A 245,978-nucleotide genomic window follows, 5' to 3' on the forward strand; every position below is an offset into this window, starting at 1 on the left:
GACGAGGATTATTGACAAAGGTAGACGTTTTGTCAGTTCACTCGACAATTAATGTGGTCCGCAAACCACCAGCAAGAGAAAAATCCAATCTTTAGGTAAACTAATAGTGATAAAACCTCTTGTGAAAATATTTCAATAGGTGTTTAGTTTGTGTTACGGTGTCGACTTCGATCCTTCAACACATATACGAGTATACGCATTTACGCCTACAAAAATTAATAATCGTAAGACTAGGAACAAACACAAATATTTGTATATATAATATATCATTAAAACGTTTTTTTTTAAATTTTAAGTACTATTTCGATCACAGTGGAGTTGTTCCTAACTTTTGAGTTGAAGAAATAAATATAGTAGCTAATGGACGCTAAAGTACATCTTTAGTTAATTTATTTAAGATTTTAAATATTCGGAACTGTATAGATATCTATTGACAACCGTGATTAAACCTCGTACAGTTAAAGTCAAAGAGGTCAAATAAAATAGACAAGTTATAGTTGGAGAGTTATTTGCAATGCGACGCCCATCTCTGCTTAGATGCAGCCAAGAACAGAGCCGTAAGTGGAGACTTCTTTATTTAAAATTGGTAATTTAGGTTTTAATGCAGACAACAAGTGAGTTTTTATGAGGGAATAATGTGAACCATATATTTGTTGTACTATATAACAGAAAATTCTTCTCTAGCCATTTTATTAGCAGGTTACTAATAATACTGCTACCAATATGATCTGCTGATGCGATTTATAGGTACCGTAAAAATTACACCCAAAGAATTACCAAACACATTATTCCTTACGTTTCATTGAGTATATTACAAGTAAGTTAGCGAATCTTCCATACTATCAACGAGGAATCAGTTTTTTTTGTAAATTCAACCGATTTTTTTATCTACCGACACACATTTCCTTGAAGTCAACAAACTCATTTAATTCTCTGTACTGTCGATAGTATTGAAAAATATTAATGTAATATTAATGTTGTTATAACACAGACGCCATGCCTCCTCTATTCACTAAAGTAGGTTACTTTAAGAAAGCGTCGGAGTCGCAAACCGCTGACCACCTGTATTCCGACATTTTGTGATATTAATTAAATGATAGCCGATAAATTAAAGATGCTCGAACAAAAAGCTTAAACGACAAAATATTATTATTTATGTTCATCATTTTTTACAAAACAGAAGGTACTTAGTGTTTGTAGAATATACGAGTATAATTTGACATATTTAAACAGTACTTAATCTTATAGCGTTTACATTCAAATATTTTTAACACTACTTATGAATTAAACAGATAAAAATACTAAGGAAAAATACATTTCATCTGAGTGAAGATTTAATCATTATTTATTTTCAATTTTAGATTTATTTAAATTTAGCGACGAAATCACAAACTATACTTTTCTATTAGTAGATACGTCTTTATATCTGGGCTTTTACTGTGCTATTAATATACAATTTGTTTGACCAGATTATTAAAATAACCGAAGTTGCGGTTAGCAACTATTTGCTTCTCAGAAATTCACGTAAAGTATGCACTTTCAAATAGCATAAAACGTCTATTCGAACACAAGCATTATTTTATAACAACTAAATGTTATATTCGTGTAATATATTTTTGATATTTCAAAATCCGGTTGCACACGGATCTTTGTGGTCACAAGTTTTGCCCTTAATTAATTTGTAAATAGAACAATTAATAGATATTCGAATAATAAACTCACCAAGATAAAATCTATAACTTAACTGGCATGTAATATTACTTAATTTTTTTAATTTTTCAAACATAGAACGTTTACGCAGTTAGCTTCTCAGGTCCTTTCTCAGCATACCAAATAGGTTTTACCCGCGTAATACGAAAGCAAGTAAAGCATAGATTTCATTTGTTTTTGCGTAATGCCAAAAAAAATTATTGTCTTTATAGGGAATCAAACCTGATCCGCCGTGTTTTGTGCGTTAATCACTGAGCTATATTTAAAAAAAATCTATGGAAATCGACAACACCAACGAATATAATTTTAATCGCGACACATAGTTTTCGTCAAGTAAATTTATTAGGTATATCTCACAGCGAGGAAAACCCCACCACACGGAAAAATCTTATCTTAAATTTAAATATTTAATGATAATTTTATGCTACGAATGAATACAATGAGTCGTCAGGCTTTATAAGGCTCAGGTAGGCGGTAGGGTAGGTTCCCTAGAAACAGGAGCGAGTGCTAAAACTATAGCGATATGACGCGATTTTAAATCATAAGATTCCGAGTCAAGTTTAGGAACTAAATTATATTTTGATGTGATATTGTTCGCGTTAGTATGTATGCCTACTAGATGCAAAATTACATGAAATAAAGCAGAATGGACGGATTAGATTCATAGATTAGGATAGGATTGGCAGGCACAGAAAACCTATACTATTTTTCTTGTCTTGTATTATTTAGTACTAAAAAAATAAAATATGTTTGTTATGGAACATAAGATACAGGTATCACTTATTCCACGTCATTAAATTTGAATCAGTAGGCATTCCTACTCATCGGCAAAGAAGATGTAGGTCGAGAGAAAAACCCGGCGTAAAAAACTCTCGGTACTCTTCTAAAATAGCAAATCAAAATGGAGTTTGGTAATTCTACAAAATTTCAGTGTTACTTGTAATTTGGTAAGCTTTTCTTGTATTTGACTCTTAATATTTATCGCTTGTTGTGAAGGATTTTAGCGCCCGTAGCATCCCTTATAATTTTTATATAAGGTATTTGTTTTTCTTTTAATTTTATTTATTTACAGTTTAACGAAGTATAAATAAAATACTAGATGCTTCAAAAACATAAATGATACAGGCTGGAGTGAATCCTCTACAGCTATAAGAATATAAAATCTGATTTCAAAGTATATCCCTATACCCTCCGTATATCCCTTTGCAGAATGCAATATTATAATGTAGCATTTAGCCTGTGCATGCGCCGTTTTCACCAGGAAACCGCGCTTCCACGCCTTTCACTCACGCGACTAGTAAACTTTACCTATATGTACTTACTACGTTTTCTCGGTAAAACATTATTGTATCAATTTAGGTTAAAACAACCAGTTCTGAAATTTTTCCATGCAGCGGTCACAGCAGAGATGTTTTTACATACTTGTAAATCATATGTTCCTGTATATGTTTCACTAACATTTAACTCTAGTTTTATAGTGCCGACGTCAAGAAATAAAACATAAATGTTATTCATACTTTTATTGAGCTATAAAATTATCGTAAATTCTATGACACTTTAAATAACTGAAACAATTTTATTGAAATACATCACAAGTTCAAAGACAAAAGTGGCATAATAATCCTACGTAAAGTGATAAAATTACTATGACGAGCATAGATAACAAATTACAGATAAGCATCAGTGATAACAAATGTTACTACACCTAGAATAAAATAGGAATTAACTTTGATGAATGTAATACACATGTCGTGGATAATTGAAATATGTATGAATATGTTTTAGGTACGTTGGTAAGAAAGAAGAAGTTCGTATCCATGATATTTTTATGAAATAAGATATTAAAACATCTATAAATTATTCAAGTGCTTGTATTATATTATTTAGTTTCTTTGTAAGAATTTTTTACCATTTACTAGGCCGCCCTTCTCCGTAAGACCTCATTGCTTCCCCACCATATTGAAGGTTCTTATTCTTGCGCATTGGCTGATGTAACTTTATGAAAATCTAACTATAGATTATTTTAATCAATTATATATTCTCAGCTTTTAAAATATTTTTTTGGTGTGATATAAAATGACTAAAAATCACTTCTTATAATAGTATTCATAAAAGCAAGGCAAGATACTAGATTCACTTAAGTTTTAAATAATGTAGGATAGGATTGAAGGAAGGAAAATTAAAAACTTTATAGTTTTATAAAATATTTATTCTAACATGCTATTTAGCAACAATTAGCTAGAGTATTTAACTAACAGTCTTATTACTTTACAAGAGTATAACATCACCAAGTTACAGAAATGCAATGAAAATAAATGCAAGGAAACATTAAATTCAACCACGACCGGGCAGGTCGGAAACAATAATACAACGTTTCAAAAAATTCTACAATTACATCAATTTTAATTAATAAATAATCACTTAATCTACGGTAACTTTAATAAATTAAATTCCCCAAGCCTTGTACGTGTACGCAGACTTTTGAGCGGGCAGGCAAACGCAGTCTTTGGTTCCCTATGTACATAACTACGTACTACGTATAGTATAATACATCCGCGTAATAGAATTAAATTTTCCTTTTCTTTCTATTCGATGATACTTCATTTCGACTCGCAGATATCAACTTGTGTCGACGATGCGTACAACAAAACTCAGGCATTGCAACTTTTAGTAATAAAAGTCAATGTGAATAAACATTAAGATTAAAACTACAGCTAGAACTAAAATACTGAAACTAGTAAACGCCAGTGGGATCGAGAATGATCGCCATGGTGATTAATTAAATTAAAATTAATTAAAAATAAAAACCTAGTAAACGTTAGTGGGGTCCAGAGCCATTGTCACTTAACACTAAAGTCTTGAGTCTTAATACACTCCCGTGGGATCTAAGATGAACATTTTTATGTTTTTGTCACAAGCACACAACTCTTCACACTTCAGTACACTCCCGTAGGGTCAAGCACGAACATTTTGGCAATTTTTTGTAGACTCGTCGCTAAAATGTGGCCGCGATGATAATCAGTAGACGCCAGTGGGGTCAAGGACAAACATTTTGAAGATTTTCTGTAATAATTCTTGCGCTCAGGTTTTCAGTAAACACCGGTGGGATCCAGAATGAACATTTTGAATTTGGATAAAAACACTTGAATAATTTTTCAGGTTCTCCACGCTCAGTAAATTCCGGTTGGGTCCAAAACCTTGATGCTCATGATGGACGTTCCTTGAACTCTGACGATCGATCTTATTCACGATGAGTAAGCGCAAGTGATAGCGACGTGCGAACAGCGTAGCGTGTCGATTACGACTGGTGGCTGCGCGATCACGTGCCTAGTTTTTATACCTGCTCGCGCACTTACGTATTTTTTGCAGTTTGAATTTGGAAGCTTTCAGCCAGAGTGGGCGTCCGCGCCCCCGCCCTTGCATTTTTTATGCAAAGTTATTTTTTTATTAATAAAAATGACATGTCACTGCGCAGCTAGCCCATATCAACTTTTTATACCACAGATGTTTTGATATTGATTGAAACGATAAAGCAATGTTTTAGATATGATATATTAATGCGATTATTCTATTTTTAATTTTACGTTATAGTTTATCTTAAATTCCTTAAAACATAAAAATATTATGATATAATATTTAAAACATAAATAGCTATATTATGAAAGTAAATAATTAAAAATTGCATTGTTCTTCACTATTTGTGTATTCTTTAGAACTCAGCTGAAATTGGATTTATATTGCAATAACAGTTTCCGTGTTATGAAAAACTACCAAGTTTTGTCACGTCTGAAAATTAATCATAACACGAGATATCTGCAGAACCGATACGTGACATGTAACAATCGCGTGGATCATTTGATAGGATTTGTTATTCAAAATCAAATAGTTGAGCCGTTTTGTACATTTACATATATTATATATTATATTATTATACTAAAACGATCAAATTAAAAAAAATCTTAAATGTTCTAAAAATATTTAAACAAAGCTCCCGGGGCGTACACTTTTATTGCTATTTTTTTTATATTAATTACTTGTACTAAGCAAGATATATATGTTATCATAATAGTATATAAATATTTATTCAATAGATAACATATATATATATAATGCAAATATTTTTAATAATATTAAACATATTTGCGGTGGTAATGATGACGAATGTATAGCTATATGCATTCTACTGTAACGAACTCTCATCTCATGATCTGCATCGTGCCCTGTAAATATTAAAAATAAAAAAATATATTATGTAGAATTCAAGTAGTAAAATTATTTTATAAATAATTAATATTATCTTATTTCTTGGCTCTTTAACTAAAATAAAAATACAAATTCATCAAAAATATATTTGTGTTTATTCACTTGTTTTTTATTTGTACAAATATCCACTTTTAATTTTTTTTCTCCAAACTTTTTAATATTTATAAACCAATATTATTTTGCTGAACTTTTTTTCTTAAACATGAAATTAATTATATTCTGACTTCTCACTGACTTTTTGTGTTTAATTCTGAGTGGTAAAAATATCGTTTTATTCTTACCAAGCGCACACAATTTTAAATCGAAATTTTTATATGGTCCAAAAGTTACAAACAAAATGTATTGGTTCCAAGAAATATAGAAAAATATTTGTCATATTTATGACTAAATCTGCAATATTACTACCGTAAATTATTCCCTAAGTCCCTTATAATCCTCTTAAATTCCACAAAGGGGTAACCGCTGAGACAATACTATTGTTTTTTCCAGTTACTAAGCTAGAATTCAATTTACTAGCATATGTAATATTTGGGTTACAGTTTAAAATTAAATTTATTAAGAAATTATTTTTTATGTCAACAAGAAATAGCAATAAAGCCGCCATTGCATTGGTAATTATGCAAAATAATCGCGGGTCTCTTAAGTGCTTTTTAAATTAATTGTAAGAAATTTTTGATCAACATACAGTAATGTCAACCCTCACGGACATTCAGCATCTTATGGGCTTGAAGTGTGGCGTCACGTCAAATTTCAAAATAATATACATATAAAAGAAATTTAGTTTTTTATTCACTGTTCGTCGCCTAATCAATGAAGTACACAAATATACTATTTCGTTTTAAACACTGTAAAATTAGAAACTAAATAGGTAGCTAAAAATAGTACAAATTATTAAAACAGAAACTTGTTATATTAAAATAGTTAATTTTCCTTGAAAATATGGAAATTTACCAAATAAAATAAAACAATATAAAGCACACAATCTGCCCCTACATACATAAATAATGAGTGACTTTCATTCAAATTTATAGCTAAGATATCTTAGTACAATTTAATAATTTTATTAAAAGAAAAAAAAAACTAAAAACTAATCACATAGTATATAATAGAAATACATTTATAAGAAGGTATCTTTTCTTGAAATTTTAAATTATTAATTGCAACAGTTGGCAGAGCTTTTAAATAGTATTGAAAACTCCTGTAACTAATTTCGACTCGAACTCACTTCAGCTCAGAATACGCAATCAATTTTTGATGTGGGTTTTGTGAACTCGATAAGCGAGATTTACAAAATTCCTGGACTTTAAGGATATTCATATCAGGCTGTAGTTACAGAATATATTTCCTTTAACGTCACAAGTTAGCCTGATAAAGTATCTATGCATTACTCCGTCATTGCGGTCACATTATCTCAAATACGGAAAAGATTATTTAACAAAATTAATTATCATTTTTACCCATAATTTCCGTTTGTTGCATAGGGTTGTACTAATGGTATAATTAGTATAATTTTGTTGACAACAAGCAAAGTCTTCTGCATATGTCTCATGGTCAATGTGTACTTTTAACTATTCAGTTTCTCTAATATACTTCAAAACTATACTTTTTTTAAACTTAAAATTTATTTAATGTTTATACAATAATATAAAGTAAACTCTATTATAATTAATTAAAACTAATCTTCATTGAGTAATACATTATTGGAAGAAATAATTATTATTTTTAAACACGTATTTGTAAGAGGTCCTAATCCTACAAAGTCCTACCGCCAAAATTATATACCTAATAAGTAAATAAATATTTCAATATTGTCAAACAACATTGTTAATCCGTTTACTTTAATCCCTTTTAGCAAATGTTATTATTGAAACAAATAAAACCAGACAGCGAAGGAAACTGTGTTATTTTATAAGATATCACTATTTCTATGTATCATTTTTTTTTTAAAGACAATTCACACCAATTGACCTAGTCCCATGCTAAGCTGGTGAAGCTTATGTTATTGGTACAAGGCAACGGATATTATACATAGGCATACATATTATAGATAGATAGACATATAATTACATATTTAAACACCCAAGACCTAAGCACAACACCAAATGCTCATCACATCGATGTTCGTTCCAGCCGGGGATCGAACTCGGGACCCATGGATTCGCAACCACTAGACCAATGTAAACTAGAGTAAACACTATATATGTAAGCATCATTTAAACTATGAGGGTCGTGGATTTAAGCCCCGGCTGTGGCATAGAAGGCAGACATAATTGTCATAAACACTTGTTTTTATACCATGTGTGTGTGATTAAGGGAGAGGCCTATGTCCAGCAGTGGACTTCAACGAGCTGAAACGACGACGTGTGTATACACACGTATCTTTACATGACACATACGAAGAATAATATTTAAAATATTACCAGTACAAGCGTCCCTAAAGTTTACCGCATTGATGATCATGTCAAAATAATTGGTGCTATACGGAAATATATTTAATATTTGATATCTCGTTCCGTAATTAGCTATTAATATGTGTTTAATTGCTATGTAATAAATAATTGGTTTGCGTTAAACCACTGTATGCGATAAGAGTATATTTTAATTGACAGAAGATGATAAAATCGATTTTGTCATTTGCGCTAATCAACATCACTTGGGTTTTTAATGGAATTTTTGTTCAGACCTTTGCTGATCGAAATATAAAAATACTAGTTAACAAGTCAACTAATGAACTACTTGTCATTTGTCTGTCAAATAGTTTTGACAGTTTCATTTGACAATTAAATATTGTTCTGAAACAGCATTGTTAACATATTATCGTTTGGTGAAGAATTATGCCTTACTTATTCTCGGATTTTTACTGATATATAGTATATATATCAGTAATTATAAAATTAAAACGAGTCAGTTAATATATATGGTAATATTATACACTTGAAAAGTTTGATTGTTTAAATGTGCTAATCTAGGAATACTGGTACGAATTGAATAATATATCCCTACTTAGCGACATCTTGTAGTATAGTCACATCAAAACCATAACTTAATAAACTTTGACTAATTTTGTGTCTATAAGTGCCAGTGGACTAAAGCTAAAGTTCCAGTGTGGACCGTCAACATTAGGGGTATACTAATACATCAATTTAAATAGTCTTTTCATCTTTAAAAACCAGTTAACGGTTTTTTAAAGCCAGCCCTTTCGTCAACCCCTACAATTGGTTTATAACTTCGTAACAGGCAATTTTGCGCAATTTCCAATGTGCAACTTTATACATTTTTTAATGTTTTTATTGCCATATTCTATGCATAATGGTTCAGCATTGTTGGGTAAATTTCGTACGTCTATAGAGTTTTGTTTTAAAAAACTTACGCATAAAATTTCGAGAAATTCGAGGAATTTGCAATAAAGCGTTAAAAACTTTAAAAAGATACTCAATGTTTTTTGCAAACGTTTTTTAAACAATTAAATGCTTCATTCTACAGCTTTCCCTTCGGTAATACACATTGTAGTACCAAAATACGTACCATAGACTTGGTGAACAATATTGGTAGATTTATGTACACAATTAATTTCTCTATGAACAAGTTCTGATAAAAGAAAGTGACATTACCATTTTGGCGTGAACCCGTCAGCTTTCAGTGTTACACCGGCGTTCGTATGTCAAATTGCTGACTTTTTAATATAACAGGTTACTCGTGCTAGATTAGAAATGGCGGTGTCATTGAACTTAGAGAGTATCAATGAATTGTAGATTTAGTAGGACAGTGAGTTTTGAATATCGTGTTGTGATGGCTTCGAACTTATCTTATTTATATAGAAGAGTAAGTTTTATAAAAATAAATAAATCGCTAATAAATTACAATATATTTCATGAGTGCAACCCATGAAAAAAACAACATTTTTGCACCCTATTTAAACGAGAAAAAGATTAAAAAATATGGTATTTGGCCATAAAAATATGCACATTCTAATTTTGGGACTAAAACCCTTTTTAAATTTTATATATCGCGCCCGGCTGCTTCACCCGAATATCCAACGGAAAAATATTATTTAATTCGTACCAGTAATTCCTTAGATTAGCGCATTCAAACAATCAAATTTTTCAAGTCTATAATATTAGCGTAGATACAAATGACAGACTCGTTTCAATATATGTACGATTCTTTATCAGTTAACATTTGTAGCGTAATTAAAAAACCAAACACCGAAAATCGTTTAATGCTTGGGAAATTTATTGTATGAATTGTAAGAAAGGTATAACAATACCAGAGTTAATATTGTTTCTAAACTAAAGAGTTAAATTTAATCTCATAAAACACCCGCCAAATGTATGGAACATTGACAATTATTGTTTTTAATTCCAATCTGGGTGTAGATGATGGGATTATAAAGAATTAGGATACATCACCAAGTTTAGACTGTTGAGGGATACCGACAAATTTCTATTAAAATTGTTACCTGTTTCAACATGTCTACATCAGGACTCCTGACTATATTGAATATTCCTGTACTAAATAATATATATGTTTAATTATATAATTATTGTTTATAACAAGATAAATAAAACAGGTATTTTAAGATATCTAAATTTATCAGGTCCTTTTAAATTTACAAATACATAAAACCTAGACTTTTTTAAGCAAAGATCTTGTTTTCAGTTCAATGTGATACTAATACAGTTGAAATATAAATTATATTAGTATTGTACTGCCTATAACAAAATTAATTAAATAATATAGCGTGTTAATCGGCCGTTTTTAATAATATTTTGTAAATAACTCTAAGTTGGTTATTAAAATAAACATGTTTAATATGTTGTATATACTATTACTTTAAACGGGTAATACGTAATGTCTTCATTGAATTTAAAAACAAAAATACAATTAAAAAAAATGGGATACGTGCAAAATTTAAGTCAGGTAGATTCTTAAAAAACACATTGTTAAAACACAGCTTTTGTTGCAAACGCTTTTGTCTATTTTGCGCAAATATTACCTTTTTGTCTTAATGGCTAGAAAGCGCGATGTTATAGCCGTTTAAAATAATGTGCTGATTATCAGGTATTGTTTAAAATAGGAAGGGCAAACGTAAATGCACTTTTTTCTTTCCTAATAATAAAATATTTATTTCGTACATGGTAGACCTTCATGTACAAAAATCAAACTTTAATTTAAGCCTTTGATAACTTTTCTGTGGGGATGACCCTGGTAGACCTCCATAAACAGTTACATATCGTGGAATAGTTGACAATATACAATAATTGTTTGAATTTATTTATAATGAAAGACAAAAATATGTCGGTCTTCTTACAGAATGCAATCTTCTCAATCTTAGTATTGAGAAGTTTAGATGCATTGCTCAAACACATTTTCTTATGAACATAAAAATATATTTTGATTTTATAGGTTTCAGCAATGTGTGTAGTTGAGCATGTTGATTGCAATGAATTCCTAGTAAATCTATGTGTTCCATGCAAAAGAGTTCAACGGGAGTAAACCTACATTGATGATGCAAAATAAATTATTGGAAAGATTTTAAATTAATAGAATTATGTATTACAAAAAAACGTGCAATAATCACTTTTCTTAAGATTTCTTCTACTTTGCATTATTACGTTTTCTACACAAATTTGTGTGCGACATTCTTTGTACTACATTGAAACAAAATGTATCGTTAATGTTATTTACACAAATAAAATTTTGTCAAACATCACCACGAGCCAAAAAATCGATAAAAAAGTGAGGTGCGGCCGTCTCTTCGACGATTTTGGTTCAATTCTATAGAAGGGTTAAAAAATTAGAACAATTTTGTATACGCGTAATTGTCACAAGACATTTATTTTAATGTTATGCAAACATGCCTACACAATTTGTTTCCGTGCATTTTTTACTTGTCGGTAAAGTTGTTTTGATTTTTATTGCGGCCTTTTTAAAAAAGTTAACATCGGTCAGTCGTTCTTTGTCGTTTAAACAATTGGTCCTACAAATGTTTAGTGTTTATGATGCGAAATTGTTTTATTAATATTCAGGGTAATATAAAAACCATAGCTATGTAGCGATCAAGTACCACACGTTTAATATACATAATATAGTGATATAATTAATCAATATTATAATAATATACGTTAACCAACATAAAAGTATGTTGAAAAACTACTTTTATATGCAATTGTCACGCTCCTAAACAACACTGCTTTGGTTACATTAAAACACTAGCACAGAGGATTTTTTAATAAAACATAAATAAAAATAAAAAAAATATATTTTTAATTTGGTTGCATTTGGAGCTGGTGCGAGATGTCGTTAGTGATCTTCCACGTTTCACACCCATAGTGGCACAGATTTGACATTGGATCCGAATCAATCCGGACCATAGCAATCAGTAAATAGATCTTCATTCCGTTTTAAATTCAAATTAAATTTATGAAAATTTTGAAAGCCTATAGGAAATAGGTAATTCTGTATTCAATGCTGTTTACATTTGCAACAAAAACAAGCACATTTTGTTATTCTCCAGCTTACATTTACATGTTATTTTCTTCAGCGTATTAATTTTCTTTTTTATTACCAAATGTATGGTTGACTAGAGAAAAACAGATATTAAGTATTTATAGTCTACCAAGAAGGTGCGATATAAATTAGATCTCATAGGTTGTTTAGGTTTCGTACTTTAAGTACATACAATTATATTTAATCTATTTCCTATTAAATTCATGACGGCTCAAGAAGAGTTGTAATCAAAATATGAATTAAGATTAATAAACAAATCAAACAGCCGTGTTGACCTAGTGGTTTAAGTGTGTGACCATAATCATTGACTGAACTATTATTATTATTCATACCAAAATTTTAGGATTTATCTTTTAATATAAAAAGAAAACAGACTCATAAACCTTGATGTATACTTTAGTTAAAAATTATATAAAGTCACTGTATTTCAAGAGACATAAATAATGCATCATTTGACGTCCGTAGGTAATGCTAATTCACCAAAAGTTCGAATGTGGACACGCTTTCATTATAATCTGCATATTATGTAAACCGTATATGAAAATTACTCTTTTTAAGAAAGCATCTGTCAAAATAATACATTAGTATTACCCATTTGTATATTATAATGATTACAGTCAAAATTGTTCTGATTGATATGCCAAGTCGGCGTTTGGATTTCGTTTTATAGGTTTTTTTTGTATTATCGCCCGTAAGGTGCTGTTAAGAAGCAGTGGCATCGTGTGACTCTCATCCCTGAGGTCGTAGATTCGATTTCCGGCTGTGCTTCAATGGACTTACTGTCTATGTGTGCATTTAACATTCGAACGGTGAAGGAAAACAAAAAGACGACGTCGTGTGCCAGGCAAAGGAGGCTGATCACCTACTTGCCTATTAGATTGACAAATGATCATGAGACAGATTCAGAAATCTGAAGCCCAGTTATTGCTATTAAAACAATCTAAAAAAATATTTTATAATTATTTAGACTAAATAAATTATCCCCAATACTTCTGAATAGTATAATCTTTGCTTTAAACAGTCCGGTTAAAACAATTTTATATAACTGGATGCATTTTAAAAGTGCTTACAAATTAACGATACCATATATTTAATAATAAACTCTCGATATTCATAAAACTCTAGCACCCAATAAAATATGGTTGAGATAAAATTGTAGCAATAATGGCGTCACAAATTTTGGCCACCGTCCCGTTTCTACCCCTTTCTCTATAACAATGATTTTATGATACCAGCATTTCTTAAAACTACCGTTACTCTAATTATGCATTCACTAAGACATTTTACTTTGCTACTGTCGAGCTTTTGTTTAATTTTATTAAGTGAGACAATAAACTATTGTTGACAGTTAATATAGTGCAAAATCACCTCGAAATAATAGTTGAAAATTCCCACGAACCATATTTTAGGACAGATTAAGCGGTTCGTTTTAATTTCTCGGTAAGAAAATTTGCACCTGTAAGCTTTCGTAATATCATACGTTGTTGTATATCCGAAGCATCTAAAATGGTTTAAAGTTTTAAGAAGTTTCCAAAACCTCTATGCTGGTCTAGCGTGAGTTGGTGGAAGTTACATATCGACGAAGTTCGTTTCAGAGGTCAGGTTTCTTCAAAATAAATTCATTCGCGCATAGCTCGAGTTTAGTATGTTTTTTTTATACATTCTTTATGGGGTATGTATCGAAGTGTACTAAAATTTACATTATTTTGCTCTTATAATGCAAGTACGTAGTTGGATTATTTACACACACAAATCAATATAATAATTTAGGTCCTTGTTTCTTTTGACGTGATAACGTCTTTAAAATCGTTTTAGTCGGGTGACATGTTCAGAAACTTGTGTCACACCAAAACCTCACGAGCGCGATCGCAGGTATAACGAGAGAGAGACGGACCGATCTCCCGTCTCATCTCGAGACGCTGCCAGTCATTCCGTGAATGTATGAAGAAAAATGTATATCATAGTCGAATAAGTAAACTTGTCATTTTACACCCGAAATTTATCATCAAAAGTGTGGATAAAACGATAGATGTAATTTAAAATTTGAAAAAATTGTTATCTTCATTAATTCCTTACTTCCCAAAAACTTATATCACCAATAAGACGTTATCACGTAAACATCTCGATCGTAAACCTACTTTACAAACAACCAATATTATAACTTGCAGACATCTCTAGGGACCTTTTTATGTAATTCAACTAAACTTAGTGCGTCATCGTCAGAATTAAAGGGTTAACAATATACAAACAATACGTAACGGAAATGTCAATAAAGGTTTAAAGACATATAAAAAAATCGCCTAAGAACAGTTTCACAAACTTTACCGTTTCCCTGCGGGGTCCCGTCCCGCTATGGGTGCGGAATAACTAAAGATTTTTACCATAAAACAACAAACGATTTAAATTTTATTGCATGAATGTTACGGTGGCCATTTCTCAAAAATCCTTTACTTAAAGTAGCTGCTCGTAAATCATATAACGGTCTGACGTGATAGACAATGCTATTAGAATATTTTATATTTTGACCAACTATTGTAAATTGTCACTTTGACATTTTAGACCGACGGTTTGTTTTGAATGTTTGGAACGAAAGACGTTAGCTACCTAAGCATTGAATAATGAAGTTTTTTAGAACCAAACAAAGATACTATTTATGCAAGCTCATCACTAGTAGTTACATTAATAGAGGCTTAATACAACTAAATCACAACATAGATATTAACTTATATCATAAATTATAATTCTCCATAGGTTTCTAACCTTAAATTATTCTTATGTTGGTACTTGACGAAAACTATACGATAGAATGCTACTACATGACATCGTCTCAGATAAAATTAATTGTAGCAATCTAGAAAAATTACAGTCGTGTTTTGTTTCTCGTTCTACACACCAACTACGCAAAAAACTGTTTTGCAGCCTTAACTTGTTTAAGCTATAGCGGAATATGATCCATTCCAAACTTAATGCAATGAAATACTCCTTGTATTAAGAATATCCATAACGTAATAACCTGCATCATGCGCACAGCCCACAAACACACTTGTACCCCTCACGTACATACCATGACTCATCATTACAGAAGATACGAATTTAGTTATTATTAAAGCTTTATAAATTAATCCATACAACAATTGGTTAGTTTACATGTCTTAATTTTAATTTTTCTTTTTTAGTGGTCTAGTTTTGTATGGCGTCTTTAGGGTAAAAGCCTCATCCATATTTTTCCATTTCACTTTGGCTTCGCAACCTTCAACCAGTTTTTCCGAATTTCTTACATATATTTATTTCCAAAGTTTGGAAAATGTTTGAATCCTTTTGTATATATGGATTCCATCTTTGGCTATATTTTTAGCATAATTGTATTTTTGTTATTTATAATTTAAATTGCCTGATAATTCAAAACAAATAAAGGAATAATTGTTGTCATCAGTTTGCGCGAATGTTACATTTACATAAACTTTTTCTATTGATTTATATATTACTAAAAATCACTCAAAACTTAATCTATTTAATGTTACAAACTCACGTTAATATGCGTATCAATGTTTGACTGACGTTTTATTAGTATACAAAACATTAAAATGTTTTTAAATGCCAAATTGTTTTAGAATGAAATTATACTTAAAGCCGCACTCGTAGGCCGTAGCGCGTAGTAACTGACTTGTAGCATCCGTAGAGGTAATGCATTGCAATTATCTATCATACTCTTTCTTGATTAGCAAGGTAATTCTCAATTATTAACCTCTAGAAAAAATGTATAGATAAATCTATTACATACGGTGTAATTGTCGAAATTATGAGTGTCAAGATTTTACAATTTGTAAGTAAACTAGTACAATAATAAAACCGAGCACCGCACATAAAACACCAGCGACAGATGCGTAGGCGAAAGAGAATTTAGGGTGCTTTTAAATTAACGTTTGTGCTCATCGTTTAATGGTCCTGTTAACAGATTGTGTAGGATTTACAATACAACTGTGGTGAAAAATTATCCTTCGCCGAGACCTTTCACCGAGTGGTTTTAGAAAACTTGCTGTGTTAATTATTTGCTATTATTATTATTTTACAGTGTATATTCACGGATGCTTTTCGGACCCATGCGATTTCTTCAATACAAAGAGTTCCCTCGTGAGTTGTGTCGATTGTGAGGAAGTTGCACGGATCTGGTTAGCGCTGCCTTCTTAAGTTCTCAGCTATTTTCACACATGTATATCCTTTCTATAGCATATTTTCATAAGTATCTGGTTATTCTCCTTGTAATATCAACATTTGAGACAAAATTTGATATAAAAAACTTATTATAGTTACGTAATATATAGTATATACTAATTAAGAAACAACAGTCTATGGTATTTATATTTTATTGAACTAGTGGAAATACAGAAGTGGTGATGATTTTTCAGCAAATATTAACAAACAATAATAAATAAGAAAATAAGCAAACTATATTTTAAATAAAATGTAAGTAATATAAATTAGGAAATAATTTGCATCAGAAAGTGATCTCATCTCCGAGTTGGATTTAAAATGCAAATAACTTTACATAAATAATACTTGCCGAATGTATCGAATTTTCATTCATATAAAATTAATCAGTTGGCTAGTGACTTTTCATTAATACGAAATGCTTCAGATTAGTAGGGTTACCAACACAAATTATATTTTTAGCAATAAATTGAGCATTCGTCTATATCTACAACGGATACTTCAAATACTCATAATATGGATATAAACAGCAACGGATAAGGTGCCATTTGACATATAAAAATATTTTGGCATTCTGATAAGGAGGGAGCTTTTAGTTTATTGTTTATCAGAATGCCAAATCGTAAAATGATTGCTTCACGACTGATTGCGACCGCCGCTGTGAAAACCGCCGTGAGAGTTCGAAAAGTGAGTTATAGAATCGCAAGGCTGACAAGATAAAAACGTATCGAAGCGTGAACGTGAATATGTGAACACTTTTATATAATATAGAAGTTGAAGGGAAGACGACAAAGAGACACAGCTTACTACGAATTTCTTTAAATTTTAATTAAATATACGATCACATACGCATATGTTGCAAAACTGATGAGGTTTTTTTTCAGCAAGTAAAAGTTTAATTCCAAATAAAATCCTTGTAAACTGAATAAAAAGGGATTCATTAATTAAATCCTCTATCTTCGTTAAGAAATTAATTAATATTTATATGCACATTTAAGTATCTAATTTAAAGTTTATTATATTATTATTAAATTTAAAAATTAAACATAAAATTGACTCATAAATAATTATAATTACACCATTATAACATTTTCTCCACTAATTCTTGGATCTACTAATATCATTTTTACTTCCAGTTAGATTTACTACAAGCGCCTCTTATAAGACAACTGTTTTTTATCACATGGGTGAATATTTTATGGCGGATGCCGCCCTGCCACTTTCTCCATTTTCTCTCTATTACAAGTTGTTACTTGGTACCTGCTGTAGAAATTCGTTAGAACGATCATAGATACAGCCCTAGCGTATTCCCGAAATGTATTCGTTGTGTAAAATTACCAATGTATGGCTGGCTGGTTCAAGGAACGGTCACCAAAGTTTAATAAAGTAAATGAAGTGCCATCGCCTAAGTAAGTATCCGTTACGTAATCGAAAGTTAGGATTTTACAATTTATATTACATTCATATTGTTTTCATTTTTGATGGGGTATATAATTGATATTTCTTCGTTATATCTTAATATATATAAATTACGTGTCACGTTGTTTGTCCGCTATGGACTAATAAACTAATAAACTACCGAACCGATTTCAATCAAATTTGCACACCGTGTGCAGTTTGATCTAACTTAAAAGATAGGATAGCTTTTATCTCAATTTATACTCGCAATATTATATTATATATGATAGTCACAATTCTAACAGATGGCGCAGTGTTGAAAGTAATGGCATTACCACCAAAAAAGCATGGTGGTCCCATGACTGGTGTTCTCCTACCGTTTCCCTTGAATAGGTTACTACTATGTAATATAACTAAAACCTTAGCCACAGCAACGCTTGGCCGGTCTACCAGTAATATATTTTTTTTTAGATTGATAAAACACCTTTAATAGAGCTATTCAAGAGAATATAGTATCTGTAGTGTTGGCCTAGCAGCCAGGTGTATGAGTCCTTGTCCTCAATATACTTGCACGCACAGTGAAGGAAAACTTTGTGGGGAAACTGATGCGTCTTAGAACCAAAAATTGGCGGTGTATTTGAAAGAAGGGTTTTGTTTAATATTTGTACTCTTCGTGTAGATCATCTTTGGCGTTTGCCTCTAAGTGCGTGTCACAATAAAAATTGTATGGCAAGCTTTTATCAATTATAAAAAAGAAGGCTGATCATACTTGCCTATTAGAAGAAAAGTGATAATGATAGCAGAATCTGCGGCTATGACCAAGGGTTGTAGCGACAGTGATATTTTTATATGTATAATAATTTATACTTATTAAAAAATGTTTTTTCTATTTCCAGGCCTTCAAAGTCGCGCGGGCAATAACTTCATAGAAAAGCGTTCCCCTCTGCTAGGAGAGATGTTTAATATTCAATGAATACATTCATACTAATGTAAAACTAATTTGATACATTAATAATAACCGAGCTGCAACTTTCGAACGTATAATAAATGCATAAAATAGAAGAAAGAGAAAATAGGATTTTAAATTGATTTAACAACAAAATATTGGAATTATTTATTACATTGTTTTACATTTAATTATTACTTTTTCATACATTAAATGGATCCTTTTCGATAAATTGGAGATATTACTATCGAACTTTCTTCAATTAGTAAAAAGATGTTTAATGAAATATTATAATGAAACTGGACTTAATTTTCAGCTTATTAAGGATAGGAATAATAATAGTACATTAATAGAAAGACATCAATAATATATATATTGCTGTACTTTTAATGATATATTACTGTTTTTACTGTTCACTTGTACCATAAGATTTGACAAAAGCTTAGAGTTAAACCAAATCTCATTCTTAAGCAAAGTCACACACTACGAATAAAGCACCTTGTCAAGCTTGTCATCTCAGTTACCTATCGCCGTTCCCTTCACACCTGACCGGGGATACTATTAGTGTGAGTGAAACGAAATTAAAAAATTCCGTCACGTAGTGTATGAACTAGCCAAAATGTGGATGCGCTCCTCGCCGGGGTCACTGACCTGAACTGCAAGCGGTCAAACTTTGCCTTAGCAACTATTGAGGAAGTAGATTATTATAAACTTCGTTATTCTATTCTTTGATATTTAGATTGATATGGAAGCTTCCGGCGCAGATATACAGAAGAAATTGTGTGTAATATGAAATGACAGTTCTCATTTATTTTTATATCTTTACACAGTATACGTGGCATATATGATAATTATATGACGTACAAGCTTTCAAAATAAAATAGATTTCTAGATAAAATAATCGCTGTAAAATTGATATTGACGGCACAAGCGACACTTTTATCAAATGTGTGAAATAATAATAATAATTAGTGGCGCTACAACCTTTTTAGGTCTGAGCCTCAGATTTCTGTATCTGTTTCATGATCATTCAATAATCTAATAGGAAAGTGGGTGATCAGCCTCTTGTGCCTGACGACGCTATCGACTTTTTGGGTCTAACCGTTCGAGCGAATGTTAAATTCGCACATAGAAAGAAAGTCCATTGGTGCACAGCCGGGGATCGAACCTACGACCTCAGGGCTCAGTCGCACGCTGAAGTCACTAGGCTAACACTGCTCTCATTAAAGGTATGTATTTCTAATAATAATCTAAGATTCTATTTTTGAATTAACTACGATACTTTGTTTTTTTTTTAATATATTTAAATGCGATCTGTAGTTACCGACTACGAAAAGTAAATCAAAATTAGAAATAGAATTGCTGAGTGTGAAAAGGATACACCGAGGAACTAAGTAGTTTCTATATTTCGTTTCAGCCGCTGCACGGACCTTAACCAAGTTATCGAAATTTCTAAGAAGAGAGACGAAAGTGTATGTGGAGTCGAATAGTTATACTTATTCGAATAAATTCCCCCTTTTACATATGTTTTAATTGCTTTGCTTTGTACCATTTGGTTTGTCACCGTAGTTATTTTCCTTCCTTTTTATTGAATTACTTTAATTTTACTGTACTTTTGTATTACAGTCACGAAGTGTAAACAAATAAATATGCCGTAGGAATGTTTCTATTACTATTCAGTGACATTCGCTGTTAGCCAATCATCCTTGAAGGTTCCCAATTGCCACACCTAAGACGTCAAAACTTATATAAGATCAACAGTCATCCGGCATGAATGGAGTAAAAAATTCAAGGAAATGTTAGCTGATTCACTGAGTGTTGCAACTTTCTTTAGCGTAAACAATATGACGTCAATTGTATATTGAGAACAGTGGGTAAAAGGTATTTGTGGATGCGTGGTACAATCAGCTTATCAAACAGAAGTCACCGAGGAATTCAGATATTTATAAAAAAGTTACGCCTTCATAGAAACTTACGTGTACGTGAGAACATACGTATGTGTGAGTAAATCAGGATAGGGTTGTATTATTCCCATATTACGAATGTTAGAGTATGATAGAAGTGGATCACAAAACTTGATATTGATAAAAGTACGTTCCTATACACTATGATTCTTAGTTTGTCTTATATTAAATAAAACTATCAGACAAGGAACGTAAGACATTGCTAATACGAGTTATTACCTAAGTTTAAACAATGATGCTTTCAAAAACTTAACTTGAAAAAAAAACCAAGTCTCGCAACTCTTCTACCGTAAAAATTGTGAGATCCATGTAAATTTGGTATTACATGTTAACCCTAGAAAGATAACGTTATTTTTTTGTACTGAAAAGATAAACATGCGCCTGAGAGGCGCACTGTTTTAATAGCAGTTTTTTTTTATGAATGTCAATTATTTTTATTTCATTCACTACTGTAAATTGTTGAATTATTAATAAGTAAATAAAATACATAAGTATTATCATAAATTTTTATTCAAAATATGAAAATTTGTAGGTATTTATAAACCCTTAACAAAAATTTGAAGTCTTCTGTACTTAGGTAGAAATTTTTAAAAATAGGTAACTTTTATAGTGTTTTTTTCTTATTAATTAATTAATTATAATATAATCAGTCTCAATTTAAAAAAAATACTGGAAAAATCAACGGCTAAAGACAATTGTTGCAAACATCTTTTTTATGTTCTCCGCACACTGTCTTTTTACATTTTGTGCAACTCATCTTGGACATTCTCTTCTTTTTTTTTTGTATATAAGCAGTACAGTACCGTCGAATTTTAGCTGGAGGTTCCTCATCAGCTTCTTCAGACATCTCTCGGTTAGTCTGTGGGAGGATATTCTCAATACTTTCTCTTGAATAATCTCGTCAGTTATAAATAACTCAAAGCATGGAAGTGGTTCAAAAATATTTCAAGACATGCGACTAGGCCCTCTATTGGAATGAACTATATTGATCTCAGACGTTCTTCTGTTATTTTGTCCTTTAGCAGTAGCCCAAACATGCCTATTCTTGCCCCTGATCATATCATTAGGCGGCGTTGGTCATGTCCAGTATTTTCAGTGACATTCTGCGATGAAGGATCAATCGAATTGTTATAAATCATAGCTTCAACTACGTACTCATCATCAGTATCGCTTTGCACATTGTCTTCACTTACATGGTCCTCGATCTCACTGTCACTGCCGACATCTGCGCCTTCATCTTCTTCATTCAATAAATAAACAATTTCTCTTTCATCCAACACTCTTCTGCTCGCCATGATGCGAAAACGCTCCTAAAAACAATTAATTACAATAAGTATTCACCAATAAAAAAAACCTACCTTTAAACTTACCGTACATTGGTAAAAAATTATAAAAACAAAATCACTATGAAAGTGGCGAAAGTTACACAAAAGATAAACATGCGCCTCCCGAGCGCAACGCATCGCTCTATCAGCAAACCTGTGGTACTTACCGAACAGAAGAAGCCGTCTCTCGGAAGTGATGACCAAGGACTGAATTGGCCCGGAAACACAAACTTGTATGCGCGTCGGTAACAAAATGGCAGCGAAATATATATTTCGCGGGCGCCTCTGAGGCGCACGTTATCTTTCTAGGGTTAATGTTGCTGTTAATATATTCAGTGCCTACTTTAGGGACCTTCTTGAGTTGTTATATAATTAGCTAAACTAACAACCTGTTATACTGACCATATCAGTATTAAAATTGTTTATGTTTCAGATAAATAGATTGAATTGATCACACTAAACAAAATATAATATATCTATATATTACTTGTGAGATATATTATTTTAATGTTTAGTAAGCATAATTTTTCCTTGATAAATACACTAAACGCTAATTGTATTCCAAATTTAAAGTTTCTATGACTCCTAGAAGTGCCATAGAGTTTTGTGCTCGGTCAGGCAGTCAGTGAGTGAGTGACGAAATTAAGAAACTTTAACTAGTTGTAAATGGGCGTTGAAGTTCTTACACCACGGATGTCAAAAAAGCAACTTTTCAGGAGAGAGAAAAAATTGCCTAATTTTGAATAGATACTAAAATAATCAAATTTACTATTTCAGTATACTTATTTAAGAACTATATTTATAGTTCTATTTAGTGAAGAATCTCTTGAATTTAATCTTAAACTACTGGTTCAAATTTAATTTAATTTGAAATATACCCTGCTTGGTTACTGGCTTCTAGTTTTATCAACAATGAAGTCATATGGGGGTGAAAATGGCGCGAAATGGCTCGTACGGCCTTGCCGCTTGTATGCTCGACTTGGTATAGAAATCCAAAGTAGTTATTTTTAGATGTTGTTTTACGAATGTAGTTATTTTGTAACACTACCATCTAAAATAGCTACAGGTATCCGATTTCCATAAGAAATCTCGGTGCGGACGCAGTTCGAATATGAAGCGTCAAATACAAAGAAACGTCAAATTCAAATTCCGAATGTTATGCCGCCGTTAGAAATTCGGCCAATAATGATAGTGGAATCGCACTGTCGTGAGTCAACGGCCGGTGAAATGATTCGATGGTTCGTTCACCTTTCACCCAATTTGCCTAAAAGCACTTCGGCCATGAACAGATGGTAATACACCAAGAGTTACACAAACACTTGACTACTACTTTATAATTTGGCGGATTATACCCGTGCAAAGTGCAGTTTTCGAGTATGACTTTTATTAATTTATATTAGAAGTCCGTAGATAAAGAAACATACAAAATACATTCACGGACATTTCTTTTAATTGTGTAATTGTTATTTGTTTTATATTAACAAGATACACACATAGATTCTAACGAAAAGTACGTATACTAATGAGTATGGACCATTCTTTTGTTAGGAACTAACCCGACCTAGGAGTTATACATGAACCCCAATGGCCCCTTATAGCCCATTTGCGCCCCTTTGCACAAACTGAAAAGTAATAAAATATTTGTTAAAGTTCTAAGCTTACCAAAGTTATTATTGTTACATTTTTTTAATTGATTATTAGCATAGACAATATCCTTGTATGCACTTTTATTGTTACAACCGCCGGTAAGCCCACGTTTTTAATCTGTGTATTGTACGTTGACAGTTGACAGCTACAGTACCTACACGATAACGGGGATTTCGCGGGCTTTTCTCGCGGAAGTTATTTGAATCCGTCTCATTGTTATTCCATAATCTATTTATGATTCTATTTATGCGTGCGTGGTATTTGCATAAATTACTCGCACACTGGATATTTTTAATTAAACAAAGTGTTTAGATCACTTAACAGTGTCTTTGATTAATTATCAATATAATTCACTTTTATTACGCCCTACACAGATTTATTTAATTACTGTCACGAAGAATTGACAAAATATTCACCTATCTGACCTGAATCGATCGTAATCAAATACATTTGTTCAAACCTCAGTACGCCAATAAATGCATTATCGCTGACAATCTTTCTTTGTTCAGCATTTTAATGCGTCTTCTAACTGTATGAAAAAAGTACATTATGTGAAGGTAGGTCGCCAAACGGTACTAAAAACTAGCACAACGAACTTGAAATTTGGCGTTTTGTGCGTGTACAAAAAAAATACACGTGCTTTATGTACTAGGAGAAAATGAACGGGTAGGCGGTGTGAGTGAGAGGCAGATTTTGATAGAAAGTTTATTTGTTTAGCTATTAGTGAAGAGAAACGTGACAGGCCCCAACTTAGGTCAATACGCCTGCTTTCTGTTACATTTCTAGTATTCGTTTAAGCAATTTTCTAATATCGCACGGGTGTTTAAAATTTATCTAAATTGTTAATATGTTATAGAACTTAATTACAAAGTTTCATACTCCGTCAAAATACCCATAGAGGCCTGTAAACTATAGACTTTCATAGATAACTTACAGATACTCATTATAAGAAGCATTTGTATCTATGTTACATTCATACGCAACACAATGTTTAAGGGGAATTTTCCGATTTGTGTAGCAATTATCTGTATTTTCCGGTACAATTACTACTTAGGGCATTTGCCGATTAATAAAATCGTATTAAGGAATTGCCTCCATCTAAATGTTTACGATTACTGCATAGAAAAAGACAGATTATAAAACATAAAGTTGTTTGACTTAATGTTAAGAATTAGGTTAAACTTTAAGGAAAATTATTTTAAGTATTACATTTTAATTTATAATTATTTGCAATAGTTCTAATGTAATTTGGAGTATTGAAGATTAATATGATTTCATATTTATATCTATTTTGTAGTTTTACTTGGTTACAATTTCGAGTCTTGGTAACGTTATTAATGTATACGGGTTAATAATAGTTTTACCATAGGAGACTTAACACCTTTTTAATTATTAGATTTTTTTGTTTTTATTATGCGCGCGTGATATCACTTCATTCCTACATTTCAAAGCGTAGTTAAAAAGATCTTAGCACATAGACTATGACAGATGACAAATGACAATGACAATGGTTTCTATATTATTATTATTTGAAATGGATTACACAGTTTCTTTTGCTTGGATTCCGGGGCACTCAGGTATCTTTGGCAATACCAAGGCTGATATCCTTGCCAAAGCTGCGGTCAATGACGGAGATCTGGTTCCGTACAAAAACTTTTGTTGTGATTTGGCTCTCCTGCCTAAATCCCAGTTATTGAATTCTTGGACAAACATTTGGCGTTCTTCAAGTCAGACTAAAGGTCGATATTACAGCACGATTCAGGAGGATATCTGAGCAAATCTGACGCTTGGTAAAGCTATCACTTCGACCCTTATACGTATGAGGGTAGGCCATGCATGCATTCCTTTGAATTTGGCAAGGCTTAACATTTTGCCTAACGATATTTGTGAGTGTGGCAATGACGTTGGGGATTTTAATCATATATTCTTCGCCTGTACTCGACATGACCGTTCCGCTTTTATTTCCTCACTTTTATCCATTAAAATTCCTTTTCCTACTTCAATTTCTGTCCTATTATCTAATATAAATATTGATGTATATAGAATTTTAGCCAGTTTTATTTTTCATAACAATATAAAATTATAACCATTTATGTACTTATATAATAAATTTATCTGATCCTTTTCCAAATTCCGCTCCAATTTCTAATCCAATAAAATAAATCTAACAACGCACTTCCTAACTTTTTTTCATGGCTGACGCACAAACCGTGCAGGCCAAGAAAGGAGAAAAAAAAAATCTCATGTAGTTTCATAAGATTAAAGCGTAGAGTCGGCGTAATATCGATTGCCTTAAGATTCACGAACTAACTATATTGTTCTGAATATATAAGCGATTTAAGCATAGCTTATGCTATAAACAAGTTTTATATTAAATGATGCGTTACCACCCACTTAAGGCAAAAAATACATATGCATGCGAGAAACATCCGGAATGTAATGAAAACGATAGGATTATTTGCATTCACGATTTTCTTTACTATCAAACTAAATGTTCTACATTTATCAAAGTATATAAATATTTATCGATTGGTTTTTTATCGTTGCTAATATTTCCTTTTCAAAGAAACAAAGTTGTATGTTATGTTAAAATTGAAGCCCTTGCAATAACAGAAACATTCTTATGTAAATGACATAGATATGAGTGTTTTTTTTCTTTTGTTCCGTTTTAACCCGAAACAGTTATTTTTATCGATAGTCGATCTTAGATCCGCTGGTGGTAACCACTACACTGTATTGTTATATCCTTAAAACGGTCGCTCACGTCGCAAACAACTAAATCGATTTGTCAGTAAATCGACAATTTGAAGCAAGTGTTCGGCCGATGACGTCACAAGGCTACATTGGCGGATCCGTGCCTAGGTCAAGGTTTATGTCTCGTAAACACTGCCCGACGTACTACCGACCTGATATTTAGTTATTGCAAAAATTGCGACAAATACATCTTATAATTTATTTTTAATTTTTAATACTTTTTTCTGCTTATCCTACTCTCAGTAGCTTTGATTTTAGAACGTGCTTAAAATGGGGCGTTTCTTTGTTTTTCTAATTACATACATTACTGTATTAAGGTACCGGTAGAAGTAGGAAAGAATTTTGTGGAAAGAGATTCTGCAATATGTACTCCATAAATTGACAGTGTCCTTGCAGGAAAATGACTGCATTCTATTGATTACAGCATTATAAATGGCTATGTATATACTAAAAATTTAACTAAAATTTAACCTAAATAAGAGTACAATTTAGATATTAGGGTATGTCAAAAACGTATTGGATTCGACATATAGATGTCGTACTTAGCGTTAAGTACACTGAATGTCACCTTTAAAGCCTGATTAGCTGATTGATTTACTATTTACTGTAAGAAATTTTTACGATTTTGTTTAAATCTTACATACCTTTTTTTCAGTTTAAATCAACTGTTAACTGTTAAACGCGTTAAATAACAGTATCAGCTACAGCGTGCATCACCCCTGAGGACGTAGGTTCGACCCCCGCCGCTGTGTCCTTGTAAAGAAAATTATAATGAGGAAACCGGCTTGCTTTAGACCCAAAAAATTCGACTGCGCTCAGACACAGAAAGCTGGTCACCTACTTCCCGTTCTCATTTCATCCTGTTGACGTCAACTGCTGGACATATCCCTTCTCCTTCGTAATCCTTATTACTGAAGGTCGTGCCTGTCTTGAAAAGGTCTAAGCTATACATCTTGTCTTAGTGGAGTATGTTGAGACCCATAATTGTTTTTTTTTCGTCATACCAACGTGTAAGCGATCGACTTCTCCTACCATCACTCTTCCTACCATTACCATTACCTACTTGCTTATTAGAAAATTAATGATCACGATATAGATGTGACGCTCAGATCTAAAAGGTTGTAGCGCTTTGGATTTTATGACTGTTGACTTTTAGTACAAATTAATATTTGATGTATGAAACAACGCTAACCAGGAATTACCTAGTTCGTGGCGTCAGTATACACGAAGCGGATATGTTACAATTACAATATGTTTATGCGTATTACTCACGTTAAAGGTTAGTCCAAAAAATCGCTTGCAATAAAAGGATTTGGTATTTGATATTACGTAATTTACGATGTAATAGGAAACAATTATCGTAAGTTTCCTTTTGGGAAAATTTTGGGTTTAATGAAAATACAGAACTACGAGACTCTTGTCGACATACAAATTCAATTATATTTAAAGATATCATTAGACATAACGAATTTATATAATTTTTATTTATTTACAATATATAAAAATATATGTATTCAATTATTATATTTTTTGTTCATATTAAAAAAAAATTATCTGCTGGGTTTTATATCTCTATATATGGGTATTATAGTTCAAATTGATTTTTAAGTATTATTACGAATATTATGTATGGGAATATAGAAAAGTGTTGTTTTTAGACTTTTTCACTCAATTTTTTTAATATTTCTCTCCGTAAGAACCATCCTCGTACTTCAAAGAATATAATAAAAAAAGAATTGGCCAAATCGGTCAAGCCGTTTTCATGTTATGTCGTGATAACGGAAAACGGGTTTCATATTTATATATATAGATATATAGAAATACCTAATAAAGTATAATGACACATAAGACTCATTCAAATGTTTAATACAAATGATGACTATAGATAATTAATTTACAAGGAATCGTACCCTGGTCCGGCTCAACCACTTATCGCCGCCAGGATTTTCTTTTCTAACAACTCTAGCAATAGTCTTGTCTTCTGTGTTCTATTAAAACCGCCGCTGCTTATGAATACTACAATACTTTTACACGCACCGTTTTTATATATTCAGTTTTTATCAAATGTGAAGTGCGACAGTTAAAAGGTCCATTAATGTTTACACGACCCTGAGTTTTCTTAATGACAAACTCAATTTGTATATGAACATCGCTATTTAGGTCTCAACATGACAGCTTGGGGCCCGTTATACAACCTCAATCGATGCCATAACATTACGTATTACCATTGCATCTTGAGCTTCCGGACCGAGTTGATAGTTAAATTTGGCTTATTTAACTGATAACTTCAATAATGAGATTCTATTCTACGTAAGACATAGGTAATTGGTAAATGCTTTTTAATTAAAACATTTTTGAGTTTATATTTACGTACAATTTGTTTTTGCTTAAATAATTAAAACATATTAAAATTTATGTTATTGTTGTGTGTTATACGTTTATTTAATATGTGAAAACGTATCAAATAAACAAATGCAGTGCCCTTCAAAAGCGATGTCATCAATGCGATGTGCATTTGTTTTCTTGTCACTGACTTCTTTTTAGTTTAGTTAAGTTTTGGAGTTTCAATGCAAAATAAATGTCGCTGGCATCTTTTGTAAATTTCAAAGAATTTCGTGATACTTCTAATAATTAATCAGTTAATTAATAGACAAATAAACATAATATTTGTAATGGTCTGGCATTGAACATCTCCATTAATAACAAACATCTATTTCCTGTTCTATTAAGTATGGATTGGGTTCATTCATAAGTATACAATGTATATATTAAAGCATTTACTTTTAAAACATGGTTCTCAATTTCCTCAACGCAGTTGGTTACGTGACCCATATTGTAAATGTCAACGAACGTTCAAGAGACCAAGTTACAGTGGCGAACACTAAATATGTGATCAGCACAGATTACTAACGGTACCGATATTAGCGAGGCCTTATAACCCAGATATTTGTACCGTTACCGAGTATCGAACTACCCCGCCAACTGCATCATCTCATATCAAATGGCGTAAAGCTTTAGAAGGTCATAGTATGAAGGAACCACCTAATAAAAGTGTACTTTCAAGTTCCAATGATTCACAGCGTTTGAAAGGAAGTTATTCTTTATTTAAAAGGATTTTAACGGAGTCAAATGCGCTGAGTCCACACTGATTTTAGGAAGCAATGTGGATTTTGGAAGTCATACTTCTTTAGGCACGTTATGAAAAATTGATGAGAGTGAAATTTTACGATGCGCGCGCACCGTGACACAAAATTAACAGAATGAAATTTCCCACGGAAGATGCTACGGCATTGGACATTTAAAAACAACATTCGAATAATAGAATTTATGTTACACTTAATGTAAGAGAATAATAATAATAAATATTTATTTATTTAATTTTTCAAATGTAAACTGACTTTATTGACCATAATGACTCCTTTTCCAGTCTTTGATTATTTCATTGTAATTAATTATTTGCATGCAATCAAAAACTATTTTTAATAATGCCAAAGAAGTATAACTTCTTACGCGCGTACATAAGTACACGCACCCTTTTTTTATAGTACAGGAGACAAACGGGCTGAAGGCTCACCTGATGTTGTGTTAATGGACACTCAATTCCAGAGGGCTCGCGAGTGCGTTGCCGGCCTTTTAAGTTATCCTTGATTTACAAGGATTTTTAAAGAGGAGTCGAATGTGCGCTGTGTGGACGATTTTTAGTGAGCCATGTGGTTTTTTTAGAACAAACGGGCAGGAGGCCGTTCATCTGATGTGCCCATAGACACTTTCATCGCGAGTGCGTTGCCGGCCTTTTAAATGGTGAAGGCTGTAGAGGTTATTTACACGCATTAACGTATTATTTATTATTATATGTCTAACATCCTCCTTCGGTCTTAAGTGAGAAAATTAAGACAAAGCTTAAAAATGAAGACAACTATACCTTTCATTTAAGTAAATTTCTTTACTAGTACTTTTTTGCCTCACGCTTATATTTGTTAGCATATGAATTATTTTAACTTGACCGGTATTCAGGACACTGACGTACTAAGTCCCGTTAGTGACCCATTGAGCTAATGACTATATCAAATATAAAGCTGCTTATAAACAGTTTCATTCGCAAAAAATCTCATTATATTAATGTGAGAAATGGCAATTATTAACTCTAGTTGACCCACGCATGTTTTTTTTAATATTCAGCGCAATTATTCATAACAATACCTTTTAACTGTTAGCACGTATTTATGAAGATAAATTAGCAAAAAATATTAGATATTTAACGAAATATTATTACATTTATTTAAAAACATTCAAATCATTGGTTGATTGAACACTGTATATTTTTTAAGGATTATGTGCCCAGTCTCAAGACTTCTAGAAAAAAGGTACCTACTCACGTGAGTTATGTTACCTAACATTAGTTAAGTTTATATATAACTAATATATAAAATTCTCGTGTCACAATGTTCGTTCCCGTGCTCCTCCGAAACGGCTCGACCGATTCTTATGAATTTTTTTATTCCGTAAGTCTGAGAATCGGCTACTATCTATATTTCAAACCCCTAAATGTTAAGAATGGTCCATTGCTAAACTTTTATTTTTGAAAAAAAAAAATTGTTTAAATTTTTTTTTGCTACAGCATACAAAAATAGTCTTAGTTATAAGCTCATGTTTAAACAATTAAAGCTAGGTGTTACCCAGCTTCAAACAAAGTGTTTTATTTGAACATATCCATACAACAACCGCCACCAAACTTAAGTCGTACTCATTTTTTTATTATAAATCCTTGTGGTATATATATTAGTTATGTGGTGTAGCTTTTTAGTGAATGGTGATGTTTATAACAGCACCCTGTCTGAAAAAGTTTTAAATTGTCTATGTAACCTGATCCTCCCAATCTTGTTTTATAATAAACGATTTCGTTGCTGAACGAACGAACGAACTGGTATGACCCATCAGAACAGAACAGTTTGTTCGGGAAGCCCTAACAAACCGTCATCCATCGGCGTCCCTCCCAGTTGGGTCCCACACCACAAGAGTCGGGAGTGGGAAATTTATATTTAAAAAACAAAGTATTATCGGATAATGCTAAAACCTTAACAGAGTCTGATTGATAAAGGAGTTTTAGGTAGAATTCAATAAGAGAAAATCGCCTACCTAAGTCAATAGTGAAAGCGCGATATGTTCCTATAATCAAAGACCTTTATTGTTATTTCCATACCATTTGTCTGGAAGAGATCGTTAATATAACAAGGCGACCGTGGCACTGTGTTTTTATTATTGTAACAAACTTTCTAAATATTGTGCAAAGTGTGAATAAATAAATTAAATAATATAATTGCGTCCTCACATGTTTATATTATAATATTTGCCGCGCACTACCACTGTGAGGTACCAACAGTCCGTCGATTTACCAATTCGACTTAGGTAGAATTCTTTCGGAAATATCATCCTCGAGAATATGAAAAGATGATACCGATTTTTAAAGGATCGGCAACGCACTCGCGAGCCCTCTAGCATTGTGAGGTATAACTTGACATCAGGTGAGCTTCATCAACGTTTGCCACCTGTTCTATAAAATATACTTTACCGTACGTCACTTGTCAAAAAACGTAGAGAATGTGACGTGATCGTATGTATCGTAATTATTGCGGGCTATTATATCTCCTAGTTGGTGTAAGATCCGTAAACGCTTCTAGTAAAGTCGGTAATAAGACATGAATATACACTACTGGATGTGACATTTGAAATAAATATTCATTTGTTGCTTTTTCATTTAATTTGGCGAGTAAACATACACTAAAGGATATTTATAAAACAAGACTTAATTAACTTAAATGAATAAAGGTTCCTGGAGGATTTTTGAATCATCCTACCAAAACTTTAATGTGGTATTTTCACCACATAATTAAATTGTTTCCTTTGCCATATAGATGCTACACATGAGGACGTTACAATAATGGCCTCACTGAATTTCAGTACTATGAAGTTACAGGCTTGTACGACTCTCCACAACGAGCGTACTGAGTGAAGCCAAACTAACAATCCCTTTTTTGTCATATATAGTTTTATTTTTCGTTGTGAATATATTAATTGTATGCGTAATAAATGATTGTTTATTTATTTCTTAATATGAATTCAAATTGTAATTTGATAAGCGTATATAGAAAATACCCGAGTCATATTGACTTGCAGAAACTTTCATGGAAATGACAGTGAATCATGTGGTTGGTATTTTCAGACAGATAGGATATTTTCCCCGTTATTCGTGGTATATTTAACGCAATGAGCATAAAGACTTTAAAGGCATGCATGAGATATAAATACAAATATTAACAAATATTTTAATCAACTTATAATTAAATATTAGTATCGGGAAACAGAAAATATAGGTGGCGTTTTTGTGTACAGGGTCTCAGCATCACGATACTGCGAGGAAATGGTTCTGGGATCAAATGTAGTATATTATTGTGTTTTTATATGGAGTTTTAATTTACGGTATGAAAAATTTACTGGCGTGGCAGTTATGTTATAATATACTTTTTTTTTATTTATTTTTTTATGGCTCTGGCACGATTTGTGCATTAGCCAGCGTCAAGTATAGGATTTTTTATAATTCGTGCTTGTCTTTTAGAAATTCGACCGTGTCCTCCATGTACGGTTTAAGCACTCGCCCGGTACCGCACAACCCTCCCAAAGGCCGAGAACAAATTTAAATTAAATTAAAACTTGCCCTCGAAGCGGGAATCGAACCCGATACCCCTCACCTAGCTGCCACTTAATAAGACCGCTAGGCTTTGAGGCCCCTATAATATACTTTTAATATTGTCAAATTAAATATCAAGTACTGTAGAACTATAATAATGTAACAGTGTTGTCAACATACAAAAGAGTCGCTTTAATCTTTGATTATCTGTTTGCACAGACTATTACCTCTTTATCTTTGGTTTATATTATCCATATCTGTATATCCGTGTTATAAGGCTGTATTCAGACAGCCGTTATCTCACCATCCAAGTTCCGAGAGAGGCCATATCAGGATGTGAGGTGTAACTGTTAGTAACTTGTTCGGTAACCTAAGCTATCTGGGTCAACCGTTACCGATCGGCTACATTTAGCCGGTAAATGATTCACTCTGAACGAGGCCTAAGTATCGATTGGATTCATTATAGAGATAATAAATTATTTGTAACGGAGGTACAGCCCTACACAGCGATTTATCTCGCGCTCGCTTGAAGGGACTTTCATATAAATATCTTTTGCTATTTAATTTTGATTTCTTACTAATCATTCTTATCGGCGGTACAGTTTTAGAACTTTGACATAAAGTTAGGAAGTCTTACTACCTGTCAAATGTGTATCTGTCAAATACATTTTTGACGTACGCGAGTGCACGTACGACGTTTTACAATGACGTCTTTTATTTATAGATTAATTCGACGAAAACTGTTCCGACGATATGATCAAAGTGGCAAACAACGTACTATTTCTTTTCTTCTTTTTCATCGTACCCAAAACTTTGCCTCCGAAACGAAAAACTTTCAGCGCTCCCTGTTCTGTGCCTTTCCGCCCATTGCTCCTTCACTTTGTAGAACAAGCGGGGCCTGGTCTACCACTACCCACTTATTAATATACTGTATGAGTTTATGACGATGACGAATCACATTCTCATATAAAAAAATTCGTGCGAATGAAAATCTCCTTTTCGAATTCGTTTAAAGTATTTAATACGTAAGGTACCTACTTAAGTACGTAATAAATGTTCTACGGTTACGTACTTTGGCTCATTAACTAAACGTTACTAGAAGTCCAGTTCAAATGATTCCCTGTTAGTCTAGCCTCGTTCCTATCATATATAAAAGTAAGAATAGAAGTAAAACCTCCTTTAAAACGCCTACCGTTTTAAAAAAAATACGTACCTAATAAATGTTATATGAGTACGTAGTTTGGCTCAATTCCCAACTTAACGTTACTAAAAGACTTCATGAGAAGATTCCCTGTTAAGTCAAGTGTCGTACCTATCAATGATTACATCTGACGGCATAGTGATGTCTCAAAGTCGACATTTACGTCCATACCTATATACGATCTTACCGTTTCAGTTACCGTAAGATTGCGTAGAATTATACCAAATGTGTCAGCCGATTGAGGTAGATGGTGGAGCAAAGGCTCTAACGGTTAGCCTACTAAAATGATCCAGTCCTATAGACGATGTTTCAAGCCATGTTTGATAGTATTAAAATTAAGTACAGAAGGTTTTATTGTAAGTACCTACTACAACTTTGTCTTTACACTTCGAAGCGATTTTATGATATCTTAAACGAATATTATACGTAAGTATAATATAAAATAGTGGCTGTGAAATTCGTAAAAAGTCGGCAGTTACAAGTATATTCCTTTTTCTGTGATACGTTTTTTCTAAATTTTATACAGTTTTTGTACCCCAGCCGGAAATCATTTTCTTTCATTGAATGCTGTTGATTTGTTTGCTATACGCTGGAACCATACCAACAGTGCGGAATCGATTAAATTAACTTATATTTTTTCGTACTGCTCCCTTCATTATGGGATTTGACTATGCTAAGAGTGTTAATCAAGGAATCGTTGTAATATATTATAAAATAATAAAACATTTTTGTCCTGCTCATGACTTTGATTTAGAAAAAACCTTTGGTAGTAAAACATCCAGGTCTTAAATTAAGATATCTGTTTCATGGTCATTTTTATTTCTTAAAAGGCAAGTAGTTTATCAGCCTTCTGAACCCACGCCGTTGATTTTTTTGTCTTAGACTAGGTTTCCTTACGATGTATTCGTTCACCGTCCGAGCGAGTGTAATTTTCACATATAAATGTATAGCCATCATATATATATAAATATATATATATATGATGTATAGCCGTAATTTGAAGTCGGTTCTCCTACTAATTACTCCCAGACTATAGTCCAATTTCATCCTTATCTAATAGTATCTAAGTAATATTACAAATTTTTAATATTAAAGAACTTAATACACAATAATAACAATGTTAAAGCCCATAAACTCGACTCAGTGCTGTATAAAATCACTATCATACTCACGCAATATACAAATATATTTGAATATGTTATTGACAATAAACTTGAGTTCATATCTGAGTGCACGGAATGTAGGTCAGCATGAATGTGTTTGAAAAAGTTCAGTGAATTATAGACTCTAAAAAATTAGCATTAGAATTACATTTATCTTGATTGCCTCGTGCCAAAATATCGATTTAATGTAGCAGCGATAAATAATTGTCTTTAAATATTTTTTTAAAAATAAAATGACTTGGGATTTTTATCACTCTTCTTTTGTTTTTACACATAATCGTTATTTTATTAGATAATATTTTAAAGTGAACACAAAACAGACTTTAATTAGAGTGAAAGCTCGTGTTGTACATCTGTGATTGGGCTAGAGATGACAGTTGACATTTGTTCAGTCATACTTTGACACCCGTTCCTTTCTGTTATTTAATACAGAACTTTATTTTTTATAGATTTTATAGCCCCCTGCAAACGGGCAGGAGGCTTTCCTGATCTTAAGTGATACCGCCGCCCATGGACACTCTCAATGCCAGAGGGCTCGCGAGTGCGTTGGCGGCCTTTTAAGAATTGGTACGCTCTTTTCTTGAAGGACCCTAAACTAGAACTAAACTAAATGCAGGAGTGTTAAAAACGGCTCCAAATTACTTACAATAAGGGTTTTGAGTAAATAACCACAAAAAATCGTAAAGAATTCTACGTCAATATTATAATAACTTTTTGTCAATTGTCAGCCTGTATATATATATATGTTAAGTACACATATTAGATTCGAATGGTGTTCATAGTTTCTACGCTAATATATCGTTACTTTTCTATTACGATAGCGATTTTACTATTGCGGAAGACTGATAATAATTTAACTGAAACGATTACGCGTAAAATAAAATGTAACGCAAAACGTTTATTTTCATGTAAGGGTCAATGACACATAAAATTGTTGCAGTGTATGTAATGGGTGCATGGTGTCTCTCACGTACTCAATCACGTGGCAATAATACTGGGTCGAAATTATGATAAATATGATTGCTACGAAATGATAAAAGAGGTCCAACACTTTTTAAAAACATATTCTGTGTGTAAGCAAACCGCACATTACCGTTTTATAAATCGCCGATAGCCAATCTATTAATGCAGCTAGATAATCAATACATTTTGTAGTAGCTAAGTAATGCTACAAATCAAATGTCAGTCAGAAAAAATGTGCGTAAAAAAGAACCTTGAACATATTAAAAATCATGGCAGCGCTGAAGCGCGAGCCGCCATGTTGTGACGTAGTGGTGGCTACGTCACGTGACGTCACGTTGGGGTCAGCACGTCTGCGGGTTCAACGAACGTCCGCAAGTTTAATTTGGTCCGCTCGCGTCGCGATAGAAAAAAACGACGCCATTTTTAAATTTCGCCGAGCCTCCGCGCGCTATCTCCAAATATTGCTGTGTAATTGATTAAAATTAATTATGAGTGAAATTCGATTAAACGCAGCCGTTACCGCTTAAAACTTACATATACACAAAACTTTACAGATATACGTTTTGTTTCATACTTGGCTAGGATGAGGTAGATATTTTTTGTGGAATATTTCGGCGGTCATTGGCCCGCGAATCGTGTCCCTGACCACGCCGAGTGACGAAACGATATTCGTTCATAATTAACACGTCGCAGTATTTTGATTTCAGCAGTCATTTGACGTTTTGACAAGTTCTTGCTTCGGGCGTCGTGTACGGAATTGTCGAGTAAAAAACAATCATTTGGCATGATCATTATTTTGATGAAGGTTGAAGAATACAATTATCTTTCTCTTAAAAATGGATACCTGTAACTTGCGAGCGAAAGAACGTTTAATAATAGCTTTTAAAATTTCGCTTATGAATATGTCATGTTGAAAACTCGAATCTTCGTACTTTTGAGAAATTACAAACAAATATTCAAGGAAATTAGTATTTATTTCCTGCTACTGTACATAATAGTATATCTTAATCATATAGGGTTAGTTCTTCAACCAGATGGGGCAAAGGGCATCCAACGTTGAAAATCAGCTTGATCGGACTTGGGCAGCTCTTTTAACTTCACTCCACGTCATTCCAGCTACCTTCCCCTCTGTAATGATGCTTCATTGCCAGGTCTGTTTTGGGGTATCCTTTTTCCTTAAAGATTCCTCTCGAACTTTTATGATTGATAATAGATACATTCACAGAATGCCCAAAATTATAAGTTAATATAATAAAGTTAAGTTAATAATTAAAAGTTAAAAATAAACTGTCATAAATTACGCTACTATTTTTGTTATATCAAAATATAAAATATAGCAATCGGAAGTGCGTCAAGTTCAGTACACTTTTAATGATTTTTCAGAACTTAATGCATCTTACAAAGTATTACATTTTTTAATTAAATTAAATTATTCGAGGTACTTGACTTGTACATTACTTGCGATAAGATTAAAAAAAAGAACGACGAATGACTGCACTACACGTGAATCGAATAAATACACCATTTAACTAGTTTTAAATTTAGATATCGCTAAAACCAGTTGAATTTATTTTTATGGGTTTTTTGCCGTCACCTAAACAAAATTCGCTATTATGGCATCATATTTGCACCTCTTCTCTAATAGTAAATGAAAAAAGGTCCTTTCTCTTTTACATAACCCATTATTTGTTCGTTCTGGAGATCCAGCAGCGTCAACAGGCTGAAACGAAACTGCGGGCCGTAAATAGAAATAAATTTCCAAAATATTAGGTTTCCCTATATTTTCAGTAGGGCCGGTTCCCCTAAATTTCCAGTACCTAAGGCCGGTTCCCCTAAATTTCCAGTAGGCCTGGTTCCCCTAAATTTCCAGTAGGGCTGGTTCCCCTAAATTTCTAGTAGGGCCGGTTCCCCTAAATTTCCAGTACCTAAGGCCGGTTCCCCTAAATTTCCAGTAGGCCTGGTTCCCCTAAATTTCCAGTAGGGCTGGTTCCCCTAAATTTCCAGTAGGCCTGGTTCCCCTAAATTTCCAGTACGGCCGGTTCCTCGCGCAGTATTTGTATTACTTTAATTAAATTAAATAAATCAAAGTCTCTAATTAACTCATAACGCAGTTAAGGTGGCAGTGGCGCTCCTATCTTTTAGGTTTGTACTGTCTGTACCACAGTCTGTGTCTGTTTCGTGATCATTTATTTTTCTTAAAAGGCAAGTAGATTGTACTAGTGATCAGCCTTCTGTGCCTGACGCATGCCCTCGATTTTTGGGTATAAGGCATGACTTGGTGGTCGTCAGGACATTTCTTTAAGCGTATGATCGTAAAAATTATTGGTGCTCGGCTGTGATACAAATGTACGACCTCGGATGAGAAACTATGAAACTACATAACTCGAATTATTGTTTGAATAAATTCTTAATTAGAACTAAATATAATCGAGTAATATTCTTGTAATATAAACCAAAGGGATTATGAACCTTCTTACAAATAATTCAAGTGCTAAACAAACACTCCAAATAAAATGTGGGTTTCTGAAAAGCAGGGTGAATGAACAGCAATAAGGTGCTTTACCTCAACGATAACCCCCATTTATAAAGATAACAGAGGTCACTGGCCCTCCCCCTAATAATATTTTGCTCCAATTTGTAGAGCGTTCCCCTCACTATAAGTTTCATCACTTGCCATTTGCGAAAATTAGCATGACTTTGACAATTTATTTAGCCTTCTATGTAATTTGGAAATTAATTAGATCCCTTGGCTTTTTAACATTTATTTACGGTATTTTAAGTCTTGATAAGAACAGTGTTAGCCTAGTGGCTTAAGGGTGCAGCTCTCATCACTGAGGTCGTAGGTTCGAGCCCCAGCTGACACACGCTTGTACGATGAAGGAAAACATTGTGAGGAAACCGGCATGCTTTCGACCCAAAAAGTCGACTAGTGTAGCGACTGATTTATATTTTTTATTTTAAGGCTTGTGTTTTTTTTAAATATGTATATATAGTTAGGCTCCGTAGGCCACGAGTTACCGTCCGTCTGTTTTGATAGTCTTTTATATAGGCTAGCCCGAAACAATGATTGATGTGTCAGAAATTGAACTAAAAACATGATTAAACTCATACGCGATGTGCGTTATTAAGCCAAAGAGTAAGATTTTATTTAACATTATTATTTAAATTACCCCCTCATTTACAATTAAAATAATGATGTACTTTATGCTTAACAAATGTAAAATATTCACTTAATTATCAATTGTAATTCTGGATTATAATGATAATGGGCAGCATTACGTGTAATATATTGGTGATTACAATTATATTCATGAATTAAAAAATATTCGGACTGGCATTGTTTTCTGACTTGACCGATTTTGACATCCAGAAGTCTGAGTCTTGTTTCTGAATCTGTGGACTCACGGCAATAAAACACAACACTTTTTATAACTTTACTTCCTTATTCATATAATCCAGATTAGTTTGATTACATTGGAAACAATGTTTCTTTCGTATTTATATATTTAGTACACCATATCATTTTCTACAGTACAAGTTTATATATTCTATAACATTACGGAAAATATAAAATTTACACAAAACTTAAAAAAATCTTACACTCCCAAAATAGAGAAGTAGAAAAATCTTACTTAATAAATGTCTTCATGGACTGTCCGGAACACAGCGGTTAGAAGTTCTGAATGAAAGTACTAATCAAAATTATATTGTTTTGCATTGGCATCCTCTTGTCATTTAGAGAGTCTGTACTACTATTATCAAGAGGAAATATTAGATTTTTTGTTGTAATAATCCCTGAGTAACAGGCTATAATTGTTTCCAAATTATTATACAGTCGGCACATGCAATAGTTATGTACAAGTAGAGAATAATCTTCACTGTCACTGCCTTTTGGTGGTGTATTACATTTACCATTATTAAATGAAAATAAATGACAAAATCAAAACAGTTTTAACTAAAGTACATCATCTGCCTCTTTCATCATAGATTAAAGAATTTTACAAAAACCATATAGACATATAGTTTTTATTTTTGATAAATATATTCTTGCTTCTAAATACATTTAAAACAATCAATATACTAAAGTAAATAGTGAAGTAATGGGTGTCTATCAAATGCCAGTCCACTGCGATAGCTGATAGTGAACTCTTAATTGCGAGAGGTCGATGACATTGAAAAAAAACCACCACGTGGTGCGAGGTTTGTTTATGTTTGGCATGGCAATGGACTCTGTGGGAATTTAATTTTTTTTCTTTATTGGAATGTAGAGATCACAGACAATAAAATCATTTTATATCGTCTATTAACTCTACGTTAATTTATGTTAGTAATTGGATAGTGGCAAAATATTTTTATAAAATTAATTATACAATTCTTGTGTTTGATTTTGATGGCAACATTAATGTTTAATTTGTTTATTAATAGAAATTTTAATGTTATTAAAATATGTTTTTACGTATACGATGCAAACAATATCAATTATTTATTTAGATTATTGTCAATGGAGTCATATAAACGATAAAGTGAAAGTTAAACTAAATTATTGAATAAGAAGACACTACGCACTTTTATTTATTGTAATGAGTCTCAAATACTTACAAAATTTCAAGTTCTAATATGACAAAACATTCTTTGTCAATAGAAAATATAATTAATGAATGCGAATGTCATTTGTCACATTTTTTGTTAAATTAAAATTTTCTGATACTTTGACTAGCATGTATAAATAGTATGAAGAAGTTAAATATATGGTAGGCAGGTACCTAGTGGCAGGTGGATATACTGGGTTCACATATTATTCCTTTAGGAGTGTGGGGTTCGACGGCCGCGCAGAGCACGTGGCGCGACCAACACTCCGCAAAAAACTGGGAAATGAATCACGGCTTAATGAACTCACTTTACGTAATATGGACTTTGTTTTACATTTAAAAATATTTTTACATTAAACTATTATAATTACTTTTTATGGAAACTTATAACAACCATCAATGTTAAGCCCTAATCAAGTATTTTATTACCTACGACTAAAATTTCGTTCGATTATCTAGTCAGATGGGCTCTTACATCATGAAGTGAAGAACAAATTGCAAACAAACCTTTACACATTTAAAGAAAAAACTTTTGAACCGGATTAAAGTTATGTATTATTATAAATTTACAATTATTTAACACAATTTTAAATGTAACCGACGTTTCCGACTTTAATCCGGTTAAAAAGGTAATTCTTTAAACAAATTGTATCGCTTCGACTGGGATTCAATCACGATATTACGTAACTACTTAGCCACCAACTCCATTTAAACACTAAAAAGATTCGATGCTATTCTTAAATAGTATATATTTTATTTATTTAACACTTTATTGACTATTTTTAAAGACAATATCTACGATTATTAATTTAAAAAATATAGCCAAAATGAATTATATACCAAGAATTACTACTAAAACCTTGCAAGACCATTTACTAATAATTTATTGGTTGAGGTGTGTGGCAACGTGTAATGTATGTGTGCGTTTTAATATGATTCAATACTATCATAAAATGATTAGAATATTTAAAAAACTTAGTTTTGTGTTTGGGGGTTAAGGTTTTTCTTGATTAGACAGCCAGGCAAGCTAAAAGAAGGTTCCTATTATACCTCCGGATGGAAAACTCTCACATACTTGAGATATATTTACGGTTTCCGCCTGAACCACCCACAGAATAGATGATTGCCAAACTTCAAATCATCTCTTAAGAAAGCCAGTAACCTGAAACTGCAATTCCTAATTCAAATCCAAACAAGTAGTTGTTTAAATATTTCGAATTGTCATTTCACCGTACCGCGCATTCGCGGTTGAAGATGATTACGATAAGTAACGATGTCAAATGAGCAACAGACAGACCGCAGAGACATCGTACTAGAAAAGCGAATTCCTACTATAATAATGAGGAAATGATTTCTCAATATGTACTAAATTCCATATTGTCAAGACGATTTTATCTTTTCAAGCAATGACTTGCGTGTATTCTTTGAATTACATTGATTGGGTAATTTTTATTAACTGCTACTTGTAGTATTAAAAACCTTTTTTCTCACGTCCTTTTGGTCCATACGAGACTCCACACTGGAGTACTAGCAATGTGTGTTACGTACTTATGAGTGAGAGAAGAGTAGGATTCTATTTATTTCCCTCTATATTGTTGCTTTTTAAGTTAATAATTTAAAGAAAATTATGTGATTTTTTGGCGATATTTGAGAGATGATAGGAATAATCGTAAATTATCATTAATATTTGTATATTTATTGCTTTTTTGTTATCTGCGACACACATATTAGAAGTGTGCTGCTTTCAATTGTACTTGAAACTTTGCAGGGAATAAATGTGTAATTCTTTTCTTTCTCGAGTGATGTAATGTGAAGCTAGAAGTAGAAACGATAAACGTGAATGACAATGCGACACAACGAAAGTACTTTTACTATGCGTCCGCGTGATCGGAATATTGCAACATGTGTAGATCACCTAGGAATAGAGGAAATTTGCAGCTGTTTTATTATGATATAAAAAAGCATTCTTAGTTTATATCGTAAAGAGGTAATCTATATTAAGATTTAAGAGTTTGAAAGGTTGAACGCGATCTCAAAAATCTACGAGTTCCCGTTGAAAGATTATCTTTTATCTACTGGTATAACTAGTTAAAACAATAAAACACATAATACACAGTAAAATAATATAAAAAAAGGAAGGGACAGAAGTGCAAGTGTATAGTCACGTGATTAAGCAACCATCCTTCATAGGTGTCATAATATATGTGTGGAATGAAATGGTGGTAGTGGTCACTGCTACTAGTATATTTAAATATAGGTCAATTGTTTAATCGATTTCCTGATATTTTAAAACTATTTTTTACATACGTGGAATTAACTGAAAATATTTAGTCTCAAAATTTATTTATGTAATGTAGTCAACTGCTTACAGATTGCAGGAAAATTAGCATTAATTATAAAAAAATGCATGAAAATCTACCCTAGTCAAATACAAATAGACAACTCTTATTATGGATAATTGTCACAAGTATGTCTGTTATTATGTTTTTTAAACCAAGCCTCAACACTTTCCACATATTTATTTATTTGCACTTCGTTACCTTACAAAAAAAACAGGTTACATAAGTTATTTGGCTGCCTTATCGCTAACAAGTGATTTCTTCCAGGCAACCCTAATATGGAACAATAAAAAAGGAAACACCTACAGAGGGTACAGTACAAGAAGTGCATAAATAACTAACAAAAACTCAAACTCAAAATAACATATAACACTACCTATAACTAAATTAAAGTAAAATCTAAAGAAAAAACAACAAAAAACATCAATTCAAATAAACAATAATATGTATAAACAAAAATGTAAAAGCTAAGCCAAGGGTTTATTGAGTTACAATTAATATGTATTACGCATAGTTGACATTCAAAAATTCCTAAAAAGAATTAATAAATTACTATAGAAATAAAATTATATAACTGGATAGATCTATAACAATTAATTAACCTGTGCCGTACATTAGCAGTTGGCGCATCGCCCGCGGGCGGACGCGCCGCCTTAGTCCACTGAACCATTGACCTGCCTCGTAGGGTAACTATCATCTGCCCTAAACTCCAACGTTTTGTGAAGAGAACTTAAAAAAAACAGTAGTGTCAAACTTAAGCGTGCAGAAAAGACAATTCTATATTGTGATTTAAATTGTAATTAGAAAAGATTACTGGATTGCAAAAGGTTTTCTGTTATATACAAATCACTTAATTGTACAATATATTTAGTTAAAATTTGGCCACATATGAGCTGTAAATGAATAAATAAATCCTGGCTGGTTTATTGTTTCTATGTACACAGTTAACACTAGCTTTTTAGACCCTCCGTTTAAACATTACATTATATTTAGATCGTAAGGAAAACTGCATGTCTAATATTCAAAAATCAAAGGTGTAAGGCACAGAAAGCTGATTATTATAATTTATTATACAATACGCTGCTTAAATTCAGCGTTTACCATTATGGTTTAAACTTTTTCAACTAAAATGGCAATGGTATAATGTTATATATCTTTAATCTGACCTCTAAACACGTTAGACCTAGCAAGTCATTTATCAAGCATCTGACATAAATACTATTGAAAATACTTTCACCACAAAACCATAAAGGTTCCAAGAATCATATTGCACCTACGATTCACTAGGCAAGGTTGCAAGAAAGTGCATAGCATAGAAATCATTGCCGAACGTGCAAAGCTTTCTAAGCTTTCGTTGGCTGGACTCGGTTTGCGTTCCAATGAGCTGACCGAGAATCATTCCAGATATCCATGACATAACCTTGATACTTTATTGCTGCACGACTAGTACATTCTTAGTTTAAAAGTAAGCGTGCTATTCGATCTGTCATTCATTAGTATTTTTGTATTGTATCTTTTTGGTATTACGAAGTTTCCCTACGTCTAAAATTGAGAGTAATGATGAAATTGAAATTGGTCCAGTATTTCTTGACTGTATTTGTTACAAACATGACGTTAGATATATAACACGATCCTGAGTGCATGTATTTAAGTAACCTGAATATGGTTTATGGTATAACATTATATAATTGCCATTTTAGTTGAAAAAGTTGTTACTACGAAAAGTTGTCTCATATTTTGTTATTATGACTCATTGTCCCTGACCTCTATAAATGAAACTCTATAGTCCCTGGTCGTTCTTACCTGTATAGGGGAAGCGCACAGAGGAATTTTAGCTTTTATTAAATAACGAAGGTCTGGCCGTCCTGGGCTCTTGCTCTATATGACAAATGATGTAGTTCCTTACAAATTCCTTCAAAGCCAAAAACTTGGCGATTAGAAAGGGTGGTGGAGTTTCTGACTAGTTCTCGCCCGCCCTACGCCCTTGTTTTGTTAAGTAATGTTGAAAAAAGTTGTAGTAAATTTGAATTTAGAACCTTCCAATTTTGTTTATTTCGAAGTTCATAAGTACCTTTTGAATAGACGAATCTTGGTTTGATTTGCATCCACTTGTATTTTCCTAGTAAAATAAAATATAATGGCTTTGTTTACATAAAGTTAAATTAATAAATTCCCTCCTTCCTGGGTACATTCCTTTTGTTTGCCTGAAAGGCGTAATTCTTCTTCTAGTATTAAGGTAATTAGAGGTCTGACTCAGAGTACATAGAAAAGGTTTTAATTAGTTAATGTTAGAACAAACGGACGCGTCATGTCGCGCATAGAAAGGGACTCTCGTGAGAAACAGGATATGGGAATAATTGACATTAGCTTTACTTAGCTGTTAACACCCAGAAAGTAAGCTTTCCGTTTTTTTTTGAAATATTTTCTTTGCCATTTTTCTCTATACATAACCAGTGTTGACAATGTACGTGATAATAACTGATAGTGTCAGTTTAATTACGTCTTTTATATCTAGAATTACCGTGGACAAAAATCAGTTAATTTCTATACAATGATAAAAGAAACCGTTGTATATGTGTATAGCGAAAATTATACAGACATCCAGACAGAGCAGTGTTGGCCTAGTAGCTTCAGCGTGCGACTCTCATCCCTGGGGTCATAGGTTCGATCGCCGGCTGCGCATCAATGGACTTTATGTCTATGTGCCCATTAAACACTCGCTCGTACTGTGAAGTAGGAATGTTTTCTTTCCGTACGAGTCACGATGTTTCGTGAGGTTACCGGCATGCCTGACACTCAAAAAAGTCGACGGTGTGTGTCATGCATAGAAGGATGATTACCTACTTGCCACAGAAATGATCGCGAAAAAGATACAAAAATCTAAGGCCCAGACCGAAAAGGTTGCAGTAAGTTGCACACAGGCTCAATAAGTACAACTAGATCAAATGCAATATTTCGAAGTACAAAAGACTCGCTTTCTCTTCGTTTAAGTACTAAACATAATGACTAGTGCTTAGGTCTCAGTCTAGGTCCGGAACTATAAATAGAATGTGGGACAGGATGCGCTTTCCTACTGCGAAGCGATCTAACAACGATTGTCTAGAACTATTAATTGTACCATTTTGGGCTTAGTAAAGATTGCTGGCTGAGAATGTTTTTCCTTCTTTTGTTTATAACATGTGTTAATTTTGTTTATAACATGCTTATCGCAATTACTTCTTTTGTTAGTTGTTTAGCAAAGTTTCGTTCACAATTAATCAAAATCCCGCAATTATGTTGCCTTTTTCATTTCCGTATGATATTGTTTGTCAAAGTATGTGTATATTACAGTTTAAGGCGTGTGTTGTTCGGCAAGTTCAAGAACTAACTTGGAACTAAAAGGCATCCATAAACTATCTTTTTATTAAATGTAAAATAAAAAACTTTATTGAATCTAAATAAAAAACATTGTGTCTCCGCAACAAAATAAATTGCATTTATATAACAAATGGCATTGATTACACATTAATAAAGTAAAACTCAATAAAAACTATTGTCCTAACTAATGGGGGTGTAAATAGCTGATACTTCATTTTATCATATATTATTTTATTTAAAAACAATCACCTACAGGAATTAAGTAGAAATAAAATATTAAGTATTAATTACACATTCGCTCTCTTAACACACAACGTTTTTTTAATATATTTGACTAGGCCGTTACCATTCATGCCATTTTACTGATTTTTATTTTTTTATATAGATTTATAAAATTATTGTAATATGAACTAATGAAATAGTTATAATTTAATACATCTACACTGAGTGGAAGTAATCTGACGCGACACGAGTTCCGTTTAGCTTTCTCTTCCGAGTGCAATAGAAAACTGCATTTTCCTTTAAAGTACAATTTCTAGCCTATTTATTATTGAAGTTAATATATAAACATTTTTGTTTAAAAATCGGGCAACAAATATATTTCACAACATCATGTAATCAGCTAGGTAAATGGCGAAAAGGAGGTGCTTACAAAACATAACGACTGATATTATGAGTGAACTAGAAAGGAAAGGAAGAAAAGGGACAGGAAATATATATATCCTTACTTCATTATAATAATACTATCACTATATAACTTGATTTTGATAAGATTTAACGATAAAGGTAATTTCAATTTTAAATCTCCGAACGATTTAAAAACTTTCTTTAACATATTATAGTGTATTTAGAATGCTCTAGAATCTTTAAATTTCCTCTTTTTACTTATACCTTTTTACACAATTTAGGTACTTGACTGTTTCATGAATAACAATTTTATTCAATTTAATTGCGCAACAGTGGGCAATCTCTCACGGCTATTATTACCATATATTTTGTATAAGTTTGTTCCCCTGGTAATATAAAATCTACGTTCATGAGCGATAAGTGCAATGGTATCATTAGTGTCCAACAGGAAGTATCGGAAGGAAACACGATACTGCACTTTCACTTGGATATATCGTAGTTATTACTTTAATTATAACTATTACTAGTAGAAACATAATAAAATTGCAAGATAATTATTAATAGATATTGTATTAATGATTGATTGTATAAATAACCTTTTAATATATAATAATCCTGAAGAGTCTTCATTGATCATATCGTTTATATAGACGTCAAAAAATTTTATACAATTAAAAGTGATTTTAATACAATTCCCAGAAGACCTTCTATACATGAATCTTTTATAAGCACGTTTTTAAATCACGATATATTAAATAAGCGTGTCAAAGAGGTCACTTTCCGGCGAAGAGTCGAGAAAACTACTAAGCTGCGAGAGCAAGCGGGGTATGGTAATTTGTTGACGCTGGACTTTACAAGTAGAATACATATTTTGGTAGCGGTTATAATTATCCGTAATAGTCTTACAATATAACTATAAAAAGAGGTAACAGTTCACAAGCTTTCGGTCACAGATAGAAAATAATCATGATATAACAGTTAGGTAATTCGGAAGTACAAACTGTTGTCACACCAAAGCTAGACGTGGATACCAGATATTATATTATGTACTGAATGCTTACATAGAAAAAACAGTTTCTAAGTTCTCTTATTTGTTGTTCATTTCGGATTGTTCCTTTATTTATTACTTTCTTGATAATTGTGACATTACTTGTAGAACCTGGTCAAACTCAATGAGGTGAAAGTCACATTTCAATTCTGTGCATTCGAACTCTGGCCGTACATTTACGTTTATTATTAAATGGTTTACTTATAACAGTTTATTTATTTAACATTAAGATAATCCACAGCTTTTTAAAGCAAAATAGATACTCTTTACAATTTATAATAAAAATATAGCCATAACCGATTACACCTACTATATATGACGTCATCATTATGTCCTAATAATTTACTTGTCTGTCTGGGGTGTATTTTTAAAGCAAAATAGACTACAATTATAATATAAAAATATAGCCATAACCGCTTAAACTTATATACGAACATTATGTGCTAATAATTTACTTGTTGATGTGTGTTGGAATGTGCAATATGTGGGTGTGTGTGTGATTTGGGTGATCCTAAAAATCCATTGGATTTGCTTGTTTTCTTCGAAAATGCGCGTTTGTAATAGAAATTAGTCGCGGCTCGCGTACTCCTTATTATAAACATTAAAATACACGTAAGTATATATACAGCAATATATACAGTAAATATAATTTCTGTTGTTTTTACCTGTTTGTTTGTACACTGGCTAAGTTCACAAGAGTTCCTTCCTAAATTATTAATTTTAAGATTTAGATATATAAATATATTTATTTAATCTTTTTTAATCTTTTTTATGTTGGATAATCGGTGTGGGTATAATTATTGTGTCGTTCTATCGAATTAGTAATAACTGTAAAGATAATGATGTGGAATAAATAAATATTTTTTTATATAACAGGAGACAAACAAGCAAGAGGCTCAGCTGATGTTAAGTGATACCATGGACACTCAAATTGCCAAAAGGCACGCAAGTGCGTTGCCGGCCTTTTATATTATTTTCAGCATACTTTTTACAAAAAGGGAATACAACAGCTCGGTATGACGAGTTCTATAGTCTTATACATTTTAATAGAATCTCTCGATATTTTTATTGTAATCCATAATTTGTACAACCTCTATATGTCAATTTTTGCGAATAATATATTTGTATATTAAATCGCCTTCAACGTGGTCACGACCTAAATTACGTTTTCAATTATATACTACATCATGAAAAACAGCCTTTTCAAGTTTTTCGTCTAAACTCATTAGCATTTCCTTTGTGCGATACAAAGACCATCCTGACCTCAATTCTTTAAAACAACATTCATTGTACACTGACACAAATCCAATGCGGAAAAAGTCGAATTTTGGGTATTTGCATCACAAGAAAATTAACAAGTTTGAGTCATGTGCAAAGTGTGCCGATGAACTTTGTTTGAACTTGTGATTCAATGGTTTGCAAATTTTTGTTATAAGACTGTAGCATCATTAATTTCGGATCATTTTTTTGCGATTTCTTTAACAATTTACATAAATGGTTGTATAAACCTCCAAGAATCATTAGTAGAGTAGAGTTTAACACGTTCATAAAGACGCGGCCTTATAATATTTAATGGTTTGATTCCTCAATGAATGCAGAAGGTTTTTATACCTAAAACATGAAAGGTAAACTAGATAAGCTGTGTATGATTATTATATTTAATATATTATTAAAAAAACATATTTATTGTTAGTAACAATCAATTATGAATGCGATTCTTAAGGCAATTTCTGCCGCGCACCACCACTATGTGGAACCAGCTGCTCACTTAAGTATTTCCGAACCAATTCGACTTAGGGTCCTTCAAGAAAAGAGCGTACCAATTCGCCGGCAGCACGCTTGCGAGCCTTCTGGCGGTGCGAGTGTCCATGGGCGGCGGTATCACTTAACATCAGGTGAGCCTCCTGCCCGTCTGCCTCCTGTAACATAAAAAAAAATTATATAATATATATATTATATATATATAAATCTTCTGTCATAAATATTCGTTTGTAACTAAAATCCTTCGTTGTCTAATTTATAATTAGATGATTCTTATTTTTTTTTTGTTCGACGGGTGTACAGTCAAAGTCTTTCGGATCCACTAGTGGTATGTAAAATAAATCCAAAAAAACAGAAATGAGAACAATTTTAATTCGGTTATCGTTTCTATAGTCTATGAATATTTTTCTATCTAACACATAATTCACAAAGTAGGGGCCTCATAGCCTAGCGGTCTTATTAAGTGGCAGCTAGGTGAGGGGTACCGGGTTCGATTCCCGGTTCGAGGGCAAGTTTTAATTTAATTCCTTCTCGGCCTTTGGGAGGGTTGTGCGGTACCGGGCGAGTGCCTAAACCGTACATGGAGGTCACGGTCGAATTTCTAAAGACAAGCACGAATTATAAAAAATCCTATACTTGACGCTGGCTAATGCACAAATCGTGCCAGAGCCATAAAAAAAAGTCACACAGTATACATTATAAACTATTCAATTACCTATTTTACTTTTGTAAATTTTTTATTCAGACAAAAATGCCACCCAAAACTATAACGCATATTCAGTTGACGCAAGAAAATGCTTGGATTATGTTCAACAATACGTTTAATAACGCAAAAATGTATTGTCAATGCTTTCTTGGGTGGTAACATGAAAGTAAAGTCTCGAGTGTCCTTATTTATTTAAAGGATTACGAGGATTAGAGGACCTTTTAATTCGCTACTTTGCGTTCGAGTGTTTAGTCGAAAAGAAAACACAATGCAATAATATGACAAAATTTCTGCCCGATAACATAATGGACTTTGAATTTTTTACGACAATATTTCGGACACTTCGCCCAGTGGTCATACCGACGTGTATGAATGGGCACTAACTGCCCATTTAGTGAAGGAAAAACAACGAGAGGAAAACGGCAGTGTCTAATACAGAAGTCACGTACTTGACTATAAAAGGAAAAAGTGAAACAGACGCACTATGATGCTTTGTTTCAGGTTTATAGAATATTTTTAAACATAAAGAAATAAATCTAAGTATAAACTTAAATCGGCGAAGTAGATAGCTGGTGGTTTCCTCGCTCAAAAGATTACGAAGACGAATAAGTATCGCAATACAGCGAAGAATATATAATACTCGATTGTGGTATAAACTTACTTTTATATTGATAAGTTTAAGGAAGCTAAACTAAATCTGCAAATATAACTTACCGGCGAGCCTTCTGGCAATGTGAGCGTTCATGGGCTATCTAAAAAAAATTATATAGCATTTTTATAACTAATATATTAAAAAAACTTATACTTATAATACAACCACACACTCACGGCACGCTTCAACCTTTTTAGGTCTGGGCCTCAGATTTCTGTATGTGTTCAGATCATTTGTAAATCTAATAGGCAAGTAGGCGATAAGCCTTCTGTGCCTGACACACGCCGTCGACTTTTTGGGTCTAAGGCAAGCCGGTTTCCTTACGATTTTTTCCTTCTCGGTTGAGAGTGTTAAATGCGCACATAGAAAAAAATCCATTGGTACACAGCCGAGGATCGAACCTACGACCTCATGGATAAGAGTCGCACGCTGAAGCCACTATTCACATACTGCTCTTACGGCAATAAAAACCACAAATGACGTGCCTAAATAAACGTACAAGCGGCGCTAAAGCTAATCCCGAAAGAAACGCTTAACATCGGTCAAATTTTTTGCCCCGATAATAATTGTTGAATGAACATTGTGCGAGGCAGGAAGCATTACAGGCCGTATTAACATAAGAAAATACAAATGGACAATGTCCATCTGGATAATAGGACAAGAGATATATGAATCTTTGTTACGTATGACCGTATATAATATATTAAAACAAATTTATAAAGTTGTTGTGTACCTTTAATGCTGGCATTTCCTGGCTGTATTGCGATACTCATTCGTTGAGCTAGGAAAGCATAAGCTCTGGGCTCACTAGTACTCTACCAGGCGCTCACTTAAATCTTTAATTATCGTCTGTGTACTTGAACCCCACGGCCCAAGAGTCAACTCCATAACAAAATCAAATTTGGAGGAGAGACTAATATTTGAGCCCTTTATTCATCTAAACTAATTACTAGTTAAGACAAAATGTTACTAAACATCTTACATGATGATACTTGATACTTTATTCTTCCTGATAATGGGATTATACGTAATAAAAAGATTGAATTTAGTACTATTAAGATAAGTAAAGGTGCGGACAGATAATATTAAATTAACCGGTAAAAAAATTGTAAAATTATAATAAAAATTTAGGATCTTTATTTATATTATCTTTCTTAAGTAGCATTCTTAAAGTCGCGTTGGTAATGCATTACTTCCTCAGTTCCTTATTTCCTCGTAAACCTTAGGCCTGTAAGGGCGTTAATTTCATTCGAGGTCCAGGCCTAGGGCACTCGTCCCTACAACTCTACCGGACCCCACGAGTATCTGCAGATCACGTGCTATACGCAAATACGTTTTTGAAGAATTTGAGATAAAATGAAGACATTGAAGAATGGCGTCATCAGTTTTAGTAGTCTCAGAAAGACCACATTAGTTTATTCAGGGAATCCTGAAGAACTGACTTCAACATAAGATTCAATACTTAATATATATCGTATACATAAATACTTTTTAGTGTAATTTGAAGTCCAAAACATGTTATTAAGAATATAAACCTGAATCTGAAACTGTACGATAATAAAAGTAATTGTAAATGTATTATAATAAAAGTAAATGTTCCTTGATAATAAAATAGTCACAATTATTACGAGGTAATTATATTGCCAAATTGCTGATACCAAATATCTAATCCAGTCGTCAGACTCATTAAGATTTAATCATAATAGTATAAAATATATGACAGATCAATCGAAGATTACAAATCAATCAATGATAAAGGAAATTGATTCCGCAACAGACCGGTGTCAAAGACCTCACCAATTTGAGGATGTTGAACTGCGGATGGGATATCTAGGATGATGAGGCATTCTTATGAAAATTTATGATTTCGTATAATTTATGCATAATGAAAGAAGGGCCATTAATTTTTATTTGAAGTAATTTAATGATAGGATTATATTTTAAATGAAAAGTAGTAATGAAGGATATATTTTAAAAAGGATTGTAAAACTTTGCTTCATATAATGAAGGTAGTAATTTTTAACTCTTTATAGACGATTTTTATGATAAGTCATAAATTGCTCTTATTACAATAATCGTAGTTTCAGCTTAGATTGAACAACCTATTTTAAAAAATGACAAAAATGCCACCCAAAACTACATCTATCAATTTAAGATAGATGTAATATTAAGGTATAAAAACGTTTATGTTTATATTTCTCTCTTTGTTTGCGGTACTATTTTCGTTTAGTTTTTTCTATTATTTTTAGGTTATAAGGAATTTAAATGGTACTGTGGTGTAGCCTTTTAGGCACTAAGGTTAACCCCCTCAGTGATTTTTTGGTGTTTTCTTAAGTTTATATATAATATATAAGGCAATAATAAAGTAAAATAAAACTCTTGAAACAATAACTTCGGAATTTATTCAATGCATTAACTAAAGTTTTTCAAGGAATATTATTAAATTATTAATACTATAACTTTTAAGGTTCTACATGGAAATATTAAATCAATCTACTGGAGTAATATACATTTATTAACAGCAAAGAATTTTATAACTTAGTTCAAAAATATGTTACCATTAAATACTCAGTTTGCGTGGACACTATTAAAAGGCGTAATAATGGCGACTAATAAACTGATATTTTATTACCGCGTAAGAAAAAACATTCAAATGATTAAATTAAAAAATGGTTAAGCTGATAAGGTGCTGCTGTTACCGCATCCCACCTAAGGCGATTGTTGGTGACGTCTTGAGGGTTTAGTGGGTATGCACAATAGCGAGTTCTTAATAACCCTGCCGCGGTTTGCGCAATGCATTTCCCCAAATAAAAAAGGATAATTGTTTTTTCGATAAGAATAACTAAATTCTCAAAATGATAAGGAATATAAAGTCGGGACTTAGATCAGATGTAAAATCAAATAGGTTTTTAAAGTTTAAGAGGGCGTAAAAGATAATGGTTATTTAGATGTATATTTCTACACAAATGTGCTACACTTCAGAGTACAATCGATCACGCTATGCAATTGTCATGTTCATTTTGTCGCTATTTTTTTCTATTGAATACCCGGTGGTCACTTCATGTAAGCACCTTGGTCGGCACTTTTCGACACGACATAGTGAGGGACTAATTTTCGATAAAATACAAATTTCTTGAAAATTTGCGCTGTAACTGTTTTATCTAGTGTCGTCTAAGGCTTGCCGGTTTCTTCACGAGGTTTTCTTTCACCGTACGAGCGAGTGTTGAAGGCATATAGACTGAAAGTCCCTTGGTGCCGAGCCGGGTTTCGAACCTCAGGGATGAGTCGCACGCTGTAAGCAGTAGGCCAAAACTGCTCTCATAATATTATTACTGAATTTATTTAAACCACCTCGGTACTATCTAGGGTGGTTAAAGCCTAATGGTAATGCGCTAGCTACTACGTGTGTATAACCCGAAATTTCTAGGTCCCGGCCCAATTATAATAAGCTATATAATGTTGTAGGTAATATAAATATTTTTTTTTTTACCAACAAAAAAGTTAATGTTTTTTTGTACATTTCTTAAAACTTCTTAACTATAAATAATTTGTAATAATCATCATAACATGTTCTATACATGAAAGAAGTTTTTACGTGTTATTTTTCACAATTTTGTTAAAACTAAAGTATATTTACACATTCAGTGGCTATATCAGTCTTATAGTGCGTTAATAAATTTAAGTAAAAAACAATTTCTGTCGATATTTATCGTATAGTAATATATCGATATCGGAAATGGTCGCAACACTGGCCAGTCTTGCCCACTTATTCATAGTTAATTTTCCAGAAAAAATAATGTCCACGACAACTGGGCTGTAAGAATGGACTGGCTTAATCCGCGTTTTTTTTAATGGACAATAGATTGACCACATTTGGAGACGTAAAATGACGGATGGAGATATTGTATGGCTGAAGGAAAGTTATACTCAAATCTGGTTAGTTGTAATTTTTAAGATATAATTTAGTAAAATCGCTTTTTATCAGGCCATTCAATCGCTTTACCGTAAAGCTTATTCAATTAAAATTAGATTTGTAATTAATATCCTCAAATTTCTATTTTGATTTCTTGTCCCTTACATAATTAATAAATGTGTCGTAACTAATAAAGCGATCCTTTACATTATCTATATTTGTTTTAGTATTTTCTGTATTATTAAGTTGTGCATCTTATGATGTAGATTTGCACTTCTTGCCGTCATACTTGCCGCTAACTTACACTAACTTGCCGTTTTACTTAAAAGGTAGCCTGGAAGACCGGTAAGGTTGCGTCTTTCTTATTATTTATGAAATATTTTAATTTATACTGATTTTTGTAAAAATTATATTAAAGATTTGTAATTATTTATATCAATACACGATTCATAATTTATAGATTTAAAATCATTCTCATTTATAAGAAATATGTACTTTCCAGTCGCCATACAAAATAACCCGTGCGGGTATGACGATTTGCGAATTATGCTATTCATGTCTACAATTATTGTGCTTAAAACAGCTTTAACTCAAGCCTTTACTTTCCTTATACAGGGTGCTAAAAATAACATAAATCTAAATATATTTCACATCAAACATATGAAATTTAAAATTTAAATTTTAAAAGCATTTTGGAATCAATTTTGAGTTTAGAATCACAAATTTCAACTGACCTCTGTGACGAAATACGTATTTCTATAAATATATTTTTGCGTCAATTATAATTACGTTTTAAAAGAGAATTTTTACCTGCAGCCTTAATACAAAGGGTATTTAAAAATCCTTATCAAACTTCGATACTTCAGAGCACCCTGTACACTGGTCATTCATATCCATACTTTTTTGCACCTTGTCAACGTGCCCAGAGGCTACTATTGTAGCCAAACAATACAACAGACAAGCTTGGTTATTAATTGTATTTTAAATTATTTACAGAAACGTCTCTGTGTTTAGATAGACTTTACATCATTAATTTTATCTATTTAGTTCCATTTAATATGCTCCATTACTCTCGAGTTAAACCAGGCCGTAACCATATCTTAGATTGCGTCTGTAAGACTTTATTAAGCAAACATCAGTATTTTATTCTTTATATAAATAATTAAAATAAACAATAGTATGCTAAATACAAAACAGTAATTTCGATAATATTCTAAAGAGTATGTTTTTATATTTAATAATGAATCGAAGACTAAAACGATTAGAACAAATAATAATTTTCTTAAATTAAATATATGAAACGTGTATTTCGTATACAGATCTTTCGCATCTAAATCGGATCGTGGATAGGTAACTATTTTATTAAACAATGGACGAATTTTAAAATCGCAACCGGAAAGTTCTTTAAAATACAAATTAGTTCGCTCTTGAATAAATAAAGTGTTTATTCAAGAGCGCATTAATTCGCATTTTATTTGCCTGCAAATTGATTCTTGCGTAACATCTAGTTTTAATTTAAAATAGGAAAAATTTACATCCCGGTGACATTCAACTTCAAGGAGTTTTTTTCTTTAGTCAATTGTTTATTTATGGCAGTCGAATATTTAAAATTTCCACCAAGCTAAATACTTAATATACTTAGAAAAGAGTTGACTCAGTACCAAAGATGCTCTTGCTTTTGCTCTGCTGTATTTTGATATCGTAGGAAAGTGCAATGAATTGTTTCATTATCTTACCATTTAAGTAAATCGACCGTTCTTGTCAATGGTTCGGTAATAATATAAATTATTAAAGAATTTTAAAAATGTACATTTAGTATACTGTCCTATTTTATCCTCGACAAATTTATATCTAAAACAGTTTATTGCCTCGAACGAAATGTATAAAGTATATATTGTATACATTTTTATACGATGCAGATTTTTAGGTTCATTCACAACATTTCTATTTTAGATGTAAATTTATGCTGCGATATAGTAAAACTATACAGAAGTTACGTTATATAACAAAATAAACATAAAATGAACGTAAGCTTACATAGTTTAAAAGATTTGGACTAAGGCCCTGTTGCCCAACAGGGCAAGGGACGAAATAAATTGTATACAAGGCCTCTTTCACAATCGTAATGTATATGTGTTGATTTATTGTGATTTATCTGTATCACCCTAAGATATTCATCTGTCGTAAACGCACATATATCACTTCTATGATCTGTGCTAAATATACTGTAGTGTCATATCCCTGCATTGACACATTTAAACGTTTTCTATTTTGAAATAAGAACACATCACATTACACATCAAAATAAAAAAAATGTATTAGACTTATACTTTAGATTAAATGTCAATTAAGATGTGCCAGTAGCTTCTGTATTGGCGTATCTCGGGTAATTTTTAAGGGTCTGGTTCCTAAATCGAAATCCCGATTTTTTTTTCGACCGATTCTAAGTGTAACTCGATTTCCCGCAGTGAGTACTAGATCCTATTAGAAATACGAAGGAGGGGAAATCTAGTTGTAATTTAATCGTGTAAAAATATCTATAGGTATAAATACTTCTTTAATTAATTAAAAAAAACTAAGTGATTTATACATCTTCCTTTTTGATATAAATAATTCATCAAAATATTGCTTAAATAAAACCATGACGCTCATATCGTTTCCTCTGACGATCACACTGCGGTGTAAATACCTCGGCCTGTCACGGGATAGGACAAAATTATCATAATTAGAGGCGCATGTTGTATGAAAGATAAATAAAAGCAAATGCCAAGGTGACAACAAAAATCACGTGTCGCAGGACATACGTAACATTATAGTACATTGTTTCACAATTTTTGACCTGATAACGTCTTTAAAATCGTTTTAGTCGGGTGACATGTCAGAAACTTGTGTCACACCAAAACCTCACGAGCGCGATCGCAGGTATAACGAGAGAGAGACGGACCGATCTCCCGTCTCATCTCGAGCGCTGCCAGTCATTCCGTGAATGTATGAAGAAAAATGTATATCATAGTCGAATAAGTAAACTTGTCATTTTACACCCGAAATTTATCATCAAAAGTGTGAATAAAACGATAGATGTAATTTAAAATTTGAAAAAATTGTTATCTTCATTAATTCCTTACTTCCCAAAAACTTATATCACCAATAAGACGTTATCACGTAAACATCTCGATCGTAAACCTACATTACAAACAACCAATATTTTTTTTTATTAATAAAAAAATCTTTTTCAATTTTTTTTAATATGATTTAATTATATATATTTATTAACTTTATTAAAACTGCTTTTCCGGTAACGTATAGTTAGTATTCTCAATAATAATCTAGCATTGCTAAAGATTCAGAGCGAAATTTAATTTAATAGCTGACTTAATAACGAAATACAATACTACAAAATCTTATCACAAAATTACGAAAACTTATCACAAATATACGTTTACAAAATTCAAAGCCGTATAAAAAATGACAAATTTAAGGGAATATATTTTTGAGACACGCGTTGTTCCGAATGATTCCTATATTTGTGTGTTTAAATTTCAATTGTCAGACAAGCCTGTATCGCATATAAACTAAATATTTAAACAGTATGAATAAATAAATATAGTCAATTGATAATATATTATTCAGCGCGGACGTCGGCTGAGCCGCGTCGTTTCAGGAGCGAGGTCATATTCAAATGAGTGTGATTATCCGCCCCAAGGTCCACATCTATGTGACACGTGATTTTTTTCACCTTCGCCCGTTCTTTATGGATCCTTTTTGGTCCCGAATTAATCGCGTCGCCCGAGTTGTCCTTTCCACGACACGTGAATACTACATTTTTTAAAGTTACATAAGACAATGACGTCCGAAAGCAATTTTGATGTTGTTCTACGCGTTGTGCTGCAGAAGCGCCCGTTGCTCGGGATATTTGTTGTTTTCCCCAAGGGAGTTGGTACGAAATTAAGGAATTAAATATAATGCCACTATCTGGTAAAAAAAATATAAATGATTTTAAAACAAATTTTATTATTTTTTTTTTATTATTTCACCAGTATAATACTCGAAACAGAACAAATCTAAGAGTACGACCAACCAGGCTCCAGAAGATAAACCACTCCTTATATGGAAATTGTATTCGTTTTTACAACAAACTCCTAAGCGAAATTAATCAATAAAGCTTTTTATAATTTTGCCGATTATTCAAATGATCCTAATCCTTGGGATTAATGTGCTCCAGTTCAAACAATTTATATGACTAAAAACTTGGTGATTAAAAAGAGTAGCAGAGAGTTTCTTGCCAGTTCTTCTTGCCCGCTCTACGCCCTTGACTTGCGAACTGGTAGTAAATGTAAATTTAGAATCAATTTAACATCTATTCTGTTGACGTTCATAAGTGTTACCTTACTATATGAATAAAGTCATTGTTTTTTATGTAATAGGAGGCAAACGGGCAGGAGGCTCATCTGATGTTCAGTGATACAGCCGTGATAGTGAGCGCAGCTACACTTACAAAATTTGAGCCAATTAGCTGTAAAAAACACTTATAATATTCCTATCAATTATGTTTTTTTGCTGTATTATAACTATACAATGACGTCGGTAGTTTATTACTGTGACCATACACTTATTTCAAAATCTTATTTTTTTCCTTCAGTATTTTTTTAATCTAAAATAAGTTGTAGAATTAAATACCGTAGTCTTGTACGAATAATATCTTATTTTTTGTTCTAATAAGAGCAAGTCTAGTAAGTCAACTTACTTTTAACTTCTTAGAAGAGTAATGTAAAGATAATATGATAATGAAAACTTTGTCAAAAATTCGAATACTTCGTACAATCTAAACTAAATGTTGACCAAATCTTTAAAATATAAATACTAACATTTGGACAAATAAATAATTTATTAGACTTTCAGCAGCAATTTACAAGAAATATATAGGTGTGTCTGGTATTAAATTTATTTCCCATTTATCTAACGACTCAATTAAGGTAGCAAAGCGCAAAACCATTTTTAGATCTGAGAGATAATGATAATAATAACTTTACTGGAAAGTTTAAACATGCGTAACCATTTAGTCCTTATAATTAATTTGAGTGTTGAATTACTCAAAATTTAACGAGACTAATTTCCAAATCAAATGTAGATGTTGAAAAACAAAGCGTATAAAAGCAACTCACAATCACATTGGTATTGTAATGAAGTACATACATGATCAATTCAAAATGTATAAGATATTAGCGAACAACAACCACATAATATATTCGTCAATGTACGTCAGAATAGACTCACATGAATTTTACATCAATTGTGCAATATCAGGATGTGAATAAAATCTTTGTAATAGGTTTGTGATCTTTGAGATGTTAACGCTGCACTGTAGTGAATGTAATTGCGCTAATTCAACACTCTGTGCGAGTCAAAATGTTTCTCTAAATTGAATTCTGTCATTTGACACTGAAATTAAAATTATTTAAATACAAAAAAAATCAGAGGAACACCGAAACAAACTGTCATCTGTCATTTGTCATATGTCATCTTTCATCTGTCTAATATTGTTTAATGAGCGGCACAGATAGCTATAATATATATATAATAATTTCCATAAGGGCTTATTACATTAAAATAGTAAAGTTATATTTCTACGTATTAAATTACTGTTCGTCACCGTGTTTCTGTTGATCACTTAAAAGGCACTTAGCTCTAAGAGACTCTAAGTTTAGTTTGCTTTGATGCTAGATTGAGAACTTATAGCTAATCACTTTTCATGTATACGATACGCTAATTTAAACCACAGAAGTTACCAGATCTTTTTAAATAAAATCTTATAAGCTATAGGTTTTTTTGCACTACAATGTTTGATTGTATTCTAATTATTTTTTCAATATTTGTAGCCTATTTATAAAATTTAACAATTTGTATTCTTGTTTTAACAGGTTTTGTTTTGATGGTAACTACAAAAGTATTTTCTAAAAAATTTACATAATACTTACTGATTTTTGTTATTATTTGTAAGCTGTATGTAAACTAAAAAAACTTAAAATATTTTCTGCAATCTAGTCCCAGATAGTTCATTTAATGGAGATTAGAAATAAAAGCTTCACCCGTACTTATAGTTTGATCACCTACGTATAAATATAATACATATATAAACCCCATTGGTAAATTAAATATCTATAACGTGAAAGTTTTAAGCCTTTGTTAAAACGAGAACTTCCCGCCCAATTCAGGGAACGTATACTTTTACATAAATTCAGTTTTTTACATATAAGTAAATGTGTCACTATACATTATTATGTTATCTATTAAATTAATATAATATAATAGAATAATAATTATACGTAATTATTGAAGCTTGCTTGAGCTTTGTAGCGTTACGTAGACCTGTAGTTCCGCGTAGCAGTACTACTTTTTGCTACGGCAACAAATCTTGACCCATATAATTTAATTATTTTTGTGAATTATTTTATTTTTGTATATAAACAGTACTTATGATTTTCTTATTATAAAACTGCCTACGTAGTCTTTAAAACATTTTATTTGGTTCATATAAAAAGTCCAGTTGCCCCCTTTATCTAAAGTTTTCATTACGTTTTCAGTTTTCATTGAATATATAAATGAGAAATTATGTTTAACGTTAAGTGGTATCCTGATTTATAAAAACGGTTTGAAACCGATGCATAATAACTGCTCATATATTTAAATAAAGAGTTGATTTGATGAGTAACTTACTCTTCGTGTACCGACACGTGATTGGTCAATCACCCTCTAAATAATTCGAATGCTCTTTAAATACCCGCTTTTGATTGTGATTAGTACAATCATAAATGGTATAATAGTGTGTCTGTAATTGGACAAAAGATGCCGTCTAATCATAATAAAACGAAACATCCAAGCGACAGTTTCGTCATTATCAGCCTTCCTAGTCAAAAATTTTATCCATAATTATCTTTGCAAAATGAGTGTCCTGTTAGAAAATTGTATAATATTTAATTAAATGTATCTAACGTTCTATAAAATTAAGTATGAATTGTATTTTAGACCCTCAAATTGATTGCATATATAAAAATAAACTATTCAAAGTTAGAGTGTACTCCCCCCTCAAAGGCCAGCAACGCACCCTCTGAAAGTAGGGCTGCGATGACTGCTCTTTTTGGGCGTCCCGTAGATTAGTTTGCCCCCCTATCATGTAAAAAATTGGTTTGACGTGTAAAGCACAATTTGCTTAACATTGTTAATTGGACAGCATTCATTTTTCAAATAAAGAACAGGAAATGTTTCAATCGCATTGAACATGCCTCTCTGAACGTATTAAATTACTCTAACTACGAATTTAAAGTATACATAGAAACCAATCCCAATCGCTTTTTAAATACGTAGGATAGGATAAGAATACCGTGACTATAATATTTGGCCGTAAAAGATTTTTTGAACGTTAATCTAGAGCACAAGTCAATGAACGCAGATAGAACTATTCGCAAAATCAGAGTTGAATGCACCATATCTATGCAATTTGCGACATCGGAAAATCTCACCAAGGGGGCCCAAATAAATAAAACATTGTGTATAATTATTTGCTTTCAAATTCAGATGAGAGATTTGTCTGAATCAGACAGAATCGGGTAACCGTTCATCCCACTTAACGGTCTGGATTCACGTGGATGAAAATGTGCCTTCTAACTTCTAACCTGTGACGTCATCGAACAGACGTTTGGTCCTATTAAAACGCAATCCTCACATGTAAGATAAAGCCATGGAAGAAAAGATATTTACAAAACAATAATGTTGTAAATGGAATTTGTACATTAATGTAGGTATAATTAATTTAATTTAATCAAAACACTCATAACACAGCACAGGAAAATAAGAAATTAATTTATACTAATTTCGTATACTAACCGGCAGACTTGCAATAATTGGTTAATGATAGACCGAAGAAAAAATAAAGAAAAGGTTATATATAGTACATAAATTATAAGTGTAGGAGAATATATAACTTGATATTAACAAAAGGGAAAGGTGACACTATTAAAGTTTAAAATAATCATGATAGTAATATTTGTGCGGACGCTTACATTAAAAATATACGTAATTAATTCAACTTTTAATAATTGGATATGCAAACTATATTTTAGCACCTGTATAACATTTCGGCCTATCGCATTAAAATTTACGTGCATTTTTGTCGAGTGAATGTAGTTTTATTACAACAGACTGCAGAGAAAAATGATTATTTATGGACTATTAACAGGTGTTTCCGATTATTTCTTCCGAAATTTTGAAATTCGAATTTTAATCATGATATGTGTTATTTACTTATTTAATCCCGATATGGTTAGTATGCGGTCAGTTCACCACAAATACACATTCCTCAGCCGGGTATTAACAACTGAATCTTATCTGTCTAATTCTGTGTCTCTTCTTTTTAATTATATTATTTTTCTTCATAATTTCATTTGTTTTTTATAAGTGTCAACTTGCCTAGCTTTGTTTGTTAATAAAAGCTAATATTAATATAGTTTCGCACTTCTTCCTTTACTTAATATACATTTTGTAAATTCAATAAATTTCAGTTTTTTAATAATGTTCAACATTACCTAATTGATCTACAAGTCTGATATAAGCAATGTTTTTATAATCAATTATTCTTAAAACGCATTTGTCTATACTATCAATTTTTTGAAACATATAATCTATAACGTGTCTTTAGTCAATTTCTCCAAGTACTGAAAATATTTGACCGACGCGCGTGTCTGACCCTACCCCATTACCTTACAAATTAGTCAACCAATCTGCTTAATTGATATGAGCCTCACCAGGAAGTGAATCTATGATCTGCCTAACCGTCTGCCGCTTCAACAGCGTCCAAATATAAACCTTAAGCAATAACCATACAGCTTACATTTCCCTGAAAATTACGTGTGTGTTATGACGCTTCTAATTCGTTCAGTTAAATTGCTCTAAGCTCAATGATCTCACTTCCGTGGTTCATTTCTGGGAGACGTATTTTAATAGAAATAAGGTTGAATTTGGAATGATAGTTTCGAGTTGTCATATATCGTTTCGGTATAGAGGTGTTTAGCATTGCAAAGTTCGACGTCCGTCCTAGCCCCCTCTAAGGCACCTGCCAATCGAGTATTCTCCTTTTGGTAATTATAATTATGTGGAAAAACAATAATTATTTTATATAAGATATATGGAAATTGTATTAATAGGGTAAAAATTACACTATATCATGGAAAGATTTTTGAAATGTTTTATACTAACTTGATTCGAAAGTCAATGTAAACAGAAAAAAACATTATAATAGATTCTGTCGCAAGGTTCAACGAGTATTTATAATCTCTGACTGTGCAATCATAGATAGTTAATAAAATAAAAATAAAAAATTCAAGTCTGTGGATATAGAAATCAGTATAATCATTTTCATTCACCAAATGTCAAACGTATTAGGTAACCATAAAAAGGCGAGCACGCGGCGGGAAAGTAATGCTCTGTGCGTTTTGTTCTAGACACAAATTACTGATGCTATCCTCGTAGCCGCCAAAAACCGGGGTCTTTGAACTCTACGCTCTTATTCAGGATAAATTTGATGATTTTTTTATACACAATATTCAATATATACAATAATCTAATATTATTATAGGTATAATATAGGTATATTGAATATTTTCTGAAAGTTGACAAATTATTTTCAATTTGAAAAACCATGTGTACTTTTTTTGTATTTTAAAATAACATCCACGTTCTGCAACTGCAACTATCATAATTTTATAAATGAAAATAATAATCTATAATATACCCATATAAAAATTAGTATTCTTCTTAAATGTCTAGCTTATTTAATTATTTATTTTTAAAAACCCTTTCTTTGGGTAAAAATATGTATATAAAAAAATTTAACTTAAAATTTTAAAATATTACGATTTGAAAAAGTCTTTAGAATCTTTTGCCGGAATAAGACGTCTTTACGAATCTTGTTGAATCTAATAAAACGAGCATTTTATTGCCTTTACTTCAAGTTAAGCAATTAAATTACTTTATTAGGTGCACATTCATTTCAGGCGAAAATGATATTTTCCAACTTTCCCTACTCGATATTAGATGGCGTTAGTCAGGATGTACGTAAGGATTTCCAAATGAAACCAAACCTTATCCAATAGAATATTACTAGTAAATATCAATTTATATTTTACATGTTTCAAACTAATTAATATTAAAATTCTTAATAATTTTTAAAATATTCCAAATATTAGCAAATCTGATTATTTTGTCATTTTGATATATACCACAACATCTTATTACAATTATTGGAATATTCGTAAAGTTAGCTAGCAAAATGCAGTTTTAACACTTTTCTGTATAAAATTCTCTGCTCTAAGTATGTTGGCGTATCAAAATCGTAGTACAATACTTAAATAACCCAGTAATGGTAATTTAAAAATATTAATTACAATTATAATCGCAGTGCTTGGCACAAAATTATTATATAAGTAATATTAATACAAATTGTTTTTTTTAGTATGTATAGTAGTTATATAGCAAATTGTTTTAGGTAAATTTCCATAATTTGACTTAAGTTCTCCACGTCGAGATTTAATAGTTATTGGAATAGAGGCAAGTTCCTGCGTTCGCTTCGCAGAAAAATTATAATTGAATTGGTAGAAGCAATTTTTTATTTAGAAGAAACTTCTATTCTAAATAAACTTTTAAGCAAAACACTATCTATGCATTATAAGTATGACATTAGCCAGTTCTTATATAAAATATACTAGAAATATCTCTAGAAATTTATCTCATGCTAAAAAATCAAATCTAAAAAATAAATGTCGTAGTTTATTCATATTAAAAATACAGTACAGTAAAATCGGTTATATTTTATCATATTCTGAGAAGTGACGCGTCCTCAGTCACGTAGGTGCCTTAAGCCTGTTGAACAAATGAAGATCAAACAACTTTTCAAACATTGACATCGAAATTTTCTTTTACTTTAATTTGTTAGGTAAATTTAAATGATTTAATCATACACAATATACGATGCAAAAAGAGTATTGTTTTATTCATAACTTTCAATATCGCTATTAAGATTAAAGATTAATTAAGAGTTAAGGCTAGACGTGTGTGTCTGCGGCTGTGTGCGTTACGAGCATCAGAGTTTACTGGGCCACAAGTTGAATGAACCTAGGAAGCATCTCAGCACACCCACACAGCCGCACGCCTCACCACGGCACACACACAAGCACCACCGTGAGAATACTTGATAACTCACTTGCATTAGTGGGCTTCATAGCCACTTCCGAGTTCAGAATAGATACAAGACAAGCCCACTGTTTGTATAAATTACTGGTACTTAAAATTATGAGCAATTTGTAAAATGCAATCTGTAAAAGTTTATCTTTGTACAGATATACAGCAGTGTGCTGTACTGATAAGATTCGACGTATGTGTGACTTCTTAATTTCATGTTGTCTTGGTATGGTAAACCTCGCTCTCGCATACATTTGACTTTGTTTTTTATGTTTCCAAATAAACAAACCGGCCGGACGGGCCATTTCGTAAAAATGTCACTGCATTTCCGCGTCGAGAAAAGTAAAAAGTTCGTTCGCGCCTAAACTTACATCAGGTGCATACAAATTCGTGTTTTATCAAGAATTCTGAACACTCAGAGTTAAGACATTAGATAAGTTTGTTTTTCGGTGTAATATTATATTCATAATTGTCGGCACCAGATAAGCATGCATTCAAAATGTATATAATCTGAAGTTTTACTGATGTCTGTTATAACAAATGAGGGAATATTATTATTAATTCAGATCTGATAGTAGACGATGCCAAGACGCGGATAATAATTTGAAAAATTTGTAACAAAATATTCAAAAACTATTCTTCCAAAATAGTGAGATAGAAAACACATATCGAATTAATAATGTTTTCTAATAGCCAAGGTCGTGAAAATAAAATAAACAGTACTTATTTGTTTCATGTTTTCTTCGTGTTTTTACTCCTAAAAACAATAAGATTTAGTTCAGCAAGGCAAACATCTATTTCAAAGTTTTACGTTTTAGAATTCACTTTCCTAAAAGCTTTTTCCACCAGTTAAAACTGAGCGTATGATTAATGGCTAAGATTTATCACATTACAAAGTATTTCCTACTGGAGGGTAAAGATATAAGACGTGTATAATAAACTATTTACTAGTCGATTCCTAGTTTCCTACTTATAAGAGGTGAACGACTCCAGATGCAAATACTAGCTCGTCTAGCAATTAATGCAATTCGATTCCAGCCCGGGAAATTGTTGGTATAGTCAGTAATATAACGTAATGATTTCAGTAAAAAAGTAATACTTCTAATAATCATAGAGCTCTGCGTCGTCAAAGAACTCGACTCGAAGAGTCGACTAGCCTTTTATCAAAGTTCTGAAACACAGAATTCTGGGACAATACTCTCTAAATGTAATAACTTAAACGTTAATTATGACTATAGTAAGTACCAAAATAGCCCCTCCAACTCTTTCTAGACTACTTAAGAACGTATTTACGTTCACACCGTTTATTTCTAGTCATTTAATTGACACACTTAAAAAGTTCATTGAAACACCTAATAGACTATCCTTTTCACAAGCAAAGTTTTACATCGTATTGTCAGGATGAAATTGAAGTGATATTTCAGTAATACATCTTACGTTGCGTAATGTTTGCCGCGCGCCTATTTGTTATGAAGAAAATCTCAATATCAGGCGAGGTGTACATTTCTCAGGGCAATTATTGGATATCTGCTTATCATAATCTTGAATTAAATAGCTTTCTAAGCCGTGTATATTTCATTAATTAATACTGTTTTGATAGATAATAAGATGGGGTATTTATGGAAAATTGGCTTCCATCATTACCCCACGTAGTAGTGAGTGGAATCAGCTCTTTGTTAGAATACCAAATTGCCAGAGTAGCCCCGTCGTTAGAAAGAAAAGTAAAATTCCTAAGTTTCGCGGTTAAACTAATTAATAATTTTAATTGAAGGCTAGAAAGTCTATAACCGTAACAACCCTATTATGGATTCTGATAATTTGATTAAAAATAAGTAGAAATGACTTCAAAAAGCAATATTTTTTGTTTGTTCAAAATAAAAGAAATATCAATTCGAAGTGTTTTCGTATATGTTTAAGCATAACTACTCTGTGTGTGGACCGTTCTAGATGATTGAGGAGTCATAGGATTCGAATTTGCATCGATTTTTATAATCCATAGTGAGATTAAAACTGATACCTATTATTCCCCATTAATATCAATATGTCAGCTTGAGGATAGGGCTGATTTATTTATTTATTTCGTACCCCTATAGCTGACATATATTATATTTAATAAAAGACAATTATACTAAATATATAGCCAAGATGGAATACATAAAAACAAAAAGGTTGAATTATTACAGAAGTAAACAAACTATGTATTCAAAAAATAAAAATGATTCAATGCAATTAAATTAAATAAGTCATATCTAATTTGGTTGTGTTGTGTGATAGTGTAAAAGTGAGGGTACATATGTACGTGTGAGGGTGTGTATGTGGGGTTTGCTGAAGATACAGGTGATTTTTCGCATGGATATTCTTAATACATAAAATAGAAAGACACGTTAGATTCAGACATAGAGGAAATACTTTAAAGTGCGCCTGTGGCGTAGGACGTCCAGACTTAATGACTGTAATCAACGACGACTTAAGTACTTCGTTTAATTAGTGATCATTTAATTTCCGCAAGTACCAAGACTGTAAAATTGCAAGGATATGATTTTATTAGACAATTAGTATCTTTGAACGAGCTTCAACTGTCTGTGAAGGTTATATAACTTTAAAATCTTAAGTGAGAAAAATATAGCTCTAAATTCGAATGCACACATTTTTATATAAAGGGCAAACGAGCAGAAGGCTTATATGATGTTACCGCCGACCATGGACACTCTCAACGACAGAGGGCTCGCGAGTGCATTGCCGGCCTTTTGCCGGCCTTTTAAGAATTGGTACGCCTATTTCTTGAAGAAGCCTAAGTTAAATTGGTTCGGAAATACTCCAGTGGGCAGCTGGTTCCAGATAGTGTTGGTGGGCAACAAAAACTGTCTTAGAAAACGCTCAGTTGAGGAACGACGGACGTCGAGGTGATACGGGTGGAATTTCGTTTTCTGCCTTGACATTCGATGATGAAACTCAGCTGCAGGTTATCCGAACTCATCACTGAATACTCTCCATGGTAAATGCAGAGAGAACCCACATGTCTACGCAACGCCAAGGGATCATGACGCTCTGAAAGTGACAGGTCGTCCACGAGGAGCGGGGGAGCTCCTGCCCATAATGCTTAATTTTCATTTGTTAAAACACCACCAATATTTCCATATGATATCCTACTTTGATATAAACCCAGAACGAGATCAATACAAAGTTATCTTCCCACGCTGCAAAACATGTTATTCTATAAAAGTGGACATAAAACATTAATAAGAATAAATTAACAAATACGTTATATACGTATAGGAAGTGAGTGAGAATAGTTACAGCTTTTTATTAAGAAAAAAGTTTCGATATATCTTTTATAATTTGAGCAAATATTTTAAACAGTTTTTTTATAGCACACAGGGCAACCAGGCAGGAGGCTGATGATACCGCCGCCCATGGACACACTGCTAGAAGCCTCGCGTTGCTGGCGTTTTGAGAATAGTTACGCTTTTTTATTGAAGAACCCTAAGATCGCTTATACATAGTTATCATTAAGTCGGCTTAATATGATATATTGTCATTATTAGTAAGTATAATTGTATGTAAATAAATTATGTTTTAAAGTTCACTATAAAAATCCACTGAAAGAAAAGCCTTTTTGATGATGACGACTTTTACCACAATAATATGATATTGATAGAGCAGTGTTGGCCTAGTAGCTTCAGCGTGCGACTCTCATCCTTGAGGTCGTAGGTTCGATCCTCAGCACCAATGGACTTTCTATGTGCTCATTTAACATTCGCTCGAACGGTGAAGGAAAACAGAGGAAACCGGCTTGCCTTAAACCTAAAAAGTCGACGGCGTCAGGCACAGGAGGCTAATCACCCACTTGCCTATTACATTAAGAGATGATCATGAAACAGATACAGAAATCTGAGGCCCAGACCTAATATGATATTGATAGAGCAGTGTTGGCCTAGTAGCTTCAGCGTGCGACTCTCATCCTTGAGGTCGTAGGTTCGATCCTCAGCACCAATGGACTTTCTATGTAAAATGTTGTAGCGCCACTGATTTATTTATTTTTAATATGATATTGACTTTACACGTATTTGATTGTGGTTATATTTTTAACAAATGATTATTGTAACTTGTGTGTTTTAAGTTGGAATGTGATACCACAGGTCATTGACCTTTTAGCCTAGTGCTAGAATTCAATGCGGAAGTATCCAATTCTTCGTCACTGATAGTACCCTGGTACTTACGATACCTATCATATTTATGTATAAATATTTATCCACTATACAAGGGGTAATGAATAGGTAGATATCGCTTACTTATTAAGAGTACTCAGAGATATTATTTTGTTTAATTAAAAATATATATTTTAAAAAGTTTTCATACATTTTCAAAAGTCAATGTAATGCACTTATGAACTTCAAAAAAGAAATAAATGCTTCTAATTTTACATTTACAGCCAGTTCTCAAATCAATGGTGTAGAACGGAAGAGAAGAACTGGCAATAAACTCTCCGCCACTCTTTTTAATCGCCAAGTTTTTTGTTTTACACAACGTTTGTAAGGAGCTGCAACCATTACACCATGTTCCACATGACATCTTAATTAATAAATAATAATAAAAGAAATTAAAAACAAAGATTTGTCCTCTATCAGCAGGAGGCATAGTGAAATAGGAGCACGCACTTACATTCTCGTGGGAGCAACACGCAAATACATAGTCGAAATAACTAACATATATAACATATTCTGACATTACTGTGTGGAAATGAAACTTCACTTGAAGACACATCGTCGGATTCAACTGTATACTTTTTGTTCTAGTATTCAATTTTTTTTAAAGAAATACATAATTCATTTAAACTGGTCCCTTTGCTGTTAAAGTGAAAATGGACACAAATATTTATGACAGCATCGTTAACCTAAATGAGTAGACATTCTTGAATGCGATTCGATCAATTTCCGCGGAATGATGGGAGTGCTGCTTTCACCTGACAGATTTGTTGCTAACAGACAATATCAGCCCTAAAGATGCAGACACGTGAAGCGATTTTGATTCGATAATTCCATAACAATTTTTTCAATATATGTACGCGATCCTTTTATTAGTTAGCTAAAAAGCTAGCTTCTTTAGGCTCATTCTATAGCCTGCAATGGCTATTAAATGTTTGTCCTTATCACTCTTCTGTGAATATAAACGAGACAAAAGATTCTAAATGAATTTTACAGAATGTTTATAATTAAGTCAGTAAGTATTCAGAGAAATTATTACCTTAAATAATTATTGTCAATAGCTTTAAATATGTATTATACAAATATAAGGTTGGGAAGTGAAAACGCTCATTTACGACAGTCCTAAGGTCAATAGTGTAGCGGTCAATGACATTTGTCAACTTTTACCGCGTCTACCTGCGTGTTCCCTTACTTTTACTTATTTCCAGTAACTTTTCTTTACTTCCGGTCATGCTCGTTGGTAATTCTCTATTTTAAATACTGTGGTATTTCATAGTGAACTGTATGTAGGGAAAAGTTATTAGATAAACAAAATACAAGCTATTTTGTTATTCTATTACGATCAAATTATTCTAAATTCAAGTAGATATTATTTAAATTTGGAATATTCTACCCAAATATCAGTCACACTAAACTGAACAATACAAAAGCTGTTGTCCGGTAGGGAATCATCCAAGCTCTACCAGTACTCGAAGCTCATAAAACCTTGCTCAAGATTCGTTCCATATCGGCTTCACTCTCGAATTGTTTCAATGAATGAAAAGGCCATGACCTAATTTCCACCTTACTTTTACCGTACGTCATAACTTTCTACGACATAGATTAATGAAAGTGACAGATAAAACCAAAAGTAATACTGAAGGCCACCGACCGGGGACTTATTCGGCTAATATATGTATACGATTGATTCTTCTTAAAAAAAAGTAAAAAAAACAGCTCCTGAAAGCGGAAGAAACGAAATCATAGAGAACGTTTTTAAAGTAAGCAATATACAGTAACAACTGATGAAAAATACTTGACATACAAATAACAAATATATTTACCAAATTCCTTATTCATAAATCTTGTATCAATTTGATTTAACCCCGCTTTAGTCCAAATCAATATATCAATCAATTTAATCTGTCTGAGATTTAGTTTTGACGTAAAAATGTCTATGGGCTGCATCTTAGTATCATGTTAACATTACCAGGTCATAAAATTAAAAAAAAAAAAAAAAAAAAATCATGTTAACATAGAAACGATTGAATCGCAACTTGTGGAGGTTTTATGACGTAAATAATGCGTTTTGAAGGTAGAAGCAGGCCAGAGAAAGCAGTGAAAGTTTGCTCTTGACATTCTCCAGGGATTTTGGTTGATTCGATTGAGGACCTTAGCACCTCGTCATACAGATGAGTGTAGGTCACTTTTTCAGGTTTTCCTGAGAACTACGAACGGGGTCATTTTTAGTAAACAACCGGTGTTTTGGTACAATTATCTATAACACTTTCGGGCGAAAGTTATTTGTATCAAAGTAGTTCAGACGATTCTCAGTGAGCGGTCATTATTTGGATGTTTTTTATACAAATTGGGGCCAAACGTCAATCACTCTACGAATAATTAATAAATGAAGATCTCATACATTTTTGTAACCTTAGTTTAGTAAATACAGATTCGCATTTTTAAAATTTATCTCACAACGCGTAGGTAATACAATTAAAATCAAACAAACAATATAAATTAGGATATAAAGATGTATTTATTTTATATATATTTGGGTGTTTATTAAAAATCTTCCTGTTTCGTGCTTTACTTTATTTTTGTTAGTAGCATGACCACAGGTATTTGTAGCGATAGCTGAAATTCGGCCGCCGATTCCTTACAACAATATTGTCTGACAGTACCCATAAAAAATAGGTACAAATATGCATTTAAAACTAACGATATTCAGAGTGGTTAACGTTTAGTTAAACCGTTTAGTAAAGAAAAATAAATAACATAATAATAGATCTAAACTATGTGCGCTGTAGCACGGTGCCGGTGACAGTTGCTTAATTTTTCTTTAAATTTTTTTAAATTAATTTAAGTTACTACTATTAATCATTTAATATCTTACGAATGTGGTGCAGCTGAAATACTAAGTCATAATTTGTAAAATCAACTTTCAAGAGTGAAATGACGACACCCGCACCATGCTACAGCGCACATACTATAATTAATTTAAAAAAGTGTTTCTGTCCTGTTTTCTAAACTCAATTATTATCTGTTATTGAATTTCAAAGATGATCTTTCGATTCTGTATACTTCTGCATGAAAGAAAATAAGAGTACCATTATATCTCATGATGTTCCTCTATGTAAGCAACTAACTATGATATTATTATTATACACTAAAAATGTAAAAATAACAACGAATAGAGAATTGTATGAGTCATAATATCCCAATGGCGGTCAGTTCAAAGACGCTGTGGTAGTGAAAGTACAGAAAGTGGTGGTAACTACCGCGTTTTCTATCAAACAAGACAATGCACTTTGTCTATGCCTCCCACAACAATGATGTCTTCTACTTATAACATGCAAATCTATATAATATGTTAAGTTAAATGAAAATGCATTAAACATGTTTAGTTCTGTTAATACATCATAATCGAACATTCAATCATTAATTTGAGAAACGCCAACAAAAACAATAGAGGAATGTGTGCAAAACTCTTTGGGTGAAATTACTGCGAAAACAAAAACAATTTTTAGATTTAGAGAGATAGCTCAGAAATCAGAAAATTACGTGTCTCTTTTACTAGTAAAATGTTTTTTGGTCTATGTGCTATACATCTATCTATTTTCAAAATAAAGAATCGTTAAAGGACATTAATTTGTCTTAAATGTGCGTACATCAATGTAATTTAATTTTTTTAGTTAGTTAGTTATAAAATTTATTTTTAAAATCTAATAAAATGGTTTCAATATCTATAAATTTTATTAAAAAATAAAGAAAATATTATAACTACAAACTTAAAATACACACAAATGAAATAAAAGCACGAAAAGTTATGTTTTCCGTAAAATAAACAAGGAAAATTATTAAAATCGAGTTCATTGGCCTTTGCTAAAAAGTACTTCCATTCATAAATATGAAAGTGCGGACGTAAACATAACATTGCCCTCTTTACTAACGTGACTAGTTAGAAACCGAGGTTTTGCTTATTAAAATATAAATAAAAGGAATTTAGACATACTTTGATTAGGTATATCCCACTCAGTGGATAAACATTTGATTAACTAACTTTTATTTATTTATTTTTTTCGTATTCCTACAGCTTACTCTATAACATACACGAAAAAACAATAATACTAAACGGATTGCCAAAGATGGAACCCATAATATATAAAAGGTTCAAACATTTACATAAGAAAAAAATCTATGTAAAATATTAAATACATAATACCTAATTTGCCTGTGCTGTGTAATGGTGTGAAAGTGAGGGTGTGTATGTGGTGTGTGCTCATGATGCAGGTGATTTAACGCTATGCATATTCTTAATACTCTTTTTAAGCATCTGTTGCAAGGATCAAGATAAATACAGGTACACTGAGACCGTAAATGAAGTGTGAAAAGTTTTAAGAAATAATAATTTTGTTTTGTTTGTTCCTGTTTAGTTTCTTTTTTTCTCTTTATAACTATATGTAATATGTATTTTTGCACTTCTTGCCTACCTTATCTAATTTAATACTTTTTTTTTTTTCTCACAGTGGTTGCCTGGAAGAGATCGCTCGAAAGCGATAAGGCCGCCAGTTGCCCTCCTTTATATTTAATTATGTTAAATTTTTATATCGTAACGCAACAAAGTTTAAAAAAAATAAATATAATATTTTTTTACTAAAACACACACGTTAAACCTAGGAAATCCTAAAAAAACTTCCGTAATTTAAAAGTACATATATATTTTGACTTTGACTTTGACAATGTACCAAATTTTTTTTACTTAAGAAAAACATTTGTCTAATCAAACGCAACTATTCGCATTCCCTCGTAGACCTACGCATAGAAATCGCATTCTGTAATAATCTGAATTTACGAGGACACTATAAAACTCATAAACAAGTTGTGCGGTGGCTCTATAAATCTATACTTTGTATCCCAGCTCAGATTATGAACAGCAGGCCCGATCAGTTCCTTATCGCTAATCGGTTTTACACTGAAATTAGCTGCGACTAATATCTATCATACACTTTATGATTGCCCGTCCATTGCCAGGGAAAAGTCTACGATTACTTCCTATATAGCCTGAAGAATTTTGACTTGACTTTAAAATGAAATTAGGGATTTGTAAAATACTCGGTGTTTAATTTTAAAAACTAGATTAAGTCAATATTATAATTAACATTTTTTTTGTTTCAACTTCAATAACAAATTCGTATGACAGTACTATGAAACAAGATAACAAAATTAACAAACCAAGTGTTATTTTCAAATGTAGAATTTTACATAATAAAATAATACTTTTATAATTTATGTCATCACATGGTTTCGTTATCCTAAGTTGATACTCACTGCGTACTTACATGGTACCTTAAGCCGAATAAATTTTTACGAAGGCTTTCTCATATTATAAACTGAGACATGTTTTTCTACTCCCAGAGGTTTTATTATCTAGGCATAATCAGAAAGAAATAAAAAACGAATAACGAAAAAATCAGCTAAAACTAATTTCGCTCGTTTTCTCCAAGATCAAGAACCAATCAAGGTGAATGGCCTTTTATATCAACAATAAATATGTCAAACCAATAAAGTTTGATGAGTTGGACACCAAATCAGTATTAATCATTTATTGACCACGGAAACGAATCGTTTTGATTCAAGTTTCAATTAATTAATTGTGAATTAGACGGGATGTCAGTACGTTGAACCCTGTTGCCATGTGCATGAAACTACAGTCTGAGCGTAACTGTTCAAAACTGAGATCAATGGCATCCGGGGTGAAAGGAAATCTGCAAATTTGGTCATCTTACCTGAAACGAAGAATAGACACGCATATGTAGTCTGTATTAAGCTATTAATCTGATTCTCATAAAGATTATTAATATAAGGATTTTCAGCCTTTATAGTAATTGCAAGTACCATTGTGTAGGACATCTTTAATTCACATTGCAGACAGACGAATGAGCTTGTTATGTATACTTTACCTTCATTAATCATTGATCTGACTTAATCATTTCATGAAATAGTTGGCAGTTTCATGAAAATGATAATATCATGATACGATAAATTTACGGTCTGGCCCCGTATTCTTATTTTTATTTCAATAAAACGACGGCAAATGATTACGATACGATTTATAGATAAATGTTATAAGTGATTGCTGTTTTTGCATAACTTAGATTTATTATTTCTTTAAGGCAAGGTGAACTTTAACAACCCGAAACAATTTGTCAGGATTCAATTAAAAAATAACAAACGTAGTATCTCCTAACTGCTTATCTATACATAGTAGAAAATATGTACATACGTTATTAGGTAATTAGGGCGAAAAGATGCTTACGGGGAACAGGCTTTGCTGTTACAGGTGCCCAGGTTGCCATTTAGCCGGGGCAGAGGGGTTTTAGTTTGGGTATAGGCATACACTTCTCGAAGCCTCAGCCCCACACTCCCTGCGCTATTGCACAATCCGCGCAGAAGTCCATAAAGAATTTCCCCCTCTGAGGTTGCTCTACTGCAAGAGGGGGGCTCTTGCAATTGAAGTCTAAAATAACAGACGCAACTACTATGGTCTATGGACCCTAAAATTTTTGTGTAATAAAGTTTATATTTATAGTAACTCCTTTGACAGTTAATATATTATTTATTGAAGTAATGCATGCTTGATTTCAGGAAAGCAAAAAAACCTTTTGTTCAGTTGGTAATATAAGTTGAAATGATTATTATACATATAATTCTTCGCCGAAAATGTGATGTTAGGAATTTCTCGATTAAACTAGGCAAAAGTACGTCCTGCGACGTCGATTATGATATCTTGATAGCTAATATCACTACTTACGCATACTATATACATAGATCGCTCTTAGATATAAATAACCAGGCGCACAACAGACACAGGTGGTTCACGCTATGTGAACCCACCAGCGCGATCTGACCGCGAAATTATTTTCAAGACTACAGCAACCTTAGACACTCACACCACTGCAACATCCCTATCTACATTCTCGTCTCACAACACTCTTGTCTTTGTAGAAGTACTCGTGAGAAACTTGGCGTTGAATTCTAGAACGACAGAAACTCACGTGCCGAGCAATGGAATATCGACTCTATAGCCCGTCTATGGCGCTTATAATTCTATATAGTATAAGAGTCTCTTCATACAAACACCGCGAAAAGGGTATATGGTAAAGTCGCTATCTCTTGGTTATATCCGCGAACGGAGGTACATTCAACTTTTAGCCCAGTAAACTCTCAAGGTTCGTTCACCCAGTGCTTGTCAACTGACGTGCTGAGAGAGACAGAGATTCAAACAGATAACCGCCTCTCGTTCTCGCGCAATGTTCGAGATTAGTTTTTATTGAATGTTTGGAAGCCAAAATAGTTACCTATGTTGACTTATAGACGCCTGGTAGTTTTGACGGTTCACGTTTGTTATACCGTCGGTTTTTAGTCGATAGATTTTTCTATCGTCGCCTTACACAATCAATTTTTAGGTATCCATAAAGGCTGCGCGTCCCTTTAAAAGTTTTATACAAAAAACATGAATTCTTAATTAGACATCAAACACACATCATTGATGCTCAGATTTTTATCATTAAATTTTTAAAAATCGAGGATATTTTTACAAACGTTATGTGATAATATGGCAGCAAGAATAACCCCCAAATTATTCACACGTATTTTAGAATCGATGCAAATTCGAAATTCAAGGTATAGTAAGATTGATAAAGATTTACCTAATTCAAATTTTGTTATTATTTCTACAAGTATAAACTTTGATGAGCAGACGTAAAAAAACAATTTTAAATAAATTTCCTCCAGCGGGATCCAATTACGGAATGATTGATGATTGACAATGATTTTTTAAAACGCAATTTTATTGCTAGTTTCTTTACATACATGATAATTTAAAAAAAAACATATATCATCCGACCAAGTAAAATCTAAAATTATTTAATTATATAAGCGCCATCTGCAAGATACATTGTGCACTGTTATTTGACGTAAGTACAGTTAACCATGGCAGTGGTAGAGATAAAGGGATTTTAACGCTTATAGAAATAATTTTAGTAGATCTTTGTAAACTAAATAAATGTCAAGCGTTGTAAGACAAAGAAATATTATGACTTTGAAGACGACATTTTGACATGACCCCATTATTTGCAAATATTTGGCATCCATTGTCAATGTTTCATGATTTGGAGGTTGTCTGTCAATTTTGACAGATTATAAACTCAGTCATTGTTTGGGTTTATGCGGGTAAGCGGCTTACAATAGTGCCGATTGTTTTTAAAATGTTTAGTAAGAAGAGTTTTAGTGGAAAAATTATTATACTCTCTCTATTCGTAGCTCCAATACTAGCAGAATGGAATACACAAGATTATATAAGGAGAGAGCATTCTCTTACAAAACCCTATCAAGGTGAGTGACCTGAGGTTACGAATAAAGATTCTTGGTGCAATTTGATGTAAAATAAATCTAATTATTCTATTATAGGAAGTGGTATGGCGTTGCCGTACTGGGACTTTTTAGGTAGCACAATTGTTACGTCTAATTATGTACGGCTTACTCCCGATTTGCAATCAAAATCAGGAGCTATATGGAATACACATGTGAGTATTAAAAACAATAAACTATAGATACTAATATATATTGATACAACCAGTAGTAATCTCAATATTTGCATTGTTATACTGTTATTTTTGTTGGATAATGGGCCTGTTATGTATTAAACATTTTGTATTAAAAACATTACATAGTAATCAAGTATGCTGTAATAGTACATGTTCTTTATTCAATGATCTACTTACAAAATCAATTATTTGGCAAAGACCAACCTTGAAGCCAAAATATAACATTGACTTTCATTGTCATTTAATTTCTAGATAATTCAATGTGATGTAGTGACCTTGATTGAATATTGTAAATAAAAACCTGTTCACTCTCGTAATTATACTATTATTGGAATAAGACCTAAGTTGTAAAATCAAGGATAAAATACGCCTTCTTTAACATTGAAATTAAAAAGTAATTGGGAATAGGAGTTTTATAAATAAAAATTTCAATTTCAGCCATGTCAGACAAGAAATTGGGACTTGCAAGTACAATTTAAAGTACATGGCAAAGGCAAAGATCTATTTGGAGATGGTTTTGTAATCTGGTATGTCAAGGACCGCATGCAAAATGGGCCTGTGTTTGGTAGCAAGGACTACTTTAGTGGTCTGGGTATTGTCTTGGATACCTACAGCAATCACAATGGTGCACACAATGTATGTTTAATGATAACTATGAACTAGATATTTGTTATATGTATAACTTTAACATCTCAGTATTGCATGGGGCACACACTTTTCTGAGTATTCACACATCTTAGAGTCTGTTTCACCAAGGAATGTTATTTATATACATTTAGTTATGATGAAGAAATAAGTGATACCTGTATCTTATATTCCATAATAAACAATTTTTTTATTTTAAAATATTATTTTGTTAGATACTGTCCTTCACACTTAAATTTTATTACAGCACCAGCACCCATACATCTCTGCAATGGTGAATAATGGGTCCTTGCACTATGACCATGACAGAGATGGAACTCATACCCAAGTGGCAGGCTGTGAAGCTAAGTTCCGTAACTACAACCATGATACATACATTTCTATTATATACAAAGATGACACACTTGTAGGTGAGACAAATACCTTATTAACAAAATCTCTTAAGTCCCTGTTTTAGGGTAAAATCTTCTTGGTCATTAAGTGGGTAACCCATATGTCTTTTTTTTAAATATAATTTTCAACATATGAGTAATTATCTAGCTGTGACAGTATTTATTAATGATCTTATCTCAACCAAAATTGCATTTAATTCATTAACATTCATTCATTTAACCTGATATTATAAATCTTAAATATTTTTCTGGCTCTGTAGAGACATTGACATGGTTAAAAAAAAGTCTAGAACAGGAAACTATCTAGCAAGTTATCTATGTTGAAAATTACATATTTTTTCTGCTTTTCTGTAAGAAGTAGTGGTTTTTATTAAGTGATCATTATAATAAAAAGAAAACAATGTAGCGACATATATAAATCAGAAACCACATGTTATTGAATTATCACAATCATTGATGTTTAAACAATATTGACATTTAGAGCAAATAAGCACATCATGAAGTGATAAATTATTCAATCAGTTAATTTATTTGAATGGATTTTGTTCTGACGTAATCTCACTATAGACAATATTTGCAAATACTTTACAGTCTCAACAGACCTAGAGGGCAAAAATGCTTGGAAGGAATGCTTCCGTGTAGAAAACATCTTGTTACCCACGGGGTACTACTTCGGTGCATCCGCCACCACCGGAGACCTGAGCGACAACCATGACATCATTGCCGTCAAGATGTATGAGCTTGACCTACTGGAGTCTGTAAGTATTTTTTAAGTATTTTTTCTAAATTCTTTCAGCAAAATAACGTAGAACCTTTTTACATACTTTTTACTACATTGAACTAAATTTTTCCTTTTGTTTGCTTAAATGTACCCAATATTATTCTTATTGGTAACATATATTTAACAATAGTATGGCCTACAATAAAAAGGACATAACAAGCATTATTTCAATACCTATTACTGACCATGAATACAATGACCATAACTAATTCATATGAATTTTTATTTGTATTAAAATGTTTATGGTTACATGATATCTATAATTGATGTACAGCAAATTTAATTTTTTTTTAAATAATATTATATTTTTGGAATATTTAAAATACCTATTTCTAGACCTTAATGGTGATTCAATAATTAGTAAAAACATTAGGTTATAAACTAAAGAAAAGTGCTACAATTCAAGGTTATCTGAATAATTTCTAGACTTTTTTGCATAGGTTACGGATAACGATTGAGGAGATATAATTATTTGAATACAGAAATTAGTATTACTATTAAAACGTGAAATAATAGTGATGCGTATAGAAGTATATTATGTAGAATACCTACATTTGCAATATGTATCATGTTATAATGGAATTAGCCAGATTACAATATAGATTATTTATTTCAGTAGGTTCTTTCTCTTAGAACAAACATTATATGTCATATTATGTTGTAACTTGTCTAAAGGAACAAAATCGTAGCCTAGCCGTGAAGCAAAAATTAAAATTCTAAATTTCCGCTTAAAATATTACTAGCTACCCACTGAAGTATTTCCGAACAAATTCGACCTTCAAAAAATAGCGTACCAATTCTCAACACACTTGCGGTCCGCAATGTCCATGGGCGTCGATATCACTTAACATGAGATGAGCCTCCTGTTACATACCATATAATATATATTTATTTGTACAACGTTCTATAATCTTACTTTAATAATTAAAGCAACTCGCGCTATATTGATTGCTTCATAAAGTTTATTAAATTTAGAATGACGCTTAACGCTTAATTTTATTATTCTACGTTAAATTTTAATATGCTTACATCATAAGTAATATATAAATTAAATTTTATATCACCTTATATAATCGTAGATATATGTATATTTTTTTAATACGCAATATTAAATATACTAAAATATAGTAATTTGTAGATGTATATAAAACTGATATTTATTTATTTTAGCAAAAGCAAAACGAGGATCGATCGAAAATAATCCCATCAGCCGCGACCTTCGATGAGCCGCGGGAGCGCCTTGAAGATGAAAAACCAGCCATGTCCGGTGTCAAAACATTCCTTTGGATGATGTTTGTGGCCATCATTATCATAGTGCTGGTTGTCTGTGGAATTATGTGGTATCAAAAGAGACAGGAAAACGCTCGAAAACGACTTTATTGATACAGTAACAAATCGCCACTTTCGTTGAGTAAGAGACAATACAATTTTATTTTTCAAAATTCTTGCTGTTCTCCTAATACTGTTTATTTGGTTCAACGTAGACTCAACGAACATAATTATACACTTTTTATAAATAATCTGTATTCAACTATTTAGTTTTTTGTATAAGAGAGCGTTTAAGTATTACGTCACGCAATTTTTGGAGATTATTGGACCCCCCCCCCCCCATTTAACGCGCCGTAACGTTTTTCTGTACCCAAGTATAGTAAACGTTTCGTGACCACCTAGTGACTCTTAATACCTAAAAGTTACCATTAAAGTGTAAAAGTACTGGAAAGTCGAAAATAATATTAAAAATAACGACGTCATTCAATCCCCGCCCCGCATCGTTGTACCAAAGGACCCCCCCCCCCCCCAAATTCGTTACGTAATATAATTGAACGCTCCCTAAACTGCCGATTGGAGTTTGTTTTCCTATATTTAATCGACCATATACATATTATGGTGGTCTTTAGACTGGAATCGGGGTAAGAGATAATTCGGTAAAAAAATTAATTCAGTGGCGAAAGGGTTTAGATTTGGGTTATAATAAATTGATAAATAAGGTTGGAAGGGTCTTTGGTCGAATTTTTCTTAAGGTCACTTTATTTCTCGTCTTTTCAAATGTAAAAATTTATTTAGTGCTATTGTTGAATCATGTGGTACGCGTTTATATACGTAGCAAGCATTACTCTTCCATCCTTATTAATCGACTACGCGGTAACTGTTCTGTAAGATCGACAGTGATATTGAATTATGACGTCTCGATAATACTTTTATATTAGTACTAGTGCTGATGTTCAACTGTTTAGACTAAAAAAAATTAAGAATGTTGTAATACATTTCTCAACCATGCCACTTTGGTGGGAGCAATGGTGGGCTGATTCGCTTGCGTATTGAATTAAGAAAAAAAAATTCCACAAGATTGTGGAATTTTCTGGTAAAGTCTAACCTGTAACCTGCCTGGAAGCCAAAATATTAAAAAAAAATAAAATTAAAGAATGGTATGGTACATCAGAACTAGCATTGGTAAAAAAATAAACTTGATTTACGAATTAAGAGGTTGGGAAGTAATTAGACTCTAAATAAGGTATTTAAAAATATATATATTATTTATTCAAGTCAATGATGTAGTAATTTATATTATAGTGTTTCATACATACAGCTTTATATAATTTAACACTGTTTTTGCTTTATAATTTTTTTTATTCAGATCCAAACATCAATCTTTGTATAAGTCTCAATATTTAAGAATGTCACATTTATTTTTTAATTCACACAAGTTTAAAAGAAACCATTCACTGTATTTTTTGTTTGTATTTAAAGCCAAATTAAGTGTTAGTTATATGTTTAGTTGTAATAGGGAACAATTTAGATGTTTAATTAAAGAAAAGAATGAATTAGTGTATGTTAAGCCTTCTAAAGCATATATCTGGTAATAAGTACAAATTCATATCTAATAATCATATACCGGCTTCAAACCGCTTGTCAAGTGTTTTTTTATTTTAGTTCACGGCTTAACATATTAAGCTAATATATAGATTTGTAATACAATTTCAATAATTACTATGCAATAATATTAATTCTAAGTTAAATATCATATCAAATGTTCTGAAAATTGAGTTATGCTACAAGCATAACTCAGTGCGATCAACTGTCACCAACCTATAGAACTCAACTTATGCTTGTGACAATGTTATATTTATTTAGTAATTTAGGAACTTTAACAAACCATGGTTATTTGCTTTAGTGATAATTATTATAGTCATCACAATATTTTCTAAATATTGTAACAATTTTAAAGTATTCCATGTATAAATTTTTACTATTACTCTAAAAAACTATTGTATCACTGTCCCATTTCATTTATCAAGTAAATAGTAAATAAGTTTTATTCGGAGCAACTGACAAAACAGCCCAACTAATTTCCTTAGTCCATGTAAATTCATAATATCATCTATAGCAATTTTAGTACAAAATATTCATTTTAACTTTTAAGAGCCTTTTGACGTCGATTTTGAAGAAATTCATTATTCCTACATTGCTCAACCGTGTCATTTAACATACTATTTCATTGTGTTAAACTTGTATAATAATCCGACTTTGAATTACGGTTTAATAATAGACTAAAGAGTTTATGTGAAGACCATTTGTGAGTTCCTTGTCATTTATTTTATTATTGTAACCCTAAACAAAAAAGTGTAATATAAAGTTTTTATTTGTTGCAGAATAACATGCAACCTTAAAATTGTATCTAAACAACCTCTGTGTAATTCTTCTGAATATGTAGTTATTAAAATGTTCTATACCTATCTGTAATTGTGCGTTATATGTTTGAGTATTACAATAAAGTGTTTTTTAATATTTTATAAAATTCTAATTTTGATATTTTTATTATCACCAGAGCCACGATTCAGAAGTTAATGTTAAATTTAAACGAAGCAGTCAATATTAATCTTACATCTGGGCCCATGATTTGTAAAAAAGAAGTATTTTTTTAATCGCACTAAACGCTCCGCACTTGGGAGTTGGGACTATAGGAACTATCGCATCCGTGTCCGTAGTTATATTCGATTCCATAGCTGGTGGGGCGTGTCTTCGTGAATTGCACTATCAGCTATCTATATCTATACGTAGATAGAGTATAGAACTAGATAAGCTTCTAAAATAACAATAATAACTAAAGAGAGAAGGCATTAACGTGAAATACTTAAGTGCGAGCGAAACAGAGTATCAGTTTTTCTGTCTATTTGCGTATCGGGTTTTATTTGTTTACCACCAAGCCCTTGGTGGTAAACAAACCTAAGTCAAACCCATATTTTAAGACTTATTTGAAGACTAAAGTGTCAGTCATGGTGAATTGTTGCATAATTGGCTGTAACAGCTATAGTGAACGTAAAGAACCAAACATAACCTTTCATCGGTAAGTAGCTTATTTTGTCACGATTCAGTAACTTTGTTCAAGAATTATTTATTCGAATGTGTATTTTGGTCAATAATCTTCAATGAAAAAATAAAAAACTGTAAATACGACAATATTTTGTCAATCATTCGCTATCTCACACGCTGTACGCTGATGCCTGGTCTATACCATAGTCCGTCTACGTATCTATACTAATCTTCTTACTAGCTATGACAAATTAGTCAGTAGGCAACTTCCGTCACAGTGACAAGTATTTGTGCTTCTGACAATTGACATTTGACAAATGCATTCGCTACCGGCACCATGATCATGAACCATGTACGGAACTTTAAAAAATTGTTTTTATATTTTTACTCACAAAAATATTTATTCAAACAACCTGTTAATAAAATCCCAGACTTTATCCCAGATTTAAGTTGATTATAATACGATACAATGTCAGACGAAGATAATGAGGATTTACCTTCAATATTATTTAATGACAATAGTAAAAAGTCGGTGGGTAATATTTATCTTTTAATAAGGTAAATAGTATTCGATATAATGAAAGTTGTAACAACTGCTACTTCCATTATTAAATTAAGAACTGCCTGATATTTAATGATTCACAGTATAAAAATTAAATAAAAATGCAGTTCATAAATAAAATAGTATGTTATGGAGAAGTTATACACAAAATAAATTATTAAAATAATCATTTATTTCATAACAGCAACAGTAGCTTCCCAATGGAAGCTAATTCCAATACAATTTGTAAATGACAATAGAATTTGTAGAGCAAATATTCAATACTAGCAGTTCCACCCACTTTAATTCAGTCCTAGCATCATGTTTTATAGCCTAAGAAAGCCTTACTTCGTAAATGCACTTAAAACATCAAAAATATTTTTTTTAGTCATGGTATCAGGGATTTTCATTGGTATTTATTTTACAACTTGGGTTAACAAAGCTTTTTTTTAATATTTTATAGCCTATAATCATCAGGGATAATGTTTAAAGAATTTTTCTTATTTGTCCAGTTGTCTTAGAGCCTTTTCAGTGCAAACAATCAAATATTTTCTCTTTATATATATTTAACAGAACTGCAGCTAGATTAGTTAAAAAGTTTACCAAATATTTGCTACAGATTTATATTTGGACTTAGTAAATTTGATCATAATATATTGGATTTCTAACAAAGGAGCCTTTTATAAAATGCCCGAATGCATATTTTACAACTTTGAAATCTTTGATCATAAAACCCCCAGTTTTCTTCAACCTTATTATTAGCTACTTATTTTTATTAATTGTTATTTATGAACCCTAAGATAAGCCTTGTATTTTAGATTAGTAATTGTATAATTCTACATTGTTATTTGTAATTTCATCTTTGTTAATTTAGTTAACTTCTTTCACTTTACTATTATTAGTTCTTTTTCCTTACTCTTGATGCCTGGAGGAGATCACTTGTTAGATTAAAGCCATCTGATGCCTCCCTAATATTTTATGTTACCTATTTTAATATGTACTATTAATGTATCAGTGTTAATAAATAAATATTATAATAATAAAATATATGATATTGTATTGTATTTAAATATTATTTGTTTCTAGGGAGACTTTTCAATGCCCTCTGCTGATATATTGGCATCACAAAGAGCAAGAGAGCAAGAGTGTATGCAAGAGCTTCAAGATCTGAGGTCACAATTTGAGAAACTGGATTATAAAGGCCAATTAGTGAGGCAAGCAAGTAACTCAAGTGGCTCAGAAAGTGAAGCTTCACTAACTACAGCTGCTGAGGCACTACATGTAGAGCAATTTGTGCAGCATGCTGTGCTTGCTCCAACTCCTAATACCTTGTTGCAGGCCTTGCTTGGTGCCCCTATATTGCAGCCTTATGACCTTTCCCTGCTGAACTACTCTGCACTTCTACTAGAAACTAATGATAAGGAGCTCATTTTAAATACTTTAAATCAAGTAAGTTTATACTGAAACTGACCCTTATTGGCACATAAACTGCTTCTATTAAAAATTGAATTGATTTTAGATAGTATTAGATATCAGGCAGTGCATAAAAAGAGGAACTCAGAGTGAGAACTTGTTACGAGATGAAGATACTATAGTACTATGTTGTTGGTTGTGTGCATCTAGTATGTGGAATGGCCCTCAGCCTTGTGGCTCAAATGCAGTGCTGTCAGAGCTGCTAAAAGTGGCGGCACCAACTGTAGTAGAAACAGTAGCAGGTGCTTTGACCACAGCTATGCAAGAACCTCATGCTCTAGTGGAAGCCAGTGATGCAGTATGGGGACATACTTTAGGACAGAGATGCCTTGCTGGCCGCCTTCTGGCTGCTGCCATGGATGCACTAGTGCCTTGTAGTGACTCACTTGCCTCACCTTCCCTTACCGTAAGTGTGGTATGTGGACGACTACGGTGTGTGTGGCGTGAGCTAAATGCAGAGAAACGCCATGCCGCGCTTATGGTGGCAGGGCGGGTAGCGGTTCTTGCTGAGCCTGAAATTGGTGAACTTAAGGCGCTGCGGGATTTGTTAGCCCTCTCAATGCAGGCACCTGCCCTACCTTTGCGGCAGTCCCCAGACTATCTTCGGGTAAAACCGTTTTTAAATATGTATTATATGTGTACTAGTGGTCAGCCGTGTCACGGCTATAAAACATCATGATTATAAAACAGTTGCTATATTTATAGGAAAAACATTTTTCTTTATGTCTGATCTGCAGTTATAAATAATATAAATGGATTATATTTGTGAATATTTACAGATCCAAGTTGCAGCTTCAAGATTACAGATACTATTTGAAGTGAACAACTTACCAACAATAGACTCTTAAGCCATTGCAATATTAAGCATCAATAATTGTCGATCTTTAATAAAATGAAGAAACATTTGAAATACTTTATTAATAAAATTTAAACAAATTAAAGTTTTATTCTTATAATATAATATCACATTGTTGAGTCAACATACAGTTGCAGCGAGTGAGTAATGACTGTAGATAGAAGAATGATCAAGCAAGGGGCAAATCAGTGCCTAGGCGTAGCACTGGCAGGGTAAGTGCAGCACCTGCAAGGCGGCGCTCATATGAGCCCCGGCATTCCCATCCAGCAGAATGCAGCAAGCGTCGAGCAGAAGGCTGTAAGTGTGACAAAGCACACTCAAGTGATTGCAAACCACGAACTGCCGCCGCTCGTCGCGCTGCTCCTGTCAAAGCTGTACCGACACCGTGCCTCCGCCATTCACTTATCACTGACAGTCCTTCTACCCACCCGCTAGCTGATGATCCTTGGAAGTCTAAAACACTCACAGTGCCCACTATCTGCAACATTATAATTGATAATTGACACAAAAATAGTCGAAAATTTTAATAAGTTTATATTCGCAATTTTTTTTTATTTCTTAATCAGCGGTATTTTATTCTTATTGTAAAAATCTAAATTTAAAAATGTGTAAATTGAAGTTAAGTTAAATTATTATAACTAAATAAACTATAATAATTTATTCTTTCAAAGAATTACATATTGAGATGAGAGAGAAATAAATATACCCACTAAATACAGAATACCTTATACCACTGTGTACATAATTTTTTTTCCAGTAATCATTAACATTGAACGGGATTCTAATAGAATAAATATAATAATAAGACCATAAATAAATACATGTCCATGGTGAGCAGAGAGAGAGGATTTATCTTCATTTTCAGTTAAATGTATCCTGGTCGACAGAGAGTTGTTTCCTGGAGGCAGCAAAGAGCCATGGGCCTCTGCTACAAGACCATACAATTCTCTAGATACATTCTGAAAATAAAATATATTTTTAGTTGTTTGTTAATTTAATTATATTAACAAGTGTTTTAGGGTTTATGTACCTGTGCATGTTTGAGCGCCAGAGCGTAGCGGTAGAGCAGGACCGCAGCCGCAACGACTGCGGCTGCAGCTGGCAGCAGAGCGGCGCAGGCAGTAACGGACACGCCGCAGAATATAAATAGCACCGCCGCTCCCAGCACGCATAACTCCAATGTTAACTAAACACGAAGTTTTACTAACTTGGCGACTAGACTATATATTAACACCGCGTACAAGACTCACCTCTTGAAAGAAGAAAAACAAAAATGCATCCCAAAAGTTAATAGAATAGCTGTTTTGTACGAGTTCACGTCTTTTTTGCAGATCTTTAAGCCGCGCGAACCGCACAATAATCTCACACGTCATTCTCAGCAAAACTAATAAAATACATAAATTTAAATATACATTAAAAATATATCGCTATTAATTATTGAAGATTAGTTTCATGAACTTTTAAAAGTTAATAAACTGTTTATTTACAAGTGCTAGTTTTATCATATTTTTGGTCTGTGGAAAGGAGAGACCCACAGATCAGTATGATATTTTTATTAATATACAGATAAATAAATATACTAATAAAAGGCAATGACAGTGTACTTGGTGCGTTTTCCAATTACAGCACTAGAGCGCATTTTGCGGCATAATGCTCAACGTTGAATGTTCCAACTACAGCAACGCTTCGCACAATTGAGCACTTCCAAAACGAATGCTCTCGCGTGCATCTCGTAATAAATACCAACACAGTGACAGAAAATTGACCAGTGTTTTTCTTTAAGTTGGCATTTATCGAAATTTTCGTTAGTAAATATTATTTATTGTTGAAAAATTTGTTTCGTCGTAAATTTTGAAAATAATTAAAGTTATTTCAAACTGCTAAAAAAATAAATATAAGTATGGAAGAAGGTATAAATAGTTACTTTTTTTTATATTTCACATTTAAAATATGATTACAATTATATTTTAAAATTCGGATCTGTAAACAAATTTATTTTACAGGATTATACTCTTGTAAACATTGCAATGGTTTTGAAAAAGTATATATTTTTTTTAGAAATCATTTTAAAAAAAATTGCTCAAAACGTAAATGATGTAAACTTCTTACATGAAACTATATACTTTACTGTTAATTTAGCTTATTAAAACATTATATTCTTTAAAGGTTTTCTCTTATTTCAGTAAAAAAATCTTAATTAAATAATTTGATTATTAAAATAAGCGTTAAAAGTTTTCAACCAATTATTATTACCCACATTATTTATACATTAATAAGGTTGCTAACTCTATTCAGAACATTTTTTTCAACACTGACTTAGCGCACTCTGCTGATGCATTTGAAAACTAATTCACGTTCCAATTAAGCTTCAGCATTATGCGGCATTGTGCGGCACTGAGTCGCATAATGCTCTGTAATTGGAAAACGCACCAAACTTATAACGCGAGCACCAAACAAAATAAAGAGCTGGAACTACCTACAAAAATAAAATCTGCCTAGGTGTATTTAAAGCATGGGGCTATACCATAATTTCAAACTCAAACTCAAACTCAAAATATCTTTATTCAAGTGAGTAACCAAGTACACTTTTGAATCGTCAAGTTAAATTAATCGTAAATTTACATTTACTACCAGTTCGCAAGTCAAGGGCGTTGAGCGGGTAAGAAGAACTGGCAAGAAACTTTCCGCCACTCTTTTTAATCGCCAAGTATTGTCATACAAATTGTTTGAACTGGAGCAATTCAATCCCAAGGATTAGGATCATTTAAGTAGTCCTCAAATTTATAAAAAGCTTTGTTGATTAATTTTCGTTTAACGAGGGCTTTGAATTTATGTGATAATTCTCTAATTTCGCTTGGGAGTTTGTTGTAAAAACGAATACAATTTCCATATAAGGAGTGGTTTATCTTTTGGAGCCTGGTTGGTCGTACACTCAAATTAGTTCTATTTCGCGTATTATACTGGTGAAAGTCACCATTTGTTTTAAAATCGTTTATATTTTTTTGGACATACAACAAGGCTTTAAGAATATATTGACCAGATAGTGTCATATTTAATTCCTTAAACTTATTCCGTACCGACTCCCTCGGAGAAACACAACAAATACCCCGAACAGCCCGCTTCTGCAGCACAAATATGGATTGAACCTCTGCAGCAGCACCCCACAGTAAAATACCGTACGACATAACACTGTGAAAGTGGCTATGATACACAATTTTAGCCGTGTTCTTATCAGTAAACTGTCGGATTTTCTTAACTGCATATGCTGCAGAGCTCAGCCTATTCGAAAGAGTCTCTATGTGTGGGCCCCATTGGAGTTTACTATCTATTGTTATGCCTAGAAAAACAGTTTTGTCAACAAAGTTTAGTTCACTGTCCTTAATTTTCAGGTTACCAATATCTCGCTTGTAGTTGTAAATCTAATACATTTTGTTTTATTCTCATTAAGCAGTAAGTTATTTACATTAAACCAGTTAACTATACGAGAGATAAAATTGTTTATATCGTCCAATAATACGTTATTCCTATTCACTTTAAATAGAAGTGAAGTGTCATCAGCAAACAATACCATCTCATGAACTTCGTTGACAAAGAATGGGAGGTCATTTATGTAAATCAGAAATAAGAAAGGCCCGAGAATCGATCCTTGGGGGACGCCCATTGATACCTGCGAACCCGGAGAGGTGACTCCATTGACATGAACTCTTTGGATCCTTCCCTTTAAATATGAATTCATCAGGCTGGAAGCTTTGCCATCAACGCCATAGTGTTGAAGCTTTCCAACGAGTATATCAGGTTGAACACAGTCAAAGGCCTTTGACAGGTCACAAAAGACGCCGACTCCATCATATGATTCTTCCCAGGCGTGATATATGTCCGAAATCAACTTCACACCGGCATCGATTGTGGAGCGACCCTTAGTGAAACCATACTGTTTATTATGTAAAAGTTTACATCCCGTCTTTTACAATTTAATCCAATAATACCTTTCTGTTAATATTTTAGATAGTTCTGTAGTCTATGACGTAGATGGCGTTTTATAAAGTGTCCTAGAATAATAAATTTAAGCAGCTTCACAGCTATAATATATTGTAGTGTAGTATGTACTTTACGAAATAATTCTAAGCTTTTATTTCGTGTTTTTTCTAATATTTAATTATTATAATTCATGGCAAATCTGTAAAAATAGAAACCCTAAACATTTTCTATATGTTACTTAAACATTAAATAACTTTTTGCCATTATGTAGCATCAACTAAAATATGTTTTCTTTTAAGTAAATGTAATTGTAGTGTAGAAAGAAAAAGACAAATTTATACATGAATGCCTAAAATAAATATTTTACATGATTGTATGAGCTTGTCCATAGATTTCCTTTCTCTATGACTTATGAGCATTTGGAACATCCTTAGTTAATGTATATTGTATAATGTAAATTGCGTGGCCAACGATGAGCTGGATATATCAAGAGTATGTCTATCTTGCCACAATATTTAGAATTTTATCTGAATTTATTATATTATAAATAGAATAAACGCCGTTATCAATAGGTATTATCAGAACCGATTTTCCGTCTTCTAATAATATACACCTACATAGTAAGCATCCTTATTGTTTAAACCAATTGTTTATGGAGTGGGATTGTGACATGATAATTATTCAATACATAGATTTAGAAATTTCATTTTTCAGCAAAATTTCTAAAATATATTTACTGAAATAAAGTCTAGGGCCCTGAGTCGCACTCATGAAGCATTATTTGAGACAACTCGACGTCCGTCGTTCCACAACTGAGCGTTTTCTAAGGCACTTTTTGCCGCGCACCACCACTATGTGGAACCAGCTGCCCACTGAAGTATTTCCGAACCAATTCGACTTAGGGTCCTTCAAAATAAGAGCGTACCAATTCTTGAAAGGCCGGCAACGCACTTGCGAGCCTTCTGGCATTGTGAGTGTCCATGGGCGGCGGTATCACTTAACATCAGGTGAGCTTCCAGCCCGTTTGCCACCTATTACATTTAAAAAAAGCCAGTATAAGACATACGTATTCTCAAATCATGCCAATTTTACCGTTATATTCACGTTTTTTTTTAAAGTTTTAAACATCTTACAGCAAAAACACGATTATATTCTAGCCTTTGCTTGATATACAATGAAAAAGAACCAAACTGAAATATCACTGTGTCATTCAGGAATAATGTTATTAGTATTCAATAACCTCATAGGAATTTTTTTGTAAAAGCCACTGTTTCAAAAAGGCAGTTTTAGAGATTGTCTTCTCGAAACATCTCGCATACTCTACTTCTTTATATCAATGGTTCTTCATTTAGAGCCTCTCCATTTTCCGGTTGGGCGTCAGTCTCTTGAAGCGCGTCATGTCCTGTGCCAGATGCAGCAACTCTTCCGCAGTCGCAACCGTCCATTCGTTGAAGTTGTGAAGCCATGATTCCTTTCTTCTACCAACACGCCGTTTACCCTGGATTATACCCATAATAATTATTCGATGGAGTTGGTACCGGTCATGGCGCAACACGAGGCCCAGATACGCAACTTTCCGTTGTTTAATATTCCGCAGAAGTTCCTTCGACATTCCAACTCGATTAAGAACCTACTCGTTAGAGACCTTCTGGATTCAGCTTATGCGAAGCATGCGACGATAGCACCACATCTCAAATGCTTCTAAGCGCCGGTGGGTATCTTCTTTAATTGTCCAAGCTTCTCAACTGTAAAGAACAATTGGCCAAACAAAGGAAAATTCGGACTGGGAGTGGAATTGTCAAGTGACGACAGCATAATACTTGAACAAAATGAAGATTTGTTTTAAGATCCTCGGCCAATTTCAATTCAAGACCTCATTTTCTGATCAGGATTCCACTCGTTTGTAACGTTGTACAAGTTCCCAATTACCTGTATTGCCGCACTTGTTCCAACGTTTTTCTAGCTAAAGATAAATTACGGTTGCTTTTTGGTCTTTGTGCGGGTTCCTGATTACTCTTAGATCATTTTCATCGAGACCGGTGTCAATTAAACGATTTATGAGGAAGTAATGCTTAACTTTCTCAAAAGCTCGCAAGCAAAAGGAAGTCATCATTATATGTACAAGGACATTCAGAACAAAAAGAGCCTGTCGTGTACATCAGAGCGAAAGCCAAACGTCAGCCAGAGTCTTAAAACAGCTATTAACAACTCGTAAAATTTCTGATAGTTCGGAATTTCTTTGCAGTTTCAATTCGACCTAAGGTAATATTTTTCATTTTATGTGTAAGGAGAACAAAATATTGGAGCAACACATTTTTTTAGTGTCAAAACCGTGAGAGAATTCTTTATTTTATCCAAAATGTTCTAGACCTGATATGCTGGCATTTACCTAAACCTTTTTAAACTGTTATTTGAAATCGTTAATATAGTTAAGAGTTGCACATAAGAATTAGCATCATATTATAGGCACGAGTTTTGTAACTTGGCGATCGTCAACTGTTTCACTGAATTTTGGCTGGGTACTGCGAACTGTGGCGTCCGTTGATTGCGCACAGCGTAGACCAGTAGCAGTAATTGTGTAGCGGCGATGAGATGAGGCCGCGTCACCTTACCTCCAAAACTTAAGAAGAACATCGCGACTCGCGCTTCAAACAATTCACGAATAGTGTGGCCCTATGTTATCTAGATTATAAAAGTGTGTGCGAGTGAGTTGTGATACAAGATTCAAATCGTGGAACGCGCGTACATCTACGGTGCTACCGACGTGCTACGAAGTGCAGGCTGCATGTCTGTTATTACAGTGAAAACTACTAACACTCCATTAAATACAAAGGTTTGATACAACTATTACAAATAGTAAAATATTTATAGTAAAAAATAGCACAAGGCATAATAAAGGTAACACAATTTTTCAATAAAGTTAAAAACTTTGTACTGACTATATATATGTATATATTAATTCAAAAATTAAATTAATAGTTAAAATCGTAAACTTTAAGATTATATTAAAATTATTGTAATCTGTGGAATTATTCACTACACTATCCTTCAAGTGTATTTGTCCAATACCAAAATCAAAGGAAGACGCTTTGTATTTAATCAGTCGTATTTCGGTTTTAGTAACGGCTGATCAAATATTTGTGCTCATAAGCCAATAGTAGTGATTATTTATACACAAAAACTTGTTATTAACTATTAATTTTGGTATAGTATATGTACATAATTGTAAAATTACTACAATATCCGACGACCTAAGAAAAATGTCGGAGTAAAATGTAGCAATTAAAAGGCACAAGAAATATCAAACGAAATGAATCCGTATAAACTTGCTTTTAATTAAAATATCTGCATTTACGTCTAAAACTTTTCTTGCAAAGCAAACGTAAGCCTACTGCAATAACGTCCTTATTTAGGCATCTATTGTCTATGAACCAAAATGGTAACACATTAGGCCAAAAGTGGCTCGCTAACTATTGTGAAACTTACGGCTTTTTTTAGGTTTCATCACCTCATTTATTGCTTAATTTATCGGCGGCGATTTTTTTAGAATCATTAATGTCCGAAAAAAATATAAAAATTGTTGTACTGAAGAGCAGTATGAGCCTAGCGGTTAAGCGTGAATTCTGTCCTTAGGTTGTCCGTTAAAATCCTAGCTCTGCGTCAATGGAGTTCTTTCTAATATATTAAGTAGTCGTGGTTAGTTATTAGCTGGAATTACGTCTTAGGCTGAAATATCAACGTGTCAAGAATCACACAATGAAACAGTCTAAACAATTGTAGTGCTTCTAGATTTTATTTATTTATTTATTTACACTTCATGGCCATAATACACATAATTATACATATAGAAAAAAACAAAAAGTAAGCAGGTTACATAAGTTATTTGGCAACGGGCGGCCTTATCGCTAACAAGCGATTTCTTCCAGGCAACCCTAAAATGGATCAATAGCAAAAAAAGAAACACCTACAGAGGGTAAAGTACAAGAGATGCATAATTAATTAACAAAAAGATACTAAAAATAACATGCAACTATAACTAAAATTAAATAAAATAAAATCTAAAGAAAAGGTATAAATAATAGTATGTATAAACAGACATGTAAAATTTATGATTTATATATTTTTCACGGGGAATTCCGACTGAATACCTGAACTTTACGTAAATATTCAACGTAATACGAGTATATTGAAAGTCAATATAGTCATTATATCGATTCAAACCAATAAATTGTATTAAATTAAATATACTTAGTCCCGACCCCTCACCTCTCAAATTTCATACTGTATCATGAGACTCAAATGATAATTATACGAATATTAATCGATTGAATGTTTTACAAGATGATACAGCTTTTTCGTGAGTAATTAAGTTCGTGAAATTTTAGGCACTTTAGTAAAATAAAAGCTTAAAAGTAATTAATCTTATGCCTTTTTTTAGACTGGAATTATTAAGGATTATGACGTTTATGGCCTTTTGACTTTTAAAATTAACAAAACGTATAAATAATCATACGCATTGGTCATTGTGTGATTACAAAAACGTTTGGCAATTTTTTATTTATTACGGTTTAGTAGTGTTTTTTAGTCTTATAACGAAGAATATTTACGGACAATATAAAAAGTGGTAAATTTGATCGTTATTGACTTTGTAGATTCTCAATTTATTATACCAATAAATATTAAATATGCGAAAAAATGTAATATAAAATTCTGCAAACAAGGGAAGGAAAAGGAGTGAATAAAGAATAGTCTCGAAATGAATTTGCATTTTTATCTATATTAGGGACGACTTCTTGATTGTCGGTTATGGCAAGTTAGATAATTCAATTATATAGTATACTTATGTGGCTATATATATTTACTGTTAGTCTAGTGGTTTCAGCGTGCTACTCGAATCCCTGAGGTTGAAGGTTCGATCCCCGGCTGTGCACCAATGGACTTTCTATCCCGCATTTAACATTTGCGTACGGTAAAAGAAAACATCGTGAGGAAACCAATATACCTTAAAAACCAATAAAATGGACAGCGTGTGTCAGGCAAGGCTGATCACCTACTTGTTATTAAGAAAAATAAATAATCACGAAACAGGTGTTATTATATATAAAATACGTGGTCAACATTTGGACTTAGAGCAAGACAGTTCTATTCATCTAATATATAAAATTCTCGTGTCACAGTTTTCGTTGCCATACTCCTCCGAAACGGCTTGACCGATTTTGATGAAATTTTTTGTGCTTATCCGGTATCTATGAGAATCGGCCAAAATCTATTTTTCATCCCCCTAAATGTTAGGGGTAGTCCACCCCTAAATATTTTTTTTTATTTTTTAGACAAAATTTTTAATTTCTATTTTTTTATGATACAACATACAAAAATTACATACAACCCCTAATTGACACCCCTCTACACAAAACGACGTTTGTCAGGTCAGCTAGTCTAATATATAAAATTCTCGTGTCACAGTTTTCGTTGCCATACTCCTCCGAAACGGCTCGACCGATTTTGATGAAATTTTTTGTGCTTATCCGGTATCTATGAGAATCGGCCAACATCTATTTTTCATCCCCCTAAATGTTAAGGGTAGTCCACCCCTAAATAATTTATTTTTTAATTTTTAGATAAATTTTATTTTTTTATTTTTTTATGATACAGTATTAAAAAATACATCCAACCCCTAATTTTCACCCCTCTACGATTAAACCCTATTTTTTATTATAAATGATATTACATGGCAAAACAACGTTTGCCGGGTCAGCTAGTATATATATATTATATTCCTTCTTTAACAGTACCACAGTATTGGTAAATATATTCATCCAATATTCGTTAATTTATTAGCAATGTCAATGCTTCAATGTGTGCGCGAATTTGAAGACAAAACAGTGGCATACATTGGCATCCTGTCTTGTTTTATTTTGCTAACTCGATTTTGAAGTTCAAGGGGATATAAAAACATAAAGTTATCCATATTATAATTATTAAATTTAGACATTACTACGTCCAACGGCGGGATGGAATTCGGGTAAAAACCTCAACAAACTTGTTGTACAAGGTTATTAAAGAAGTTAATTTGAAGATAGCCGTTTCATTAATTAAAAAGATGATTTATTCACTTCGTGTTATATGAAAAAATAATATTCAAATGATACGGTTCGCTTAATTTAAAAATACAAGTCATTGTTTCGATCGAAATTTATACAAAGGGCAAGATCGAATATTACGACTATTTGACCCGCTACTTTGACTGCGCATAGTATTATAAAATCGTACGTTGTCTATGATAGAATTTTTCTCTATTTTTTTGTGCCAGCCATTGTGAAAAATCAAAAAAGAAGGTTTTCTTTATTCACATAATATTCAGAAACAAAACACGGTAAAACAAATATCCATACAAATTTTCACGTTTAAGTTATCAAAGTGGACCGCGATACGAGGCATCGAAATTGATGTATGTGACATAATGCATGTCTAGGGGGAAAGAGGGAGCTGTGACGAGGCATATTGTATCAAACCACTCATTGTAAAGCGACTTCAAATTAGTTCATTGTTTTAAATTCAGCCAATGTTTATTTTTTTTGCGCTTTTAATTATAAGCGACAATACTGTCAACCAAATATTATATTTTCCGTGGTGGTTGAGATCAAAAAACAATAACATATTAAATGTAGATATTTGTTATAATTTTCAATATTCTACAAAGCTTCCAAATGTGTATATGCAATTTTTCCACTTTTAAAGGAATCACAGTAATATTGTAACAATTCAATGGTATACATATTCATACATGGTATTACATTTCAATGGTATATACTTCTATATCGTGTTAGTAGTGGAGTTCCTACTTTTTTTGCCGGAATGTCATTCATCTAACGACTCATTCATGGTACAGTTCGGACTAGATACAATTGTACGACAATGACCTTGGTTCCAAAGAAAATGTATTACAACATTGACTGCTCTATTGTAAGAGCGATTTAAATGATCTTGTACAACTGATTCACTAAATAATTGCCCAGTTAAAAGAAATGTCATCTTACAATAAGACGCAATTTCGATAGTTCTTTCAATATCCAAAGTGCTGTTGTCGTACGTGTAATACATATATATACGTCAAATATCGTAAGTACTGAGTATTATGTTAAAAAAAATTGTTTTTGACTTTGCCCTTATCAACGGAAGTTTAGCAACGTTTCCTTTTAATAGGTTACATATTTAATTAATAATATATTTGGCAGTGCGCATCACGGCCTTGAATTCTTCTTTAACAAAATCGTTTTTTGATACTTTAGAAGAGACAATAGTTATTTTGCATAGAAGTTGTAGTAGAAGCAGTGAGTATGTAACTCCATGGTATCAAACTCCATTTACAAGCTTGTGTAAGTACATTATTTGACATAATGTAATTTTTAATATATTTGTTAACAAAACCAATGGATTAAAACATTTATTATTATACTCAATTTATATTGATGGATGTTCACAATGTAAAAACACACAACCACAACAAAAAACAACACAAACTATTGAAATATCAAAAATATGGAAATATCAAACTTCAATTGAATAAATTAGCTTATTTTTAATAAGTCTTTTAACTTACACAAATATAAAACTGTTCTTATTTCTTCATGCGGTAATTGAATATTCAAGGAATATATATGTCTTTGATTTTCATTTTTACCCAATTATGATTTTTTTATAGCTCCGAAAAAATAGGAGCCTATAGCAACAGGAAATCATACGGAAGACAATTTTATGATAACTATACGAATTCGCAAACAGTAGTAGTAGTAGTAGTGGATATTTTGTAAGGCTAGAATCTGATTTTAATTACTACATTTGCTAACTGAGACGGTTAGTTGGACCAATAGATTTGTCTATGTGGGTAAATTCTTTTGCGAACGGTGAAGAAAACTGCGTGATGTACGATCAAAAAATCGACGGCATGTGTCAGAGACAAAAGGTGTAAGTGAGAAATGAACGAACCAGATCACGATCACGATCTGAAGGGGAGAAGTTTTTTATAGAGTTATTCTATTAGTCATATAAATCTATGGTAATGTATTAATATAATCTTTTCACCAACTAATGTTATTGTCTATTACAATGTTTGGCTCAATCTCGCCGTCTCGATGCCGAGGTCTATTTTCGGCCGATTATGATAATTATATCTGTACATTATGTTAAATGTCGCTCAGCACATCTAAGTTGTTCTTTTACAATTTTTAAACTCTAAAATAAACAAATTATTAAACGTGTGTAAGCAAATGGATTAGATACTTTTTTTTGTTTGTTCAGAGTCAAAATATTTAATTATTTAATAACGAATGAGCATACAAAACTGCTATTTCGTCTGAGTGTGTAGGTCATAGAAATTTAATGAATATCAGACTGTTCGCATCAGAACCTATAATTATTGGTCGGTTCTTTATTTAATTTGTTTCTGTTTTTATTGAATATTTTCGTTCTGACATAATCGCTGTAGAATTTACGGTTGATTACACAGTGTATGTACCTTAAGGTACTATAGTTACCAACGGAGTAGTACTGCGCATACAGATTCACTCAAAAAATTAGGAATCCGGTTTAATTTAAATGTAAAACGTTTGCCGTTCGCCAGATTACATCTAATAAATATAATTAAGAACTTGTTTGGAAGTGCGAATATTTAATTCCTACTCATAAATTGACGTCAGTGGACGCCAATAGCGGAATAACAATATGATGTTATTCATTTTAGTTTAAGTCGACCTCGAGCCCAATATTATTTATAGGTATAAGAAAAAATTACAAGTTAGATATCTTTACTGATTACAGAGATTACTGACTTTTATCTGTTTTTCATACTTAGTACCCTGTATTTGATTTTTAAGACAAACATTGTCAAACGATTGCTAAAACGCAACTGTCAAACAAGTTTTTTTAATGAGTAGTACTCGACTAAACCAAAAACTTTTTTTTGATGTTTTTAAAATAGATTATTTTTTTAGAGTATTTTTTGTCTTATATAAGTCTCCAGTTTTTAATTATAAATGTTGTATACTTGTATTTGTAAGTTTTTGTATCTAATGCAAAAAATATGTTATAATCATCAATGTAGTAACGTTTGTCTATAGTTTTTGCATTGCAGAATAGCCATCTATAATAATGAATTTAGTCACAACGTATAATATTCTTATCAGGGCGATACCGAAGCTTCGATTACGATAAGGACAATAAAAAGCTTAATATTGTTTTTTTATGTTTAGATTCGGTTTATATCACCTCGAAATAAATTAGTATTTTAATACTAACTGATCCGGCAAATGTTGTTCTGCCATTTAAATCACTACGTTCTCGACCATTGAGAGAAGATTACGGCAGTACTAATAGCGATATAAAAAATTGACTTTTGGTAGTTCTATTGGTGAAAATCACCAACAAAGAAAATTTTGAATAAAAATTTATTACGATCTAATCTCAGACTTGCAGAATATATATTATACATACACATAAATCGATAAAGTGGAGGATTTTGGTCATAATCAATTTGACACGAGATTCATATATATTATATATACACAGGAAGAAGTAGTTAAGTTTAAAGGAATATTGTTTTTTTATACTTAGACTGGGCTAACAAGATTTTTTTAAGATGACTAATATTCCTTTTTTTAATTTATAACCTTTCAATTATTAATATTTAATTTTACTAGTTGCATCTAACAAATATTAGTAAATGCACTTACATTTTCTCGAACAAACAATTTAATTTGATTGCAAATATAATACATTCAGCTGTTATTGAAATGGAGTGAAGTTCGAATTTAAAACACTAACTCAAGAACTTGTATTTAGTATTTTCTACAATACTAAGAAGTTTCACCCTTAAAGAAGAAGAATGTTCGATAATCGCGACATCAAAGCAGCAAAGACCCTGCGGACTTTAAGAACAACTTATTTTATTTCTTGTTTTCCGTTCGGTTTTTCCCCGTAGCTTATCCAAAAAACTAATCAATATTTTTTAAATCAATTTTGATAATTGCTTATGAAAGAAATAAAACTCGTTTAAACAATCTTGCTAAGGTTTTTTAACCGTAATGTTAAAATATAATTGTGAGAAACGATTAAATATTATTTTCATTTGAAACCACATCAAAGATTTGAGTAATCTTACTTTTCAGTATCTACTTTATTATACCTACAATAGATACCCAACATATATATATAGCTAATGTACTGATAAAAGTACCAATGAATATATTTTACCGAGTGCTAAGTTTACTTAGAGGTACATCAGAATTAGCGTCAATGCTTTAAATTTTGGCTACAGTAATCTTTATTAATTTTTATGAGCGCTAAGCTACAAAACGGAGACCCGGATGCGGAAGTAATTCGTAAATATCTTTCATTTTATAGCATGAATCTGGATGTTCAATTTTTGTGTAAAAAATTCATTTAATAAAATTTTATTTTTCTTATTGAGGCAAAAATTTTAATTCACAAAACACACAAAAGTGGCAAGGACAGCATTAAAAAAATGCTATATCGTAAAATCGAAATACGCATCAATGAATTCTGTTTTAACATATAACACAGAACGTCGAAATAATATAAACACGATCTGTCAAAGAAAACAATGTCAGCGCGCCATTTGTATAGTCAATGACATTCAAATCTTTACTAATCTGTGGCTTTGCTAGATTTAGCGCCATTCATACGTTTATCGCATTGACCTTTTGTTAATTATAACAATTTCAATTTGTGAACAATAAAGCAGGTTCGCGGATAACTTGAATATTTATAAATAATATTCTTATAGCATGAGGCTGTATATATGTAAGGCTGTATCAATCAAGCCTTTAGTGAAGCTTCGCCGCGTCTCGATACTGTTGTCTTAGCTGCTGATTGCTCTCCGTCGCTCGGTTAAGTTTACTATCGGGACTTCAATTAACTGAACGAGTTAATTCAGATAATTAAAACGAGATCAGAATAGTGGTAAGAAGAAAAACAAAGATATCGTCGCAAAATGTCACTCCCAAATGTAATTTAATCAACAACTAAAATGCTTGTATTATTTTTAATTGGAAACTCCTAGTTTGTATTTCTCTTAATTTTAATTCTGTCTTAATTTTATTTTTAACGCAATTATGCCTTAAACAGTATTTTAATTACAATTAACGAATCCTAATACTATTTGAGCGTTACTTGATTCGAAAGATTTCTTAACATAAGACCCCAAATTAGTTTTTTTTATATAAACAACAAATATTAACCACGCAAACGCCATATCTATATATATAAAAGAAAGTCGTGTTTGTTACAACACTTATAACTCGAGAACGGCTGGAACGATTGCCATGGTTTTTGATTTGTTGGATTTATTTCCGTCCCGAATAGCAGAATAAGCAATAAAATATCGGATAAGTTATCGAATAACAATAAATTAATTAATTAATTTTACGAATGCAAAAACCATATGGTGCCATCTGTTGACAAAACTACGCATCATTTTACGTCGAATTCGTGTCAGTTCAAGAAATTCCGATCTTGAGGTGAACGAGGAGATGCATAACCATGCTTTGATCCTGATCAAAAGATGTTGGATATCAGAAAGTGCTTAACATGCAGTATCGCAATATTGGCGCTAGAGAGAAGAGGCCTAATGTGTAAAACTGCCATTCTTTTTTCGCAATGGCAAGCAATAAAACATTTCTGTATTTGCAAAAGAGTTGTATTAATGTAATACTTAACATTAATGAAATCCTAAAATAAGTTAAATTAAAGTAACAACGATATTATAAGGTTGTAGGGCGGAACGAAGTTAGCCAGGTCAGCTAGTACATTATACATATATTTCCTTGTACACGTTTACAGGCCAATAAGAAGATTGCACCTAGACGCGACGCAACTAAGTACGATCTGCAAATCACCTGCAATTCAAGTCTCCCATCTGTCAATGTTTTAAAACTAACATGTGGCATAATTCGCACTAGAATTTGACCTAATAACTGACAGACTAAGGGTGGATTCGATCATAAAAGGGTAAATTTTAATCTTTGAATAAATCGTCAATGTAAAAACCTTGGTTCACATTTTACTGATTTTAAAATAAGATTTTACCACTGATTTTTTAGGGTAAAATTGAAGAGAAGGTGCCTCTTATGCAGCAGTATATTTCTATAGTATTCAATCCAAATTTTATTTATAGTCCTTTTCATGAAAGAAGTCCCCCAGACGCGGCGCTGCAATCGCATGACGTAATGTTGCCATTTATGAGTAAAAAATTTACCTATTTTATTTACATTTAGCAGATGTAATTTATCAAATAATATTATTTTCTGCATACTTCGATGAAACAATATTTCTGTTATGTAAAAAGTATATTTTTATTTACTTATATTAGCGGTGTTCTACCTACTTACAGGGAAAGGATGAGAAAATACGGTAAAGAAAAGCAATACAACTTTATATTCAGAGTTTTATTGCATAATTGTTTGGTTACAATTTTTTCCAAGTACACGCCGCTGTTATACCTTCGTTTGTAATTCTTGTTATAGTTTTCTCTGACACACCTGCAATTAAGTTATGAACAATTAAAAATAATAGTAACTTTAAGTTTATATTGCTTATGTAATATATGTTTTAATTTCAGTTACCTAGTTTCATCACGTTATGTATTTATTCAATTTTGTCGCAAAAACGAATTTATATCATAAAAGTCCCATCAATACAGCAAAAAATTATTAAATGGCAACTTTAAAAAGTACCTGTTATGGCGGCAACTCTCTTCCGAACATTGTTTAGTTGTATTAAAACACCTTGATTCTTATGTTCTGCTTCACAGAACTCTTTCACCTTTAATATCATTTCTCGAGCCGAACTTTTTACAACTTTTGGCATTGTAATCAATCTTTAAAATGCACTAAGCTAGTTAAAAATTCACAAAAATCTACTACAACAAACGAACTTGATAACATCGACGAATGACAACATTGCCGACCTGTCAAATTTAGTTCCAAAAATCACCGCGGGACTTCTTTCATGAAAAGCACTATACATACTTTCTGACCCGGACGTGTATCTTTGACATGTTGAAAGAGCATTGTTGACATATAAATAGATGTAACGCTTAGCGACAAATAATTGACGTTGACTGATGACGTGACCTCCTCATTCAAACTACACTCGTGGGTAATGTCACTTGTTAATTTATATAATTTTCTGTACAACTTGTACAGCCAAAAGATGATCGTACAAAGTCAAACACCATTCTGATCCGCTTTACTTCATTTAATTTATAGGCAAGTACCTAACCTTCCCACCGGAAACAATCAAGTGAACCGGAACAACCAAACAATCCCTAGAGAATTATGCTGGAGCCTGAGCACTTTACGATAGTTTTCATCAAGTAAATACTTAATTCACAAATGCCAATACGGTAATGTCTTTTGACAGCCCCAACTCATCAAATTTCCATAAAATTTGGTGCTTTAGTTCCAAATATGTCCACGGAGGGACAGAAGTTTTACAAATTATTATATTTTCCGAAAATTTATTGTTGCTGTTCGTTTACTATTAGATTTTACGATTTTTTAAAACGCAATATAAAGTAAATTTCCATCCCCATTACTTCCTTGATGAGAAAATTAATGAAGAATTTATAAAAACTACATGATATATGTATATTAAATAGTTTAACTACAAAATTATATTGAATTTGTATTTATATAAAGTTTTACAAATTATTATATTTTTCGAAAATTTATTGTTGCTGTTCGTTTACTATTAGATTTTACGATTTTTTTAAACGCAATATAAAGTGAATTTCCATCCCCATTACTTCCTTGATGAGAAAATTAATGAAGAATTTATAAAAACTACATGATATATGTATATTAAATAGTTTAACTACAAAATTATATTGAATTTGTATTTATATAAAGTTTTACAAATTATTATATTTTTCGAAAATTTATTGTTGCTGTTCGTTTACTATTAGATTTTACGATTTTTTAAAACGCAATATAAAGTGAATTTCCATCCCCATTACTTCCTTGATGAGAAAATTAATGAAGAATTTATAAAAACTACATGATATATGTATATTAAATAGTTTAACTACAAAATTATATTGAATTTGTATTTATATAAAGTTTTACAAATTATTATATTTTTCGAAAATTTATTGTTGCTGTTCGTTTACTATTAGATTTTACGATTTTTTTAAACGCAATATAAAGTGAATTTCCATCCCCATTACTTCCTTGATGAGAAAATTAATGAAGAATTTATAAAAACTACATGATATATGTAAATAGTTTAACTACAAATTTATATTGAATTTGTATTACGATTTACGTTTTAGTAATTTACATATGTGAACGCAAACTGGCTATTGTTCTAAATAAATGTTAAATTTCAATGATTACGGCATATTCGAGCCCTCGTGTTAGGCTGCTTTAGTAGAGATTAAATGAATTGGAAATCTATATGGGTAATTTGCTTTCGAATTGGATTGTAATAGAGAATTACTGCTCATTTACGAACAATGAAAAGTTAATATGTACAAATAAAAAATTGTTATTATTGATATTGGTTGTCATATTTGAATGCAGACACTTAAAAATTATAAATATATTTATGAACAGGCCCAGTCAGTGGCTTAGGCGAGCCCCTCTCAAAATCCTGAGGTCATGCATTCAAACCACAGCTATGCACTAATGTATTTTTCTCTATCGCATCTAATACTGGCTCACTCGACGACATATTTTACACACAGAATCTTTATCACCTAGTTGTATTTAAAATATAAAATGATCAAAGAGACGGATGTAAGTTTATTAACGCTTTGAAGTTTGGTAAAATTGCCGTCTTTATTAAACCCATTCATTATTCTAATCCAACAATAATTAATAATTAATCTAATCAGTTTTTACACTGTAACTAAAGCACTCATCCGCCTCTTTTAATTATAATTTAATTATGCCTTGTTAAAAATATATTGTATCTGTTTGTTATCAACATTTTTATGCCGCAACTTAAGATACTGCGAAGTACCAGTGGTTAGTATTAACTGAAACTAAACTTACGGATAAAGCCGCAAGCAATAGTAAAAATAACTAGACAATTTTCATCCCTCTCTTGATGCTGCCGACGAGCTTGCTAGAAGAGGCTCAGGAATGATGCATGCTGGTCCGTATCCGCTCCTCCCCTTGCCCTTCTCGATAGTACGAACCTGGATTCGCCACATATCCGCTGAACTCCAGCATCAGTGTTGGTCGCGAAGTGTGGACTCCAAGCAGTCCAAAATGGCCCTGCCAGCAGTGAACCCGCGACTGACAAAGCAACTTCTAAGCCTAAATCGAACCATTCTTAAAACAATGATAGGGACAATTACGGGTCATTGTCTCCTTAATAAACATCTTTTTGTCCTATGCGCCACAGACAGCCCCTTGTGCAGAGGCTGTTTTAGCGCAGAGGAATCAGTCACCCACGTAGTCCTGGAATGCGAGGCTGTGGCTAATCAACGTGCAGAAATCCTCGGAACAGTGAGGTCGCTCCGTGAAGCCTGTGAAGTGCCCAGGAAACTTCTGTGCTTCTGGAAGGAGCTAGAGCTAAATTAGCCAGGACTTTACTTATAACGGACCAATTATGAGTCTAAGTGCGAAAAATGAGTCCACCAACCTAAAACCTATATCATCCTTCTCTTGTTATTGTTTTAACAATTGCACCCCTGGACTCAGTTACTAAAGAACATACGCCAAGTTATTAATTGAGCAATTTAAAGAGATCACTATCAAGCGATTTTACAGCTCATTAGGTCGTACTTATGACGCCATAAATTTCATAAAACATCGTTATATCACACAACAGTAATACTTTATAATATGTTATACCTGGCGGACGTAAGGAAATCTAATATAATACCTAGCCTGCTTCTTGAAGCGTTATATGAGTAAGTTGAGGACTTGGAGATAAGTTAGCAGATTGTCCGTCGTCTTTACACGGTAGAACAATGGAGGAACATTCCGATGCTTGGTCTCATTCAATGTTGAAAACTTCTATGGAAATGCAGTAGTGCTGACTTATTCCACTGCAGCTACGGTATTTGTCGCTTTAATGATTGGTCTGAGATATTAATGACATGAAAGACGAATCTTATTGTTCACTATCATCCTTTATCATTCTGTAAAGGTCGATTTACATCAAACGAACATAGAGCTAGAGCTAGAACAAGAGCATTCTTTCGTAATCTTTTAGTGTAAACGAAAGCTAGAGGTATCGATTTACATCAAACGAACATAGAGCTAGAGCTAGAACAAGAGCATTCTTTCGTAATCTTTTAGTGTAAACAAAAGCTAGATCGAATGTTCTTTGCTCATTCGTGTCAATTCTGTGGTTAGTATTGGTAGTGCTTCGTTATGTCTGACTCTGACAGCGATATCATTATTGCAAGTGCTGCATTTATTATTTTGTCGCGAAAACTCAAAAATAAAAGAAGGAAGAGACGTTGGTGGGTTACAAATTTAATGCATAGAAGGACACTGGATGATGTAGGTGAAACAATGACGGATATGCGAAAACAAGAAGAAAGTGGACAATTCCAAAACTTTTGTAGAATGGCGCCGGAGGATTTTGATCATTTACTATCTCTGACCATCGAAAAAATTCGAAAATCAAGTACGAATTTTAGAGACTCGATTCCTGCATATGACAAACTAGCAGTGACTTTGCGAACCATTTAGAATTATAAATACAATCGGCACTGCTGCCTGACTTCGTACTCATTGTTTTTTGCCTTTCCCGGCGGTAAGATGCAAGAAGCGAGTCCATCTTTTTTTTTTAACTCTTCAACATTACATTTCAGTTGTTTTGCGATTTCCCGCCAAGCATCTTGTTTGTAAGTTGTATTTTTATAGTTTACATACGTCGGATCCCACAGGCATCTGAAATTGCGGTAGGCTTCTATCATTAATAAACATTTTTCTTGAGACCAATCCATAATTTAATCGATAAGATACGTAAACAATCGCTAGAACACAAGAACGCTTTGAAAAGACCGCTCAGTGGCGCGAGCACGTCCGAACACGCTAGAACGCTCTAAGGAACTGTTCGCGCGCTCTTGCGCCGTTTACATCAAGCGAACGAGCATTCTTAGAATATTCTATAGAATCTTTGCGAACGCACTAAGAACAACAAAAGAATGCTCTACGCCTGTTTACACTAGAAGAATTTGATGTAGTGGGGATAGAATGAGCATTCGCTCGTTTGATGTAAATCGACCTTAAAACAATTACAATTCTTGCTTATTTGAAACTTCTATGTTCTAATGTCTATGTGTGTAAAATTTGCAACGTCATTTTTGTCATTGTGTGTTGTTTTATAACTTTAAAATAAATAAATAAGTAATCTGAGAATCTCGTAGTATAAAAGCTCGTAGATTCGAACACCGGCTGTGCAGTTTTATAAGTTGATTCACCATTCACAAAAGCACGTACAATTTTGAGTCTAATTTTACTGCACTTATAGTTGCTCAAAAGCTATCTATTAGGTATAGTTTAAATATTAATACTTAAAATGGATTTCGCTTAGAAGTGCTGCCATGTTAGCATAATGGCAGGCATATTTGACAAACCGTATAACATGTCACAACCACAGCCCCGCCTCCACCAAACATAACTCATTAGAGTTGAGTATGAGCACTAATGCCCACCATTCAAATTACTCCGATAACAATAATTATGTACATTGCCATACATTAATTATGTATCTCATACATAAATGAATTGAATGTAATTTAATTATGACAATAAATTAGGAACAGCTTTAGAGATTTTAACTATAAAACTAGAATATAATAATAGTCGAGTGGCGCTATAACCCTATATGGGCTTTGTCCTCAGATTGCGTCCGTTTCTTTGGTCATTTTGTATTTCATAGACAAGTAGATGATCACCTTCTGACACATGTCGTCGATTTTTGAATTTGAGACATGCCGGTATAAAAAAGGTGAAGGTTATTCGACTCAGTTTTCGCACTTAGACTCTCAGTAGGTCCATTGTGCGTAAAGTCCTGGCTAACTAAGCCAGCCTAACTCCTTCCTAAGCACAGAAGTTTCCTGGGCACCTCGCAGGCTTCACGGAGCTACCTCATTGCTCCGAGGATTTCTGTATGTTGTTTAGCCACAGCCTCGCATTCCAGGACTACGTGGGTGACTGATTCCTCTGCGCTGAAGCAGCTGATATACTCACTATGTTTTCTGTGTAGATAGACAGAAAGTCCATTGGTGCACTACCAGAAATCGTAACTGCGACCTCAGGAATGACATTTGCACGCAGAAGCCACTAGACCAACACTGCTCTTCCTAGAATAATATGTGTGTACAAAGTCTTAAGTGTTTATGAAAAATTCTATAATAAATTGTACTAAGAAGTTTTTATGTAACTTCTATATAAAGTAAAAAAGCAATAATAAAATGATTAATTTTCGTGGAAAATTTCCGCTTAATCATAATCCGGGGCCCGCCGCCCGTTTTAAACCCCTACACATCCGAACATTTTATGACTTAATAAAACTGAGAAAGCCGATTTTTTCCTCTTAATTGATGACGGAAATAGGTCATTACGGAGCTGAGCTACGGCCCTCGAAGACAATAAAGTTATTCGCCACTCGCCGCCGTTACATGTAAAGGTGGGAACTGACCAATGTTACGAAGTGTAATGTAACATGTAATGTAATGTTGTACAGCGAGCATTCGTGCAGTCAGTACGTCGTGTTACGTTGTTTTTCCCCGTAACACGACGTACTGACTGCACGGAATACTCGCTGTGTAACATTACATTACATGTTACATTACACCTCGTAACGTTGGTCAGTTCCCACCTTTAGACAAATGATTCACAGCTACAGACGTTAATCATTCGTGTAGCGGGAATTGAGAGCAATTCGGAGATATTCTACATACTAGACTGTATATTACTACAAAATTTGAAATAGTATTTTGTAGTATTAGCTAGGTCATCATGATAAATAATTGGTTGATTTTATCCGCACGCTGTAGTAAACAAAGAATTAATTCACCCTTTAATTAATATTCCGAGGTGGCTAAATGAATAGCTTATAAATGTAAAATATTTCACCCTTTCTAATAGTCATTATTACTAAAGTACATTGAACATACTTCCGTATTACTAAACAATAGGTTTTTTCATTAGTTCTTAAAAAATAATAATCCATTGGAACCAATCTTCGCCGCAGATTGGTTGTCCGGATTTTGAGCAACAAAGGAGTGGTGTCCAATTATTTTCCAAATAAAATAGTCAATCTTTTTCAGTCCAGTTTTCCAAGAAATAATTTGTTGTGAAACCAATTACATCTTTGTTATTATTAAATATCTATTGTGGGGTCTCTCTTAGCCCCGGATTTAGAGGAGGGGGCTAACCTCCTCTAAATCCGGGGCTAATTCTTAAGTTTAAGACACGCAGGTTTCCTCACGATATTTGCCTTCACCGTATAAGCAAGTTCATAGAAAGAAAAATCCATTGGTGCATAGCCGTGATCTGAATGCATGATCTTTGATTATTGTGATGTTTGTCACACGCTTAAGCCAATACTACTCTTTCATCATAAGAGACACTTTATTAACTTTTTTTTTTTGAACTTAATCAGATATATTTTCAGAACACGTTTTAAATGCTGTAAATTAAGACTTCGCGATGTTAACGAAATCAATGCACGAACAATCGAATTTTGTCTGACTTTATACGTTTTATAGGTAAACTAGCTGACCCGGCTAACTTCGTTCCGCCTTAATAATAATATCGTTGTTACTTTAGTTAAACTTATTTTAGGATTTCATTAAGGTGATAACTTTTTTTGCAAATAGAGAAATGTTTTATTGCTTGCCATTGCAAAAGAAGAATGGCAGTTTTACACATTAGGCCTCTTCTCTCTATCGCCAATATTGCGATAATGCATGTTAAAGCACTTTCTGCTTTACAACATTTTTTGATGAGGTAACACATGTTTTCGATCAAGATAAAAGCCTGGTTATGCATCTCCTCATTTACTTCAAGTTCGGAATTTCTTGAAGTGACACGAATTCGACGTAAAATGATGCGTAGTTTTGTCAACAAATGTCACCACATGCCGTGTGCATTCGTAAAATTAATTAATTAATTAATTGTTATTCGATAACTTATCCTATATTTTATTACTTATTCTGCTATTCGGAGTGGAGAAAAATCCATCAAAAAAGACATAACTAACATCGGTCCAGCCGATCTCGAGTTATAAGTGTTGTAACAAACACGACTTTCTTTTATATATATAGATTATAAATAGCACTGCAATAAAATTAAGACAGTGCGCGTTAGTGAAATGTCATGTGCGTGACCCAGTTTCGGGTGACAGCCGTGCGCAGTGACACACGCGAGTTCTCTGAAAAATATTTATACAATGTCACGACATGACATTGAACATGTATTTTTAAATAAGCCATTTTGTGTATTTGTGTGTGCAAAGAATTTCACACCACTACCAATGAATGTGTTAACTAGATAGCTTTTATAAAGTAATTTGTCCCATGGTCATCCATATTTCAGTTTTATTAGTTTATATTTTTTGAGCAATTAGGTGATAAGCTTTAGTAGCACATTAGCTTATTTAAAAGCTTAGACACAGATCTGTCAACAACTCAAACAATAATTATGGGGCAAGAAATCGAACCTTAGACATCCTGTGTCTACAAGTGCTATAATGAAGGCGGTTCCAACAAAGTGTACTGGGAAATGGGCTGACATATTTTTATTCTATTTACGGGATCATAAAATAGATTTAAAAACTACAAATCGTAGTTTCGGTTTTAGAAAGCGTGAATTTTACTCTTAGAAAGTGTAAAAAAATTTAAAATAATATATTTACGACATACGTATTACTTATTAGTTTGACTGTCAGTCAGAAGAATAATCGAGTATTTATATTTTACTCCAAATTAAATAGCATTCAAAATTGAATAAAATAAATATTATTTGATTGTTTAGGCAAACCTTACAAGGAAAATATGTAGTTACTTTAATTATAATTGAATTTTCTTGGAAACATTTAAAAATAAATCTGAGTGTCTTTGATCTTTCTTAAGGCATGATTTAACATGAATAAATAATTTGAGGCGTATTCTACAACGTGCCGCAAGTACCAGTCACGTCCTGAGCTGTCAAAATGTCAAAAATCATAGAGAATTGCTTGACAGGTTCTCATACTACATTCAATTGTCGTTTGAATTTCACTTGACTTGAAACAGAACGAATAAAATAGCGTGAGCAACGGAGCGACACAATCAGAAACAAAAGAAAACATCACAGAAAATATGTCGTTACACGACATTTGATATTTTGGAATAATATAATTTGTTTGTAAGAGCTTAAAGGAAATTGAGTATTACTGAAGATGGCCTGACCTATCGAATGAAGTAGGTTCGACAACGATTCGAGTGGAATAATTTCTGTAACGACCCTTTGTTATTCCTATACTTTATCAGAGAAATTATTAAATTGAATAGATCCATTTTAAAGAGAGGATAAGTACGTTTTATCTATTCAATTAATTATCATTTGTTGACTGAAAGTAACTGTTGTATTCTGTTTAATTTTTAACAAAAATTATTTGGATTTTTCTTAGTTCTTTTGTGTTATTCCTCCTATAGCCATCAAATATAATATAATATATGCATATATTTTACATGTATCATTATTTACTTAATTAAAGAGGAAATAACTATAAATTCAACGTCCATTTTTTTATATGCAGATGACAAAAATAGTTAATAAAAAATCCTGTGTAATTTCTTTAGAGAACATAAGTGGTGAGATAGTAATGTTTCAAACATTGGCATCGATTCAAAATGTAATATAATTAAATAAGAACGCAGCATTACAGCTATGGAAGTAAATAAAAATTTAATTGTTTTTTACATTCAACGATGTAATATTAAGGCAATTTGTCTTAATTTGACGCTTCAAATAATTGCGTAACTATAAATTATTTAAATGGAGCGGACCTAAATCAGAAAAGGGTGACCCTCGAGACATTTGTGTTGGTGACGGCGAAATAATAAATATATTCGTAAAGAAACCGCCCCGAAGGTACTATAGCGTGTCATGTGACCGCTTCGTAGCGAATGGGATTTGTAGCTTACGAGCACAACCGCTACGTCAAAAACACGTACGGAATGTGTTTGCAAAGTTTCTTATGTACATAATGCTTTGATATTTAGAACAACGCCATAAATTTTAGTGCGATCTTCACATATCCATTGAAGTTTAAGGTGAAAGCTAAGCAGGTATACATTTCGGTATACTATGTAACAAAATCGATTCCCACCCTAACCTTACACGTTATTTTGTAATATAAAAACTGCATTTATCATCACGGATGGAATTAATATATGTAAAACTTTTAATAAAAATGTTTTCTAGTAGAAACAGATCTACCACCAGAATTATATTGCTATGAAGTTAAATTTATTTTATGATAAAGACCAGCGCTGTGGAACTTTTTGCTCCTCAGCATAATGCTGAGCCAGGGCCAATTACAACCACAGTACACACACATTGCACACTGCAAGCGAACCGAAAGGCAAAAGGGAATTTTTTAATTTTAATTTTTTATTGTTTTTGATGTCTTATTTTATCTTTTTCTTTAAGTATTGTTATTTTGTGTGTTTATGTGTGTGTGTTTTCGTTTGTAATAAATGTTATGTCTATGTTATGTCTATAAATAGTAGTACACAGAAACTTTATATTAGTTTTTTCTTATTCTTATTCTCGAACCCCTAACATAAGCGCGCTAACTATATTAATACGTACTCGCTTTGAGTGAAGGCAGTCGAAATTAACAATTATATTGGCAAAATTCAACGTCAAAGTAAACGAACGAACGTCATTGATGCTTGCCGCATTCCCAACTTAAATTCCTTATAAATAAATGTAATAAATGAGGTAACATTTGCTTTGTTCACGGACAAGATTGTTTACATTAGACGTAAAATATATTCTTCACTCTAGTGAAAGAAATGTTTTTTTTAATATCTTAGAAATTTATCTATATACTAGCTGGCCTGGGGAACATCGTACCGCCTAACAGTTGATTCTTTATTTGTTTAAAATACGGGACACCGGTCTAGCTAGTAAGATAAAAAAAATAAAATTGATAAGACAACAAATACATTATGTCAAAAAATAAAAATTTACCTTCCCGGGACCCCTCCACTAACACTTCAACTTTATGCTACGGTATTAAAGTTCAAATTGACTTTTAAGTATTATTACGAATATGTTATATGGGAATATAGAAAAGTGTTGTTTTTAGACTTTTTCACTAAATTTTTTTAAATTTTTCTCCGTAAGAACCATCCTCGTACTTCAAGGTATATTATTTTTAAAAAATCAGACAAATCGGTCAAGCCGTTTTCATGTTATGTCGTGACAACGGAAAATGGGTTTCATTTTTATATATATAGATGTTATTCAGGGATCATAAATAATTCTCAGGAAGAATGCATTTTTAAAATAGGTCCATTAGTTTTTTCTTTACAAATACATAAATTGCTTCATTCTTTCTTCTTATAACATTAGTTTAAATATGTGTAGTGTAGTGTAGTTATTACTAGCGCCATGTATTTTTGACGTGACAACATCTTATAATTCGATGGAGCCGGCTGCACGCACGAAAAAACATGACTCATGCGGCGTTACCTCGCTCTGAGGCGTTCCATTTAAAATTGACATAATTGTATTTATGCGTACAAATAAATGTACGCATAAATTGATCAAGTCAATTGTGATTTCCATTCACCTCCTTCTCTATCCATACAAAATACCTATCAAACAAATATATATTTTTTTTTTGAATGAAACCATCCCATTAATATTTTTTTATGACGTTTTCACGTTCAACTATCGTCAGTAAACCGACTTTACAGACAACCGATTTCTTTTGTGAATATTAAGTCTATCAGTCAAATTCTATCTCCGAAATTTAGCTTATCATTCGTAGAGCGAAATTCGATAGAGCCTCTTCACGCTGACGAGTTCTGAATCCTTGAGCCGATTAGTGGTCCCACACTCTCGCCTCACTTACAAGATCCTTTTGATCATATTCAGATGACAACCACTCAATAAACGTCTTATCCAATACTCCCAAAAGTCATATTTACCAGGAACAGTCTTGTAACATTCCTTGTGTAACATGCAACATTTTTTGTATTTCGTATTTCTAAGTAATAAAATAATCTAATATATAATATTCTCGAGTCACAATGTTCGTTCCTATACTCCTCCGAAACAAAAAAAAATATATGCATATTCAGTTAGTTTGAGAATCAGCTACTATCTATCTTTCAAGTGATAAGGGGTATCCACCCCAAAATTTTACACTTTTAACTTCAACTCTAAGGTTTATATAGAGAAAGATCACAGATAACCTAAAAAGATTTTATTCCGGAAAACCGAACAGTCATTTGAATTTGAACAGTCAAAATGTTCCATGTTTGTACTAAAAAGGTAGGTCCGCGGGGGCACCTAGTATGAGTGTAAACATTTGTAAAAGTACTTAATAAAAAGGGATTATGCTGGACGTTATTTAGGTGTAAGCCGCGTATCGCCTCTCACACGGGTGGCCAGTGATGGCTGATGTGGCTTAGCAGGGCTGTTAACTATACCAGCATTTCAAATCAATTGAAAGATTTGTAATCTGTATTTTATTAATATTATGCTGATATTTATAACCCAATCGTAAATAAGGTTTTTCTCGAGGTTAATAATAATAAAGCCCGTTTAATTTCCAATCATGAAAAAAATAAAGATGATATACAGCTTAGATTTTTTACATTTCATACATTATTTTGTTTATCTTGCCATCCTATATATCCTATATCTTAGCTACCTTCAGTACCGTCGATCGGAACCCGTTCACGGGTAAAGGCCTCCTCCAGCTTTTTCCAACTGACTCTGTCTATGGATTATTTCTCTATCCACCTTTTTTTGGGACGCACTCTTCTCCTTCTTCACCTTGGTCCTTTCCATACAGTTGTCTTTCTCGAGGTTATGTCTAAAATAATATGTATTGGAGAGTTTATCGTTTTTGCATTAAAATTCCAAATCCCCACAATTCCAAGTCCTCTACAACTTAGCCTATCAGGCACGCGATCATGCGGAGAAGCCGAGAAACTAGTCAGCAGGAGAGTGTCAAATCGTAACCGTAAACTTAGGTCTAGTGGGCTTCGAGTCTCACGCCGCGCTGGGGCGACAACTACTCCGGAAATAATGGAATTATCATGAGGATATTTCCGAAGTTGGAGCCCGATGGCTGACGGGAGCCGCGATACCACTTGTGCTGTTTATCTTACTGGCACACTTGACAATTCTATGACGGATTTTTCCAACTGACATTGGTGGTCGAGCCACATGTCGTATAGCCCATCCGACTTCCCCTATTAACGCTTATCGCGTCCTATACCTGCGATAGCCAACACGAAAATGCTAGATTGACAGTTGGAAGTTGAGCACATTCTATATTGGAAAAAACAGTTGACGACTGAGGAACGCAATAGCCCTGGCCGGCCATCGGAGAGAAATCCCCAGGATTACCGAACGAGTTACGACCCACAGCGCTGGTCACGAACGTTTAGCTGTAATGTCGTTCGATATTATTGCTTATTGCTCTCACCATCTCTATCTATTTTGATGCTTCGAGGATTATGTTATAGTTTAAACGTTAGCGGTATCGGTACCCATTTTACCAACTCAGACTGCAAAACGATAAAATGTTATGGAATATTTTTCTTATATTGTCTCTGCTCTTGTGCACATTTCATTATTGTTTCCATGTTTTTTTAAGTAATAGGAGGCAAACGGGCAGGAGGCTCACCTGATGTTAAGTGATACCGCCGTCCATGGACACTCACATTGCCAGAAGCTCGCAAGTGCGTTGACGGCCTTCCAAAAATTGGTACGTCTTTTCTTGAAGGACGAATTGGTTCGGAAATACTTCAGTGGGCAGCTGGTCCACCATAGCGGTGGTGCGAGGCAAAATTGCCTTAGAAAACGCTGTGTGGAACGACGGACGTCGAGGTGATACAGATTCCATTAACTGTATGGACGGCTAATGAAAAAAAAGAAATACTAAAGTCACTAAAATTTTACAGCTGATAGTAATCTAATAATATTGATATGTCGTAAGAATTTACACAGAACACTGGAAGTAAATAGAAAACTTCGAACTTCCATGACATTACTAAATGCTACCGTTTTTGCAGATATTTTTATTAGGAATTCCTTACATAATTGCAAATTTTAGAATTTTCTTGATCATTTTGAAAGTAACAAAATCTAATCATAGCAATCTAGCAATGCTATTTTCCTTTATTCACAAAGAGACTTTTAAATTCAAAGAATACAATGTGTGTTTTTTACGATGTATTGTGATGTATCCCTTTGAAGAAAGAATTAGTGCGTAAGTCCGGTTTTTATCCTCTTTCCCCGGGATTTATACATCTGTGTTTTCCAAACTTAATCAATAATGCCTCAGAATACACATGACTTTAGCAGGTCTGGTTGATGGAATTGAACTTCTAAAAATTATTTTTATAAAATCTGCTTTTTATTTTGTGTTTTCTGTAATAGGATAAGTGCAAAATAAAGATAACTATACATAAGGCTGCCTATTCCACTCGGCGACTTTTATGTTTGTATCTGCAAATAAAAAAATCAGTAGTGCTACAACCTCTTTAGGTCTGGGCCTCAGATTTCTGAATCCGTTTCATGATCATTTGTAAATCTAATTGGCAAATAGATGATCAGCCTTCAGTGCCTGACACATGCCGTCGAATGTTTGGGTCTAAGACATGTCGGTTTCCTCACAATGTTTTCCTTCACCGTTCGAGCAAATGTTAAATGCGCACATAGAAAGAAAATCCATTGGTGCACAGAAGGGGATCGAACCTACGACCTCAGGTATGAGAGTCGCACGCTGAAGCCACTAGGCCAACACTGCTCATAAATAAGTTTTAAAATTAAAATTAACGACATGATTTATCTAAATCAAAGTTTATTATTTCAAAGATAGGCAGATTCTTTTCTGTACGGTATCTTGGTCAACATGAGAGAAATGATTAATAATTAAAACTATATCCAAATGAAAAAGATATTGCATAATTCCAGACGTATTTTGTAATTATAACGTGAATGTTACGCCGTTAATCATTCATATTATCCATTCACATAACATACATTATACGATAACTATGACAAACTGATGTTTTCATACAACCGCAACAGTGAGAAAGTGTATACGTTGACAATAAATAAACTGATTGCCTTTATTTATTACTTGGTGATGTAGTCGGAAAATTAAAAAATAGTCTACAATTTTTCTTTACGAAAATATCTTTTGGGAACTGGAAGAAAACTGTTTATATGTTTTACAAAGGTTTTATTAAATACTAGCTGGTGCCCTCAACTTCGTCTGCGCAGGATAAAAATAATATTAGTCCATATGATGTAGCGTGAAAGACATATTTTATTTGACTTTAATACCACTAGCGATAAAAGTATGTATTTTCATTTAGGAATCCATTTATTACTACCAAATGTGCATTTCAAATGAATTATCAATTTTTATTGTAGTTATGGTTCACTATTTTGGCTATAATGGCTTAACCATAAGATATAGATAGGTATATACTGTGACGGGCTTTTTTGTAGAACTATTACTACATACAACTACATTTTCATCATACATTACATATGTGTAACTATAGCGGTTTTGGCAGCGCACGCCAGAATAGCTCGCAGATGGTAGAATTTTTCGTACTTACCTTATATTTTGGACAATTCACACAATATCTTTATAAATTGTAGCCCATTTGTTATTCTGATACTATATTATTGTAAAGTTTAATTAAAATCCATTCAGTAGTTTTACGTGAAAGAGTAGCAAACATCCATCCATACTAAACTTACGCGTTTATAATATTAGCTGGTTTTCCTAGTTTTTATAAGAATCTTGAATATTTTAAATTTATGCACAATTTCATGGATTTAGCCGAGCGCCTGGTCATTAATAATGAAACGCAAACACTTAGTGTTCACTCTTATATTTCTTTCATTATTCTTTTGTTTTCTTGACTTTATTGTATTTCTTCATTACGCGCCCAGACTCGCACCAGCACCCTCGTCTACCTGTCGGTCTCATTGTTGTTTTAGTAAATTAATTTTATTATTCCCGAATTTTTGTTGTTTTCCTTATTTCGCTAATATGTCCACACAAACAAGACTACCTTGAATCTTGAATGCTAAGTCTTTTATAATTCTATAAATTCTTCTCTGGATTTTTAAGGCACCTTAAACGGCCAGCAACGTAGTCGCGAGCCTCGGTGAGTGTGAGTATCGATGAGCGGGAGTTTCGCTTAACATCACATGAGCCTTTTTCTCCCCTATTATATAGAAAAGCTGTCTTTGAATAGCCCTGTCGGAGGATTATAAGCTTCGATATTGAAATAAAATATTCTACAGTGGGTTTTATTATGAAACGTGGCAAACATTAGGAAGAAAACTGCTTCCGACTGCATATTGTGAATGATAACTGTAGATAAAATAGATTTTTATATTAGTTGTTACATTATTTTTATATGTTTTATTTAGGACGGAAACGCTCTAACTTTTTTGTATATGTTTTAGTTTACGAAAATCACAACTAAAGATACAAACCCTCCCTCGATCTTCAGATTTTTTACAAGTAACCTTAAATTGTAATTGATTAACATAAAGTGTAATCATAGAAATACCCAGTAATTCCCTGTACTTTCACTACTTATCGGCAAACGTAAAGTTACAAATCAATACTTTAAACACTCTATTAAATAAATGTTTAACTCCTATCAATACAATTTTCCGAAACACACATACAATGTCTAAGCTGATAAGCAAGTGGATTCGAGAACTCTTAATTAAATTATAAACTTGCCCGATTCTAACTGAAACCGAAATTACATGCGCTCACCATCGTATTGTTCCGCTTTCCTTCGTGTTACATTCAGTAAGATAGAACGCAGTACTTTCACGAAACGCAATTCATTGTAATTGTTATTTTTATACAAAAGATGATATAAATATAACACTTATGACAGCGTTATTTGTTACAGTTGAGAACCGCCTCCGAAGCTTAGTACACAAAGTATCCCCGTGGACGAAGGTCAAAGATGCGATTGCTAAAACAATCGTTGTTTCAAGCCCCTACACACAAAGATTTCCCTTATAAATTATCAATAAACATCCCAGTTTTGTTGCACATAAGTACAATATATGAAGAATATAAATACATATGAGATGCAGCCAATGAAAAAGATTTCTTAAAAATATTATGTTCAATGTGGATAGCAAACGACACCGACCGGAAGTTCTGTCTCGCCTAGAGCTTGCATACGCCGGAAACGGTCTTGTGGGCCGGACGCGTGCCACATGCTTCTAGCGTCTTACAAATATAGGCATTTATGCAAGTACATAATCACAAAAAATGGTATTATCCTTTTTTTAACTATAAATTAAATTTAATATAAACCAGCTACGAATGAAAAATCTCGTAAAATCTCATGAACCTTAACGACCTTTAACAGATATATCAGTCTCTTGTTTCAATAAAAGTGCTGAAATATTTTGGTAGTGTGTCAACGTCGTACGACACCGTGTAGACAGGGCATGGCTGGCTGAGTGCCAATAGCCATGTGTGTACACGTGTACACACACACCTGCCCCTGATGGGTGCTTACAAATATCAGTGTTAAAAAAAAAGATTTTTTATTCATAATATAATTTATTAAAATACAAATGTATACTTTGCGTTATCGATCTACTCTTAAAGATATTTAGTAGCTGAAGAATTCAAGAATTTTTTTATCCCAATAAATAATGCAACACTTTGTTAAATACGACATCAATATTAGAAATAACAAACTAGAATCATCGCGTAGTATCGCGTTACGTAATGGTTTTAACTTAATCAAAACTAAACTACTATTGAAAATGCCGAGCGAAATGTTCAATAATGTTAAAGTTAACGCCGCCCGCCCTCAATATCCGCTATGACGCAAACTAACTACAGAAAAACAATCAACTCTTGCATAATATTAGATTTAAACAACCTCCACTTGAACGTAGGTAGGTAGGTATATACAATAAATATTATGATCGACTAATAATGAGTTCATGAGTCTAGTTTGTTTATTATATCATGTAACACTAATTTAAAAGATGATATCAGCAGAATTATCATCCCTTATTCACACTTTATTGAGATTAAATAAATATAATTGCAGAGGTTTTACGGCTAAAGATGTTTTAGTTATTATATAAAACCTTAAAACACGGTTCTCAGACTATTTTTATTTACCACTAATGTCGCTTAGCAAGGCTCTACGTATGTACCACCCATGACCCAACAAGAATATTGGATTGGTATTGGCGGAATCACTGGCACGTGACAGCTGACGCATGAAGAATGACATTTTTTATTTTTTAATAAGGTAGCGAGATGAACTGTTTGATTTGTCTATAGCTTAAGAACAAAGTATATATTGGCACGCATGACACAGACTTTGAATAGACAATGAAAAAACTTAAATCAAAACTTTATTTTGAACGTCTTCTACGTTCGATAGACTTCGTTCAAGAAATCACGCCGAAAGTAAATGTAGCGGTTTGGTGATAACGTTTAAAAGCTCCGACTTCGGGACATATAAATGGCGGAAATTAACGTGGAATGTATACTGCTTTTTCCTTAAAATTAACTTCACTGTGACACTTTGAGGAACTTGCGCCCTTATCGCGTAGTATGGCACGTAGGTATTCGGAAAATGTTATTTAGATCAAACAGAGGTAATTATATTTATTGTTTTGTATATGCTTTTTCTTTTTATTTTAATATAAAACATTATGATATTGAACTTTATTAAATTACGTGAGTATGATGTGTTTCTGATCTTTAGTAGATATTACATATCTTTGAAATTTGAGAACTGGAAAAGTTAATAAAATAGTTTCTAGGCATCATTATTATATCTATCCTACGTGATATTCGACTACTTAAAAATTACCTTGGATGGAAATGTATTCTAGACCTGTCCATCCTTATTCCGTGAAACATGAAAAAAAATATACATATATATATAGTATACACAGCCTTGTAATCCATGTTTAAAGTTGTATTATTACAGATTTCCAGACATGAACGCTTGCTTTAGACCAGAAAAGTCGACGGTTATAACCGGATATAAACAATAAACTACAAGCTCCTACCTTTTCAGAATGCCAAATCATAAAATGACTGCTTCACGACTGATTTGATAGCGACCACCGATGCGAAAACCGCTGTGTGAGTTCGAAAAGTGAGTTACAGAATCGCAGGGCAGAAGTCTGATCACCGACTTGCTCATTCGAAGAAACAAATGATCTCGAAACAGATAGGGAATTCTGAAGCTCATACCTAAAAGGTAGAACGGGTGGTTTTCTTTCTTCCACTTATTGCAAATCACGTTACTAGTAAACACAAAAACTACTGTTTAACGACGGTCTTATTCAAATTTGTTCAAACTTTGTGTAACATACAATATGTATCACTAGATCCCCCTCATTTGTCAACCTGCAATATTTAGTGCTGACAGGATCTAGGCTCTATGGTAAACTAATTACTTCTTTAAAACGCTTCAATCAAACCAATCCTTTTTAGGTTTAAAAAGTTTTGTTTACGAAATTGACTCGTTTATTGTTTTATTATATAAAGCTCCGCTCTCGCGGATCGCTCTAATCCATTTTCCGTTTGAAACTTTTGTTCCTTTCATCCCTTGGTAGTGCTTTTATTTTTTTCAAATTCGATTCCAGCTACGTGAGACGTGAACTTGGTGTCCCTCGAGAACTTTTAGCCTCTTAGTAATACCGCGTCGGTAAAGTTACCTGTATCGTTCCAAAATCTACGATTTGTTTCATGTTTCTACGAATAAAAAACAAGTGTCATCACAATTTAAGCATAATTGGACGAAACAGCATTTTTTCTTAAAACCAAGGCTGAATTCATTAGAACAGGGGGCAAACGGGCAGGAGGCTCATCTGATGTTAAGTGATATCGCCGCCCATGGAAACTCTCAATGCCAGATGGCTCGTGAGTGCGTTGACGGCCTTTAAGGAATTGGTACTCTCTTTTTTTGAAGGACCGTATGTCGAATTGGTTCGGAAATTCTGCAGTGGCCAGCTGGTTCCACATAGTGGTGGTGAGCGGCAAAAACTGTCTTAGAAAACGCTCAGTTGTTTCCACAACGAAGGACGTCGAGGTGATAAGGGTGGAATTTCGTATTCTGCCACAACGTCCGATGATGAAACTCAGCTATAGCTGCGGTTATTAATCCGAACAACTTCTGTGAACACTCTCCATTGTAAATGCGGTAGAAGCATTTCATTAATTTTTATTAGAATACATTTAATTATTAATAATGATTAAGCAATTAGTCAAACAGATAACTGGAACATTGAAAAACCTTAATGCTATATATAAAATATAAACATAATTTATTTTACAGACATTTATTTATTTTATAAGGAATGAAAACAGATTCATAAAAGTTAAGAGATATATAACAGATGTTATTGAAAGATCCAACAGTTTTCACAAAAACAATCGTAACATATAACAGAAGAAAATATTTAACTAATATTTATAAGGTAATACATATATAAAAATTCTCGCTGCTTTAGTTGCCAGAGTTGATTGATGCGCAGTAGTCATTTATTAGGTAATTTTTTGGCGCCAACAATGTGCGAACTTTCCCCCACCGCACTATAATGTTGCCAAGTACAATAATTTCGATAGTCTTCAAGAGGAATGTAAATTGATGTATGTTCTTTAACTGTCACGAAATTCCTAACGTGAAAATTTATATGATAATTCTAAATTTATTATCTAGTGCGGTAAATCTTATTAAATCACTTTATCTTGTTATGTTTCAACTCTATACGATCAAAATCTTATCGTTTAGTCATGTTTTTCTATAACATTTGTTAATTAATTACAACGCATTCTGCGTGTTACGGAAATGTTTGATTACCGGTAAAATAACAATTCAATTTATATGAAATACTAGCTGGCCTGGCGAACATCGTACCGCCTAACAGTCGATTCTTAATTTTTTTTAATACCTACTTATTCTGCTATTCGGGACACCGGTCTAGCTAGTAAGATAAAAAAAAGAAAGTTGGTAATACAACAAATACATTATGTCAAAAAATAAAAATTTACCTTCCCGGAACCCCTCCACTAACACTTGAACTTTATGATATGGTATTAAAGTTCAAATTGCCTTTAAATATTATTACGAATATTTTGTATGGGAATATAGAAAAGTGTTGTTTTTAGACTTTTTCACTCAATTTTTTTAATTTTTCTCTCCATAAAAACCAACCTCGTACTTCAAGGAATATTATAAAAAAAGAATCAGACAAATCGGTCAAGTCAATGTCGTGACAACGGAAAACGGGTTTCATTTTTATATATAGGGTATTTCAACAAGAAGTTTGTTTTTCAATTGTGGCAACACCGAGAACGTGATAGTTTTGACATTTAGTTTTTGGCGGTATTCGTAGCAGGTGCTTTGGCAATTATTACAATGAATTCAATTTCGCTCGAAAATCGCATTAAAATAATTCAAATCCACTATAAAAATGGTGGTTCTGTTAAAGTTACATTTCGTAAAATTCGTGATATTTTCGGCCAGCATAATCGTCCTTCTGAGACCGCTGTTAAGAATTTGGTCGCGAAATTTGAGTCGACAGGCTCGGTACAAAATGTGTCAACACCAACACGTGTTCGACCGGGTCGTTCAACAGAAAACATCGCCGCTGTGAGCCACAGTGTTGAAGAAGATCAAAATTTGTCAATTTCACGACGTTCTCAACAATTGGGGTTATCCAAAAGCACAACATGGCGAATTTTGCGAAAGGATTTGGCTTTGAAGCCTTACAAGATTCAACTGGTGCAGGAATTAAAGCTGATCGACCATTCAAGCCATTCGCCGCAGATTCGCTCAGTTCATTCAGGAACAACCTGCTGGTTTTTCTGAAAAAATGATTTTTTCAGACGAAGCCCATTTTCATTTGTCAGGGTACGTCAACAAGCAAAATTGTCGCATTTGGGCTTCTGAAAATCCTAAAGCAACTATTGAGAAGGCTTTGCATACTCAACGTGTTACTGTGTGGTGCACTATGTGGTCTGGAGGCGTGATTGGGCCGTTTTTTTTCGAAGATGAGGCTGGAAATGCGGTAACAGTCAATGGATCACGGTATCGCGAGATGTTAACCACTAAATTTTGGCCTATTATTGATGACATGGATATCACTGAAATGTGGTTTCAACAGGACGGTGCCACATGTCACACAGCCAATGAAACGATCAATTTATTGCAAACCAAATTTCCCGAGCGCATAATTTCGCGAAATTCAGCTGTTAAGTGGCCAGCCAGATCGTGTGATTTAACACCACTGGATTATTTTTTGTGGGGCTATGTTAAAGACAGAGTCTATACGGAGCCAATCGAATCGATTGCAGCCTTAAAACTCAAAATCCGTGATGTCATTAACGAAATAGACCCTCCATTTTGCCAAAAAGTGATTAAAAATTTTGATGAAAGAATCAACATCTGTCAGCGTGGTCGTGGTGGACATTTGCCAGATATCATTTTTCATTCATAATTGCCAAACTTTTCTCTTTGTAATACAATAAAAATTTTATTCATTTTCCTCTAAATTCTTTGTTTTATTTTGTTTTAGAAAACAAAGTTCTTGTTGAAAAACCCTTTATATAGATAAACCAGATATAAAACGTACATATTGCGTCAATGTCCCATACACAGCTTTACCCAGAACCAATCAATTAGGGTTTTTGATAGAAACATGAAATAACAAATCCACCTTCCACAGAATCACACAAACAGTCTTCTCGGGCAATGTGTACACCACGTACTATCATATGTTTACAGCCCCCAGTCCGAGATGAGACTTAGTACGCAATGTATGCAAGTTGGTAGAAGGAAAAAATTATGATTGCGTAAAGTTAGTATTGCCCATTAGTATATTAAATTCCATCCTCTCCATCTCGACGCCTGGTGTTCCACAATATAGCGCTTTTTAAGGCACTTTCAGCCGCGCACCACCTCTTTTTACCAGCTACCAATAGAGGTATTTCTAAAGCGATACGACTTTTTCTTCTTTTCTTCTTTTGAAAGCCCCTAAGACGTAACGATTCAGTGATATGTGGAATGGCCGCTGGTTTGATAAAGTGGAGGAGTGCCGTAAGAAGTGTCTTAAAAAGCGATTGGTCGTAGAATATTTGTCATAGAACGCCAGACGTGAAGGTGGAATTAAATGTTGTCGCAAACTTAAAATTCACGAAAACAACATTTTAATTTAAAAAGGAATGACTGTTCCACAATAACACAATCGGTTTGTTCATACTTATATTAGTTTGAAAATTTATGAAAGGGTAATGAGGTAATGTAAATGTTATGACTCATATATAATCCGAGTAATATATGATAACGCTCCATGGAATCCTGAATTGTACAGGTATATTATACGGGCTGGCAAGTGGCTTCAAAATCTCAGCGAGGTAGGTGGGTGACAGCATTTGTTTCCATTACCAATTTAATTAAAATACGTATTCACGAATCCAATTAAAGCACTGTTTGTTCGGTATAAGTAAAAACATCACGAAACAATTGTGTTGAATGCGAGACATTTCACAGCTATGGTGATGATGGAAATTACTTAGGTTTTTGGTGTATTTGGCATTTTATAAAAGCCTTGAATAAATAAAATGTTTGCATCTTGGGACGCCGGACAAAAGTGATAACTTAAACTAATCTATACTGAAAAATTTAATATTTAAATTGTAAATAAATACGGTACATTTTTTTCTATAACAATCTACTCTCAGATGAATAACACTTGATATTTGGAATAGAAACCTGTGTGACAGTGGATCACGTCGATACATTTCCTGAGGTGCTTCATATCTTCCGTTCCTAGTCCGGGCTATTAATTAAATCCGATCTCGGAGTGGGTTTATCACTTAATCAAATGTGGTATGATTTTACATATTCGCTGGGCGAACTTCACTAAATTTTATTCAGAAATTTTATTATTAATAAAAATAAACGTTTCATGTAAATTAAATTACGCTAATCGAGTCTCGACCAGTGTGAATGTGAATGTCAATGTAAATCCTTTATTTGCCAAGATTGTGGTACAAAATAAAAAAATCGAACAACAAGAAAAATCCGCACAATCAGCCATATATAAATAGGCATGCAAATGTCATAATAAGAAGTTAAGTCATTTATAAGTAATTGTTAAACTTATGTTCTAAATATTCGGTCACGCTATAAAAGCACCTTGACTTTAAAATGTTGAAGGCAACGAAATGTACATGGAAGAGTATAAAATCTAAATCTCTTACATGGTTTTAACTAAAGACTTTTAAATCAATGCCTAGCTATAATAGGCCTCTTTTATCACACAAAACTTATACACCATTTCACAGAGACGTAAGAATACATGAATCCTACAATTGACACCCCCTGTAATCCGACACGGTTTATTATTATACTGATTATTTTTTAACATTTAACATACAGAATTAAGTATGATCTCTACTTCAGAGTACATACATGTAACATATAGTTAAAGAAGAGAGAAAATAAAAGAACCATATTAATGAATCTCTAATTTGTCGGATTACAAGGTACTCTTCTGTAAAAAATTAGGCAGTACTCTATAATACGACAAATTCGATAGTCCTACACTGCCCTGCAAAATGTTAGTCGGTTTACCGGGGGTCCACTGTATATATAATATAGGTTTACGCAATTATCACATATGTAACATGGATAAATTACGGACATTAATTACATTGTTTACTTTTATTGTTTACGTAACTCATTTCGAGTGGTTCCGCGATCGTGGTCAAAGAAAGACATTCGAATTAATAACCTTCTTTCAAATCGTGTGCAAGTTGAAATGATATGATAAAAGGAGACTTATTAGTTGGACATTTTACCTGTTTTATTATATCGAATAATAAGTTGTATTCAAGAGGAATTAGTTCCAGTTCGGTGATGGAAAATGCGTGGATTAGTTGTGAGTGGTCAGCGAAAGTATCACGAGTTAATCTGCACCTTCTGTCAAATCGTGTATAAATGGAAATGATATGATACAAAGAGCCCGATTAGTTGGATATTATACCTGTTTCATTATATCAGACAAGTTATTGTATTCAACAGGAATTAGTAACACCTCCGCGATGGAAATGCGGGGATTAGTTGTAACGAGAGAAGCGGGTACCCGTAGGTGTCGTACAAAAAGATTAATTAGGAAATGTTAAACCTCAACCCACATCATTCATAGCCGATAAAATTATGTTGAGATGATAAGAGAAAAATTGTCCCGTTATATTATCCTATATTTTCTACGTCGCTATTACATTTTTAAGACAAATATGTCCCTCCTATGCTATTGTAACCTGAAGTACCGCACATATGCAATGGCTATTAATATACACATACAGTTAATATCGTGATATAACTGTTACACACATACCTACATTTAAAATAACAATCCTATATGCAACGGCGGATGGGGTTCATGGGGTTCAACTTCTTTGGGAGGATAAGTTTTAATTGATATTGTTTTTGTTATACAGAATAGCTTATGTTAAAGAAATATTCACTAATCTTCTATATACATAAAAATGAATTGCTGTTCGTTTGTTTCGCTAAAACTCTAGCCCATTTCGCTAATTGTGATCTTGAAATATTTGTGCAAGTTCAGGGAATGTTTCAACGGTTATACTTAAATAATACGTAAAGAATAATACTAAAAACGACATTTGATCAATAAAAAATGTACTAGCTGGAAAATACTTGATGTCTTTTGCCTTTTAAGAAATAAAAAATTGTCACTTGGTTGTCATATACTATTTCTGGCGTGGTAGCGCGAATTGGCCATCCAGGTCGGGGGTGGCTTCCTTGTTTGAAAAGGGCGTGCCATTTATAAATCATGGTTTTACCAGGAACGAATTCCCCATAAACAGCTAACATCTCTTGTAAGATGGCTTGAGGTGTCTTTCCTTGTTTGGTAAGGAACTGTATAACGGCGTGATGTTAATTTTTTTCCATAGTGACTAGTCTCGTCCCGATTTACTTGTTTTCTCGTTTATAACTCAAAAGAAAATGACCCGATTAGGCTGAAAATTGGTATATACAAGTATAGTGACTAGTCTCGTCCCGATTTACTTGTTAACTCGTTGATAACTCAAAAGAAAATGACCCGATTAGGCTGAAAATTGGTATATACAAGTATAGTGACTAGTCTCGTCCCGATTTACTTGTTAACTCGTTGATAACTCAAAAGAAAATGACCCGATTAGGCTGAAAATTGGTATATACAAGTATAGTGACTAGTCTCGTCCCGATTTACTTGTTAACTCGTTGATAACTCAAAAGAAAATGACCCGATTAGGCTGAAAATTGGTATATACAAGTATAGTGACTAGTCTCGTCCCGATTTACTTGTTAACTCGTTGATAACTCAAAAGAAAATGACCCGATTAGGCTGAAAATTGGTATATACAAGTATAGTGACTAGTCTCGTCCCGATTTACTTGTTAACTCGTTTATAACTCAAAAGAAAATGACCCGATTAGGTTGAAAATTGGTATATACAAGTATAGTGACTAGTCTCGTCCCGATTTACTTGTTAACTCGTTGATAACTCAAAAGAAAATGACCCGATTAGGCTGAAAATTGGTATATACAAGTATAGTGACTAGTCTCGTCCCGATTTACTTGTTTACTCGTTTATAACTCAAAAGATAATGACCCGATTAGGCTGAAAATTGGTATATACAAACAATGAGCCACTCACCCCCGCCAACCGCTATTCCGCGAACTTTTTGACCGCCCCTAATATTTAGATTCCTTCAGAAGTTTGTGTTTCATTGCTGTAGTATGAGGTGTGATCTCTTTGATCTTTGGTTATGTCTTATGTCTTTAGTTATGTATAATATCTATTCAAATCTGTTACTAGTATAATACTAACCCACATGTTGATAAACTTTGTCTGAGTTACCATCCTGACGCGAATGATCAGATTTCTGTAAATGTTTTGATATTTTTTTTAAATAGGCAGGTAGGTGATCTTGCCATGTCGGATACATTTGGGTCTAATACTTTACCTTACGATGTTTTCCTTCACCGTACGAGCGAATGTTAAATGCAGTAATAGACAGAAAGCCTATTGGAACACAGCTGGGGACTTCAGGAATGAAAGTCACACTAAAGCTACTAGGCCACACGGCTCACCCTTCCTATAAGAAACAGAAAAAGCAACTGAAAAAAGTTAACAAATCCCTTATAAAAATGAAAAATGTTCAGCCCCAAAGATAAGCAGATTAAAATATAAGAAACACAATATTGCGGCCTTTTCAGTTAAGACAAATAACTCCCGTACGTATGTCATTTGTCATACGTTGTACGCGCACAACTGGTTGTGAATACAATAACATCGCTTCCAAGTTAATTATTGTAATGACTGAAACAGGTCCAAATTAATCATTATATTGACTGAAAGAGAATCCCAAGTTAATCATTATATTGACTGTTATTGAATTCCAAGTTAAATATTATAATGACAAATAGAATTCTATTCATATTCATTCATATTAATTATTATAAGGACTGAAATTGAATTCCAATTTAAATATTATAATGACTGAAATAGAATTCCAAGTTAATGATTATAATGACTGAAATAGTTCTTGTTGATAGAAATCTTTGACGATAAAATGTTCAGTTAAATTATTTATATTTAATAAAAACAAAAGACAAACGTATTGCGAGGTTAACGAAATAGATTACCAAAGTTTTCCCTCACTGTAAGCTGTCTAATGTCAATCAAGATAAGGCGACGGAGGACGATCAACATTGACGAGTTCAGTTTTCAGGTTCAATATAGCGGGACGGAATTCACATTTCGCTAAATGTCGAGGATTCCAAGTTTTAGTGGTTCTCAATGCAGAAAGAATTGTTTCAATTTGAGATAAACGACGACATTTCACTCGCAGGCTCTACATTCACTATGAAAATACTGTTTTTGACAATATTGTTTTTTTATAATAAAACTATCTTATGAACATGTTACGATATTATGATTTTATAACGTGAGTGCTAAACCTAAATAAAGCTTTATTTTGCGAATATCTCAATATTTATTTCATATTTTACAGTTGTTGAATATATTCAATTGTTACAGTAATCAATGTAAGTAGTAATAATCTTTCCTTTTAATAATATATTTAAGTTAAGTATTAGTAATTTTAAGGTTAGTTATTGTTTTATTTTAATATAATTTTTTGTTATATGTATATCATTTGTACATGCTTTATTTATACTTAAATCGATATAAAACTGTTAGTAGTAAATGTATTAGGAAATCTAACGAGCCCTTCATTCATAAGCTGCCTTGTCGTAGACGAATTGCGTGACACAATCTCAGTTTTATTCGCTTTTCTCTTATTTTTTAGATTGCATCAAATAAAGAGTTGGAGTTGACAAACGACTCTCATCGAGACTAAGTACAGTTTCATTATCACAAAAAGCATTTAATTGTGAAATTTTAGTGCAAAATATTTTTAAATTACAAAAGTTTTTTTTTATTTCAAATTTATAGTACACCGATAAATTGTAAGTTTTGATATAAATATTTAGATAATAAAGTGATTACAATATTCGTAACCTACTTAGTAATAATAACAATAATTAAAAATGTATAAATATAAATTAAATTAAATCAAAAAGTTTTCCTCTATTAATCTATGAATTGTATCTTAACTTGTACCATAAACAGATAACATATTTTACACTGAATGCCCATTTGAACTCGCGAAATGTCACTGACATGTCATGGCATGTCATGACCTCTGCAAGCGACATGGCGCCGCGTGACGCCCTTCAATGAGTAAATGAAACCTCGACACTCGACAAATAGGCTCCACGGCTTAGCTTTGACACTTTAATATACCCTACTTCATCAAGTAACTCAAGAAACTATTCCCAATTACTCAACCAGGTTCTGCGTGTAAACACATAAATTATCGTTTCTGTAGCCGCGATTTCTACTTTTTATGAAATAAAAAGACATTTTAGATCAATACATCTTAGAAGAAAAGTACCTACACTTATAAAGGTCAGTAAAAAAAATAATGCTTCCAAATTTAAAAATTGAGAGCGAACGAACGAGAAGAAATAACATAAACTCTTTGTCAGTTGTCACTCTTTGAATTCGCCAATTTTGGTAAAAAACAAAACCTACAACAATTACCAAACGGTTTTCTGTTTCTATATCCAGTAATATAAGTACATTACTGAGGGATGTTGTTCCGTATTATTAAGGTGAATCAAGGCAGAAATATAATAAGTCAGACCAGTTACCAGTAGCATCCGTTCACGAGCACGAAATTATTGACATAAATGCGTTTCAAATGGTACTATCATATCAGAGAAAATCTGAATAAAATACAATCCTGATTGCAGATTTAGCTGTGATGAATATTGTTAGCAAATAACAATTTCAAAATCTCTAAAATTCAATCGCAATATTTTATCTGTTTAATCTGACTTTTGATTATTTTACATTTACGTTTAGGATTACAGCCTCCGTGTTTTACAGCCGAACGCGGCGGGGCTTCAAATTGTATTTAAAATATGAAATACATTTTATTTTATCCCAACATTAAATAACATAAATTTTTGTATGGTTCGTATTTTTGAAAATAGTGAAATAAAATTTAAAGAACAAGAGTTGAACGTTGTTTTTGTGTAACATACACAAAAACAACGAAGATAGCCCTACGCTTATAATAGTTAAAATTATTAATTCTTTTCATTACATTTGACAATCTCTAAAGACGCAAACGCCACAATTATACAAAGTCGTCACAATTATACAAAGCACGAAGCAAGAAATATCCAGCCAGTGTTCTACCGCACGACCCCAAGGCGTAGAGAATTGTAGGGTTCGGATCTAGGCAAAAGTCATAGTCAAAATTCAAAATATATTTATTAATTCTGGTAACTTTTGATGTGGGGTCACTCTACATCTTCTACCGCATTTATCATGGAGGTACCGGAGTGTTAAGAGAAGTTATTCGGATTAATACCTGCAGCTGAGTTTCAATATCGGCCGTTGAGACAGAATACGAAATTCCACCCGTCCGTCGTTTCACAACATTGATAATGTCCATAGGCGGCGGTATCACTTAACATCAGGTGAGTTTCCTGCCTGTTAGCCCTCAATAAGCCAGCCATAAAAAAAACTATATATAATTAGCAATAACACCATGTCCTACATGAAATGGAACTTTTTATCTCTTTAGGAATAAAACCGAATCCAAATAATTATATTTATTCCTAACATGCTATAAAGAGAATGACTTAACAACACGAAAGCGTGCGTTCAGCGTTGCTTAAATAATCACATCAGATTTTGATTTAAACTGCGCTTTCCTCCCTCCAAACTCATCTCCATATTGTGACACAAAAGATAAGCCTATTGGTACCACGATAATGTTAATGGATTTGTGATTATTTGGAAAATGATTTACCTAATAAAATAAACTAAAAATAAGCTTGGATTTGCTAATAATTAATGTGAAATTAAATCAAGGAAACCACAAATCAAAATAGACATTACTTTTCGTACTTTACTGTCATGGAAGCCCCAGAAATCTCGCTTCGATACCCATAGAGATAAACAACACGATAACTGTTATATAAATGTTGTTTTCTCTTTTATTACAAATAAATGAGTAAAATATTATTGTGGTCTTACCACGTTTTTTTCCTGGAGGTCTCCTACAGCGGGTGGCTACGGCGGTCCATCTTTTGTCTATTGTAAGTCACTAGCCGTTCAGAATGGGTTATCTAGGTCGGTACCCAGGATTGATATATTTATTTATTGCCTAACATTAGAAATACAAAATATATACATTATATTTATTGTTTTTAATAATCTACGATGACCGATTCTGTGTGCCTACGGGCAAAGGCCTACCCCATTTTCCTTCATTTTTCCTTATTGTATACCAATCTCGTCCAGGTCTTTCCAGCCATTTCCATGATTTCATCGGCCACCTTTTAAATTGCCTACCTCTGTTTCTTTCTTACTTATTCAATTAGATATAAAAAATATACAAAGTTTACGAATTTAACAATACGCTGATTTATATAATTGTAATTTGTGTTTAAACTATGAATAATTTTATTAGATATATACTATAACATAAATATCGAATGAACGCAGAGACTCATAACTTTTATAAACTGATGAAAGGATGATATGTAAAGATTTATACAAAGTTATACCTCTATAACTTAATTATGTAAGTTCAAAGGTCCGACGAGACAGCTCTAGGGATTTGCCGTCAAAATTCAATTTACTGACCGATACTAACATTTCGATCTAATATTGAATCTTCTAAAAATATATTGTTATAAAACATTACACTGTGACCTTGAGAGACGAATCTTAATGGATTGGGTCCGCGGTCACGTAAATGGACTGAGTTGAAAGTATTCTTAGTCATACCTTATTAATAATGTTGGCAATAATCCGCTGCCTGAATTTAAAGCACGTATATCATCTCTATACTTGCCTCTATGATATATGAATTCTTTAATACATGCGTATTTGAAAGCATATCTAAGTTTACCCAGCTCCGTACCTGCTGGGGTTATAACGTTGTCTTTGGTAACGCCCAAATGTTTATAATCCACAAACCAAGACTATTGAACTGACAAACTACTGAAATGATTCAGTAGTGAGTCACGTGATTTCAATTACAATGCGCGCTACTCATGTCCCGCTACTCAAAAAACTACGCCCGTCTAGTCACGCCAGTCTTAAAAATAACGTAAGAATTGAAAAAGAAAACAATTTACACAAATATATATTCATCGGTACTTTTATTTATGTTGATTGACAGCACATGGCGGCCAAGAGTTGACGCTCGCGGTGTCGTCACTGATTGAATGCTTCCGTTATTGCACTGCTTGAACTATCTTTAAACAAGCACTTGTTTTTAGTTATTATACAATATAAATAAACACTAAAAAGTGCAACAGTTTTTTTTATATTATAAATGTTTTCTAGATAATTCCCGACTATGTAGTCGTCGGAAGTATTAAATGGCTTACGTAAATGGTATTCGTGACCCGTATGATTAAAGACTACGACGAAGACTACTACCTATTGTAACAACTTTTTGTATGACCTTAACAGCAAATCCCAAAAAGATGCCTCTTAACCTAATGTTTAACATACTTTTATGCCCATAGCTTGCTCAGTGTTATATCTATCGTACATCCTGTCGTCCATACATTTTCTAATGTGCAACAGTTCAAGAGCAATGTAATAATAATCCTCAACAAAGTGTTACATCGCTGCTAACATCACAAAACAGTAAAAAAAAATAAGCAAGTGGGCAAAATTACTTATAAAAGCACTATCTTCCAGACAACCCAGACGCATGATATAAACATTTAAAAAAAGAACTTAAAACTTAGTTGATTGTTAAAATAATATCTAGTCAGTGAGCAGTAATAGTGATGTAATATTAACTTGTACAAATATATATATTTTGTTTTTAGTCACTGTATTAGCACTTATTTTTAGTCACTGTATTAGCAAATATGTCCCTAATTGAAATTTGTTTAATATTCTACTACGATTTTCGCTATCGCGTGTTGTTGAATTATTTATTAATATTTAACGTAAAATAAAACGAGGGTCGCCTTTACAAGGCTTTTATCTTTCTACACCGATCTTTCTTTCAATTTTAGGCAGGGCAAGGACGAGATAACGAAAAACCTAAACAATTAGTGAACTAATGCAGAATCACAAAAGCCGGAGTAAATTGCCGTTATATTTGACACAATAAAGGCCGTTCATTAACTGCTATTAGGTCTCGGAACAAATTTTATAAATGAAAACTTTTACGTAGGACAATCACGCGAATTATCTGCGCTTGGACGTACGTTCAGCATTCGTAATTGACTCAATTCGCGAATGAACGTCTGAGTGAGCCACAAACAATAGCTCATAATATTTTACCAATATCGAGACAAGGGGTCACGATTTGATCCACGCAATTTACCACAAATATCTCACTTAGCAACGAAGTCTCTGTAGAAGATTCAACCAATATAAAACCACTTTATTAAAAAAACTCCAGTAACAATTATTTTTCCGAGACATTTAACATAACAAGGGGGAGGCTGTGGAGGTGCTCGGGGAATAAACATCATAACTACTTAGCAATTTTTAATAAATCACGTACTAAAGCTGAGAAAAAAAAGGTGGAGTTCACGTTATATTATTTTGTGTACTCTTAATGGCGGTTGAGGCTATATTCACTAAGCTTATGAATTATTTTTCGAGCTTTTATTGGCTCTAGTTTATGTTGATGGTTTTCACATAAATGTCGAAAAAATTAATTAAAACACTTCTAGCTTGTTTAAAAGAATTCAAACTTTATATTATTATCAATGACTTTTGATGAAAATTTCTACTAGAACACTATGAAGCCTACTGCAATATCTATGAATTTTGATCGTATAACAATGAAGTTGCGGTCCCTACATATTATGTTTTCCATTAAAATTTTTCATACATTTGGCTTATGTTTTCTAAAAATACTTTATTTGGATGTTAGCTGTTAATGTGTTATGTGTCTTCCACATTAATAAAATATATTCTAATAATAATATTATGTAAAGATTTGCCATAAAAGCTTCCTTTGTACACAGTTAAAATAATTTAAGCGTTTGGTCTTGAATTCCTGTATCTGTTTCGAGAACATCACACACTTTTACTTTTTACTTTCTAATTCACAATTCAGACAATCTTCTGTGTCTGCCACATGCCGTCAGCTTTTGCCCACATAGAAAGTACATTTGTCTACAGCCGAAGTTCAAACCTATCTTAAATAAGAGTCGCACGCTAAAGCTAGCCTAACACAGTACAATATCAAGTTTACATTATTTTCTATTTTCTTCATAAAACTGAAAAATATGAAAGATGTGGACTCCCGAGGGAGTTCCTAAAAGTGGTCCTTGTGATGTATGCTTGCCGTAATCCGTTCCTTGTATTTTCTGGGAGATCAATACTTTGTAAGTTAAGTGTAACATATATCATCATTATCTTTATTGGTCTTTGGCCTTGGATTTCGACATCTGTTCTATTGATCTTATTTCTTTAGAAGTATATGATATTATTGCAAGAAATACGTAGTGAAATTTTGAGTATATTAAACACAAATTTGTGTTTTATCAACAAGTAATTATTGCGCATATTAAAAATAAATATGTATTGATGAATGGTAGAATGCAATATGGCGAGGGCTCGTTTAATTACTTAAAAATAAATCAGTGGCGCTACACCGTGGCGTCATTTTTAGGTCTAGGCCTCAGAATACTGTATCTGTTTCATGATCATTTGTCAAAGCCGGTTTCCTCACGATAGTTTCCTTCACAGTTCGAGCGAACGTTAAATGCGCACATAGAAAGAAAGTCCATTAGTGCACAGCCGGGGATCGAACCTACGACCTCAGGGATTAGAGTTGCACGCTTAAACCACTAGGCTCACACTTAATTTAAATTTGACCAATGTAAAAAATAAAAAGTATAATTACTTATATCATTAATTTACTTAAAGGCGGAGATTAAGGAAGTTAATAAAATAACTAAGTACGAAAATTTATGCGTCAATCTAAAAGTTGGGTACACGGCAAGCAGGATTCCGGATTATAAAGTTTTTAATCCTTCCCTACAAATTGTAGTTGGCGGCAAGTTATAAAGTGTCCAAACGCTAGCCCGCACTACGACGCTCACCTCGCTGTCACCCAGGATTAATCTTTCAGAAACATTATATAATATTCATTTTCCAAAGGGTGAATATAATAGTAATATGAGATGAGAAAATATGTCAAGAAATTATAAAGATTTTTAAGGTCAGACGCTGTATAGATATGGTCGAAATCGGTAATTTCAGCACTGGTGTACGTTTTTGATACATCAAACTATATTACCTATCAAAGTTTATTTTTCCTCGAACGAAATAATAGATCCGCTCTTGTACTGGGAGTCTATAAAGTATATATCTTGCATATATATACATTCATTTAATCATTTAAAACAATCGTAATCTAATATATAAAATTCTCGTGTCGACCAATTCTTATGAAATTTGTTACGCATATTCAGTAAGTCATAGAATCGGCTACTATCTATCTTTCAAATCCCTAAGTGATAAAGGGTGTCCCCAACTCAAAAAAAAATATTTTTTAGAATTTTTTCTTTGATTTTATTTTTTTATGACACAGAATACAAAAATACATACAAACCTTAATATTTTATTTACCCTCTACTATCAATCCCTATTTTTTATTTGTTAGTTAAGAACTTATAACTTGAACTCTGAGGTTTATATACAGAAAATTCACAGAGAAACCTAAAAAGTTTTCATTCCGGAAAACCGAACAGTCTCCGGGGTAGTATAGCAAAATGTTCCAGGTAGGTACTAAAAAGGTAGGCTAAGTAAAATCACATTAAGCAGAAACGAAGTTCGCGGGGGCAGCTAGTAAAATATATTATTTATTCATCCTGTCATCGAAGGCTGCGTATAAATGCGCCGTTTATACAAGTATATCTCTTAGAGCGAACGTTGTCATGTAATAACGGCCGGTCCGTCGTGACACAGCATCCCAATCACAGGATGTTTATGACACCATGAATATAATATAAGGGAAACTTCCCTTCATTTGAAGCATATATTATGGAAATATTAAGGATACATGTCCATTGCCAGGCACGATGATGGTGTGTGTAGGCATAGACTAAAAGCGTAGCCTATGAAATACGTATTTTCTTTAAAGTATGTGCGTAATATAGCAACTTTAGATTTACGATCTTGATTTCTAGAATACGATTTTCCACAAAAAACTGCCATTAAACTCAAAACCAACCTCAAAATATCTTTATTCATGTAGGTAAACAAGTACACTTATGAATTGTCAAGTTAAATTATTGTAAATTTATATTTACTACCAGTTCGCAAGTCAGGGGCGTAGAGCGGGTAAGAACTGGCAAGAAACTTTCCGCCAATCTTTTTAATCGCCAAGTATTGTCATACAAATTGTTTGAACTGGAGCAAATCAATCCCAAGGATTAGGATCATTTAAGTATTCCTCAAATTTATAAAATCTTTATTGATTAAATTCCGTTTAACGAGAGCTTTGAATTTATTTAGTGATAATACTCTAATTTCGCTTGGGAGTTTGAAAAGACAGCTGTAAAGTGAATAAGCTCCAAACTACGAGTGAGGTCCATAATAATTCCAAAGACACTATTTGGTTATCATAACTCATTTTTTCATAAACATCGTATAAACCGTCTTTATGCGGCGCCTTACGCACCGTCTGTGCGAATATTTGATAGTCAATAAAGAGTAATGTGCACTCATACGTCACTCGTAAAGTCCTCCCTCTCCCTCACGGCCGTCGGCCCTCACGAGTCGCTTTCATTTATTACAAATCGTACTCCACGTACATGTTTGTCATCTGAAAGCAATCTCACTGCGAATGGAGCATAATATGGTGCTTCTGTATATACAGGGGATGTTGGAGATATTGTTTGTTGTAAATACAATTCTGAATATTCTACAGCTAGTATCGAATCTATAAAGCAAATACTAATTTTCAATCTAGCTGCAGCATAACTAATTTGGAGTTCTCAATATACAATGTTGTATCTAAATATTCCTTATTATAAAGGGTTTGACATATAAACATATAATGAGAAATACATTTAAGAAAATAGTAGGATATCATTTAATCTAAGCTTCGTTCCAGCGTCTGTATTATTATTTTTAAGCCATTATTGCTGACACCCAGTGCAATATGTATAAACATTGTTTTAGATACATAACTCTTAATCCAATACATCAGATGTGCCGGTTTTGATCAGCATGTCCTGTGACACATATGCCTCTTCCAGCTGCTTCCATTCTTTTCTAATGTTAGGTCTTTTAGTCCGAATTGTGCCTGCTATTCTCTTTATATCGTCTGCCCATCCCTTGCTCTGTCCTATGCCTATAATAAATGACTAATTAATGTGTAGGCCATTTGTTTATGCAAATCCGTATTAGCTCTATAAACAGCAAATAAGCTTTGTTGGCTCTTAACGCGGTCATCAGCCTTGCGATTCTGTAACTCACTTTTCAAACTCTCACAGCGGTTTTCACAGCGGCGGTCGCGCTCAAATCAGTCGTGAAGCAGTCATTTTATGATTTGGCATTCTAAAAAGGTGGGAGCTTGTAGTCTATTGTTTATCAGAATGCCAAATCGTAAAGAGAATCGCGAGGCAGAAACCCTTCAATCAATAAATTTTTCTTTCGATGCTCTTACTTGCTTGCGAAGTAAAAAAAATCGTGAAGAAACCTTGCAATTCAGAGTCGAGAAGCGCTAAGTAAGTAGTAAGCGGGAATCACACTTAGGGATAAATCTCACTTAGCATAAGTTAGACACAAAAAATACACGTCAGGCACAAAAGACTTTGTTTATTTATTTTTTTATAGAATGGGGATGCTCATCAAATGTTAAGTGATACCGCAGCCCATGGACACTCTCAATGCAAGAGGGCTCGCGAGTGCGTTGCCGGGCTTTTAAGAATTGGAATGTGCTTTCCTGAACGACCCTAAGTCGAATTGGTTCGGTAATACTTCAGTGGGCAGCTGGTTCCTCATAGTGGTGGTGGCTGAAACTGTTTTAAAAATTATTAACATTATTTTTAATGTTTTATCATGTTTCGGCTAAAGTCCTATCTATATTAGAATATCAGTTTACATAACTATTATATCTCTTTATCATGATATCGCGATTGATCAAACTCATACCCTTTGAAAATGACGCTTCAATCAGTGCTATGCAAACTAATATAGAAGACATCATATCGTGAGCACAGTAGTTGAATAAACGAGGTCACACAGTAATCAAATACGGAGTTTCATCAAGACGACCTAAGTCATAATGGTTTTTAACTACGTCTTCACTTATAGCTGATGAAATTCACTGAGAATCAATATTCATATAAAATAGTATCTATTTATTTACTTTATATAGTTATTAAATAACACAAAACTCAGAAATAAAAACCTAAATATAACAATTAAATATACAGTACTTACAATTTTCTTAATCTATATAAAAATAATTTAAAAAATTTAAAAAGAAAATTAAAACAAATTTAAAAAGTTTGGTCCCTGTGGACCTTTCCTCGCTGTATTGCGATACTTATTCGTTGCGCCAGGAAATCACCAGCTCTGAGGTCACCGGTACTATCTACCAGGCGCCAAATTAAATCTTTAATTAGCGCCAGTACACTTGAACTACATTGCCCATGAGTCTCTACTTGAAAGGGAACAACATCGAAGTTGGGAACAGACTCTTATATTTGAGTTTGTTATTTTAAAATAGAAGTTTAGAAGTCTGTACTTTGGGGAATTTTACCCTGTGTTGTTTAGAAATGGTATGATATGGAATAAAAATATTTTTATATTAATGAAAAATGCGTCAGTGTAATTGCACTCGGGTCACCGTCATATATATAAATATATAATAATGTATGATGAAAAGAGACAGTTGAGTGGTTTAGTTAAAACGGTGCGATTTCAATAACAAGGTTTATAGGGAAATAAATAACTGGTGACAAAACACAGATAGAAGTACATATAGAAAGAATATTCTATAACAATGAGCAGTGTTGGCCTAGTGGCTTCAGCCTACGAATCTCATCCCTGAGGTCGGAGATTCGATCCCCGGCTGTGCACCAATCGGCTCTCTTTCTATGAGCGCATGTTACATTCGCTTAAACAGTGAAGGAAAACATTGTAAGGAAACCGGCATGCTTTAAACCCAAAAAGTCGAATGCGTGTGTCAGGTACAGGAGGCTGATCACCTACTTGCCTATTAGATAGATAAATGTTTATGAAACGGAAATCTGAGGCCCAGACCTAAAAAGGTTGTAGCCCCATTGGTTTATTTTTTATTGGCTTAGTACTAAAGAGTGTGTGTAAGTATTATTGTCAATAAATAAAATCTATAAAAAAATACAAAGAGGTTCACATTAAATAACAAGATCTTACTACCGGCTTATTACAGCAACGGACCGATAAAAAATAATCGTACTCAAAGTTTTCGTTTAGTACATGGAGTATCTGTTAAAATTGTACGTGCCGTCGCGACCGGTGCTGGCGCGTAGAATTGAAACACTTCCAACGATGACGCTTAATGCGCCTTGCACTCTAAAATTACACTCACTGTATCATATGAACAATACTTGTGTCTGTAAATATTGCACTGAGAATCAATATTTGTTGCGAAAATAGTATTCTGAAGCCTGTTGCAAACTTTATCCTACGTTTTATTAGAAATCCACTGTACACAATGTTGAAGGCATATCAAAATGTGTTTACGCTATATCACTTACAACTAAAACTTCCTATGTTTATTCAAGAACGCGCCTTCATTATTTTTATGTCAAAATATGAGATTGTTTGAGTAATTTGTAACATTATAATCAATTAGGATTATCAACTAGTAACTACTAAAAAAGTTACTACTAAGAGCAGTGTTGGCCAAGTGGGTTCAGCGTGCTCATCCTAGAGGTCGTAGATTCGATCCCCGGCTGTGCACCAATGGACTATATGTCTATGTACGCATTTAAGATTCGCTCGACCGGTGAAGGAAAACATCGTGACGAAACCGGCTCGCCTTAGACCCAAAAAGTCGACGGCGTGTGTCAGCCATAGGAGGCTGATACTTGCCTATTTGATTGACAAATGGTCATGAAACAGATTCATATAATTTATTTATTTAAGTCCCAGACATAAAAAGCCAGTAGCGCCATTGATTTATTTATTTTTAGTCCTTTGTCCTTTTATTTGGCCTCAGACTTATCTGTTTTGTGATTATTATTTTTTTTCTTTATATGCAAGTAGGTGTCTGACACACACCGTTGACTTTTTGAGTCGAAAGCTTGCCAGTTTCTTCACGATGTTTTCTTTCACCGAAAGAGTTCTTATTCACTCTGTAAGTGAGTGTCAAATGCCAGACAAAACCGTTTTTGCTCAGCCGGGGTTCGAACCTACAAACTCAGAAAGTACAACATACGCACAACTAGAGAATAATATCATCTTAACATTACATTTAATTTAAACATTTATAATTGTGATAATTTAAATTTATTTTGATATTTATTTCATTGAATAGCGTCAGATGAATGACACAGGTCATTAATTCAAATTATCGTCGCTGTTAATTAAGAAATAAGAGAAAAGAATCTGGAATAAGAAACTGATGCTAATTTAAATATTAATTAGTACAAAAAATAAATTATTTTTAAGCTTGCTTAGTTTAGTCACTTAGATTGACTGTATTATCATATAATACAGTAAATCTTGTCATTATATACTAATACAGTCAGTCTAAGTGACGCTATAAATATTTAATGGTCTTCTAGTTTCGTATCTGTTTTATATTTTTTTTTTGCTTTATTGAAATATCTCTCGTACCTCAGAAGCTAAGAGCTACTAGTTATCATATTACCTGTATCACCGTATAAGCAGATATTTGAATATAAACCCGATTGAAACTTAGCCGAGCTTCAAACTATACGTACCTTAGGGTTGAGAATTGTAAGTTTAACCACTAGAATTTACAGGGTTAATTTACCTTTAGGTTTTTTGTTCATTCTAATCCAAGTTTAATCAAATAACATAATGAAATTATAACAATGGGGTGTGTTTTGCATGGTACCATTACATCAATAGAATACTAGGAATTATATGTTATTTCTTTCTTATGTAACTTTCCACGTTTTTTTTGTCAAAAGCATACAAACATGAAGTCAGCACAACAATAGTTGGCAAATTAATTAGAAATTTAACTCTTTAGATGTTGTATATTTTCAGTATAATGTTATGAACGATCTTTCGAACAAACTTGACTTATGATTTCTTCAAAAACATCTGTAGCAGAGGTACGTACCTCTTACTATAAAACGATAACTTCATAAAATCACCTAATTATAAGACGGAAATATTAACAGAGCTTAATATTAACAGTATATAAGTGAAGAGTGTACCAGTCGTGCGCAGGTGTCTCCAGTTAATTAGATTTAGGGGTGGGCTGTTTTAATACTTGGATACACATCTCGAATTATTTGCGGTCAATATTGGTGTAATCATTTTATTGTTCCTACACATAGAACAACAACTTTTCGCGGTATATTTTGATACAATGCAACTAAATGCCGGATGAACCTGCCACCTCCAATCATTTACAAAAATAACTATTACCTTTTTTTTTAGACGGAATTGTCACGTTTGGAAACGGACGGACTTTTCACTCGGCTGGATTGGGAATTTACTTGCATTGTCTCATATTTTGTTTGTAATTTAATTTTAATTGTTAATATTTTGTTTTGTTTAGTGTGTATAGCTGTCACTCGAAGACAGTATGGGTCCGAAATCAGACCAGAAAATCAGTGTTGCTGATGACAGCAACTTAAAACTGAAGTGGGCCCATTTTTAATTATGGGCCCATTTACTTAATTTATTATTAAGTAAATGTGTTTATATATTATTATTTTTTTATAGAAAAAACGGGCAAACGGGCAGGAGGCTCACCTGATGTTAAATGATACCGCCGCCCATGGACACTCTCAATGCCAGAGGGCTCGCGAGTGCGTTGCCGGCCTTTTAAGAATTGGTAAAATATTTATTATATATATTATACATATGTGTGCTTTAATAAAATAAATGTTTTTTCTATGTTGTTAACAGATAGTTTTATTTTTAAGAATATGTATGTGTGTATTACCATTATGATCACATCCACTGATCTTAGAAAAACATTTCGCTCTTTCATAGGTCATAATGTTGAGTCATAGCCACTTTCGAGATTTAGTTTAATATAGACTAAAGTCTTATTGATCGGAAACCATATCTTTATCATGAGTTACGAAAATTGTAACTCCTTGCTTACTTGTAAGCTTCCGTCTTCATATTTTCAAAGGATTATCGTTAAACCATTCGGATGTCTGTTTGTTTATGTAAAGTTTCTTGTGATCTCATTAATATTAATATCCTTTTACGGACTTCCAAGGGTAAGTGACTTATATCGGCTAGAAATCATACTGATGCGTAGATAAAATGCGTATAATATGAATTACATAGAACCAAAGTATATATCATATAAAGAAATATATACTATTTTTTCTTCACTTTTATAGAAGACGCGTCATGAACAAATCACAGAAAATAACACTTCATGCTGTAATCAACCAATAATTGTTTTTATTGTCTCTTTCCTGAGACATAATTGAACATAATGATTTAGCCTAACTTAAGACTTATTCGTAATTTAAATCTTACCTACATCTCCCTCCATCTTGTACGATCAGTCCAACGTCGACATGTATTGGGAAATTCCACCCGTTCCACAACTGAGCGTTTTCGAGGCAGTTTTTGCCGTGCACCACCACTATGTGGAACCAGCTGCCCACTGAAGTATTTCCGAACCAATTCTACTTAGAATCCTTCAAGAAAATACCGTACCAATTCTTAAAAGGCCGGCATCGCACTCGCGAACCCGCTGGCATTGAGAGGGTCCATGGTCGGCGGCCCCCTGTTTTATAAAGACAAAAGACAAGGATAATTTATTTGACACATATAAACCGAGGTACCAATATAAACATGTATCTTACTATATATCACAGCCTTATAAAACGGTTTTATTGAATGAAAACTAATGGCAAAGTGGCAACAAGCCAGCTGTGACGTAACGAGGCATCATTTGACAAACTGATTACGGCACGTCGATATTCACAAACTGTGATTAGACTGAAAATTATCCGGTCAAATTAAAACAACAATGTCCAGCCAGTCCAGCTTCTAATCGCCGCACTAGATATTAGAAACCTAACGAATGTATCATAATTATTTACTTTTTGTTTGTTTGGCGCTAATATTTCTTATATTCAGTAACAAGAACTCCATAGCAGTGTTTGACTAGTGGGCTAAGCGTGCAAAACTCATCTCTTAGGTTTTAGGTTCAAAACCCGGAATTCAACACTCGCTCATACGGTAAAAGGAGGCATCGTAAGGAAACCATCATGTCTTATACCCAAAAAGTCAACGTCGTGTTTCAGGCAAAGAAGACTGATCAGTTACCAATAAGAAATATCACCACAAAGCCAAATCAAATAATTATTAAAGAAGACCTAAAATGTTGTAGTGCCACTGTTTTTTTTAAATAACCGAACGCCCATTGTTTAAACAATTATAGTAATATGTTCAACAAATAGATGTCGCCTGTGGTTCCTTGAATCGCGGTATGTTTAAATTATTATAGTTTTATGTTGAACCAATAGATGTCGCCTGTGGTTCCTTGAATCGCGGTATCGTTATGATTCAAAAATAGTATAAGTATCTCAATTGTTTTTGTATTAAATTGTCTCAGCCCTGGGATTGGTGTTTTATTTTGTTCATGGTCATTCGTAGCCGGATACAGCAGTGAGTGGAAACCCTAGTGTATAAAAAGTGTAAAATAAGTGATTGTGGTGTGTGACGTGTGTAAGTGTAAAGGTGACTAAAACTGTAAGTACTTTAAAACTTTGCCTAACAAATTGGAAGTCTAATAACGCAAGTAAAATAACTTAGAAAAATTAAGGCAAAAGTGGTTAACCACGGGGAATCCATGCCCGATTTTGCCTAAGTCGAAATTATTAGGTACACCAAACACTTAGAAAAATTTGCGATTTGGAACTTGGAAATTTTACAAGTGTAACTTAGAAAAATCACAATGGAATCACTTGTAAGAGTACAGAAAGATATTAACAAAACATTAAAAAGGGCTTATACAAATTTTAAGAAAACACCAAAAGATAGAATTACAGGAAGTTATTTGGAAACCAGATTGGAACAATTAGAAAAACAATGGTCAACATTTGAAGAGACACACAATAAATTAATATGTAACTATGGTGAGGAAGATTATGATGAATCGGAGTACAGCTTGAAAGATGTATATGGAGAGACGGAAGATTTATATAGTGAATACAAAATTGATATAAAGGAAAAACTTACTAAATTTAAAAATAGCCCTATAGTTACGAGTGATGTAGTAAGCAACATTAACAGTGAAGTAAAATTACCTAGAATAACAATACCTACTTTTTCTGGCCACTATTCACAATGGACCACGTTTCGTGACCTGTTTAAGTCATTGATACACAGCAACAAATCGTTGCAAGCAGTCCAAAAGTTGCATTACCTAAAAAGTTACCTGACCGGTGAAGCCGAGCAGTTACTACGACATTTGCCGGTTACAAGTGAAAATTATGAACTATGTTGGAGTATGTTAGAACAACGTTTTAATAATAAGAAATTTATTACAAATAGTATTTTAAAAAGATTTTTTTCTCAAAAGAATATTGTTTCCGAATCTTCAAATGCTGTTAAAGAATTACTAGACACCACAAATGAATGTTTAAATGCATTGAAAAATATAGGAATAGTAACTGACAATTGGGATGTTATTGTTTTATATATTTTAAGTTCAAAATTAGATACTAAGTCTAGAGAGTTATGGGAAACTAAAATTTGTAATTTAACAGATGAATTGCCAACATTAAATCAGTTTTTTGAATTTTTAGAGCAAAGGTTTAGGTCACTTGAATTTTTAATAAACAAACCAGTCAAAAGCACTCAATCTCATCATGTAACTTTTAAGGAAAAATCAAATTGTGTCTTTTGTTCAGATAGTACGCATAAAATAGGAAATTGTAAGAAATTTGCTAAGGGTAACCTTAAAACACGTCGTGAGTTTGTTCAAAGTTCCGCCTTATGCTTCAACTGTTTAGGTGCTAATCATTCGGTTGAGGCGTGTCGTTTGCCCACCAGGTGTAAGATTTGCAAACGAAAACACCATTCACTTTTGCATTACAACGCTAGTGTATCAACAGATAATGTATCAGCTAACAACCAATCACCAGAAGATATCAATGTTGTTGCAACGGCAACAACATCGAGACCAGACGAGACCAACATTGAAAATATTACCACTTGTTTTACTAATACCAGAAAACAAGTTCTATTGGCAACAGCCCTCGTAAGGGCCAACAATAATTCTGGATCAAGTATGACACTGCGAGCCTTATTAGATCAGGGCTCACAGGCTTCATTTATTACGGAGTCTGCAGTCCAGTTGCTGGGGCTAAAGAAAATCAAAAGCAACAGTGTCATATCTGGAGTTGGAGGTGACGGCAATGCCCCACTTGATTCCAAATATGTAGTGCAGATTAATCTGCAATCAATTCAAGATGAATCATTTACTATTTGTGTAACAGCTCATGTTCTTAAAAAACTAACTTCATTCCTCCCTGTAAAGGAATTCGTTGTCCATCTGTGGCCAAATCTACCAAGGATGAAGTTAGCAGATCCAAATTTTAACAAACCAAGTCATATTGATATGTTGCTTGGTGCTGATGTCTATTGTCAAATCATAGCTGAGGGTCTAATCAGAGGACCACCAGGAACACCAATAGCTCAGAACACTAGGCTAGGTTGGATCTTATCTGGAAAAATTGAGAACGATCATCACGACCAACATGGTTTGGGTTGCGAAAACATATTAACAATGCACACTCAAATTAACAATGATGATTTTAACCTTAAACAATTTTGGGAACTTGAGTCTGATAACTTTAACCTTAAAAGAACTCACCTCACTCATGAAGAACAAAGATGTGAAGACATCTATAAAGAAACCACGAAGCGAGATCCATCAGGAAGTTATATCGTTAAACTCCCATTCAGAGATGTCGATCCGAGCTGCAAATATGGTAATTCACGTGAGATAGCAATTAAACGATTCTTAATGTTAGAAAAGCGTTTATTGAAATCACCAGATTTAAAGAAATCATATACAGATGTAATATCAGAGTATTTGAAGTTGGGACATATGGAGTTAGTACCTATAGAAGAAATTGACAAAAAAGAAACGGTTTACTTACCTCATCACGCGGTCGTTAGAGCTGATAAATCGACGACTAAACTCAGAGTTGTTTTCGATGCATCCTGTCGAGACCAGAACGGTGTATCACTGAATAGTGATTTGATGGTCGGACCGGCGCTACAGCCTGACTTACGTCACATTGTTTTAAGATGGAGGCTACATCCTATTTGTCTGGTTGCCGACATAATCAAAATGTACCGTCAAGTGAGGGTAACAAGAGAAGATGTAGACTATCAACGTTTAGTGTGGCGCACAGATACTACAGAAGATTTACAGCATTTTCGCCTTTTACGTGTCACTTTTGGTACTGCGTCTGCTCCTTACCTTGCAGTTCGAACTCTGCAGCAGGTAGCACACGATGAAGGAGGAGAGTATCCCGTCGCATCTGAAAAAATCTTAAAGGATTTTTACATGGATGATTTGCTTACTGGGTGTGAATCAGTTTCAGAAGGAAAGCAATTATTTAACGATATTACCAACCTACTAAAGACAGGCGGCTTCGAACTCCAAAAGTGGTCAAGCAATGATGAAAATCTGCTAAAGGAAATAAATAAAGAAGGTTTAGACTTAGATATTAATGTAGAACTGAAATCAAATGAAATAGTTAAAATTTTAGGACTTACCTGGAACCGACGAAACGACGACTTCGAATACTCCGTGCAACTACCTCCAATCAGCATACCTGTAACAAAAAGAAAGGTTATATCGGATATTGCAAGGCTATACGACCCAATGGGATGGATAGCTCCAGCAATTGTGAAAGCAAAAATATTAATACAAAAATTGTGGCTTTCAGGCATCGGATGGGATCAAGAATTACCAAATAATTTACTTGATTATTGGATTACTTACCGTGAGGAACTCCTGGAACTTACCAAATTTCGACTCCCACGCTGGATAAGTACTAAAGCAGATGTCACACTGGAGCTCCATGGGTTTAGCGATGCTTCAAATGAAGCTTATGCTGCTGTAATTTATGTTCGGGTAGTTGATGGGTCTGGAAATGTTCATGTCCATCTGATAACGTCTAAAACAAGGGTAGCACCAATCAAACAAGTTAGTATTCCAAGGCTCGAACTGTGTGGAGCTGTTTTACTGGCCAAGTTGTTACAAGAAGTTGCAGAAGTTCTGCACGTACCAAAGGATAAACTTCACGCTTGGACTGATTCCACGGTTGTGCTAGCTTGGTTAAGTAGCCATCCCAGTCGATGGAAAACTTTCATTGCTAATCGTGTTTCGGAGATTTTAGACATTTTAGACGCAACTCAGTGGTCACATGTTTCATCTACCGACAATCCAGCAGATTGTGCCTCTCGGGGAGTGACACCATCAGCTTTAGTAAACATGGAAATGTGGAGAAATGGTTCCCCCTGGCTACAAAATAAAGTTATCAATTACGAAAGGAAACCCATACCAGACACTAATTTAGAAGAAAAAGGTGTGAAGGCATGCCATGTGGTGGATAGTAGTCAAAACATTTTTTGGACAAATTTTTCGACTTTAAGGAAATCATTGAGAGTATTTGCTTACTGTAGAAGGTTTATAAACAAATTAAAGCGACCTGAAGAGAGTTTTCCTATATGGTTAACTAATAAAGAACTAAATCAAGCATTACATATTATTATAAAAGCATGTCAGAATGAGTACTTTTTTCTGGAAATCAATGATTTAAGAAATAATAAACCAATTTATAAGAAAAGTAAACTTACCGTATTGACTCCTTTTCTGGATCGTGAAAGTATCATGCGAGTTGGTGGTCGTCTTGAAAGAGCTGACTTCAACATAGACAAAAAACATCCAGTGATTTTGCCGTCAAAATCACATCTTACCGACTTGATCATAGCGGACGCCCATGAAAAAACTTTGCATGGCGGGCCGCAATTAATGATTAACTATATTCGGTCCAAATACTGGATTTTAGATATTAAAACTCGTACAAAGTTATTCGTTCGAAATTGTGTTCGATGTGTACGATACGCTGCACAGGCAAGAGACCAACTTATGGGACAGTTACCTCCTTCACGTGTAACTCCAATTCGTCCTTTTCATCGAAGCGGCCTGGATTATGCGGGTCCTATTTTAATAAGAACATCCAAAGGTAGAGGCCATCGAGCATACAAAGGATATGTATGTTTGTTTGTGTGTATGGCAACTAGAGCAGTACATTTGGAGGTTGCAAGCGACCTTACAGCGCAAGGATTTTTGGCCGCATTCAAGCGTTTCGTGGCCAGACGTGGGCATTGTGCTGACCTATACAGTGATAATGGTACAAATTTTGTAGGTGCCGCACGCGAACTCAAAACATTGTGGTCCCAAGAAAAGTCATCATTGGCAATAGAAATTGCTGAGAGTTTGGCAACAAATGGAACAACATGGCATTTTATTCCACCTCATGCTCCACATTTCGGTGGATTATGGGAGGCTGGAATAAAATCCACCAAACACCACCTAAAACGAGTGATAGGTACTCAGACGTTGACCTTTGAAGAGATGAGCACTCTTCTGTACCAAATAGAAGCCTGTCTCAATTCCAGACCATTGTCACAATTAAGTGTGAACTCACAAGATCCTACACCTCTTACCCCAGGACATTTTCTTGTCGGCGAGCCATTGGTTTTGGTGCCGGACAGCAATTATGAAACCTCATCGGTTTCTTCACTAAAGCGCTGGCAGCTAACGCAACAGTTGCTGCAGCATTTTTGGCGTAGGTGGTCAAATGAATATCTCACGCAGTTCATGCAACGTTACAAATGGGCGCATCAAAAACCAGAACCGAATGTTGGTGATATTGTTTTAGTTCGAGAGGATAATCTTCCTCCAGCAAAATGGTTATTAGGGATTATAACGGATAAACATGCAGGTTCGGACAATATTACGAGGGTTGTTAGTCTTAAATGTAAGGATGTTATCGTTAAGCGTCCTATAACCAAATTATGTGTATTGCCTGTGACGAAGTAAGATATTTGGGTAAATCTGATGTTGTTGTTTTTTATTTTTTATTTTTTCTGTTGTTGTATAATATAATAGGTATGTTGTCGCTTCTAGCTACTGTGAAAGGCTTGTACGAACTTTTTAAACTCTATTACAGTCCACTACGATTACTTGTTTACAGTTTATTCACGGTGGGCGGAAGTGATGTACATTCTGTCCATGGTGGGCGGTATGTTTAAACAATTATAGTAATATGTTCAACAAATAGATGTCGCCTGTGGTTCCTTGAATCGCGGTATGTTTAAATTATTATAGTTTTATGTTGAACCAATAGATGTCGCCTGTGGTTCCTTGAATCGCGGTATCGTTATGATTCAAAAATAGTATAAGTATCTCAATTGTTTTTGTATTAAATTGTCTCAGCCCTGGGATTGGTGTTTTATTTTGTTCACCCATAATAAACCTCGTAAGATGGTTTACCATCTCGTTAATATGTGCGACTTTAGAAGACTTTACAGCGGCGTAGAAGCAGCAACGGCCGATATAGAAATTAAACTTTAAATATAAGAACAATTTCTACATTCAGATCATTAAGTTTATTTAGTTGATAGGTAAAAGAGTTTTTAATAAATACTTTTTGAGTAATGTTAGTTTTTGTGCGAATTCAGAAATACTTTGTTTTGCCAAAACAACTTAGAGTTAATAAGCGGAAACGCTTTTTATTAATTATTTTAATGCGTTTATTTTTAGTAATGTAGCTGAATAATAAACCAAGATTTAAAATAAATTCAGTAAATTTGTTTCTTATTTAATCATGCTACATATGTATAATTTGCATTTACCATTAAATTTATTTGAAGTAAGTAGCCTTGGACACCATGACCTACATTGCCAAAAGATTGCAGGTCGTTTTTCTCACCAAGCCGCGCTCAACGATATTATACACCGCTCTCTTGCCTCCGCCAATGTTCCAGAAATTTCGGAGCCAAGAGGCATCGCAAGAGACGATGGCAAGCATCCGGGTGAGATGTCGTTGATCCCTTGGAAGATGGGACGGGCAGTGTGGCATGCTACATGTGTGGATACGTTTACCGCGTCTCACCTCCTTTGGACCAGAAAAAAAGCTGGGGCGGCCGCAGAGCAGGCGGAAAATAATAAACGTCACAAATATAAGAGTCTTTCCTGCAGCTTCGATTTTGGTCCCTTTGGAGTAGAGACTTTTGGGCCGTGCGGTTCAAGTGCACAGGCGCTTATTAAAGATTTAAGTTGGCGCCTGGTAGATAGTACCGGTGACCCCAGAGCTGGTGCTTTCCTCACTCAAGGAATAAGTATCGCAATACAGAGAGGAAATGCTGCCAGCGTTAAATGTAAACAGCCACAGGGACCAAACTTTTTAAATTTTCTTTTAAATATTTTTTTATTATTACTTTAAAGGTTAAGATAATTGTAAATACAAATTATGCAGTAAATTATATTTGCAATGTTAGTATTAAATATCCATTTACCTGTTATTGAAGGGAATTTGAATAGAAATTATAACAAAAGGTTCGCAATATAACGCCATCTAAGTTGTTAATTAAATTTAATGAATTGGAAGGATTATTAGTTCTCAGCAATGTTTACAAACTGTTCGCCGATTTCCAACATTAACAAAGGCTCAATGTCACTGTGGTTAACTAAATTAACACTTTGAATTACAAATTATAATTATAACCAATAAAGAAATGAAAAACCGTTTTAACCGAACAATAGAAAATTTATATACAATATTTCCAACATACATTATAAAGCAAAATAAATAGACAAGGCTGAAATGCTTTTAATTAAAAGTCTTGGTCACTTGTCGTAAATATGTCGAGCGTTAAGTGTTTTATAAAATAGTACCTCAGAGTGACTTTATATCAGGCAGGCCGAAAGAAAACTTTAGAAATATAAAATTCCAAAAAATATTTACGAAGGGATAATTTTTGCTATTTTCACTATTACTTAATGCTATACAAGCAGTTCTTATAAGTATACTGGATCAAATAACATGTAAATTCCCTCGCGTAAAATAAAGTATTTCTAATATGTATGACCCATAGTCTCGTGAGTAAACTGATACGACAAAGACACATTTCGTATCTGCTTTATTCATGTTTCTCGTATATGCACAAAGATTGGACGTAGCCAGTAGTTTAGCTCTTTTATATAAGATACACGTTTTTACGGTAAATAGGAATATCAAATGTGCGTAGAAATAAAAATCTGTTGAAGCTGAGCTGGAACACTACTAAGAAAAATATATATACGAATGATTTTAAAATGCTATAAAAATCGTAAGAGACTGCTAAAGTATTATCAATGCAATTTTTTATTTCACGTGAGTAATTATTATTAGATATGTATTACTCAACTAGATATTATGAAAACATTTATAATTCCAACTTACATTAAGAGGTTCCATTAATCAGTTACTGAGTTTTAATTGCAATGGGCTCATCTCTTTGTGCTTGGTTTAGTTCCCCTCAAAAGTTCCATCAAATGTGTCAATCTATCATTCCTATTTGTATCCTTATATCCTGATTTTGTAGCTTTGTGGCATGGTTTTCAATATAGCAAGGGAGGATTAAATTATTAAACAAAGTGAGTTGTTATTTTCAAAATTTTCCTACAAATTCATTTTGAGAACTTTATCCTTAATTGAGGTAAAAAAAGATCAAGCTAAAAGATAATTGGAAATCCTTTTATGTTTATTTTCACTCAGCCCTGTTTTGTGTTCAATTTATAAAGAATTAATTAGTCAAAGCCAAAGATGTCCTGTTATGTCGCGCGCCGTTCATTAGCTAAGTAATAACAGAGCTTTGCCACCCTACGCGCGCCCTACATCAAAACTGTGCCAGTTTTACTTTCTAGCTGGTAAATCACAACGTCAGAATCCATTCATCTTGAGGTTGCATTTAATACAATTTTTTTCCATTAAAGGGACATATTACAATTAAAGGGATACATAAGCTAGCCTTCTACGATTTATATTACATTGACACAGTGGACTGTGGTACAGTGCCCCTTACTTTTCTTGGCCGGTAAGAGTGTCGCTGTCATTTTTTTTTTAAATTTATTTATTAGCTGGATACAAAGTCCATTGGCAGCCGTCACTGTCATGGATATAAGTATTACCAGTAAATAAAAATTAACCATTATAAGGGAAATAATTTGAAGTTATGCAGGCTAACTTAACAATTTATTGAAATATCTTAATAAACCTATACTTGTATCTAGAAAATACTGTTCTAGACTTAAATAAATGTGACAAAAACTAAGGAACAACTGATATGATGGGGTTTGTTACCTGTACTATCCAGGTACCCAACTAAATAAACAATTCGTTATTTAATATACTATTAAATATAATACTAACAATAAATTAAGAAAACTAAATACTAATACAGCTAAAGTAATGTTATTTAAGGTTGGCAATAAAAGGCTTTTGAATTTGAATAACCTGTACTACAAATATGTTTTAAGATACCTAGCAATTAGAACCGTTCGTAAATTAAAACTTTGTCACTGTAATTAATAACGCAAGGAATAAAAATAAATACATTTTAGTTTGTTTTTTATTAGAAATTGCTAAATAGTAAAATTATTTATTGTACGCGCTAATAAATTAAAGAAAATAAAAAAAAATAGTCTGATATTTCAAAATGGCGACGGCAGTACCAATTTTAGCCGCCGGCCAAGTAAACTATGTGGCACTGTACTTGAAACAGTAAAAAGTCTCGTTAGTGGACAAAGTGGAGTGTATACACTAGTGAGTTAAAAATGCCAAGTCATCAAAGTTGGCTGGTTCCCACAATAGAGCCAGTCTCGCCAGTCGCCACAATTAATCAGCGGGGTGAGGCTAGTGACGGACACGAGATCGTTAGGGATACTCACAATGTCGCCGTTAATACGAGAGCTCAAACTTATTACACCTTTTTGTTAAAATCCAATGTCAGAATTAATTGTCGTGTCGTCGTGCCCAAAAATTCACCGTTTATTTTCTATAATGGTTTCACCCAAAGCAACGTAACATTCTCAACACGAATAAATTAAAATGATTCAAAAGGAAAATTAAATGTTGCAAAATTTTGTATAAATAGTCCAACGTTGCACTGCACTCTTCAAACTGAATTTTTCATTTTTAGATTCACTTAGCTTTTTCCTCGTTTTGACTGAATTCTAATTAGGTAACCTACAAGAAAAGAGCGTACCAGTTCTTAAAAGGCCGGCAACGCACTTGCGAGCCCTCTGGCCATGTCTGGTCGGCGGTATCACTTAACATGAGATGAGCCTCCTGCCCACTTGCCCATTGTTACATAAAAAAAAAGTCAAAGTTATACTTTCCCCTTCAGAAAATATAGTCTCAGTACAAGAAGATAATAAATAAGCCAAAGAGCGTATTTATTGGCGTCATTAATTAGATTATATTAAGAAATTTTATGACACAATAATGACAGCTAACACGTGACTACATCGTTAACGATATTATGGCTCGTAACAAAAACAAACGATGGATTAATTGTTATTAAAACCCTCATTGAATTCAACGTTTTGATATCGTGGGTGGTTTTGTTGCGGTGGTATGCTTTTAATTTTATAATTAACATTTTTTATGATTCAATAATTTTAACCTACTAATATAATATTTGCAACAATATTGTAACAAACACAATAATAATAATCTTACTTACTTATAATTATCTGCGTAAATAAATAAATAATTATTATTATAAGATTAGTCCGTTCGATACTGGCACTACAAAAATATGACCGGTATGAAATTTAGAGTTACAGTTGAGTTAAGAAAGAAATTAGTTTTTTTTTAATTAAAGAAGACATGTATATAAAAGAAATATGTGCAAACATATTCACATTAATAAAAAATAGGCACATCTCAGCTTTAATTTCCTGTCACCCGCAACACTAATTTTCAGTGTACCCTATACTATCTTGGCGTGACACACTAAACAAAACAAAAAATGTTGACAATAAAAAAAAAAAAATATATATATTTAAAAAAAGAAGAGAAACAAATCAAATTACAAACGCCAACAAACCATAGAACATATATCATGAGACATTGTTTTCTGTTCCTAACTTAGCCGACTGACATTCCATAATATAACTTTTACATTTTAATGAAATTTGAACCTTAATTAAAAAAATAAATGTAGCAGTTGCTACGCTGTATTATCATCACATACGCTAACATACAAAGCGCGGGAATATTGAAACTTTTTGTTCAAAAATCCGGTATGTAAAGCAATTTGAAGAGTATTTACTTCTTTTTAGAGAAATTACACAATACTTAAATAATCGTAGTAGCGTAACCTACTTTTTATATAAACTTAAAGAACATTTTCATTTTTATCGTCCAAGCTGTTTCATTATTCAAAAGTATCTTCAGAACTGAACTAACCCTTTTGCAACTAAAGTTATCTTCAGAAAACCCTTATGCTTCAAAAAACGCTTATGCTGATAAAAGGTTTTTAAATTACGCTTTGTTTAAGCATAATAATACCGTCAGCTACAATTTGTCAATTAGAGCTTCAATTGACATTTTTACCATACGAAAAATCGCATGGCATTATTTTCTACCTGCTAATTGGACCGGAGTCCTTGTGGGTACTTCGTTCTTGGTTACGTTAGGTTACATAACCAGATGGTTATGTATTTGTTAGTGATATTGCGACAAATAGACCTATATCATTTAGCAATAATTGAAATTAATAATTTAGCGTTTATGCATATAAATGTCAAGGAACCGTTTAAATACCGGAGATACTTAACAACCGCTTTTTTGTAAAGCAAAATCTCCGATTCCTATTAATGACGACAGGTTATAACCAGAATAAATATAAGTAATAGTTTCTTTAAAAACTGTACTAAGTTATTAAGGATACCTTTTATTTATTCCCAGGATCATGTAGCTCAACACACTCTTTATTTATTTATTAACACTTCATTGCGTACAAAAATATAATACAATTGACTATTACTACAGTCATCAGGGATAAAAAAACACATGTAAAAAAAAGGGGCACATTAATCAGTTAATACGAAAGTTAGGGATACGATATGGACAGGTAATGTTTGTACAGTATAGATTTAAAGGAAGATAGAGAAGAAGCTAAGCGAATAGGGACGGGAAGTGAATTCCATAACCTCACTGCAGAGACCTTAAAGGATTCGCCAAGAAACAGTTATGAAATGTAGAGATATAGTTTACGGAAGAGCGTAAACAATAGATAGCTATGGGCTTCCAAAAATTTGAAATCGTTTTTGAGATAGCAACGAAGAGATGGAGAACGTGATCATAACGTCGCTGCCGAATGGGTAACCAGCCTAGCCGCTTACGGAACGCAGAGATATGGTCATACACATTTAAGATTTACGCACCCGTTGTCTCAAATACAACGTTTGTTCTAGGCATCTTTGTGATAAAAAAATGCCAAGAAAAACTTTTAATAATCATATCCACAGGAGATTTTTGGAAAATTTCAAAAAATTGTATAATTGACTGACAGCACAACCAACTAGAATGAATATTTTTTTCATATATTGTATGCAAATCCGTAGATATTGTTAATTCGGCGAAAAAGATTTTTCTGATATCCTTTAATTTTCATGTATGATATATTTACTAACTAATTTGTTTACAGAACAACAGTCGTGCATGAGTGGACAGAGGGTCTCTGGGACGGGCAGCACTAACCATAACGGAGGTGCCACGGCCACTGGTCTGGTGGCTCCTGACACCGTAAGTCACATTTTAAGTTTTTAAATAACCTACAAGTACATGTATATTTTGAAAAGTCCCCATGCAAATACTAAGTCCCTTGTTTCTTTGTATCAATATAGGTCTACTCGAGTCTTAGATAAGTTTCACTACCGTATGTCAAAAAATTATTGAACTTGGCATACGGGAGACCCTGAATCTTACTCTTAGCACCTGAAGCCAAGTGTATCATAATGAAACGACCGTTCCACAATATTCGCACGCAGTTCACTCTCGTTACATGATATCCAATGAAAGTGTAGCTTTTTCACAGCTAAATTACAGTTTTAGACGCATTTAAAAGAAACGTCTCATCAACTTGCCAACGCGCAGGTGTCCTTACTTAAGAACCAAAAACCATTCTGCGCCATTCATCTTTACCATGTTTTCTAAGTGACCATATACATAAGCATGTCTACCAGTATTACTATATATAGTAATTGCTAATCTCTCTTACTATCATGAAGAAAGTGACTGCTTGATATCTGATGTGATATCTAGATCGTTGATGTAAGCTAATATCGAAATACACAGATAACTCGTTAACCGGGCTGACAATAAATTTAATTGGTGTGTGTGACCTCGTTTTAACAACAACAATGCTTCCCACAGAGCGGTGACCGACACCGTGGTACCACAGGACTAATTATATTGTTGTGGTATACGATTTGCTAATCAAGCATGTGACATTCTATTGCCACGCTAAGTGATACAAACACTTACAACTGTTAAGAGTACTCCAAGCGTATTAATAAGAGCGTTTCTTGAGTCGTCTGTGACGTGTCAATGCGAATGAATTGATCACAAATTACATATAAGAAGCCATCCTTATATCGTTAGATGATGATTATTAATTGATCAGACCTGACCGTTTTATGGCCAGTTAGAATTAGCTATTTCTTGGAAAAATCAATTATATAATCGAGCCTCTTCATAAAGTAGATAAATCGCAATTCGGCGCCTTTACGTATTTATTTGGGAAACAAAACAGATACATCTCTATACAATAAAAAAAAGTGTGTATGTACTTATGTACACGCGTTAAGAGTTATATTTCTTTGGCGTATGGAAAAAAAAATAACTAAAATGCAGTAATGATTAACGATAAATATTAAAATTAATTAATAAAATTATTATTAGTAAATACTATCACCGTCGTATATGAAATTGATTTAATAACACACCAAAATAATATTTATTTATTCACACTGTTTAATTGTACTGTTACGAAACACGTGTTCTAAATATAAAAATACTAGAATATACAACTTGAACATAGTTATTGTCGATTTTCATGCCACCTAGAACTAACTTCATTCTGTTAATTTTGTGTAACGGTGCGCGCGCATCGTAAAATTTCACTCTCATCAATTTTTTATAACGCACCTAAAGAAGTATAACTCAAAAAGTTAAAAAATAAAACATAAAATAAACACATGGGATGTATCCACAAAAAGTTTCACTGATTAAAAATATGATACAGAGCAAAACAAAACATGACAGGACCAAATTTCTAAATCCGGAGAACGACAAACATACTAGTAGCTATAACAAAGAAGAAATATACAAGGATTAGGATATTAATATTTGTTTTAAATTATTCTTAAATGAAGCAATAGAGGAATGTGAAAAAGGGATGTTAGTGGCAGAATCCAAAGTATATCTCATCCTGTGAAGAGGCTCGCGGAACCCAATGTTGGAGTCGGAAAGTTAAAGGTCTGTGCGAGCTTGTTCACAAACATTCCATCTAGAATATTATAATTATACCAACTCAGTTTCTCCATAAACGTTCTTGTAGCTAAATTAAAAACAGAAAAATGAGGAAAATCTACAAGTCCAACAAGATCTAATTAATACTTTTTACAAACAAAGCACATTTGCATCCGCCGAGCTCCTAAGTCTCGGATTTAATGGCGGGCAAGTCAACAAGAAAAATAGGCTTTTGTAATTTTGCTCTCAAAACAGAAACAATTAGAATTTAATAAGATTTCTTGTGAAACACGTTTCTGATGCTTTGCTTATGCTTTCCTTGTTATTCGTGGGTTACCGCTACTGTATAATATTGCATAGAAGCAATATTAATTGTTTGAAATTTCGTGTAGCAGAAAGCTGCCGTCGTAAAAACCTTACTATAGTTTTTGTAACATATCAAATATTATCAAATTCAAGTAAGGATAAATAAGATTAAAAAAATATCTTAAAATTCTTCTTTCATATTTTTGAATTTATTATTTTGAGTATGATAAAATGTATGCTTCTTAATTACGGTAAAGTAAAAACTTAAGAATAAATTTTACTTTTTAAATTAAATTAAATGTTTTCAAAATCTTGAATATCATTTTGGTTACACCCCAAAGGAAATTGTTTTGATAACTATCTCCAAGAGGACGACTTTTATCAAAAAGAAATAAATATTCCATTCGTGTCCAATCTTAAACGCACTTAGAAAAATATGTATAAACTTTTAGAAGCTAACCACACATACAAACCACAACAATGGAATATATATTTTCTTTCATACGATTTTCAAGTTTTAATGATGAAAGTAATGTTATACGAGATATAATGACGTGAGTTATAATAGGAGCTGTAGCTGAACAAACCTTCAGCTTCAAGACTGAAAGTCCAAATTTAAACAGGATTAAAGTTTACAAGGCGCAGCTGGGATGGAGGATGGAATCTAGAAGCCACAGAAGTTAAGAGACGACTAAGACTCAAAGTCAGAACTCATTGAGTATGAATCCCTATTGTTGGATTAGGCCAGGTTGTGATTTCTCAAAAAAGGCTTTTACAATCATTGAAAATAATGGCTGTTTATCAGTGACTTAAAACAACTTCAAAATTGTATAGTGAAACAAAACTTTTAACGGTTAGACAACTATACCTAATTGCAAAATACAGACTTTTTTGTAAACAAACTCTTAAAAAAAGCTAGAATGAAGAAAAGGCACTTTCTTCATTCAACTCTTTTTCTCCCTTACATCTTTAACCACTTTCCTTAAAACAAAATGTTCATTAACGTTTCATAACTTTATACATTCACTAACAATCGTAAACAATATCTTCTCAACCTGTCCTAGGATGCAGAACATATTCTTAATGTACAACAATTATTAAATGTAAGTGTTATGTAGAAATTATGGTCAATTACTGTTAACATGACAAAAGGATGAGATTAGCTGCCCACGACGGCGACATAGGTGGGGGTAAATATCCTTTTTGTTACGTATAATAAAGTTTTTAATTTTTTTCTTTGTTGGATTTACCAAGCTAAAAAACAGACAATCAGCTAACGACTGCGCATGGTGAAGTAAGTTCGCATGTGCATTCGGTAATTGACATTTACAGAACATGAATATTGAACCAGTATTGTTCTAGTAGTGAAACGTGCTATTCTAACCTCGGTCGTATTTTCATGGGCAACTCTCTAATACCGTGAAGGAAATGGCTAGAAAACTGATTTTAAGCTCATCAACTACGTGGTAATGGTATAGAGATAATTTTAAATTTATTGACAAGAAATTTAATTTTAATACTTTAATACAAATACCTCATTACTGTAATTCCAAGCTTAACAGATAATTGATAAATCTCATTAGCACTGGAAGTAAAATGTATCTACAAATAGTTTCGTTGGTTGGGTTTATTGGCTTGTGACATTTCAATTTACTTTTCTTTATTGAATTAATGATCGATACTAATCGAGTTTTTTCCGGCCAATGACAAACTATAGAGTAGAATGTCTATTACATTACATTTATTTAATTTATCGCAACTAGGCCACACGTAAATAAAACAAAAAAATATTGGTTGTTTGTAAAGTAGGTTTACGATCGAGATGTTTACGTGATAACGTCTTATTGGTGATATAAGTTTTTGGGAAGTAAGGAATTAATGAAGATAACAATTTTTTCAAATTTTAAATTACATCTATCGTTTTATTCACACTTTTGATGATAAATTTCGGGTGTAAAATGACAAGTTTACTTATTCGACTATGATATACATTTTTCTTCATACATACATTCATACAAACATACTTTTATACATTTATACAAACATTTATGCATACATACATACATACATACAATACGATCAGTTACAATCTTCACGTAAATTTATCTGTTTCCAATCTGGGTAATTGACAAGTTTCACGGAATGACTGGCAGCGCTCGAGATGAGACGGGAGATCGGTCCGTCTCTCTCTCGTCATACCTGCGATCGCGCTCGTGAGGTTTTGGTGTGACACAAGTTTCTGAACATGTCACCCGACTAAAACGATTTTAAAGACGTTATCACGTCAAAAAGAAAGAAAGAAATTATAACCAATATGTGGCCAACCAATAATTAATTTAAATATTACTAATACTTCAACGATCATTGTTAAATAACCAACAAAACTTTTCATACCTTCTGCATATGTAACAGGTATACTATTAAATATTAATTCTAATTTGTATGAAGGCACAAACCACACATTGGTTAACCAACAGTTCCATGTCAATAGACGCTCAAAGGAAATCTAATAATAATTAATCATATACCTCGTCACCCGTTATATTATCTAGAGCGCCTACGTGTCAATAAAAGGTCAATTATTTAAACAATTTGATTGTTTTCACACATTGGGGCTTTGCAAACAAAGCCTTTAGAATTCACATCCAAATTCAAAAATCATTTATTCATATAGTAACAAAATGTATAAATATATGAAATGCTTCTTATTTTACATTTACTGCCAGTTTTAAAATCAAAGGCGTAGAACGTAAGAGAAGAACTGGCAAACTCTCCGCAACTCTTTTTGATCGCCAAGTTTTTTGTTTTACACAATGTTGGTAAGGAGCTGCAACCATTACACCTAATGACATCATAAGTAATTAATAATAATCAAATAAATTAAAAACAAAGATTTGTCCTCTATCAGCAGGAGGCATAGTGAAATAGGAGCACGCTCTTACATTCTCGTGTAGTATAAGATCCCGATATACAACGACCTTCACCGAGATGCTTATTTAATGAAACGTATTTTATATTTAATTTAATATGTCAATAAATATAATCCATATGGGTTGCCTAGCAAATTTCAGTCCAGAGTATGTTTAATTAATATTTAAAAAAAAAAATATTTTTTTATAATTTGCATCACTTACACATAATATGTATCACTATAACTTTCTTTTTTACTAAAGATGTATATATACTTTAGTGTCACATAAAAAATATACACATAAATAATTAATTGATTAAAAACAACCTAACGTTTGCATATTCTATGGGCTTCATACTTTCGATTGGTATAGAATTTATCTAATAATCATACCGGTGAAATGTTTAAAAAAATATTTTTTTTTTAATATTAATTAAAATACTCTGGACTAAAATTTGCTAGGCAACCCATATGGATTATATTTATTGACATATTAAATTAAATATAAAATACGTTTTATTAAATAAGCATCTCGGTGAAGGTCGTTGTATATCGGGATCTTAGACCAGTGGGAACAACACGCAAATACATAATCGAACTAACTAACGTCACCGCATACACGAAACGATATACACGAAAAAAACAACTTTTTTAAGCAGCATCTACAAGAAGGGGCGCCCATCTTACGTTGACTATATAGTCAACACTACAGATATCATATTACTATAAATACCACTGAGCATCCGGTAGTATGCGCAAGCGACCCCCTTTAATGCGCACATATTGGTGCTTGCATAACAAAAACAAAGCCCACGATAAAAATTTGCAGGATTGGTAAGTGAAATGTCTGTGAATAAATCTAAATTAAAATATTACCTAAGCACCTTACCTTATACGAGTAAATGTATGAAACTGACACTCTTGACGATATGAAATTTTCACGCCGTATATATTAAAGGTCACGTTTGTAATGTAAGAGCTAACGATGCGCGCCGCTTTACTCATCTTTCAACTGCTGTCAAGAGCGGTTCATTAGATGGTTTCATATGAATATTTTTAGGCCTATGTGCCTTTATTTTGCTCTATTACCGTAGATACATTACGATTCTCGTAAACATCAGAATTATGCGCTCTTCTCACGCACTTCTAACCAATTTTTATGGTACGTAATAAAAATATATAATACGGAATATCTGGTTAACAAACACGTAGTGGCAGATAGACTGTAGCTCTATAGGTACCGTGATTGATGATCTCGGGACTCGCACAAGGTATAAAATACAAATTGCTACAAATTACGTTCTTACCCAGATAAACATAAACTGTTCCGCCGCGAGCGAGCGCGAACCTCACGCGTTTGTATCTATTTGCACAACTTTGAAGATTAAACCCGCTAATGTTTATAGCTTCCTTAACTTAATTACAACTCAAGTTTGTAAGATAAAAACTAAAGAGTTATCTTAAATGGTTACTGTTTCGGAATTCTAATGATTCAAGTACTTGGAAGGCACTTGCAAATCTTATGTGATATTCATTATTATATCTTTAAATGAAAAGTAATGGCAATATATAATTCGATAAAAGATTCTGTTAACAAAATTTCTGTTTCTCTACAAAATTTATTTATGATATGAATTTAATCGACTTATTCATAGTAAACCAATGTTATTATGTTTACTTACTATGTTTTTGAAAAATTTTATATTATATATTAAGAAATGTTATCCGGCGAAATAATAATAGTTTTGTTAATTTTTAAATTGTTGGTATTCACAGTAGAAGATCACTTACATGCTATTAAAAACTTTAAGGAACTTCCCCATCCGAGCATACAGTGCAAAGAAAACTTATTATTTAATGGTCGTTTTAAAAAAGACTCCTTTGACACTTAATTGTCTTGAAGTCAACTTTTTTATTGCTCCCGGCATGCAAAAACTTTAAAAGAAACAACAAAAGTGTAGTCTAGTTTGATTTTCCAAGTTCCCATTAGTTGAAAGATGTACTTGTAGAAGCTGTACTTTCTTCAACATTTTTATAATTTTCTAACTTCTTCATTTTACTCTTTATAAACGTGACTTAAATATTACATTAGCATGTTTCACTTCACACAAACTATTTTGGTATTTCTCGTATCTTCAGATTGTTTTAACCCAATAGTAATACCGTGGCGCCATAACCTTTTAGGAGGCCTCAATTTTCTGCATCTGTAGCATAAACCATTAAGAATAAGGGTACGATTACGAAATGAGATTTAGCACTTAATCTGACTCCAAACATCAAGTATGAACTGAAATATTGACAGTCATAGTTCGCGCTAAGTGTTGTAATGAATATTACTATTTTTTTGAGTTTGAACAAAATTAATAGCAACTCAAGTCCCTAAATAAAAAAGTTTCTCAGAAAAAGATTAATATCTAGGAATGGGTCGTGATAGCCGTCCATTCTGGTAAATGGCTTGCGGATTGGCGGGTAGTTGGAACAAAGGACAAGTGACATAAGCTTTCCCTCTCTCGCCTCCAACTAATAGTGAGCCCAGAAAAAGTAGCGAGCGACTCAGACGTAAATTACCAATTAGGCCCGGATCCGAGAGACACGACCACTTCTGTTGAGCTTCATGAAATTACTTACTAACTCTATTACGCTGACCTTAGAGATTTAATCATTTTAAATAGTTATAGATTTAACATACCTTATTTTTAGTAGCTTAAGCGTGCGACCGTTATGTCTGAGGTCATGCGTTCGAATCACGGCTGTGCTACAATGAAACCGACATGTCTCAAACCCAAAAAACATTAACATTGGTCAGACACAGAATACTACTATCCATAAAATAAAAATGATCGAAGATACGGATGCAATCTGATAAGCTAGAAACAATAGTACAGATTGAATACGAAATTATCAGGACTTTTAATATTGTAGCTTAATTATTTACGCAAGTACATAGTTAATTTAAAACGGTAATTTCTGTTTTAAATCTTGTGTGTCATTTCAATGTTTCCAGCATTTCTAAATATTTTCTTAAAATAAATTTTCGCGGCCATCTTAGATTTGACTTGACGTGAAAAATATCATCAAAATGTCTTTATTCGAGTACCCATAATTAAGGTTACATTAAGATTATGGTATTATTATATTTAATACGACCTCTGATGGAGTCCAAATTCTTTCACTTGTCTATTATGTTTGCTACTATTTTCCAATCTTTCACCGCTATCTCTTTTATGTCATCTTTCCAGGTTTCTGGTGGGTGATATTAGCACTAAGCCATTACCTTTTTGACCCATCAACCATAACAAACGCGGGAAGAAAAAAAAATAACTTGAACATCTTAATTGATCTTTGAATAAACTATCGTAAAAACTATTAAAGGTGCCAAACAAACCTTGATATTAAGCCCATTTTTCATTACGTTCTCGAATAGATATTAATTACTTCGACCTTATCATTCTCGTGTCATTTTGCAAATGAATAAACGTGACAAAACATTTTTGGCTTATTGACACGTTAATGTACATACATTAACGTAATAATCGACCGTACAATTTTGTTTTAATTTAACTTTAAAACAAAATGGACAGGACTGTTAACTGATGTTAAGTGATACCGCCGTCCATGGACAGTGGACACTCACACTGCCAGAAGATTCGTAAGTACGTTGCCAGCCTTTTAAGAATCGTTCTGTTCTTATCTTGAAGAACTCTAAGCCAAATTAATTCGGAGCTACTAAAGTAGGTAGCTGGTTCTACATAGTGGTAGAGCGAGACAAAAAATACCCTAAAAATCGTTTATTCATATCTTATACAATATTTTTTATAAGATATTATTCATAATATAATTATTAATCTTCCATTAGATTTAGTATAATGGACGATTTTGAGTACTATAAGTAATTTCAGTCAGTAGTTCCAGCTACGACGTAACTTGCTACGAATGACAACGAGTCGCTTTACTACGAGCTACGAAATACGTAGCTCAAATCGTGGGGCGAATTCCATTGTAAATTGCCTTAATAAACAGTTCCCTACTACAGTATGGTAATATTTTATTATAATGGAGTTTCAAACGACAACAATATATTAGATATTGTTAACTCTTTTGTCTATATCACTAACTCATAAAAGTAAAACTATGTAGGAACAAATTTCCTACCTTGCTAGTTTTGTGTCGAAGAATGCTATTAAGCAGAAATATTCTTAATAATAACAATAAAAATCGTTCATAATTTATTAAAACCTAAACTTAGCAATGAAATATACAGTATTATCAATTCCTACATTAATAATTTCTTAGCCTACATAGTAATAATAAAAAAAAATAATAAAAAGAAAATTGAAACATATTTAAAAAGATTGGTCCCTGTGGCAATGTACCTTTCCTTCCCTCGCTATATTGCGATTACTAATTCGATGAACCAGGAAAGCACCAGCTCTGGGTTCACCGGTACCACTTTCAATCTTTAATTAGCACTGTGCACTTGGACCCCACGGCCCAAAAGTCTCCAATAGGGAACAAAAACAAAGTTGAACAAATGACTTATTTTTGAGCCGTTTATTTTTTTCCGCCTGCTCTGCGGCCACCCCAGCTTTTTTGCTTGTCCGAGGGATATGAGACTCCCATAACAAAGCCCGTCCCATTTTCCAAGTGATCAACGACATCCCATCCGGCCGCTTGCCATGGTAATAAAATTTTGAAGTACGCGAAGATTACGCGTTATCTATTATGAAGATTTATCGTTTGTTTATTATTTACCAACTGAGCGGTGTTGGAATAGTAATAACTACACGTGACTCACCACATACCTATTGGAAATGATCACGGACAGATACAGAAATCTGAGGCCCAGACTTAAAAGGTTGTAGAGCTATGGTATATTATTACAAATTACTAAAAAATTAACACTGATGTCTTGAATTTCAAACCATAATAATTGTATATATTACGTTACGTAACCAGATATAGTTTTGGTAATAATAATTTACTAGAAGCCGGCATACAGCGTTCTTAACGTAATACTGGCTCACTAAGAACACTACTAACTCATTAAAGACTGTTAATGAACATTACCTTAGCTTAAGCTGTACACTAGTATTGTAAAAAATTAAGTCAACATAATATTACTTATTAGCCATAATTATTGTATAGGCTAGATTGTAATTCATGTAAAGTCGCACTCTCTTTTGTGAACTTTATTGTAGGAAAAAAATAGTGGCGTGCGGGATAGTAGTAGTTCTCAGACAAAGTAAAGTGTCACCGGACACGATTTAGCTTTCAGAAAACGCTGTGCACCGCCATTAAAGAAATCAGGCTTATTTCAGCCTTTCTTGATTAAAAATATTGGCGTAAATAAGAGAAATAAAATGATTCTGAAAAACCTTCCTTTACGAATCAAGAGCCATTAAAATAAAAGCCGCTAATCTATTGTTACACTTCAGATAACTGTACTATGCGGGTCTTAATATGGAGCGCTGGCGAAAATGTATATAAAAATAAAATTCATATTAAATACTGGCCAAAAATTTTATGACGTGGTTGCAAAATTATAAAATTTTGATAATTGCAAAATTATGAAAACTGCGCTAGTTTATTAAATATTCTAACAATATACCTTTCTTAGAGCATCATTTTGAATGACCCAAACTATACGTTAAGGGGTAAAGTTATGTACTGAAATGCCACAGTGAATTAACCAAATTAAAATTATCAGCAGTCTTTACCAATGACATGATTTGACAAAGGACTCTCTCGCGGCTCATCGCATCCATATTGAAGCTACCGCACCGTATAACTCACTAGGGTTAACGCATTTTGTCAATGTTTCCATGTAAATACTACATACTTTCTACAGCTGAAAGTGGACAGTAAATAAACCAAAAAAAAAAACAAAAAGTACACAAATTTCCTTCATAAATTATTTTATATCTAAATGTGGCAATAAAAAAAAAATGTGTGCTTGCACTAGGTGTACACACGTAAGAAGTGAAACTTCTTTATGACCTTATTTTTCGAAAAATGATCTACTATATGCAACTTTACGGAAATTGGTTAAATAAAGTTAAATTAGATAAAGTTTAACAAAAGACTTTTATTATCATAGACATGAATACAAATACAATTATTTCATTTTAACTTATTACCGTACTACTATGTAGTACTAAGATTATTACAGAATTTCATTAATTGTAATAGAATTATTAGTATTACTATCATTGTTATCGTTATTATATATTTTTGTTACTAATGGCTTCGAATCTCTTCGGATCAACTGAACTGTGTTCGTAACTGAAAAATGTGACAAATGTGTGTAAATTTTTTTCCAACGCCGATAAAGAAATTTGACTTCAAAAAGCAACATGGCGCGTAACCTGCTACAAAATTTCTCCCATACGTCGATAAAGAAGTTTCACTTCAAAAGATGGCGCGTAACGGAAAAATGTGACGCGTAACGAAAAAATGTTACACTAAATTTTACTAAGGTGTACCCTAGGCGCAGTTGTTCGTGTTACCTAAACGCGGACTAAATAAAAATATCATAAACCAATAAATAATATTCATATCGTGTGTAACCCTATCGGTGTGCATGGATGCACGCACGACAGCAGGTTAACGGGAGAGGTGACAGCTCGTTATCAGAGGCTGCGTGCTTCATCGGTCGCTGCACAGCATTATAAAACAACATTCGGAAAACTTTTCTAGACTGTACTTTGTCCCTTTTTTAATCCACATTTTAATCGAATATTACCTTGTCCCGTAAACATATGTAATGTATTTAGTTTACGGTAGATTCTACAAATTAAGTAAATAATACCACGAGGGCCTTATCAAGTCAAGTCAAAAATCATTTATTCATATAGGTAACACAATGTACACTTATGAACGTCAAAAAAGAAATATACATTAAATGCTTCTAATTTTATATTTACTGCCAGTTCTCAAATCAAGGGCGTAGAACAGAAGAGAAGAACTGGCAATAAACTCTCCGCCACACTTTTTAATCGCCAAGTTTTTTGTTTTACACAACGTTGTAAGAAGCTGCAACCATTACACCATGTTCCACGTGACATCTTAAGTAATATATAACATGCCCTTTATCAGCAGGGGGCATGGTGAAATAGGAGCACGCACTTACATTATCGTGGGAACAACACGCAAATATAGTCCGTAGTACACTTTACACAAATCCGAGAGTTATTAAACTCGTTATTTTCTCAAAATAGCTCATCCAAAAAACTAGTAACGCTTAACGTTTGTTCTATATTTTTGTTCCAACAAAACAATTGAAAATAAAATCGGCTCTAAATCCTACAATACACGCTGAACCATTAAAATCGGCAGCGTCTGTTTAATGACAAATCGTAGCGTTGGATTTAACTTTGGATTAAAAGAATTCGTTTTATTTGTATCCATATATTTGTGCATTGATTAAATTTATGCAAAAAAATATACCTCCCTAGTCATAGAATAGAAGGTAATGAAAAATGAACATGAATAAAAAGGCAGCAAAATTGTATAAATAATTATAAAAAAATATAATTAAAAAATTGTAGTATTAAATTAGTCAGTGGATATTTTCAGGAAGGTGTTGTGTAAACTAAAGAATAGCCGTTTCAAAATTTAGTTTAACAGGCTTTATTACTTAATTATAAAAGCTTTTTTACGATACGTTCTCTCTGTTTTTTTATTTCAGTTCAAATAAAAATTTTAATTTTGCATCATTATAAGTATAATGTACGTAGCATTCAATAAAATTGAATGTTATATTTGGCCTTGTTGGATTTTAGTACTGATTACAGATAAAATATAAGAACACATTTATCCTGAGGGTAATATTAATAGTCGAGACTTAGCGCTAATTATGACTCCCGTATTTCAAAACTGTATTTGAATCAACTATATTTATATGTACATTTAAATCTTACCCCAAGAGACAAATGGATCAGCTAGTATCATAATAATAAAAAGATTTAAATAAAGCTATACAATTAGCTATTATTCTTTTATTTCGAAGCTAAGTGAACATGTTAGACAGAATTACTTTTAAATTCATTTCTTATAATTACTTTTTATTCATATTTGTTTGGTTACTTTTATTTTTAAGTTTATTGCAAGTACGGCTATATTTTATTGTGATTATTTTAAGAACGACTACAATGTTATGTTAATCTAGTCTCTAGAGTATTATTCTCATGTAAGTGACATTTTTTGTCTTTTTGAGAAAATAAAGTCTTCTAAACCTAAGATTTACGACGTTGTAATCTTTTGAATATAATATATATCCATGGTAGATATAAGGGCATTCAGATATTGTCAGGTCATTAGGGTGTCCAACAAATTAATAACCGCGCTATGGTCTGGGGTTTAAATTAACGCGGGTGAAACAGCAGGGCTCAGCTTGTAAATATTTTGCGCAAGTACACTTGAAAATAAATATACATTCCACTGTTCAATATCCATTCGCCTCACTTCAAAGTAACCACGTTTATTTCGATATTTGATCCCGCCAGGAACGGATAAAACATACTAAATTGCACACGTACACACACTAAATTTGACTAAAAGACTCCGTGTCAAAGGCTCGTTTTGTAAATATTGACTTTATTTTTATATTGGAAATAATGTTTTTAGCTACAATATATATTTAAGGACGCTATAAAAGTTATTGCCGTTAAATTATAATACTATTTCATAACGCACACTTATAATTTTTTTCCTTAAACCTTAAACTAGTAACAAATAATTACTTATAACAGATAATTACTACACAAGTCTTTCCAAACCTGTCACAAATATATATAGTTCTGACGCAGAACTGAAGACACGGTTAAGTAGCGAGATTATATGGGGAATTCGTGACTGCTGGCGGAGGACAGTTCGTGAACTCCACAAACAGCAGAGCATGTCTTAGGGATCTGCCTTGCGATTCTGTAACTCACTTTTCGAACTCTTACAGCGGTTTTCGCAACGGCGGTCGCGCTCAGTCGTAAAGCAGTCATTTTACGATTTGGCATTCTGATAAACAATAAACTACAAGCTCCCTCCTAATCAGAATGCCAAATCGTAAATCTGGAATGCTTTTCGGCGAACGAACGGTTTAAGCAATACTAGAGCAGAACAATGCAGTCCATTCTACCGCCAAAACTATTGGTGAAATCAGGTATTATTTTTTAATAAGAAAGCTTAACGCTTCTTTTAATTTGGGCTTTCATTGAACAATATTAATCGCGGAAGGGAATACATTTAATATAGCCTGCTTAATTGTACTACTTACCCTACTTCTTACAGACTGACGTGGACTATGCTAATATCAAATTAAGATGCAAATACTGGAAAACGATTCAGGTTAATCTCTTTAATTAAGTTTTTCCCTTCATAATAGCTTACGTATCTTGTATAAATTGTGGGTATCTATACGAGTATTAAAATTTCAATTAGGTTTTGTACTAAAAACTTCTACTAAATATACATATTGTATAGTACTTTAAGCTGGTCTCAGAGTTAAATTAAGCTATCACAATAATTTTAAATATAGCTTCGGATGAATGTGTCTACTTAATTAAATTTAATAACTCAGAACTCTTAATGAATTCTTCGGTTAATATATTATTTTAATGGAGTGGAGACATTATATAGATATACGCTTAGCTAATTTTAATTGCATTATTTAAATAGAATTGCTAAAAGAGCCCGGATTAATAGCTAAGTCGTTAGAATACAAAATCAATTTCTGCGATTGCAGTGATATTGTCCATAGTATGTGTCATTGTTACTCGAGAAAATAACCGCATAATATCAAATATAGCTTCGTGTACTTGATAGTATAATGAAATCGAATACGCCTCAGATTGCTGTTCCATGATTCTAGGCATCATTTCATATTGCATTCACGACTTAGTTGAAATAACAACTCTGAGATACGCTATTCTTGTGATTTCCAATAATCTGTGGTTGTACACACTTTTCAGCCACTTGCCTTTTCAGTGCTACTCTGTTGGTTATACTGTATACATATTACCAAAATAAAAATAGGTAAAAAACCTTTTTAAGTTAAACGGTTTTATGTTAAACATACATTGTAATGTTTAAGATAAATGTACTAAAAACCAAAAAATAATAAAATAGATACAGTCGTGGGAATTATAAACATATGCATAGACTAGACTAAAATAAAACCGTGGGGCACGTCAATTGTCTACAAATTATCGACTTAATGTGCGATAGAAGAATCGTTTAATTCGTCGTTAAAATAGGCAGTTGGCCCGCAGACGGTCAGGAAATTACTTACTATTTTCTTGCTCATGGAAATTCCAATAGTTATACACTCCATGTAAATAAAAGAGATGTTTCAACTAGTTTATCGTTGGACATTCACACTGCTGGCTGGCGAGGAATCGTTTCACTGCTCGTAGTTTGTCTTTAATCGACAAAACATATGATAAAAGTACTACTCGCTCACCACTATGAAACCCTAAAACTCGCTTATAATCGAGCTTGCTAGCTTATTTCCACATTCTAGCCCTACTTATCACACGTCCATCGTTGTCGGTTGAACAACTGCCTAATTATAGTGTAACATTACAAAACAAACATTTTAATCCACGATTGTAGACAATTGACGTGCCCTACGGTTTTATTTTAGTCTAGTCTATGCATATGTTTATAATTCCCACGACTGTATCTATTTTATTATTTTTTGGTTTTTAGTACATTTATCTTAAACATTGCAATGTATGTTTAACATAAAACCGTTTAACTTAAAAAGGTTTTTTACCTATTTTTATTTTCTAGTTTTTAGTTTTAATTTCGCATTCTGTTGTCATTTAGTGCTTCATTATTGCAAGGTTCCTTGCCCGTTAGTTTATATAAATAAATCAATTCTATAATATAAATATAATATATATTTAATTAATAAAATAGATACAGTTTTTAATATAATGTTATATATATATCTATAATATTTATTTATATATTATATAATATTTATTTATTTTTATTTTATTTATTTAGTTTATTGTATTGTCACCAAAATCCAAAGTGTATACAAAATTTCAGATTAATCGGTTGACAGGAAGAGGGTGAAATTTGAATTACTAAATTTGACCCAAGAATAAAACAAACGGGGTGAGCTAAATAAAACCGTTTAAAAAAGGGTGCGTGTACTTATGTACGCGCGTAAGAAGTTATACTTCTTTGGCTTTCTTTATTTTTTTAAATATTTAATAATTAATAATAAATATTTAACGTTTTAATTTAAATTATTATTTTTTTATTATAATATTCATTCAATTTAATAACTAGGTATGTTTCATAACCTTTTAACTAAGTAACAAAAGGTCGTTGTGCAAAAGCATTGCTAAATCTCTTTGAAAAAATAATTAAAACTCCTTTATTTGTTTAAAAGGTAAATGTTATTATGGTCATTCAAAATTCTTGGCATAGCTACTAACTTCACGCATATTCTATTTCTTTTTACTTGTAGATTGTCTTATACCCATCTCGCTCGCGCACGCTCGGCGCCCGGCTATAATCACACTGATAATTTTGAATCACGGGTGCGCGCGCATCGTAAAATTTCACTCTCATCAATTTTTCATAACGCGCCTAAAGAAGTATAACTTCAAAAATCTTCATTAATTAAAGTGTAACATATAAATGAAAAAAAAAACGTTTCTCCAATGTTCAAAATTAACTATTTAAATATATTTTCCTATTGCATATATAACAAAGAATAATGAAAAGCAAAGCGCAGATTTAGATTATGGACAATTATCACCGCTGCCGGAAACTTAACCTATTTGCTGTGCATTCCTCTCGCACTGTCCAGAGTCAACCAGCTCCCATTCTTCGCTTACTTTAGCAGCTTAATAGCTTTCTCGACTCTTCGATTTTAAAATGTACTTAGAAAAGATTAATGGAGTACATAGGTTTTCTGTTAATTTTATAAAAATATCTTAATTGTAAATATTTTTAGTTGAAATTTGGCCATACATAAGCTGTAAGTATGTTACCTAAATAACTCAAAGTTATTTTACCGTCTTACATAGAACAATATATATTTTATTGTACTTTTTCTAATCTGAAATAATCACACGAATTTTGTTCCCTCTTTATCTATTTCCCTAAATCTGCTGATACATTAGTCCCGCCTTCCGGTCGGACAGGTCAAGGTCAGGAAGTTAGACCGGGGGTCACTACCGGCCGGAGCTACTTTGTCTAAAATATTAAATGTTGTACATACTTAGTATGTCAATTTAAATTTAATGGTAAAAAGACTGTGACAAAATGCTGTAAGCTGTTTCGCGCTTTCGTTACCAAATAATAAAACGCATATTATTTGCAACCAGTCAAATATATTAAATAACAAAGCATGCCCAATATATATTTATTAAATAAGGATTATGCCTTCCGATTTATTTAATAATTAGTAGTACTGCAATTGTTGAAAGCTATAAATTCAAAACGACTGTTTTGTTACAATCCTCTTTTGTAGCTGAACATGAATTTTTCCATAAAACTGGTAAATAAAGAGTAACCAATATTATTATCGGATCAAAAGTCAAATGTTATTTATAGGGGAATATATCATCCAGATACTATTACAACAAGCGCTCACAGCTGAGAAAATCTTCAGAACACGTCGCGGTAAAAGAATTCGTTCTTTTTCGGCCTAGATAGTTGCGAATACAACCTCCTCTCGTTAATCTAGTCGTATATCTCCCGCCTTTGTCGCTGCAGACGTCACGGGAAATATATATGAATCAAACTCAGAAAACAAAAACGCTTGGTAAATGGCTTTGAGCTTTTCTGAATAAACCGTTATCCCTTTGACTTAGTCCTTATACGTTATAGATCTTACGATATTATGTATGTAATTATGTAGAATGGAATCGTAGATTATTCATCTACATAATATAAGTAAGATCATTGATTTGTTTCCCTATTTATTAGTTAAATAATAATGAACGTCCCTGGACCAATATCCAATTCCACATAAATTTATAGATTACAAACCAAACAAAATAGTTCAAAAACGAATAGATGATTAAAACCTCATCACGCCGTTCAAAAGTAATTAAAATGTAATGTAATTTAAATATATGTCGAATTGTTAACATTCCCTTGGTTTTATTTTTAAATTTGGTTTAAATTATTTCAAGTTAACTAAAGCACTGTATTTTATTTCATGTCCGTAACTGTAGTTTCTTTCAAATGTCTATTATAATGAGAGCGATGTTAAAAATGTACAATCTATTTTTATACGACGCCTTGTGCCAAAGATACTTCGAAAACAAAACAATAAAACACTTCAGTTCTCACGTATTGAAGTTATCTCTAATAATGATACACACAAATCATGACAGTACTACGTTACTTTGATAGACAAGTGTTGTTAACTTCCTTTTTCCGAACATTAACACTTTTGCATACTATTTTAATTAATACATTTAATATTAAAACAATATGAAATTATTACTATCAAATAGTCATTAATTTGTAGATCTATTTATATTAAAATAAACCATATAACGGTTTTGATCTAATTTGACATTGATGTTATTAAATTATAATGAAAATGCCAGCCGATACCAGCGCCATTGCTCCGACATATACAAAGTTTATAAAAAAGGAGTTTATTAAATTATTGAATATAAAATTTATAACTTCTTTAACAATGATAATTCGGTGTTCACACAATACAGCAAAATTAAAATAATTGTGACCCCATTGGGAAAGTTAAAATCAGAATACAGTCAGAAAAGCAATAAACACAGTGGGTAAATGAGTATCTCAGCTCCGAAGTAACACGCTCATCTGGGTAGAAGGCAGTCAAAGGTTGTGCTTTTAATGCACTTCAATATATATACTATATAGTGCAGAAAAAGTTAGTTTTTATTTATTTATTAAAGCACAATAATATTGTAAGATCGGAATAAACCACGCGTTTGTCTATCAAATGTATATGCGTAAATATAGATAAAATGTAACTTAAAGAAAACTTAAAATATTTGGTACAATTAATCTAAAACATAGCCAATAGTCGTGTCTTTATTTTCAAAATTATACAGATAGTTTATCCACCATAAAGTTTGCACGGCAGTTTAACACATAGATTATCCTCTTACTGGAAGTAAACTATAAAAAAGAGGTTACAAATCACGTTGTATTTATTATTCATCTACGGATCTTCCGACTAAATGAAATGGCATAAATGAAAATGCTATTCAACGACCGACCGCTTTAAGTGGCGGCGGAAGCGTGCATAGACTAACTATGTGACATTAGCAAGTTACCAAGTTTCAACGAGGAGAACTACTAACAAATTTTCATGTTACCTTAAACTCGGCGGACGGTGGCTCTTGAAATATTCAAGTTTCTCCAACTTTACCAACTCTGAATCTATTATATTTTCCAAATAAGTAACTTTTAAAGCAGACCGCGTTTCCCACGGAGTTGTAAGACTTTATATGATATGTAAATATTATACAGAATAAGTTATCGGCAGCCAATGTAATATAAGTTTAAATCAAGTATGTTATGGACACAATGTTTACTACCACAGTACTGTTGGAACACGTTTAATATACAGCTACAATCAGTACGGTAACGTCATACCCGGAATCGCAGTAACCAAGTTATTGCGACCGCTAAGCCTATATATGTATTACCTTAGCCACTCGGGCTTTAGAGACGGTCTGAATGGTGGGATCGGTCGAGGATCCTTTTAGGTTGGAGGAAAACCATCCTCAATCCTACAGTATCATAATATTTCTCAAAGTGCACTTTTAAAATCGAATAAATTCTCGTGTCTCTATGTTCGTACCCATACTCCTCCGTACTCGTCCGGCTTGACCGATTCTTACGAAGTTTTTTATGCATATTCATTAGGTCTGAGAATCAGTTACTATCTATCTTTTAAACCCCTAAGTGATACCCTTATCACCCCCACCTACCCCTTGGGGTGTCTACCCCAAAAAATTTATTTTATTTTTTCGATATTTTTTTGTATTATACAACATATATAAATGCGTACAACCCTTAATTTTCAACCCTCTAGGATCAACCCCTATTTTTTTATAGTAGATAGTTATTTTTATTGAACTAAAAAAATGTTTCCTAGAAATAATATAGATGGCAAAACAACGTTTGCCGGATCAGCTAGTAAAGGTATAAAGTGCATTCCTGTTAATTCAATAGAGAATTTTGTTCTTAATGACGAATCTGTCAATGAAAAATCTATTTGACCCAGAAATACATAGGTTTGAGCTGGCTAGTATCATCTGCGTTAGACAGTCACTTACCGATAGCCAAACGCAGAAGAAACAAATCACACAAGTTAATCAACCGAGACTATGACACAAGCTTACAAAGATTTGTTAATGAAACTGCTATTAATCGTCGAAACAACAACAAATAGCTTTTTGTTAAAGAAAAATTATTGTACCGTGAAATTATATTAATTGTTTCAGCTCTTATAATAATGAAAGGAATTCGCAAGTCGAGGGACTGCTAAAATATTTTAATACCGCGCATCTATAAATTTACGATACAGCTACAGACACAGGGATATTGAGCATCAATCAAAAATATGCACAACATATACAGAGAAAAGTTAACATAATAATAAACCTTTTAATATTAAGCGGTATATTAAATATAATAGGAATACATAACTAAAATATCATTTAGTATTTGTTAATCATATTACTGAATATAAAAACAATGATAAAGCCAAAGCATGTATTTTAGTCCCTCACACAATACCAAAGACAATAAATATTAGTAGGAGCATGTGTGGGATGAACGTAGATCGGGAACGGGGTGCTCTTGAGATGATACTCATTCGTAACGCAGCGTCCGCACCGGTCAAAGTGGCGTTTAGTAGTGCCGCCGACGGCTGTAACCATGTAAAGACACTAGTGGCGCCAGCTGGTGGTGGCCGCGCCGTCGAACACTCCACTGGTCCCATAGAGGTTACTCCGACCTGCACGCCTTCATACAGAACAGGCCCGCCCGAATCTCCGGAACATACAGCACGGGCGGCTCTCGGTGCTAGCCCGCAAATGCAGGGTTCCCAGCCTATTCGCTCGCATGATGCCGCTGTTAATTGTACGGAGAAGAGCTCCTCGCCTAATGCTGACCGCTCCGATCGCCCGAATCCCAGCACTGTTACCTCTTTATTGTACAACTCACTCGGAGAATACAGACTCATACCACTGAGCACATCCATAGCTGGAGCTGCACTCAACCGCATCTCATTTCGCGTGCGCACCAAACCAACGTCATTATGCAGCACCGTGACGTCCAGCCCTTGACCCTCATCGGTCTGACGCACTTCATACCTGCATATACATCATATATTTTTAAAAGGAAACGTCCTATAGTTTGAAGGGTCTTTAAAACTAGACATGATACAAAATTTAAAATCTCATCGGTAACTTGCTTGGGATGCTTGTAGAGATATTGAACGGGCGTGACGTCTCCCTCAGGCGAGTTGGGGCGGCGCGTATTGTACTTGACATATGCGAGGCGGCGATTGACACAGTGCGCGGCGGTGAGCGCCCAATGCGGCGCAAGCACAGTTGCAGAGCAGCGCGGCCCCCAGTAGCGGTCTAGGAGCGCGCACACCGCTGGGAATTCTGATAGAGCTGCCACCGAGCCCCCATATACGCGCCGGCCACCCTTTTTTTGGCCGCCACCACTTCTATCATCCAATTTACGAAAAAATGCGTGCCTCGTTGCACTTGAATCCACTGCGTCCCATGTGAGAATAAGTAACAAATACTTCCACATTTCCACAACGTTCTCTAGTAAGCATTGTTGTTTAAAATATTTCTTATTAATGACATCGCTGTGTCAATTTCGATTCGAGATGTTTAATCATGACGTAGGCGGCTGATCATGTCGACTACACAGATAACTAAAACGTCATCTTCAAACTCCTTTTCTCAATAATTTATTTATACTATTTTATTTTATTTTTAAACGCACTTTAATGAAACACATGCAAACGCTTACGGAGAACACACGACACACAAAAACACAATGAATCACAAGTGTGCACATCATTTAAAGGGAAACATTACAATGATAAAATAGAAAATAAATCTTAATATATATAAATTACGTGTCACGTTGTTTGTCCGCTATGGACTCCTAAACTACCGAACCGATATCAATCAAATTTGCACACCGTGTGTAGTTTGATCCAACTTAAAAGATAGGATAGCTTACATCTGAATTTATACCCGCAATATTATTTTATTGCAAAATATTTGTTTATTATTTGATAGTCACAATTCTAACAGATGGCGCTGTGTTGAAAGTACCAACGTTTCACATAAGCTACAATTTAATGGCATAATCACCAAAAAAGCATGGTGGATTGGTGTTCTCCTGCCGTTTCTCTATATAATAGTTAGTTTTTATATTATATAGTAGTTTACTACTATATAATATAAAAACAATCTTAGCCACAGCAACGCTTGGCCGAGTTTACTAGTTATAAATACAAACATGCAATAAGAAAATTTAATAAATTTCTACATTGCAATTGTTATTATTAGTGACGGAATAACAATGGCTGCAGCATCTTACTCCTGAAGACTTGGAGACTGTCATAAAATGGATCAGTCTAGCATGTACTGAAAGCGTTGTTTACTGCAAATAGAGATGCGTTTAGAAGAGCATTACAACTGAACGTTGGTCCTCACTGCCCGAACGTAAAAAAGGAATGATGTGTTTCTCGTTAAGAGAAAATCCACTTGATTTAACATATTCATCTACCAAGTTATTTAAAGTTTTTTATGAAGCATACTTTTCCTTATTCCCGAGTTTTCTTTTTATACATAAACATATTTTAACATTTACAGATGGCGTACGATGACTAGGGCGCGGCATGCGGGCGCGCCATGAACTCGACGGCGGCGGCGGCGGCGCTGGAGTGCAGTACGGACGTGGGCGTGTCAGCGCGGGACAAGTTGATCCGGTTCGTTGTGCACGGTGTGATGCTCAACGCCATTGGGGCGGCCGGCCTACTCGGCAACGCTCTTGCGGTACTAGTGCTGTCGCGCCCACAGATGCGCTCCTCCATAAACTGTCTTCTGGTGGGGCTAGCTGCGTGCGACACTCTTCTTATCCTAACCTCAGTGCTCCTGTTCGGCCTAACTGCTGTATATCCGTACACTGGTGCGCTGCGCTACTATTACTACCACGTATGTCCGCGTCTAACGCCCTATGCCTACCCACTAGCCAATGTTGCGCAGACCATGTCTGTCTATCTCACGCTGATCGTGACCGTAGAACGATGGGTAGCTGTATGCCATCCTTTCCGTGCCAAGGCACTGTGCACCTCGTCGCGAGCGCGCTGGTATGTACTCGGAACGGCAGTATTTGCACTTATCTACAACGCGCCCAAGTTTCTCGAAGCCGAGGTGGTAGAAGAGCGCGACATCGAGACTGGCGAAGTGATCTACTGCGTACAGGCCGATATGCGGTTCCGCAACGAAACATATGTGGCCGTCTATATCCATTGGATGTACTTAGTAGTAATGTACATCGTACCGTTCTCGCTACTGGCAGCGTTGAACGCTCGCATCGTGTGCCAAGTGCGACGAGCGCAGGCCGAGCGTGCCAGACTCTCGCGCGTTCAGCGCCGCGAGCTCGGACTGGCCACCATGCTGCTAGTAGTCGTGCTGGTGTTCTTCTTATGCAACCTATTGCCGCTAGTCACCAACGCCTTCGAGGTCTTCCTCGGGGATGCGTTCGACAATCTCGACCCACTAGTGAAGACGAGCAACCTGCTGGTCACAATCAACAGCAGCGTGAACTTCGTAATATACGTCATCTTCGGCGAAAAGTTCAAACGGATTTTCCTGAAGCTATTCTGCACTGGACGAACTCGACGAGATTCACCGGAACACACGCGCGACGACTCGTTCGCATCAGGTGCGGGTGAGCGCGTGTCGCTGCGGCTGCTGCGGAACGGCACGCTTCGCCGGTCACGAGGCGCGACAGGGCGGCGCCGATCACCCGCGCCCACCGTTTACTACCCCGCGCCACCTGCCACTCCTTGCACGGAAGTTTCGCTGGCCTCGCTAGAGCCCTCGTCTCGCACCAACGGCGCTTCTCGACTACACTTCTGACGCAACACAGGCTCGCAGACTCGCCGGTTCCAATAGCGGGCTGTGTATAAATAGAAACAAATATATTTTATGAACTGTAAGAAAACGAATATGTTTATAGACTCTGAATAGTTATTTTATATTATTTAGGGTTATGCTCGGAGGAGAAGGGTGGAAAAAGACAGTATTCCATAAGTATTATAATGTATAATAATATTATAATAATAAATGTCATGCTCTCTTAGGTACCGTCTAAGGTCAACAGATACGACAGAAAAAAATTATTTGTACCCAAATTAGATTTTGCGGACACCGTCTTGAAATTTGAGAGTATTTCTTGACATTTCAAATTCATGAACAATAACAATTGTGTCACTGTGTACGGAATTCGGTATTCAAACACGAAAAAGAGATAATTAATTACAGAATATTTCTTTCCTATTAATATTTGACATATTATATGTTACTACTACAACCCATTAAAGCCTCATGTAATTCTATAACTTGCAGTTTAACCTTATTGTTCCGTGATGTACGATTAGTTGTTCTCTTTAAGAGAATCATAATAATAGTAAATAGCTGTATAATACTAGGTTGCCTAAGACATAATTTAATATCAAAATCAATGACCTACATGTTCGACATGTCTAATAAAAATAATTAAATGTGTTATTTTTATTTTATTATATTCCATACCCTACTTTGAAGGAACCATTAGAACGAAGAAAGAATAAATTACAAAATTGACATAAAAGAAGAAAATTAATATGCAGAGACGGCCAATTCGATTAGATTGCATTTTGGTGGGATTGCCTCCTCTAGCCCCCAACCGATTGTACTTGTAAATAGTTAGATTTCCTAGCTTCATTTTTTCTGGACCAAATTTAGGACATAATAAGTACTTGAAGAAGTTACTACAATAGGCATGATTTATATAAATAACATATATTTGACATATTTTTCTTCTTTGTTGCTTTCCCTCTTCTTTTACTGCAGGTGCCTGATATAGGTTTGAAAATCGTTCATATATTTTTGACCAGCCTTGCGATTATGTAACTCACTTTTCGAACTCACACAGCGGTTTTCATTTGACATTCTGCTGGATTGCTGGACTAGTTGCTTCAGCGTGCGACTCGAATCTGTGAGGTCGTAGGCTCGATCCCCGGTTGTGCACTAATGGACTTTCTGTCTATGAGCACGTTTAACATTCGCTCAAACGGTGAAGGAAAACATCGTGAGGAAACCGGCTTGCCTTAGAACCAAAAAGTCGATGGCGTGTGTCAAGTACAGGAGGCTGATCGCCTACTTGCCTATTAGATTGATGATCATCAATCTATTAGATTCAGAATTCTCAGGCCCAAACGGTTTTATTTTATTTTCATATTTTTTTGTCTTAAACATTTTATTGACGAACATAGTAGAATTCGGACTGAAATACTTTTTTTTTGTGTGATCAAAAAGGTCGCGGTGTTCTAAATGGATATTTACGGATCGTTAGTCGCAAGATGGTTCAGACCCGCTTCCATACAATAAATTATCCTTGACAGTGAGATTATTTTCACGCGAAAAAGAAATCTGAGATCAGCTTTACGCCTTTTCTTATCACATTCGTCTGATTTATTCAACTTTATAAAGTGCCCGAGAGCAAAATTATATTCATTCTTGTTTCAGATCAATAATGTACAAACCGATATCAAAATATAAATTTCAACGCCTATATTTTGTGTATCGCAAATTGTCATTAGCGTGTCTTTGATATTTTTTTCGAAAACATATGAACCCTCCACTTTTTGACAGTCAGACTTTTTAAAAATATTTACGCACATATATTTATTAGTTGCCGTAGCAAAAATCCGACTCCATACAAATAGGAACTGTACAGTTTTCGCTCAACCATTTATCTCAATTTGAAAATAGCTTGATTTATGTTTCAACGTTTATTAGATAGTTGATATAGCCCTTTGGGTTCAGCCTATCGACGTCCACTGCTGGACATAGATTTCACATCTAAATTTCCAGCATAACCGTTATGTTGAAATTGTTTAATAGCAATAATCCAATATTACTTTGTTTATTCGTAACAACGAACATTATTAGGCCTATTTCGTACACTTGTTTCATTAATTCGCTTCGTTGCATTATAATAACAAAGCGAGGGCCTTCAACCTCCGCTTCCTATACAACACTAAAGACGAAATTAACTTGTAACGAGAAATGAACTCGACGAATATATCCCGAGGTTACTGCTTTTATTCACAGCGCCTTTTATATTATTACCGCACATTCTTCATCTGAACTTAATGAACATTAAATAAAGTAATTTTAAATAGATATTGTTGATTTTATCTTCGCTCCCTATGGAAATGTATGTTTAGTTATTTACACTTATTTGCATGAAATACAGTACAATACAAATAGTGAAATAGACAGGAGCGCAACTGGCGGCCGCGGCGGTTTTGAGAGATCTCTTCCAGGTAACCTCTGTGAGGATTATTAAAATTAAATAAGGTGATAGCTAGAAGTACAAAACTTCACGAAAAATATACAGTTACTATGAAAATACATAGACAATGAAAAGGACACATGAATCACGATAATTTCAGTTAGATCAATTAGTACGGAGTTCCCTAACTTTACTATAAGATGTAAACAGGTAATGGTTGTTCAGTAGAGATTTAAAGGAAGATACAGAAGGAGCTCCTTAAGCCTCCTAAGCGGATAGGGACAGAAAGTGAATTCTATACCCTGACTTCATACCTTAAAGGTTTCGGCAATTAAGGAAGACTTATGTAATGGAATTCTAAGGATATAGTTTTCGGAAGAGCGTAGGCTATAGCTATGGACCCACATGAATTAAAATCGTTCTTGAAGTAAGAAGGAGTTTTTCGGATATAAGAGATGGAGAACGTGAGCATCACGCCACTGACGAATGGGTAACAAACCTATCCGCTTACGGAACGCAGAGTGGTCGTACTTTCTTAGACCGAATAGGAAACGGATACAGAAATTTTGCAGACGATCCACGACGATTTTATTACGCAATTCCTCATTAAGATCAGAAGAGAAAGATTGTGATTGTAGATGTGAAGATCATCGGCTTTTAATGAAAATTAAGGAGTAAATATAAATCACAAAGAGAAGAGGAGAAAGTACGCCGCCCTGCATGACCCCCTGTTTTACTTAAACTCAACTGAGACATGCAATGGCTGGCCTTAATGAACAAGCGGCGCACATAAATAAAGTTAGAAAACCTTACAGCATCTGAAGAAATATTAATAGAGCTAAGCAACACCAATAGAATTTCGAAGCTCATTATATTAAAAGCGTTGCTGAAATCTAGCAGTGTGAGAATTGTAAGTTTTTTGTTCTCCATGCCTCTGCGAATGTCATAAGGATCCCTGACTAGCGCAGTATTCGTGCTATGGACAGGACAAAACCCAGACTGAAGAACAGCATTAAAAGAAATACTCTTCTCAAAGTTCTGGCTAATAAAATTCACTGAAAAAGAAAGATAGGAAAGTGGGACGAGGATGATGTGACAAATACTCAAGTGTAAAGTCCAGATTCATATTATTTGAAGTAAATCAAGAAGCAAAGTAGGCGTTTAGACAGTATTAATCCATTCCTCGGTCGGTAGCTTACAGACCACACATTACGAGGGATTTTGAGGGATCCCTATTTGACATTGAGTCGTGAATGTCTCTCGTTGCGTAAGTTTTTTGTAAAATTCGTAGTCTGTTCTGACTGTTTTCGTCAGGGCTTTCGCGCCTTTTTGTTTAATCAAAGTTTTGATTGCATCGTTAAGCTAAGGAGCAGGTAAATGCTTCCGCTTAACGGGCCTCTATAGAGCGTGTGATATACATTAAAAAAATAGTGATGGAAGCAATTAGTAATTCAACTTTACCATTGAGGGAAGGACACTCGTAAACTGCGCTCAAGTCAATTCTGGCCGTTTCTGTAGGTATATAGACGCTCTGTGTCAATCGCAGCGAAATTGTGTCCAATTGGGTTTTAATTTAGGAGCTTTAAGATTGAGAGACAAATATAGAAGTATATAAAATATGTCAAATAGTTTTTTTTTATAACCAATAAAATGAAGTCTAATTTAAATAATTATTCAACAGTATTTTTTACTCCGTATGTCCAGTTTATTAATTCTGTATTTAGCTCATTCTTGCAAAAATATATCTTAATATGTTTAAAAAATGTTTGTTTGAACACTTATAACTTGAGGACGACTGGACCTATTTTTATGGCAAACATTTAATGTTCATCCCGTTGGTGTCGTAAACTATAATTATTAAATAGGTAACTTATTATTTACTTATACATCGACAATATTCGGAAAGTGGCGTATTTTAGATTTTTAGATAATATCAGAAATGAAAAAGGATTGACATATACATATATTGATTATCATTATTATCTAAAAAAAGTAGTGAACATAATATTTATGTTGTATTTACTTATATTACTTTCATAAATTATCTGTTGCTCATTGACTGTTAGGCCGTTTCTCCACTGCTCCGGTCCGGCAAACGTTAATTACCGATCCGATTTAGAAACTCACAACAGTACTTACGTACTTCTCCACTACTTACGTACCTCTCCACTACTCCGGCATCCGGTTTTTAACGATCCGATAACTTGCTAGATCGGAACGCGGTGTTTTATCGGTCCAAGTATATCCAAGTATCCAAGAGGTTATAAATTATTATATTACACAGGTTTATTTATAGTTTTTTTTAATTTGAACGAATCTGGATAACCTGGACCAAACCAAATTATGTTGCTATTTATTTATATTTTTATACCATAATATTAGTGGACTATTTATTAAGTAGATTATAATATTTTTAGATAGACAATATAAAAAAAAGTAATAAACTTGCCAGGGCAATAAAATATTCAGAATTTAGAACGTGTTATTAATAAAATAAAGTATATGGGTTTTAGTTAATATAAGTGTTGCATAATAAATATACAAGTATCGATCGTTGTCGGATCGGATATAGTGGAGAAGCGCAATCCGGCCTTCCGATATTTTTCTCATGACTCATTCCGGTATCCGACGCCGGACCGGAGCAGTGGAAAAAGGGCCTTAGATGATACGAAGTTAGCCGGGTCAGCACGTCTACATTTATTCTAATTTTTAGGGTTTGTACTACAATTATACATACTATTGAAAAAAATGACTTAGGGATACCTATTCAAATTAAAATTGAAATACGGTATTCAGTCTACTCTAGCACAGGAAAGGCGCCTTATAATAAATGCGTGTCTACAAATAAAAGAGTCACAGTGTTAGAAGCGAAAAAGACACACGGGACATACTATAATTTTTTTTGGTGGTGGTGTGTTGTGCTTTGAGAATATTGTCCGTAAATCAATAGTAATTGTACATTACATGATAATAGAAATACCCAATAAAAAGAAAATGGAACTGGATCAGACATGCAAAAGGAGAAGGGGACACTAAACAAAAAGATGGACAGATAATGTGCAGATCTGCTGAAAAATGGGGATAGCCAGATAGGATGGAACAGACTGGGCATAAATAGGGAAGACCTATGCAAATGACGATATAACCATTAGTTGCTAATTTCTTTGTTTGTTTACAATTTTTTTTCTTTGAGATTAAATTCAGAAACGAGACTCGGCGTTAAATTTCACCGCCATATGCAAAAATGCAATTTTTTTTTTGCTTTGACATACAGTAGTCACACTTCGATCTAAGTTTCGTTTCTGTATATCACGTTAATATAATTAGTATTGCGTCTGTGAGAAATACGCACTGTAGTCTGTTGAGAACATGTCAGATTTATACTCTGTGAATAAGAAGGCATTGACGTCGTACGTCTATCTATACCAAATGTCACTAGTCACTACGCAAATATAAAACTAGTGTCAAATTAATTTTCTATAATGGTGGTCGTTTACATATTTAAGTTGTTTTATTTAGAAAATTAGTTTTATTTAAAGTATTGGTTATATTGTCAATTAAATTAAAGTTGATGGTATAAGTTTCATAAGTTCACTATAGTTGAACTATTATTAATTTACCTAAAAAATAAGTGATCGACCGTAACCTATGGTATGCAGTTTGCGCAGAAGGGTGACTTCTGAAAACCGGCAACGAATAGTTGTGTGTTTTTTTGTTTTATTTGATTACTGAACAAAACTCCATAGTGTTCTAAGTTTTGATGGCGTTTTTGTGAGTGAGTGTGGTGTATCGAACACTGAATGTATCAGTGTTCGAATTCCTGTCTATTTTACGCGTGGAAATCAATGGATATATTTTAGGAGGTAAGGTATGCGAGGCGCATACTCTTTAATTAGAGTGCATTGTATGGTTAACAAGCAGACGCTATTAAGAGTCGATGAAAAGGTGGTTTTTGTTTGAGATGGTGTGATGAGACGTGAACAAATAGAGATTACAGTTATGTGGGATGCGGCCCGCTACGGGGTCAACGACGTCTATCATCGAACTGGTTAAATAATATCACATCAGTTTTTCTTAAGATTATAATTGATTCCGCATTGCTTTATTTTTGTATAATATTTATATATGTAAACCAAAGTACTGGCAAGATATATTGTGGTACATATTGATATTAAGTTCTATCTATGCATTGCAGAGATAACATATCATCTATATTGATAATAGACCTAATCACTAGCTATATTATTAGGAGAATATTGAACATTCATAAAGTACTTTTTCTTAATGAAACTCCTTTTTTCAATGTACTTTAGAAATAAATTAAATTATTTACATATTCGGAATATGTTTAGTGCTTTATATTTTGTTTTGCTTGTTGTTTGATGCATTATTTTTTGTGGCTATAGCAATTGTAATCGTGAGCGGCCACCCAAGATGATGGTGGAGACCATCCTCGAGTCCTCACAGGACTTCGGTGAGTCCATTACTTCTTACTCATAGCTTATTAGCTTCCTTTACATATTTTTTTAATACATGCTGTTACACATTATGTATTATTTTGTAAGGTAAATTAAACTTAAGTTTGTATAATGAAACTATTATATTTTTAATAAAGTTAACATTGTTTTAGCTTCAACCCTTGCTTTGCAATTAAAGACTAATTATGGGTAATTAGTAGTTGACAAAATACTATTTTTCATTTTTACTTGATCATATCTTAGTTAGATACAAACCAATATGATCTAATTTCTAACAAGAATTCAGGGTTTCAGTATTAATAATAGTTTTTTTTTGTTAATTGCCTAAGGTGTTTTTTACACAAAGAAATTAATTACAAGTGTAACTAGAAGTACTTTGTATGATGAGTCGCGTTATTCATTGTCTCATTCTACATCTAAATCACCTGTACATTATAATATAAAATTGAGTTAGTATGACTTACCTTGTTTAACTATGAGGTTTATATCATTAAAACTAAAAGTTTTTAGTAAAATATATTCAACACATAAAATTCAAGACATCATTACAATGGTGTATAATCATTCTTGTTATATTATGCTGTCTCTCTGCATTCATACATTTGGATAATTACAATTTGACACAATAACTTAAGAAAGTCCAAAATAGATATTATCATTAACAAGTCATTAACAATATTATCACTCTGATGCTAATATTTTTCATTAAACTGTGACTTTTAACATACTTTCTGTTTGCAATGTATTGGGCGCTATTTGTTTTCTTCTACTATAGACTAATATCAGATAGGAGATGAGGAGACAAGTATCTATTTATAGTCAAGTGAAATAATAGAAAGTTGTGTGTAGGCATGTCGAATGGTCCGCTGCCGCAATGGAAGCGCGAGCTGCTGCAGAGACGCGCGGCGCGCTCTCGGCCGCCTGCGCCACCTGCCACTCCTCCGCCGCAGCCCCCACCTCCTCCACCACCGCCCGAAGAGGACGAAGAGCTTAGTTACGGGCCCGGTATCGTGAAGCGTCTCAAATCGCGATACCTCAGCTTAGCGCTGCGAGAAGCGCCTCGCCGGCGACCCTCCGTCCTACGCAGGGCCGCTTCCCTTGAGCACCTTTTAGATGAGCGCCCGCCACCTGCTCCGCGTCCTTCTGCGCGTCCCGCCCGACCTGTGTCTCTCGCCGCTCCACCTCCCACCGCGGTCCCGCTCCGCCGCGATTCCGTTAAGCGCGCGCGTTCCGTGGACGCTCTCAGCCGCCTCGATGAGCCTCCGCCGCAGGCGCCACCCTCTCCGCTGCCTCGAGCCCCGCGTCCGCCGCGTCGGCCGGCTCCTCTGCTACGCGACACCGAGCGACCCCCACCCGATGTTGTTCGTTCGACCCTTCGTAAGTTCGAGACGACACCTCCTAGGCGGTCTGCGCCCGCCGCCCGTGTGTCCGCTGTGGTGCGAGGTCTGGAAGCCCCACGTACCTCAACGCCCGAACCACGCGCGCGCTCCCCGAGCCCAGCCGCCGCCGACCTCTCCGCCATCGATGAGCCCGAGAGCACCGCACTTTCGATCGAGACAAAACAGGTGTCGCAAGCGGCGTTGGATGGAATCGCACGCGCCGGTTCCACCGTGCGCTACTCGTTCCAATCACCAAAATTGGGTTCACACCTGCCGCCACTGGCGACTACGAACCCCGTTCTGCTCAATCGTGTGCGCCTATCTGCTTCCCCGCGTAGAGTTGGTGTCATTAAGCCTATGCCGGCACCGTGTGCCGATGTCGCGTCTCCACCACCGGAGCGCACTGCGGATGTCATAGATGAGCTGCCACGCCTCGAGACTCCACCTCCGGATGCGCCAGAAAGCCCGGTAACGGCCCGGACTGAGCGAAAAGACCCTCCACCATCCGCCGTCGTCGAACCCATCCCAAGACCGCCTCCGGAAAAAACTGAAATGGAACGAGATCAGAGCGCATCTCGCGAGCCGTCGCCGGAAGTTGATCTGAAACTGGAGCCGATAGTGAAATTGGAGAGTCCAAAAATGAGTGAGAAGCCGTTAATGAACGGTCACGCAACTCCAGAAAGGAGCTTGAAGACCGCAGGTGTGGAGCGTGCATGGACGGGAGCAGGTCCTGAAGGGGGAGCGGGCCCGCGACGGCTGCGGTCGGCGGTGCCGGCCTCGACGTCCGTGGTCTTCAACTTCTCACATCGCAAGGAAGTACCCGACTACATCGAAAATGATGGCATCGTGCTACGAGCTGCCAAGAGGAATCGCTTTAAGGTGAGTTTGATATTAATTTATTAATAGAAATAATAAAAGCAACTAGAAATGGGTTTAAGAGATTTAGAAGAAAAAACACCACGCCTTGTAAGCGAAATCGCGGTCTAAATTTAATTAATTAAATTAATTGTTCATACAATAATATCGTGACGTAGCAAACTTAATGATGTTGAGCGTTGTGGTATATTGTCTTTTAGGTCAGTTTTAAGTTTTGAGGCCGAATTAATGCAATTTCTTTTATTTCTTAATTATATTTTACTAAATATGTATAATAAATACACAGAAATATCCTATTACTGGGTATTTTTTATATATATATAAGAAAATAATATGAACCGCAAAAGTATGTATAATGTCGAGATAGCTTATGCTAAGTAGTGAAGTTTTAATTCATCTTTATCACAGAAAAAGCATTTTGATGTTTCTCATTGGTTTTTGGCCACTTAATGTGCAAATACAAATAAAGACACCTCTATGTATATCGCGCTATATGAAAATTTGCAGTTAGTGTGCAACATGATAGACATGATAAATTCCGAAGTATTAGACACAAGAAGACATATCATCCCTCCAAAGAACTTGTTCAAACGAATCGACCACTTAACGCTAGTAACAATTACGGGTCACCGAAACATTAATTCTTGACTACCTAATTGGGCGGATTTGATCGTCACTTTCGGATTTCTATGAACGTCCGAATAAGAGCCTAAATATGTATTGTACCGGAGAAAGTGATGGGACGTGGTATGGCAAACGGCACTATAAACGATCGAACTCTCGATTTCCGCGCGACAGCGAAAGTGTTTGGAGTGTTAGCATTACTTAATATATTGGCATGAAGTACCTTCGCAACTGAAATTGGCTTGTACTTTGATGTGGTTTACGCGATCCGATAGACTTTATCAGATTATTAGCATAAACAACCGATGAGCCGGCCGGAGCTTTCTAATTTTAAGCAAATTATTTATTGGCTCGATGAACCGAGACGCTAATTATTCGTCTCGTCCCACTTGGAATCTGTGAACTTCCGAAACCGACCGCACGCTTTAATACCTAATTATTGCTTTTCTTTTGGAATTTCCTTTACTTTATGTTATAGTTTAAAAGTGATTTTAATTAATGTTAATATTTGTTGTTAAAAGTACATCAGGCCCATATAAAAATCCCTAAATGCTTAAATATATGTTTTTCGCGACAGGTGGCAGCAGGCACTGCTAAACGTGTTTTATTGCGCTTTTGTGAAGTTTTTTAAGCATAAAGACGTTTTTGTATGACAAAGATATGAAGGACTCGTTTCTATACCTTTGTTTCGTTAATGGGTTTTTTAACATTTCTTGGATCTTTGAATGTAAAATCGTATTTATGCAATACAAGTACACTTCTACCGAAAATATAGTGGTCGCAGAATTATTGCCTAAACTACGACACCAGACTTTAGCTATTGTTGTCATATATAATAATTATATTGCCGCTTGTCCCGCGAGACATTATAATTAACTATTGATATAATTGTATTTGCTTCAGATAATCCTGAGACAATTAAGTCACGCTTAATAATAGTCAATATTAGTTTAACTGTAAACGTTTCGAAAACCTTATCTTTGATAAATGCCGTTGATTCACTTTTTCTATTTTATTTCCTAATCTATTTGATAAGCAAAACTTATTTGCTAAGAAGAATAAAAGCATTATGATTACGGATTACCCTATCGCAATGTAATCTGCTTTTGAAGTGTTGACGAAAGTAGTAGGTAAATTAGGAAACAATTGAGGCAAATCATTATTTTCTATTTACAATGAGACATAATCCTAACCCTGAAACTATTGATACAATTGGCTTAGGGTTAGTTTGACACCCGAAAATCAAAACAAATACATTTTAAACATACGGAAGTTATACTTCGCTCTGAGTCTCGTCTCTGAATCTTACCCTAAGCCATTTGTGTCAATAGTTTCATGGTTAGGTTAGGAGTTATGTCTCATTGCAATTTTTTTTCTGCGAGTATTTGTAATCAGCCCTAAGGCTATGAGCGTATTTGTTCTGTGGTGCCGGTCTTCTAGCTCTAGAATATGGTGACGTTTTAGTCGACTCACATACTGTCTAATGGTGAGTTGGCGAGCAAGTTCGTTTGGGTGACAGCTTAACCATTGTAATATAGAGAAAAAAAATGGTTTGCCTCAATTGTTTCCTAATTTACTATTTTCGTCAACACTTCAAAAGTAGATTACATGGCGATAAGGTAAACATGCGGAAATACTTAGCGCTGAAACTCGATTTAGAATCTGAGAGTTTGATTCTCATAACAGTAATTTGTTAGGACTTAGAATATAGTGTTTTACATATTATCCATTTTAACATTTGTTTCCTGTTTTGCATTCATTTATGGAAATTAATATACTTACATTTCCCTCGCAATATATTTATGAAAATATTATGTACGTATTACAAAAATTGTGATAAGTTTACTAGAATAGAACATACGCACAATGTTAATACTCGGAACAAACGCAAGCTGCAATTTCCTCGTACTAGACTAAAGTTAGTATTTATTTTTTGGGAAAAGGGATACTCTTCTTTAATAAAATGCCAGAGGCTCTTTTATCTCTGCCTTTTAAAAAATTTAAGAAATGTGTTAAAGAAAAGCTGTGTAAAAAGGTTTACTATAAAGGTAACGATTATCTAGTTGGTAAAAGAGCCTGGGACTAGTTCTAGACAGGCTAATTCTACTTCTAATTAATTTGCGATATTTGTTTTAAAATAAGTGTTGTTTGATAATTTGCTATTTTAAAAGAGTACCGAGAGTTTTTTACGCCGGCTTTTTCTCTCGGCCTACAACCTCTGTCTTCTTTGTCGATGAGTAGGGACGCCGACAGGTTCAAATTTAATGATGTGGAATAAGTGATACCTGCTGTATCTTATGTTCCATAATAAACATATTTTATTTTTATTATTTATTTTATTCTATAGCATCGGTCTGACATCGGCTAGTTTTACATTAATTTCTTAGTAAATAACGGATTGGCTCTGACGACGCGGCGCGATAAGGCAGTGATAGTGCAATGCCGTTTCAAGGCTGCACAAATCGTAGTTACTTCCGTACATAAAATAATAAATACGTTCACTAATTAATTGTAAATGTGTCAAAAACACAGCAGCTATAAAATTGTAAATAGGAACTAAGCAAATACAAAAGAAGAAAAATCACTCTGTCTTTAATAAACGAATATATTTTGTGTTCTTTCTGCCACTTTTCCACTGCAAAGTAGATCGTTCTCCGATTTATTACTAACTGGGTCGGTCACAAAAAATTATATAAAAGATTGTTTACAATTCCTTTGTGAATCTTTCAGTTCAATTGCCAATTTATATACCTCCTATTGCTGAACATAGTTAGTCATGAAACCACATATCGGGACGAGTGATTCAATAAGGAATTATACAAGGAAATTAAGACCGCAATTATTTTATAAATTTACAATCCACTACAGTTTTGACAGTCTTAGTCTTGGTGAGAATTAGGAAACGAATGAACTTGTTTGAGCCCTTATATACTGTTTCAGTACACTAACCAATAGCTTTGAATTTTAGTCTACGGGTTATACGGACACATGATATTCGTATGAAAAACACACTCCTCTCAGATTTGCATATTTCCACTCTCAAATTCGAATTTATTTGAAAAAGCCAATGCAATTATTGGCTGATGTTCCATTGTTTCTAAAAATGGCCAATTTCAATATCAAATAAACTACGACTCGAGAATAAAATTGTTACTATAGCGATATAGCGTTACCAGTAAGTTCAATACAAATACAAAATACAAAGTAACCGCAGAACAGAAGTTGAAACAGGATTCATTTCTAACTTTGGGTTCACAGGTCATTTTAAAATAATTATAGACTACTGACTGATGTGGAGTGAGGCTGTAGGTCAGCAGTCCGTTAACCTTCACAGCTAACTGTAATTATGATAATCACCGTTCATTATAAAATGTTATTATTTCTAATTCTGTGGTATTCGCCAAAATTTTCAACCTATAGTCACACAGCCCATAACAAAATGGATAAGTTCGATTCAAATTCCATATCAAAAACCTGCTTATAAAAAGTATTACTTTTTATAGATATTTCTTGGAGCACGAAAAAATTCATGTATTATAATTATTATTCATCGTACAAGTAGCGTTCTTGAAATACGATAGGTAATCTATTTTTTGCTATCGAACTTGATAACGAATTTGTAATACGTCACAAGTTATGTTTTTAACTGGATAATACGATGTGTGCATATAATATTGTTTATAAGGAAAATTTCGTATTGTGGCTTAATAAAACTAGAGCAAAACAATATTTGTGATAATGCGGCACAATATCCTAAACGCACGCAGTATTAAGTTGGTTTATTATAAAAAATTTAATACTATTTTTTTATATTTATGTTTAGTTTTTTTTTGTTTCTGTTTAGTTTTATCTTAATTACTATATGTGTTATGTATTTTTTCATTTCTTGCTCACCTTATCTAATTTAATAATTTTTTTTATAGCGGTTTCCTGGAAGAGATCGCTCGAAAGCGCTAAAGCCAGTTACCTTCCTTTTCATTTAATTATGTTCAATTTTTATTATGTTAATGCAACCAAGTGTTAATAAATAAAAATTTAATAACTACTAAATATATAAATTATACATGGCATCCCTGGTGTTGTAGGTGCTCATGGGCGGCGGTTAGCGATTTAATAAGTGAAACGGTGTCCTTTGCCCTGTTCCGTTAAAAATTTAGGTCCGCTTCCAACTTTAGTGTCATTTTGTTTTCGTATGAATAGCGTATGTTCTACGGTTTATTTGACTTGCTTGTTTACATTAAAATATATTTTGATAGTAAATTGGAGGCCATTGTCAGTACCGTGACGAGCGTATATAACTGGAGGTCGGCGAAATTAACAATTTGTAGGGAAATTTGATAGAGTAGCGTTGAAAACGATACCACTACACACGAGCCCATTGTTCTCGATGTCACGTTGTACACCAAAAAACATACAATGGCATTCCAAACACGTGAAATGATATAACTACCTAGAAAGCCGTTGGCGGAAATTTAAAGTTAATTATTCGTTTTCTTGGGTCACAGTCCTATAAGAGAGTGTCTACAGCTATCTGTTGGATATAGAGTGCAGACGATTCAATGATCTATTACAGTATAATCTGTACTTCACCACAGATTAACACAAAGTTCGGAAGCATAATACGTATCTGAGAGTTCACTTTCTATGCAATTACAATGTTCACTTAAAAACTTATGTAATGAGTTAGTGCTGCAACTTATCGATAGATATCTAATATTTATCAATCAAGTGAATGTTACACTAATTGATCGATTGATTAATTATTAGTGTTATTTTAAGTGGCATGGTTGTCTTTAGGTTGCGATAAAAGCGCAAATGTATATTAAACTTTTTTATTTTTTAAAGTGGAAATGAATGTATCCCCTACGAAAGTAGCTGAGGTATACGCACCAGAATCTCTGCTCTCCCGAGTCTAGGTGAGCAATTCCCATTAAAACCACCTCGGGTAGTTCCTGCAAGGCCTCGTTAGAGAGGCTCCAGGGTCCATAGGGGGCATCGTATATACTGACGATGGAAAATAGAATAGAAAAAATAAATGTTCTTTTAATTAAGATGTTTACACTAGGGATTCTTTATTTAAAAATTTCATTTCCGTTAGATTGGTGTTCGACCTCGATCGTGTTATTCAAATATCGAACAGTATTTTCAACAAATATCGACAGTGAAGGTGCGTCCGTCGCTTTACATAATTGTTGTCATCAAAGAGACATCGAGCGGATGTCCCACGCCGGTTTTGCATACTTTTTTGTTTATAACTCGTATGTGCTGGGAAATTCCACGCCAATCCTAAACTATCTTAGCATGTGTTATTAAACGTATTCACTCCTATTCAGTGCATCTTCTTCCTCAAATTTTGTGCTGGAAGTTGTGTTCCTGGCTTGCCTAGGCCTAGCTTAATTTTTTAAAATAGTGTTTATAGCTCGATTGCGAAGATGTCTGAATTGTGGGCATTTGTTAATTAAACACGTCTATTCAAGTTACTCTAAATTACCATGCTTCTACACTCTATTTTTATTCGTATACACGCGTAAATAAAGGCAATATTTGTTTAATTACTCTTCTAATTTAGTATTAATTCTCGATTTCTAGCCAATCCTATATTGTTTTTTATTTAATATGTTTAATTATAATCTAATTTCGACGGCCCGAAATATTTCTCCATACAAAAATTTCTTACAGGCGAATCTGAGAGTATATAATTTTAACATAGATAAATTTCACATTTTGTATTAACAAATCAAAGACATTTGTCTTTGCTTATTTCGGTTATATTCTCGTGCAATAAGTTTTATGTATGATTATACAATAGTTGTAGGTTAGCCGCCCACAAGTGTCGAGTTTCAAACAATCAATCTGTAAACTCGAAGCCTTATATCAGCTATTATTAGACAACGTCAGCAATCGTTTAACCTAAATATATATTGATTTTAATGATACTTCCCTAATATTTAAAAGTATATGTTTCGTTTTGATAAACATATAATTTAACAACTTAGGGAACGTTCAAGTATTACGTCACGCGATTATTAACACCAAACACACACCCCCCCCCCCATGTAACGCGTCGTAACGTTTCTCTTTATACTTTAAAGTTACCATTATGTGGTACAACAATGCATAATTAAATCCCCGCCCCGCATCGTAACGTTTTGCAAAAGGACCCCCCCCAAATTCGTTACGTAATACTTGAACGCTCCCTTAGGGACCTTAAGAGCGTACCTCGTCGTTACCTGGCAACACGTAAGCTCCCTAATCTTTCGTTATGTTACAGATTGGTTAATCTTAAAATTCTGTTGAAATATCCTACATAGCGAATAGCCAAACGCCAAGTGGTTCGAGTTAATAAGCCCCTCGATTGCGGTGTACACTCCATAACAATGTTACTTTATGTCCCCGCGAAGACCATTTAGGTAATAAACACTGTACTTTACGTTCTTCACGAGTTTACAGGCACGTAATGTATTAAAGTCCTTGACCTTTTCATATAGGAATCAGGATTGAGCCTAAAGCTTTTGTAAGCTATGTTAAAAAACTGGATGATGGTGATCACGGGCAGTCATTTGTCAATATTTTTTTCTGATTTCTTTTAAATGTAGTTCTTTCTTTACACTAAGTCTTCGCGTATAGGGTGATAGCTGGAGTAGTGTTAGTAAACGCGTAATCTATCGTTTATCAATTAATTTGTTTCATCAAAGATCTGTACGATACTAAAAACTAACTACAAGTAGTAATATTCTGAATGTATGCTATGAGTATGACTCACGTGTCTAGCATCTGAAACTGGAAATTTTATTGCGAAATGTAGTCTGCGTAGTAGACTAAGTGTTTATTCTAATTCAAGAGACCCGCCTGTGCTACTCCCTAGCGGCGCTGCAACCTTTATCTAAATAAGAAAACTGTTTCTAGTCTGCAACTTCAATGAAATTACCACAATGAGACATATTTATAATGGCTTAAAACTCATTAAAAATAATAATAATAATTAATTATAGAATATAGTACAATCTAATTTTCACATAATGTGCAAATTTGTCTTAAATAATCAAAAGGTAGAATTTTAGATTTCATATTACATTATATTAAGAATCATATCATAGTCAATTGTTTTATTATTTTATTACTACGTCATCACATTATTAAAATACATAACATTATCAAATTAATATGTATTTATTATACTGTTTCAAATACTAATCATTATTAGAATATAAATATTTTTCCAAAAGTCGCTTTTTAAAAGCTCTAGTCTAGCTCTACCTTGATTGACATACAAAAAAGTGTTAAGGGCTATACTTAGTCCGTTAAAAGTTAACAGATATTTCAGCCATGAATATGTTCACTCTAGACTCAAACGCAAGCTACAAAGCTCCTTCATAAAGAGGTCCTTATTCTTTATAAAATCAGTCGTTAATCCAGCATTTTTTATTAAAAAAAGAATAATTTAATAGTCAACTCTGTGTACGGCTATGAAATAAACCTTTTTTTTATTACATATAAATAATATAAGTAGTTTTTACGAGTTCCATGTGTAAAAGTGAGACCTGTTAGCAATTAAGAACTAAATAATTGAAACGGTGAAGCACAAATGCATAAAAGAAGTTGTGTGATCAGTTTCTAAGATACTCTTAATATGTACATGATTGAAGCCTTATCGAGATTCACGTAGTTTGGGCGTGTTCATTAGCATTCGATATCTCCAAACTTGTTTTTTCCTATATCTGTGCATATTACATAGATATTACGTAACTATTTCCTAACACTTTTACTCTTGTTTAGCTTATTCTATGTATGCAAGTTATATTGTGAGGTTTAAGAATATTTTTGCACGCCTTATTCTGGGTTTAGCCAGCTTTAGGCTTAGTATATTATTTTTATATAGTTTCTTTTTACTAAATTTATACAAACTGGAAGTAAACATTAAAGCGACAAACTAGATAATATAACTTCTATAAGATTTTTTGTTTATTAATCACGTTTATTTAGTAGCGCTACAATCTTTTTTTGGTCACTTTTTTTGTACTTTCCCCCACGATGGTTGCCTTCACTGTAGGAGCAAGTGACACATAGAATGAAAGTTCCATTGGATATAATAATTTCATAATACTCGATAAACATTTATGTTATGCTTATTTTAAAAGCCTCTGAATTCACTTTTACCAGTTAAATCAAAATAAATTATGTCCAATGGCTTAGACTTAAGTATATCAGGTGATATCGTATCAGCGATTACACATATCAGATTAATAAACGATTATCCACAAAATAATTTCGCAATTGATGTCCATAAAATGGACTAATGACAACAACTTTAACATACTATATTATGTGTACAAGCGCCCTCTGATAATGGGAGTGGTAAATCCCCATTTTGTGTGGGCCTCATCCTGTTCCGCTCTGATTTGTCCGCAATCATTGAGGCCCTCTGATGTCACGCCACTGTGTTACAGATCACTCTTAAACTAATAATTGGCAATACAATCTACTCTATACTGCTCTGATTTTATTGCTGATATTTTATGTAAAATTGCATGATGAATGACGTCATTTATGAGTGTAATACATACGAAAGTTGTACGATTAGTATGAGAGCTCATAAGTGAAGCCACAAAGGGTTGACAAGATTACAGGGAATCAGAGCCGGAATACTGACACAGATTAAAAGGTATGAGCTCATACCATTAACTTGTTTATTGAAAACTAACGTCGACTCCTAGAATTTTTTGGAAGAAGAAAATAGCTCTGAATAAAGAGAATTTTTGTCTTTGATATAAATTCAGAAGGCCGAGTCAGTTACAATTGTTAAAGACAGGTCATTATTTAATATTCAAAATACATCCGAAATGTATCCTCCATTAATCAAACAAAATGGAAACAGACATCCTCACTCCATTAACTCGTTTTTTCCTGTAATATCCAGGGAATGTTTATCAAAGTAGAATGCGCACATTCCGCTTGATTGGCAATCTTGTGCTATTCATATCAGGAAACAATTTGGCGTTTCATTTAATGGCGTCGCTTTATTTGAATAATTCAGCCAATCGACGATTTTGTTGAGTCGCGGAGATATTTCCGCCTCCGCACGCTTCAAACTGATAGCACCTGTTCCTGCTCCCTCGACTTATTTTGACATAAAATTATTCATTCTTTCTTTAAAAACCGTATTAGATTCAAATATAGCCATAAAGGTATATTTTGATTGTGTTGTCAAACAAAGCGGTCAAAAGAAACATGCCTGGAGAAACTAGGCCAGCAAAGGTCGCAATGTGAGAAATGCTTTGTAAATACGTGACGCATCCCCGGACATTCTGCTGATTGAATCCGACTCACGTGTCACGGGACATGAACGAATTTCCCCTGGGACGCCGCGAATTATGTGGGATGTGTGGCACGCCGAAGGATTTGATTTACTGAGCAAACTTGGTAGCAACACCACGACTTGGGTAACTTTACTTATTAAGAGTCAGTCTAAATGTCAGTTGAGTCACACATATCCGGAATCGATAGTCAACAACCTTGTATTTTTGATCTGTCCAGCAAATGATTGCGGAGGAATGTAGTACAACAAAACAGTTATGCGCCCTTACCTTTAAATAACAATGTTTTGTATATAGAGTTAGAAACACGTTCCTTATTCTCCTAAATGATAATAATAGGATAAATGTTCCGTATGTATGCTGGGGATAATATCTTAAGATTAATTGGTAGTGTATAATTAATTTGTATTGACGAAGCACTCGTATTCAGTATGGTATTGGCAGAATGGAAGTAATCTGCAAAGGCGGCCGAGAGACACGTCCATCTTTCTTTTATACCCACTCTATAGCCAATATCTAAATAATATAAAGGATATTTTTATTAATAACTTTGGTATAGTTGAGTAGAATTTAATAAATATTATGTAGTTTTGACTATTGACCACGGCGTCGCTTGTAATCTTGTATGACATGTTTTATTACTTATGGCTTATTTTAGTCGTGCAAATTCTAAAATATAACAAGTAAATAAAACTAAATAAATTTCGATTTAAAAAACCGGACTCGAAAAGTAGATTTTTAAATATAGAAGCGCGTTTAAATTACTGTGCGAGATGTAAATATAAGAGCCGTGTACCGCTAATTATTAGATAAATTATCAACAGCAGTGCACTTATTATTCGTATAACTATCCGTTAACCGTGCACGTGTTTCGGTCAAGCGTAACGCGCGTCATGCGCAATACTAGAACATACCTAACTTTTTTATATGTTTAAGTTATATCTTTATATACACAATAAAGATATAGGGTAACGAATTGACCACTAATCCAAGATAGTCGTTATCAATAGATTGCTCACTGTTCGCGCGTTTAGCCAGCTAGTAGGAGCCTGTGTTAGAGTGCAAATAATTATGTTGTTTTGGACTTCTCACTCTGTGCAAAGCAAGGTAGAGGAATTTTAATACTTTAAGCGACAATCTCGGATTTAATGCACTTCAATAGTAATGAATGCAAGAAAACCAGAGGTGCTACCTTTCTTTTAATAGGCGTGGAGGTGATCAGCCTGCTGTGCCTGACGCACATCGTCGATTTTTTAGTCTAAGGTTTCCTCATGTAGTTTTTCATGCGCACATAGAAAAATCATGGACAGCCATGACTCACTCACCGTGACGAACTCAGGCTTGAGAGTCACAGGCTCATGGCACTGACACTGCCCTAGTAGTTGTTGTAACCAAGATGTAATTCTATGTTTCGACTATGTATTTGCGTGTTGCTCCCACGAGAATGTAAGTGCGTGCTCCTATTTCACCATGCCTCCTGCTGATAGAGGACAAATCTTTGTTTTCAATTTATTTATTACTTAAGATGTCATGTGGAACATGGTGTAATTGTTGCAGCTCCTTACAAACGATGTGTAAAACAAAAACTTGGCGATTAAAATGAGTGGCGGAGAGTTTATTGCCAGTTCTTCTCTTCCCTTTACGCCCTTGATTTGAAAACTGACAGTAAATGTAAAATTAGAAGCATTTAATGTACCTATATTTTTTTTTTTACGTTCATAAGTGTACATTGTGTTATCTACATGAATAATATAAAAAAAATATCTGTGTACGTACATTGTATGTAATTTTTTTAATTTGGCGTATTTGAATATAACAAATGTATCTTGTACATTATCGATGTGCGGGATTGAGTCAGTGGCCGTAATAATCTGATGTCAATCCGTCCCTAGGAGTAGACAGGTTCCCATCGACCGGTTGATCGGTCGCATGACGAACAGTTTCTATTGCAGCATTCCTGTGACTCGTTCCCCCTATTAGGAAGTTTGGTATTGACTAATTGCAATCACCGTGCTATCACACGTCTCCGTTATCATAAGTCGTAGTTGCCACACAAGAAAAACTATTTATTAACGAGTATGAATTGCAATGTGTTGTGCTTTAGTGAGCCTTATCAATCTCAATATTTATCATTTCTATCATATTTTTCATTCTAAATTCAAACAAAGAATTTGATGTTGTATTTTTATCGTAAGTTTGAAAGGTTTAATTTCGGATTTAGGAGGTATTAAATAAACGTATTACACATTTAAGGCTGTCATGAGAGAATGATCACAAACATATGTAATCTGAAACCAAGACCCATATGGGGCGGGGCTGAAACGCCACTGGACTTATTAATATTTGTACATAATTTAATAAAAGTATTTCTTTATTTCCAACACACAAATGCACAAAAAAGAAGAACAATTAAAAGGAGTCCCTTTAGGCAAGGTTCCGAAGATACTGGCAGCGTTCCCCCTTTGAATTGCTAGACTAATTCTTTGTCCGAGGTAGCTGCCAGCTCTTCGGTCTCCTGTGATGTCGACTTACTTTTTTGATAATTCCTTAAAAAGCCTTAAAGTGCTATTTAATAATACCTAAAATCTACATGTATTGCCGCTATTACGGAATACCTGTCAAATGAAAAACACGTTTAATACTAATAAGGAGGGTACATATTTCTTGACAATTGGCATATTTTATCACTATTGCTTCATGTATGTTTGGTTTTAATAATAATTTGTGTTTCCAGGCGGGTGAGAGTGGTGTAGTCTTACTTAAGGGCGCAGAAGTACCCGCGGAGTCTGATAGCGACGGTGAGGCAGAGGTTGACGGGGCGCGGTCCCCTTCGCCCTGTAGCGTACGGTTCGTTAACGACAACGTACTTATCAATGGACGATCGTCGATGCTAGCGCGCACGCCATTGCATCGCGAACGAGCTGCTAAGGTAACATAGAAGTTTGTCTAGGAATCTATTTAGGGGGATTATTAGAGTTGAGACTTAGCGGTAAGTATGACTCCTGTATGCCAAAATCAAATACGTTTTTGATATAAGGAAGTCAGTTTGCGTGAAGTCAAGACTCTAAAGCTTACTCTACGTTGTTTTGTCCAATTATTTCGAAATTCTGTTGAGTATTTAATTTGTTATAATTACGCTAACAATGTAATACATAATAATAATTAATAGTTATTAATATGATACATCAGCAATAAATAATTTTAGGTCACAGTATAAAAAGTTAAGCAATATAAATCTGCAACTGCTGCAAAACTGATTAAGCGTAGAAATGTGTAGGAAGCATATTTTTAAATTTCGAAGTTAAGTAATCAAATATTAAATAGGATAGGATGTTTCAGTAGCTTTTAGACATGAATCTTTCACAAGGCTAATACTTATTTTGTAGTGGACTATGACCACTATTAATACTATAAATAAATAGTTTTAAATGTGAATACTTGACAGATATTGCATAGGTATTAATCTGTTAATAGCATTTTCCACGTGATTACTCCATTTTATGTATGATCAACGCCCGTATTCTGTAACTTCCAAGTTCTACAGAGTTTTGGCAAACCAAAATTTTACTGCCGCTTCACTTACTCTCACACCATCTATTTCTCTCTTATTGACTTTATAGAATTCTGAATATAAAGTAAAATGGATGTATGTTGTATTTCCAGCTAAAGCTCCAATTCGACGACTCACTGACGCGGACCTTTGAATACCCCTCCGAGATTTCACTCTGCGAAGATGAGCCCTCTCCAGCCGCTCCACCCGCTCCACCCGCTGCCACATCCGCTCTAGCCACCAATACTACAATTGGTAAGATTATGATTTAAGACTCGCAATTCTCATTTCTGCGTTTTAATTTATTATTTTTAAGGCTTGGTTAAGACTTTTGTGCCCCTCAATTGAAATTAACAATTAATTTGCTGGGAATAAAACTCAGGATTTTTCTGATTATTCGGCGTGTGCGTCACTACTAAACCGAATGGGCATTTAACACAGTTGTTTTTAAGTTTACAGTCTATTATATTGGTGAATAGTTATTTAAGATACTTTTCAAAACCTACTATGTATTACTAAATAGAATAATATAAATTTCATACAATTTTTTTTTGTATGCAAATCCCAATACAGATATATTGGGATTGTAATATATTAATAATTAATATGGTATGCAGCGAGACACGGCGAAGTAAAACTGTCCCCGCCCTACGTTCCAATGCCCCCCGACGAGATCTTCATATAAACACGGTTCTTATATACCCATACTTTGTGTCGTGTGCTAGAACATTATCATTCCGCTCACATCATATTAATTTAGAATTAAAGAATTTAATTGCTAAGCTTGTTTTTGAGTCAAACAGTCGTTCGGAGTTCGCAAAGACGTATATATTCGCTCTTAACTCATATAATAAACGATTTTTATTCATACTATTGCTACTAAAATATTTAATTGACTTGGAAAATAGATAAAGATTAAAGTAGTAGAGGCCAGATTTCGTATCTTAGGCACGGAGATGAGCCCTTAAAGTGAAATGCAGAAATTATCTTTCTTAGATATTAAGCTAATGTCTGAATGAAATGTCTTTTAATTTAATTTTATCTCTAAAAAAGAAATCATTTGAGGAAGTCCTTTTTGTATTAATTGTGTTCTAAACCAGAAATGTATTCGGTAACAGTCGGATTGGACGTAGCTAACTCATTTTTCTATATCAAAGTTTTCGCTATCAAACAATTCATCTATTCTGATAGCACAAATTATATTGTAGTACTAGCTGCCCCCGCTAGCTGATTTTTTTTACTTAACCCGCCTTTTAGTAGCTATTTATCAATAAATGGAATACCAATTATGATATCCCATAGAGACTGTTCGCTTTTCCGGAATAAAAACCTAAAATAAAATATTTTTTGAATATTATTCCAATATCCATAAAAGAGTTTCATTTTTTTAGAGTTCAAGGAATAATATACATGCATATATATTTAGGGATGTTATTTTTTTTAACAATTTCTGTTTGAGAAGCGACCATAGACTAAATAGTCCAATCACTCATAAATAAAACAGTAAACAAAAACAAATAAATTTGTGTATCACAGACGTTGTGGCGCGACCCACATGTATAATTCCTGTGTAATCAAAGGTGACATAACTCGATGTCACTGACTTCTTGACACTGATAACTGAATGTGTGTCACGTGGAAATGTTTATAAATACAGATAAAATTATATTCTACACGAGAAACAAATTTACGTAACAAAATTATACATTTAAAAATAATATTTATTAATTTTGTATAAACATCTATAAAATTTAACTAAATATATCTCCGAAGATTAATATATGACTAAATAATTATATAGGCAACAAGCACCAGAACTTAAAAGTTAAATCTTTGAAAAGATCACGAAAACTATTAAGTTATTAAAAATATTAATATATAGTGTTTGTATTTTAATTGTGTGACCGACATTCTACTAGCATTTGAGATTTATTTATTGTCTTTATTAACCTACATAGCGTTATAGAATAGGCTACAATAATAATGTTATAAGAATTAAATAATAGTGTACAAAGGACTAGTAAACATTTGATGAATGAGTGAGGGTGTGAGAAAGTATGAATGTGGTTTTAAACATTAAGGACTGATCACTCGTTCGAGCGAAGAGAATAGTTATTTCTAATAATTCTAAATATATTTAGGCCCTATTTCATCTTTAATCATATTTTATATTTTAAATTATCTTCCTTTTCTCTCTGTGTTTTGCATATATGTATCTAATAGAGATTGCTATGGCATTTATATTGCACAGATTAAAAAACCCTGCAATCAAATTTGCCAAAGATTCTTATCAGTCATTATGCTTACGTGGTATCTAAAATAACGTGAAGTAAATATAAATCGTTAGCTATTTCATCATTCATACCATTATTATTAAAATGTCATGCTATAACACTTGAATAGAACAGACTAATAGAAAACAAAGTCTGTTAAACATCTCATAGTTTTCTTATTGGAAAAAGACAGAATGTCTTATTATGAATAAGGAGATTTTTTTACTTTTAAACAACACACACAATACCAGAAACCAGGCAGGATCTAGTCTTAATATATATAAATTATTACGTGTCACGTTGTTTGTCCGCTATGGACTCCTAAACTACCGAACCGATATCAATCAAATTTGCACACCGTGTATAGATCCAACTTAAAAGATAGGATAGCTTACATCTCAATTTATACCCGCCATATTATTTTATTGCAAAATATTTGTTTATTTTTTGACAGTCACAATTCTAACAGATGGCGCTGTGTTGAAAGTACCAATGTTTCACATAAGCTACAATTTAATGGCATAACCCCCAAAAGAAGCATGGTGGTCCCCATGCCTGGTATTCTCCTACCGTTTCCCATAAATAGTTTGCTACTATGTAATATAACAAAAACCTTAGCCACAGCAACGCTTGGCCGGTCTGCTAGTAACATATAAATAGTAAATACGACGTTTATAAGGTAATTATGTATATAGGTGGAGGCAGCGGCGGTCTGTCCAGATACACGCCTAGTAAGACTGTCGCTGACACATTCCAGCTGGGACTGTCGAGAACGCACCAAGCCCGTATGTATTCTCTCTTTTTTGTCAATTTTCTTGTGTTATAGAAAACAATGTTTTAATTAGCAAAACTCTTCTGAAATGCAAACCTCTGGTATTCTTTTAAGAATGAGAACATGGGAGTCCTAAACCTTTGTTTTTTTATCGAATTTATATTAAGTGTAATTTTTTATCTTATCTGGAAAAAACTGCTCTTAGCATTAAGAACTTCCATTTCCATTGTTTGTCTACTTCTATTTTGTGATGTAAATAAAATGTTTATATACATAGAAGTAATAATAGTAGAGCAAATGCGTCTCTTGCATTGATTTACACAAGAGTTAATGGTTATTATCACAGTGACATGGGCTAGTTTTGTGTACATATATTAAATTTTATTGTGCACTGAGTTTAAACTCTGATCCACAAGGATGAGAATGGAAGGATTAATTGAGCATTGGGATACTTTCAAATGTACTAACTGTATGTTTTGTATTTAAAGTTCCTTGCAATGGAGCATGTGACACAAACTGTGCATGTGTATATGCAAGTAGGTATGTACCAATGACACGGGTAAATTAAGTAGACTAGGGTTGCCTGAAAGTAATTTCTTAATAGTGATACGGACGCCTATGCTATGTATTTTTAATACTTTTGTTATTACATCATGTGCAATAAAGTATGAATAAATAAAATATATTGTTTGCCTGGGTTTGATACCCAGATCATGTTATATTTCAAACTGATATGCCTGCCATAATAGTTATCCTAAATTTTTGTAAAATGTTTTCAGCGGAGGCTAGCGATTGTAAAGTGACAAGCAACGGAGCGGAGGCTGAAGCGGAAGCGGATGCAGAGAGTGGAGACGCGCGTCCCTGTGCCGCTGATTCCGCTCGCTCTTGGTCTGAATCGCGCACACACACCACTGATTTACTCTTCTGAACACAATTCTGAAGAAAACATTTTTAACTCTTGACACATCATGCGTGCGCTAAATGTGTAGTAGGTTGGACTAAGGGTATTCAAAATCGAGTCTTAGCTGAGTATAACTTTCGTTAGTCAAGTTTAAGATTTGACATACGTGAGTTGTACTTATCGCCAATCTAAATCTTAGCTTGACTATTACCCTAAGAATCTTGAATTAATCATACCAACAGCGGACGATATCCGATGTGTCGTATACGTAGTAATAAACTTATTCAAAAATGTACGCCAAGGTTCAAATATCAAAAAAAATCAGTAAAAAATATGTACAAGGCGTGCGTTGGACCGGTGACGAGTCTGTAATTGTGATATGACTTGTCCAAAATCCGTCATTAGTGCATATACGGTTGTGTGCGCTACATCGACTAGTTTTAAAAGTGAATATTTTGATATCATTGTTATGAAAAACATGCCGACTGTGATACGTGAACCACGAGAGTGGACTCAATTTGCAAATCAAAAACTATTTTTAAAGTAGCATTTTGTACTCGTTTATGCCCCTCAATATACGGGAAATTAGTATAGACTTATATCTGAATTGCTCAATGTATCCGTGTATCAGATAAACCTCATTATTTAAGTAAAGGCATCGCATTTATCATCAGTCTTTAACACTGCCATGCAATGATTTCCTATAAGCCAAACATGGATATGTATTGTGAAATTGTACATTGACCGAGTGGAAATGTGATTCATGTCATTCCTAACCTCATTCCGGAGATAAAATATTTTGGAAAATTTTACAATATAACGTAGACCTGTAGCATTTCAATTGTGTGTGTGCATTTATGTGTATATATTCGATTGGACTATTCCATTATTGTACTCAAAAAGTTTGCTTTTTGAATATATATAATCAATGCATTTTGTGTGAATTGTAGGGTTGAGCTCGCTTGTAGCTTAAGTGTGCAAAGTATTTTTTATAAGGACTATGACAAAGTCGTATCCCTAATCAAAGAAGTATCTTTAATTTTTCTTCGGACTGTTTGTAGAATAATCATTCCTTTATTTTGCTTGTATTACTTTGTGATAATTTGCATTTTGTATAAAGTATGTTATGTTCAAGTTGTCTAAAATACAAATAAATGTAATGAAATTGAAAACAATGTTTAAATGTCTTATGGAATGTGTAGATTTAGAAAACTGTTTATTAAGAATGGTTTTGCATCGTGTAGATGTCGCTTTAGTTGATAGTAAATACTTAAGCATAGAGAATAGACTGAAAGACTGGCTGTCAAATAAATAAAAATAAAACGAAAGTTGAAAACAAATCTGTTTTCTTGAAATCTTATAAGAATAATTGTGGTCTTTTCTCTATGGCTAAGAACTATTCAGGAATGAGCTGACGACACGCTCTGAGAGTGTCATATTGTCTCTGTCCTACTCCCACGGGTGGGACGTACTTGCCAATGCCTAGTTGTATCTTATGCTTATATGATATATAATAACAATGCATTTAGTGATAGCTTAGTTTTATTTGGGTTCGCAACGGTCGTTTCTGTACGTGAAAGAATCTATTGTTGAATGCTGGAAGCAAGAAAGTTAAAGCCAAAAGGAAACGCGTTTTAGAGACGGATTAACTCGTAACGCTTTAGTTAAGTTTGACTGTGCTCTAGTATTTAAGGCTACATGTACTGATGCTAAACGGCAATAAAATCAATTGTATACAAAAAGGTGTTTTTTTATAAACATATGTATATCAATCCTAATCCAAAAGAAATATGGTATTCATCACAAGTATTTTATTTTGAACAGAATTGTCCACCAAGTTAAACTTTGTCAGCCCGCTATTCCACCACTGCACAGGGAGGATGACTCGCTGCTCCACACTGCGAAGGAGAAGGCCGACCTTTTAGGCTGTCTCTTCGCGTCCAACTCGACTTTGGATGACCGAGGAAGATCACCACCGACCATTTCGCGGTGTGATTCTTCGATGCCGGAAATCACATTCCGGCAACGTGCTGTCCGCAGAGCACTATCTTCCTTGGACATTCATAAGTCCAGCGGGCCGGAAGGTATCCCCCCAATTGTGCTGCGTACTTGTGCTCCTGAGTTGGCTCCGGTCTTAACGCGCCTTTTCCGGTACCTGTACTCGCTCGGCACTGTCCCGAAGTGCTGGAAGACCGCTTCGATACATCCGATCCCTAAAAAAGGCGATCGCTCTGATCCGTCCAACTATCGCCCAATAGCCATAACCTCCTTGTTCTCCAAAATAATGGAATCCATTGTTAACTGCCAGCTCTTGAGGTATCTAGAGGGCCACCAGCTGATTAGCGATTATCAGTACGGCTTTCGTCGTGGTCGTTCGGCTGGTGACCTTCTTGTATACCTTACACATAGATGGGCAGAGGCAATTGAGTCCAAGGGGGAGGCGCTGGCGGTTAGTTTGGACATAGCGAAAGCCTTCGATCGGGTGTGGCACAGAGCACTGCTCTCGAAGCTTCCAGCCTATGGGCTACCCGAGAAATTATGCGATTGGATCTCCAGCTTTCTGGCTGATCGGAGCATCAAGGTCGTCATCGACGGAGCATGCTCCGACCTTAAACCCGTGAACGCGGGGGTCCCACAAGGCTGTGTTCTATCCCCGACCCTGTTTCTTCTGCATATCAATGATATGTTGCAACTTAGCAACATTCATTGCTATGCGGATGACAGCACTGGGGATACTTTTTACACTGGCCGGGCAGGTATTTCTCGGGCAGTTGTCGATGAGTACCGGAACAAACTTGTGTCTGAAGTCGAAACTCTTCTACGTGGAGTCTCAGACTGGGGCAGACTAAACCTAGTCCAATTTAACCCCAAGAAGACACAAGTTTGCGCGTTTTCCGCTAAAAAAACACCCTTTGTCGCTACTCCTCTTTTCGAAAACACTCTTCTTAAAGCCACAGCCAGCATTGGAATACTTGGCGTTGACATATCGAACGACGTTCAGTTTCGCGGTCACTTGGAGGGAAAGGCTAAATTAGCCTCCAAAAAGCTTGGTGTGCTCAGCAAGGCGAGACGGTACTTCACTCCGGGCCACCGCATGCAACTATATAAAGCGCAAATTCGGCCCCACATGGAGTACTGCTCTCACCTCTGGGCGGGGGCTCCCCAGTACCAGCTCCTTCCACTTGACCGTATTCAACGCAGAGCGGTTCGAATCGTCGACGACCAATCCCTTTCCGAGCGGCTTGATCCTTTGGCGTTGCGTAGAGATGTGGGGTCTCTCTGCATCTTCTACCGCATTTACCATGGAGAGTGTTCAGAGGAGTTGTTCGGATTAATACCTGCAGCTGAGTTTCGTCATCGGACGTCGAGGCAGAGTACGAAATTCCACCCGTATCACCTCGACGTCCGCCGTTCCACAACTGAGCGTTTTTCAAGGCAGTTTTTGCCGCGCACCACCACTTTGTGGAACCAGCTGCCCATTGAGGTATTTCCGAACCAATTCGACTTAGGGTCCTTCAAGAAAAGAGCGTACCGATTCCTGAAAGGCCGGCAACGCACTCGCGAGCCCTCTGGCATTGAGAGTGTCCATGGGCGGCGGTATCACTTAACATCAGGTGAGCCTCCTGCCCGTTTGCCCCCTGTTTTATAAAAAAAAAAAAAAAAAACTTCAATGAATATTTAAGAAGATATCATAGTTTTATCATTACTCATCGCAACTAAATAGTGGGCACACCACCGCTAATTTATAACGTGCATTGGTGCTTACTAAATTAATACAGGTGAATGGAATCTGTATTTTTTCTACTTATATAACACCATCTGTATGATATTAAAAAAAATATTCAACCTGTAACATCAGTGAAATCTAGAATCACTATGTACTCAAATTCTGTTTTACAAATTTTTTAACAAAATTCAAACCCAAAACACTTAACATGATATATACACTTACGTAGTTAGGGGTTTTTAAAAAATAAATTAATGATTTAGATTTTAGACTAATAAATATCAAAAAATATTAGGGTATGGTTTTTAATTGATAAACTCAAAAATTAATTTTTTCTTAACTGGACTAAAAATGTATTAATTACCAGTTAGGGTCGTTATAAGTTTATTTATTACATTCAGTGAGTCTTCCGTCATCTGTGATTAAAATTTGTGGTCGCAAGAAGTTAGTCAAAAATCATTAATTGTAGTGTAGGGTTGCCAGTTAAGGTTTCCAAACATTGTACATTAGTAATACCCATATCTGCATATAATGATTTAAATAATGACGATGATCAGTATATATTGTTTGATTTAGTTTAAGTTATCTAAAAGAGATTCATTTAAAAAAATACTAAAATCTATAGTTCTTATTTGTTGTGTCAGCTGTCATTGCAATATAAGACTGAGACAAAAATAAAAAATCCCAACACATCAATACTTAAATTCGGGTTGTGAAAATTTCTTACTTGGCAACTTGACGTCTTTCTATATTTTAATCTACTGTATTTGCGACAAAATGTGAAATAGTGAAGGTCAACCTTTCAGTGTCGCGGTGTTGGTTGTTGCCAATTACGTTTTTTTCCGTAACAAATCCATTACTCGCATCCTCTGCGGTCACCCGCCGGACTTTACGTAACACGTTACGAGAACGACCTTCTGTCACGAGTTTCCGTACGAATCTCGAACTCGACATTGATTATCTTATCAGTATCTTGTAAAAGTATTTTAGCTGTTTACTGCATAGAACCCAAGTAGTCCAAAATGATGTCTGCGTTGTGTACGAGGAGCTTTCTTCGAGCGCGTTCGCTAGAGCGCTCTGCCTCGAGCGTCGTGGAGCTTTCAAAGTTTCAAGACTTTGGTGTGGTTAATGAGCCCGTGCTTGGATATCTCGCTGGAAGCCGCGAGCGTGACGAGCTCACTAGCGAGCTGAAACGCACGGCTGCTGTCACCGAGGAGGTGCCTATCGTCATTGGCGATGAGTACATTAAAGAGGGTGAACCTCGCCACCAGGTCATGCCTCACAACCACTCTCGGTCCATCGCCAAGTACTATTATGCTAGCGAGAAGACAATTCAAAAGGCGATCAGTGTGTCTGCCGAAGCGCAGCGTCGCTGGGATCGTACTCCTCTTCACGAACGGGTACAAATCTGGCAGCGTGCTGCAGACCTAATGGCTGGTGAGCACCGCCAAAAACTCAATGCTGCAACAATGCTTGGCCAGTCTAAATCTGTTGTACAAGCTGAAATAGATTCGGCAGCTGAGCTTATTGATTTCTTTCGGTTCAATGTTTTCTTTTTAAAGGAAAATGCTAAGTATCAGCCAATATCTGAAGACCCATCAGTAACACTTAACTCACTCAGATTCAGAGGCCTGGATGGTTTTATTGCTGCTATTAGCCCATTTAACTTTACTGCTATTGGGGGCAACTTGGCTTACACCCCAGCTCTTATGGGTAATGGTGTCTTATGGAAACCTTCTGACACAGCCCTGCTATCAAACTGGCGGATTTTCAACATAATGAGGGAAGCTGGTCTTCCTGCAGGAATAGTAAATTTTGTACCTGCTGATGGTCCTACATTTGGACGCACAATCACAGCATCTCCATTGCTAGCTGGAATTAACTTTACTGGATCAGTTCCAACATTTAACTGGCTATGGAATGAGGTAGGAAAGAATTTGAATGTGTATAGCAACTATCCACGATTAATTGGAGAGTGTGGAGGCAAGAACTATCACTTCATTCATCCAACAGCTGACATACAATCAGTTGTAAATGGCACAATCAGATCAGCATTTGAATTTAATGGTCAAAAGTGTTCAGCTTGCTCAAGAATGTATGTTCCTAAATCTCTTTATGAACCTATCAAGGAAGGTTTGCTTCAAGAAAGATCAAAACTTAAAATTGGAGATCCTACTGACTTCTCTGTATTCACTGGGGCAGTAATTGATGATAAAGCATTTGCAAGAATTTCTGGCTATATCAAACATGCCAAAAACAACCCCAAGAATAAGATACTTGGTGGAGGAGAGTTTGATGACAGCAAAGGATACTTTATTCAGCCAACCATCATTGAAACCAGTGATCCTCATGACAAGTTAATGACTGAAGAAATCTTTGGACCGGTCCTTACTATGTATGTGTATGACGATAAGGATGTAATGAAGACAGTGTCCCTAGTGGGATCTTCCACTAAATTTGCTTTAACTGGAGCTATATTTGCTAAGGATAAGAAATTCTTGCAAACAGCATTAGAGGAGTTAAAGATGACAGCTGGTAATTTCTATATCAATGATAAATCTACTGGATCAGTAGTAGGACAACAGCCATTTGGTGGTGGTCGCATGTCAGGCACTAATGACAAGGCAGGTGGTCCTAACTATGTCATGAGGTGGACTAGTCCACAGTCCATCAAGGAAACCTTTGTCCCCCTGCGAGAAATTGACTACCCATACATGAGGGATTAAGTAAATCTTTTAAATCAAATGAAACAGTACAATAATGATCTATCAATAATTACTTACCATAGTTATAGAATTATGCTTTCTTGTTTTAAAAGCTATAGGTATGTTAGTATTAATATTGAAAAGTATTTATTCTTATCACTACTATAAATTAGTAGCTAGGCAAGAGTGATGTGTATATCTGGTTCATTTATAGTTACATAGTACAGCCAACAGGGCTAGAAAAAAAAAAATAAGCTGTTAAAACTGTTACCTGTTAGATGTAGCTCCAATACTAAGGAGAAAACATTGTTGATGTGATAATTTGAGATTGGAATTATAGAATATTAATGTACTATGCGCCTTCTGCGCCTGCTTTACAAACACTACTAATCTTATCTTATAATTATTTTATTATTTGCCTGTTATCATATTTAATTTGCTTCTACTATCTACTGGCCTTTGCTCTCTTGAGATAATGCATTTAAACTTAACACTGTAACAGACAATTTTTGTTGTAATTGTTTCAACAACAATTTAATTTCATAGAATATATTTATGTTGTGACTTGTAAACCTATTTATATAAAACTAGTTGTGATTAAAGTCACTTTGAACTGCTTGTTAATAAATTTAATTATTACTATTACAAATAATAAGTCTTTTACTTGTGTTATTATTTCATGGACTTGCAACAAAATCGATGTAATGATATATTTTAGGTATATTCTAACTTAAAAAGAACAGTTTAAGTTTCATCAAAATCCGTTCAGTAGTTCCTGATATATGGTACACTAATTTCTAGAGGAACAATATGGGACAGTTGACAATTAATCCAAGTAAGAGTTATATTAAAAAAAAGTATTCAAATCAATTCTTAACCTCGAGGGCTATTTATATTTTCGAATGTTACGAAAGGGCGTGCCGCGTGAGCCGTAATGCATTACAATGTAATAATTTAAAAAATAGTTTTTGCTGTTTGTCTATTCTTTCGGGTGGGTTCAATGCAGATAATTTATATTTTTTATTAGTAATTTTACTTCTATTCTGTTTCATTTATTTCTGTTATTTCTTATAGAAATTTGATTTGACATTATCAATTAATTAGAAACTAGAGCTCGTGTGAAATGTGTGTAATTTTAATAACGTTAATAAGCACCGGTTGCAGTAGATGGCAGTAATAGGGGGTTAAAAAGTAATTTATATGTTTTAACAATGTACTCTGTAGTTTTAACTGTCATGGCCCGTGGCCGATGTCATTCCCTTAATCCTTGTACTTGTCAGTTGTCTTAGCTTAAATACCGTGTTTTCACTTTTCATATCGTTTCACAAGTTTCCTAAAAATTTTCACAGCTTGGCTTTATTTCTGGACATTGTAGATACGCTTTTACTTTGTACCTTTTCATTTTTAGCTTGGAATACGATTTGCCCCCGACTGGACTTTTTAATAATGCCTTGGAAAATTTTATTAGAGTTTATTTAGATGTGGAAGGTCTACTTAAGTTTAATCATAAATTAATCGGTTTACTACATACCTACATATTAAAATTTTCATATTTAGTTTTGTATATTATTTAGTTTTGTATATATAAATATTAATTTAAGTTCAAACCTTATCGCTCTAATAATTTGTTTCCGCGGTCATAATGTCATAAGCATGAAACTTAGTAATATGTACGAGTATGTGGAAAATGATAAGCTACATATTTAGGATTTATGCATCATTTTAGGTCTCCAACCTTTCTTAAATAATATAATTTTAATTTTTAGTTATGACAAAATAAATGACAAACCTTCAATAAATAGCACTTTATGAGACTACAGTTGTACTTAATACCGAACAGATCAAACATTTATGTTAAAAATACTAAGTAAGAAATATTATCTCACAATTAGAATTTATAATTTCAAAAATCTGATAATTTAAGTATTATTACTCAAAAAAATTTTTTATGTTTTTTATCTAGGTTCTATCGAATTAGTAATTACTGTAAAGATAGAATAATGATATGGAATTAAAATAAAATAATTTGTAAGGTGTCTGAGTAGATTCAAAGAAGAAGAATTATGGCACTAAGCCATGAGAAGTCTGAGAGAGGCTTTATAACGTTCTTCTTTTGCCTGCCTGGCATTAATAGTACGAGCTTATTGAAACCAGGCCTATAAATGAACATATATTTCAGCAACTAAAAAAAGAGGAAAACTATGAAGAAAAAAAAACTTGCTCCAATTATAATTTTTCTAACCTTTTTAATAAACTTTGGTTATTTTTGTGTGATCTGTATTGAGTGTTCGTCTGTTTTGTCGATTATGAGAAGGCTTTTGATAATGTACGACATGGTAAAATGATGAAAATACTCCAGAGAATTGGCTTAAATTATAAAGATTCCTGTTTCATTAAGAACCTATATTGGAAGCAAAGTGCTAATATAAGGGTAAACAGCAAACATTCTTCATATATCGACATTCAGAGAGGTGTGCGTCAAGGTTGCATTTTATCACCTTTGCTATTTAACTTGTATGCCGATGCAATATTTTCAGAAGCCCTAGATAATTGTCAACATGGCATAGCAATTAATGGCAAACTGCTGAATAACTTGAGATACGCTGATGACACGATCTTAATCGCAGAGAGCCTCGATGGTCTACAGAATCTAGTCAATTCAGTTGCCGCCGTGAGTTCTGAATTTGGTATTAGCATCAATGCGGTCAAAATATATGACAATAAGCCGAACACCGGAGCTTTTCACGCAACAATCAGACCTTGGAACGTGTCTCGAAAATACGATATCCAGGCATAGTGATTGATGAAAAGGGTGACTATAGCATCGAAATCCGCTGCAGAATTGAACTAGCTCGGAACGCCTTTTCAAAACTAAAAAAAGTACTTTGTGACAAGCGCCTAAATTTACAGCTTAGAACTCGCATTGCGCGATGTTACGTCTTCTCTGTGCTGCTCTACGGCGTAGAATCTTGGACGCTGACAGAGACTATGTTCAAAAAACTGGAAGCGTTTGAGATCTGGGTTTATCGACGTATGCTTAAAATATCTTGGACAGACCGAATCCGAAATACAACCGTGCTGGACAGAATGCAGAAGAACAATGAGTATTTCGGACACGTTTTACGCAACTCCAAAAAATATGAGCTCCTTCAACTAATCATACAAGGCAAAGTGGCAGGTAGAAGGAGACCTAGCCGCAGACGCACGTCCTGGTTGAAAAACTTGAGACAATGGTTTGGTCAAAGCACCAAGTCATTGTTTAGAAGCGCGGCATCCAAGATTAAAATAGCCATGATGATCGCCAACCTTCGTAAGGAGATGGCACTATAAGAAGAATTTTAGTGTGAACAAAAGTAATCAATATGGTCGATGGCAATTTGAATTTCTTGAGACGCGTGTTTTAGTCAGCACATATATATTTATATAGTTGAATAAAATAATTTTATTGTTACCAATCCAGTTAATGTTATTAGTACTTAACTATTTGTAAAGATTTATTTAATGGCGTAAAAGAACATTGTATTTAGTAAGTTGGTAATAAGCTGTAAATCTTTCTTAATAAATAAAAAAATAAACAACTATCTCTAGGTAGCGCTAGTGTGCTACAATATCAAGTGTTGACTCTATGAACTATGATGATATATTCTGATTTTTGTATATTGTGTCTGGTTATTCAGTCAATAATCAATATATGCTTTGACAGTGACAATGTTAGTGGCACTCAAAGCAAAAATCTGTGGGCTGTGACCGCGGCATACATATCAAATTTGAAGTTCTTTCTAGAAAACCTAGAGCATAGAAAGATGTTTCTAAACTTATTTTTATTTATGTAAGCTCAAGTATTTATAAGTTGTAAACAGATAAGTTACTACTGGAAAATGTCAAATGTTTTCGGATTGATAGTATCCGGGCGATTGGTATGTAAATTCATAGAAAATTCGGGACTAATGATGTTTGTTTACATGTTTGTATTTATTCTGGAGTTTAAATGTCCTAGGTGCAGACAGATTTTACACTGGTCTCAGAGACGAGTCTCGTCACGACAATTCTAGATGTTGATTCTATCAACCATGCGGTAGTGTTTTTGACGGGCTCGACGCCGTTACCTGCCGGCTCAGTTGCAATCGTCTACTGGAGCTGGCCTGATCCCAATGCGCCTCCGAATTGGCAGCCGCTCGGACATATCTCAAATGCTAAACCTTCGGCTATATTCAAAATTCAGAATTTAAAAAAGCTTCATGAATTATCAAGTATGTAAATCCTATTTTTTTAAATCTATAATATAATAATAACTACATGCCAATCACATCTAACAATAAATTATAAATTCTTTTACAGCTGAAAACAAATTTATAAATGCATTTGGCCAGCAGCAAATCTGTCACAATGCTCAAATAGGGATCTCCATTGAACCAGAAGTAAATGCTCAAATGTTGGAACCTGTTCTAGTAAGTTTGTAAAATTGACTTCTCTTATATATTATACATTTTCTTTCATTGTAATATTTCACTTAGGATATTGTATTCTTCCAGAAACTAACTGTAATAACTTTTAACTTTTTTTAGGAACAACAAACAAACAACTACGTGACATTTGCACAGAAGATGCTGGAAAACTTAGTGAACTTTGTAGCATCTTTTTCTGTAACACAAGATCAAATGACCCCCACTCCGGGTGTCTCCTACATACCACTAAATACTCTACATACATGGTACCAGAACTTCGAGAGGCGCTTGCAGAATAATCCCAACTTTTGGAAGAACTTATAAAGTAATATAGAATAAGTGCATTGTTTAAGCAATTTGAATAATATGTAGGGTAACTGAATGAATAACTGACTAAATTGTTTATTTAACTAATCTTCATGCCAGGTTTCAATGAGAATTGGGGATGTAGTGTGTTTTTTGTTAAACAAAATTTGAAAATATGTAGATTCAGATGACTTATTGTTGGAAAAAATGCTGATTGCTTTAAAAGTTCTTCTCACGCCACCCTTATTATATATTAATATTATGATTCAATTCATTGTAATGCTTCTATTTTATTATTCACTAAAATACTCCCTGTGACCTGTTAGTTTTTTTTTTACCTAAGTCTGCTAACCCATATATAGTAACTGTTTTTAACTCTTAAAATACAAAAAGTTATCAAATAGGTAACATATTCCAAAACCAGACCTGTGGCACAAACATTTAAAATAAAAGACCCTCATCATTTAAAATATTTATTTTAACAAGGCACAACAATTCATGTGCAAGGCACTTATTAACAGCTAATGAACACTGTTGAGGAAGACATGTTACTTATCAATTCTAAGCAGGTATTCCAAATATTAATTTTGCCTTCATTGTACATATATCAATTTAATTTTCTTGGAAAATTAACAAATTTACTATAATAGTCCAAAATTCCACAAATAACTAACTTCAAGAGATTTGAATTGAAACCTTAAAATTAATCTGAGATCTCTATTACAAAAAAATGGTAAAAGCAATTTATTAAATGGTTGTTTTTAAATCACTACAATGTGTTCAGTATGATTTCCATAAAGTTAAAGCTTTAAAATAAAAATTGACAAGTCAAAGTAAAAAGAACACCATTTGTGCGCATTTAAATAAATAATGAGGTAATATTGGGTGATTTGGCCTCCTAATGGTAACAAGAATTAAGTTGGTAAGAAAAATACATCAACTTTAGCGTCAATGACTCATGGAGGAAACATACAACCAAACGCAAACCTATTTTGGCTAAAGTTCTTAACAATCACAACCTGCAAATTCGACTTGAGACAGGGATTGAAGTAAGGCGACATTTATAAAAATATATAAATAATTAAAACTACATCATGTACTAGTAGGTAAAAACCTAAAATTTGGCACATAAAAGTGGCCATTATTGGTCATAATTGGAATACTATTAAAATATCCAATAGTGCACTGTCAAACTTCATAGGCAAAAATGGTTTCACATGTATTAAAACTAGATTTAATTTTGGTTCCTATTTTTGTTTACCGACCTTACTCTGTCGGCTCTCATTATTTCCTCCATTATCTATGGCTTGGTGGTCAGTGGGGCAGATGCGCTAAGAAAGGATGCCTTAACGCCTGGTCAGCCGTAATGCGCGTACGAGGGTCGGGGTCCAACAGCCGCGCTGCTAGATTAAAAGCTGCCTCCGGAAGGTCATCCACTACTATCGTTTCCAGGTTGCGCTCCTGTACAAATAGATATATGTTATAAGAATATAGATGCTAGTTGTTATTCATAAGTGACTGTCAGTCACATCAAGTTGACAGATAAATATTTGATAATATAATTAGAACCTATGATGTCGGTAAAAATGCCGCCGAATTAACACTATCAATTGCTTTGGTTTGCAATTATATACTTTCTTTCCTTGAAAGAAGTTTTATACTTGCCTACCTTATAAAATTTGTATATTATGTGAACACAATAAATTTTTTGTTTAAAATCCCGTAACATAAAATAAATTGTTTTAAAGCATGTTCATCTTCCTGCGCCTATTAACCAAAAATTTAAAACCCAGACTATACACAACGTGCGTAAACTCGAAGACGGTATAATAAAATTGAATTGCAATATGTATGACAATGTTGATATTATTAAAAGACGCACATAAAAATATATATCCGCATGTTAAACATGATCTGTAAATAAAATAAATCGTTTTTAAAGATGTAAATATATTTTTTTATATTTTGATCTTTAGATAAGTGAGCGTTCAAGTATTACGTAACGAGTTTTGGGAGGGGAGGGGGTCCTTTTGTAAAACGTTACGATGCGGGGCGGGGATTGAATTACGCGTTATTGTTAATATTATTTTCGACTTACACCACATAATATTAACTCAAGAGTCACTAGGTGGTCACGAAACGTTTTACTATACTCGAGTACAGTACTGTACTTGGGTACTGAAAAACGTTACGGCCAGTTACATGGGGGGGGGGGGGGGGGTCAATAATCTCCAAAAATTGCGTTACGTAATACTTGAACGCTCCCTAATACAAAAACAATACAATTTAGGTATTTAATTAATGAACTATTAAAACCATATTTATACCTGCGTATCTGTGGTGAGGCAGAGACACTGCGGGGCGGGAAGACGGCAACGGAGACACGCGGGGTAAGGGCACGGAGGGGGAGCTGGGTTACGTAGACGCTGCGCCAACTTGCGAAGGCAGATGCCCGTGCGATTGCCTGACATTACCACGCGGCGACCTAACGACATTGTGGTGGTGAGAATGTAAAACAAAAGACGAAACGATTGTACGCTTTTCAACGGCATTTCTAGTACAATACGTTACTACGACCGTTAGTCCATTCACAATCGAACGAAATGTTTCGTCTAGCGTTTTACCTTCCCACCAATTGATATGTTTTTGAATATCTAGAACGCCTGCACCATCCTGGTGGAAAAAAATAAAATAAAACTATTCTAAAATGTAGCAAGTCTTTTAAGGATTATAGTTTAATTGTAGATAACCCTATACTGTACTTGACTGGACAACAATGTTCCTGCAGTTAGTTGTAATCAGTAGCTTATAGACCAGACCTAATACACAATGTATTAGTTATTTATTATAGTTTAATTGTATTGCTTCATAACCCAGTAACATATACACTGTACGGTAAATATTTGTCCAAAATACACCTTAATAAAAAGTATTAAGTATTTAACGATAATTTAAAGCTATTTGTATCGACTCGCTATATATGGATCCTGTTAATTATTTGTTAAACAAGATAGGTACGTATACATACGAAGAGAGGCCGCGACACGATGTACGGCGGCGGAACCCAGCAAGTCCACAAGTTCGGCCAGCGCAGACACATCATCTGTAGCTCGAAAGAATGGATACCTGCACACACCATATTCCGCTTGTATTATATCTATATGATCATCAAAGTTTACGATTGCTAATAGCTTACATAACACATACACCAAATATTATTCGTTTTCTTTATGTATGTCATTAAAGATATGATGAAATAGTGTTTTGCGTCCTATAAAAGAAAGCCTATCTACGCAGAATCATTATGATAGATATATCAAATGTTTAGTATCGTGTTTGTTACAATGGTTACAAATCTTTATAGTGGAAAATCACATTTTATAATAAGGAAAGGCCGAAAGAAATAAATCCTGACCATAGACAAGATTGCTTTATTGCATCATCTCTGAAACTAAAGCCTTACACGGCAATGAAACCTTGAATTCAATATACAATTATGATATTGTTTATTTTATTTAGTTGAACTTAGTCTTAAGTAAACTTAATAAAAAAATATTCTAATGAGAAGCAATGACAACACACACAAGAAATACAGTCGATGTTATTTTTCTTTAGATCACATTGTACATGTTAGCAAGCCTACCTGGTGGTAAGGAGTGAGGTGAGTACGACCCCAGCAGCCCAGACGTCGACGGCTGTTCCCTGCAAGGGGCTTTTGAGGAGCACCTCTGGGGGCCTGAAACCCTGCGTTCCCGCCCTTGGAGCCCGAGCCGTTGGCCTTCGACCACACCCTGTGCAGACCCCACCCAAACCCGCACAAGCGCAGCTTACGTTTAAGCCTGAGACCTGAAAAAGATATGATAGTCAGAGGAAGAATAGTGTGCAGAATAAAGTACTAATTCGTCTCTTTCTGTCAGATTCTGTTTAGAATATGATAGAAAGAGACAGAAATATAAGTGTTCTGGGAGTAAAAACCTTGATTAATTTCATTTGAAACAGTTTATCTCTTTAAAAACCACTCCATCATAGGGTTTAAATTTAATAATGATAAACAGAGCTATGTGTGTGACCAACCTTTGTGACGTGTTTAAGCGGTGTTTGTTTGATTGTGTCACCGCGACGTGGTACCGAAACATGTCGTCCGCGCAGCGACAAGTCCAATGCCACACGTTTGGCTCCTGGCGACGAATCACACTCCTACCGGAATTGCACAGTATAAGAATTAAACTAAATCTTAAAGCATGGGAAACATCTTGAATTATTTAAGAACCTTTATGCTAATACAACAATAACTAGCTTTACAAAAAATTAAGACAATAGAGACCACATTTATAAGAATAAAACAAATCGTTGTTTGAAAATATGTATGGTATAAATTATATTATGCAAAGGACTAACCTCTTCCCGCGGTCGCTTTGCGGATCCATTGCTATGGGCAGGTGGAGGCTCAGTGGTTACCACGCGCTGCGCAAGACCAAAGTCCACTAGCAGATACCTGTAATTCACATCAAGCAAAAATTACAATGCCATATATATTAATAGACTTTCCTACCAAGTTAAAAAACGTTAAAGCTTTATAACACTTCAAACAATACATGTTTATTTATGTTCAACATATTTTATCATATCTTAGTGAATACAAAAAGCTGATATCTATTATGCATGGTTATTATTTTTCCAACAGAGATTCTGCCTAAATTGTCTTATTAATATGTAAATATTAGGTGATTGGTTAAACATACCTCCTGCGCTCCCGGTCATAGAGAAAGTTGCTAGGCTTAACATCCCGATGGATGACACCAAAGGAGTGTACATGTCTAAGGGCTATCAGCAATGCATGCAAGTAACGAGACACCTCCTCTCTGTCCATATCATCCATATATTCCTTAAAATTTAATTAGGAGTTGCTTAAAATTTATTAATAATATCACACTTTTTATATTTAATAAAATATATTGAAATATTTTTTGTAATTTGTACATTATATATTGTTAGCAAATCACAACATATAATACCATTTATATTTATCCAACCTCATTTTGGGAAATACTTGCTTTCCTGGGAAAAGCCCTAAGTAATTCATATAACATCATTTCCATAACTTCCAATACTACAAAGTATTTATAAATGTACGTAATGTAAGTAATGTATTTAAAGGTATTTTGAAAGATGATTTCATGTGGGTAGTGCACTTGGGTAAAGTAAACACAATTATTATTGTATATATTATATAAATAATTTAAAGTTGTGGGTTTTTTATCAAACTAAGGATACTTACTGCAAATTTTCTATGAGGTATGTATGGCATAATAAAAACAATAGTGTCTAATTGCCTTAAACATAATTCCACACCTATCACATTGTGCCTGCCACTGAAAAGCAAAAATATGTCATAATTTGAGACCAGCCTCTTTTAACTGCATATAACTGATAAAGATGAAAGATTTTAGAATTAATAGAATATGTATTCCAAAATATAGATGGGCAGCTTCAAGCTTCATATTGTTTATATCAATAATAAGTTCCTAAATAATAATTATTACTACTACTTCTATCAACAAAAAAACCATGTGGGATTTATAGCACCATAACACTGCACTGGCAAGTTTTATTTATTTACTTAGAGCGACAATATAAATTTAACTTCAATGACTTACCTATATTAGTACATCTAACTAAGAGGTAGGTCCCGATATACCAACAAAAAACACAAGATACACTATTAACTATTACAAATAAACAAAATAGTAATAATGACTGTGTGGGATGATAAATAGGAATGGCTTTAAAATAGTATATCTAAGAAATTAATAATTAAATACAGAGTAAATTTTGAGAATTTGGCAATAATGGAACCTAAATCATATTTAAACATTATTTGTGACATAATTATACCCTTAATAGGGTAAAAAAACCTAGTAACATTCAAGTTGATTTTAAAAATCTTACAACTCTCTCAAAATAGATGTTGATAAATGATGTAATACAATCTTCTTTTATATACTGGTACATGCGAATTGAGTAGTGTTATTAGAAAAATGGACTTAAATGCATTGTGATAGAAAATTTTATAAAGAAACTTACCCCATGTCTTGTAGGCATTTGAGTTCATGTTCAACCCTAGCCGGATGAGCTGTAGGAACTAAGTGTTTTATAGCAAACAAACGCTTTTGTCCATCTGGTAGATTGGCATGTTGCCGCAGTGAGCCAAGGTAAACAGAACTGAAAGTCCCTTCCCCTATTTTGCGGTGAACTTCAAATATACTATTTAATTTTGGTAGCTTTTGTACCAATTCGTTTATTTGTTGATCTGAAATAGGGATATTAAAATTTACAATAAACTTAAATATTATACAAACACTTAAGTAAGTTACTAATTTATAACCTATTTACTTATAAACAAATTTTACCAAAATAAAAACCAAAAAATACGTACTTTCTTGATCGTCTGAACAGGAAAATTGATCTCCTCTATCCTTTTTATCTTTTTTGTGGGTCCCATTTCGTGCTATTTGTGAACTCTGTAGTTTTAAAACTTTATTTTTAATACCAACAGTATTTGACATTACTTTAACAAAATAATGACAATGTTAATAATATAAATTAGAAAAGCGTAAGAAGGGAAAAGAAAGTGCTTATATATGATACGCTAACTCATTATAAATAATGATAAATGATAATTAATAGAAACAAAAGTAAGATAAATTTAACTTTGAAAATTGAAAAAGAAAGTTTGAGAATTTGAATTTGAAGTATGAAGAACAATATACAGATCCACAGATACTAATATACTAACTATTAAGATCCATAAACCTATTTTTTTTACCAGGTTTTTAGATTACATCCACAGATACAGCCGATGCCGTGCTCATCTTAAACGAAATAGTAAAACCTTTGACAGTGTCACTTCAGATTTTCACACATTTAAAACAGGGATATTGGTTATTCAAGGTATTCCCGTGAGGAGGTGATAGGAATAACTCCTTATGAAATGTTAGGCGATGGCTGGATAGCCTTTTTCCAAATTCTAATCGTTGTGTATAAACTATAAACACATTCTCTTGGCCGATATCTTTTATAAGATACCCTGTGGTTGTGATGCATAGAGTAAGGACGTATTTTCGGACAATTTACTTGATTTGAAATGTCAATTGTCATATAGTATTATGAATTCATGAAGTAAAATAAAAACAGTAAATTTTAATATTCGTGATTAATTTCCTTTACCATTTACTTAAATATTCCAAAACAGTTTTACTTCGTCTTTTACCTGTTTCTAATTTAATGTAATAAACACTAATTTAAAAACAATAAATTTGTCAGTAACCTTAAAACAAAAGCAGCAATGTTTTCGAGAACATTTTTAAAACGAAGCACCTTCATTCTTAATTCAGTAAGTATAATCTGTTAAAGTAAATTTAATGGCGTTAGGTATTCCATTAATTTATGAAAAACGACAATACTTAATTTAATTACATTTGTCAGCAATTTCATTAACAGTACATTAATTTTTTTTATTACAGGTCAAGTATGTTACAAAAGCTCCAAAACCGGAAATACCAAAAAATCCCTTGACATCAGTTTATTCTGCAAATAACCAAAAAACGAATGGCACAGTATATGATAGAAAACCTTTTAAAATGTCCCTTCAGGCTGGAAAGACTTACTCCTGGTGCCTTTGTGGAAAATCTAAATCACAGCCACTGTGTGATGGAACCCATAAAGATATATATCTTAAAATATCACAGAAGTTGGTATTGCAATAATTATTTAACGCCCCTATTTTCATAGAAAAATTATCTGTCTAATAACACTGTCTTAACTAAACACTAAGCATCTGACTCTTTTCATGATATCCTATACTAACAATATACATAAGAATAATAAAAACATGAAAGATGCAATTAGGCTGATTTACCTTTTGTGAATAAGCAGGTTAGAATAGAGCTTTTTTGTGTCATTTAATAAATTAACAATTGTTACAGACCTATTAGGTTTACTGTAGAAGAAACCAAAGAGTACTGGTTGTGTAATTGCAAGCAAACTAAAAATAGACCCTTCTGTGATGGAACTCACAAACAGAAAGAAATACAGGAAGCCACTACTGTCAGAGTGTGAAATAATTACATTTAGATAAGCTTAATTATTAGATTATGTTAAAATATATTAATAACTGAATTTTCAATTTACTAATTTAAATAAATGAAGTCTAGCATTGAAGTTCTAGTCATGAATGTTAGTTTAGTTCTAAGAGAGAACATCTTTTTAATGTTGATGATAAATTGTTTTCAGTAATCATTAGGAAAAATAAAGGCATTAAGTTAAAGCTATTGCCATAAAAAAAAATGAAACTTAATGTGCATTATACCAACAATGCTTCTAAACAGTAATAAATTGTTCCTTTTTTTAAAAATAATATATATTCTACCTACTTGTCATAATTTTTGAACTATATTTCATTAAATATAATATAATGTATTAAGGTAGGTAACTCTTATGAACAAATAGATTAATTAATTTTAATGTACCTTTAAATGTACATTTCCTCCTGGCTTTTAAATTAAATTCATAAGAGGATGGATAAAAAGAACTGCCAAGAAGTGCTGCCACTTTTTCTAGTAGCGACTTTATTTTATGGATAAATGTGCGAAACTTACATGAAGTGAATGTATAATAAACCTTTACTTCGACGATATTCATTTTATATGAAAATGGTCATGTGACAAAGCTGAAAGCGTGAGCCATTCCATATAAAATCATCTAACGTTACTGGGTCACGCCAGTCGAAAAGTGATTTTGTCTCATGAGTGACGAGAATGACGTTAGTGACCATTTCCGCAGTGTTGCTAACACACTGTACATTATAGTTAGATTTAGCAATTATTTGACGTTAGGCACCTACAAATTTTTAAATTGTAGCTAAACTTTCTAGCTACTTTTTCTAACAACTATTGGCTTTGAGTACAGCAGTAATAAAATTAAAAAATAAACCGGGTAATTAATTAGTTTAATAACTCTTAATTCTATCATATGGATCAGTGATTCACTGAGGAAAAGCCGTCAATGCTGTCGCAACTACGTACTTCCTAAATACTTGAAAAAATTACTCAATCTAAGCAATTTTCTGTTAAATTTCTAGCTACAAGCCTTTGGTAGCAGTTGGCAACACTGCATTTCCAGACAATTTAGTATTGCGTTAGTCGGTCACGCCTATCGCATAGTGACTTTCTATCAAGCCTTTGCTTACACTTGGCGATTGTAACTTTGTCTAACCGTAACGTCACTTTTTTTATATTCTATAGTATAAACTTAGTCTGTGGACAATCGGTGGTGGGCCGCTGGCCGAGAGTATATGATAATTATCATTTGATTTATTACTTCATAGTTATTTACACAGAAACTATTGCAGCGTTCAGTCGTCAGTATAATCGTAGCTAAATTTATAAATAGTGTAGTTCTTATTAAAATGGAAAAACAGGAAGTTAAATTATTTACCCGCGAGGAGTTGAAGAAGCGAAACACTCGCGAGGACTGTATTCTCATCATCCACAACGAGGTTTACGACGTCACTGAGTTTTTAGAAGAGGTAAGTAGAATCTGATTGCGTGATAATTGTGTTCATACGTCGATCTATGTATTTATTCATTATCTGCTCAAAGCATTTTTATAACATATTTACTTATTATTTTAATTTATTCTAGGTTTTTTATTTTAGATAAAGATTACTTTGGTATTTATTGCTTCAAGTTTCTATTTATTTTTCTATACTTTTTTAAATAAATGTAGCAGATAGAAATAGTAATTACTTGCTTAATATTAATCAAGAAATACAGTAATAAGTTAATAACTATGGCACAGTTAATTAATTAATTTTCCTCTCCTAACTATTAATAATAGTTACCACATAACCATATAATTTTGGTATGTATAACTGTATATGTGCACCATACTGAGTTATAAGTAAAATAATATTTGATTATTATCAAGTTTATTTTATTGTAAAAATAAAGTATTACAAACACATGTTTGAGTACATTTAATTATAGGCCAGATTGGCAGGCCCACCCTGGTCCAAGTATTCAAGTACCTAGTTTTTTAGTTTTATATTAATTATTCAAGGTTAGAGACAGCGCTGAACATCTACTCAAAGAATAAAATTTCAATAAAACATCCAGAAATTACACTACCTACCATAATATGTATAATACAACTTAATTATGATATATTTCTGTATTAAGCAAAAAATATGGTAAGATTCAGAGGCAAGACTTATCACAAGCTATGTCTTCAATATATCAAATAATCCATTTGTTTTTGACATTTGGAATAATAGTTAACACTGTCTTGATTTAGAATTTAACTAAAAAATTAATTCAATCACTAAATTCATTGAAGTAAATGATTTTAATCAATGAATTTGATTACTTAATTAAAGCAATATGCATTATCCATGAACTTATCACCTACAAACGTAATATTGCAATAATTTTTATTTGCACTCAATTGCATAATTTTAGATGTTTTTGAGTCACATTTTCGTCACATAAAGTCCATCATAAGTTATGAGTACCGATGAAGTGTCAAATAGAACAATTTATCTTCCAAATAATTTGTGTTGCATAGCTATTTGGTACTTTATCCATACATTGTGAAACAGAGCCTCACTGTAACAAACACATTTTATATTTAGATGAGCCCCTATCTAAGAAAAATGTCATATGTTCATAAAGTATATCACTTTATGTTTATCACAAAGTTACACTAACAATTTTTGTAAATAAAATATATGCATGTACACCTATATCTCATCCAGTCATATCAATGTGTGTAGGTAATGATTTATATTTGTGACTTTTGGTAATTTCTAATGATAAAATTCATAATATTGCTAGCACCCCTGAGTTGTTTGTCTGACTTTTATAGCCAACCTTTTCAATAGCAGTAGCCCAAACATGTAGAAGTGTAGTGTTGCTGCACTCAGTAGACTGTGTTCAAAGCTTTTAAAGACCAACTCATAGCACTCCATTTAAACAAAAAGTATGTGCGTACAAAGTACACGTGTCAGAAGTGAAACTTCCTTGGCAAACTAATTTTTAAGTTTTGTTCATATTTATACAAATCTAAAACATTAGATTGCCTAGACCTAGAGGGAGGGAAAAAGGAAGATATGTTAGCAGTTTAACGAATTTAATTGTCATTAAAATATTAAAAGTGTTGAAAATTGATACAAATTGTAAATTTTTATTAATGTAATTTATTTCTTCGTGTTTAATATAAAAACACGTGGCATTTTAATTTACAATTCATCATTTGAGATTTCAATAAATTATTTTGCGTAAAATACAAAATACATACTAATATTTCATAAGTTCTCTTTACAAAATTTTCATTTTAAAAATAGAATTTCTATAAGGTAATTCGCTCTTCTCACTCTATCAATCGCTCTCTCCCTTTTCTTCGACAAAAACGCTGCACATCTTCGTGACGCTAATATTATTATTAATGTGTTTAATCCGTAAAATTTTACCCCAATAGTTTTCTCTTAAATAACTTAAGCTGCTTAAGTAATGCTTAACTTACTTAAATGTTTAACGCAAATTATAATATACTTACATTACTAACAAATATTTTAATATTACTATATATTTCTAAAAAGATTTCTGCTTTAACATGCTACTAACTCAAATGAACAAATCCTCAGAATAGTTGTGATTTAATTTATTATATAATAGCTGTATAGTAAATATCTTTATTCGTATATTCCGGTCACGTTAAATGGATTAAAGCGAACGCAGGAATAGGCATCTGATGGAATGTTGGTGTCAGGAATTTCATTAAGCAGTAAGCTCAATATGGGAAGTTATCCAAGGCATTATAATATTTTATTAAAACTTGCTTGAAGATATAATGACTTGATAAATGTATTATCATTAATGTTATTTCAAGTTATAGACGAGATTTAATATTTAAGTTGAGTAAATTTCAGATTTATAGAATTCAATATTACTCGTCCGCGTTTTAACAAAAGTAAATATAACTTTCACATTATGTTCGTTCATAATCTGGCTGAGGTTAATGCACGGCTATACCCGGTTTTCCTCTTGTATTGGTTAAATTTTAAGTCAAGGTTGTTCGTACATCGTGCTTGTTAAAGTTTCCTTGCGGTCAAAGTCTCGTTTCGTTCACACGAGGTTTAGGTCACAGAGCACGCAGCATAATATATTGTCTTGTATAACAAAAAGCCCAGAGTCTGCCGAAAATTAAAATTCATACATATGCAAAGTAAGGCTTTCTTCTACTATGAATTTCATATCTCATATTTGGTCAAGATAAGATTATGAAGTACTCAACTTGCTCACCATAGGTGAATAACCTCAGTATTTAAATTACTTAACAATGCATCTCCCTGGTAGGTAACGATCGCTGTATATACAAATCTTATGTAATATCTACTTTGATAAAAATACTATGCCTTGAACTCGACCTCTAGTCTTTGCTACGAGCAAGATTATACCGTTGTAATACTGAAAACAGTAGCGCAAAAATTGATTCAATAAAACGTTAACGATATATATTTTATATTGAATTATAGCGAAATTTTCTTTTTAAAAAGATTTAAAAAGTGGATGACATACTTAGATTTTAGTCATTAAAAGTATATTTATTTCCAATTAAGAGACCGAACAGTTTTACTTATTAGAGATAACAATACGACGTGATTCAACAGTTATTGAGGAAATTTTATTGTTGATATATATTTTTAAATTTTAACCATAGAACATCGAATTAAGTTTATATAACATATTATTCTTTCGGCTTTCACAGAATTTAAAGCTAAAACTTTAATTCTATTTTTCGACCAAGTATTTCTACAACCTTGGTTAACAATAATTACTCGTTTTTGTATATTAAAACTAAACAAAAAAAATCGTTACTTTCCAAGGTGTTGCGTTAACTTAATTACTTAAGTATAAAGTACAATTAAGGTCTAATGTTCATGATACTCGTAATTATCCTTAATAAAAAAAATATTTTTAGCACCCCGGAGGTCTGGAGGTGCTTATGGAACTGGCAGGTCAAGACGCCACCGAACCCTTTGAAGACGTTAGCCACAGTTCTGACGCAAGGTATCTACGTATATAATATTTTATATATAAAGCTATTTCGCCAAACTGTCACTGGACAAATATTTTTTCAGTAAGAACATTTAATTATATCATTTGTGTTTATATTTCCGTACATATTTATTATCAATGTAAATTTCAATGTCAATCCTATTAAAAATAATGAAATAGCATATTTTTAGCAAAATACTAAAATTTTAACCATGACATAGCATTATTTATATAAAAACAGTGATTATCAGTACTCATCTTATTGCCGTTTATTATTTAAAGATTATTTAATATACCTACTAATAGGCCGGGAGATAGTGACACAAAATAGTGGGTCCATTCCACAACAATTCTTGTATTTTCTGATAGTCCATAAAAAAATAAGAGGCGGCAGTGTCATGCCATACTTCTCCGGTGTGACTTACAGCCCGCCATACCATTTGTACCAGGCAAATTTTTGCACAGCCTCCTCCCACAGGTATGGCATTATCAGACTTCTATTTATGATCATACAGGGACTGTTGAAAAAAAAATTTAGGCTGGTACAAATCGTTTGGCAAAAAAAAAATTGCTGATTTTCGGCAGTATGACGAAGATTAACTGCACAAATTTAGCCTGGTACAAATGGTTGATGTTTTTTAAAATTATGCATTCGCGTCGGTATGGCGGGGGGCACACATGAGAAGTATGGCATGACACTGCCGCCTCTTATATTTTTATGGACTATCAGAAAATACAAGAATTGTTGTGGACCAAATCGTTTGTCTTTCGTAATTAATCCGACGCTATGAGTTATGACCATCATTTTTCTTTTTTTCATTGCGTAATAAGACCCCTGAAGAACCGCCATACTGGTACAAATGACCCACTATTTTGTGTCAATATCTCCCGGCCTATAAACAAATGACGTAGGATTATTGAAACGAGATACGTTAAATGTACGTTTAATAAAAAGTTTTGTTTTTATAGATAATAATAGATAGAAGCAAGAAAGTATATATTATAAAAAAAGACATTAAACAGCGGATGCGTGGGTGATGGTCGTTTAAAGTAATATATAATTTAAAGTACGCATGCAGTTGTGGCCTTGCTGTCTTGTGAAACGATAATTAACCCCATTTTAACATTAACGTGTTATGTTTAACAGGGCGTTGATGAAAAAGTACAAGATCGGCGGACTAGTGGAGGCGGACCGCACCCAGACAAAGGCGGCTTTCGCCCCTCAGTGGAACAACGACCAACCGCAGGAGCAGGGCAAGTGCGTAATCGCCTAAAGTTCCACTAACAACTCATTTAACGCTCACATCATCGGTCACCATACAGCAACCATTCATTTATTTGATTCACGGTGTTTTGATTTGGTCTGTAATCGCGTTCTGGCAGTTTCTGCAGCTGGACTTGTTATTGGGTTCATAAGTGGTCTTTGGGTATTTAAGTAGGCAAATGCATATAATCATTAAGGTATATAGAAGAGACTATATAATCGCTTAGGTATACAGAAGAGGAGATATAATCACTAGGTATTTAAAGTGGTAATTTTACAAATGCTAAAAAACTGATCTCAAAAAATATTTTGCTTTTTAGCTTTCAAAAAATATTTTATACCTGCCACGATACCCGGACGTTACAATCAATGAAATTTTTAAACAGCGATGATATTGTTTGTTTATAATTTTATTTGATTTATTCACTTCCTTAATGAAAGTGATATGCTATCATTTCACGTGATGTTTAGTCACTCAACACATACGCATGGCTCTGTGTTTAACATAAATAATATAGTTTTATGTACTTATATAAGCAAGACCAAATATATGTACAAAACGTGACCATAGATCTGTTATTTAATATTAATTTTGTGATCTTTAGCGTACCAGACTTATATTTTTTTTAATATATACTAATGTTTATTGTATCTTTAAGAATTAATCTAAATATTATTTTGCTCTACTAATATTGTGTACTGTGATATCTTTCGAACGTCTACAACGGTAAAAGACCGATCGAATTACCACTTTCGTTCACACTCCTTCCTACTCTATGCTTCGCTACTAATAATAATTAGTTAACTACAATTGTACCTACATTGAATAACTGCTAATCTATGCACAGAATCTCAAACATATACGTTATATATTTAATAATAACTAGACACGTACAAAAATAAAATACATAATCACATTTTCTCAAATTATTTATTGATAAACAGGAAAATGGTATTTCAAGCGGGCCTTTCCGGATTACCCCTATTTAGTGCGTTAGCTATTGTGATTTGTAGGACTCTGTGCTTCCTATATTATGTACCTTATATCTATTCCTAATAAGTATATAATTGTAACTGTCTAATAAATCCTATACTAATTGTGAGACTTCTTATTTCTTTTTATTAATATATCCCCTTCTACACAGAACCATGTCGTATTTTTACATTCTCATGAAAATTTTGATCACTGCAAGTTTCTCGATGCATGTCCAAATTTGTAGTGTAAAATTTAATGCTTTTAACAACGAATAGCAATACTTTTAAATAGCTAATCGGGCCCTTGACAGGTCCCTTCCATTGGAATTTAATAACTAATTAAGGTGCTATTTTTTATTCATCTGTATGGGAATGACATTAGATATGTCACGTGACCACTCCAGGGAGGTTACGGTGGTAAACTCAAAACTGATGTATAACTTAATGTATAGCAGAGATGAACGACTTTACAAATTATGAGAACTCCAAATAGTACAAATCTTACAGTGCTCACGATGCATTCTTTGTACCTGATACTCGGTTCCAAGGCAGACAGAAACGCTATACAGATCTTTCTAGGTTTACATTGGTGTGATTTTAACTTTCGAATTCAATAATCGTATCCTTTATGGTCTCTCTATGAATTTAATAACGTGCAGGAGATAACAAATGATAAAGCGGTGCTTATCAAAGGGCGAGGTCAACTCGACGAATAATACGTATTATAAATGAAACCTACTGCAGTTTTGTGGGTTTCACGAGATTTTAAACTTCAATGAGATTAAAATTGCAAAACATTCAACAAGCTTTATCAGGATATAACAAGATGGGTCGAGCATGTGGAAGGTCGGAAAGAGTATAAAAAGGTTTCACAACTAAAATGGAAACTTGAAAGGCTTTAAGAAAGGATTCCTTACCTGGGAAGGGTCCCAAAACTAACATTTTTTATCTCAAGTCAGGTACAGCTGCCGTCCCTTTTTTAAATAAAATAAATAGAAAACGTTAGTATGCAAGTTATCATGGATTCGTCAAATAATGATAAATATTGGAACCGTGGGTTTCATTATCTTTGTCACAAGGTATAATCATTAAATTTGTATATACATTATAAGTTTTTATCGGTTTTAAAAGAAATTCGTCAAACCATAAAATTTGTTATTACATTATGTAGTTGCTAGGATTATAAAAATATTTAACGGCCACACCTTATCGAGTAAAAAACTAATGGCCTAAAGGTAAAAAAAAATCAACATCAAGTGACAAAATTTGTAATATCCTATTATAAATTAATATTATAAAAAGGACAATTTGTGTGTCTTAAAAATATATATTTTTTTAATAAATATTCATAAAATAAATGTCCAGACTGTAGGAACCTGGAACAGTAGGTATATTACTGTTGTCTTTGGTTAAACTTCTACCAATTTAATCTGTAGGTTATAGGTATATCATACAATTTTGAATCGATTTCGTTTCATTATTTAAGTACGCTTAAGGGTGGGAAATGTTCATTTGTGAAGTTGTTCCCCATGTTACATTTAAAATGTACTTATTCAGGATTTTAGAGACTTCAAATTCAATAAAGTAAATTCTCTTTCCTTTTTCCTAAAAGTCATATTCTGAGACAGTTGTAGTATGTATAATATTTCAAAACTTGTCATCTGCGATTGTCGCAGAACGGTTCGTGAGATTTAATTGCGGTTGATGCACACTGCAGGCAGCATGTCTATGCGTTTTTTATTACCCCACGCGGGGTTATTCTTCAAAGCTGATACAACAATATTATTTATTTTATACACTGTTATAGAAACCTTAAGCTGATGGCAATAAAGACGCCCTTGCAATACATTAAAAATCATAGTTATTTGTATCATTCCTGTTATAACTCAGTAGAACCCCTATATTCTACTCCTTGTTTTTAGTGTGTGAGTTACATTTGTGTATTACACACGCCTACGGGCTAGGAGAGTCAGCTTGTATAGTTTTTGCTGTCATTGTTAGAATTTTGATTTGTAATTCTAATTTAAATTGTAATATAGTGTACAGTTTTGAATTTTGTCAGTTGATGGGTGTGCTGTGATTTGTCGGATAAAACTATTAGAATGCCTCGCCATAAGTGCAAAATTTTAATTTTACGTAGGTAGGCAAATCTTTGTTTACTTTGATTCTAACAAATTGAAAATAACGATGCTTTGACTACATCTGTTCGTCTCACGCTCCTGGAAACGTGGTTACTTGTTTATAGCCGCCATTACATTGAATAGTGGTAGTATTTGGTCATCGAATACAAAATACTATTATGCAAGAATATTACAAAAATACAAGAACAACAAAAACGAGCGAAGAAAATATATATATTCTCTCAACGTAAATCATAAAGACTCAGATAATTAGATAGATAATCATAGAACGATTTGTATAATCTACGTACTTTTTATAAAAATAATTAAATTAAATCGACGTAAAGATGATTTATAATGTGGCGTTAACGACTAGATAATTAATTTTATTCAATATAGTACTTCGTATGATCAACTAAAATAACAATTCTTGTATTCGTAATAAATATCGATATCAGGACAACATTTCAAATCGTAATTAATCGTAAAGCCATAACGTCTTGGTATTAGGAATATGTTTATACTATGATATATGATAATTAATTATGTATAAGCAAGTTATTCATTATGAAGGAAACTCGTAGTAATTAATAACAAATATAAAACTATATGTATTATAATATACTCCTTCACATTTTAAAAATAAGCAAACCATAAAATAGATTTACCACTCAATGTTACGATAAATTTTGATTATGTTATTCAATACGCTCGTATTATGTTTGCAATAGCCTCGAAAAAACTTATACCAACTTTCTATAAAATTTCGGAAATTCCGAAACACAAAAATATTTGTCCTCCATTTTAGTTCTGTTGTTTTATCATATTTTCCTCATACATTCCAACGGCTCAGTGACTAAATTCGAACGGTCACAAAGTCAAGTCATTTATTATTGGACATACATACAGTTTTATGTATGGGGCCATTTAGGATTCCTAGCTGAGCTACCACATATCCACAAAAAATCTTCTATAATAAGCTATATTGTGTTTTCAGTTGGAGTTCATGGGCTCTACCGCTACTATTGGGCATCGCCGCAACAATTCTCTACCGGTATCTGTTCATGTAGTGAGTTCCTTGACTCTTGGCTCTCTCAATATTAGCTGAAGTTCAGATCTGACTCGAAGGTGCCGGCATCACCCAACCACACACATCAAAATGTATAATAACAACAATCCAATGAACTTTTTGTTGTGTAGAAATTCAGCTATAAACTGACAAATTTTTCAAGCATTTCTGGAGTCTGTAAAAGCAACTAGCCTAAATATATGTTGCAACTGTTATGCAACAATAAATGATATGAATTGCGACGGCATATCTTTGTTGTAGGCAGTTTTGCTCATGCTGTTAGGATAATATTCAGTCAGATTAAGCACTAAGTATGACATCCATATGTCAAAAAGTATTGGATTTGACATTACTCATACTTATTGCTAAGTCTGGACACTGAATACTTACCCTTAATTTCTCAGTGTTCTGCTTTATCAATAGTGTATGCCATCACTGAAATGCTTTTGATCAAAAAATATATAAGTACTGTTAATAAGCCTATTTCTGACATCAGAATCTCTCTTCAGTGGTGTTGCAGAGACAAATTATCATTCCCATCTACATTGTACAGAAGCAATTTTTTTATAAGTATAATAATTGTTTACATGTAAACTGTAGGAATAAATTAGCCAATTGTGTGAGCTTGCAGGATTTATTAAGATTATTTTATAATTAGTATTTAATTTTTTGGGGCATTTACATTAAATAAGCTGTAAGGAATCAGCATTTACATACATAGGTGTATAACATTTTTTTTAACACACTTGAAAGAATTATATAGTTTTAAGAGCCATTATTTCATTCCTTATTAAATTTAACAACAAGTTATAAAATTATATGTCTATGTCATGACTAATAACATCTAATCTAAGATGTAAAATATCATTATTACTGAACACATATGTTTAACTTCTAGTGTCCATAATATTAAAACTGTAACTTGGTGCACACCAGTTTCATAATTTTTAGCGTATGCTCAATGCCAACACCTAAAAATATTTCACAAAATATACTCGGTTAGTGAGAATATTAATTTAATAGGCTAAGTGCCTTATACCTCTCTTTTTTATAAGCATAAATTTGCCCCAGGAATGTAGCCCAATCTGTATAATAGAACAACAATATTGAAATTGTTTTATTAGTGGTTGACCACTTTAAATATATAAAATAGCTCATAAATAGTAATTTCAAACTATCATATTTTAAATATGTACAGAGCCAATTTTTGTTCTTTTATACATTTTTGGCCTACTTTAAGTGTATTTGTAATGTGCTAGAGGTGTGTATTTATAATGGTTAAGGAGTTGCTATGAATGTATTTGGGTTTGTGTGGATTTTGATAAATAAACATCTTGTTTAATAAATAGTACTTTTAATTTAATTGTTTCCTGAAGTATATTAATTTAAAACACCTTTAATTCATTGAATAAGGTTAATCACAATAGTTAAGTCTTAAGATAGATTTTTTTATGCTATACTTTCATCTCACATATTACATTTAATTAACAATAAATAACACAAAATAAGCCAATAATTACTAGGACTTAGTCCATAGACATGTGTGACAATTGTACTAATCTACTTAAACATTGCTTACACTTACTTTTTACACAAAGATATTGTCTTTAAAAAGTAAGTGTAAGTAATGGTGTTTTTAAAGATTAAATTGGACCTACTTGAAAACTACTTTATTTAACTATTCTTATCTATAACACGAAACACAAACTGCTGAATCTTCAGACCTGAAATATAAAGAATCAATTGAGCTCTGTTAGTGATGAATCTATTTTTCTACCTGTTATACTACTATGAATACTAAAACTTGTAGCATCTACTGCCCTTTCTTCTTAAGGTTTTATCTTGCACTACACAGTTTATAAAAAAAATACTCACCCATACAAAGAGCACTCAGCACAGAAGTTCTGTTGACAGAGAGAACACACTAACTTGCAGAATACGCACAGGGTCTTATCGCAGTATGCACATAATTCTATTTTAGCTCCTCCACATTTGCACAAAGCCTTAGGCGAATTTTCTTTGACCTGTGATCATATGTGAGTTATAAATTTACTAAAAGTGTTCTAAAATTGATAACATAGTAATCTTAAAACACTATTGTTGTTAGGTTTTAATTTATTAGTCTTTCATACATAAATTACCTACTTACCATCTGACCAGTTTGTATAAGTATGCCATTTGCGCCAATAAACAGTTGCCTCAGTCCGTCTTTTTTGTAATTGTCTTCTAAACTGCATTTAATACCGTTTTCCTGCGCTTTTCTTGCTCCTTTGAATAACATTTGCAATGTTTTCTCTGTAAGTATGAAGTAATAATATGAAAACATAAGATTTCATACTATTGTAAGTAAATCCTCCTTCCCCTAAACCATAACCGATTTTTTTAAACTTCAGAGTACTACAAATCATACCGTAAACTTTTTGCAGTCTTTCTTCATTGTTATTAAACTGTTTCAGTCCTATATGTACTTTGCTTTGTGGAACATAGTCGTCAATAAACGGATTTGCTCTCTTCGCCATTTCCTGACTGTTACTTAATTTTCCTTTTTAGAATAAGAATTATAAATTGATTTGGATATTGCTAATTACTATATTTCGAAAGATTGCATTTGCAAGCATTGCTCTTATTTATACTTAGTAGTAGAATTATTGTTGTAATGATTGTGTTAAATATATTGGAACTTTGTAGTAACGAAACACCTATTTATTAGTTAAGTTTTAAAATCCGTCTGAAATCTGAATCAGAATCAATCCAAATCAAAATAAGAGTTCGGAAATAGATAGAAGCTGGTATTCTAAGTGGTAATCCCCGGTTTCAAAATAATAACCTACATTACCACAGTGTATAAACGTAGGAGCGCTCAAATTATCACAGATAGTAGAGGTAAACAAATAACTGAATTTAAGCCAGGGATACCCTATTCACTATTATTTTATTTATTATGCACACCTTTGAGATTAATAGCCAACCTCCACTTTCCAGGAATGCGAAAAGCACCAGAAAAACAAGATATCCTAACTCATATAAATACAAGCGGACTCGACAGACGTTGTCCTGAACACACATCTTAAATACAATTTTTTTTTTTTTTTTTTTATAAAACAGGGGGCAAACGGGCAGGAGGCTCACCTGATGTTAAGTGATACCGCCGCCCATGGACACTCTCAATGCCAGAGGGCTCGCGAGTGCGTTGCCGGCCTTTCAGGAATCGGTACGCTCTTTTCTTGAAGGACCCTAAGTCGAATTGGTTCGGAAATACCTCAATGGGCAGCTGGTTCCACAAAGTGGTGGTGCGCGGCAAAAACTGCCTTGAAAAACGCTCAGTTGTGGAACGGCGGACGTCGAGGTGATACGGGTGGAATTTCGTACTCTGCCTCGACGTCCGATGACGAAACTCAGCTGCAGGTATTAATCCGAACAACTCCTCTGAACACTCTCCATGGTAAATGCGGTAGAAGATGCAGAGAGACCCCACATCTCTACGCAACGCCAAAGGATCAAGCCGCTCGGAAAGGGATTGGTCGTCGACGATTCGAACCGCTCTGCGTTGAATACGGTCAAGTGGAAGGAGCTGGTACTGGGGAGCCCCCGCCCAGAGGTGAGAGCAGTACTCCATGTGGGGCCGAATTTGCGCTTTATATAGTTGCATGCGGTGGCCCGGAGTGAAGTACCGTCTCGCCTTGCTGAGCACACCAAGCTTTTTGGAGGCTAATTTAGCCTTTCCCTCCAAGTGACCGCGAAACTGAACGTCGTTCGATATGTCAACGCCAAGTATTCCAATGCTGGCTGTGGCTTTAAGAAGAGTGTTTTCGAAAAGAGGAGTAGCGACAAAGGGTGTTTTTTTAGCGGAAAACGCGCAAACTTGTGTCTTCTTGGGGTTAAATTGGACTAGGTTTAGTCTGCCCCAGTCTGAGACTCCACGTAGAAGAGTTTCGACTTCAGACACAAGTTTGTTCCGGTACTCATCGACAACTGCCCGAGAAATACCTGCCCGGCCAGTGTAAAAAGTATCCCCAGTGCTGTCATCCGCATAGCAATGAATGTTGCTAAGTTGCAACATATCGTTGATATGCAGAAGAAACAGGGTCGGGGATAGAACACAGCCTTGTGGGACCCCCGCGTTCACGGGTTTAAGGTCGGAGCATGCTCCGTCGATGACGACCTTGATGCTCCGATCAGCCAGAAAGCTGGAGATCCAATCGCATAATTTCTCGGGTAGCCCATAGGCTGGAAGCTTCGAGAGCAGTGCTCTGTGCCACACCCGATCGAAGGCTTTCGCTATGTCCAAACTAACCGCCAGCGCCTCCCCCTTGGACTCAATTGCCTCTGCCCATCTATGTGTAAGGTATACAAGAAGGTCACCAGCCGAACGACCACGACGAAAGCCGTACTGATAATCGCTAATCAGCTGGTGGCCCTCTAGATACCTCAAGAGCTGGCAGTTAACAATGGATTCCATTATTTTGGAGAACAAGGAGGTTATGGCTATTGGGCGATAGTTGGACGGATCAGAGCGATCGCCTTTTTTAGGGATCGGATGTATCGAAGCGGTTTTCCAGCACTTCGGGACAGTGCCAAGCGAGTACAGGTACCGGAAAAGGCGCGTTAAGACCGGAGCCAACTCAGGAGCACAAGTACGCAGCACAATTGGGGGGATACCATCCGGCCCGCTCGACTTATGAATGTCCAAGGAAGATAGTGCTCTGCGGACAGCACGTTGCCGGAATGTGATTTCCGGCATCGAAGAATCACACCGCGAAATGGTCGGTGGTGATCTTCCTCGGTCATCCAAAGTCGAGTTGGACGCGAAGAGACAGCCTAAAAGGTCGGCCTTCTCCTTCGCAGTGTGGGCCAGCGAATCATCCTCCCTGT

The 245,978-nt window shown here is 33.5% G+C and overlaps 10 protein-coding genes across 14 annotated transcripts; 8 read left to right on the forward strand and 2 right to left on the reverse strand.

Moving 5' to 3' along the window:
* The first annotated feature begins 79,341 nt into the window (after positions 1–79,341).
* Positions 79,342–83,090, forward strand: LOC125063498 (vesicular integral-membrane protein VIP36). Its single transcript, XM_047669975.1, has 6 exons — positions 79,342–79,540; positions 79,616–79,731; positions 80,191–80,388; positions 80,645–80,807; positions 81,381–81,547; positions 82,741–83,090. The coding sequence occupies exons 1-6, from the start codon at positions 79,414–79,416 to the stop codon at positions 82,951–82,953; spliced, it is 984 nt and encodes a 327-aa protein (XP_047525931.1). The 5' UTR covers positions 79,342–79,413; the 3' UTR covers positions 82,954–83,090.
* Positions 83,091–86,184: 3,094 nt separating this feature from the next.
* On the forward strand, positions 86,185–88,836 carry LOC125063673. Of its 2 annotated transcripts, none has more exons than XM_047670242.1 (4): positions 86,185–86,439; positions 87,509–87,871; positions 87,942–88,502; positions 88,675–88,836. In XM_047670242.1, exons 2-4 carry the CDS (start codon positions 87,521–87,523, stop codon positions 88,741–88,743), a joined length of 981 nt encoding a protein of 326 aa, XP_047526198.1. In that variant the 5' UTR covers positions 86,185–86,439; positions 87,509–87,520; the 3' UTR covers positions 88,744–88,836. The 2 variants fall into 2 exon arrangements, with proteins under 2 accessions (XP_047526198.1, XP_047526196.1); XM_047670240.1 differs by having other exon boundaries at positions 86,186–86,413.
* Positions 88,797–90,270, reverse strand: LOC125063675. Its single transcript, XM_047670243.1, has 4 exons — positions 90,002–90,270; positions 89,782–89,937; positions 89,573–89,710; positions 88,797–89,229 (listed from the first exon to the last, which is right to left on the reverse strand). The coding sequence occupies exons 1-4, from the start codon at positions 90,122–90,124 to the stop codon at positions 88,921–88,923; spliced, it is 726 nt and encodes a 241-aa protein (XP_047526199.1). The 5' UTR covers positions 90,125–90,270; the 3' UTR covers positions 88,797–88,920.
* A 5,017-nt stretch (positions 90,271–95,287) lies between these two features.
* LOC125063381 (FMRFamide receptor-like) lies at positions 95,288–185,442 on the forward strand. Of its 2 annotated transcripts, XM_047669797.1 has the most exons (3): positions 95,288–95,562; positions 160,610–160,707; positions 183,520–185,442. In XM_047669797.1, exon 3 carries the CDS (start codon positions 183,559–183,561, stop codon positions 184,789–184,791), a length of 1,233 nt encoding a protein of 410 aa, XP_047525753.1. In that variant the 5' UTR covers positions 95,288–95,562; positions 160,610–160,707; positions 183,520–183,558; the 3' UTR covers positions 184,792–185,442. The 2 variants fall into 2 exon arrangements, with proteins under 2 accessions (XP_047525753.1, XP_047525754.1); XM_047669798.1 differs by lacking the exon at positions 160,610–160,707.
* Positions 185,443–190,665: 5,223 nt separating this feature from the next.
* Positions 190,666–213,122, forward strand: LOC125063448 (vegetative cell wall protein gp1-like). 3 transcript variants are annotated; one of them, XR_007119514.1, is made up of 8 exons: positions 190,666–191,076; positions 191,620–191,687; positions 192,541–193,949; positions 206,619–206,813; positions 207,548–207,689; positions 210,403–210,492; positions 211,259–211,497; positions 211,529–213,122. XR_007119514.1 is itself a non-coding variant. In XM_047669876.1 (7 exons), exons 2-7 carry the CDS (start codon positions 191,648–191,650, stop codon positions 211,405–211,407), a joined length of 2,025 nt encoding a protein of 674 aa, XP_047525832.1. In that variant the 5' UTR covers positions 190,666–191,076; positions 191,620–191,647; the 3' UTR covers positions 211,408–213,122. The 3 variants fall into 3 exon arrangements, 2 of the variants coding, with proteins under 2 accessions (XP_047525832.1, XP_047525835.1); XM_047669876.1 differs by having other exon boundaries at positions 211,259–213,122; XM_047669879.1 differs by lacking the exon at positions 191,620–191,687 and having other exon boundaries at positions 211,259–213,122.
* Positions 213,123–215,744: 2,622 nt separating this feature from the next.
* On the forward strand, positions 215,745–218,475 carry LOC125063339 (delta-1-pyrroline-5-carboxylate dehydrogenase, mitochondrial). Its single transcript, XM_047669743.1, has one exon. It carries the CDS (start codon positions 216,130–216,132, stop codon positions 217,831–217,833), a length of 1,704 nt encoding a protein of 567 aa, XP_047525699.1. The 5' UTR covers positions 215,745–216,129; the 3' UTR covers positions 217,834–218,475.
* A 3,059-nt stretch (positions 218,476–221,534) lies between these two features.
* LOC125063772 (protein OPI10 homolog) lies at positions 221,535–222,881 on the forward strand. The gene is made up of 4 exons (XM_047670378.1): positions 221,535–221,729; positions 221,810–222,062; positions 222,151–222,260; positions 222,378–222,881. Exons 1-4 carry the CDS (start codon positions 221,691–221,693, stop codon positions 222,579–222,581), a joined length of 606 nt encoding a protein of 201 aa, XP_047526334.1. The 5' UTR covers positions 221,535–221,690; the 3' UTR covers positions 222,582–222,881.
* A 141-nt stretch (positions 222,882–223,022) lies between these two features.
* On the reverse strand, positions 223,023–229,324 carry LOC125063771 (cell division cycle 7-related protein kinase-like). Its single transcript, XM_047670376.1, has 10 exons — positions 229,000–229,324; positions 228,648–228,873; positions 227,842–227,935; positions 227,306–227,448; positions 226,962–227,058; positions 226,638–226,760; positions 226,207–226,409; positions 225,592–225,689; positions 224,891–225,048; positions 223,023–224,024 (listed from the first exon to the last, which is right to left on the reverse strand). The coding sequence occupies exons 1-10, from the start codon at positions 229,127–229,129 to the stop codon at positions 223,878–223,880; spliced, it is 1,419 nt and encodes a 472-aa protein (XP_047526332.1). The 5' UTR covers positions 229,130–229,324; the 3' UTR covers positions 223,023–223,877.
* Positions 229,325–229,698: 374 nt separating this feature from the next.
* LOC125063773 (CDGSH iron-sulfur domain-containing protein 3, mitochondrial) lies at positions 229,699–230,741 on the forward strand. Its single transcript, XM_047670379.1, has 3 exons — positions 229,699–229,956; positions 230,087–230,313; positions 230,549–230,741. Exons 1-3 carry the CDS (start codon positions 229,909–229,911, stop codon positions 230,679–230,681), a joined length of 408 nt encoding a protein of 135 aa, XP_047526335.1. The 5' UTR covers positions 229,699–229,908; the 3' UTR covers positions 230,682–230,741.
* Positions 230,742–231,871: 1,130 nt separating this feature from the next.
* On the forward strand, positions 231,872–242,452 carry LOC125063774 (cytochrome b5-like). Its single transcript, XM_047670380.1, has 4 exons — positions 231,872–232,149; positions 235,602–235,690; positions 236,826–236,936; positions 241,035–242,452. Exons 1-4 carry the CDS (start codon positions 232,030–232,032, stop codon positions 241,105–241,107), a joined length of 393 nt encoding a protein of 130 aa, XP_047526336.1. The 5' UTR covers positions 231,872–232,029; the 3' UTR covers positions 241,108–242,452.
* Positions 242,453–245,978: the final 3,526 nt, after the last annotated feature.

This window comes from Pieris napi, chromosome 3 (assembly GCF_905475465.1).
Source record: "Pieris napi chromosome 3, ilPieNapi1.2, whole genome shotgun sequence".
Lineage (NCBI taxonomy): Eukaryota > Metazoa > Arthropoda > Insecta > Lepidoptera > Pieridae > Pieris > Pieris napi.

Bases quoted from the DNA above. Each gene is read 5' to 3' on its own strand.
- LOC125063448 (XM_047669876.1), top strand. From the start codon at position 191,648: ATGATGGTGGAGACCATCCTCGAGTCCTCACAGGACTTCG. The intron at 193,950-206,618 runs GTGAGTTTGATA...TTGTGTTTCCAG, and splicing joins CCAAGAGGAATCGCTTTAAG to GCGGGTGAGAGTGGTGTAGT. The intron at 206,814-207,547 runs GTAACATAGAAG...TTGTATTTCCAG, and splicing joins ATCGCGAACGAGCTGCTAAG to CTAAAGCTCCAATTCGACGA.
- LOC125063673 (XM_047670240.1), top strand. From the start codon at position 86,351: ATGTCAGACGAAGATAATGAGGATTTACCTTCAATATTATTTAATGAC. The intron at 86,414-87,508 runs GTGGGTAATATT...ATTTGTTTCTAG, and splicing joins ATGACAATAGTAAAAAGTCG to GGAGACTTTTCAATGCCCTC. The intron at 87,872-87,941 runs GTAAGTTTATAC...AATTGATTTTAG, and splicing joins TTTTAAATACTTTAAATCAA to ATAGTATTAGATATCAGGCA.
- LOC125063498 (XM_047669975.1), top strand. From the start codon at position 79,414: ATGTTTAGTAAGAAGAGTTTTAGTGGAAAAATTATTATACTCTCTCTA. The intron at 80,808-81,380 runs GTGAGACAAATA...AATACTTTACAG, and splicing joins CAAAGATGACACACTTGTAG to TCTCAACAGACCTAGAGGGC. The intron at 81,548-82,740 runs GTAAGTATTTTT...TATTTATTTTAG, and splicing joins AGCTTGACCTACTGGAGTCT to CAAAAGCAAAACGAGGATCG.
- LOC125063675 (XM_047670243.1), bottom strand. From the start codon at position 90,124: ATGACGTGTGAGATTATTGTGCGGTTCGCGCGGCTTAAAGATCTGCAA. The intron at 89,938-90,001 runs GTGAGTCTTGTA...CTTCGTGTTTAG, and splicing joins TGTTTTTCTTCTTTCAAGAG to TTAACATTGGAGTTATGCGT. The intron at 89,230-89,572 runs GTATTTATTTAT...ATAATGTTGCAG, and splicing joins TCTCTGCTCACCATGGACAT to ATAGTGGGCACTGTGAGTGT.
- LOC125063771 (XM_047670376.1), bottom strand. From the start codon at position 229,129: ATGTCAAATACTGTTGGTATTAAAAATAAAGTTTTAAAACTACAGAGT. The intron at 225,690-226,206 runs GTAGGCTTGCTA...TGGTGTGTGCAG, and splicing joins ACCTCACTCCTTACCACCAG to GTATCCATTCTTTCGAGCTA. The intron at 225,049-225,591 runs GTATGTATACGT...CAATGTCGTTAG, and splicing joins TCGTGTCGCGGCCTCTCTTC to GTCGCCGCGTGGTAATGTCA.
- LOC125063773 (XM_047670379.1), top strand. From the start codon at position 229,909: ATGTTTTCGAGAACATTTTTAAAACGAAGCACCTTCATTCTTAATTCA. The intron at 229,957-230,086 runs GTAAGTATAATC...TTTTTATTACAG, and splicing joins GCACCTTCATTCTTAATTCA to GTCAAGTATGTTACAAAAGC. The intron at 230,314-230,548 runs GTTGGTATTGCA...CAATTGTTACAG, and splicing joins TATCTTAAAATATCACAGAA to ACCTATTAGGTTTACTGTAG.
- LOC125063774 (XM_047670380.1), top strand. From the start codon at position 232,030: ATGGAAAAACAGGAAGTTAAATTATTTACCCGCGAGGAGTTGAAGAAG. The intron at 235,691-236,825 runs GTATCTACGTAT...TATGTTTAACAG, and splicing joins AGCCACAGTTCTGACGCAAG to GGCGTTGATGAAAAAGTACA. The intron at 236,937-241,034 runs GTGCGTAATCGC...TTGTGTTTTCAG, and splicing joins CAACCGCAGGAGCAGGGCAA to TTGGAGTTCATGGGCTCTAC.
- LOC125063339 (XM_047669743.1), top strand. From the start codon at position 216,130: ATGATGTCTGCGTTGTGTACGAGGAGCTTTCTTCGAGCGCGTTCGCTA.
- LOC125063381 (XM_047669797.1), top strand. From the start codon at position 183,559: ATGAACTCGACGGCGGCGGCGGCGGCGCTGGAGTGCAGTACGGACGTG.
- LOC125063772 (XM_047670378.1), top strand. From the start codon at position 221,691: ATGTCAAATGTTTTCGGATTGATAGTATCCGGGCGATTG. The intron at 221,730-221,809 runs GTATGTAAATTC...TAAATGTCCTAG, and splicing joins TGATAGTATCCGGGCGATTG to GTGCAGACAGATTTTACACT. The intron at 222,063-222,150 runs GTATGTAAATCC...ATTCTTTTACAG, and splicing joins AAAGCTTCATGAATTATCAA to CTGAAAACAAATTTATAAAT.